The sequence below is a fragment of the Bos indicus genome, chromosome 13 (assembly GCF_029378745.1).
Source record: "Bos indicus isolate NIAB-ARS_2022 breed Sahiwal x Tharparkar chromosome 13, NIAB-ARS_B.indTharparkar_mat_pri_1.0, whole genome shotgun sequence".
In the NCBI taxonomy this organism is placed as follows: domain Eukaryota; kingdom Metazoa; phylum Chordata; class Mammalia; order Artiodactyla; family Bovidae; genus Bos; species Bos indicus.
In genome coordinates, this window is record NC_091772.1 from 29,788,247 (window position 1) to 30,076,604 (window position 288,358).

At 42.9% G+C, this 288,358-nt stretch overlaps 1 protein-coding gene and 1 pseudogene across 3 annotated transcripts; both read right to left on the reverse strand.

Annotated features, from left to right (window-relative positions):
* Positions 1–36,554: 36,554 nt before the first annotated feature.
* On the reverse strand, positions 36,555–167,841 carry FAM171A1 (family with sequence similarity 171 member A1). 3 transcript variants are annotated; one of them, XM_070800870.1, is made up of 8 exons: positions 167,643–167,840; positions 91,296–91,523; positions 85,020–85,112; positions 69,904–70,062; positions 64,804–64,980; positions 43,091–43,207; positions 39,620–39,734; positions 36,555–38,926 (listed from the first exon to the last, which is right to left on the reverse strand). In XM_070800870.1, the coding sequence occupies exons 1-8, from the start codon at positions 167,737–167,739 to the stop codon at positions 37,219–37,221; spliced, it is 2,694 nt and encodes an 897-aa protein (XP_070656971.1). In that variant the 5' UTR covers positions 167,740–167,840; the 3' UTR covers positions 36,555–37,218. The 3 variants fall into 3 exon arrangements, with proteins under 3 accessions (XP_070656971.1, XP_070656972.1, XP_070656973.1); XM_070800871.1 differs by lacking the exon at positions 64,804–64,980 and having other exon boundaries at positions 167,643–167,841; XM_070800872.1 differs by lacking the exons at positions 85,020–85,112; positions 91,296–91,523; positions 167,643–167,840 and adding an exon at positions 69,156–69,249.
* Positions 167,842–216,818: 48,977 nt separating this feature from the next.
* LOC139186708 (U6 spliceosomal RNA) lies at positions 216,819–217,210 on the reverse strand (annotated as a pseudogene).
* Between the last annotated feature and the right edge of the window lie 71,148 nt (positions 217,211–288,358).

A 288,358-nucleotide genomic window follows, 5' to 3' on the forward strand; every position in this document is an offset into this window, starting at 1 on the left:
ATTAAGTACATTGACATTGTTGTGCAAGCCCATCTCCAGAACTTTTACATCTTGCAAAACTGCAACTGTAACCATTAAACAACTCCCCATTCACCCCTCTCTCCAGCCCCTGGCAACCACCTATGAATCTGACTACTTTCTATCCCTGTGAATTTGACCAGTCTAGATTCCTTGTATAAATGGGATTATGCAGTCTTTTTGTGACCAGCTTATTTCCCTTAGCAAAATGGCCTCAAGGTTCATCTGTGTTGTACCATGTATCAGAATTTTCTTCCTTTCTAAGGCTGAATGATATTCTACTGTATGAATAATATTGCGCTGTATTGCAAATCATAAGATCCTGAACTTTGAGGTTGATGCATAATTTGGATGAGATGTTGGGGCGTTTTGTGGGGGGATTGATCCCTGGTCAGGGAACTAAGATCTCACATGCTGTGGAGTAACTAAGCTCTTTGTGCCACAACTACTGAGCCCATGTGCCACAAACTAGAGAGTCTGTGCACCACAGTGAAAGATCCTGAGTGCCACGACTAAGACCCGAAGAAGCCAAGTAAAATAAGTAAACAAATATTTTTTAAAAAGAAGAAAGATGTGACTAACTGGCCAGAAGGCAGATTGATAAATTCACTGCAAAGGTATGAATTCAAATCTCCATCCTTGTCATTGCAGCTCCTCCCATCAAGAGATGGAACCAATGTTCCCACCATTTGATTTTAGGATGACCAACAAAATTCAGCAGAAGTGATGGTGTGGCAGTTTTGTCACATAGAATATACCCTTCTGCCTGCTCTATCTCATTCCAGCCAAAAAAAAAATTCTGATGATACAGGGTGTGTATCTAGAATGCATGCATGCTAAGTCACTTCAGTCGTGTCCAACTTTGCAACCCCATGGACTGTAGCCTGCCAGGTTCCTCTGTCTCTGGGATTTCCCAGCAAGAACACTGTAGTGGGTTGCCATGCCCTCCTCCAAGGGATCTTCCTGACCCAGGGATTGAACCAGTGTCTCTTACATCTCCTGCATTGGCAGGCGTGTTCTTTACCACTAGTACCACCTGGGAAGCCCCATGTATCTAGCATACATCATCTTTATTAATAAGAGAACTAATAAATTTTGGCCAAAGGGAATGTTAAAGGGATCTAGCCTTGAGAGGGTTTGCATGACCTGCTCTGCCCAGTGGAACGCTTTCCCTCCTGGGCTCTCCCCTTCTCGGTCAGTCCACCAACTGACCACGGACACATATGCAAGCCCCACGGAGATCAGCGTAACTGCCTAGCTGACCCATAGATGTGTGAGAAAGAATCCATGGTTATTGTTTAAAACCATTAAGTTGTGGAGTGTGGTTTTTTTCTGCATCAATAACTAACTGATAAGCCACAGGAAAGCAAAGACCAAAAGAAAATCTTAAAGATGGACACATTCTTTATCATCAACTGTGATAACTGTCTATATATCAGGACTGTCAGAAAAAGACTCCTGCCAGGTTGATAATCTGCACATTCCACTCTGTGCTCACAAAAACAATGTCTCTTACTTTAGCATTGTGTTAACTCTTCCTAATAGCTGGTCTGCTTTACACTCAGGTTGACTTGATCTTATTTTTTTTTAAAGTGACTCCATTTCTGGGCTTCCCTGGTGGCTCAGTACTAAAGAATCCACCTGCCAATGCAGGAGACATGGGTTTGATCTCTGGTCTGGGAAGATCCCACATTCTGAGGAGCAACTAAGTCCATGCACCACAACTACTGAAGCCTGAGCACCCTAGAGCCCGTGCTCTGCAACAAGAGAAGCCACCACAATGAGAATTCCACGTACCACAAAAAGAGTAGCCCCGCCCTGCTAGAGAAAGGCTGCACAGCAGCAAAGACCCAGCACAGCCCTAAATAAATAAAATTATATATATTTTAAAAAGTGACTCCATTTCTAATTGTGAAGGAAGCTACGACTGCGCCTTACCTTTTGCAATTGTGCATTTGAGAAGCACTTCTTGGGATCAGTGTGAGTGTGGTTTTCACCTCCTGCTGCTTAGGATTCTGCTGAAAGGCTTTCCTACTTGTTCAAACCAGCAGGGTGGTGTCACCCTGAGAACTGCAGACCAGCTACATATGAAACTTCACTGTGGGTGAGTCTGGCTTGCTCCCTGTGGCTCAAGGTAGGGCCTGAGGGGGTGCTGAGGAACCTGCCAGAGATGTCGCAGCATGTCAGTGGGCGTTGATCACCAAGAGGAGATTATATTTGCACCAATTAAGTCAAACAGGTTACACTGTCTTTCTCTAATCCCTCTTCCCTACCACATGCGCTCTAGAGGAGCCAGAAGATGGGCATGTGGGGAGATCCTTTGAGCCACTGGCAAACACCAGAATCAAAAGATGGGGGTGGACTTGGCACTGGACCAAAGATTAAAGATACAAACTGCATGTGACTGGAGTGAGTTTTTAATACCTGAAGTCACTGAAAGCCCTGGAGTCTGCCCAACATATCACTAAGGGTGGGAAAGGGAGATTTGAAAGCATGGTTGAAAGCAGTGACTAAAGAAAAAGCATACCCATTTGATTTTATAAAAATAAAAACAGAGCCAAATCCTCCATCTATGTATCATTTTATTTATTTGTAAATAGTGTCTCCTAGCAAAAACGGTACCATCCTTTGTAGAAGAAACTATAGTTAGATTCAAATCCCTGTACCTTCCTCTTTGTGTTTATAGCCAGGGAAGATGCTCATTTGAAAGATTTGCATAGAGTAAAAACTCATTGTTAAAATTTGTTGAGGGTTATAGCCTGGTTGAATTTGTAAAAATTCTGAATTGGAGAATGCTTTTACAGAAATTTGTACAAAGTGATTAAAGTCATCCTTTTTCATTAAACACAACCATTCACCCACAGAGATTTCTTAGGTTATCCTTCTCATCCACTCAGGAGAGGCACTTCAGCTATTTACTCAGCATTGAAATGAGTTGGTACTGTTTTTCTTAATTTATTTGGCAGCGCCAAGTCTTAGATGTGACACATGGGACCTAGCAGCATGTGAACTCTTAGTTGCAGTATGTGGGATCTAGTTCCCCGACCAGAGATGGAACCCAGCCCACCTGCACTGGGAGCTCAGAGTCTTAGCTGCTGGACCACCAGGGGAGTCCCCAACTATTAATATGTTCTTTCATCCTCATTGGCCTCAACTTGCCCCTTTAACACCAGAGTCTTGCCTATTGGTGGTACGTTGTGTGACCATCAACAGAGGAAACTGATTTGATCGTTGAGGGAAGTCAATGCTTGATGTTACAGCCGTTTAGTCCTCATAGCCTAACTTATAGAAAAAGAACGGAAACAGACTCACAGATATCGAGGGCAAACTAGTGGTTACCAGTGGGTAGGAGGAAGGGGGAAAGGTGAGATGGGGTAGAGGATTAAGACACTCAAACTACTGTGTTTAAAATAAACAAGCTAAAAGACATACTATACAGCACAGGGAAATACGGCCATTATTTTGTAATAACTTTAAATGGAGTATAATCTATAAAAACATTGGATCCTGAATGTACACCTGAAACTAACATAATATTATAAATCAACCAGACTTCAGTAAAAACACTAATTTGCAAAGATATATGCACCCCAGTGTTCATAGTAGCATTAGTTACAATTGCCAAGATATGGAAGCAAATGAAGAGTCCATCAGCAGATGAATGGATGTAGAAGATGTGGCATATATACACAATGGAGTCTTACTCAGCTATAGAAAGAACTAAAATTTGCCATTTGCAGCAAAACAGATGGATTTGGAGGGCATTACACTAAATGAAACAGTAGAGAAAGTGGTGCCAGAGAAAGTATTTCAGAGAAGTTCAAGCACTACATATATGTATAGAATTACCACGAGGCTAGGCCTCCCACACAGCGTGGCAGCACTTACAGTTCCAGTGGAAAAAACTAATGATTTATCACTGTCCATTGGCCTTCTGCCTTGTTAAAGACCAAATGTTCAAATGGCCCTCTTTAGTTGGACAGATATGACTTCACATCATTGCTGGTATGAGTTTCCTGGAGGATGTGGGCTTAGAGATGAATTTTGCATAAGAAATAAGAATTTTTGGATCTTAGGTAGAGAGAGCAGAAGCCTTTGATGACAAATTGGAGCAGAGAGAAGAAAACCAAATGTCTTTTGCATAGTTGGCAGGGAAAGAACTCGTGAATAGACCTGGTAAGTGATATAATTAGGATAATTTGATAGAGTCTTGAAATCAAATGTGAGTAAGTTGAATCCACTAAGAAGCATCCACCAATTATGTTGTCAAAGATGTAGATGGGAGAAATGGATGTCACTACAGTGTTTGAACCTCTTGCAAGGACCAGAGTCTGGAGGCAAAACTGCCAGTTAGTGTGATTTATTTCAGATAAGAAATGACCCCAGATGGTCCCAGAGACTCTACAGTGGAGGAAAAAAACCGGCCAAACACACACACAAATTCAACAACAACAAAAATCCCCCATTGCTTCAGCAACAAGCTAGTTGCAGGAAGGAATGGTTGACGAGCCTCCACACCCAAGGGACAATGACGATGGATACTCAGATGGTCTAAGGGAAATACGTTAGATGCTTAAGAGTAGTTACAGAGCTTTCTCGTAAATAGAAAGATGTATGATTACATTTGAAGTCAATTCCTACCAGACCAGCCTTTGAATTGTTTACATTTACTTCTATTTTGCCAACAAAGGCCTGTTTAGTCAAAGCTATGGTTTTTCCAGTAGTCATGTATGGATGTGAGAGTTGGACTATAAAGAAAGCTGAGCGCCGAAGAATTGATGCTTTTGAACTGTGGTGTTGGAGAAGACTCTTGAGAGTCCCTTGGACTGCAAGGAGATCCAACCAGTCCATTCTAAAGGAAATCAGTCCTGAATATTCATTGGAAGGACTGATTCTGAAGCTGAAACTCCAATACTTTGGCCAACTGCTGCGAAAAGCTGACTCATTTGAAAAGACCCTGAGGCTGGGAAAGATTGAAGGCAGGAGGAGAAGAGGATGACAGAGGATGAGATTGTTGGATGGCATCACCAACTCAATGGACATGAGCCTGAGTCAAGTCCAGGAGTTGGTGATGGACAAGGAGGCCTGGTGTGTTGCAGTCCATGGGGTCTCAAAGAGTCGGACGTGACTGAATGAATGAACTGAACTTCTATTTTGCATGTCAAATTGATTTTTTAAAAACAAACATCAACAAAATTCAAGAGGATTATGTTCCAGGTGAACACTATTTTATTTGGTCAACGTGTATTTATTGTATATTTTCTCTGTAAGAAAGGATGAAACAGAGGTGTATTTGTTACATCAGGTATTAGAGCAGATACTTTTTTAAAAAAATTATTTTATCTTGAATTATAGCTGATTTACAATGTTGAGTTAGTTTCAGATTTATAGCAAAGTGATTCATTTATACATATACATACATCTATTCTTTTTCAGATTCTTTTCTCATAGAGGTTATTAGAGTAGAGTTATTTGAGTAGAGTTTCCTGTGCTATACAGTAGGTCCCTGTATATAGTCATATGTACTGAATGAAGGCAGGAGGAGAAGGGGACAACAGAGAATAAGATGGTTGGATGGCATCACCTATTCGATGGACATGAGTTTGAGCAGGCTCTAGGAGTTGGTGATGGACAAGGAAGCCTGGCGTGCTGCAGTCCATGGGGTCGAAAATAGTCGGACATGACTGAGCGACTAAACTGAATTGAACCTCCCAATTTATCCCTCCCACCACCTTTGGTAACCATAAATCTGTTTTTTGTGTCTGCGAGTCTGTTTCTGTTTTGTAAATAAATTCATTTGTATCTTTTTTAGATTCCACATCAAAGTGATAACATATGATATTTGTCTTTCTCTGACTTATTCATTCAGTGTGACAATCTCTAGGTCCATCCATGTTGCTCCAACTGCTGTTATTTCATTCCTTTTTATAGCTGAGTGAGACTTTTTAATATATTCTTTCATATTAACTCTACACCAGCTCTGTGATGTAGGCATTATTCTCATTTTCCATTTGGGAATCTGAGCCTCAACGAGGTTATGTAACTTATCCAAAATAGTATCTTAGCAAATTCTTACAGCACTCACAGTGCTGTGTTGCAAGTGCCTGCTTTCTTGTTAGAGCAGACGCCGGTCTACACAATGTGCTACCCTATTCTGTCATCAGAATCCACTTGCCCCTGTAGACAGACACTGCAAATGCCAGATACTCACTTTGGCAGCTTCTCTCGCAAGTAGAGGTGGCACTACAACCCCATCGTGTCGATGAGACATAAAGACTATTCCTGGAGGCCATCGGGGGAAGTTCATGGTGTGCTGCATTCAGTGAGCAGATGCAACTATTGTCCAGCCACGTGTTAGATGGGAAAGAAAAGAGCTTGGTCCTCATTGCGTCACAGAGTCTTAAGCTCTAGGACCACCACCTGCAGGCTTTCATTAGGGAGAAAAATAACCTCCTAGTGTTTAGGTTTCTGGGATTTGGATATTATCTTACTTGGAGCTGAGAGAATTCTACCAACACAGACAGGCCAGGCTCGCCTCTGTAGACCTGAATTCTCACCACCTGCTTGGAGAGGGAGCGCCCTGCCAGCAAGTCACTGCAGGGAGACAGGGCAGCCTGCCTGGGGCAGGCGGAACCATCAAATAACCCTGTCTGAAAACATCCCCTGCCAAAGGGTTTGAAGGCCAAGCTGGATTCTCTCTTTTGGGAATTTTAACTGGAGATGTAGGGAAATGGTTATTTATTTAACAGAGGAAGGAGAAGTAAAAACAAAAATGAAAACTTCCCTGGTGGTCCAGTGGTTAAGCATTCACCTGCCAATGCAAGGGACACAGGTTTGATCCCTGGTTCAGGGAGATTTCGGGGCAACTAAGCCTGTACTCCACAACTACTGAGCCTGTGCACCTAGAGCCCGTGCTCCACAAGAGAAGTCACTGCAGTGAGAAGCCCACACACCACAACAAAGAGGAACCCCTGCTTGCTGCAACTACAGAAAACCCTCTCGAAACAAGATGAAATCAGCAAAACAGAAGCTATGAGAAAAGCGGAGTCATATCAAGATGGTGAAGTGCACTCCAGCGATTACCACCTGTCACCTCCTGATGCCCAGAGGATGAGATAACCAGAGGTGGAGATCATGGTGTGGACCAGTTATTCTCCTGAGGCCTCAGCTCCAGCCTCAGCTGAATTTTGCTGTTTAATGATCTTCTTCTCAATTTCATTTTTAGTTTCTAGGGAAAATTGGCTGAGAAGGGAGGGGGAGCTAAGGGAGCCCAGGCTGAGATGAGCCTGTTGTTTGCTCCTTAAGCATCGAGGAGCTTGGGAAAGCAGGCCTTGCTCTGAGAGCCTCCCAGCAGGCCCTGGATTCTAGGAAAACCCCTGAGATCTGTTAGATGCAGAGGCCAGGGCAGCCCCAGGACAGAATCCAGGGGACTCAGAGCAGCCTAGGCCTTTCTCTCCAATGTCAGGACCATGCTGTTTCCTTGCCAAATCCTTCAACTAGACCAGTACTTTCTTTTTTTCTTTTTTTTATTGACATACTTTCTGTACAATATTATATAAGTTACAGGTATACAATATTTTGGGCTTCCCAGGTGGCAGAAGTGGTAAAGAACCTGCCTGCCAATGCAGGAGATGTAAGAGACTCAGGTTAGATCCCTGGGTCAGGAAGATCCCCTGGAGGAGGGCATGGCAACCCACCAAAGTATTCTTGCTTGGAGAATCCCATGGACAGAGAGCCTGTCGGGCTACAGCCCATAGGGTCACAAAGAGTCAGACACGACTGAAGTGACTTAGCACACACACACACATACACACACAATATATATATTGATTCACAGTTTTTAAAGTTTATACTCCATTTATAGTTTTTTTTAAATATATTTTTTATGTGGACCATTTTAAAAGTCTTCACTGAATTTGTTACAATATTGCTTCTGTTTTTGTTTTTTATATTTTGGTTTTTTGGCCACAATCCATGTGAGATCTTAGCTCCCCGACCAGGGATCCAACCGGCACTCTTGCAGTGGAAGCGTGGAATCCTAAGCACTGGACCACCAGGGAAGTCCTGAGTGCATGGCATCTTAAGGTCTAAAGTAAACTTTCCACTCAGAATAATAGTTCTGACATTTTCACCAACCATTTAAACATTACTAGAAAATGTAATGGCACCCCACTCCAGTACTCTTGCCTAAAAAATCCCATGGATGGAGGAGCCTGGTAGGCTGCAGTCAATGGGGTCGCTAAGAGTTGGACATGACTGAGCGACTTCCCTTTCACTTTTCACTTTCATGCATTGGAGAAGGAGATGGCAACCCACTCCAATGTTCTTGCCTGGAGAATCCCAGGGATGGGGGAGCCTGGTGGGCTGCCGTCTATGGGGTCGCACAGAGTCGACACGACTGAAGCGACTTAGCAGCAGCAGCAGAAAATGTAATCCTATCTTCAGTAAAAGGAATTATTTCATGCCTATGATAATTAATAGTGAATAGCTTAAGAAAGGTTTTTTTCGTCATATGGACTGTTGACATAGTTGTGCAGAAGACACCACAATTTTAAAGGTAGAAGTGCATCCAATATGCATGATGAAATTTTAAGTGATTTCTTTATACAACTATCTTTTCACACTTTTTTTTTCAACCCAGATAATGGATTATATAACACCTGCCATCATGCTTTATGCTTTAACTTGTACTTCATTTTTCTAAAATTATTTGTTATTTGGGACAAATGAACTTACAGAAGTATCTTTCTGAGATCAAGCCTGACTTCATAATTTATATATATATATATATATATATTTCAGGAGAAAATGCAAAGAATACTGCACTTTTTGAAAAAGAATCTCCTTAGTAAAACTATTAAAAACCGTACCTACTGCTGGGAAAATATTCCAATAGTGTGATATTATGACCTGCTCTGTAAATGTTAAGAAATTCAAGCATCACACCTCTATCCTTTGCTATCTGCAGTGTCATCATATCCATCCCCCCAGCACCCTCCATGGGTCCACCCATGGAGTCAGTTGTGTTTAAAAATTATTGTGGGACATTTCGAGTTTCTCAATACAAATACAAGTAACCAGAAGCTTTTAAGAAGTATGGATTTTTAAAAAATGTTATTATTGGAGTTTAATTGCTTTACAATGTTGTGTTGGTTTCTGCTGTACAACAAAATTAATCAGCTGTATGTATGTGTGCTGTGCTTCAGTTGTGTCCGACTCTTTGCAATCCCATGGACTGTAGCCCCCCAGGCTCCTCTGTCCATGGGGATTCTCCAGGCAAGAATACTGGACTGGGTTGCCATGCCCTCCTCCAGGGGATCTTCCCAACCCAGCGATTGAACCCAGGTCTCCCGCATTGCAGGCAGATTCTTTACCGTCTGAGCCACCAGGGAAGCCCAAGAATAATAGAGTGGGTAGCCTATCCCTTCTCCAGGGGAACGGAACTTCCTGACCCAGGAATCAAACCGCGTCCCCCCTCCCTCTTGAACCTCCCTCCCACCAACAAAGGTGGATATTTAAGAGCACTCCTTCCTGTGTGCTCTTTTCATGGTATGTCTGTGACTCATTTCATGGCATAACCTTAAGAGAAGTCAGTTTTTAAATTTTCACATGATTTTATGATGATCCTTCTGAAAGATGTCACATGTCTTTCCATATTTAGTGGCTCAATTGGTCCATTCATTCCTCTATGCATTCTTTCAGCATGGAAATGCATACTATTACCCCAATTTGTTTGAGGATATTTGGGGAATAGAAGAGTAACTATTGAGGTTGTAAGAATCAAGCTAAATCCCTCCTTAGTGTTGATTTTAACAGTCAGTTTTGACACCTGAAACTAACACAGCATTGTAAATCAACTATCCTCCAAAATAAATTAAAACAAGGACTTCCCCGGTGGCCCATTGGTTAAGAATCTGCTTGCTAATGCTGGAAACACAGGATTGATCCCTGGTCCGGGAAGATCCCACATGCCCCAGACCAACTAAGCCTGAGTGCCACAGCTACTGAAGCCTGTGTGCTCTAGAGTGTGTGTGTGTGTGCTCTAGAGCCTGTGCTCAGATATGAAGAGTAGTCCCTGCTTGCAGCAACTAGAGAAAGCTGATGCACAGCTATGAAGACCTAGTACAGAAGAAACTAAAAAAAAAAAAAAAAAAAAAAACATCGGAACTAACACAACACTGTAAATCTACTATACGCCAATAAAAATTAAAAAAACAAAACAAAACAAAAAACAATCAATTTTGAATTGAATGTTCTACATCCCATTATTTCACATGAAACTCTTTCCTTCTTCTTCCTCACTGAAAACAGCCTATGGCTGCTCTGGCATCCTCTTCCCTTATCCTTCTCCCTCTTTCTTTCTCTCCCTTTGGATAAGGCAGAAAGAAATGAAGAGAGGTGTCATTTTGCTTTTTGGAGATTCTTCAGGAACCAGACCTCTCCGGAGGGCAGAAACACCACAGTAGAAAGTAAAGGTCAAGTTGCTTGCGGTGAAGCATAGGCTTTTGTTTGGCTGTTCTGCATGTTCCTCTGCTGGGGCCTGGAACCTCTGATTGGGCAGAGCAAGAACAGTCTGGTACTTTCTAATCCTGTAGCTCCTTTCATCACAGGTAGGGACAGGAAGAGCATGCTTGGGTTTCAGGGAAGCTGAATTTCTAGCTGCCTTTCAAACTTTTGGTGAGTCATCCTCTTGGATAAGTAAGAATGAGGATACAGAGTGGCAGAGGGTAGGCAAAGATGCTCCTCCCAGGTACCTCCTGCCTTCTTCCTGAGCCTCATGTTTCCTAGCCAGATCCCAGCTCCGACTTGAATGTTGAATCTGGACTGTTAACTCGGGTTCATTTTGCTCTGAACAGCCAGCTTCTCAGCTTACCTGTGTCTGATTTTTATCCTGGATTTCAGAACCCGATACTGCTGTTTTCCTTCTGATTTTCCAGCATAGATTTATTCCCCCTGCTGTTTTGGATTCTCAACCTTGGTTTCTGACACGTTGAGGCTGGGAAGCAGAACTGGGTCCTTGGGGAGCACCCGGTCCTCGGCTCTGTGCGTGAGCTATTGGACATGACCGTGGGGGTGCAGTTTGCCTTGCTGCCAGCATCCCTGAGCTCTAGAACTGCTACGTCTTATTTTCAAATCCTCTTTTTTTTTTTTTTTAAACTAGGTAGAGTGTTCTTCATGACTACCTGTGAATAGAACAAATCCTTTGTACTGTGGGTAATTAGAGATGAAGAAAGGTTTGCTTTCATCAACATTTTCTAAATTAGCTGTTGTACTGATAGCTCAAGTCACACCTGCCTTTCTTTTGAGATAACTGTGACAGTGTGAGCTATCACTTAGCACAATTGCATACCTCTGTGGTGGCATTTCTCCAATTTGTAACGCAGTCAGGATGACTTCTAGGGGTTCATGTGAATAATCTAGAGTCACTCAATTTCAGTTGTCACACCCGAGTGACTGAATCCCATGAAGCATTCTTTGACACCAGTCTTTTGAAAAACAAAACGCCTATGTATGAGGAGCTGAACAAAAAGAAATGATAAAAATTGCAAATGAATAGCAGTGAAAGTGAAAGTTGCTCAAGTCATGTCCAACTTTTTATGACCCCATGGACTATACAGTTCATGGGATTATCCAGGCCAGAACACTGGAGTGGGTAGCCATTCCCTTCTCCAGGGGATCTTCCCAACCTAGGGATTAAAACCCAGGTCTCCCACATTGCAGGCGGATTCAGTGGCCCAACTCCCCCTGACCCTACATTAGAATGTTCTCAAAAGGCTAGACATCACTTCCTTAGGCAAGATTTGATGGGAGAAAGATGCAATAATGTTGATGACTTTCTCCAGCCAAGCCTTGGCTGCCTCTGGGTTTCTAATCCCAGTGACATTTTTGTTCCTATGGAAGGTTGGGAAGGGTCAAGTTGGCTTTTAAGATATCATCTGGCATGTAATCTTTTTTAGTATTAAAGAATATTAAGTATAGATACTGAGAATAAAATGTATAATTTGCTTTATAAGAGTTTGGTATCAGGGACGGGGGAGCCTGGTGGGCTGCCGTCTATGGGGTCGCACAGAGTCGGACACGACTGAAGTGACTTAGCATAGCATAGCATAGCATATTAAAATTACATTAATCAAGGCATGACTTTTCTTTCACTACAAATAATGCACACTGTTTTCAATATAAAGAAGGTATTGTTAATGTGCACTTAAAACCGAATGGCTATAGAAAGCTATAGATGGTTTTCAGGAAGCAAATTCTATTTGCTTTGGATATATATATTATACACTTATATATGCATATATAAAATTTCAAATAATGAGCTGAATTGAAGCAATGATATGTACTAAAGTTTTGACAACATTTGCACAGTAAATGTTTGATAGGCTTATTTAAAGAAATGCTTTACTATCAAATATTATATTAAAGCAAGACTAAATTTTGGTTATTTGTTAGAATGACATAACACGTTGATCTTGGTATATTTATTCTGCTTTTAACTAGAAGCAGTGCATGTAACTATCTCCTGTGTAATTTTCTTAGTAATCAGAGATTCTGTAAACAACTCACAAAGGGTATTGTAAATAATTCTTAGTAGAAAGAAAGTAAAATGAAAGCAAGATTTCATAAAAAATAAATATTTCTATGTTTGAAAAAAGATGTCATCTGAATGTAGAAAACAAACTTGTGGTTACCAAGGGGGAAAGAAGGGGAGGGATAAATTGGGAAATTGGAATAGACATATATACAGTACTATATACAAAAGATAACTCATAAGAACCTACTGTATAGTACAGGAACTCTACTCAATACCCTGTAATGGCCTATATGTGAAAAGAATCTAAAAATGAGTGGCTATATGTGTGTGTATAACACTTTGCTGTATAGCAGAAACTAAGACGATATTGTAAATCAACCATACTCCAATCAGTTCAGTTCAGTTGCTCAGTCGTGTCCGACTCTTTGTGACCCCATGAACCGCAGCATGCCAGGCCTCCCTGTCCATCACCAACTCCCAGAGTCCACCCAAACCCATGTTCATTGAGTCGGTGATGCCATCCAACCATCTCATCCTCTGTTGTCTGCTTCTCCTCCTGCCCTCAATCTTTCCCAGCACCAGGGTCTTTTCAAATGAGTCAGTTCTTCGCATCAGGTGGCCAAAGTATTGGAGTTTCAGCTTCAACATCAGTCCTTCCAATGAATATTCAGGACTGATTTCCTATAGGATTGACTGGTTGGATCTCCTTGCAACCCAAGGGACTCTTAAGAGTCTTCTCCAACACCACAGATCCCACTGGTCCTTCGTCACTAGAGCTATTATAGCAGATGTGAATGGCCGATCTCTTGTTGCCCCATTTATTTTTACGTGGGAGAACAATACTGATCCAATCCAACAATACTACTACTACTACTACTATTACTAAGTCACTTCAGTCGTGTCTGGCTCTGTGCGACCCCATAGACGGCAGCCCAACAGGCTCCCCCATCCCTGGGATTCTCCAGGCAAGAACAGTGGAGTGGGTTGCCATCTCCTTCTCCAATGCATGAAAGTGAAAAGTGAAAGTGAAGTCACTCAGTCGTGTCCAACTCTTAGTGACCCCATGGACTGCAGCCTACCAGGCTCCTCCATCCATGGGATTTTCCAGGCAAAAGTACTGGAGTGGGGTGCCATTGCCTTCTCCAATACTGATCCATACCAGACCTCAATCCATTTCTCTACATCTTGTGCTGACCAGTACATTCTATGGCATGTCCTAAAACATTTCTAAACCCCAAACATCAGCATGGCCATAACAATTTATAACAGGAAGAGGAGAAGCCCCAACACTCAGGAACACTGCTTTACCTTTCGTGGTTCTAACAGGGTGAGATAATCACAAACAGGTTTAAAAATGATTGGTTATGCTTAATGCAGGACGGTTACATGAGTGAGCTTTGAAAGCAGAACCCTGTTACATTTTTTTTTAAGTAAAATTTTATTGGCGTATAGTTGCTTTACAATGTTGTGTTAGTTTCTGCTGTACAGCAAAGTGAATCAGCTACATGTATACATGCCTGCATGCATGCTAAGTGGCTTCAGTCATGTCCGACTCTGTGTGACCTGATGGACTGCCTCCCACCAGGCTTCTCTGGCAAGAGAATCCATGGGATTCTCCAGGCAAGAAGAATACTGGAGTTGATTGCCATGCGCTCCTCCAGGGGATCTTCCCGACTCAGGGATTGAAACTGTGTCTCTTATGACTAACCTGCAATGCCTGGCAGGTTTTTTACCACTAGCCACTGGGAAGCCCATCTGTGTGTGTGCACGTGTGTGTATACATTTATATATATGTGTATATACATATCTCTTTTTGGATTTCTTTCCCATTTAGGTCACTACAGAGCATTAAGGTGAGTTCTCTGGGGCTTCCCAGGTGGTTTCAGTGGTAAAGAATCTGCCTGAGAATGCAGGAAATGCAGGTTTGATCCCTGGGTTGGGAAGATTCCCTGGAGTAGGAAATAGCAACCCACTCCAGTGTTCTTGCCTGGAAAATTCCATGGACAGGAGAGCCTGTTGGGCTGCAGTCCATGGGGTTGAAAAGAGTTGGACATGACTGAGCAGCTGAGCACACCACTGAGCTAGACAGTAGAGTCTCATATAAGGAGATATCAACTCACCCTGGTCAGAATGGCCATTACTAAAAAAAATCCACAAACAATATATGTTGGAGAGTGGAGAAAAAGGAAACTCTCCTAAACTGTTGTTGGGAGTGTAAATTGATACATCCACTATGGAGAACAGTAGGGGGGTGGTTCTTAAAAAACTAAAAATAGATTACTGTATGACTCAGCAATTCCACTACTGGCTTATACCCAGAGAAAACCATCATTCCAAAGACACATGCACCCCTGTCACATTTATTTCTGCATCCCAGAACTTTGTTTAGTGCTTCCTGCTGGTTATACTTGAGAAGTAACTGCTTAATGCTGAATGATCTTGCATGAACTAAAGCAACATGCACTATTTTAAGAGAATTTATCTTCTTATTTCAGCCTTTAAGGACCTCGGTAAGTGCAAGAGGAGTCATTAGAAAAAGCGGAAAGATAAAAAGGGACGAAAATCTGATTCTTATTCAAGAGGAAATTATTACTTAGCAGAAGTCACCCACCATCTCTGATACAGAAGGGAACAGGGAATAGTTAATGCAAATTCAAGTTAAAAATAGCAACATGTAATTTATGCATAGATATTTTTCAGCCATCCCTCCTCCAAATATCTTCAGGGTTGAATACTTTGGATAAATGATGTCAGGGGATCCATATGTAGGGCAAATAGCATATGAAAAAATTCACCAGTTCTATCAAGTTCCTGATGTATTGTCTTTGAAGTTCCTCAAATGATTCTCTTTAGAGGAGAATATCTATTTTTCAAGGGCTTCACTTGGACTGGTTAGCCACTCTTGCTGTTCACAGCTATAGGTCACCTCTCTGCGGTCAGTGAAACCAGCCTCAATCTAACCCTTTATTAAATCTTCAGATAAGGAGACTGAACCGGGGGCCTCTAAGGGCCTTTTGGCTCCTAGTTCTGGGATGACATGTAACCATGAGAGTAGATCTGGAAGCAGTGAGCTTCTGTCTCTGCACGTTTCCCCCCTTATTCCTCTGAATTACAGCTGTGAGGGCAGGTGTGAGGTTAATTTTCTAAATCCCTTAAATGGCTCAATTTTGGAAGCTCCTGTCCTCCCTAGTCCTCCCCTTGAGAGCCAGTGTGGAGATGCCACACTGCTCCAGGGGATGCCGAGTGGAGTCAGGTCCCCGCTTTGTTTCTTCTCTGGATGTGAGCCCCCAACTCCCCATGCTGAGAAGTGCCCTCCTCTGCCCTAGGGCTTCCGCTGCCGTCCTCAACTGCCTCCGACTGCTTCTCTCCTTCTGATACTTTTTAAAAAAAATGAAACAGCAGGACTGCAAGCTAAGAACAAATCCTTCTTGCCACAGCCTAGCACAATCAGTTTAAAATGCTGTTTTGTTTTTTTTTTAAACGGAAATCATTTTAGAAAAAGTCATTACATGACATCTGAAATAGATAAATCAGGAAAGATTGGGAGATTCTGTCTCGGCTCTTGAGCTCACAGAACTCTGTTATATTTTAGAATAATTTGAAAACCAATTGCTTAGGATACTGAAGAAAGAGAAATTACTGGGGGGAAAAATATCAGTAAAAACACTCTGCCTGTTCACTTAGCTGTTACAAATGTATGGTATAAGGAAATAAGACCAACTGGGGCTGGTTTTTTTTTTTTTAAAACCATCAACTTGCACACTTTATTTTTTATTGTCTGTGTGTGTGTACTTATTTATTTATTGGCTGCACCACTCAGCTTGTGGGATCTTAGTTCCTTGGCCAGGGATCCGGGCCCACAGCAGTGAAAGTCCATGTCTTGACCACTGGACCGCCAGGGAATTCCCTTGGGCTCACTTATGAGAGAGCTTTCTTTGAGTTCTTTCATTTTCCCCATTCATAGTGATGGAGGCATTATGACCTGGGTGAACCAAATTAAAAAAAAAAAAAAAATTGGAGTAGGAAGTCAAAGACAGTGAGTCATACAGAACTATCTCTTTATCAGGATCAGATCCAACAAAAAGAATGATGAACAGGAAATGTCCAATATCAAGTGAGGTTAGAGTTAAAGAAACAAGTTCTACTTAAGGACAGAAAGAATAGAATCAACTTCATGGGCTTGTAACGAAGCCAAAGAGTGTGTCTAGCATACTCCTTCAGTCTCTTAGTTGTGCTTTATCTAGGCCTAGGAAATGGCATCCCACTCCAGTGTTCTTGCCTGGAGAATCCCAGGGACGGGGGAGCATGGTGGGCTGCCGTCTATGGGGTTGCACAGAGACGGACACGACTGAAGCAACTTAGCAGCAACAGCAGCAGCAGCCCTCAGTTTAATGGTTGTGCGTTTGTCTAGGCTTCTGCCCTGGGAAAATTCAAAATAAAGATTTAGGATGGGGATGCTGGTTCCTCTATCGCCTGCCTCTATGCTGCAACCCAGCATCTGTGCAGGTGGGGTCAGTGTCCCTGTGTTTAGCAGGGGAATCATGCCTCCCTTGAGCCCTACTCATCTTTCCTGCAAGCTTTTCCTCTGTTAGGTAGGTAGAATAGGGAAAAGGAGTCCAAAATGGCGGTGGCTAAAAGACAAGGAAGGTCCGAGGACCAGAGTGAAGACTTCAGGCAGAACAAACAGAACAAACAGCACTCCTGGCTAAGCCCAATTTGCATAGGGCAGGCCCAGGTGGAGGAAAAAACATATAAAAGGAGGAGCCAAAGTGCTTTCTCTTGGACTCTCTCTCCCACGTGCGCACATGAGCTCGCTCTCTCGCGCGCGCTCTCTCTCTCTCCCTACGCACTCCTCCACTCTCTTCTCTTCGAGTCTTGGATTCTCCTGCTATCTTCTAAGTAAAATGGAGCTGTAACACTGATTTGCTTAAGAGCTGTAACACGGTTTGTCCAAGACCCGAGAGCTGTGATGCGCTGAGGGCTTTAATGTCCGTTGCTCCAAATCTATGTTGTGACGAGACAAAGAACTGAGGAACATACACTTGTGTGACACCTCTATTGATTTGAAGTAAAGAGTTTGGCTTTTTCAACTACATCTGTCTGTTAAAAACTGTCAGATTGTGATCCTCCTCCTTTGGGAAGGAGGAAGAGGAGCATTTCAGCCTGAACAAGAGGGACCCAGGCCCATTTGCCTCCACTAGTCCATCTGCAGGTATTTTTCAAGCAGTAACTTTTATAACAAAGCATCAGAGTTGAGTCTCTATAAATGTCCATTGGTAATCACACCAGTGTATTAACAAGGCCATATAGCCGGGCTGGAAGGGCACACAAACAGAGATAACAACCTGGTTCTAAAAGGAGAGGGTGAGATGTATGGGAAGAGTAGCATGGAAACTTACATTACCATATGTAAACTAGATAACTAATGAGAATTTGCTGTATGGCTCAGGAAACTCAAACAGGGGCTCTGTATCAATCTAGAGGGGTGGGATGGGGCAGGAGATTAAAAAAAAAAAAGTTGTATCTGTATTCTAAAGTTAATGGAAGGGGAAGGGGAAAGGAGGATAAATAGTTTAATTTAGCCAAAATTTTTTACTTTAGAAGAATTGGTTGATTTAAGTCCTACAACCATTTCTAAGCACTAGCTTTCAAATTAACCAGTTGTTTGAATGAAATGGCAAATTTTCTTTCTTTCCCTCAAGCCAGGCTCACATGGCTACCACTTGGCAAAACCAATACAATATTGTAAAGTAATTAACCTCCAATTAAAGTAAATAAATTTATATTAAAAAATAAATAAAATAAAAATCAGCTGAAAAAAAAAGCTTAATAGTAAATAATAAAAAGCAGAAACTGTCAGGTTGGACATTTCTGGTCACTCTCAATGAACATCAGTCTTACAGACCATTGAAAGTGAAAGTGAAACTTAGTCACAAGTCGGTCGGACTCTGAGATCCCATGGACTGTAGCCTACCCTGCTCCTCTGTCAATGGAATTCTCCAGGCAAGAGTACTGGAGTGGGCTGCCATTTCCTTCTCCAGGGATCTTCCCAACCCAGGGATTGAACTTGAGTTTCCTGTATTGCAGGCAGATTCTTTACCAATTGAGCCACTTGGGAAGGCATACAAACTTTTAGTGACAAAATGAGTTTCAATTTATTAATCAGAAAACTCAGTCCTGTGAACAGTCAAAACTTCTGCTGGTTTTGCCATTGGACTTTCCTTCCCCGGGTGGGGTCACCATGATGGAGAACACAGGATCAGACCGGAGGGCTGTGGTTCGTGCCCTCCTCCTGCCACTCCAGTCTCCTCGCTCTTAGAGGTTTCTTCTCCCTCCTCAGCGTCTGGCCCTGGGTTTAGGGGCAGAGGACTGGAGTTCACAGCACTGTTTTGTTTAAAGAAAGCCTCCAAGATGCTCCCACTCTCACGACTCTTTTGTAAGTGGGCTAAGAGAGTGGGAAAGTTCCTAGACGTTTTCTTTGTGAGGTCTGCACACCTGTACTCTGCAACACCAGTATCAGCTTCTGGCAAAGCCCTTTCCCTTTCTGAGTCATTCAGAGCATTCTTTGCAAGACTATCTCATTCTTTTTTGCTGGAGTCCAGCTCCAGCAGCCAGGGATTCAACCTGAAGAGATGGACAGTGTTGGCGATGATGACGTAGCCTCTGACTCATAGTACGGAACTACATCTTGATGTAGCCCCTGACTCAAAGTATGGGACTACATGTTTATTTCAAGCTTCAGGTTCTCTTTTATACTTTGACAAAAGCATTAGGTCAGAGGTTTGACGTTTTTAGTCTCCCCTACCCAGATTTACTGTACTTAACTTGTGATTACATTGTAACTCATGCTACATTCCTCAGTTTATTTCTTATCTTTCTAAATCCTGTTTGCCCCTAGCATCTTTAAGATCATTATCTCCTAAAAAGGTTTCTAGCTATTCTTAATTATCCTAAACCCTAAACTCAGCAAACTTCTTTTGCCATAAACATTCCCCTCACAAACAGGTCTCAGATAATAATCCTTCCCATGGCCTCAAGCTGCGGCCTACGTGCTCATCCTGGGACATTCTTTGTAAAGATCCTTGAACAAATGTCAATGATTATTTTATAGATTATTTTCTGGGCACAACTGTAGAAGGCTTTGTGCTTTCTCATGCTTCTCTCAAGCACCTTAACATTCTTTCCAGCCAACTCAACCGAAGAAAGGAAAGAACAAGTCAGAATCGCAAGGCCTAACTCCTTCATCCGGGGCTGTGTCTACGAGATGAGGAGAGGGGGTTGGGGCTGTGCCTCCATTTTGTCAGTAATGCCTAACGCGGTTTCCGACACCTTTTCATTTTAAATTGAAGTATAGTAGACAGCAATGAGGTCAAACCAGTCAATCGTAAAGGAAATTAACCCTAAATACTCATTGGAAGGACTGATGCTGAAGCTGAAGCTCCAATACTTTGGCCACCTGATGCGAAGAGCTGACTTATTGCAAAAGACCCTGATGCTGGGAAAGATTGAAGGCAGGAGAGGGGGACAACAGAGGATGAGATGGTTGGATGGCATCAGTGACTCGATGGACATGAGTTTGAGCAAACTCCAGGAGATAGTGAAGGACAGGGAAACCTGGCATGCTGCAGTCCATGAGGCTGCAAAGAGTCGGACACAACGTAGTGACTGAACAACAGCAATAGTTGATCTACAATATTTTGTTAGTTTCAGGTGTTCAGAGTGATTTTGTTTTATATATACATATTTTTTTTTTCCAGATTATTTTCCATTAGAAACTGTTACAAGATAACTGAGTATAGTTCCCTGGGTCATATAGTAAATTCTTAGTTGCTTATCTTTTATTTATTTATTTATTGGCTGTGCTGCACAGCATGTAGGATCTTGGTTCTTCGCTGGGGACCAAACCCATGCCTGATGAAGTAGAAGCTGGGAGTCTTAACCACTGGACCACCAGGGAAGTCCCTATATAATTTATATATAGTAGTTTGTGTCTCTTAATCCCATACTCCTAATTATCCCTGCCCCCTCACTTTCCCCTTTGTTTTCTGTAGGACTAACTCATTCTTAAGAGAGTAAAGGCTGAAGTTTGTAGATGAATCTGGCCTGGCCTCCCTAAGTTCTCTGAACTCTGAACCACATGTAGCTGTGACATTATTTAGCAAGAGGCATCCCTCCTGTGTGCTTCCACATAGAGATGAGCCACTCCTGATTACTCCAAGGCATAGTTTCCTCTATCAGACAGAATTTATCTTTCAAAGATGCTCACTCTGTTCACAACTTTACAATCTTGGAGGGGCATGCTGGCTGTACCACTTAATCTATTAACTATCCCCAGGGTCTTTTGGGGATCCCTGGTGGCTCAGCCTGTAAAGAATCTGCCTGCTACGCGGGAGACCTGGGTTTGATCCCGGGGTCGGGAAGATCCCCTGGAGAAGGAAATGGCAACCCACTCCAGTATTCTTGCCTGGAGAATCCCATGGACAGAAGACCTCGGTGGGCTACAGTCCATGGGGTCGCACAAGAGTTAGACACGACTGAGTGACATATATGTGTGTGTGTGTGTGTGTGTATATATATATATGGACTTCTGAGGCTCCAAGGCTTCAATTCGGCATGAAATCTATACTACTCTTTCTGTTTAGTTTTTCTGTGTGAATTAACCTAAATTCAACCATCCTTGTGGTGGGAGAGTTTCATATACAGACGTCAGAGTCTTATATCTTGTCTACTTGCACGGTTGGTTAGTGTCTCAAATATATGTTTCCTCAACAAAACTGTATCAGGAGAACCAAGGCTGACAGCCTGGCATGGCAGGTGCAGGATCTGCTCCTCTTGGACCACAGAAGTTTTACAAGTAAAGTGCTTAGAGCATATTCCACAGAAGCAAATGCTGGGGCTACAGGACTTGGGGCTCTGTGGACTGGTTAGGAGTTCTACAACCTGAAGCAAGAATGGGAATTTTCTATTCACAACAATTTTAGACAACTCAGAACCTTTCCGTACTGGGGCTGGTGACACTTGGAAGGAGAGAGTCAGACAGAGCCGTCACCCTGTTTCTGTCTCGGTCAAAAGCAGAGGGTATGAACAGGTAGATGGCAGAAGGGCCATGAAAGGATTTTGTCAGTTCAGTTCAGTTTAGTTCAGTCACTCAGTCATGTCCGACTCTTTGCAACCCCATGAACTACAGCACGCCAGGCCTTCCTTGTCCATCACCAACTCCCGGAGTTCACTCAAACTCACGTCCATCGAGTCGGTGATGCCATCCAGCCATCTCATCTTCTGTCATCCCCTTCTCCTCCTGCCCCAAATCCCTCCCAGCATCAGAGTCTTTTCCAGTGAGTCAACGCTTTGCATGAAGTGGCCAAAGTACTGGAGTTTCAGCTTTAGCATCATTCCTTCCAAAGAAATCCCAGGGTTGATCTCCTTCAGAATGGACTGGTTGGATCTCCTTGCAGTCCAAGGGACTCTCAAGAGTCTTCTCCAACACCACACTTCAAAAGCATCAATTCTTCGGCGCTCAGCTTTCTTCACAGTCCAACTCTCACATCCATACATCACCACAGGAAAAACCATAGCCTTGACTAGACGGACCTTTGTTGGCAAAGTAATGTCTCTGCTTTTGAATATGCTGTCTAGGTTGGTCATAACTTTCCTTCCAAGGAGTAAGCGTCTTTTAATTTCATGGCTGCAGTCATCATCTGCAGTGATTTTGGAGCCCCCAAAAAATAAAGTCTGACACTGTTTCCACTGTTTCCCCATCTATTTCCCATGAAGTGATAGGACCAGATGCCATGATCTTTGTTTTCTCAAATTTGAGCTTTAAGCCAACTTTTTCACTCTCCGCTTTCACTTTCATCAAGAGGCTTTTTAGTTCCTCTTCACTTTCTGCCATAAGGGTGGTGTCATCTGCATATCTGAGGTTATTGAGATTTCTCCTGGCAATCTTAATTCCAGCTTGTGCTTCTTCCAGCCCAGCGTTTCTCATGATGTACTCTACATAGAAGTTAAATAAGCAGGGTGACAATATACAGCCTTGACGTACTCCTTTTCCTATTTGGAACCAGTCTGTTGTTCCATGTCCAGTTCTAACTGTTGCTTCCTGACCTGCATACACATTTCTCAAGAGGCAGGTCAGGTGATCTGGTATTCCCATCTCTTTCACAATTTTCCACAGTTTATTGTGATCCACACAGTCAAAGGCTTTGGCATAGTCAATAAAGCAGAAATAGATGTTTTTTCTGGAACTCTCTTGCTTTTTTGATGATCCAGTGGATGTTGGCAATTTGATCTCTGGTTCCTCTGCCTTTTCTAAAACCAGCTTGAACATCTGGAAGTTCACAGTCCACGTATTGCTGAAGCCTGGCTTGGAGAATTTTGAGCATTACTTTACTAGCGTGTGAGATGAGTGCAATTGTGCAATAGTTTAAGCATTCTTTGGCATTGCCTTTCTTTGGGATTGGAATGAAAACTGACCTTTTCCAGTCCTGTGGCCACTGCTGAGTTTTCCAAATTTGCTGGCATATTGAGTGCAGCACTTTCACAGCATCATCTTTCAGGATTTGAAATAGCTCAACTGGAATTCCATCACCTCCACTAGCTTTGTTCATAGTGATGCTTTCTAAGGCCCACTTGACTTCACATTCCAGGATGTCTGGCTCTAGGTGAGTGATCACACCATGGTGATTATCTTGGTCGTGAAGATCTTTTAGTCATTAGATCATACATTGAAACAATCGGGAGAGAATTTATCAAAGCAAGCAGATAGCAGATAATCATATTGGGTGAGTAATCTCATTGAGAATGTGGTGACTTAATCCACCAAGGGTTTCTGAAATCCTGAATTCCTAGGGCAGGAATGAAGCCTGTGTTACAGGCTTCAGAGGACAGAGGCAGAAAAAACTCTGAGTCATACTATGGCATTTTTATAATTATTCCAAAGGTTATTCTCAAATGAAAAAAGAAGTCATTGTTATTACGGTATTCCTAAAATCAGAGAGATTCTAAGTTATGAGAGATGCCATCATCTGACAGCTAATGTCCCCAAGGATAAAGTTAAGGACACTTCCTGTGTGTGAAAGGATTCCCAGCTTTTAATTAACACATGCATCACCTCACATATTTATCTATTTTTTTTTTTTTTTTTTTGGTGAGAATGTTTACATTTTTCTCTCTTAGCAAATTCTAATTACTATACAACACAGCATTATCAACCTAGTCACCAAGTTTTTCATCTTATAATGGAAAACTTGTACCCTTTGACCAAGCTCTCCCTAATTCTCCCAATCCCCAGCCCTGGCAACTGCTCTTCTACCTTCTGTTTCTATGAGATTGACTTTATTTCTTTAGACTCCCCGTGTAAGTGATATCATGCAGTACGCTTCTGTGTCTGTCTTGCTTATTTAGCATAATGTTCTCCAGGTCCATCCATGGCATTGCACATGGCAGGATTAAGTTTTTTATTCGATTAAAACAAATAAGGTACTGCTGAAAAATTCAAGATGTTAATGTGGTAGTAAGTTCAGCTTTATATCTTCTAGGTACATCTATCTGGAGTCTTATGCACAAAGAATAAACATTCAGAGAAATATTTCTGAGTTCTGTAGAACTGAGTTCTGTAAATAAGATTGTAAACCGACAGCATCCTACTCTTGGTTCCTGTTGTCTCCACTTCTCTTTTCCCAAAAAACTCTCTCCCTCGACTTTCTAAATGGAGTATAAATATCACTCTTTCTTGGACCTCCCTGGGCTCTCCTTATCATGTTAGCCCTGATCTATTTTATCTGTGAATTATAGTTAAGTCAATCTGGGCTTTGTCTCAGCAGAAAAGGCACCTGTTCCTAAACTGACAGCTGTGATTGACATCGGGATTGGTCAGATGAGTTGGCTGGATGTTCACTTACTGTGCTTTGGGTTTATAGTGTGGGTGTATGTTAAGGCAACATGTCATCGTAAAGGCAGCCACAAGTGGATTTGTCCCCATGCACATTCATAGGTACACCTGCCAAGGTGTATACAAGGTCGAATGTAGAGCTTAAGAGAAACAAAGAAACTTAGTTAAGAAAAAAGAGAAGAAGAGGAGATTTTAAAAATTAATCCAAAACAAATCAACACAGGAGAAAAAAAGAACCCTCCTATACTGTTGGTGGGAATGTAAACTGGTGCAGCCACTATAGAGAACAGTGTGGAGGTTCCTTAAAAACTAAAAATAGAGCTACCATATTATTATATAATCCTACTCCTGGGCATATATCTGGACAAAATTATAATTCAAAAAGATACACGTACCCCAGTGTTAATTGCGACACTATTCACAATAACCAAGACATGAAAGCAACCTAAATGTCCATCAACAGATGAATGGATAAAGACGATGTGGTATGTACATATAATGGAATACTACACAGCCATAAAAAAGAATGCAAGAATGCCATTTGCAGCAACATGGATCAACCTAGAGATGATCATACTAACTGAATTAAGTCAGAAAGAGAAAAACAAATACCATACTATATCACATGTGCAATATACAAAAATGACGCAATTAAACTTATATACAAAACTGAAATGCACGCATGGACATAGAAAATGAACTTATGATTACCAAAGGGGAAAAGGAATAGGAAAAATTAGGAGTTTGGGATTAACAGATATATTGTATTATATATAAAATAGATAACCAGCAAAGACCTATGGTATAACACAGGGAGTTATATTCAATATTTTGTAATAACCTACAAGGGAAAAGAATTTGAAAAAGAATACACAGACACACATATATATCTGAAACACTTTGCTGTATACCTGAAACTAACACCAGATTATAAATCAATTATACTTCAAATAAAAAAAAAACCAACAGAAAAATAAAATTTAAAAGACAATTTAAAAACTCATTCTGTTAATCAGACAGGTTCTGGATCTTAACTTTGGTAAGTCTTTGTTCTCACTCCCTGCTTAATATCAAGGATGGAGACTGTGTTCTGTGAACAAAATTAGAAAATGATTTTGATTGTCATTCACAAAATTCATGATTCTTATGTGCCTTCTCTGTTTCTATTATGGGAAAGCACTATAATTCTAAAGCAGAGGAAGTCAGGAATGATCTTTTATTCTCACTTGTATTAATAGAATGGAGAGCATCTAAAATGTAGCAAAACAAGACTTTGTTTTGTCATGGTGACTGGTGATCAATACAGTGGTGACTTAGGGTTGTAATGGTTGGGTGGACATGAGTGATCTAGGACTTTCTGATAAAAATGTTCATATCTTTTTATAAAAGGCTAAAAACTTCTAGAAGTGTACATTACAGCTGATTTCCAAAGCAAAACAAGTCTTCAAGTGTCTAAATTGTATGTAATGTGTTTGCTTCATGTAACGCAAATCGATACCCCGTTTTCACTGACTAGTTTGTTTCAAGAGCTGAGCTGCCTGGTGTTGAGGTATTCAATTAACACAAAATGCTGAAAGGAATCAGATCAAGTCTTTAATCACAACTCTAGGATAAGCCAAGAGGCTAACTGGGAAAGCGCACCAGTCCCTGCAGTGTCCCGTCTTCCCCCTGGAGTGTGTGTGTGTGTGTCTGTGTCTGTGTCTGTGTGTGTGCATACCCTGGTGCAGGAGAGCAGCTTCCCTACACAGAAAAGCTTTGTAGCTGCCTATGGTTGGACCTGAAAATTTTCATGTAGTTTTTTCAGCCAAGTGTTATATCTGGCTAGTAGATATATGCTTTATTTCTGGCCTCTGTGACATAGTGGTAACAAATAAACTGGTTGACGACAAAGGGGGAATTTACAGGAAGGGTACTGGAACATTTTAAGCAATGGAAAGAAGGGGATGAATAATTAAATTATGAGATAAGCTCTGGCAGCCAGGAATCTCCTCTCACTCACCTCTTCCTTGTGTGAGTCAGGATTATTCTCTCTCATCGTGGCCTGGCTGCCTTAGGCAAAATGGGAACTTTATTGGAAAGCTAGTGGGGTGCCTCAGGTAATCAAAGGAATATGACTTTTAGCAACATTGCAATTTCATATATGCAATTCCACCACTAGTGTTACCTTTCCCAGTTCTGGTTAAAAAAAAAAAAACTAGAGAAGAACTCTGATTGGCTCCTATCTGGATCAATCACTGTGAATGTGACCAATCAATCTACTCTCATTATGGAGATTCGGCCATTAGGCTCCACCTTGTCTATTGGGCATCATTTTCAGAGAAGGAATTATCAGTCAGAAAATGGCATTGAAGACATCTGTTCAAATACATGAGAAGAAACGTCATTTTGGTTTTATGTCTAAGGGTGTAAAGAAAAGAATGATTGAGAAAACTGAGCAAACAGCTTTTCATCTGCCTAATAACTCGTTTTATAAGTAGAGGAAACACCAAGAGCCACTACATGGTTGAGCAACTTTGTATTTATAATTTATCGGTCAGTGTTTATTTGAGCTCTTATATTCTCCTTTGTACGCACACATACTACTGTGCAAGTCTGAGGATACAAAGTGAATCAAAGATGAGGTTTCTGTTCCTTAAAAAAATTACATTTCCTCAATTCCTCTTTTATATTCAGCATACTAAAATTTTAGTTGATTAGCCGATTTGGAACCAGTCTGTTGTTCCATACCCAGTTCTAACTGTTTGCTTCTTAACCTGCATACAGATTTCTCAGGAGGCAGGTAAGGTGGTCTGGTATTCCCATCTCTTTCAGAATTGTCCAGAGTTGTGATCCACACAGTCAAAGGCTTTGGCATAGTCAATAAAGCAGAAGTAGATGTTTTTCTGGAACTGTCTTGCTTTTTAGACCATCCAACAGATGTTGCCAATTTGATCCCTGGTTCCTATGCCTTTTCTAAATCCACCTTGCACATCTGGAAGTTCACAATTCATGTATTGTTGAAGCCTGGCTTGGAGAATTTTGAGCATTACTGTGCTAGCGTGTGAGATGAGTGCAACTGTGTGATAGTTTGAGCGTTCTTTGGCATTGCCTTTCTTTGGGATTGGAAGGAAAACTGACCTCTTCCAGTCCTGTGGCCACTGCTGTGATGGCATCTGGTCCCATCACTTGATGGCAAACACATGGGGAAACAATGGAAAGAGTAAGAAGCTTTATTTTCTTGGGCTCCAAAATCACTGCAGGTGGTGACTGCAGCCATGAAATTAAAAGATGCTTGCTCCTTGGAAGAAAAGCTATGACCAACCTAGACAGCATACTAAAAAGCAGAGACATTACTTTGCCAACAAAGGTCTGTCTAGTCAAAGGTATGGTTTTTCCAGTAGTCATGTATGGATGTGAGAGCTGGACTATAAAGAAAGCTGAGCGCCGAAGAATCGATGCTTTTGAAGTGTGGTGTTGGAGAAGACTCTTGAGAGTCCCTTGGACTGTTAGGAGATCCAACCAGTCCATTCTGAAGGAGATCAGCCCTGGGATTTCTTTGGAAGGAATGATGCTAAAGCTGAAACTCCAGTACTTTGGCCACCTCATGCGAAGAATTGACTCATTGGAAAAGACTCTGATGCTGGGAGGGATTGAGGGCAAGAGGAGAAGGGGTAAACAGAGGGTGAGATGGCTGGATGGCATCACTGACTCGATGGACATGAGTCTGGGTGAACTCCAGGAGATGGTGATGGACAGGGAGGCCTGGCGTGCTGCGACTCATGGGGTCGCAAAGAGTCGGACAGGACTGAGCGACTGATCTGATCTGATCTGATCTGAAGGATCGATGATGTCAACCTTTGCTCACCCTTGAAGCTTCACTCTACTAGAATCTGGACTCAATGTCTGCCCCAATTCAATGCTCAATTCTTCTCTGCCTAAGCCCCTTCATGAATATGCATGTACCCTTAGCTTAAAACGTCCCCCATTTTGCAGTTTGGGGAGACACAGCTTTAGGAAATATCCCTGGTGTTCCTCTTACTTAAAAAAATTTTTTTACACAAGTTTGTTACTTATTTTTTAAATGTGCATACTCCATTTCCTTGGGCTTCCCTGCTGGCTCAGTGGTGAAGAATCTGCCTGCTAATGCAGGAGACACAGGTTTGATCTCTGGGTCAGGAAGATTCCCTGGAGAAGTAAATGGCAACACACTCCAGTGTTCTTGCCTGGGAAATCCCATGGATAGAAGAGCCTGGTGGGCTACAGTCCATGAGGTCACAAAGAGTCAGACTTTGCTTAGTGACTGAACAATACTCCCATTCTCTTACTTGTTGCAAGTAATAAAGCCCTCCTCCTGCTCTTTGGGTTGGTTGTGTCTTTTGGCTCAATAGCCACCAAGAGATGAATCCAGTTTGGGGGTACCATTATTATATTTAGTCTTTTGTGGTTTGGTTCCTTCATAAAATGTTGACACCAATTCTGATATGTGGGTTTTCCAACATCACCAAGCAACTCTCCATCAGCTGGGTGTCCTACAGTTTAACTCAGTTCTGACACTACCTACCTGGAAATAGCATCAGATCTCCCCAGGTTAAGGGCTCAGTCCCACACTTCACATGTGTCTCAGTCCAGGTTGCTTCCAGTGCTTCTGATCAAATGGCTATAAATCACACCACCACCCTGTCTTTGGGTCCCATTAATTGAGTAGAGTGGGTCACTGGAGAAGGAAATGGCAACCCACTCCAGTATTCTTGCCTGGAGAATCCCAGAGACAGAGGAGCCTGGTGGGCTGCCATCTGTGGGGTTGCACACAGTCGGATATGACTGAAGTGACTTAGCAGCAGCAGCAGAGTGGGTCACAGAACTTAGAGAAATATTTTACTTCCTAGATTACTGGTTTATCATAAAAGGCTATAACTCAGGGACAGCCAGATGGAAGAGATGCACAAGGCAAGCGATGGGGAAGGAGGTAAGGAATTTCCAGGCCCTCTGGGTGTACCACTCTACCCAGATCTCCAAGTGTTCACCAACCTGGAAATTCTTTCAACCCCATCCTTTTGGGGTTTTATGACATAGGCATGATTGATCAAGTCATTGGCTTTTGGCAATCAATTCAATCTCCAGCACTGCTCCCCTCTTCCAAGGTCAAGGGTTTGGGAGTGCAAGTTCCAACCCTCCAATCACTGGATTGGCTCCTCAAGCAACTAGTTCCCATCCTTAGCTGTGGCCCTAAAATCACTTCATTAACACAAACTCAGGTGTGGTTGAAAGGAATTTGTTATGAAAGACATCTTTAATACTCTCATCACTTAGGAAATTCTAAGGATTTTAGGAGTTCTGTGCCAGGAACAAGGATGAAGATGAAATGTATAATCCTTTTTATAAATCACACCTTATTTTGCCCACCTCTCAAATCTCCCTTTAAGGATGAAGTCTCTCGTTTAACTGATGCTAGTTTGAGTTTGGTGTCTATTATCTGCAACCACACGAACACTATTACATATAAGTGACATGATTGGATTGTACATCACACTTACAGCAGTGTGGGCGTGAATGAGGAGACTGGGGTGGGGTCAGTGGGGGGGAGCTGTGACAGCCGTGTTGCTTAGAAATGGGGGGAAGAGGGACAGTCTGGGAGATATTTAGCATATGATAAGTCTTCATGTAAGTATTTATTTTATCCTGACAGCAAAAACAAGGTTTCTGGATCAGCGGCAGACCTATCTTTATCATATGCTTCATTTCATCCTGTGGGGGTGGGGAATGTGATGAAGATAGATACCACATCACACATATGAAAGGAGGTCTGTGGGAGAGGAACCCCTGAATTAAGAATTTTGGAGCTTTTAAAACAATCCTTTTTTGGGAAGAGAAGGAAAGGTCCCTTTCTGTTATAATGAATGTAAATGAAGATCAATGAAAGAATAGCTCCAGGGGAGATAAATCTGTAAATCTCTGTGGAGTAATTCACTCTGTCCTCCAAGGAATGGTTGTATTCACTTAGCCTTAGACCCAGGATGCCAGTAAATTTTGCTCAGAAAGCCCTGACCAGCCAGAAACATGAAAGATTCACATTGCTTCCTGACAGCAGGCAAAATTGATAGGATGTGATTATTGAACCCGGGTGGTGAGGTTGGAAGAGGTTTGGAGGGTGACCTGAGGTTTCTGGCCGGGGAAATTGTATATGGTGAGGCTTTACACTGGGGTAGCAGATGAAGGAGGAAAGTTAGGAAAACTGGGCTTTTTGTTTTTTTGGGTGGAGGGCAGGCCGGGAGGTTCATGGGATGATCTATGATGATTACACTTTGGGACGAGTTGGTTTAGGTGTTTAAGGGTCAGCTGGATGGAGATGCATGGGCAGCAGTTGGAAACCAAGTCTGAATTCCAATAGCAGATTGGGCTGCAGACACAGCCATGGGAATCCTTCACAAGCAGTGCTCTAAAATAGCCATAGGTGTCACAAGAAGGGGAACAGAATAGAAGGGGAATATATAGTATGTGAGTAGGACAGAGGGTTGTCAACATCTAGATTTTTGACAGTGTGAACGAAACAGAGGAGAGCACTGGTCACGTGTCTTAGGCACATGCTGCTCAGCCTGAGGGGATGTTATTGACTGTGTTTGCCCTTCCCAACTGCAAATCTACAGCAGGACTGCTAACCTACCCTAGAAACAAAGGGGAAACCCATCATTCTCAGAGCTTCCCAACAGAAGGCGCTACCAAACTGTGACGTTTCTTCAGAATTTCTAAGGTAGTGAAGCCTAATTATTAACATCTCAGAATCAGCTGGGGGGAGTGTTTTGTTGTTGTTGTTTTGTTTTTAGTATCAGTGCCAGGTTTCCCCTGCTGAAATTTTGATTCTGATTGGTCTGTGATGGGATCCAGATACTTGAGCATGTTTTCCAGCTCCCAGGTGATGCTTCTGTGCTTCTGGGTTTGAGCACCACTGTTCTCAGGTTCGGAGAAGGCAATGGCAACCCACTCTAGTACTCTTGCCTGGAGAATCCCAGGGACGGGGGAGCCTGGTGGGCTACCATCTATGGGGTCGCACAGAGTCGGACACGACTGAAGCGACTTAGTAGCAGCAGCAGCAGCATTTCTCAGGTTACAAGCACATGAGCAACTAACTTAAGGAATTAAGAGCCTGCTACTGTATTTTGCAAAGGGATTTACCTTGGTGGCCACTTGCAAATAAGTTACGGTAATTGGGCACCTACCCCAACGTTATTGCTTTGTAGGTATGTCCTTACACGTGCGAGACCATCATGTAAGGAGGCTGCATTTTCATTGAGGTCCCTGGTTTACATCAGATATTTGGCAAATCATCTTATTTGGACAAAGAGAAGGATCACTCAGCTGAAGCATGTGGGAAGCAGTAAGCACGGGGAAAGATCCTGTTGTTCTGCTATCAGTTTCCTAAAAACTAGCTGAGAAGCTGCTGGTATAACAACAAAAATAACAACAAAGATGACTGTCACACACAGTATAGCAGCAGGATTAGGAAACTACAAGATTAAAAGGATAATTAGGAAGAGCTGTAACAATTTATACTTTTACAGAGCTTGCATTTTATAAGGAGGTTTATTTTTGTAATTAATTAATTTATTTTAATTGTAGGCTAATTACTTTACAATATTGTAGTGGTTTTGCCATACATTGACATGAATCAGCCATGGGTGTACAAATATTGTCTTTTTTGAACTCAACTTCCTCTTTTCCTCCTCTCAAGAGATAAGCAGTGCAGGTACCCTTCTACAACTCGTGAAGTTGGTCACTTGTCTGATTCCCGGAGCTAAGTGTTCTGTGTCCAAATCCAGGGTTCTTTCCGTGACCTTGGAATTTCATTCATCAGTATGGCTTACAAGGCTGCATACTCTGGTCATGTTTGCACATGGCATGTCATAGATGGCAGAGGGTGCAGATGAGCTGCCAGAAAGAGCAGCAGATGGAGAAGCCATCTGAGGAGGTGGACACATACAGGGCTAGGTGTCAGGAGACAGGGCTCTGTCTCGTGCTATGAGCTGAGTGTCTGTGTCCTCCCCAAATTCATATGTTGGGATCCTAGAGCCCAAGGTGATGATGGCATTAGGAGGTGGGACCTTCAGGGTGATTAGGTCATGAGGGTGGAGCCCTCATGAGTGGGATATGTGCCCTTATGGAGGAGGCTCCACAGAGCTCTCTCTGCCCTTGTCCACACTGTGAGGATGTGACAAGAAGATGTCTGCTGTGAATCAGTAGGGTCCTCACCCCATCATGCTGGGTGCTCTGATCTCGTGGTCTCCGCAACCATGAGAAATAAACGTTTATTGTTCATAAGGCATCCAGTCTATGGCATTTTGAAAAGCAGCCTGAACAAACTAAGTCATCCCATGTGGTCCCTCACTGCCTCTGTGAGGAGGTCGCTTCAACACTCTTGGCTCCAATTCCTCCTGTGTGAGATTACCAAGGCTCTTCCATATTCCACATTCTTAGGGGCTCTAATGACTGTTCATTCTACTGAGGGGAAACAGTCTAATAGGAATTATTAGCCACTTCTGGGTACCAGAACACCAGTATTAAACAAGTCACAATCTCTGTAAAGAATTATAAAGACTTTTATCAGAGATTTTGGTGTGTATTTATATCACAGCTTTGAAAATATAGTTTCAGGGGGGCGGGAAAGGGGGTTGAAATTTCTACTTCACCTAAAGAAGTTGCAAACTTCCAGTTAAAAAATTAAAAAGTCATGGGGATATAATGTACAGTATCATGACTATACTTAATAACGCTATACTGCATATTTGAAAGTTTCTAGGAGAGTGGATCTTGAAAGTTCTTATCACAAGAAAAAAATTCTCTACCTATGTATGGTGACAGGTGTTGACTAGACTTATTTGTGGTGATCACTTTGCAATATATACAAATACAGAATCATTATGTTGTACACCTGAAAATAATATAATGGTAATAAAATTAAAAGAATATATAATAATAATACTGTATATATAAGGTTGTATGTCATATAATATAATGTTGTATGTCAATTATAGCTCAACTAAGAAAAACTCTAAAGACCAAAAGGAAAAGAAAAAGAAATTGTGGGACTCTGAAATAGTTGAAAAATCACCACACATTTCTGTCTATAACTATTCATTTTTATCTCCTTGTCCTCCAAATACAGAAGTCTGCAAAAGTAAAATTCAAGGGGATGAGCATGAGAAATCATATATAGAGGTTATTGTATGTGTGGCTTGATTATTTTTAGATTTTATGCTCTGTTTCCTTTTGGTTCTGGTTTCATTTTCTTGGGCACTCTGCCTCCCTGTTTTAGCATTATCTGTGTTTATACTAAATAGAGTTCCCTAAAGCACAGGGTCTCTGTTGTTTAAATAATGTTATATATCTCCTGGCATGGTTTACCACACATAAATTCACTTCTTTCATAAATTCCTCCCCAGTCTTACTATCTGATTCAGCAAAGAAGTCACTCCATGATGGATCAGTGAGTGAAGTTCCAAGATGCATCTTCATCGTTTCAGTTACATTAATTAATCATTAATGTAAAAAACTCTCAACAAATGTTTATGCTTTTGCTGCTTGCAATAGGCTGGCTCTGACAGAAATCAACAAAAGCATTCTGCGAGAATCAATTATCAAATGGAATTTACAATTATGCATTTTATTATGATTTGTAATGCATTTTTAATTTAAATGCATTCATTTCCAGAGGGCAGGCCATGTATGAGACACACCACTGATTCTAGCTGAGTGACCTCAATTACTTAACCTCAAGCCTCCATTTAGTTAGGTGAAAAATAAAGAATAAACCCCACAAGATTTTGACAATTGAATGCATTGTTTCCAACATAATGTTTCCAGGTAGAGATTCAACAAACATCAGCCAGATCTCACTCATCTCACCTGGGAGACAGAAGCAGCGCCCGCTGCATCTTATATGCACACTCACCTGTCTTTCCAGAAGAGAGCTATTTGTCTAGTCTCCTTAAGATGCAGGTGAAAAGTCACCACTAGGTGGCAGAAGCAAGGTGCCTTTGACGGCTTTAGTTCTTCACGCAATATAACTGACCTGGAACTCTGTGATAAGATAAATATACTGTTTAAAGTCCACACACTTAGGGTGCTCTTTCCAGAAAATTCGAGTCTGGTGACCAAAGTTGGCTCCTTGAGCAAAAAAGTTAGCCTCTGAGCCTCTTTTTGGATCAGTGTAAGATGAGTGAGCTTCATCTTTGGCAGAATCAATTTCCCTTTGGCAAATACACGGCCTTGTCTTTCTAGGAACAGTCTCATGCTTACGGCTGGCTGCTCCACACTTTTCATTATCCTGCCTAACGAAAAGGAATCAGGAAAGCCCCCCTCCCCCAATCTTCCTGCTGAATCTCACATCATTAGCACCGACAGGTAATGTGTTACACAGGTAACATGCATTGTAAGTGAAGTTCTTCTTGTTACTAATGCTTTAAGGAGATTATGACTGGCAGCACTGCAGGTTGAGCTGCAAATGGGTGGGGACCTCTTGGCATTCCCCCATCACCTATGTCTGCTCTAGTATTCTTCCAGAGGCCACTTCTTTGGAGGGTAATTGACAAATGGTGCTTACCTGGAGTCTTAATGGTGTCTGCCAGGGTTCACCTGCCACCTACTGGTGAGAATATTCACTTCTAAACAGTCCCCGACTTGTTAAACCACAGATTCGCATCTGTTCAGATACTTCAAAACACTGTCAGGAAATCTCTCAACCGTTTTAAAAGCAAAATACTAAACATCGACATTTGAGAATTTAAAATCATAAAAATCAGCTTGACTTGTTTTCTGCCTTGTGGAATTCATGACTAAAGATTTTATAACAAAACTAGTTTGCTTTACTTGTTTCCACTGATTTGTTCTACATTGATGATTCCATGAATGGTTTTGATGAATAGTTTTCACACATCTGGGATGGTTGTGGTCATTTGAATGACATCTTTTTGACGCTGGATCAATACTGAAAAGAAAAGAACACACCAGTTTCTTGTAAAGTATGGAAACACAATAAAATGTTACCTTGTTTTCTTGAATGAAACTGAACAGCAAGGTGGGCTTTTATGATTTAACCACGTGTCAATTCCTAGGTGTCTTATGTGTTAGTTTCTTTTGTTTAATTTTTATTGGTGTATAGTTGATTTATATCATTGTGATAGTTTTAGGTGTACAGCAAAGTGAATCAGTTATATATATACACACATATATATATATCTCCATTCTTTTTTAGATTCTTTTCCCAGAGTATTGAGAAGAGCTCCCTGTGCTACACAGTAGGTCCTTACAGTTTTCTGTTTTATATTTAGCAGTGTGTATATGTCAATCCCAATCTCCCAATTTATCTCTCCCCACCATAGGTTAGCCTTTGAATGTAAGTTCAACAACTGCCCTTTCAGACTCCCTAGGAATGAAAAGAGAATTCTTAATGGCAACTCTATAACCAATAATGGCCCAGAATGAATGAAAAGAACCACAAGATAGGGTTTTTTTTTTTTTTCCTTCAGAGTTTATTCTGAGTTTTCATTTTTGGATAATCAAGCAGCTCTTTAAGGAGAATGCACAGAAGAGTCATTCTGGCACTTTTGGATAGTACATAAGATTTGTTTAATAGTCACATTCAGTCTACTTGCTCAGCCCATACTCCGTGTTTGGTGAGCAAGATCAGCCCATAGGATTTCAGAATTAATACGTAACCGTATATACAAACAGCCAATAAAACCATAATGGTGCCTAGTGGTCAAAGGGGTGGCGTGGGGGAGGGGATCACTAAAGTGTCCTCTAGGCTAGCTTAGCTAAACAGAATCCACGTCACACGTGAGGACGAGAGAGTACACTGAGCTGAAATGAGAATTCTGAGCACAAATGGGCACTTGGCAGCATGCAGTTGAAAGAAAAGGGGATCGTTTAATAACTTTATAAAATCCAGGCAGTTCAATCAAAGAAGTTAAGAAAAACAAACAAAAAAAGCAAAGTAAGGGACTGTCTGTCGTCACTGTAAAAAAGGCACTTGGAGTTAATGGGACCAGAATTGAAGGACTGGCAGCTGATTAAAAACTTCAGTACTATTTCATTAAAAGGCTTGGATGTTAAGAGGTGACACTCAGAAGTTCCTGAAAGGTGATATCGAAATAAACCACCGAGAAGCAGAACAGGTGACAAGGAAGGAATTAAATCCTTACAACCTAATTGTGTGTGTGTGTGTGTGTGTGTGTGTATCTGTAAAAAGCAAATCAGACACGAAATCTAACCAAAGCAAAAACCCAAGCAAAGTAAGACCACGAAGCAGCGATGCATAGTTTTCCTTTGAGATAATGCATACCTCCAGACACTAAGTGCCAAGCTAATTTCTCAATAATAATTTCACAGGAGCATTATCATGATAAAATGGATTCAAGCAATGCAAAAAGAGTTTCTTCTGTTCCCAGAATCTGGAGGAGAACTGAGGTTATCATCAGAACCTAGTGACATCAGGACATCACGTGTGGTTTTTCAGTGTCCTCCAGGGTGGACACATCAAGTCCGGGGAACGACACTGACATTCAGACAGACACTACGTTCAGCCCTCTTCCTGGAGGCGAGGCATCCTGTATCATCATCCTTTCTTCTGAGTAAGAACTTGACTTCCTCTCTAACACTTAGACAGTGAACAGGGTAACTGCAGAAAAAAGTCCACTGCCCACGGCAGACGTAGCTCGACTTCCTCCACACACAGGTAAGCGCTTCCTTAAGAAAGAATTTTTGGCAACTGGATCTGGTCCCGGGTTGGGTGGCTCTGGACCGCTCATTTGATGTTGAATGCCATCAAGGGTCTCTCCTCCCGTTTCTGCCACGGGCTCTTCTTGTCTTCGCCCTGGTCGTCATCATCCTCGTCGTCTTCCTCATCCTGTGGAGCGGATCTCCTCTGGTCGGGACTGGCCGCTGGCTCAGGGGCAACGTCCGAAATTCGCTTCGTCGTCTCCTCCTGCAGGCTGGGCAGCTGGCCGCCGCTCCTCCGGCTGGAGCCGTCCAGCAGGCACCGCAGAGCACTGTCCTCTGGTGTCCCGGCCGTGGTGCCGCCTTCGCTGCCGCTCTGGTCCATGTCCTCCAGGTACACGAGCTGCGTGTAGGCCGAGCTGTCCGCGGCCCTCGACTCCTTCTGCGGATGTTCCTGGACGGGTGGGTGGCTCTGCGGCAGAGTCGAGGGCTCTCCTCTTCCCTTCCGGGCGGATTTTGGTTCATTCATATCCACGCCAGAATCCAAACTGGCATCATTGCTTCCGTTCCTCCCTGCTCTTTGGAGATCAATGTAGGAATGTCTGACGTGCGCGTTGGACCGGCCGTCCAGGGAGACGAACCAGGCCCGGGGGTGGGGAAGGGGCTTCCCACCCCCGAGTTCCAGCAGCGCCTTTTCTGTCAGGAGCTGGACCTCGCTGTTCATCTGAGCCAAGGCCGCGTCGTTCAGAGATGCTGGGATGGAGAGCGACTCCGACATGGATGCGCTCTGCGGGGTCCACTCCCGGGCGCCCGTGTCCTGCAGGTGCTGCTGCGAGATGGCCTGGCAAGAGAGGGGCTGCGCTTGGATCTGCGCGGAGGGGTGTGGGAAGATCCCTGCATGCGGGCTGGATAGCTCGGCCTGCAGCCTTTCGATCTCCAGCTGCGGGTCGGCTGGGACGACCAGGGGCTGGCCCACGTACGAATGGTCCCCTGGGAGTTTCATGTAATGAGCCGGGATGACCAAGGCGGGTAATACTTTCCTGTAAACGCTGTCGTTGACCTGGTCCACGGAACTACAGCAGATCAGCTGGCCGGGTCGCGGGAAAGAGGTAGGTCTTTCCAGGTGGTCCACGGATCGCGACATCATACATTCAGTAGGTCTGCGCTCCAGCAGCTGGTCTTTCTCCGGAGATGAAGGCGCGGGGTACATGTGTTCCTGAATGGTGAGCTTACTTCCTGTGGAAATGTGGGTCACGGAGGCCTGACTCTCTCTGTCCTGTTTTTCGAATAAAGGCTGCGAGAGCATGGCGTTGTAACTCCTTCTGTAATCACTGTTGCCAGGGGACTCGTAGCCTTCCCTTTCCATAGGTTTCCTAGCCTTTAAGGGGAAGATCTCCACCGACTTATGGTAGTCTTTTCCCAACGTCCCACTCGGTGTCAGGTTGTCAAAGGAGATTTGGCTTTTGTCCTCTTCCTTATGAGACAGGAGTTCCTCCCGGGAGCTGAACTCCTGGGAGGTGCTGTAGGAGAGCTTCAGCATGGGTGTGTGCATGTCCACCTCTCCGTTGGAAGACATCATCTCTAAATGGACTCCACTCATCAGCTCCTTTGAGCCTGGGGCATCCGGGGGGCGGCCCTGGCTGGTGACAGAGAGTGGACCGGGGAATTCTGATTCCCGACGAGAAAACAACAGGTTGATGTGTGACATGGAAGTAGACTGATCCCTTTTGGAACTCTCCAGGGTGGCGGGAAGTTGCAGTTTTCTATGGTGCTGGCGGGGTTTCAAGCACTTCCGCCTGTGATCAAAGATACAAACCCCAAGATTAATATCTCAGAACAGTGAGGGTTCTAGCCTAAACCTAATTCTCAGTTCCCACAGGAAGAAACAAGACAACACTAATCAGCAGCCAGAAGCCTTCTCACCCTATACCCTCAGCCTTGTTTTGATGCTGAGGGCTGAAATCTGCAGACTGTACCCCAAGTGCATCCACATTATTCATTCAAAAGCAGAGTCAACAATAAATATTCTCGCAAGTCAATCAGATGAGGCATCACAGTAAGAAAAGTTTGGCTCTGTCCTTGAGAATATCATCTCTTGATTACCACTTAGGACTATTCTGAAGGAACTGTGACAACTGTTGAGCTTATTTTTTTATGACTCCTCTAAAAAAGACATTACTCACAGTGTAATATCCCACTTTGTTTGCAACTTATATGACAGATATTCAGTTCTTGCCCAACAAAATTTTTTTAAATATTTATTTATTGGCTGCACTATGTGGCAATATGGGATCTTAGATCCTTGAACAGGGATCGAACCTGTGCTACCTGTATTGGATACTCAGAGTCTGACCCACTGGACCGCCAGGGAAGACCCTTGGATACATTGTTATGAGAAATAAAGTACCTCAACTCAGAAAAGGACCTCGATATCAATATTTGTGCAAGAAATTGCAAGTTAAAAAAAAGCCCCAATGATAAAACTTTACCTGCAATAATATAAAAGGAGACACAGCAAAACCAAAAGAATGAAAGCCATTCCTCCCAAGATGGCCAAAAGAAAGACTGTGTGATACGTGGTGATGTCCTGTGTGACAACCGGACCTGGAAGGTCAGAAAAGGGCATTTTAGATTTGTGAACACCTTCCACTAAAAAGAGAGCATAATGTTTTTCTTATTCTTCTTTGTTTTTGGCCATGTGTCATGTGGGATCTTAGTTCCCCAACCTAGGGATTGACCATGGGCCCTCGGCAATGAGAGTGTGAAGTCTTAACCACTGGCCCACCAGGGAAGTCCCTTTTTTCTTATTCTTATTGGCTGAAGTGTGGAACGGGGGCCAGATGCAAACATCCTTTAGATGTTGTGCCTGCAGCATCACCCAAATTCCCCTCAATGGAAAGGGATTTCCCAAACCATCACCAGAGCACTGTGAATACTCAAATTCTGTATGTAGCATCCACGGTCCCTCCTTAGTCAAGAAGAGAGCTGCATTTAGTACCATGTTCATCATTCTAAATACATGACCTTTGAATATAAGAAAACTAGATATATGATCATCATATCATGAGTGGGACTCATCCACTCAGAGACATGGCATGAAGACCTGGGGATTTTATGACACTGCAGAAGGAAAAAACAAATCAAAACATGATATTTTACCTGGGCAATGATTACTATGTACTGAGCCCTTGGCCTTAACAAATAAGTTGAAGTGTATGAAATAAATTTACTATGACTTAAAAAAATCTACAGCCTATTACAGGGACATCATGTGTTTCTAAAATGCCTCCTATTAAAAAAAATAACATCTTTCTAGTATCTTTTCAAAATGGCTAACCTGATGTGGCCACAGACCTCTCCAGAACTTACAGACAAGGTGATCAGAATTAAACCTATTTTCTCTTTAATTTACCTTGGGAAGAATCCCAAGAGGTACTTTAACTTACTCCTTATGTTCAATAGCAGTAAGAATCTGTCTTAACATTGCTAACAAGGGATTGACAGCAATAATGAAAATCTCCCCCAAATTACAATGTTTGGGCACTTACTGGTGTCTAAGTATGCTGACAGTGCTCCAAAAGATGGGAAGGAAGGAATAGTTATTACATATAACATCACAGGAGCATTGTTATGATTATTAAACACCATAAAGACCCACTTATTCATTGATTTTTGATATTTTAAGGGATACATTTCTTTCTAATCTTTAGGAGATAAGTCTCTTAAGCTAGATAAACCCAAGGAGACTTGTTGATTTTTGAAAATAGTGACATTACTTACGTTCAAAAGACAACATCATCCTTTCCCAATTATTAATCATTTCAATGGGGTGAAAGTGAATATTTAAAAAAGTTGGAAAAATTACTGACCACAATGGCCTTAACTGTTTACAGCCTTAATTGTTCAGAGAAACAATTTTTTTTTTTTTTAACACAGAGCAACCCCACAAACACAGGTAATACCTTGGCAGGGGTCACCAAGAAATCTGAGATACACAAAAAAATAATTTCCAAATAATGGAAGTTCAGTCCTTTAAAGTACCCAAAATGTTATTATTTTATTGAGTTGGCCAAAAAGTTCCTTTAGGGTTTTCCCTAAGATGGTATGGGAAAACCTGAATGAACTTTTTGGCCAACCAAATATCTTCTGCTAAATGGAAATCTTTATAAAGATTTCCCTCATTTCCTTCTTAAACAGAGAATGAAAGAGAAAACTCTAATTATTTTCTTGTTGGTTTCGGGTTCGTGAAAGCACAGCATTGCTGTGATTTGTTTTAATAAAAGTGATGATAAATACATATACTGTGAGATTACCAGTATATGTATTTCTACATTAAATGCCACCAGGGTTTATACTATATATGTTTTTATGGCTTTTTGTCTCTTCCTTCGTTGCTCCTCAGCAAGCTTGGGTCAACCTACATCTAGTATCTAGTTCTCTCTCTTCTTTACAGAAGTAGCTATTAATCTGTCGCATAACACATCATCAGGGTTCTTGGAAATAGATCTAAAATAAAATTTAACTCTGATGCACAGGCTTTGGTTTTTAAGGACTTTCTTTCTTTACTCATAATCATATTCTAGACACTTCAAATTTGGAGACTGGGACATTTATGTACTCACTTCATGCCCACATGGCTACAAGAACAATACAGTAAAGGGAAACGCATTCTCTTAAAACCTAGATGTGAAGTGTACGTTTTCTCAGGGTGGGACTATAAAGTAAAGGCAACAGATTTTTCAACACCCATCTCGGGTTGGCCTCTCTCAAATCAGTTACTTTGGGAGTCCTAAGTGTTCATTCCAGTGATAATTCCATTGATAAAATATTTTGTACTTCCATTTTGGAACTGCCTTCCTGGTTAATTGACAAGGGTCAGCTTTTAATCATAGCACATCTTTTTAAATAAAGATTTAAAATTTATTTTTATTTTATTTTTTGAGGCCGACCATTTTTAATGTTGATATTGAATTTTTTACAATATTACAATCTATGTTTTGGCTTTTTGGCCCTGAGGAATGGGGGCTCTTAGCTCCCTGACCAGGGGTCAAATGTGCACTCCTGCATTGGAAGGTGAAGTCTTCACCACTGCACCACCAGGGAAATCCCCAGCATTTTGACCTAGCGCAACTACTTACTTTATTCACCAATCTTGGCGATCGGTGCATTTTAGATATGTCTAAGAAAAATCAACAAAGGAACCCTTGGAAACTCTGAGCATGAAGACTGGCCACCCATGAAGAGTTTCACTAAGGACAGCAGTCCAAAGGAGACAGAGTCTAAAGGCAAGGCATTGTGAGTAATGGAAGCCAGCACTGGAAAGACTTCTCCTAAGGTAACTATTTTGAAAAAAAAAAAACAATTCTAGAATACTCATAGGGATAAATCAGGGTGGTTAGGTTTAAAAATAAATTTACACTTTCGGTGAAAATATTGGTGAAATTAAATTTTAGGGGAAAATATGAATTAATTCATCTATCCTGAGTGGAGGAATATTCTTTTAGACATAAAACAACAGGTTTGCTTTTAAACCTTTCAGAAATGCCCAGTTGAGATTTTTGCCCCAGGAAGCCTTCCACAGTGACTTGCTGCTGCTCCCTCTAATGAGCGCCTTTTCCTACGTCCTCTCTTCTACCAGGCCACAGCTGTTTCAGGAATTAGGGAGGAGGTCTGAACCACTTCTGTGGGCTTTAGATTAAGAATTCCCTATGGCAGCTGTGTGAGCAGAACAGATTCGAGACAGGACTATTTTCTTTGCATTATTCTTACCCTGGATGGGGCAGTGCCAACCAGAACTCCCCCACCCCCACCAAATACCTTCTTCTCATCATTTGATTTTTCACACGTTCAACCATGTTTTAAAAAGATGCGATCTCTCTGCTGAAGTCACTTTCAAAAGCACAGGTAGCCTGAACCGTCAAAAAAAACTGGTTGCCTTCAGGTGTTGGGGACTCTGTTACCTGGGTTGGGAGGAGACATGGCAGCCACCCAGTACCCCAGCTGAGGGGCGATGTATGTCCACGTCAGCTGACTGCCTTCCTGGTGCACGAGGCCAAGACCGCTCTTCAGCCACGTTCCTGTGGGATGTGGAAAAAGACTTCAGCCAGATGTACGTGGAACTCCTAGTTAAGGCTTAAGCACATGGTACAAATCGCCTTAAGTTTCCCATTTAGAACCCATCAGAGAGCCAAACGGTCCAACTCTTGTGGAGCAACTGCGTCTAGCTTTCAGGAAAGCGTTTTTCCTGGCCTTCCTGATTACATTACTCTCAGCCACTGTATCACACGTCCCTGCTTCCAAACACAGATAATTTTAGCAGAAGCCTTTGGAGTTTACTCGTCTGTCACCATGGCCCATCTCCTCCAGAAGCCTTTGGAATTTAGAAGCAGAATAAAGGCAGCATAGAAAGGGTAGGTGGGAGGGGAAACTCCAGTCCTGTTTATATTCCTTATCCTCAAGCAAGTAAACGGATTTTCTATTTGGAATTGCAGACTGGTGCGATCAGAGTTGCTTCAGGAAGTTTAAAAATATATATAGAGAGAGACTCTTTGGTCCCATCTTTGCCAATTCTAACCCAGAAGCCTGGCTTAGGTGAGTAGTTTATGAAGCTTCCAGTTGGCTCTGATGTTGAGAGACACCGAGTGAGTCCAGGTCCGTGCTGCCTTTCAGTTAATACTTTAAAGAGTATTTCACACTAGTGAGCACCTACTGTGTGCTGGCTCGTCACATCGACATGCTTTATACATGTTATCAGTAGTTTCACAACGACTCTACAGAAGAGGACTCGTTTTCCCCTTTTAGACACTGGAGACTGGTGAGACATGGAATTCTTCTGAGCTGTCCCAGGGGTAGAGAGCAAAGCAGGGGCAGAGTAGGTCTGTCTGTCCTCAAGGTTGGTGCTATTTCCTCTACTCTGCCCTGCTGCATTCCCGACTGAACTTGCCAGCATTTGCAACATTTTCACTTTGTAAGGTTCCCAGGGAGAGTGCTGGCTAGGGCCCCCACCAGCCCACGCACACCCACTGGACCCACCAGCCCAGACATATGGGTCACTTACACAGAGCTCCTCCTATGATTAATCACCCACCCCCTGAAATGGCCATGTGTGGATTCCTGTCCCCTCCAGGCCTAAATTTATCAGCTATGCACCAAATATTCCAACTTCCAGTCTCCAAATCCCTGCCTTTCCTAGGTATATACACACCACTGGGATTCCCAGATGGTGCTAGTGTCTCCAATGCAGGAGACATAAGAGACTCGAGTTCCATCCCTGGGTTGGGAAGATCCCCTGGAGGAGAGCATGGCAACCCACTCCAGTGTTCTTGCCTGGAGAATCCCATGGACAGAAGAGCCTGGTGGGCTACAGGCCATAGGGTTGTGAAGACTCTGATACAACTGAAGCAACTTAGCATGCACACACAAGGTGGCGAGAGTGGATTTCCTTCCCCTCCGAGGGGAAAAAAAAACAATACTTGGCAGGGCTTCTAGGGCCTATCAGTTGCCATAGCAACATTCAAATGTATTGGGTGGAAAGGTGCCCCAGCATGCCTCCCATCCCTTCCCCTCCCTCCCTCTCCCCATGTTACTCCTCCTTCCTCCCCCCAGCTTTCCTCCTCCTCCTCTTCCCTTTCTCCTCCTCCTTTTCCCCTCCTCCTCCTCTTCCCCTCCTCATCCTCTTCCCCCCTTCTCCTCTTCCCTCCTCACCCTTCTTCCTCCTCTTCCTCAAAGACAGGAGTTGAACAAAGAAGGAAGATGGGGGAGGCCAGGCATCAGTGGGTGCTTTGTATTGTCCGACCTCCCCATGCAACTGGCTGAACCATGGCTCCGGAGGATTTCAAGTTAGACGAGAAAATAAGCTGGAAGCTCTATGAAGTATGAGGATACATTGGCTGAAGAGCATCAAGCCAGAGATGGTCCAGCCACTCTGAGCTTCACACACTCACTCCAGGAGCTGCTGAGGAAATGGAAACCAGGGCACGTGACACATGCAGCTAAAGCGGTTCTGTGTTGAGTCAGAAAGTCTGCCTGAAGGCAGAGAAGGGATTGTTTGCCACTGCTTCCGGTTTTCCCCTGGGGAACCCGCGCTGTTTAGCTCATGACTTACACACCCCACCCCACTCCCACACGCTCTCCCACAGGAGCAGCCCCGCCAGGATCTCCTATCAGCCAGGAAGCGGCCTGCATTCTTTGGTTTGCAGTTTCCCTCAGATTAGATTCTTGAGTCACTGCTCGTCAAGTGGAGCGGATACGAGGTTAGGCTAAAGGGACCCAGAGGAAAAGAGATGGGGGCTCAGAGTCCTAATTCCTGTTGATCACTCAGGGGAAAGCCACCTACCTGTATGGCTATGTTGCCCTGGCTTTCTACAGCGCAACACAGCCGCATCAACTGGAAATGGACTTTATTTTTCACATTTATTTGGCTGAGCCAGGTCTTAGTTGTGGCATAAGGGATCCAGTTCCCTGACCAGGGATCGAACCTCGGGACCCTGCATTAGGAGAGTGGAGTCTTAACCACTGGACCACCAAGAAGTCTTGGGAATGGACCCTTTTTTTTTTTTTTCCCAGAAATGGACTTTTAAAATGTCTCCCAGTTACACTAGGAACAAGGCTAGTGAGTGGACACACCCACACACCCACACACCCACACACACACACATACCATACAGGCACTGGAGCCTATGATGCTGGTGGGAGCCAGAAAAGCTAGGAAGGCAGAACACCAGCTGCTTTGGGAGCACAGTGAGGAAGGGATGCCCCCTGGGGATGAGGTGGGCTCTGGCGAACAGGCAGGACTTCACGTGGGGGTGGAGGGTGGGGGCAAGCAGAGAGAAAGAGGAGGGAACAGAAGCACAGAGGGGTGCAGAGTGTACCGGGCAAGCTTGATGCGTGATGCCAGGGACAAGAGGGAGGGAGCCCGGGGAGGGCTGGCGCAGGGGTCCCGGTGCCGTTAGCGATGAAAAGCCACCAGGACCCATCCTTGGAGGCACAAAGGTGAGGTCAGAGCTGTTCCGACCGCCTGCCCCTCCCTCACTTCTCCACCCGCTTAGTTCTTCCCAGGTTGGTCCTCCCAACAGACACTTTTACCCGAGTCCAGGATTTTGCCCTCCACTGTTTCAACCTCATATGGTTTCCCTCTCTTCCAAAAGCTTACCCATCCTTCAAGATTCAAGTCACATCCTGTTTATCCTAAGTCCCTCTTGCATGTAGGGGCCTTCCAGGTCCCATCAACCTATTTCTTCTGTCTTCTCAGCACCCAGAAATATTCCCAGCGTGGGAACACGGTGGTATTTGAGTGTGAAAGCCAGACGTGCAACCTCCTCCCCTGCCAAATAATATCAGATGACCTTCTGTGAAAAGCTGGGTGTGGTTGGCAGGAGAGATCTCCTTACAGGAGTGCAGTTAAGCTTGGGATTCTTCTCTTTCTGACCAGAGGGAACAAAGCCAGCTGGGAAAGAAGCATTTATTTCGGACTAAGTTTTCCGTAAAATGTACACGTGTTCAGTGAATAGAGGGTGACTCCATTTTAGGATTCAACAATCATGCTGTTATTGGCAAAAACTATTTCCAAGCTTTCTGTGTTTTGCGGAAGGAAACTGGCTGCAGGGAACACAAGAATTAATGAATTGTGTACCAGAAACATATGCTTCTCATCACTGAAATCCTGAGGGTGTGGGATGAGGGTGTTTTCCCACCTGAGGAACTGCACACATAAGAGATTTTTGTACTCGTGAATGGGAAGCCGGTGCCTGGAATGGAGGCAGGACAGACCAACCTCTGCAGAGTCTCTTTTGTTGAGTGGGTTATGTGACTGCTGGACCTGCAGCCAGGGTACAAAGAGTGAGGACTTTCCGTTCCTGTGGGCACCTCAGCGCTGCTCAGACAGATCAGGGGACGATCCATGCATGCCACCTTCATGCATGTGGCCATTGCCCAGGGAGGGTGGCTGACTGTGCAGTGGGTGTCAGGAGCAGGCGAGCTGGTGGCTACTTGTGTCTCTGTGCTGACGGAGCGCTGTGCTGTGCCAACTACGGAGGCTGCATGTGTGTGAAGGTGGGAGAGCCGTTCTCTGGCATCACCGGAGGAATGAAATCCCACGGTACTAAAATTTCTAGATCATCAGCTTCCAAATTGTTTTTAAAGCATTTGAACTCTTTCTCTTTAATTGAATCTTTGTATTAAGACAATTAAGAAATTAGTATATAAAACAGATAAACAGATAAAAGACAAGCTTCTCTGCAAACAGATGGCGAGAACTCCCCCACTCTACAACCCCCGGGACATCTCCCAAACATGGTTTGGGAGTTATTCTTTCATAGAACTTGGGTCAGATTTGCCAAAGTTTGAAAAGGCAGTTTTCTATAATTCTAAAAAGTGTCATTTACTCCTGCCTCATAAAGTAGAATATAATTTTGATTTTTTCATGGTAATTCAGGGTTATTGTTATGATCAACTGATGCTGGTCCTTAAATATTGATGCCCTTAGGTCCCTACGGAGGAACAAAGTTGTTTGCTCTAATACTAAACAGTTTCAACCCTGGCTGTGTTTTTCTTCCTTCTCCCACTTCCTCCCTCCCCTTCCTTCCCCTGCCCTTCCTATGGGCTTTTACCAGCTCTTCTCTCTCACCGCCACCAACTCCCATATCCCCACCAGGGAACCAGATAACCTGCTACATGAAGACTGCATCTAGAATAAAGTCCACAGGTAGCCACGTGACGGATGAACCCAGACGTGGAACTGAGATACTGTGAATCCAAGTTTACTACTTGGTTTCTTCAACACACACTCGCAGATCAGTTTTCGTCTGAATTCTCTAGAGTGAAACCTCATACAAGGGAAAGATTCAGAGATCCTTTCAAGGAGAAAGACTTTAGTTACCTATACAGCTGGCAAGGTTTGTGGGTATAAGCACCATGAGGTCTTTACTTGGAAGCTGCACTGAACCACAATGCTGATTACACACAGTAATTGACAGGCTCAGAAAGATACCCCTTGCATTTAGCTTATAAGGTCTGATGGGATCTCTTAGCAATCACCAGGGGTGCCACTTTCTTGCTTGGTTACCAAGCAGGAATGAAACCAGCCTTTATTTGCAAAATATAAAGAAGAGTTCAAATTTTAAACAAATAGCGATTCAAAGGGAAAAGAACTCTAAAATGTGAAAAAAGAGCTCCAAACATAATGTCTCATTAGAATATGACTGACAGGGTTCTGATTTTCCTTGCTTTTCCTGACTGGCCCACTTATTCTGCCTGGACGCCTCTATTTTATCTGCTGCAGAAGCTCATCTCAGCATTTGGTAACAAGCAGAAAAGACTGTTAGGAGGAGCACTATTGGTTTTGAAAAGGAAACTGTAAGTGAACAACCTGCCCTTGTAATAGATGACACATTGCAGCTGGCAGCCTGCACCTCAGCCAATATACAGAGAAAGACTCTTACAATGGGACTTGTGACCATGTCACACCTTGGGACACTGGGCAGATGAAAGTCCAGCACGATCAAGGACCAACTGACAGCATGGACAATTTGCCTTTCCTAAGATAACACCTAGTGTGAATTCCAGCTCTGCCGCTTGAGGAGGGTCCGGCTAGGGACAGGTAGTCTCTGGTGGCTGCTTCACAATTCCTTTGTCACATAAACAATAAACGCTTCATCACTTAAGCACTTGTAGTTGAGGATTCTACCAACATGCACAGCTAATGTATTCTTTTTTTTTTTTTTTAAGTCTGTATTGAATTTGTTATAATATTGTTTTATGTTTTGGTTTTTTGGCCGTGAAGCATGTGAGATCTTAACTTCAAGACCAGGGATTGGACACACACCCCCTGCACTGGAAGGTACACTCTTAACTACTGGACTGCCGGGGAATTCCCCTAACATATTCTAATTGATGCTTTTTTTTTTTTTTTTTGTGAAAGAGGCTGCAGTGATTTTGACTAGGCCTATAAGCTGGGATGCGAAGAAATGTCACAGCCATGCAGAAAATACATCTCAAAAAAGTTTTATCAATTTAAAGGTGAATGTTCACTGTGAAATAGAATGCTTCTATTCCTACAACTTAACTGTTCACCATGAACTATCTGGAAACATTCATGGCAAGAGGTGAGAACACATACATGCATGACACATGCATGAACTTGGATGGTAGGAACCTCTTCTGTCCTGCCCTTCAGCTGTTGGCTTTGGCCGATGACCATCTCCTCACTTAGGCTGTGGTGACTTCCGGTGAATAATGGATATCGTGGGCATTCACATGTTTGAGGGCAGACTTCCTAAGAGAGATATACTGCTCAGGTCCAGAGTGAGTGCTTATTACTATTACTACTGATAATCATAGCCCGCTTCTCGCCCCCACTCCCCCACCCCCCGCTTCCAAGTATGTTGCATCTCTCTAGAAACCAGAACAAACTTACTTCCCAGGATTTCCATCTGCATTATCTTAAGCCATAACCTCTACTGCATTTTCCTACCAGCTGTACAATTAGAAGTGTCAAAGTCTGAGTCTGTTTTATCACATCCTTTAACAAAACCTTAGTGGGATGAGATCATCCAGAAAAACCAGAAAAGTCCACCAGCCCTTAAGTCACATTCATCGGTACGGCAGAAATAGCGACACTGCCTATTTTTATGACACTGTGGAGCAGCCTTCTTTTTTTCCAAATTAAAGTCTATGCCTTTGAATAGTATGTTCCCTTTCTTAGAATTATTTTTCCATGAACTCTGTGAGGAGGATACATTCCTTGTCAATTACACTGCAAAGTATTTGTTTACCTGGTGGTAAATTATCTAACCATGCTAGTTGAGAGCAATGGAACTGAAGAGTGAAAGTCATATACAGATGGTTGGATTCCTGTAGCTTCAGGCAAGTACATTTTGGACCGGTTTAAAGAAGAATAAAATTAACGGTAACTCACTATAACCAACGACCTTCTGTTCAAAGCATAAAATCACAGGTATAATGAATAATTAGAAATTAAAACAAGAAGGGCATCTGTATTCAGCTATAACATGTTCCCTGGGTATTTTTAGGGCATATTTTGAGGAATAGATTCTTAAAAATAAATTTGATCCAAGCAACTGATTTTTTTTTTTCTCCTTTAAACTTTAGCTGAGTGATCACAAGGCTTACTGAAACAAATTTTAGGAGACGGCAGTAATGGGAAACTGTAAAGCTTCTGGCAGGGAGGGCTAGACAAAGTGTATGCCTTAAATAGGTAGCCAGAAGTATTAGCATGCATAATAGCATTAATAAAATTTAATGAGAGAATTTTCAATTTACAATAGGTATATATAAATTCCCAGAAAGTAGTATCAGAGTGGAGGCTAATTAAGCCCATATGGGGAGAAATTTTGTTCATTACCCACTAAATCTAACATTCATCTTGCAATTACATGTCAGATGGGGCTAGGTGAGGTACACAGTCCAGGATTTAGGAGGCATGGCCACTTATCTTCAGCATTAGAAGACTCATTCAAAACGAAGGGTGGCAGAAGAGAGTGAGGCGACAAGCATCTGGACAGATGTGGTAAGATGCTCCCAACCAGCGCTTTGTTCAAGAGGTTGGTATAGTGGAGATTTTGTTCAAATGCAGAGTCTGATTCAGTGGGTCTTGGAGCAAATCGTGAGATTTTGGAGTTTGAATATACCCCCTGTCCAAGGATCACTCTCTGAGTAGCAAAGCTCCACATTATTTGTACTTTTGTGGGTGTGGTGAATCTTTCAGAAAACCCTAGAACCATTTCCTACAATGTTGCCGGGGTGCATCAGCTGGGTGGCCAGTACGTGAAGCAACTTCAGAAATATTTCTAATATATTTCATGAATAATCTAGTCACTTGTCAGACGGCCGATTGGAAGTTGACACACATCTGAGTTCACTCCATAGGCTGCAGTGCATGAAGGCTTAGTGCCTCTGAGTGAACTGGTTGCTGTAGGTGTGGCCAAATTGGTTCCAATCTGGTGACCTCTGTGTTGACCATTTTTTTCTGCCCAGAATGTTCTTGCCCCCCAAGACAGTCCCATGTTAGGTTCCTATGTGTCCTGGCATCTCAGCTCAAATAGCACTCCTCCAAAGCCTCTGTCCAGCCAATCATTCTCCCTGACATCACCCTGCTTAAATTAAATTGTCCTACAGCACTTACTTAATGCCAACAAAGTAAACTGGTTCATTGTCTCCTCCATTCAGAACAAAAACTTCATAATTACAGGTGCCTTCCTTGACTTGTTTTGTCATTCAGTTCAGTTCAGTCACTCAATCGTCTCTGACTCTTTGTGACCCCGTGGACTGCAACATGCCAGGCCTCCCTGTCCATCACTAACTCCTGGAGTTTACTCAAACTCATGTCCATTGAGCTGGTGATGCCATCCAACCATCCCATTCTCTGTTGTCCCCTTCTCCTCCAGTTTTCAATCTTTCCCAGCATCAGGGTCTTTTCCAATGAGCTTTGCATCAGGTGGCCAAAGTATTGGAGTTTCAGTTCAGCATCAGTCCTTCTAATGAATATTCAGGACTGATTTCCTTTAGGATTGACTGGTTGGATCTACTTTCAGTCAAGGGACTCTCAAGAGTCTTCTCCAATACCACAGCTCAAAAGCATCAATTCTTCAGTGCTCAGCTTTCTTTACAGTCCAACTCTCACATCTATACATAACTACTGGAAAAACCATAGCCTTGACTAGACAGACCTTTGCTGGCAAAGTAATGCCTCTGCTTTTTAATATGCTGTCTAGGTTGGTCATAACTTTTCTTCCAAGGAGTAAGCATCTTTTAATTTCATGGCTGCATTTTTTCTCACCAAAAGCCTAGAATTGAGTAAAGTCTGGCACAAAGATGTTCACTATCTATTTGCTGTAATGAGTGAATTGTTCATTTTTTTAAAAAAGAGAAGCCAAGAACAGAATTCCCTAGGAAATCTTTCAATATTTAAATGTTGGCAGCAAACTAAAACAAAACAAACAAATAAATGCCCCCAAATCAACTGTATGGGCCAAACAAAATATCTGGGAATGGATAGTTGCTCTGCATCCCCAGATCCAGTCCATTATTCTGTTAAGCCACATTAAGTCTTGGCATAGAAGGAGGAATGCACCAAAATCTGATATTCTAGAACAGGAAGAGGATTTAAAGCCTGAAGGAAATTGTGTTTTGAATCTCCCCTTCTCCATTCCTAGGATAACATACATGTGTACCAGGTACTTCCCCGTGCTGGATTTCAGCTTCTTTCTGATTAAGAAAGAATGTAGGGTTGCTATGAAAACAGTGATGAAAAATGTTGATTTATGGTCCTACCTGTTTTACTAATGAATGAGCTCAGCTGAGAATGAGTAGACAATGAAAGAAAAACCAAACAACTTTCCCCAAATGGTCCTATATTTCTTCCCCTCCAATTTAGGTATATTTCAAACTGCTTATATGAAATGGCAAGTTGTAATGCAGGGATCGAACCCATGTCTCCTGCACTGGCAGGTGGATTCTTAACCACTGGACCACCAGGGAAGTCCTGGGTATTCAATTTAAAGATACTAAGGCTTCACTGTACTTGTACATCTTGTCTGTCTCCCTTATATCATGCTTTACACAAAACACACAAACTAAATATGGGCTGAATTAGAACAATGATGATTATAATAATTATTAATACTTACAGAACACTTTACCCAGTACTACGCACCACTGTAAGGGTTCTCCATTCTCAACAATTTTATGAGATGGGAAATGATAACTATTATTCCCATTTTACAGATGAGAAAACTGAGGCCCTGAGAGATTAATGGACTTGCTCAAGATCCACAGGAGCCAGTGTTTACATCCAAGCTGTCTCAATTGCTGGGCTACAGCCTGCCTGTATTCGATACACTCTTGCCAAATGCTGTACAACCAGTGCAACATCCTGACCTATGAAAATGAATTTTACCTCTTAATTTCTCATTTCAGTGGAGATCACTGAAAACTGAAACTATTTTTAAAAAAATACTTGGTTTTAAAATAAATGATGGCAGCTTTGCCTTCCTAATTATTTTTCACCCAGGCCAATCTCAGAACGAGTATATTAATAATAGATGCAGTGCTTCAAATCCAGGCCAAAGGACAGCAAAGCAAGAAGGTTCTGAGGATCTCAGGTAGTAGGGAGAATACACACCTGCCATAGATAATCCACAAAGTACTTATTTTATAAGTGGTAATTAAGAGTTGACTACAACTTAAGACATTTTCTTTCAGGAGGAACATACTGATCTATATACACTCTGAGGCCACAAAGTGGGCAGCCATCATTTGTAAAACTTGCCAAAAATTGTTTCCATTCAACACCAGCATGAAAAGTTCTCCTATATAAATGGACCCTTTAGGAAAATTAAGTCTCTAAGGATAGGATTTTGAAACAGAGTGGACCTGAGCTATATATGGCTATAATTTAGCTAAAGTGATGGTATTGTTTTCTAAACTGTCTCATTTTTTTGTTGTTGTTGGGGGGGCTGGCTACAAACACAAAAGGCTTAACAATTTTTAGGAATGGACTGATAGTACAAGAGTGTTTTTTGAGTTGCTAGGCAACATCAGGAAACAAATGTCCATGTTCTGAGATCACTCAGCATTCGGTCTCCCTGTGGGCAGTGCATGTGTTCCACGGCCAGACTCCGTTCCACTCGGGCAACAGGAGTAGAACACCCCAACTGTGATGCTGATGATCTGCAGCAGCCAAAAGACACCAATCTGTGTCTCAAAAGCAGGTCACATTTTGCTGGCCACCTGGCAGCTGAGGTCTCTGGCCCAAGTTTTTGCTGGACTGGCATAATTTATCCAGATTAAGTCCTACACTTTTAACGGTTCTTTTCTGTTATTTCACTTCAGTTAGCTTTCTCTGCAGGTAAATTATCTTCCCCCCTCCACTATATATCTAAGGGAAGCCTGATTCACTGGTATGGACAATTTTTTAAAAACTGAAGTACAGTGGATCTACAATGTTGTGCCAATCTCTGCTGCACAGCAAAGTAACTCAGTTTTACACATGTGCACATTATATCTGAGAATACAGAGACTCTTTTCCTGAGAATTATTTCTTTGTTTCTAAGAGATCACCTTCATTGTGAGAAGACCCATTTCAGGTGATCCTTCTCAAGGATATACTGACATTGTACTTCAGCAGGTAAGTTTGCTTCTTTCTTTGTTTAATTCCCTTAACTATTGAGTCTGGTCATTTTGGAAAAAAAAATTATAAAGATGATATGCATGGTTCTAAAGTTAACATCACAGATGTAAATACATACTTAACTTTTAGAAACATGAATTCCTTTCTTTTGTTCTAACTTTGCCCACACAATGCCCTATGGCTCATTCTTGTCATTCAGTCACTACACCTGTCTGGCAATTTGTCACCTGCTATGTAAGAGGCATGGCTCACGGTATATACAGAAAAAGACACACCAGTAATATTTTCATTTTCTTTAAGTGACAAATAGAATATAGTGTTTTAAGAACTCCCATCCTTTTCTCCCCTTGAGAAACAATGAAATGTAACAAAATCCTAGATCTGTACTTTAAATCAAGCTCCATTGTCAGGGATAGGCTGGCCATGACTTACCTAAAAGGGCTAGTTCGATGAGCGACAGCATCAACAGTAAAGCTCACCATCTATGCAGAGACGAACCCACTACCGGCCAATTATGAGCGAGTATCGCTGAATGCCTGATACGTATGCGCCATACATGATAAGAAGCTGGTTCAGTAACCAGCATTTCTATAGCAACGCACACCGCTCTGCAGGCTGCGTTCTGGGAAGGCAGTTAAAACTGGATTCTGCAATGTAGCTTCACTTGGAATCTGCTTTGATTTTTGTCACCTCATTAGAATGAAAGTATTCAAACCAAGTAACCCAAGTTATTATGAAACAGAAGCAACTTATCATAGAGAGGATCTTAAATCATGATTTCTCGGCCACGCAAGGTCAGTCGGTCACTTTCAATTCAAACCACTGACCTGGTTTGCTTATTCATAAGTGACCGTTCCCCAGGGCATCGAATCAGATTGCAGTCTGACCACCTGGGACATGGGGCAGCCATCTGCTGTCCCAGTTACGAGCTAAAGAGAGGAAATGCTATAAAAACAAGCCAGCACACCATCTTTTACTGTCCCGAAAGTCTTGGCTAAGATGCATTCACCATGACCGACAAAACTGCATTTGTCCTACTGGGGAAGAAAAGCAGCTTCTTTCAAAGGTCAAACTGGCCCCTGCACATTCCTGATGAGGTCACTGTATCCCATCCCCTCAGACACACTTGCATACTCAGGCCCCAGGTCCTGGCACTATACTGCTTTGCAAAAGAGACAGCATCATCAGAAGATCACGGGTTAAAGAAATCTGCTAATTCGTCAAAGGAAAAGACGTACATCACTGAATAGAGGCCCCACCTTGTACCGTAAATCAAATGGCATTTTAACAGGGCAGCTGCAGCAAGATCGGCACTGCCAGGAAATGCGGCAAAAGTTTTGACTCTAATGTGTGCAAGTCAGGCTTTTAAAAAAAATCTTTTTTCCTGAGAGTCCACACCACTATCAACCAATTCATACTGTTGTAACATTTTAAGCAAAACCCAGCTTTACTTCTGTTCTAGGAGACCATTTATCTATTAGGTCACCCTTGTTTGAACATGTGGGTTAAAATAAGGAGATGATAATTTTTTTAATGGGAAATTCTTTGCCTGTTCCAAAACAAAATAAAAAACCAAAAAAACCCAACTGTCATTCAAGAAAAAGAAAACTGTGAAAAACAGTAGCACCAAATCGAATCCACTCTAATGGTATTGGGAAGGGAGTATCTCTAATATATGCCAGAGAGCATGTGGAGAAAAGGGAACCCTCCCACACTCTTGGTGGAAATGTAAGTTGGTGCAGCCACTATAGAGAACAGTATGGAGGTTCCTTAAAAAACTAAAAATAGAGCTACCCCATGATCCAGCATTCTTACTCCTGGACATACATCCAGAGAAAACCAAAATTCGAAAAAAATATGGACCCCAATGTTCACTGCAGCACGATTCACAATAGCCAAGACTTGGAAGCAACCTAGATGCCCAACAAGAGATGAATGGATAAAGATGTGGTTCAAATATACAACAGAATATTATTCGGCCATAAAAAAGAATGAAATAATGCCATTTGCACCAACATGGAAGGATCTAGAGATTATCATACTAAGGTCAAGTAAGTGAGACAAAGACAAATTATCATATTATATCACTTATATGTGGAATCTAAAAAAAAAAAGAAAGTAGGTACCTCTACCGTTTCTCTCATGAGTAAACTTTCAGTTATCCAGCAGTCAGGAATGGAAGTAATTGAATTAGCATTAAAATGTATATTGCCCTATAACCAAGGTGTTATCACTAAGCATCGGCTGTCATTCAGGGTAAAGTGCTGGAAGGCTGCCTGGATAACAGGAAGTACACACTGACTGAATCAGGCACCCTGTTTGGCCCTGCAGATGGAGAATACACTTGCATTTTAATAATAAGTGGTCAGAGCTCCCCTATGGAATGCATCTTAGATCAGGTGTCACAAACTTTTTCTGTAACAGTCCAGATAGCAAATATTTTTCACTTTGTGGAAACAGCTCTGTTGGTGCAGGAAAAGCTCTCACAGACCTAACATGAACAAAGATGGCATGGTTGTGTTCTAATGTCTTACTCCACTTGGGCTGCTGTAACAAAATTAACTGGATGGCTTATAAACAACAGTAATGCACTTCTTCATTCTAGAGGAAGCCAAGTCCAAGATCAAGGTGCTGGCTGATTCAGCTCTGGTGAGAGCTGGTTTCATTGGTTCACAGAGGTGCCTTTTCATTGTGTCCTCACATGCCATGTCCTCACATGTGGAAAGGCCAAGGGAGCCCTCTGGGGCCCCTTTCATAAGGTGACTAATCCCATTCATGGGGGCTGCGCCCTCATGACCTCCAAAGGCTAATACCATCATCACTTTGGGCATTAGGATTCTAACATATGAATTTGGGGAGAACACAAACATTCAGTCCATAGCACTCAATAGAATTTCATTCAGGGATGCTTAGATTTCATATAATTTTCATGTGTCATTAGATGCTCCCTTCTGATTCTTTCTTCAAACATTTAAAAGTGTAAAAACCATTCTAAGCTTTCAGGCCATAGTTTGTTGACCCTTATTTAAATGAGAAATTCTTAATGGATTCACAAGTTACTAGTTCTGGCTGTTAAACACTTTGAAATTCAAGTACTTTGATTTACCTGAAAAGTATATCAGTTAAAGTGTTAAACTGGTTTGAAATGCTAATTGCATTTGAATCAATCATAAATAGTAGATAATTAGTAAATAGTGCTACATGCTTAATACGTGTTCCTATTTTTTTCCCCTGATCTTATAATATTCTTGGAACTTTTCATTTAACTGCAATAATTTAATTTCTACTTAAATAATGACATTATGGATTATATATAATAGTAGAAACACCCTTATGAAATATGTAGGCTTCTGTTGAGCTTAGTAAGTTAAAGAACATATGATTTCTTTGAAATGTCCATCCAAAACTTTAAAGACAAAGTTTTCAGAAAACTTGTTCTGATTCATTTGATCACTTTTGAATGACTTTCCAAATGTTGCCTTTTCAAACAATCTGTTGGAGCCTGGAATTCGACAGTTACAATTTTCACTGTATGGGCTAAGTGAAAAAGACCATTTAAGTGGAACTAGATCAACCATACAATGAAGATTCTCAATGACAGAAGGCTCAACGCCATCGAGAATATTTCCAGAGAGGAAGTAGAGAATTGGATAACTTACTTTTTAGAGGCTTCATGACAATGCACATTTCTTTGTTTTTACTGATTTCTACAGTGTATTAGTTTCCTTTTGCTCCTGTAATAAACAACCACAAGCTCAGGGGCTTAAAACGACACAAGTGGGTATTCTCTTATATCTAGAGATCAGAAGCCTGAAATCGGTTTCACTGGGCTTAAGTCAGAGGATCAGTAGGGCTGGTTCTTTCTGGAGACTGACGGAAGAATCCGTTTCAGTTTCTTGTTTCCAGCTTCTCATGGCTGCTTCTGTTCCTTGGCTTGAGGTCCCATTCTCCTTTTCAAAGCGCATCCCTCCAATTTCTGCTTCCATCATTATGTCACCATCTCTGATTCCTCCTGCATCTTGCTTATAAGGACTGTTGTGATTACAGTGGATCCATGAGGATAATCCAGCAGAATTTCCCCATCTCAAGATTCTCAACTGAATCACATTGGCAAAGTCCTTGTACCATATCAAGTCATATTCACAGAGTCCAGGGGTTAGGATGTGGAGCTTTTTGGGGGAGGGGGCAATTTTCCAGTCTACCACAGACATCAAACAAAAAAAATTTAAATAAGCTTTTGATCTTTGTGATCTGTATACAAAATAAACTAATGAGAGCAAGGATGCTGCTTCTACAGACCTGTGCCATATTGTTATGATGAATCTGTGTATGACTCCCTAGCGAAAGCATCACTGTATTAGGAATACAGCCTTTTATACCCCCACCTTATTTATATATATTCAAATATATCCATTCAAAAATGAAGAGGCAGGAAGGAGTAGAAGAAGCACAGCAGCAGGGATAGAAGCTCTAGGGTGGAGAAAATGCAATACAACTGTTCTCTCTCCAGACAACCACTCAAAGCATCATTCTTTAAACATATAGATACAGGTCTAAACATATACAGATATAGATATATAGATATGTAAAGGTAAATTCTATGTATAGAATCATCTTTTACCAATGTTATAATATCTTAAACTGCTCTAAATCTTAAAATATCTAAATGCTGCTCATCTGATTCAATCATTCAGCAAACATTTTAGCTGGGTGCCTTGCAAGTGCCAGGGACTGTTCTGGATCATGAGGATTCAGAGATAAGGAAGACTCAATGAGGACACGGATAATGACTGAGACACTGTAAGGCCATGTTCTTACAGACTTCTAGTGCCACCGCTAAATGGACAACATGCTTAGGAGGGACCAAATTATTGGTCGGAGGATGGAGAAGGTAATTTGAGAGGAGAGACTCTGCTCGTGCAATCATGCAGTGTGACAAGTGATGAGGGGGACCAGGTACATCCAGGGAAGAGCACACAATTGGGTGTGGGAGCAGTGGAGGGTGTGCAGGAGACAGTGGCCGAAAGTGAGCTGGAGAGCTGGGTGGGGACAGCTCTGAAGACATCTGTGTGCCGTGCTGAGTGTGGACAGCCTCATGATGAGTAGCTCTGAGATGCTCTAACAGGGCAAAGGGTCTGTGGTTCTGACAGACAGCCCAGTGGCAACCCAGAAGCCCTGGTAGAGGGAAGGAGAGTGGCAGACAGGTAGACAGCTACAGGAACTGGTCAGAAAGAAGGCAGAGTCTGTACCCAGACAGAGGTTAATGAAGGAGATGAGAAGGTAGGTTGAAGAAACGCTGATCTGACATCAGCACGATCTTGCAAAGGACCAGACATGGCTGCCAGTGGTGCAGGGAGGTGAAGCAAAAGAATAAATGAGCGGGGGTGAACGTCCCTCTGGGCTGTCGATGCAGGGGGGCCTGGTTTGATCCCTGGTCAGGGAGCTAGATCCCACATGCTGCAAAGAAGATTCTGCCTGCTGCAACTAAGACCTGGAACAGCCAAATAAATAAATATTTTAAAAAAAGAATAAATGTGGGGTAACTACTGGTGTGTGGTACCCTTAACAAAGAGAGGAAACACAGAAATGAACAGGCATAAAGGCAGAAGCATGCCTGTCTGTTACAGGCACATGAATCTGAGTTTCCTGAAGGATACCTAAAGGCAGATGTCTAATAGACAGTCAGGAACACAGATCAGAGAGCAGACTTAGGTGGATGGGTGGCTGTGCGAGTATGAGAAGTCAGAGGATACAGCCCCAGTGACTGCATATAAAGTGAATTAGGAGCTGGGCCCAGGGCAGAGCCCATATGGCAGGAGAGGAGGGCCCTGGGGGACACTGAGTCAGAGAGCCAAGGGAGGTGGGCCTTCCTGTCTAGAGAAAAGAAACCCTCTAATGCTTCAGAGACATAAACGGGATGAAGAGGTCACTTGATTCCACAATCAGGCAGCTGCTTCTGAGTATCACGACTGTGGTTTCAGGAGACTGGGAGACAGAAGCAGGATTGAAGTGAGTGAGAAGTGGCAGCAGCATGTGGACAACAATCCTTCAAGAAATCTGGGCTAACTAGGACTTCCCCGGTGGTCCAGTGGTTGAGAACCTGCCTTGCAATGCAGAGGATGCGGGTTCAATCTCTGGTCAGGGAACTAGGATCCCACATGCTGTGGAGCAACTACTGAGCCCATGCCCCTAGCTACTGAGCCCGTGCGCTGCAACCAGAGTCTGTGTGCCACAGTGAAAAATCCCACACGACACAACAAGAATCCTTCATGCTGTAACTAAGACCCAATACTGCCAAATATGTAAATAAATAAAAACTGAGCTAACAAGAATCTGGAAAGAAGTGGTCTGGATGTCATGGTTCGAGAAACCCTTCTGCAGAGTGCTAAAGAAACCCTTATCTTTGTTTACTGAATAAACTCTTAAGGTGTACTATGTACCAGGCACTGAACTAAGCTTCTTACAAATATTAACTCATTATTCCCTGGGGAGGTTAACTTGATACGTCAAATTAATTAGGTCACAGCACTCAGATATTTGATCAAACATGCCTGGAGGTTGCTGTGAAGGTATTTTTAAGATGAAATTAACATTTAATTCAGTAGATTTAAATCCACTGATTGAGTAGATTATGCTTCCTGTAGGTGGGCCTCATCTAACTAGTTGAAGGCCTTAAGAAAAACGTGGACCTCCCCCAGGCAAGGGGAAATTCTGCCAGCATATGGCCTTTTGGACTCAAATTGCAGCCTTAGTGTTTCTCTGGGTCTCCAGTCTGCCAGCCCATCCTTCAGATTTTGAACTTGCCAGCCTCTTCAAGTGTATCAGCCAGTTTCATAAAAGAAATCTCTCTCCCTCACAGAGACACACACAGACACAGACACACACACAGGCACACACATAACACACCCACCCACACACCCACATCCTATTGGTTCTGTTTCTCTGGAGTACTCTGACAAATAAAGACACTCTCCATAACATTAGGTACTATTCTATGGCCCAGAGAGGTTATGTAACTTGGCCAGGATCACACAGCCAATAGCTAGCAGAATCGAAATTCTAATCCGTTGTGTCTCAGAGTCCTTGCTCTTAACCACACACTCTACTTTGGAGCACTGCCTTGACGTGTTGGGGACCAACCCGGGTGGACAATGTGAGAAGGAGAATATACAAGGGACGAAGAGCCTCAGGCAAAATGCATGCTGTACAAGTGAGGAAACAGGACAGGTGGTTGGCCTGGGCCGGGCCTCAGAGTTTCCCAAATGGCAGATCCAGGGCTTCAGGAGGCAAAACGCAAGCTTTCCCCTCTCCTTCTACTTTCTGTCCCTGCTTCATCATCCACATCCTTTCCTCCCTACAGAACTCCTGTCTTCCTCAGGGGTTCCCTCAAGTTGCTTTCTCATGGGAGCCCAGGACTCCTTACATCCTGACCAGGAACATGTGACTCAAAGAGTCACCAAGCCATGCAGAATGCACACCAATGACAAAGTGCCCACATGACCCAGTGCCACATGTCCATGTGTGAGGATGATCCTTCTAACAAGTTTGGTGCATCTGGTAAAGCCATGGAATTCAACACAAATAACTATGCAGTCTGTTAGTAATTGTTTGGAAAATGAAACAAAACCAACGTAAAACAAACCACATCCCCTGCAAACTCCAGAAAGCCCAACAAGCATTTAATTCCAAATATAAATTCATAGAACTAGAATTTGACTACTCAAAGAATTCAGTTCAGTTCAGTTCAGTCGCTCAGTAGTGTCTGACTCTTTGCGACCCCATGAATCACAACACGCCAGGCCTCCCTGTCCATCACCAACTCCCGGAGTTCACTCATGTGCATCGGGTAGGTGATGCCATCCAGCCATCTCATCCTCTGTTGTCCCCTTTTCCTCCTGCCCCCAATCCCTCCCAGCATCAGAGTCTTTTCCAATGAGTCAACTCTTCACATGAGGTGGCCAAGGTATTGGAGTTTCAGCTTTAGCATCATTCCTTCCAAAGAACACCCAGGGCTGATCTCCTCTAGAATGGACTGGTTGGATCTCCTTGCAGTCCAAGGGACTCTCAAGAGTCTTCTCCAACACCACAGTTCAAAAGCATCAATTCTTCGGTGCTCAGCTTTCTTCACAGTCCAACTCTCACATCTATACACGACCACTGGAAAAACCATAGCCTTGACTAGACGATTAGGTGTCTTTGAAAATACATTTGATACCAAAAATCTCCCAAGAATTTGTATGCATGGTCTAACAATTTAAAACTCTGAATTACATTATCTGAAAACTTGTCTTTTCAAGTTTTACTTTCATGGGATTGAGAAACCAGTGGGGGTATAAGGTCCATTGTGTTGTCAAAATCCTAAACACAAGCATGTACTCCTTCCTGTAATCTTACTACAAAAGTCAACTGTAAAACTTTCTGGAGGAAAAGTCGTAAATACATATTAAAATCGTTAGAGTTTTGTACTTTTTGAAGTCAGCAAATCTTCTTTTAAAATTTTATCCTAGGGAAATAATCATGGCCATATACAAAGATTTAGCTACGAAGACATTTATCCCAGGACTGGTAAGAATAGTAACTTTTTTTTTCTAATTGTAGGAGATTGAGCAACTGAATTATGACATAAATATACAAGGGTATACTATGCAATATTAATATTGACATTGCAGAATAACCGTTGCTATGGAATAATAATACCAGGGAAAGATGTTCATGATAACAAATGCTTTTTAAAGGCAAGTTCCCACTCCAGTACTCTTGCCTGGAAAATCCCATGGACGGAGGAGCCTGGTAGGCTGCAGTCCATGGGGTCGCTAAGAGTCGGACACGACTGAGTGACTTCACTTTCACTTTTCTCTTTCATGCATTGGAGAAGGAAATGGCAACCCACTCTAGTGTTCTTGCCTGGAGAATCCCAGGGACAGGGGAGCCTGGTGGGCTGCCCTCTGTGGGGTCACACAGAGTCGGACACAACTGAAGCAACTTAGCATAGAACAGTACATAGCATATAATCCCCTTCATGTTAAATATGTATTTTTGGAAGGCAGCCTCTAAGAGGGCCCATGATGTCTACTCCTGCTGTCCATCCACCTGTGTGGTGTTCCCTGCATTGGAACAGCACTGGGCTCTGTGACCACCTGCATATGGAAAGAAGGAGGAAGAGGCCACTTTGACCTTTGATGACAAAAGACCTAAGTCGCCTAATGGTGACTTTCATTTTGCTCCTTTGCCCCTTTGTTTGCTGTTGTTATTGTTTAGTTGTGTCCAACTCTTTTGTGACCCCATGGACTATAGCCCTTCAGGCTCCTCTGTCCATGGGATTTCCCAGGCAAGAATACTGGAGTGGGTGGCCATGCCTTTCTCCAGGAGATCTTCCCTACCCAGGATCGAACCAATGTCTCCTACACTGGCAGGTGGATTCTTTACCACCGAGCCTCCTGAAATCTTGTACTTTTTGTTTGTCAATTTCTCTTGGGTCACTTGCTCCACAGCTCAGTGGAACCACGCTGTCATGGTGTGAGTGGCCCTGTGGGGATGCCCACGTGGTAAGGCATTGAAGCCTCTGGCCACCAGCCAGTGAGGATCTGATGCCTGAAAGCACACTGGTAGCCCCTGCTGGATCCTGAGAGGAGCCGGCTGACAGCCTGACTGCATCCTTGCTCAAGATCTGACTCAGAACCACCCAGCTCGATTGTGCCTGGGTTCCTGACTCTGGGATCCTGACTCCCTGAAATGGTGATGTTCACTGTGGTGTAAAGCTGCTGAGTTTTAGGGTCGGCTGTTATGCCGCAAGAGATAACCAATATACACATGCATAGTGCAATGGCTGGAAGGAAATGCAGGCTCATCTCCAACATACTGTGGGTTCAGATCCAGGCCTATTGCACTATATTAAACATAAGGAGAGTCACAAGAATTTTTGGTTTCCCAGTGCGTTAAAGGTTCTGTTACACTATACTTTAGTCAATTAAGTATGAAACAGCATTATGCCTAAAAAAGCTAATGTATCTATTTAAATTAAGAAATACTTTATTGTAAAAAATGCTTACCATCATCTGACAATACACAGTTGCCACAAATGTTCAATTTGTAAAAAATGCAGTATCTACAAAGTGCAATAAAGCGAAGTCTGCTTGTAATCTAAAATACGGTTAGTAGGTTTCTCTAGGTGATTTTTAGTTTCTTTTTTGTATAATATTGGCAATGTTGTCTTCCTTTTTCAGAACACAGAAAAAAGAAAACCATAAGACCAAGAAAGATTATGGGATCTTCTAAAGAATAAAAGAATAAAAGATTAGGAGAGGCAATTCAAGTCTAATAACCTTTAAAGATTCTTAAGCAAATTAGCTTAAGTGTGGGAAAAAAAAAAAAAAAGGTGTAAGCCTTACCCACCAGAAACCATGCAAAGTGCTGTGAGCAGCAGCATTCAATAACTTCAAGGAAAAGAGACTAGCACAGGCTTCTTAAAATGGAAATCGAACAGTAATGAAGTCCACTAGCCGATCGTTGGCACGGGAGTTTGCTTACCCAGTTTCTGGTCAAACCGCCACGCCGTAACATAGGCATTGTGCCTCAGACTGCTCTGTGTGGCCAGGGGCACGGTGACATAAATGGGGCCATCCACCAGCACCGGCGTTCCATCACTGCTGAGCAAGTGGACGCTGACGGCTGTGACAGGGGTTAGGTCGTACCTGGTGCTGTTTCCTGGAAGCAAGAGGCAGTCTCCATCACATGCACACACAGGACCCAGGTGGGGCTGCAGAAACTGTTTACAGAAAAATGTAACGGCTAACATCTACAAGGATTGGGCCTCCTACAAACCAGGGACTGCATTCAGCATCTTATATGCACAATCCTCACCATGACATCCTAAGGTAGGTAAAAATCCCCATTTTACACATAAACACACTGAGGCTCAGAGATGGGAGTCATGGAAACAGGTCCATGATAGACATTAGTGTGTGGTAGGGCTGAGATCCAAGTTCGGGTCTGTCCATTCTAACCACTGTCCTGTGCTTTCAAAAGGAGTTTCAAAATGGAAGGGGGACTGTCTGTATTGGGAGAGAAGGCATGTGTGTGAAACCCTGAAATCAACTTCTCTACAAAGCGAGCCCTGTACACATGTTAATTACTTGGCAGATCACCACATTGGAACCAAATGTTTTAAATCAGAGACTGCTTTTAAAAAATAAAAAAAAAGAATGAATTTCTTCAAGGAGTACTTCAAAATATTAACTTCTACTAAAAGGACACTATTGAAAACTTGCACTTGAAATATTTATGAGTTATTTTGGTTGCCATTGTTATTTTGATCTGTTTAAAAGGAATTTAATATACCAATTATTCTACATTAGAGGCCTTTTCTCCAAGCCAATGGTTTAATGACTATCTACTTTACAGATAAATTGGGGAATGCTTATGAAAGTGGTATTATATTTATACACTTAAGGGATCCATTTGAGAAGAATTTTTCTCCAGTGAAATATAATATATCATACAAAATGTATTCGGTCATAATTTAAAATCTTCCCTTGAATACAATGAAAACACACTGACAGAAAAATTTAAGCTACATTAGAACATAATTTATTGGGTTTCTTATTAAGCTCCTTATATACCTATCTACTTATCAATTAACTACCTGAGTTAATGCAAACCTCCAGTTAGGACTAAATTTAAACATTTAAAACCAATCTAGTGAATTTGAGAGTTTCACCAACCAGTGGTAGCTAACCTCTTTGCAGAGAAATTTCTATACAGCTAATGTTAGCACTTCGGAGAAGGCAATGGCAACCCACTCCAGTACTCTTGCCTGGAAAATCCCATGGACTGAGGGGCCTGGTAGGCTGCAGTCCATGGGGTCGCTAGGAGTCGGACACGACTGAGCGACTTCACTTTATTTTCTCACTTTCATGCATTGGAGAAGGAAATGGCAACCCACTCTAGTGTTCTTGCCTGGAGAATCCCAGGGATGGGGGGCCTGGTGGGCTGCCGTCTCTGGGGTCGCACAGAGTCGGACATGACTGAAGTGACTTAGCAGCAGTAGCAGCAGTAATGTTAGCACTACCTTTTATGATTCACATCTATCTCTGTTTTCCATTGAAGAAAAAGGGATGGAGATAAGGATTTTATCAAAAGGTCCACATCGGAAGCATAGATTCAAGTTCTGAAATCTTTTAACCTGACCATTTCATTGTAGGGTGAAGAGAACCAAAACCCAGAATTCACCATCTTTTTTTATCACAACATCCTGTGGACAGAGGACCTAAATGTATCCATTGCCCAAAGGCAACACAGCAGCCAAGCCAGATCTCTCTAGGCTCTGCTGAACTCTCCGGATGAGACAGGACTTAAAGACAGATTAAGTGACCTGACTTTATATAAGCAACTTACAGATAACGTTTTCAGTTAGGTAATGCTGCTTCTTTAAAAAAAAAAAAATTAAAAAGTTTTTTTTGGATGTGGACCATTTTAAAAGTCTTTATTGAATTTGTTACAATATTGCTTCTGTTTTGTTTTTTTTAATTGCTTTGTTTGTTTGGCTTTTTGGCCATGAGGCATGTAGGATCTTAGCTCCCTGATCAGGGGTCGAACCACACCCCCTGCATTGGAAGATGAAGTCTTAACCACTGGACCACCAGGGAAGTCCCCAAGGCTGCTTCTTTCATTAAAACGCCAGGCAGGAAGTCTAACCCCGGAAGCAGCAGGTAGAGCAGAAAAGTACTCCACTCTCACCCTCCATCCTTTCCTTACACTTAACACTGCCTCTTGACTCTTAGAAATGGCATCCCTGTTGTCCCTACTCATCCCCTTTTGAGTCTTCATTTCGTATAATCTTGCACATCCCTGGCCCAGGAAGCCCTAGTCCCAGAACCAGATCTGCTACCAACTAATTATGTGGCCTCCCCCAAGTTATTTCACTCTTCTGGGGTCTGTTGCTCTGAGCTGCAAAACTAAGGAGGTTGGACTAGATGCTTTCTTATGAATCTATAGAAAGAAACAAACTGTACTACAAACATTCAAAGTAAGAACAGCACTGAAGAAAGAAGCATATTCATTTAAAGCAATGTGTACTACCAGGTGCATGAGATTAAACATTCTTTAGAAAGTTCTCTGTTCAAAGACATGGCAAGCAATTATATCTGCTTTCTTGAGGGCTCTCTCCTCTCTCAGTGCTTCCACTCCATACCTTCCAAAGGGCTCTCGACCCCCCCATTTTTCTTATTCTGGAAGCACTCATGCTTTGAAGGGCTACACTGTTTACCTTCCAGCCCTTCTTATGAGACGGCAACTCCTTACAAAACATGGAGTTCTCTATACAAGGACTCTCTCCTTCTTGATGTTCCATCTTGATAGTACCTGACTCCTATCACATCCCAATAAAGACAAGCAGAAGCAGCACCCCAGGACCAAGCTAGGAGGCCGCCGACTCATCACTTAGAACAAAAGGGGTTTTGCCCAGATAGCATCCAAAGTTCTGTTTGGCTTTGCACGTTAGTCATATCACTGACTCCTCTCTGTCTTCCCTTAGTTGCCAGCAGAAGTAATTTCTTAAAAACCCTTGCGAACATCACAGAGCAGGTCTGGGCTTTCTTAGCAACCACAGGGGAAGCATGAGGCTGTGAGGATGCACAGGGAAGAGAAAGTGAGGAAGCAACTGAAAGCTCCACGTGGCTGCATTTCTACAGCTCTGGAAACTCTTTCAAAGTGGTGGCAGGAATAAATAACCCCCCTTAGGACACACCAGGGAAGCCAGTCACTCTCCAATCACACTTATGGTCTCTGTTTACTTCACTGAATTCTACTGATAACCTGCCATCTCACATGGATTAGTGTGGTCCAGGCTCTCACACTAAGTTGAAACCTCTTAGGCGCATTTTATAAAACAGGAGGCAAAGGTGGGGCAGAAGAGAAGCCCCAGTTAATGGGCTGCAGGGGTGCCAAGTGGATACCACGCTGGTGGCTGCCTTTCCTGGGAGGAGGCCTGATTCTTCCTAGGTCAACTGGCCAGTTATTTCAGTGGAAAACAAGCTGAATATAACCTTCCAAAGACTTTCTCTCTTCCCTCTGAAATAACAGAGTGATTTTAAAATAAAACAACTCCTCTAAAATCAATTGTTCTATGTCTTCTCTCTGCCTTACTGTCATCTTGCGTTTTATAATTTATTCAAGACATCTTGGAACTGGAGCACAGAAAAATGACTGAGGTCATCCCGCCAACTTCGGGGTTTTATGATGGAGGCTGGATTGGCGGTTTCATGATGGCCTGATTATTATGTTCCCTGAAATACTATTTCCCTCCCAGGCCTATCCATTTAAATGAAAAGTCAACTTTTTTCCCCAACAATATTCACTTAAGATGAACCATGCAACTCTTCTGGGTGTTGGTGATTGACAATTTATTGCATCATTATCAACACAAACATTCAAGGAAAAAGAAACATTTCTCAAAACAGGTACCACAGAGGGAAGAAAAACAGGTAGCAAATCACCGGGTGACCTTGAACTGTAACCAGACATTTATCCACATTCTACAAAATGGATCATATGTTGCAGGGATGAAAGGCTTTTGCAGGATGATCAGTTTCTGTAAAGCACTAGACGATTAGGCGAAATTCAATCAAAGCATCCCTGGGAAATACAGCAACGTACTCACCTCATGGGATTCAACCCAGAACAGCCTTTGTTTTTCAAGTTTATGTTGTGACTCATGTAAAGTATTGGGGAAAGAGAAAGGGGGAGACAAGAAAATGACTCAGGAATTGAGACTCCACCACCCTTTGTTCACCAGAAGGAGGAACGGGGACCATGTTAGCACGGAGTTCTCTTGAGCGCAAATGGAGGTAAAAGGCAGTCTCTCACCAATAAGGAATTATTACCTGTTTTCTGACTGGTGGCTTTCTGTTTCTGTGATCTTTGAGTTCTGTGAGTCCCGCCGGCATAGGGTGAGAATGACTGAGTGGACTTACAGATCTGCCAGGAGATGATTCAAAATCAACTATAAAGCCTGAACACTTGGCCGAGTGGAAGGCAGAAAGAGCAAGCTCAGAGAAAGGGAGGCTGTGAGAAAAGGCTGGATGGACTCAGCCCCTGCAGTCCAGAGTCTCCCCGCCCTGAAGTGCTCCATGTGCTGGTGGCTGGGGGCGCTGCTGTGCTCCTCTGGGAATCAGATTCAATGCCACCCACCCTTCCCTTTCCAGCTGTAATGTGTGGTGAGTAGGGGTGTACATCTCTGCACAGCTGGGCAGACTGCTCCACCAAAAATGTTCCAGGGGCAAGTGGAGCGAGGTTGAAAACAGGACAGAAAACCTCCAACTCTGATCTGACACTTGAAAAATTCAATGAAAAGAACTTCTGGGAATTAAATATATTTAGGCAGCCAAAGGAGAGCTCAGAGAGGGTGCTTAAGGCAACTGGTCCCAGCAGAAAGGTTCAGCATTTCAAATTCATGAAAATTCAACCCCGCAGTGGTGCAGAATAAATTCCTTAAATGACGGTTTCAGTGCACCAGAACTTGTAGACAGATCTCCCCCTTCTGCACCTCTGGTCCTCTACTTAGAAAGATACAAACACCTATAAAAGATGCAAACACAGATTCCCCCTGCAGAAGACAGATGAGATTGTTACCTGTTCCGTTTCCATCTAATCCTCGCAAATAAGGAAAGCCGTCCACCTCGGAGGGGGAGCTGGCGGCCGTGAGAAAGGCGGTCAGGTCACTGTAGCTGGTGTTCTCCGGCAGCCGCAGGGCTCTTCTCTGGAAGTGCACTCGAGGCTGCGGCCGGGCACCTGCAGATATGAACCTCTGAGTTACCTCCCGGAGAAGCAGTTTCTGTTTTTAGAAAATGCAAACCCCGGAGAGGCTCCTCTAAGGTTTCAGCATGGCTCCCCTGCCCCCACTCCTCCCCACATCCCTTCTCATGGCCCATTCACGCGGGGCACAGAGATGTGACAACATGCTATTATGGGGACAGAAATAATAGCCCATTGTCACGTCTGCTTTGACACAGGATGTTATTTAGGTTTTTCACAAAAAGCTCTATTTGTGAGCAGTCTTTTCACTGCCCAGTCTTGGTCTACGGGTAGGGGTATCGTTTTGGGAAAGAGAGTCTACGTAAGTGAAATGAGTAGATGGCAATTAACATCTTGAAACACACAAGGCAAGAGAAATCCTTTGAGACTGTTACAAACACATCCTTAGTCTTCCTAGTAAAATCCAGTCAAAGTGCATAGATCACGATGGAGCAGAGCAGGCGGCAGATGTGCCGCTGGACAAGAAATGCAAAGAACCCACAGTGAAATGTCTCTTGGCCTTCCATCTACTCTGGTGGGTGCATCCAACTCCTGACTATTATGTTACAGATTTTATGATGAGCCTCTTGAACGGATGTGAGAACCACTCCTTCCAGGAAACCCTGTGCAGAAGGATGGCTTGAGCCGACAGCCCCGTTAGACAGTTACCTTGTGACACCATCCGCAGTTTGACTTTGCTCCAGATCTTGTTTTGACTGTAAAACCTGAACGCGTTTTTATCTAATGATGTAGTGAGGGTCACGAGATATAAACGTACTAAATCAGTTTGCACACAATCAGCAAAAAACATCATGAAGACAAAAACTCACAGAGATGGGAGTTGGGAGCATTTACTGATGGAAGTACACATCTCTCTGGGTTAAATAAAGTGATTCCTCAAACACAGTGGTCTGCCCTGATGTTCTGGCCATTGTATAACCTGCTCCAGGCTTGAGGGAGACCATATTTCTCTGTGGTCAGCTGGCTGCTCCCTCTCCTTCCAATTCGTGGTTGTTCTGACACAGCAGCTCTGCCCAGGGCTCATGTTCTTTCACGTCTCCACCAAGGTTCCTTTTCACTCTGGATCAGAAACTTTTAGGGGAGGAATAAGCCTGTCAGGAAGTGTTCTAGGGGAATTCTCTAGTGGTCCAGTGGTTAGGACTTGGCATTTTCACTGCTGAAGATCCAGGTTCAGTCCCTGGTTGGGAAATTCAGATCCTGCAAGCTGCCATAGCATGGCCGAAAACCAACCAAACAAAAACCAGAACTGCTGTCAATAAGGGAGTTCTGGAGCTCCAAGGATCATCTAATCTAAGTCTCTTCCGATAGGTGAGGCCATAAAAGCCCAAATGGGCTCACCAGCAACACAGACTTACGGGGTGGGCTGCCTTGACCATGGATGACTGAGGAGGTCACGATGGTACCCTTACCTCCTGGAAACTACTGACTGCATTTCTCAAATGACTGGTCCTCCATAAACACTGGCCCAGCTCTGGAGCCCGTGGGAGCCAGATGCCCAAGCTCGCAATGGTCCTGTTTAATCTGGCTGTTTCCACTGAAGCCAGGTGGACACGCACATCAGTCCTGTTCCATTCCAGACCATTGGTGTCCTTTCCTGACCCCTAAAACACAGCCGTGGTGATGCCCTGGCATCCCTGCTGCTGTGTCGGTTAACTTTCAGCTTGCCTTAGCCTTCTCTCCTCTTCCTCTGATCTCACACCACAGTGATGTCTTCTTGCTGTCCCCTCCTTGGTCTGCACAGAGCTTGGGCGCCTCATGATCTGGGGGTGCTCCATGCATGCTGGGAGCACTGGCCTCACCGGATCCCTCTCCCATCCACCTCCCACACCTTCTGTCTGCCTCTTTCCTTCTTCTCTAAGCTGTCCTCAGAGATTGAAGGTCAAAGCAATCCTTTCTCATCCATCTCCTCACCCTCAACTATATTTCAACATCTTATCCTCCTATTCCCATTTTCTTTTCTTTTTTATTTTTTTGTTAGATAGACACATGACTTTTGGAGTGGTCTCAAACTGCTTGAGCTGCTTTTATTTTTTTAATGTTTTAAAATTAATTTTTATTGGAGTATTGTTGCTTTGGTGGCTCAGTGGTAAAGAATCTGCCTGCCAATGCAGGAGCCACAGAAGATATGGGTTCGAATCCTGGGTCAGAAAGATTCCCTGGAGGAGGGAATGGCCACCCACTCCAGTACTGTTGCCTGAAAAATTCCATGGACAGAGGAGCCTGGCAGGCTACAGTCCATGGGGTTGCAAAGAGCTGGACACGACTGAGCGACTGAGCACAAAGGCACAGAGTTGCTTTACAATGTTGTGTTAGTTTCTGCTGTGCAGCAAAGAGAATCAGCTGTAAGTATACATATAATCCCCTCTTTCTTGGATTTCCCTCCCATTTAGGTCACTATTATTTTTTCAATGATAGTGAACTTTCTGTGATTTGGTTCCCGTTCTCCACTGTTCTTCATTCTAAACAACATTGCTGATGTCTGGGTTTTACACACTGAGAAATGGGAAACTCACTACTAGGAATGAAGGGAGGGCGTGTCTGCAGTGTTAAGGTGCAAAGAGGGGCCGTTTCCTCATGAGGGTCGAGGCAGAAAGCAGAGGCCAGGCTGGTTACCTCAGAACATGGGTCGGGTACCGTGTGCCCCTTCAGACCCCCTGAGATGGGCAGGTTGAGGTCACTATGAAGGCTCCTTTGGCTGAAAGAAACAGAAACCCACTCAGCCTAGACCAAGGAAAAGGGGAGGCTGCTGAAAGATGAAAGGGAATCCTGCTGAGCCCCAGGAAAGCAGTCCAGCCAGGCCTTACGGGGACCAGCCTAGGACCCCGATACCACAACCAGGGCTGTTCCCAGTTCTCAAGCCACTGGGCATTTCATCTCCATTCTTTTTTTTTATATATATTTAAAATTTTAATAAATTGATGCTTTAGTTTTTAAAAGTTCTCCTTAAATTCTATTTAAAAAGGTATTCTTTTCAGATTGAGGGGGTTTTAAATAGGTGACTCCTTTTGTCATTGGTTCCTCATTTTTCTTTTTTTTTGGCCACATCTCTTAGCATGTGGAACTTCTCTGACCAGGAATCAAACCCACATCCCCTGCAGTGGAAGCGTGGAGTCTTAATCTTACTGGACTGCCAGGGAAGCCCCAGTTCCTTATTTTTTAAAATTAAAGTACAATTGATTCACAATATTATGATAGCCTCAGGTGAACAGAAAGGTGATTGAGTTATACATATATAATTTTTTCAGGTTATTTTCCATTATAGGTTCTTACAAGATATTGAATAGTATCCCCTGTTATATAGTAAATCCTTGACGCTTATCTATTTTATATATAGTAATGTGCATCTGTTAATCCCAAACTCCGAGTTTACCCCCACCCACCTCTTTCCCCTTTGGTAACCATAAGTTTGTTTTTGATGTCTGTGAGTCTATTTCTGTTTTGTAAACAGATTCATTTGTATTATTTGTTAGATTCCACATATAAGTTACATCATAGGTCATCCAATTCTGAATCCTCCTGTCTCTGTCTCTCTGCGTGTCTACTTCTCTCTGCCTCTGTGTCTCTGTGTGTCTGTCTCTGCCTCACTCTCGTGTCTGCTCTTACTCCCTGGCTCATCGTGCATTTCCCTGGGAGCTGCATCTCTCCCCTCCTCTCTGCCCCTGCTGCCTTCCTTCCCTTTTCTGTGCAGGAGAACCTGCTCCTAGGCCAGACATGCGTGTCTGTTTTCGGTGGCAGGAGGAGTATTGGGGGGGGGAGCACAGAAGGGCGATGAGGAGGCAGGTTTCCTAGAAGGAGATGTGGCTGGTCCAGCTACTTTGACACACGCTGTGACCAGCACGCACTGATACCTGTGGGGGATCAAACATAGTCCTCCCAGGAGAAAAGGCAAGACCTCTGCCTGGTGAAACGACCAAAGAAACATCTAAGGAGTATAAGGGTTGAAATATTCTAAGCCACAGTGCAAATACAATCTAAAGTGGGTGTGTGTAGGCTGGGCAGGGAATGGTATGTTCTTAAGCCTAAATTTATGTATGAAAGCTGCTACGTTCCCACACTTTTCAGGAAGGACTGGACTGGGTGTGGATGGATGGTGGAGGGGGACAGGGCTGTTTCTCTTCTGTGGATGTCCCTCCCCCACACTCCCCACAGCAGCTGCTTCAAACATCCGCTGTTCTTCTCAAACTTGGGGCTCGACTGCCATCCCCCAAATGCTCATACCCAACTGTACTGAAAACACCAGGGAACCACTTCTGTCTGCACTTCAAAACCTTTCTTCCATCACCTCTGCTGCCTTTCTAGCCCTGCCCTCCCCCAAGGTCAACCCAAGTATTCTGACTTTTGCTTGTTTTATTGTAAGACTTGTTATTTGACCAGTTTTTCTGGACTTCATCAAAAGTCTCTCTCTCTAGGGGCTTTTCTTCCCCAGTCAACACATATATTCCTTAGTTTCTCATTGAGAACAATGAGACACGACTTTCACTCTGTTCTCCCCATCAGTCTCCTCTCCTTCCACCCAATGCCCAGGGACGTGGCTTTCACCCTCAGTGCACGCTGCCCTTGGAAATGTCAACTGACGACTGCATAATCTGCAAACCCTGTGACCCTCGCTCGCCTTCACCCCTCCAGCCCTTCACAATGGGGTGCACTGTTCCCCACCCCCGCCAGCAGCCCTCCCTGCTGGCGGTGGCGGTCCTGCCCTCTGCTCTCTGCCGAGTCGCAGGCCTTTGCTCTACGAGTGCTTTCTTTTCCTCCTACTTCTGAGGAGAGATCCTGAAGGCTCAGCACAGTTGCCTCTGCCTGTTCCTGACTCTCTCCTGGCTTGTTGCCCTTGCTGCAGCCTCACAGTTACCTTCCTGTCCTGCCAGGGACTCTGCTAAGCTCCATGCCTTTTCAGCACCTTGACCTGGATGCCCACCAGGCACTAAAACCATCACTACCTTCTCTCCCACTTGACAAAGACCTACTCCCCCCAACACCCAGGTGTGATTCCGGGTTGTCAAAATTGTTTTCCCTTTCTACTCTTCTGCACATTCATTCAAGGGACTGCCCCATCTTCCCTTATCAATGTTTCTAGCATTGTCTTTTCCTTCCATTCTGCCTCTACCCTACATGATCTTATACCATCCCTGCCTTCAACTATCACAAAAGTCTCCTAACTTCCCTGTGCTCTAGCCTCATCCCTTTCCTGCCTCATCTATTGATGACTCTCAAATTCTGCTTTGACCATGACCTTACCCTACCTGGAAACTTTCAATGGATCCACCACTTCCAAAATTAATAAAGGAGGCAACAAATCAGAGACCAACGTAGACTCAAACTACAGCTCCACTTATGAGAGGTGAAGTTCAGCGCTTTAGGATTTACAAAGTTCTGGTATACACATTACTTCACGTAGTAATCTGTGTGTGCTATACTCAGTCACTCAGTCATGTCTGACTCTTTGCGACCCCAAGGACTGTAGCCCGTCAGGCTGCTCTGTCCAAGGGATTTTCCCGGCAAGAATACTGAAGCACTGGAGAAGTGATTCTCCAGGATGAAGAAGATGTGGTACATATATATGATGGGATATTACTCAGCCATAGAAAAGAACGAAATGAGGCCATCTGCAACAACACGGATGGACCTGGAGATTATCATACTGAGTGAAGTTAAGTCAGACATAGAAAGATAAATATATGATACAGCTTTTATGTGGAATCTAAAAAATAAAATAAATGAATGACTATAACAAAACAGAAACAGACTCAAGATACACAGAACGAACTAGTGGTTTCCAGTAGAGACAGGGAAGGGGGGAGGGGCAAAATAAGGGTAGGAGATTAAGAGGTATAATTGCTAGGTATAAAACAAATAAGTACAAGGATATAAGATACAGCATAGGGAATATAGGTTATATTGCATAATAACTTCAAGTGGAGTATCACTATGTTGTACATTGAAACTAATTTAACACTGTAAATCAACTATACTTCAATTTTTAAAAAAAGGAGGAAAAAATGCAATTTGCAAGCACTCTGTGACAAGGAGCGTATTTATGGATCCAGCCTCTGGTGGTAAAGAGCCCTCTGGTAATCGGTGCCTATGTTGGCCCTTCTGCTTCACCACACTGTTAACTTGAAACTGCTGCAGGCTTTCTATATAAAACGCTGTCAACAATGACTGGAGGAGGGAATAGCAAACCATGTCAGTATTCGTGCCTTGAGAACCCTATGAACAGTATGAAAAGGCAACAATGATAAGACAACCGCCTTCCTGACTTTCCAAACGAAACTGAGTGCTAAGTCATTTCCATTGGAAACATGTGCTTACTTTGAACCATGTGTGCATGTGTGCCTGTATGTGCACACGTGCGCGTGTGTGTGAGAGAGAGAGCAAGAGAGACAGAGAGAGAGAAAGCAATCTCCATAGTTCCACCTGGTCTGATGAGAACGGTTTTAGGGTGTATGCGGTCTGAATTTAGATACCTACCTACAGATAGGAAAACAAGTGAGCGTCAGCAGTCTTTTTATTGTTCAAGGAAAATGCTCATTAACCATGAGCTTATTCTATTTTATTTGGTTGTAAACATTTCAAAACAAAACTTCACCTGAAGCATTAAATCTTGCTAATGAGAACACCTCTGCTTCTCTCATCTCCATCTCTCAGCCAGTGGCCTTCATTCTTTCAAATCTTTTGCTCTAGTGTCACATAAAACCAAACAACGGGGCATCACCCCAAACTATGCACACAACACGTGTGAGGCTCTGTCACCAAACTGTCATCTCACCATCTCCCCCTTCCTCTGGGGGAGTCTGACACATAACATCTAGGCAACACAAAAATTCAAATGGCTGACAGCACTTACATTTCTGACTGGCAAGAGTTTATTTTTTTGCTCCTCTGACTCCATTTAAAAAATAAAGAAATGCACCTACACTTGACTAGTTTGAGAATAAAAATTTGAATATAACATTTAGAAATTCAGTTTATATTGGTTTTTCACAACAGAACTGCAAAGACCAAAAATGATCTACATAAGGTTCTCCTTCCAGCTGGTAAGAAAACAAGAAACAAGATCACCTAGTGTTATCCTGCTACGTCTGTACTCTACTGAGACAAGGAAAGGTACAACTAGTACAACTCAAAAAGTAAGGTGAACTTAAACATTAACAAAGTGTAGACAATCTTTATGGAGAAGGCAATGGCACCCCACTCCAGTACTCTTGCCTGGAAAGTCCCATGGACGGAGGAGCCTGGTGGGCTGCAGTCCATGGGGTCTCAGAGTCAGACATGACTGAGCAACTTCACTTTCACTTTTCACTTTCATGCATTGGAGAAGGAAATGGCAACCCACTCCAGTGATCTTGCCTGGAGAATCCCAGGGACGGGGGAGCCTGGTGGGCTGCCGTCTATGGGGTCGCACAGAGTTGGACACGACTGAAGTGACTTAGCAGACAATTTTTAAAAGCTGGAATGCAAATGAGAAAGGGAAAGGGAGAAATAAATGGTTCTCAGTTTCTGGTTACATAAAAGAGGGAAGTGATACAGCAGACTGAATAAATTAATCATAACAAAAACTACCTGGATGTCTTACATCCCTAGGCTTATAATATGACCAAACTTCTTGCTCCTTAGAGAGAGAGAGAGAGCAATTCTAATACTCTGGCTGTGTGTTTGTGTGCATGTGGGTACCGATGAACTGTCCTCCTCTTAGCAGCCATGACAAAGCAAATAATTAACTGTAGCATGAGCAATCTATACAGGAAGTACAAAAAGCAGTGGGATCTGGATGGATTTTTAAATATACATTTACTCAACCTTTCAATGAACTGCTCATTGTATACCGATACTAAAGTGGGCATGGGGCCAGGCCCTGGGAGTGTAAGGTGAATATGACCCCTTCCTCACTCTTCAGGTTTTTCAGTTTTGTCTGGGAGCTAAGACAATACTGCCAGATATGGCAGGAAGGGTGGTTTTGTGATAAGATACAGAACCCTCAGCTGGAGGGCTGTTTTAATTCTCCTTCCTGGTTACTGATAAGGAATGAAGGGGGCATAAGGGAGGCAGGGATGGGTGGAATCCAAGGTTGGAGCCAGAAGGTGTGGAAGGCACATGGATGCCTAGTTCTGGGTTTAGGGAAGCTCTGGGACCATGTGGCAGGAGTTGGTGAATTTCACTTGAATGCTGTGCCATTAACAAGACTCCATGAATCCCCAGTCTGCTGCTTTCTGCTACAGCCAGCTCCCTTTTGGGATTCATACTTTCTGTTCCCTTTGAATCTGGGCTTGTAGGTGGCCTGGTATGATCACAGATCTGTTGCATCTCATGATTCTATCATTAGCTAAGATCCTCACCTCTTCTGGGTTCTTAGTTCAATTCTAAGAAAAGGAAGAGAGAGAAGAACTTGGGTTGGGGAGATCTACTGGAAAGGAAATGGCAACCCACTTCAGTGTTTTTGCCTGGAAAAATCCCATGGATAGAGGTGCCTGGCGGGGTTGCAAAGAGTTGGACATGACTGAGCAACTAAGCATAGACACATGGGCTTGAATACTTGCCCACTAAAGAGTGGGAGATCTCTAGTCTACTCTAGGAGATCAAACCAGTCAATCCTAAAGGAAATCAACCCTGAGTATTCATTGGAAGGACTAATGCTGAAGCTGAAGCTCCAATACTTTGGCCACCTGATGCAAAGAGCTGACTCATTGGAAAAGACTGTGATGCTGGGAAAGACTGAAGGCAGGAGGAGAAGGGGATGACAAAAGATGAGCTAGTTGGATAGTATCAGTGACTCAATGGATATATGAGTTTGAGCAAACTCTGGGAAATGATGAAGGACAGGGAAGCCTGGCGTGCTGCAGCCCATGGCTTCACAAAGAGTCAGAACACAACTGGCAACCGAACAACAACACAGAATGGGAGAAAACAGTGGTGTGGGGGTTAGAGGGGATGAAATAGCCATCTTGGAGAGTCGGAAAACAAGTAACTCCTCCAGCTGCATGTTCTGCTGTGGCCATGAGTGGCTGAGTCACCCAGGGTCAGAAGTTATTTATTCAGGCAAAGATGGCAGTATTACTCACAAAAGCCAAGACACAGAAACAATGGAAGTGTCCACTGATGGATGAATGGATACAGGAAGTGTATGTATGTGTATATATGTATATGTATACACACACACACACACATATATGCAGTGGAATATTATTCAGCCATAAAAGGAAGGAAATTCTGCCATTTGGGTCAACGTGGATAGACCCTGAGGACATTATGTTAGACATTATGACTGAAATAAATCAGTCAGAGAAATCAGCCAGAGAAAGACAATAAATCAGTCAGAGAAAGACAATATTGTATGATTTCACCTATAAGTGGAATTAGAATGGTAGCCAAAGGCAGGAGGCAGGGGGTGAGAAGAACAGATAAAGGTGGTCAAAGGCACAAACCTCCAGTTATAAGATGAATATGTTCTGGGGACGTAATACATGGCCTGGTGTCTGCAGCAGACTCGGGTATGGTATAAGCTTGGAGGAGGAGGTCACCATTAACCCCACCATAGAGCTGCCAGAACTTACACAAGACTGGGGAAACAGACTCTTGGTGGGCACAAACAGAATCTGTGTGTACCAGGACCCAGGAGAAAGGAGCAGTGACCCCACAAGAGACTGACCCAGACTTGCCTGTGAGTGTCCGGGAGTCTCTGGTGGAGGCATGGGTTGGTGGTGGCCTGCTGCAGGGTTGGGGGCACCGAGTGTAGCAATGCATGCATGGGACCTTTTGAAGGAAGTTGCCATTATTTTCACTACCTCCACCATAGTATGGCCCCAGGTAAATAACAGGTCAAGTCAGTCTTGGGAAGCATCACTATGAACAAAGCTAGTGGAGGTGATGGAATTCCAGTTGAGCTATTTCAAATCCTAAAAGATGATGCTGTGAAAGTGCTGCACTCAATATGCCAGCAAATTTGGAAAACTCAGCAGTGGCCACAGGACTGGAAAAGGTCCGTTTTCATTCCAATCCCAAAGAAAGGCAATGCCAAAGAATGCTCAAACTACAGCACAACTGCACTCATCTCACACGCTAGTAAAGTAATGCTCAAAATTCTCAAAGCCAGGCTTCAGCAATATGTGAACTGTGAACTTCCAGATGTTCAAGCTGGTTTTAGAAAAGGCAGAGGAACCAGAGATCAAACTGCCAACATCTGCTGGATCATCGAAAAAGCAAGAAGAGTTCCATAAAAAATCTACTTCTGCTTTATTGACTATGCCAAAGCCTTTGACTGTGTGGATCACAGTAAAGTGTGGAAAATTCTGAAAGAGATGGGAATACCAGACCACCTAACCTGCCTCTTGAGTAAACCTATATGCAGGTCAGGAAGCAACAGTTAGAACTGGACACGGAAAAACAGACTGGTTCCAAATAGGAAAAGGAGTACGTCAAGGCCGTATATTGTCACTCTGCTTATTTAACTTATATGCAGAGTACATCATGAGAAATGCTGGGCTGGATGAAGCACAAGCTGGAATCAAGATTGCCGGGAGAAATGTCAATAACCTCAGATATGCAGATGATACCATCCTTATGGCATAAAGTGAAGAAAAACTAAAGAGCCTCTTGATGAAAGTGAAAGAGGAGAGTGAAAAAGTTGGTTTAAAGCTCAACATTCAAAAAACTAAGATCACGGCAACTGGTCCCATCACTTCATGGCAAATAGATGGGGAAATGGTGGAAATGGTGTCATACTTTATTTTTCTGGGCTCCAAAATCACTGCATATTGTGATTGCAGACATGAAATTAAAAAACGGTTACTCCTTGGAAGGAAAGTTTTGACTAACCTAGACAGTATATTAAAAAGCAGAGATTTTACTTTGCCAAAAAGGTCCATCTTGTCAGTTCAGTTCAGTTCAGTCGCGTCCAACTCCTTGTGACCCCATGAACTGCAGCACGCCAGGGCTCCCTGTCCATCACCAACTCCCGGAGTTTACCCAAACTCATGTCCATTGAGTCAGTGATGCCACCCAACCGTCTCATCCTTTGTCGTCCCCTTCTCCTCCTGCCTTCAAATCTTTCTCAGCATCAGGGTCTTTTCAAATGAGTCAGGTCTTTGCATCAAGTGGCCAAAGTAGTAGAGTTTCAGCTTCAAGGCTACGGTTTTTCCAGTAGTCATGTATGGATTTGAGAGTTGGACTATAAAGACAGCTGAGCGCCAAAGAATTGATGCTTTTGGCCTGGCGTGCTGTGGTTCATGGGGTCGCAAAGAGTCGACGTGACTGAGTGGCTGAACTGAACTGAACTGATTGTATATTTGACAGATGCTAAGAGAGTAGATCTTAAAAGTTCTCATCACAAGAAAAAACTGTGTGATAATGGATGTTAAGTAGACTTATGGTGGTGATCACTGTATAATATATACACATATCAAATCATTGAAGATATATGTCTTAGTTCAGTCGCTCAGTCGTGTCTGACTCTTTGCGACCCCATGAATTGCAGCATGCCATGCCTCCCTGTCCATCACCAACTCCCGGAGTTCACTCAAACTCACGTCCATCGAATTGGTGATGCCATCCAGCCATCTCATCCTCTGTCGTCCCCTTCTCCTCCTGCCCCAATCCCTCCCAGCATCAGAGTCTTTTCCAATGAGTCAACTCTTCACATGAGGTGGCCAAGGTACTGGAGTTTCAGCTTTAGTATCATTCCTTCCAAAGAACACTCAGGGCTGATCTCCTTTAGAATGGACTGGTTGGATCTTCTTGCAGTCCAAGGGACTCTCAAGAGTCTTCTCCAATACCACAGTTCAAAAGCATCAATTCTTCGGTGCTCAGCTTTCTTCATAGTCCAACTCTCACATCCATACACGACCACAGGAAAAACCATAGCCTTGACTAGATGGACCTTTGTTGGCAAAGTAATGTTTCTGCTTTTGAATATGCTATCTAGGTTGGTCATAACTTTCCTTCCAAGGAGTAAGCGTCTTTTAATTTCATGGCTGCAATCACAATATGCAGTGATTTGGGAGCCCCCCAAAATAAAGTCTGACACTGTTTCCACTGTTTCTCCATCTATTTCTCATGAAGTGATGGGACCAGATGCCATGATCTTCGTTTTCTGAATGTTGAGCTTTAAGTCAACTTTTTCACTCTCCTCTTTCACTTTCATCAAGAGGCTTTTGAGTTCCTCTTCACTTTCTGCCATAAGGGTGGTGTCATCTGCATATCTGAGGTTATTGATATTTCTCCCAGCAATCTGATTCCAGCTTGTGCTTCCTCTAGCCCAGCGTTTCTCATGATGTACTCTGCATATAAGTTAAATAAGCAGGGTGACAGTATACAGCCTTGACGTACTCCTTTTCCTATTTGGAACCAGTCTGTTTTTCCGTGTCCAGTTCTAACTGTTGCTTCCTGACCTGCATATAGGTTTCTCAAGAGGCTGGTCAGGTGATCTGGTATTCCCATCTCTTTCAGAATTTTCCACTTTACTGTGATCCACACAGTCAAAGGCTTTGGCATAGTCAGTAAAGCAGAAATAGATGTTCTTCTGGAACTCTTTTGCTTTTTCAATGATCCAGTGGATTTTGGCAATCTGGTTTCTCTGCCTTTTCTAAAACCAGCTTGAACATCTGGAAGTTCACAGTTCACATATTGCTGAAGCCTGGCTTTGAGAATTTTGAGCATTACTTTACTAGCGTGTGAGATGAGTGCAATTGTGCGGTAGTTTGAGCATTCTTTGGCATAAGACTGGAGGTGGGGAACCATTATACTTCCGTTGTGAAACAACAATGGAAAAGGTAATTAAGGAGAAACTGGAGGTCCCAAGCCCAACAGCCCCCACTGTGGTCCTGATGTGAAAGGATGCTGAGGACTCAGGCCTAGTTCTGCTGTCTCTTAGGAGAAAAGCAGGAGATGACTTAGGGCTCACTGCAGATGACATTAAAATCTATATATCTATTCCTGTTATCTCTCCCAAACTCAGTTCACATATGCTCCCAGACATTTCTCCTTATTTCTCTTTACACACGTCATCTAAGAGCAGCATGTTAACCTCCTTGTTTGTTCCCACAGCTATGCAATAAAAAAAGGAATAAAGTCACCTCACTTGGAGGTGGCACATGGATGTGGTTAGGCAGAGAATGATTGGTGTAAATAGTATTAAAATAAAGGAATAAACAAAACAAAGAAAAACAGGGGGCTCCCCAGGTGGCACTAGTGGTAAAGAACCCACCTGCCAATACAGGAGATTGGGAGATTGGGTTCAATCCCTGGGTCGGGAAGATCCCCTGGAGGAGGGCATGGCAACCCACTCCAGTATTCTTCCCTGGGGAATCCCAAGGACACAAGAGCCTGGTGGGCTACAGTCCATGGGGTTGCAGAGTCGGATACGACTGATGCAACTTAGCACAAATAAAAATGGTTTTTCCAGTAGTTATGTATGTATGTGAGAGTTGAACCATAAAGAAGGCTGAGCACCAAAGAACTGATGCTTTTGAACTGTGGTGCTGGAGAAGACTCTTGAGAGTCCCTTGGACTTCAAGGAGATCAAACAAGTCTATTCTAAAGGAAATCAACTGAATATTCATTAGAAGGACTGATACTGAAGCTGAAGCTCCAATATTTGGGCCACCTGATGTGAGGAGCCTATTCACTAGAAAAGACCCTGATGCTAGGAAGAACGGAGGGCAAGAGGAGAAGAGGGTGACAGAGGATGAGATGGTTGGATGGCATCACTGAATCAATGGACATGAGTTTGAGCAAGCTCCAGGAGATAGTAAAGGACAGGGAAGCCTGGTGTTATGCAGTCCATGGGGTCACAAAGAGTTGGACATGACTTAAGGACTGAACAACAACAAAAAGTAAACAAAAAAAAAGAATCTGATGAAACATTAAAAGACAGGAAATATCATTCTCAGGCCGGTGGCTAAGATGGAAGAAACCAATCATCTCAGCAAAAAAAAGGTTTGACACAAGTCTGATTCCCAGTTCCAATGCCAGCCCCAAACAAAGGGCAAATTCCACAAACCTTCTCTACCAGATTTTCTGGAAGAGAGGTTAGAGGGGTGAGGTCACATTTACACCACTGCACATGAGATGGGCTAAAAACACAAGGGGATAAGAGATAGAAAAAGGCCACACTTGAATGCCTGGGAATTTTTTGTTTTCTTTTTTGGGTGGGAGGAGAAATTTTTTTTATTGTAAAAAACACCTAATATTAAATTACTCTCTTAACCAGGTTTTTTTTGGCAGGGGGAGGCATGCTACGTGGGATCTTAGTTTCCCAAACAGATCAAATCTATGTCCCCTGCATTGGGAGCATAGAGTCTTAACCCCACTGGACTGCCAGGCAAGTCCCCATTTAACCAGTTTTATGTGTCCAGTGCACCAATGTGAAGTATATTTGCACTGTTGTGCAACAGATCTCTAGAACTGTCCTGTTTTGCAAAACTGAAACTCTAGGGAGTTTCCTGGGGGTCTAGTGGTTAGGACTTGCATTTCCACTGCAGGGGGTGTGGGTTCAACCCCTGGTCAGGCAACTAAGATCTCACAAGCCACAAGGCCTAGCCAAAAAAATTAAAAACAAACAAAATCCCCTGAAACTCTATATACTCAAATGCTTATGAAACTTTTCAGAGTGACCCTATCCATTGGTCACTGAGTCCCAGGCAAGGTCTGGATTCTGACTCTGGGATGAATTTTCTCACCTTTGGAGAAGAGAGGGACATGGGGTGAAAGAGGGCGGAGCCTCTTCTTACCCCTCTGCACTTCAAGGCTGGGTTGATAACAAACAAGGCCACAGCCAACAGTTTCACCAAAATGCCAATGTGTCCATGCACTTGTAGGGACTAGAGCCATTATGTCCAGCTGTGGACATGCTCGTGGCCATCACTACCTGACTACCCATTCCTCACATTTTAACAGTTGGCCCCAAAGTTACCATCGCTCCTCTTTTTAAGTATCAGACATACCTTGGAATCCTGAGACTATCTGGACAACATCTTCATACACCATCAGGGTAGCGGATCGTTCTGGAAGCAGGCCCAGGCTTAGTGAAGAAAATACTGCGGAAACAAAGATGAATATGAGGAAATTCTGATTTCTAAATCAAAGTGCCCATGCCAATTTTTTAAGTACTCTGCATTCTTTGGATTCTCTGGGTTCAAATCAATCAACAACATTGATTTTTTAGTAATGTGACATAATAATAAATATATATCTTTTCTCTACCTCTGGTTCCTGGCTCAAATTCCTGAGTCACCAGAGTATCTTTCTGATCTGATGAGGAGACTCAGGGTGGCCTCCTGTATGCGGACTGGTCACCAAAAAGATCAAACCATGATAAGAATCTTGGAACTTTCAGGCTCACTTCCCATCATCCAGAGAGAATAGATGGGGTGGAAAGCTCAGTTCATGATTGATCACACCTGCCATAATTGATGAAGCTGCCATGAGAGTCCCAAAGGTATAGGCTTTGGGGAACTTCAAGCTGGTGAGTACATTTATGTGCTAGGAGGGTGGTGCACCTCAGCTCCACAAGGATAGAAGCTCCCATGGCGAGGACCCTTCTGGATCTCACCCTGTTGCACCTCTTCATGTGCCTGTTCATCTGCATCCATTATGATACTTGTTATAAACCAGCAAATGTAAGTCATTGTTTTTCTGAGTTCTGGGAGTCATTACAGTGAAAGAAAGGGAGGGATGCATGGGAACCTCTGATTTATAGCTGATTGGTCAGAAGTACAGATGACCACTTAGGGCTTGTGTCTGAATTAGAGGACAGTCTCATGGGACTGAGTCCTTAATCGGTAGCATTTGGGCTAATTTTGGACAGCTATTGTCAGACCCTGATGTTGGGAAAGATTGAAGGCAAGAGGACAAGGGTATGACAGAGGGCGAGATGGTTGGATGGCATCACCACTCAATGGACATGAGTTTAAGCAAGCTCCAGGAGATGGTGAAAGACAGGGAAGCCTGGCGTGCTATAGTCTAGGGGGTCTCAAAGAGTTGGACACAACTGAGTGACTGAACAACTGTCAGAATGGAACTGAATTGTAAGACATCCAGTTGGTATCCAGAGAGGAGGAGAACTGGTTGGTTTGAGAAGAAAACCCACTTACTAAGTGTCAGAATTATCATAAACAGAGAGAAAGGAAAGTTTGTCCTTTAAGTATTGTTAGCAAAAGTCTTTCAAAACTCCATGAGTCCTGCAGTCTCTCATATAAAAACTGCTTAGCCTACAACAGTTAACTACATATTTTCTATTCTTTAGAAGTTCTTAGTAAAGTATCTGAACCTCTTCACATTAGGAATCTAATAAAGCTACAATGCACACAGTGTATGTATGTAAAATATTGGATATTAACATTAAAAAAGACTCACAAGTGTGCTTAGGTTAATGGGTACCTCATGATAAAATTTTTTTTCCTCTGTATTTTGGGAACTAATAAGATGACACTTTGCAGGTGGCACTAATGGTAAAGAATCCACCTGCCAATGCAGGAGATGTAACAGATGCCGGTTCAATCCCTGGGTGGGAAAGATCCCTTGGAGTAGGAATTGGCAATCCACTCCAGTATTCTTGCCTGGAAAATTCCATGGAGAGAGGAGCCTGGCGAGCTACAGTCCATGGGATCACAAAGAGTCGGACAAGACTGAAGCAGCTGAACACAAGATGACAGAACTTCTGCTACTTAAAATTGTTTAATTTTAAGTAGACCTCGACTTCCAACCTAAAAATTCACAAAGCCTACATGTTTCTTGGGAATTCCCTGGCTGAACAGTAGTTAGGACTCAGTGCTTTCACTGCCAGGGTCTGGATTCTATCCCTGGTTGAGGAATTAAGATCCTGCATGCTTCAGGGTGTGGCCAGGGAGAAAAACCTACATGCTTCTGGGTAGAACATGAATTGAAGAAAAAACCCAAATCAATGTAGTATGGAATAACAATAATCACTAACATTACTGAACCCTCACTGACATGTCAGACTTTATTCTAGGTGGTTTAATTTGGATAATTTATTTAACTTTGAAAACAGCTCTCTGAAAGAGGTATTATTAACATGCCCCTTTGACAGGTAAGGAGACAGGTTTATAGATAAGGAATTAACTTGTCCAAGATCCCAAATCTGGTAAGTAACTGGATCCAGGATTTGAACTCTGGAGTCTGACCTTCACCTCTACGCTTCACAGACTTAAGTTCAAAGCCTCTTAGACTCCATCCAGGCCTAAGTTCCTATGTCAGTTTCTGCCATACATTAACATGAATCAGCCATAGGTATCTGTGTATCCATCATTCACATTGAACAGATGTCATATTTGCTTCAGATTCAAGCCACTTAATCGTGTCTGATTCTTTGGGACCCCGTGGACTGTAGCGGGCTGCCATTTCCTTCTCCAGGGGATCTTCCTGACCCAGGGATCAAACTCACGTCTCCTGTATTGCAGGCAGATTCTTTACCTGCTGAGCCAATGGGGAAGATTGAATCAGCCATAGGTATACATATGTTACCTCCCTCTTGAACTTCCCTCCCACCTCCCATCCCATCCCACCTCTCTAGGTTGTCACAGAATACCAGTTTGAGCTCCCTGAGTCATATAGCAAATTTCCACTGGCTATCTATTTCACATATGGTAATGTACATGTTCCCATTGAGAGAGTAGTCTCTACATTTAAAGAGGAAGAAAGTAAGGCCTAGAGAGGTAAAGTAACTTTCAGGGAAAATATTAGGAGCCAGAAATATCAAATGCTAAGTAGAGCAATTATTGGGTTCATTCAGGTTTTTGGTAGGATGCTACAGAAAAACCCAAATTAATTTTTGGCCAATCCAATATTCAGCACAGTTGGCTCTGGACAGTGCTAGAGGGGACCAATGAGGGGTTGGCCATGGACATGACCCCTCTTTCTACACAGTCCATTTATTTAGCTGCCATCATGTATAAGGCCCAGAGCTAGACGTGCAGAATAGATCACTGTTGGGGGCAGTCTGTGCCCTTAAGGGGTCTACATTAGATGGAGGCTAAGACACACAACCAATAGCTACACGACAAGCAGAATGTGACAAAGTGCCCTGACAAAGAAGGACGGACCTTGGTGCTGGGAAAACAATCCAGAGTTCCTCCTAACGTTAAACAAAGAGTCACCGTGTGACCCAGGAACACCACTCCCAGGCACATGCCCAGGAGAACTGAGAATATGTGTTCACACAAACACTTGTACATGAAAGTTCATAGCAACATCAGTCATAATAGCCACAAAGTGGAAACTAAAGGCTGAACATGCTTGGTGTCCCACAGGCAGCTTAAATCCAATCTATGCTATATTCGTCATTGACTATGACCCCAACACTCATTCTTTTCCTTCCCATCTCCTGCACCTCCACCCCCACCTCCACCCACTTTTGTAGGAGCCCCAAGCTTGGGGACAGGGATATACACAGGGAAGGAGTAAGGGATTTCTTTCAGTCAACCTTAGGGAACCACAAGGTGGCCCATCACCCATCTGTTATTCTATCCACTTCATCACCAGTCAGAAACTTGAGATTCAACTCACATTCAGTCAACTTTCTTTCCCTTGTATCTCTCCCATCCATTCTCCAAGGCTTTCTGAATTCTGCCTGCTAAATATTCCTCAGGTTTATCTCCTTTTCTCTAAAATGTTCCTAAAGGATTTCCTCAATTGTACCTATTTCCAACCCACTTTCCATAGCTTTCAAAGCAGTGGTCCCAAATTACAGTCAACATTTTTATCCATAAATACCTGGGGGATGGGGGTTATTGTGGGGAGTTCAGTTCAGTTCAGTCACTCAGTTGTGTCCGACTCTTTGTGACCCCATGAATTGCAGCACGCCAGGCCTCGCTGTCCATCACCAACTCCCGGAGTTCACTCAAACTCATGTCCATCGAGTCGGTGATGCCCTCCCGCCATCTCATCCTCTGTCATCCCTTTCTCCTCCTGCCCCCAATCCCTCCCAGCATCAGAGTCTTTTCCAATGAGTCAACTCTTCGCATGAGGTGGCCAAAGTATTGGAGTTTCAGCTTTAGCATCAGTCCTTCCAATGAACACCCAGGACTGATCTCCTTTAGGATGGATTGGTTGGATCTCCTTGCAGTCCAAGGGACTCTCAAGAGTCTTCTCCAACACCACAGTTCAAAAGCATCAATTCTTCAGCACTCAGCTTTCTTCACAGTCCAACTCTCACATCCATACATGACCACTGGAAAAACCATAGCCTTGACTAGACGGGAGTAGGAACTGTTTATTAAAATCCAGATTCCTTGGTCAATCTGTACAGTCAAATGGGTGAGTCCTGGAATCTGTATATTTTTACAAGCATCTTCTGATGCTAATATCTATTCATCCTCAAGACTCAGCTGCCCTCTCAGCCTCCCCAGGAAACTCCTTCATTTGCTCATGTAGGCTGGTGGACCTGTCCTCCCCAGCATCCCCATCTGCACATAAATCTATCAGAGTATTGATCCCATCAGGAGGAACTGGCTTCTGTGGCTGACTTCATAACTAATGGATAAACCTCCCAGAAGCAAGTCCTGAGTCTCTAGACTTGTATTCTCAGTGGCCAGGGCAGTGTCTGACATATAGTAGGCATTTGACAGGTATAAACTGAACTAAAGAGAATTTTGTGGATGAGGGTAGGTGCTGGGGCTGGATGAGACAGGCATAGCCGCACTTAGCTTCCATGGGCCCCAGAGGCAGTGGGAACCATGGTGAGGCAGGTCCCGTGGTGCAGAGGTGAGCACGAATACTGGCCTTGCACCAGGCACTGTGTCAGGTGCTACGCATTTATTGAGCACCGACCATGTTTTAGACCCTGTAAGTGAGTGCACCTACGTTAAATACTTTTTACTCAGAACTGCTCTACAAGGTGGTATCAGGTCCATTTTGCAGAGACTGGCATCAAAGCTGGAGGGGCTCAAGCATAGATTTGGAGCCAGAACCCAGGTCATCTGGTTTCCAAAGTCCATCCTCCCCCCATTACCCTGGCAACAAATGTGCTGGCAGATAATGTGGTCCAGGCACTAGATGGAGTCTGAAGTAAAGGGACAGAGGGGGCACCATCTGTGCTCCCACCTACCCCATCCCCAGCTGAACTCACCTCAGGCTCCATCCTTGCCCCTGGTGGTAGGCCAACTGCTTTGCAGGGGTGAAAGGTCATGCAATATTGTGATTTATAATACGTAATATATATTTGGTCTGCGTCTCATTTCTGGCTCACAGCTCCTAAAACCCTTGGAATTTCCTAAGTGATATGGGCAATAAAGGAATCTTCTGTTATTCATATCAAATGAATGGGGCTTTCAATGGGAGTTTCAGTTAATATAATGACTTTTAGGAAAGCTTCACGATAACCTAAGAAGGGGAACTGGTTGTCAGGGGAAACCGTGTGACTAGAGGCTGGAATCTCTCAGTCTCACCGTCCTCTCCCCCTGACCTCCAGGGAGGAGAGAGTGGCTGGAGGTTGAATCAATCACTAATGGCTAATGCTTTAATCAGTTATGCCCACATGATGAAGTTTCCATAAAACCCAAGAGGATGGGGTTGGGTGAGCCTCTTGGTTGGTGAGCACCAGAGGTGCTAGGAGGTGGTACAGCTGGCCAGGGACAGAGGCTCCACGCCTCTTCCCACAGACCTTGGCCTACACATGTCTTCATCTGGCTGGTCCTTTAATAACCTTTACAATAAACTGGTAAGCTAGCAAGTACCAGCTGGGGTTGCAGACTCGGCGACACATTGCTGGATGTGTGGAAACACCATGACACATTTGGTGATTAGACGCGCTAGAAGTGGAATGGAGTATTGAGAGTGGAGGAGCACCAGGAGGGCTTTTCCTGAGCAGGTAAGAAGGTGGGGCAGAGAAAGACAGTCTGGCCATCAGGCCCACCTTTTGGCAGCCTTGCTCTCAGATGCTAAAGTGAGATGAGGAAGCCCCATTTCAGAGCACTGTCCCAATGCCACTGGCTGGTTATGACCCATCGTGTACAGAATGGAACAGTGGAGAAATAAGTAGAAAAGGCTTTGGTTCCATTGTACAAATAGCATTGTGGAGCCCAGCCAGCTTCACACCAGATTCCACCTTCCCTGCACATAAGAGGCACCAAAAACTAGGGCAGAGAATGCACATGTATTTTCCTAATTGTCTGACTTAACGCTTACAAAGTCATTTCTGTGTCTGACTCCACCCCTAGCCTGATCATATGCCCTGTTTTAGAGAAAGGTAAAGACCACCTTACCAGGTAACCGGATGGGCTTCCAGGGGGCAGAGTTTGGCACGTAGGCATGCTTTGTGGCCGTGACAATCAGCTGACTGCCCAGCTTATACTGGAATTTGATGAAGGCGACGCCATCTGTCCCCGAGGTACCAGAGGCAATGGAGACCTGGTTGGTGAAAATCTCAATGAGCGCGTCAGGGACAGGCTGATGGGTGCTGGCATCACTGATGTGGACCTTCAGGGTGACCTCTGGAAGAAGGACAGAGCAACAGAGAACGGTTATTAACTGGGGAACTCCAACAGCGATTCTGTAATAACAGCGAAGGGAGGTAGCAAGTATTCATGGGATATACTTAGAAAATCTAGACTGGGGACTTTTCTGGTGGTCCAATGGTTAAGACTTCGTGCATCCAATGGTTAAGACTTCCTGTATCCAATGAAGAGTGCACAAGTTTGATCCCTGGTCGGGGAACTAAGATCCCATATTCTATAAGGTGCAGCCAAAACAATGTTTTTAATTAGAAAAAAAAATTCTAGATCTACATCTAAAATATAAATCGTTTTAACCAGAAACATTCTCTTCTTAGCAATTCTTTTTTACTTTACATGATTCCTTATCTTCCTCAAAACCACTGCCTATAACAAACTCCTTTCCTCCTGGCTCCTCCTGGCGGCCCCCCGCCCCCAACAATAATAATTAAGAGAAATATCTCTATTCCTTTAAGACACTGTGCAACAAATACCACGCTTTCTGATCCTGCCCAGTGTTGCTGGTAAACACAGCCTAAGCAAAGCTCAGGCTGCTACACAAGGACCCTGCAGGCACTAAGGTTTGCAGCAAAATTGTGACCTGCAGCAAAATTGTTCAACAATCTGTGATGAACATGGATGTGTACAGCTCAGGGTCGCTGTGCTGGTAATCATGAAGACATGACTGAAAAGTAGTCCCTGCACACAGTACCACCAAGGGGGTGGGCAGACTATCTAAACAATGTGTCCTGCCCAAACCATGGACCCGCCCCAGTTGTTACTCCATTTAAGGAACCTCCTCCCTTGGGAGGGAGGAAAAGCACCTATTACTTGGTTTTGTTGGATCCCTCGTGCTGCAGCCTTCCCAAAAAATCTTGACTGAATTTCTCTTCCTGATTCCTACTGATTAAAGTGTTCAAGGGCTCGGTTGGTATCACACAGTTAATGCGTTTTTTGGCTAGATGACCATAAGGAATAGCTAAAGAACCCTAGACCCAGGATTTACATGAGGTCTGCACCAAATAAATCTCTCAAAAACCTTGCAGAGAAAAAAGTGCTACAAAAACTGAACCTGGTTACTCCCTACTATAGGAGGAGAAAACTACTGCCAAAAGAGGGATAAAATCAACATCAAGAAAATCAAGCATATGGCATTACAAAGCATATCTAGTCGATTCCTGCCAATCTTATCAGTGTTATCTTAATGCAGATTCGCAGCACACATTTGCTTTCTTATGGAGCTGGTCTTACTTGCCCCCAGTTATAAATGAATTAATACTCTCATAGCAGAAACCCTCTACAACAGGACAAGTGGGAAGGTGCTTTGTGGTGTTGCACACGGACGATTTACATAATCTTGTAATGCAACATTCACTAGCAACCGGGATTACAAAGTTTCTGCTTTCTCTTCACTGCTGGCTGAGAAGGCAAAAGCAGCGGAAACTTGGAAAAAGTGAAATAATTTCTGAATAAACACAAGAAAGGAGTTCTCCAAAGGTATGGACACCAAGCAGGGAATAAAGAAGATGTGACGAGTTGAGAGAATGGGATTGACACACGTATACTACTATGCATCAAATAGATCACTAATGAGAACCTAGCAAAGAGGTTATTGCGCAGGGAACTACACTCAGTGCTCTGTGATAACTTAAATGAGAAAGAAATCCAAAAAAGAGGGGATATATGTATGCATATAGCTGATTCACTTTGCTGTAGAGTAGAAATTAACATCTTAAAGCAACTACATTCCAATAAAAATTAAGTAAAAAAAGAGAAGAGTTTTCTTATAATCAATGCCCTGGGTTCTACCACTTTAACATGGGAAACCTAGTATAGATTCTTCAATTATATACCTTGAAAAAGATTATTTAGCTACTTCTTTTGGTGTAACAGGATGTGAAAACACATCATTGTGGTTAGGTAATTATTACAGACTACTGGGGTGTCATATGTATTAAAATTTTGCAATTTGTTTTATTATATGAATAAAGAACAGCAGGAACAGCCCACCCATTTGGTAGGTCTACATTTAGCTCATATTTTAAAAATTAGACTTTATTTTTAAAAGCAGTTTTAGGTTCACAGCAAAATTGAGTGAAAGTTACAGAAATGTCCCACTGGGGTATCATTTTTATAGAAACATTTATATTATCCATTCAACAGCAAACAAGATTATTCCCATTAAAAGACAACCAAGGGAGTGATCTTATCATGAGGTGGGGCAGTTCAGTTCAGTTGCTCAGTCTTGTCTGAATCTTTGCGACCCTATGGATTGCAGCACACCCAGCTTCCCTGTCCATCACTAATTCCTGGAGTTAGTGATGCTAACTTGCTTAAACTCATGTCCATCAAGTCAGTGATGCCATCCAACCATCTCACCCTCTGAGAAGAGGTGGGGCACTACATACTATTTATTTATCTCATTTTGCAGAGAAAAGGAAGACCCTATAAATGGCCCGAGACCTAAATATGCAGGAAGATCTACTCCTGGGCATTTATCCAGAGAAAATTCTAATTTGAAAATTCTAATTCTATTAATTCTAATACATGCACATCAGTGTTCATAGCAGCACTATTCACAAGCAGGACATGGAAGCAACCTGAATATCCATCAACAGATGGATAAAAAAGATGTGGTATATATATACAGTGGACTGTTACTTAGCCATAAGAAAGAATGAAAAAACGTCATCTACAGCAGCATGAATGAGAGATTATCATATTAAGTGAGGTAAGTCAGAAAAAGAAAAAAAACACCATACAATATCACTTGGAGAAGGAAATGGAGACCCACTCCAATATTCTTGCCTGGAGAATTCCATGGACAGAAGAGCTTGGTGAGCTACAGTCCATGGGGTTGCAAAGAGTCAGACACAACTGAGCAACTAATACACTTTCATCACTTATATGTGGAATCTAAAATATGACACAAATGAACTTATTTACAAAACAGAAACAGACTCACAGACAGAGAACAGACTTACAGTTACCAAAGGGGAAGGTGTGGGCGAGGGATAACTTAGGAGTTTGGGATTAGCAGATACAAACTACTATATACAAAACAGATAAACAGCAAGGTTCTACTGTATAGTACCCAGAACTATATTCAATATCCTGTAATAAACCATACTGGAAAAGAATATATATATACACACACACACATACACTGAATCATATTGCTATACAACAGAATCTAACACAACATTGTAAATCAGCTATACTTCCATAAAAAACATTATCCTGAGTATGTCTGTAAGGGTGATTTGGAGAAGACGAACATTTAACTGAATAAAGCAGATCACCCTCTTTCATGTGAGTGGGCCTTGTCCAATCAGTTGAAGGCCTGAAGAGAACAAAATGTCCCCCCAGAGTAAAGGGAGACTTCCTCTTGCCTACCAGCCTCTGAACATTGGCATCTCCTGCTTTCAGACTTGAACTGAATGTCAGATCTTCCCTGATCTCAAGTCTACCAGTGTTTGAACTAGAACTATACCATCATCTCTCCTGGACATCTGGCTTGCTGGCTTACCCTTTAGACCTTGGGACTTGACAGCCTCCATGATCACGTGAGCCAGTTCCTTAGAATAAATCTCTTCCTATAGGCCCATACATCTCATTGGCTCTGTTCTCTGGAGAACCCTGACTACCGCTGCATCCATCATGGGTTCCGATTCTGCAGCGCGTGGTGGGTGGACCCTGGGAGTGTGTGCTCAGACCTCTTCTTGTTTCACACTGTTACTCAGCATTATTTCATGATCAGGAATTCAGTTACCACCTCTACAGCATGCTTCTCAAATTCTCATGGACCAGTGGTAGAATCAAGAAGGGAAAAACAAGTGCTCAGGAATTCTTCCTCCCCTATAATTCAGAACTCCTTTACTCTTGGCAGATTTGAAAAGTTTGACTCTGTGGGCACAAACCAAGTCATTTTCAAAGAGCATATCTGCTTGGTGGGTAGAACACTAAACATTATCTTTTAGTCTAGCATGATCTTTTCATCATCCCCTATCTGCCCACAGACTTAGAACTAAAGGAGACAAGCCTGTTTCAAATTGCTGGTTGGAGAGGAGGCACCCACACAGCAAGTTCAGAGCAAAGACCACAGCAGGAGCGAGAGGAAGGAATCGCAGTGCACCCTTCACAGGGGCACAGCACTTAGCAGAACTGCCTGTGGACACCGAGGGGCCATGCCTCCTCTCCTCCCCTTTTATATTCAAATAGTAATTTATGTCTTTAGTTTTTTCCCACAAATGATAGAAGACATTTACTTCATAACTTCTCATGCCAACTCTAAAATCGACATTCTTCATCGGTCCTATAGTCACCTGCTGAAGAGTACTGCTCCAGATTGCATCCCCTTCTGTGGTTCTCACTGGGAACACAGCTGGGAGAACCATGCTCATCTCAGTCTGAATAGCCACCAGGCCTTGGTTTCACATCTACTGTAAAAAGATCTGACTTATCACGGAAGGAAAAGTGAAATCTATGGGCTCCATCGTTTTTTGGGTTTTTTTTTTGGTTTCTTTCTGTGAAGTTTTTGGCTTCCTCTGATCATTTTTCATGCTTTTTTATACTCCCTCAAATTGGCCTTGATGCTGGGATTTTAATATTTTTCTTCCCTTTTGGTGTTTAGAGCTGTTGGTTCCCACAGCAACCCACCTTGCTGGGAACCAAGTGTTTGCTGGGTTGGTCCATCAGGCTCTGTGGGAAGAAAGTCCACTTCCACCAGCAGATCAAGCAAAGGCTTTCAGTCCAAGCTGCCCAAATGCCCTGTGCTGCTGACCATCAGGGAGAGCAGCAGAAAAGCGAGTCACTGGACTCAGTCTCCAGCGCTGTGATTAGTTATATTTAACTCAAATTCAGGGGAGTCACAACAGCTTCCCATCTCTTATGTCAAAATATAAAAAGTTAGTCATTTGAAAATATTTTCTAAATGGGAGGTTATTTTTAAAATGTTACCTGACCTTTGCTTGAAGAGATTCTGCTCCATACTACTTGGTGCTAACTTTTAACAATATCTGTATATTTATAGAATTGCCACTTCTTTATATAGCAATTACAGGTATATCCTGAGCTGGCCATGTAAAGGGGGAGTTTTCTATCCACTTACTTTACTTCTTTTGGAAATATGAAAGGTTTATCTTCCTTTGTAAGATATCTGATGAAACAAGAATGCATTTTATTTTACTAGCGTTTTCTTATAATTTATTTTCTCTGGTCTCATAGAGTGCATATGCATCTTACCTTGTTCAATTTTATTTTCTTCTTAAAATTTAGTGAATCGTGTGAATGTGCATTCTCATGTACAATCATGTTAGTTCACCTGTCTGTAAGATTACTGTATTGTAAGATGAAACATGTTTTTTTTCTTTTTTGTTTTTTTATGTATCATTTGTGTGAGAAGTATAATAAATCTATTACAGTAGAGTACTATATAGCCTATTGTGTTAGGTGGGTACCTACAGTAACTCTGGCGGACTTATGAACAAATTTGGCTTATGAATATGCTCTCAGAATGGAACTCATTCGTATGTAGGGGACTCATTATACTTTTCCTTTGTTTTTCAACAGTTTGAGTAAAAAAAATTAGTGAATCATATCCTTTAAGCAAATTATATGTTTTCTAAAAGAGACATATCTATAATATTATAGACTGTGTAATATTGCTACTGAAACACAAGTCGGTGTGCCCAATGCACAAAGGCCAAACAATACCAAAACATCAGAGTGTGGGGGAGAAAGGTTTATTTAGGGTTGTGCAAGAAGACAGGTGGCTCATGCCTTAAAAACCGCAAATTCCCTAAAAGCTCTCAGCTAAGCCCTTTTCTAGGAAAGGTGAGGGAGGTGAGGGATGAGTTGTAAATACCATCAGTTCTTTGTGTCTGAGCTTTTGTTCCTGAGGTCAGGTCACAGTCAGCTAACAACATTCCTGTACAACTCCACCACGCCAATGTTACTCTGTTTTGACAAGAAAGGTCCCAAGGTATGACTTTCATCCTGCGAGGTCCAGTCCTGGCTGAAAGGAAGAGGATCTAGGCTGGTGGCTTCCTCAGGCCAGGTCCCCAGGCGCTGTCCAGCTGTGATGGCTGAGGGAGCCAGGCGTCCAGGACCCAGCTGGCTTTCAGGCTCCTCAGGTGGCACAAATGGCGGGGCCTGAGTCCCACAGACTGTGTCCTCTGCAGATGGCCGCTGCCATGAAGTCACAGAGGCGGGGATGGGGGACAGGGTCACTGCAGCCTCAAGGCCTGGGTCTGGCCATTGGGTAGCCTTGGCGAGAGCTCTGGAGCCCTGTAGACGCAGCCCCCAGCCTGTTCCCTGGGCCCCTCACTCATCTGCTGGCCCAACGGTGAGTGAGCTGGAGGGCCTCAAGGAGAAGGCCTGGATCTGCTTCTTACCTCATTCTCTGCTTGACAACTACCACTCCATAGACCATTAGCTGAAAATGCCCTCACTAATGGCTGCTCGCTGACAGTTGGCTGCTTGCGGGTATGGTGCACAGCGTCCCGTGTGCTAAGGGCTGCACTCAGGGCAGTGATGCTCCATTACAATATTAGATATCATCTATAATATCATGCATTATATAATCTATATATTAATATGAATTATATCACTATAGTATGCAAATATATTAAAATATGATACCAATATATCAATATTAGTATATTAATAGTCAATGAATTGTATATTAATTACATAATTGCAATGTGTATTAATATATTACTTGCATTATATAATATTACCATTATATATTATATATTACATAATATATAGTTATATAGATTATATAAATATTATATCACATTCTTACATATTGTCTGTATAATATAATATATAATGCATGCATATGTGCTCAGTTGTGTCTGACTGTTTGTGACACCATGGACTGTAGCCCACCAGGTTCCCTTGTCCATGGGATTTTCCAGGCAGGAATACTGGAGTGGGTTGCCACTTCCTTCTCTAGGGGATCCTTCCAATTCAGGGATCAAATCCATGTCTCCTGTGTCTTCTGCATTGGTAGGATTCTTTACCACTGAGCCACCTGGGAAGCCCATAATATATAATAGAGCTCAAAGCATTTGACAATTTTTGTGTGGGTTTCATTCTAAAAATAATATTGAGCTTGGTGTTCTGTGCAGAAGAGAAGGGACAAATGCAGGCATGTGTCAGAGGGACACACAGGCTGGCATGAGTGTCTTCTGGCTGCCCCGATGGTCCCCTCAGCATCTGTTCTCTATTAACCACCTTTTGCTCTTGATTGTATCAAGAGGTGCCCTAAAGCCTCTCTATTAACCTGAGGTCACAATATCTGATACAGAATTCCCACCCATGTGAGGCTTTCCTCACAAATGTGTACCTTAATTATCAGTGGAGGACTATGATCTCCAAACTTCCATTTGAACTTCTACTCACTTGAAAAAGCCCATAAGATATGTTTGCTGCTGCAGCCCTGGGAACTCAGGATCCCACTTTGCGCCTTTCTGTGTTTTCCAGTCTCTAGCAACTGACTCCCACCTGAACCTCATGAAAAGATGGCTCAGTGATGACTCCCGGTCACAGCTTGTTTGGAACATGGATGAAAGCCCTGGTGCAGGAAGTGAGTAAGTGCCGGTCCCAGGCACCCTCCTGCTGGCCACCCATGCTCTGCAGGGCAAATGCTTTGAGCTTACTCCCCATCACATCTCCACAGGCTCTGCACACAGAATATTCTCTCACCTCAACCCCTTGTGTCTGTCCCTCTCATACCTGAACTTATGTCTTGGCAGGGCTGCCAGGATCTCTGGTGCCATAAACCAATGGATTCTTCTCCCTTCCCACAAGAGATATATAAAGAGGATGGAACTGCAGATCATTTCATTAATTACACTTTCTAAGCAACAACACCAAATTGCCAAGAACGTAGAAATACATGATAAACATTCACATTAGTACAGCAATTAAAGAAGCTATGGTAATGTACATAGAATACATGATATATACATGTATGACATATCTTTTTTTCAAGTGACAGGATGCCTTCTCTCCCTGTACTTGAAGCACTGTATAATGGAAATAGAAAATGCAATACTCAAATACCAACAACCTGCTATGACTTTTTGAATGAAGATGCTGTTAAGTCTGTCTATTCGCCAATAAGTTAAATGGCAGAAGTCATTCTCTGCTATTATATCTGGTACAAAATGAGGCTTTCTGAGGCTGCTTCCACACACAGGTTATGCTATAAAAGTAACTATAAAGTGATTATACTCTTGCAACTCATCAAGGGTTTATTTAGGGTATATACCCCAGAATAAACCAAAAACTACTGCTGGATTTACCTGATTCAACTGTACAACTTACATATATAAACAAGTGCTCCCAAGCGAAATAATTTAACTGGGTTTCTACGATCACACCTAAAAGTTATCTAAAAGCAAATGACACTGATACAATCCCACTCTTTTAAAATGACAGCAGAAATCATGTCGATGTAGCTTTAAAAGTACCATATGAAAATATAATTGCTTATCTTGGGGGAAACTTTTCTGAAAAAAATCAAACCAATTTAAAATAAAAGAATGCTTTAACTCTTCAAAAGAAATCAGAATTGAAGCAGTTATTGAATACCAAAATGATGCTAAATATATCGAAAAGAAAAAGCCTCAGTTCCAGTTGTTAAGAACTTTCCCATAAAAATCGATGCATATATATATAAACCTAACAGAGCATCCTTGTTTTCCTCAGATATGAAAGAGAAAGTGTTAGTCATTCAGTTGTGTCTGACTCTTTGCGACCCCATGGACTGTAACCCAAAGGCAATGCCAAAGAATGCTCAAACTACCCCACAATTGCACTCATCTCACATGCTAGTAAAGTAATGCTTAAAATTCTCCAAGCCAGGCTTCAGCAATACATGAACCATGAACTTCCAGATGTTTAAGCTGGTTTTAGAAAAGGCAGAGGAGCCAGAGATCAAATTGCCAACATCCGCTGGATCATCGAAAAAGCAAGAGAGTTCCAGAAAAACATCTATTTCTGCTTTATTGACTATGCCAAAGCCTTTGACTGTGTGGATCACAATAAACTGTGGAAATTCTGAAGAGATGGGAATACCAGACCACCTGACCTGCCTTGTGAGAAACCTGTATGCAGGTCAGGAAACAACAGTTAGAACTGGACATGGAACAACAGACTGGTTCCAAATAGGAAAAGGAGTACGTCAAGGCTGTATATTGTCACCCTGCTTATTTAACTTATATGCAGAGTACATCATGAGAAACACCGGGCTGGAGGAAGCACAAGCTGGAATCAAGATTGCTGGGAGAAATATCCATAACCTCAGATATGCAGGTGACACCACCCTTATGGCAGAAAGTGAAGAGGAACTCAAAAGCCTCTTGATGAAAGTGAAAGAGGAGAGTGAAAAAGTTGGCTTAAAGCTCAACATTCAGAAAACAAAGATCATGGCATCCGGTCCCATCACTTCATGGCAAATAGATGGGAAAACAGTGGAAACAGTGGCTGACTTTATTTTTCTGGGCTCCAAAATCACTGGAGATGGTGATTGCAGCCATGAAATTAGAAGACGTGTACTCTTGGAAGGAAAGTTATGACCAACCTAGACAGCATATTAAAAAGCAGAGACATTACTTAGCCAACAAAGGTCCGTCTAGTCAAGGCTATGGTTTTTCCAGTGGTCATGTATGGATGTGAGAGTTGGACTGTAAAGAAAGCTGAGTGCTGAAGAATTGATGCTTTTGAACTGTGGTGTTGGAGAAGACTCTTGCGAGTCCCTTGGACTGCAAGGAGATCTAACCAGTCCATTCTAAAGGAGATCAGTCCTGGGTGTTCATTGGAAGGACTGATGATGCCACCTGATGAGAAGAGATGACTCATTTGAAAATACCCTGATGCTGGGAAAGATTGAGGGCAGGAGGAGAAGGGGATGACAGAAGATGAGATGGTTGGATGGCATCACCGACTCGATGGACATGGGTTTGGGTGGACTCCGGGAGTTGGTGATGGACAGGCAGCCCTGGCATGCTGCGATTCATGGGGTAGCAAAGAGTCAGACACGACTGAGCGACTGAACTGAACTGGACTATAGCCCACCAGGCTCCTCTGTCCATGGGATTTCCCAGGCAGGAATACTGGAGTGGGTTGCCATTCCTGTCTCCAGAGGGATTTTCCTGACCCAGGAATTGAGCCGAGGTCTCCTGCATTGCTGGCGGATTCTTTACCATCTGAGCCACTATGGGAAAGCATGTTATGACTACAACAGCGAAGTGTAAATACGGTAACTTTTTCTCTAAGCTTCATACAATCTCCTTCACAGTTAAAGAAACGAACAGTGATGATGCAACACTGCAGTGACAAGAGAAGCCAGAGGGATTTGTAAGGAAATCACTATAAGAAACCACTTGAAGAAGACTTCGGTTTTATTGGTATTTTAAGCTTTTCACAAAGGTACAAAGTCCCCTTAAGAGAATTTGGAAGAATCTGCAAACTGTGAAGTTAATGAGCAGCATTAAGCATGTCTATAAAATTAACATACACACCACAGCCAAGCTTTAAAGATGTGTTGGAAGATGTTCATGGAATGGTTGCCAAGGGAACCTGGTGGAGGAAAAATTCTCTCTCTGCATGTGTATGTCTTTCCAGATCACCTTATATCTAAAGATATGCAATAAGACAAACATTTAAATGAATTTTAAAATATATTCTAAAGAAAATTTTGAACTCAAAAAAAAAAAAAAAGATTTGCACTTTTAATAGTTTGTCCAGGTCGCAGTCAAGAGCAAAATTACATGGCATTTCTTTTGAATAAGAAGCTTTCAGATGTTTATTATTAAAAAAAAATTTTAGCAAGTCATTTCTCTCTCTAGGAAGAGATCAGTTAGAAAGTGCTAAATGGTGCGAGTTGTGGGGAAGCTGACATTAATTACTTTTAGAATTTTAAAAAAGGGGCAAAAAAGGCAAACCAAAGAGACTTGCTGGAAGGTTGTGAATAGTCCAAGTGTGTGAGGCTCGCTGGCACTTGAAATGTCACTGCATGAAAGATAAAGATACAAGATCAAAACATGAGGCAAAGGTCCTGGAAGCAGCTGTGGTCAGAGCAGTGGTTAAATTACACACATGTGCTTCTCTTTCCAAAGAAGCAGAATTACTTAACAAGCAAGCTGCTGCTGCTGCTGCTAAGTCACTTCAGTCGTGTCCGACTCTGTGCGACCCCAGAGATGGCAGCCCACCAGGCTCCCCCATCCCTGGGATTCTCCAGGCAAGAACACTGGAGTGGGTTGCCATTTCCTTCTCCAATGCATGAAAGTGAAAAGTGAAAGTAAAGTCGCTCAGTCGTGTCCGACCCTTAGCGACCCCATGGATCGCAGCCTTCCAGGCTCCTCCGTCCACAGGATTCTCCAGACAGGAGTACTGGAGTGGGGTACCATTGCCTTCTCCAACAAGCAAGCTAGAGTGGACCTATTATTAAAATTTTCTTTTCAGAACTGTAATGGAAAGTAACCTTTAAAAATTGTATAAAAATGAAAAATAAATAAATAAAATTCTTAAAAATTCTATATACCCATAAAATTTTTTCTTTTCTGTTTTAGATGAAGCTTAATCACTAGGGTGCTTTAGGGTCTTTGATATGAACTTCGGCGCGGGGGGGGGGGGTGGCGCGGTACTCGGAGGGCAGGAGGTGCGGGGGGGCATGTACAGAACATGTTTCACAGCCAAATCATCTGGGGTCAGCTTCCGGGCTCCTCATTTCAGAATTAGGTGGTCTCAGTCAAGTCTGTCAGCCTCTTTGAGTCTCCATTCCTTTTTTTGTTTACTTTGATTAAATCTAAGTAAACAAGCAAATAAATTCCAGAATCTGAGAAACATAAAGGCAGAGAGAAACATGTTTGTTTTCATAGTCTCTATGAAACTAAGTACTATGCTCCTAGAATATTTGTTCTGGGAAATCTCTATAGGTTGCCATATCCCAGGACTCAGGTGAGGAGGTTAATGAAAAGTGGTCAAGGGTCCAATTTTGCAGCGCCCAGATGCGCTCTGAGAAGGGGAAAATTGGAGGCATGGCATCCCAAAGTACCAAAGCTAATCAGCATGAGGGAAGTCAGAAAAGGAAGGAGCTGGCAAGACTTTAGCCCTCATGAGTCTCCATTTCTTCATCCATATAACAGGGGTTCCAGATGCCTTGAAAACATTGTAGGATTCACAGGAGAAGAAAGGGGATGATGTATGTAAGGTGTCTGTGGGCACAAGATCATTCCCGATTTTGCCCCCTTGCCAGTGTTCCTCTAACTTTACCTGGTGAAACAAACCACTCCTCACACCTCTTCCTTCTCCAAAAGCCTCTCAATGGAAGAAAAATGAAAAAGGAAAGACGTTTTGCAGTGCGTTTTGCAGAGCACAGGGCTTGGGGCTCTGACCTCCTGGATTTGTCTCTCTTCTCTCCACTTACTGCTCTGTGCTCTTAACCGGAGTTTTCCCATCTGTAAAAAATGCAGGTGATGCCCCCTATAACTGTCTCTGAGGGCTGCCATGAGATGCCAAGTATAAGGGGCTGGCATGCAGCTCAGCACATGGTGAGGGTTTAATGAGCTTCCTCTTTCCCAACATCTGACTCTGAAACAAGGACTGTCAAAGGTTTTCAGGAAGTTTATGAATGCCTTCCTAAAAAGGTTCATGCAAGGAGCTGACTACGGCTGACTGTGGTTTGTGGAAGATACTCTTTCTCCTTCACACCCATCACTGACAATTCCCAAGGACACAGAGAGCTGGAAGGGTGGCAGAAGTCACTGTTAATGTTCTGCTGAACATGAATTCTCATGGGCTCCCGCATTTCTGCACATTTCATGAGCCAGGCACTGACTACCAGTGGCTGTGGACTGTCTCTTCAAGGATGTTTACTTAAATGGTGGAGACGGTGTGGAGAAAAGGGAGCCCTCCTGCACTCTTGGTGGGAATGTAAGTTGGTGCAAGCACTGTGGAGAACAGTATGGAGGTTGTTTGGAAAACTAAAAATAGAATTACCATATGATTCAGCAATCCCACTCCTGGGCATATACTCAGACAAAACTATAATTTGAAAAAGATACACGTACCCTTATGCTCATAGCAGCATTATTCACAGTAGCCAAAACATGGAAACAACCCAAATGTCCATAGACAGATGAATGGATAAGATGCAGTACATATATACAATGGAATACTCCTCAGCCATAAAAAAGAACAAAATAATGCCATTTACAGCAACAAGGATGTACCTGGAGATTACCATACTAAGTGAAGTAAGTCAGAAAGTGAAATACCATATGATATCATTTATAGGTGGAATGTAAAATATGGCACAAATATGCTTCAGACACAACTGAAGCAACTTAGCACAGGCTTCTCTCCTGTAACGTAACCCACCTCATGTACACGTATCACTGGGCCCCCTCTGAATTGCCCTCTAGGAAAAGCATAAGGATGAGATTGCTGATCCTCTGGCAATGCTACTGCTGTGAGTCTTTGATTCCAAAATGTTGTGTCTTCTGCATGTGTGAGTGCTAATTCACCTTAGATGTGTCCAACTCTTTGCAACGCTATGGACTGCAGCCAGCCAGGCTCCTGTCGTGGGATTCTCCAGGCAAAAATACTGGAGTGGATTGCCATGTCCTCCTCCAGGGGTCTTCCCAACTCAGGGATCAAACCTGCGTCTCTTACGTCTCCTGCACTGGCACGCAGGTTCTTTACCATTAGCGCCACCTGGGAAACCCTGTGTCTTCTACCAGCATCTATAAAACCACAGCTGACTAGCTTACTAGCTGACAAGTAGGGCAGACTCTCAGTCTCTTTACAATTTTTTTAAAAAAATACTGTAGATATCAATTATATTGTATTTATTTATTTATTTGGCTGCAGGGCATGCAGGATCTTAGTTCTCCTGACCAGCGATTGAACTTGTGCCCCCTACAGTGGAAGCACAGTTTTAACCATGGAACCACCAGGGAGTCCCCCTTTTACAGTTCTTGACAGCCACTCAGGAATCCAGGGAAGTCCAGGAACTGTGAAAGTACTGAGGCTAGGATCCTGGAAGAGGGGGCGGGAGAGTCAGAGAAAAAACAACCGAGACAAGACAGTCCCAGGCTTTGGGTAGTGCCTTTTGGCTTAGGAAGGTTCTTTTTAACCAGCACGTTTTAAAATTCTATCAGAAAGGACCAAGGTTTCCCTTTTCTCTTGGCAAATCCTAATCATTCCCACACCTCTACACCTACTCCCACCTACCCACCACTCTGCTGCACTAAATTTCCAGGGTTATTCCAGTATGTTCTACAATGGCACAGCCTTCCCTGTAGGACAAGAGGGAGAAGCAGAATCTGAGGGGTTTGCCCTCCAAGCATTATGGTGCAATGTGTATCCCTGGGTCAGGAAGATCCCCTGGAAGAGGGCATGGCACCCCACTCTAGTATTCTTGCCTAGAGAAGCCCCATGGACAGAGGAGCCTGGCGGGCTACAGTCCATGGGCTGCAAAAAGTCAGACACGATCGAGCGACTTAGCACAGCACGCCTGTATTTATTTTCAAAGCACTGATCATTTACGCTCCCTTTTAAACTTTAGGAGCTGAAAAGTCCTATTTATGTCATCATAAGCAAAAACTGAGGAGTGCAATGAAAATTCTGTTAATTAGCTGCTATCCATTTAACATTTGAAAATGTACATTTGTTTAGTGAAACACCATTTGTGCTTGTTACATCTATTTGAGTAAATGCTCGTTTAATGAGACAGCACTGTAGACTATGCTCACGCCCACATATTATAAAACCTTATAATGTTCTAATTAACACAAATATTTATGGAATCCAATTTACAGGCGTTTTCTAAGAAATTTGAAAGTTTTCACAACACAATTTAACTTTCCTGCTTGATCTGAAGGGGAAAAAAAATCGGACTCTTCTGAACAACAGAAGAGTTGGTCCTTGTGATGTTTTTCCACAGTGATGGTCAGCATATAATATTTTCCACTCCATTTACATTTATAGAATTGGTTCTTCATTTGTGCCAAATGGATTAATATTTTGCCTTCTAACTTTTATAGCTCATATATTGGCATCAACATCAATAAAGGGATTTTATTTTCTGCTCCTGCCTTGAAAATGAGTTCCATACTCCTCTTCACTGCCAACTCAGTTAATAATTCTGCAACATAAGATGGAGATTTATTTTTCCAGGTTGTAGTACAGATGATCTGCCATGTTTTGACTTATACTTGGAAATCCAGGCTATTTTTAGCTCCACCTTCAGAAAAGCATGGCAACCCAGTCCAGTATTCTTGCCTGGAAAATTCCATGGTCAGAGGAGCCTGGTGGGCTATAGTCCATGACACAAAGAGTCAGACACAACTGAGCAGCTAACACTTTCACTTCACAAAGGCATTATTAAATGTCACCTGTTAAATGGAACATAGGTATAGACTGTACAGAGAATAATCATTTGGCTCAGGCCAAGAACTCAAGGTGGGGCTTCCCTGGTGGCTCAGATGTAAGGAATCCCTCTGCCAATGCAGGAGACGTGGGTTTGTTCCCTGGTCGGGGAGATCCCCTGGAAAAGGAAATGGCAACCCACTCCAGTATTCTTGCCTGGGAAATACCATGGACAGAGGAGTCTGGCAGGCTACCGTCCACAGGATTGCAAAAGAGTCAAACATGACTTGTCGACTAAACAACAACAACCAGAACTCAAAAGTTCAAAGGGTGCCCCAAAGACAGCCCATTGGCCCAAAGAATTTGGGACACAAAGGTAGGCAGAAAAGTCCACACGTGAAAGAGATTAAAATGAAGTTCCAGGGTGGCCCAGTGAATGGTTTTCCCTGCACATTATCAGGGAGGGAGAGGGTGCCTGTGAGTAAAGTGTTCCCTGGGAACCTGGGGATGGGGAGAAGTAGTAGGAAGTGTTGGAGGCTTCACCCCTACAAAGAAGACAGAGTGAGCTCTTGGCTGTGCTATAACCTTGACCCCTTCATTGTACCCGAGGAGCTGCAGCTTTCATTCATGTAGCTTGTTTGTACCTGAGATAGGATCATCAGAGTGGATAGGTATATTAATCATGTCTTTTTAGGGACTTCCCTGATGGTTCAGTGGTGAAGAATCTGCCTTCCAATGCAGGAGATGAGGGTTTGATCCCTGATCAGGGAACTAAGAGCCCACATGCCTCGAGACAATTAAGCCCTGGCACTGCAACTAGAGAAAGCCTGTGCATGCAACGAAGAGCCCAGGCACTGCAACAAAGACCCAGCACAAAAATTAATAAAAAATAAAATAAGTAATTAATTTAAAAAATTGTCTATTTTGTATTTTGCCACTTTGATCTCTTGGGTCTTTTCTGATGCAGGAGGGACTGCATTTCCTAAGGCTAGTTGATTCCATGAGATGGTAAATTATTACCTTGGAGGGCTCACCTGTGAGCCTGCCTTCAGCTGCAAACTAACCCATCCAGAGCCCACACCCCAACCATCTCCTTTATGGAGTTCGAATTACAGCCCCAGGTTGCTATCCACCTGCTGTAATCTTCCCAGGGCCAGATATCAGACAACTGCACACAGCCCCCGTGCTCCAGAGCCTGCTGAAATTATTCAAACTAGCCAATCCTAACCCTGCCTGGCCTGCTTATCCTGCTCCACACATTCTTTTACAAGAAATCCACAATAAAGGCTTTTGTCTATGTTCTCCTCTCAGGCCCTTTGCCTCCTGGCTGGCCCTGGTGCTTCCCTGTGTGTCCCCCTGGAGTGATGTACCCCTTCCTCTTGGGAAAAATGAGCATAACAAATGATCTCTTCCATGGCAGTCATCTCCTGGTCTGTTGACCTCCCCATACCTGAATAATAATACAATCCAGGAGTTCCCTGGTGGTTCAGGGGTTGGGAATCCACCTGCCAATACAGGCGACACAGGTTCCGCCTCTGCTCTGGAAGACCCCACATGCTGCCAAGCAACTAAGCCCGTGTGCCACAACTGCTGAGCCCACTCGCCTCGTGTCCGAGTTCCACAAGAGAAGCCACCGCAATGAGAAGCCCAGACAGTGCAACTAGAGTAGCCCCTGCTTGCTGAGAAACCCCGAGCACAGCAACAAAGACCCAACACAGCCATATATATATACACATATATATATATGATCTATATTTTAAAACAGTGGGTGATTCCAGGTTTTCCCAGCTGAGGATAAGCCACGACCAGAGAATTGGTGCAGAATTAGTTAGGATTACACTTGTGATGAAGAAGAACTTTCTAAAAGTGCTGGCTGCATGGATAAACAGTATGTTCCATATCACAGAAAATACTTAAGAAGTGAGAAGAAATGGCTCATCAGGCAGGCACAATGGAGCACTTCGATCAGACCCGATGAACCTCTAAGTTACCATCCAGATTCTGTGACAGTCATAGAAGGACTTGGTGTATCAGGAAGTGAGTGAGAAATTGCAGACCCTCGATAGCAGAGGGTCACTGAAGATTTTTGAGCAGGAGGGTGAAGCAATTCATCTTTTAAAAATAGGCAAAATGGACCAAAACAGAGGAAGACTATTGGTGGAAGAATTAATGGAGGGATTCCTGTTGAAGTCCAGTCCCAAGACGACAGAGAATGGCTTTCTGGTGCATATGTGGGGTGCATAATGGTGTGGACAGAAACAGGAGGAAGGGTAAACCTTCCTGACCCCGCCTTCTCAACACAGGTGAGGAGAGAGACTTGGGCAGAGGCTCCAAGTGGAACAGATGTCAAAATATTATGAGGACAGGGTCTGAGAGCATTGGACACTGACCTACAAAGGACCCACCCAAGCAGTTCATGCTTATTACAATCAACACATCACAGCTTTCACATTTGGGTACAACTTGACTGTATATTTCTTGCCAGGTCCACCCCATCTTCACACTCAGAAGCACATTTATCCAAATCAGTTGATGCAAAAAGATTTTAAGTTATGGATTTAAGTTCAGGTCTTTCACTGAGGCTAGGACAGGTAATGTATCTTTTGGTTCTCCTTTGACAAAGTCACATTCAAGTATTATAATTGTGCAAAGGAAAGATGTTTAAATCATTTTGTCGTTGATATCAGCAAATTTAGTCATGTGCTTAACTTTTTTAGGATGAGATGTTCTTTTGAAATTGATGGTCATGATCATCCATTTGGGGGTGAAGATTCTTAAGGATGACCCCAAAAATAGAAATAAGGACAATGGCAGAAAACTGCATCCTGGACACAACAATCTTCACACAAAGAACCAGCAATTACTTCGGGATTCCCGTTTTTCTGCTCAATTAGGTCACATCTACCTTCTTTCTTATCAGAACTAAATTTAGCAAACACCCACCACAGTGATCACTTCCTAGAACAAGGCTTTCCATCAGCCCACAGTGATTCTAGCAAGACCTGATGATCCTTTCCAGGGCTCCGGATTATGACATTTCGTGAGTGCAGATGCATGCTTAGATCTAATGTACTGTGAGATGGTCTTTGTTGAGTGATCTTATTTCATGCTCCCATGTGCTAACCCAGGCATGGATGACACCACCCACACATCCTCAGTGGGCCAAATGCTGACTTGTTTTTCAGGAAGCTGTGAATCGACACAAATCTTATAACTTCCCACTCACTTGCCTGGAGCAGTTGGATACCCATAGGCCATATGGGGACTGAATCCATGACCCTCATGGAACATCCATGGGGTTTTAAAAAGCTTGAGCTAACAAGCCACACACAGGATTAAACAGTTATGATTTTATCCTAAAATAGGAAGGAACTCGAGGAAGACTCCCAAACAATCACATTGACCACACAAAAATGTAAATATGTTCTTCCAGCATTGTGATGTTTCCTTTCCAATCAATCAGCTAGTTGAATATTTAGTGCTTATTTGGGAACAGGGAGGCAATGTGGGAAAATGAAGACTTTTACCATTGTTTTTTTTTTTTGGTTGCACCTTTGGCCTGTGGGATCTCGACGAGGGATCAAACCCACGCCCCCTGCAGTGGAAGCACAGAGGCTTAACCACTGGACCACCAGGGAAGTCCCAAGATTTTTACTTTTAATTTTTAGAAAGGATTAAACATTTTTATCATTTTCAAGCTGTCCATATTCGCGCTTTAATCTTTCAAAATCAGTGGCTGCTGTGCACACGATCCAAGTGAAATATGTTCTACTCCATGTCCAAGTACACATAGAGGGTTTTCTTAGGAAGGGTGTGTACTGGAATTAGGCAGAAAGCAAAACTGTTACCTCATTGTGAAAGTTAATAAATGTTTGAAGAGAAAGTCTTATAAATAGGCAAACATCTGCTAACGTTTAGTTTTTAAAAGCAGAAAGTTAGTTTTTAAAGATACGGAACAGCTTAGACGCATTACTTCGACAAAGCCTATTTCAATCAATATTTCCATAAATAGCTGTCCTAGTTTTTCAACTTTAGAAAAAACAAATACAGTCTTAACACAAATAGCTATTTCTTGGTGTAAACGTGGTCCTGCTTTAAACTTTGCACATTCTGCTTTCTTGCTCATTCCTTATTACCATGTAATTTGTGAATAATAAATTAATGAATGCAGAAAACTTAAACATGAATATAATACATACTAGGGGTAAGCAGAAACCAAATTATCTTATTTTCCAATGTACATATTTACTGAAATAACTGATATTCAAGGAACTCTCTATAACTCACACTTCTAAAAATCACATAAAACAAGCCCCAATATTGCTTTACAGTGAAATACTCTATAGCATGTAAATTTTTTAACGTGGAATTTCCTATTTTACTTAAAATTTTTAAAAAAATTGGAATATAATCGCTTTACAATGTTGTGTTAGTTTCTCCTGTACAACAACAGGAATCAGCTATATGTATACATATGTCTCCTCCCTCTTGGACTACCCCCGCCGTCTTGGACCACCTCTAGGTCGTCAGAGAGCATTGAGCTGGGCTCCCTGTGCTATAGAGCAGCTTCCCACTGGCTATTTATTTTACACATAGTGGTGTATATATTTCAGTGCTATTCTCCCAATTCGTCCCACCCTGTCCTTCCCCCCACCCCTGTGCCCCCACTCGGCACCGTCCACAAGTCCTTTCTTTACATCTGTGTCTCTATTCCTGCCCTGCAAATAGGTTCATCGTACCATTTTTTCTAGATTCCATACATATAGCATGTGAATTTAAATCTACAAAGAAAAAAACTCTTTGGAAGTGAAGAATCTAACTTCTAAATGTTTGCTTCAAGACCTAAAGGAAATCTGCATTTTCTTGCTTTGATTAATGAAAACCATGGGGAAGATACTAACATTTTAATATAGAAAGTGTTTAGTAATTATTAAATTACTTTTGCTTAATGATAGGGTAAACCTTCAGTTTGGAGCAAAGAAGAGTGTAAAAGGTATGTTTAATTTCTAAACTCTGATCTCTAACTTTGACAGTTCTCAGAGATTTATGGGTGTTTTTTTTTGGCTGCACCGGGTCTTAGTTGCAGCATATGGGATCTACTTCCCTGACCAGGGACTCAACCCAGGCCCCCTGCATTAGGAGCATGGACTCTTAGCCACTGGACCACCAGGGAAATCCTGGGGCTTATTCTTAAGCACTAGAAACAAGCTGCCTTTGGGGTCTAGGGCCAGCCATTCTAGCCATAAGAGAAAGCTGAGCTTCATCAGCCAATTACATTTGATAGTTACATTTTTCTTTCTAGTCTTGAATGACCAAATATGTAAGAGAATGGCCTGCTTCCACTTTCTCCTGCCACGATTGTATGAGGGTGGGTATGGATCTAGGGAGTGAGTTTGGTGAGGGAAGAAATGGGTGGCAAACAGAACCATAAATATGATTTTTTTAAAAAAACCGTATATATGCTTGGGGTATTAAAGCTTCCAAAGAACTATCACATGGGTTCTATTATTTGATCTTGGTAATAATCTCAGGATCCAGAGCAGGTCATGTCCCCTTAAAGGCAAATGTGACCTAAAAAGCTTCAAAGTGAAAGTGTTAGTCGCTCAGTCGTGTCTGACTCTTTGTGACCCCACAGACTATAGCCTGCCAGGCTCCTCTGTTCGTGGAATTCTCCAGGCAAGCATACTGGAGTGGGTTGCCATGCCCTTCTCCAGGGGATTTTCCTGACCCAGGGATCGAACTTGGGTCTCCCTCATTGTAGGCAGATTATTTAACATCTGAGCCACTCCGAGGCCCAGCCGTGCAGTAGCCTGTGATTGGCCCTGGCTGGCTCTGTAGGGGAGCAGCAGCTGGGAGCCAGCCCCCTCTCAGCTACAACCCTATACTAAAAGCTATGTAAAAGCACTCTCCACCTGGTCTGTTTTGTTTTTTTTTTTTAATTTAATTTATCTTGCTTTATTTATTTATTTGACTATAAGCATGTGGGATCTAGTTCCCTGACCAGGAATTGAACCCACAGCCCCTGCACTGGAAGCACAGAGTCTTAACCACCAAGGAAGTCCCTGGCCTGTCTTTAAAATGAAAGGTTCTTCTTAGAGAAAGATCTGTTAGGTCTCAGCCTCTAGCCTCCAGAAATCTTCTCTCTGTCTCTCCACCTCCCAGAGTTGGAAAGCGGCTCTATGACAGAATGGACCTTAGCCACTGGGAAAGATGGTGAGGGGTGGGGCGGGAAGGGAGAAGACCCAGGAGGAACAGAGCCCAGGCAGCAGTGGGCGGAGGGAACCCCAGGGATTCAGGATGGAGAGCTCTGAGCATCACCTGCTTTGTCTGCAGTTACAGCCCACATGGTCCTTTTCAGTCCCCCAGGCAATACACATTTACAACCCTTGCCTTCCTTTTCAAAAATGGGCCACCAATTTTAAATTCCAAGTCTAAGCACTCCTATTTGAAGGCTGAGCAGGCTTTTGTATGTTTACAAGCACTGTGTGGGACAAGCTATCTGCCAACACATGTATAACATCAACATATCATTTCAAAAATTTCCATTCGCATTTAATGTTTCAATCAGTTAGAATGGAGGGAGGGGGCTTTCCTGGTGGCTCAGTGGATAAGGCTGGTGCACTGGGATTGGCCCAGAGGGATGGGATGGGGAGGGAGGAGGGAGGGGGGTCCAGGATGGGGAACACACGTACACCCATGGCTGATTCATGTCAATGTATGGCAAAACCACTACAATATTGTAAAGTAATTAGCCTTCAATTAAAATAAATAAATTAAAAAAAATAAAAAATAAGATTAAAAAGAATCCACCTGCCAATGGAGGGTGCAGGGGACATGGGTTCTATCCCTGGTCTGGGAAGATCCCACATGCTGTGGGACACTAAGCTGGGATGCTGCAATTACTGAAGCCCAAGCGCTTGGAAATCATGCTCCACAATTAGAGAAGCCACTGCAAAGAGAAGACCATGCGCTGCAACTGGAGAGTAGCCCCTGCTTGCTGCAAGTGGAGAAGACCTGTGAACAGCAATGAAGATCCAGCGCAGCCATAAATAAATAAATTAAATTAATCTTAGAAAAAGAAAAGAGTGGAGGGAGGAGATGGAAAAAAATTAAACCCAGATTCCCTTTCCATTACTTTTGACCCATTTGCTGCAAAAGTGGGGAATGGCATTTGAAGGCTCCAGTCTGCGTGAAGTGACCTTCTCTGTGCAAATGCTTTTTTTCCTCCTTTAAACAGATGCCATCTCCCTCTTGTCATTAAAAATGAATAGTCAATAAGGCGGGATGATCACCAGTCATCCTGAGACTCCCCTTAAACAAGCTCTAAAATGCTGATTTGGGGGCTTTGACTGAAATTTCAGCTCACATCTGCTGGGTCTAGAGCACCTCCTCTCTGTTTTCAAAATAGCTTTGATATTTTAAAACTCTATTGAATTTGCTACAATATTGCTTCCGGTTTTTTATGTTCTGATCTTTTGGCCGCAAGACATGTAGGATCTTAGCTCACTGACCTGGGATCGAACCTGTACCCCCTTCACTGGAAGGCAAAGTCTTGACCACTGGACTGCCAGGGAAGACCCTGGTACACTCTCTATTTCCCCAAAGTTGCCTGCCATCCAAGCCCCAGGCACTGCCTTTCAAATCTGACCAGATCAGAAGGTCACCAAAAAAGGAGCTAAAGAGTCCCCTGCATATAATAGAGCTCTGGAAAGAACCACAGGGAAGAATGTTCAGGGTCCAAAGAAGTAAGGTTAGGCACGGAGGTGACACTCCTACTGACCCGTCATCCTCACCCCCAGCCCCGGTGCCACGTTGCTGCTGAGCTAAGGAAGTGAGCCTCTGCTTATGCAGGGAGGTTTCCAACACTACTTGGCCTTGGAGCCCCTTCCTGAAAACAGACGGAAGCTGAAGGAGCTTGGAGGTGGCTCTGGCTGGAACCAGTGAGGTGAGGCTGGAGACAGCAGGGTGCCCTGGAGCATCACCTGCTATGAGCCCCTCACCTGTCTCCCCACACCTGGAGGGCTGGGCCACTTGGAGAGCCACAGAAGTGCTCTCTGCAAATTAAACTGTGACTTAAAAAAAAAAAAAAATCTGGCACCAGAACATCAACCAACTACTGAGTTCAGCACTTCTTGCTTTTTGAGCAAGACGTTCTTGATGAAGTAAGCAGAGTGCTGAGTTCATTCTGGCAGGAGCTCTGTACCTCCCTGGATGCCAGCCACAGAGCACGGGGCTGGGGAACCAGCTCCAGAGAGTCCTGGAATCAAACAGCCCTTGATGAGAATGCGTTTCCTCCGCCATGGAAACACATCTGGAAATCCTACTCGGAACAACACGAGCTGCTTGGCAGCCACGGAACTTCTCTCTGTTCTAGGAATCAGCAGCTGGAGAAGGGGAATCAGGGAGATACAGCAGCCTTGGGAGGGAGAATTCCACCACCAGTGGCCGAAAGGCCCCCGGACCCCTTGCCCCAGGCACAGCCTATTCCACGGCCCAACAGCTTTGTATATTAGAAAATCTTTCGTTTTCCCAACCTGACATTTTCCCCTCTGTAACTTGTCTCCTTGCTACTCTAACTGGGGCTTTGAGAGTCAAAAATTAATACTTAGTTTCCCTCCTAAAGACCCAGCCCAGCAAGAATTTGGAGACAGTATCTAAAGCATAGGTGGGCTGGGGGAAAGGATGAAGAAGGAAGGGATAGTCAGGGAGTTTGGGATGGACATGTACACACTGCTAAATTTTAAATGGATAACCAACAAGGACCTACTGTATAGCACATGGAACTCTGCTCAATGTTATGCGGCAGCCTGGATGGGAGGGGAGTTTAAGGGAGAATGGATACATGTATATGTATGGCTGAATTTCTCTGCTGTGGCCTGAAACTATCACATTGTTAATCGGCTATACTCCAATATAAAATAAAAAGTTAAAAAAAAAAAGTAGGTTGCCTCTATACCAATCAGATAAACTTTCACAAGCCAACTTTACAATAAATGAGGAACTGACCATTTTTAAAACACAGGAGACCTGGGTGCATGTAGATTTTAATTGGTGCTTTTGCATATTTCCAAATCTTTTATAATAAAGTACATCCAAACTAAAAGGAAGATTAAGAGACATAAATACACATTCCACGGGTAAAGAAGAGGATAGCCCTGCCGGGTGGGTAACTCCATTCACTCTGCACAGTGCCATCCTGAATTTGGGGAAAAAATGAAAAAACAATGCATTTATGGATTTGCAGGCATGTGTGATCTCAGGAAGGGCAAGTCTCCTCTGTTCCTGAAGGAGAGGAGTTCATTTCCTGCCAGAACTGAGCAGAGCTTCGTGGAGTCCACACTCTGAGCAAGTAGGAACTGCCCCTGCCCTGTCCTTGACCTACAGGACTCAACACAAGGACCCGCAGAGATCTGGCCTCTCCTCCCAGGATCTTGCCTGAAGTTGCCTCTGTCTCGCTGACAGATATTTCCTGTTGACAATACGCTTCCCTGATCAGAACCAGAGACGCCAACTCCACTGCCAAAAGCCGATGATGTGCAGGGGTGACATGCCGAGTCTGATCATACGGTCTCGGGTAGGATAAACCACCACCCTGTCATTGGAAAGGACTTCAAATGGGAGGCCACATACAATGGTATAAAAACACAGGCCTGAGAGCACATCATCATCTTCACTGAGATCTTGTCATTATTGGAAAAAAAAAAAAAGAGCAAGAGAGAGAAGAAAAACCCATTTGGCATGTTTGAGAATTCTTTAATTTAGCTGATTAACCGAACGCTCATTGTTAAAAACACAGCAGACTTGCGCACTTGCAGACGTGAACTTTTGTAACATTGCCTATTTGCAAGTCTTTTTAAGGCCAGCAATGTGTAGAAAAGCATAATTTGGGGCATGAACCACGTTCACCGTAGAAGGAAGACAGTTACTGGGTCTGTCTGGCCAGCTACCCAACACCACAGGCTGAACGTGGCAGGGAGGTCCCTGTTAGTATCATGTGATTTTCGGGAAAAGAGTTCAAGGAACTCCACCCCATCCCCCAACCCTGGTGGCAGACCAAGGCATTTCATCTCAACTCTACAGAGGGGGAGCATGACCCCCACATGGCCCACCTTCCCGATGTGCCTGGGGGAAAGGTCAGGGTGATGGGGCACCCTGATCCCCATCCCCCTCTCTGGATTGCCCCCAAGGCACAGAGCCTGCAAGGCCAGAGCAGCAGGAAAGGGGCTGAACCAGCTCCATCTAGGCCATCTCATTCTCCTCTTCTGGAGTCAGGAGGTATGCTGTGGATGAGCCTAGCCTGTCCTCATATCGCAGCAGTAAATTCTCAGATACCAGCTGGAATTAGGGAAAGAGGGTACCTCCAAGCCTTTCTTAAACAACTAACCTGATCGAGGTATAATTTAGATGCAATCAAGTCCACCCATTCTAGGTGTACAGTTGGATGAATTGTTACAAATGTGCACAGTCACGTAATCACCACCACAATGCATATGAATAGAGAAGTTGCCATCACCTCCCAAAGTTTCTTGTCCCCTGATCTGTTTAGACCTGAGATCCATCTGATAAAGGCAGGCTGGGTTCTACTTTGGTACTATGTAGCTCTGCCACTTAAGAGCTGCATGACTGGATTCAGTTATCCAATCTCTGTCTTGGGTTTTCCATATTAAAAATTGGGAGCAGTAATAACATTTAACACATCATTTACTTTGTGTGTGAATTATATGATATATTAAGTGCAGAACATCTAGAGTTGTGCCTAGTGTGTAGCTAGCCTTCCAGGTATGTCAGGTGGCACTGCTGTCATCATTGTCATCATCACAACATCATCATATCACCACCTTCATCACCATCATCATTATCACCACCATCATCACCATCATCATATCACCATCATCACCATCATCCTCACCATCACCACTATCCTCCTCACCATCATCACCATCATCATCATCACCCTCACCCTCACCATCCTCACCATCATCACCCTCACCATCACAGTCACCATCATCCTCAGCAGCATCATCATCATCGTCACCCTCACCACCATCCTCACCATCCTCACCATCATCACCCTCACCCTCACCATCACCCTCACCATCATCACCTTCACCACCATCATCAGCATCATCATCACCCTCACCATCATCATCACCATTATCACCCTCACCATCACCATTACCCTCACCACCATCACCCTCACCATCCTCACCCTCACCATCATCACCCTCACCATCACCCTCACCATCATCACCCTCACTATCACCCTCACCATCATCACCCTTACCATCACCATCATCACCCTCACCATCACCATGATCACCCTCACCACCATCACTGTCACCCTCACCATCATCACCATCACCCTCACCATCACCCTCACCATCATAACTCTCACCATCACCCTCACCATCATCCTCACCATCCTCACCATCACTATCACCATCCTCACCATCACTATCACGCTCACCATCATCACCATCATCCTCACCATCCTCACCATCACTATCATGCTCACCATCATCACCCTCACCATCACCCTCACCACCATCACCATCATCACCATCACTCTCACCATCCTCACCATCATCCTCACCATCCTCACCATCATCACCATCACTCCCACCATCATCACCCTCACCATCACCATCATCACCATCATCCTCACCATCCTCCTCACCATCCTCACCAACCTTACCATCACCATCACTCTCACCATCACCCTCACCATCCTCACCCTCACCATCCTCACCCTCACCATCCTCACCCTCACCGTCACCCTCACCATCATCACCCTCACCACCATCATCACCATCACTGTCACCCTCACCATCATCACCATCACCCTCACCATCATCCTCACCATCCTCACCATCACCATCACTCTCACCATCACCCTCACCATCATCCTCACCATCCTCACCATCACTATCACCCTCACCATCCTCACCATCCTCCTCATCATCCTCACCATCACCATCACTCTCACCATCACCCTCACTCTCATCCTCACCATCCTCACCATCACTATCACCCTCACCATCCTCACCATCATCCTCACCATCCTCACCATCACGCTCACCACCATCACCCTCACCACCACCCTCACCACCATCACCATCATCACCATCATCCTCACCACCATCACCATCATCCTCACCATCCTCACCATCATTATCACCCTCACCATCATCACCTTCACCATCACCCTCACCATCATCACCCTCACCATCATCACCATCATCCTCACCATCCTCACCATCATCCTCACCATCACTATCACCCTCACCATCCTCACCATCATTCTCACCATCATCCTCACCACCATCACCCTCACCACCCTCACCATCATCACCCTCACCATCACCCTCACCACCCTCACCATCATCACCCTCACCATCATCACCATCATCCTCACCATCCTCACCATCACTATCACCCTCACCATCCTCACCATCATCCTCACCATCATCCTCACCATCCTCACCATCCTCACCATCACAAGGTAAGGCTGGGCTACCTTCTCTGTGGCTGGATTTCTCTCCTATGGAGGGTGCTTGTGACAGGGTCCTGGGAAAATCACCTTTTAGTACTGCATCATCCCATAACTCTAAACCTCTTAGTGCCTTTGCCTTATGGGTTTATTCACCAAGGTCTCAGTAACACTCTCCTCAATTAAAGAGTTTACTACTCTCTAACATGCCAAGCTTGCTGAGACCCTGACCGCATTGGCAACCCCTCTCTGTTCCTCTGGGACCACCCTGATGTCCCCTCAGTCCCAAGCTCAGGCCTTACGACAGCCCGATGTCCTTTTCATTGAAGATAAGGAGGGGCTGGGAGGAACTGAGATTTTTACTTTTTCTCCCCTGACCACCAGTATAAGGTAGGAAATTAATACAGAAAAATATAGCAGAAAGAAAAAAAATCCCACACACACAACCCCATCTCCCAGAGACAACTAAATCTAACATTCTGGCATACTTCCTCTCAGAGGTGGTTTTTTTTTTTTTTTTCTTTTGGTTTATTGCCATTTTTCCTTCCATAGTAAAAGGTTATATTTTACATATACATTTTTACATTCTAACTTAAATTTGGCATATATAGATTTTCCCTTGTTACTAAAGATGTGCATTGAAGATTATGTAACATTCCATCTTACGGATATGTCATCTGAGTATCCTTTATTCTGGACTTGTAGGTTGTCTCCAGCTTTGCATTACTACAAATAATGCTACGAGTGCCCTTGTGTATAATTTCCGGGTTTGGAATGACAGGCATTCCTGGGTTTGTTGAGAAGCTGTATTTTCTGTTTAGACTGTCTGGGCTGCTTCTGGGAATGTGCAGACATCACCGCAGAGTGTGGCTGCCTTCCTCACCAAACCATTTACTCTCCATGTGTTGGAAGGACGTGCTTTGGTGTTTGTCCAAACTGCCAAGTTAGTATTTGCTAAGTAAAGAGCTTCTTAGGGCCCTATTCTTCCAATGAGAAAAGATCCAGTGAACTTGGTTCTTGATGTCTAGGAAGCCATTCTAGCATTTAGGACCAGTTTTCCAGATGCTGACATAGTGATGAGGCAAGATGGACACCTCCATCCAAAGGGATCTTTTTACCTCTTAAGACACCATCACTTTCTTCTCTAATCCCCAACAAGTGCGAAGGTTTAAGCAGAATTACAAAGAAGGCTATATCTGCGAGACACCATTTTTCACTCATCTGATAGGCAAAATTGAAAAGCTGGATGGTACACTGTGTTGGCATAACTGTGTCAAAGCGGGCACTCCACATTCCCTCCTGGTGGGAACACACATCAGCACAGACCCTCTGGAGGGCAATGTGGCAGCATACATCAAAGTCACGGGTGCACATGTGCTTTGACAAGCAAGTCTCCTTTTATGAATTTATTCCACAGTCAGACTCATGCATTCTCTGACACAAGGTAAAAAAGAAATGTCATTCAGCTCACCAGGAGTCCTGAAGCAGGTCTGGGTGACACAGGGAGGAAAGAGTCAAGTGACGTTTGGGATCCTCAGTATCTAACAGGGGAGCTGTCTACGCAGATACCTTCTGGGGGAAGCTGATGAAAGATGACACGTGCCGACAGCTGTGCGGGGGTTGGGGAAGGTAGATTTTTAAGTTTAAGGGAGCAGGAGAAAGGCAGGTCATGCCAGACAAAGCGAGGAACGTGTAGGAAGAAAGGCACTTTTGAAATGGGGAGGTCTGAGGACAGAAGGGGCCAGTGAGACCTGGACCGAGGCTGCATGGCTGTCTGCAGACAGAGAGCAAAGCAAACCGGTACAGTCATGGAGCTGGTGTTGTGGTCAGCAGCAGACGAGTCTGATGCCATTAAAAAGATCTGGATTGACCCTGTCACCTCATCACTAAACCGAAGCATGGGACTCACTTATATACATTTATCTGCCGTGTGCTAAGATATAAGAGGTCTGGGTTAGACCCCTGGGTCAGGAAGATACCCTGGAGGCGGGCATGGCAACCTACTCCATTATTCTTGCCTGGAGAATCCCATGGACAGAGTAGCCTGGTGGGCTACGGCCCATAGGGTCACACAGAGTTGGACACGATTGAAGTGACTTAGCACACATGCAAGCCAAGAGGGGTTAAGATGAATGAGCTCAATGATGGGGAACCTGGAACTTTCTTAGCAGGAAAAGTGACATAATGACATCCACTGTTATGAGAACACTGGGAGCTTGAGGCTCCCCCATCTTAATTCTCAGGGGGGAATGAAGCCGGAGGAGAAGAGAGATCAGGGATTCCTTCCAGGTGGACCTGAGCTCCAGCTCAGCCCCTCTGGGATGGGAACAGCTACTCAGATCAAAGACTAAATCCCACCGCCACACAGAGAGGGGCCACGAGCCTGGATGCACACCTGCAGGCAGCACATTGAACAGAAAGTCTGCAGTTACCTCCACCCTCCTGCAGGGAAAGCCGTTCACCCAAGACAGTCCCCTTCGGACCTTGGAGGAAAGGCATCTTGGGCTAAATGCCCTCAGATCAGATCAGTCGCTCAGTCGTGTCCGACTCTTTGTGACCCCATGAATCGCAGCATGCCAGGCTTCCCTGTCCATCACCAACTCCCGGAGTTCACTCAGACTCATGTCCATCGAGTCAGTGATGCCATCCAGCCATCTCATCCTCTGTCGTCCCCTTCTCCTCTTGCCTCCAATCCCTCCCAGCATCAGAGTCTTTTCCAATGAGTCAACTCTTCGCATGAGGTGGCCAAAGTACTGGAGTTTCAGCTTTAGTATCATTCCTTCCAAAGAAATCCCAGGGCTGATCTCCTTCAGAATGGACTGGTTGGATCTCCTTGCAGTCCAAGGGACTCTCAAGAGTCTTCCCCAACACCACAGTTCAAAAGCATCAATTCTTCAGCGCTCAGCCTTCTTCACAGTCCAACTCTCACATCCATACATGACCACAGGAAAAACCATAGCCTTGACTAGACGAACCTTTGTTGGCAAAGTAATGTCTCTGCTTTTGAATATGCTATCTAGGCTGGTCATAACTTCTCTTCCAAGGAGTAAGCGTCTTTTAATTTCATGGCTGCAGTCACCATCTGCAGTGATTTTGGAGCCCAGAAAAATAAAGTCTGACACTCTTTCCACTGTTTCCCCATCTATTTCCCATGAAATGATAGGACCGGATGCCATGATCTTTGTTTTCTGAATGTTGAGCTTTAAGCCAACTTTTTCACTCTCCTCTTTCACCTTCATCAAGAGGCTTTTTAGTTCCTCTTCACTTTCTGCCATAAGGGTGGTGTCGTCTGCATGTCTGAGGTTATTGATATTTCTCCCGGCAATCTTGATTCCAGCTTGTGTTTCTTCCAGTCCAGCCTTTCTCATGATGTACTCTGCACATAAGTTAAATAAGCAGGGTGACAATATACACCCTTGACGTACTCCTTTTCCTATTTGGAACCAGTCTGTTGTTCCATGTCCAGTTCTAACTGTTGCTTCCTGACCTGCATACAAATTTCTCAAGAGGCAGATCAGGTGGTCTGGTATTCCCATCTCTTTCAGAATTTTCCACAGTTTATTGTGACCAAGCGTAGGCGGCTGCGACGGGCGCTCTAAAGTGCGGCCGAGAGGAGCTACCCCACGTCCAAGGTCGGGGCAGAAGCTGGGAGGACCCCATGCCCGAAGGGCGGCGGCCAAGAGGAGTTACCCACGTCTGAGGTCAGGGGCAGCGGCTGAGAGTGCCAGGCTGCGATGGCGCAGGAATGGCCGAGAGGAGCTACCCCACATCCGAGGTTAGGGGCAGCGGCCGGGAGGAGATACCCCATGCCCTTAAGCCCGAGGCCAGGGGTGGTGGGCGGGAGGAGCTACCCCACATCCAAGGAGCTGTGGCTGCGCGGGCACAGGAGGGCCTAGAGGAGCTATCCCACGTTGAAGGTCAGGAAGGGCGCTGGTGAGGAGATACCCCTCGTCCAAGGTAAGGAGCATTGGCTGTGCTTTGCTGGAGCAGCCGGGAAGAGATACCCCATGCCCAAGGTAAGAGAAACCCAAGTAAGATGGTAGGTGTTGCAAGAGGGCATCAGAGGGCAGACACACTGAAACCATACTCACAGAAAACTAGTCAATCTAATCACACTAGGACCACAGCCTTGTCTAACTCAATGAAACTAAGCCATGCCTGCGGGGTGACCCAAGATGGGCGGGTCATGGTGGAGAGATCTGACAGAATGTGGTCCACTGGAGAAGGGAATGGCAAACCACTTCAGTATTCTTGCCTTGAGAACCCCAGGAACAGTATGAAAAGGCAAAATGATAGGATACTGAAAGAGAAACTCCCCAGGTCAGTAGGTGCCCAATATGCTACTGGAGATTAGTGGAGAAATAACTCCAGAAAGAATGAAGGGATGGAGCCAAAGCAAAAAGAATACCCAGCTGTGGATGTGACTGGTGATAGAAGCAAGGTCCGATGCTGTAAAGAGCAATATTGCATAGGAACCTGGAATGTCAGGTCCATGAATCAAGGCAAATTGGAAGTGGTCAAACAAGAGATGGCATGGGTGAGTGTCGACATTCTAGGAATCAGCGAACTGAAATGGACTGGAATGGGTGAATTTAACTCAGATGACCATTATATCTACTACTTTGGGCAGGAATCCCTCAGAAGAAATGGAGTAGCCATCATGATCAACAAAAGAGTCTGAAATGCAGTACTTGGATGCAATCTCAAAAATGACAGAATGATCTCTGTTCGTTTCCAAGGCAAACGATTCAATATCACAGTAATCCAAGTCTATGCCCCAACCAGTAATGCTGAAGAAGCTGAAGTTGAACGGTTCTATGAAGACCTATAAGACCTTTTAGAACTAACACCCCAAAAAGATGTCCTTTTCATTATAGGGGACTGGAATGCAAAAGTAGGAAGTCAAGAAACACCTAGAGTAACAGGCAAATTTGGCCTTGGAATATGGAATGAAGCAGGGCAAAGACTGATAGAGTTTTGCCAAGAAAATGCACTGGTCATAACAAACACCCTCTTCCAACAACACAAGAGAAGACTCTATACATGGACATCACCAGATGGTCAACACCGAAATCAGATTGTTTATATTCTAAATGCCCTAACAGGGGCTAAAACTGGTTCCTCTCAAGTGGTTCAGAAAATATCAACTTTTTGGTTATTTTTTAGGAGTTGTGAAGTGTATGCAGTCTTAGTTTTCCTCTGTTGTTCAGTGTTAGTTGCTTAGTTGTGTCTGACTCTTTGCAACCCCATGGACTGTAGCCCACTAAGCTCCTCTGTCCGTGGGATTCTCCAGGCAAGGATACTGGTGTGGGCTGCCATTTCCTACTCCAGGGGCTCTTTCCAACCTAGGGATCGAACCCGCATCTCCTGCATTGCAGGCGGATGCTTTACCGTCTGAGCCACCAGTGAAGCCCTTTCCTCTATTGATGCTGCTGCTGCTGCTAAGTCATTTCAGTCGTGTCCGACTCTGTGCGACCCCATAGACGGAAGCCCACCAGGCTCCCCCGCCCTGGGATTCTCCAGGCAAGAACACTGGAGTGGATTGCCATTTCCTTCTCCAATGCATGAAACTGAAAAGTGAAAGTGAAGTCGCTCATTTGTGTCCGACCCTCAGCGACCCCATGGACTGCAGCCTACCAGGCTCCTCCATCCATGGGGTTTTCTAGGCAAGAATACTGGAGTGGGGTGCCATTGCCTTCTCCACTTTCCTCTCTTAGCATACACTTAATTCCTTTTCTTTATATCCTTCAAAGTGTGCTTAATACTCTAATTCTCTTCCCTTAGCTTGGAAACTCCCTAAGTGTCTCCACGCGACTTCCGTGGGAGCACAGTGCCCTGGCCCATACCCCGTGGGTGCATCCTCGCGACTTCCGTGGGAGCACAGTGCCCTGGCCCATACCCCGTGGGTGCAGTGATCCTTCCTATTTGGGAACTGAGCTTGTACCCTCTCTCTTGCTAAAAGCAAACAATGAAGCAGTCCCACGCTGTTCCTGGGAAAGCAGTGACATTTGACAGCCACAAGAGGAAAATTCAGAGGTCTCTTGATGGATTATGAGAAATAAGTGGCCTCAGAGGGAGCTGAAGGAAGAAAAGAGAAGAAAAACCATGAAGTCGCCAATGGGATGCCCATCCCCCACCCCTTGTTTCAGTATAAAGCTCATCAAGGTGTTCAGAGAACAAGCAAGGAGATTGGTGTGTGGGTAGCTACATAGGGGAGATATTCAGCCTCAAAAGGAAGGTGAAGAGACCTCAGGAAGCACAGGACACATGCCCATTTCCATAGTCAAGCCTGCGGATGGCATGACTACTTAAAACCGAGCAAGATCCCAGGGGCCTTCCTAGGACTGACCACCTGCCTCCGATGTCCTCCACCTGCCTTTGTCTGTAGAAAACTTTCAGTAAAAGAATGAATTTAATCAGAGAAGTGAGAAGATGCAGAAGCAGAGAAAAGCAGTCAAACGGGGCAAAATAATAATAGTTTCGTCATCCAACAAAGTCAAGGACCTTCTCAAGGGCTATAGATAATATTCTGAGCCATATCCTGTGAGCTGTCTTGTAAGTACTGAAACCCCCACTGGGTGGAAGAAGTTAACTGTAGGATGACCAAATAGCAGCCATGATATAAGGTACCACAATTCTGAGAAGTAGCCTCAAAGAAATGAGAACAAACCAAGTCTGGAACTGAAGATTAACTGTACTTAAAACAATCAAGATGGCACCAATCAGACCACAGAGGACCAATTTCAAGATGATCATCAGGACTGACAGCACTGTTCTGCACGTAGCCCCCTCCTTCCACTTATGCACTGACTCCCGTTTAAAAACTCTCCCCACTGATTGACAAGCGGGAGTTGGCCTTTGGAGATGAGGCTGCCTTCTCCCCAGGTCGCCAGGCTCCTGAAAAAAGCAGCCTTTCCTTTCAACCAACACTCGTCTCTCAAATATTGGCTTTCGAGCAGCTGGATCTGAGTTTACTAACGCTTAACTGAGTCACAGAAATTTGGCCCCTCTTTTCTGTCACTTGTTCCTTCCAGTAGAAAGCACATGTTTGCCATAAAAGAAAAAATACATCTCCCGTCAATTAAAAAGTCAGACATGGCCAAGGATTTTTGAACACATATGGGGAAGACTCTAAAAAGTGGAGTGGGAATGGGGAAACCAACAAACGTGAAAAAATCCTCAATCCAAGAAAGGCATAGAATATATACAAAAATACTTTTATAACATTCTTCACCATCTGGAGCCCTTATAATTAAAGAGATTAAAAACAGCAGGTAAAACTACTTAAGCTTTTATATTAAATAGATCATTTAAAACTATATGGCAATCATGCTCTTAGGAAATTGTCTTCTCCTTGTTCTACCTATATAGTTAGAGTAATGTTGTGCAGTGAATGTGTTGAAAATTATCAGTGAAAGGCATAGAAGAATTTAGGTAATTCAGCTGACTTTTAATCGCTCTCAAATGGTTTCTAAAAAACAAATTTGAAAAGAGAGTCTAATGGTGATGGAATGTGGGCAGATTGTGTGTTGACCTTGGCACTTAAATTCACATCACTGTCACAAGCACACTGGTTACCTTATATTTAATCATTTTGTGGCCTGACTCAAGAAGGCCACCATATAAAAGAATTTCCTTCTACATTCAAGTTTGCTACTGGAGAAAGGTAATTCAGGTGATATACTACTCTTTTAAACATTTTATTTATTTATTTTAGTTTTGGCGGTGCTGGGACCTCACTGCTGCGCTGGCTTTTCTACAGTTGTGGGGAGCGGGGGCTACTCTCTAGCTGTGGGGCGTGGGCTCCCCACTGCAGTGGCTTCTCTTGCTGCGGAGCACGGGCTCTAGGGCGTGAGGGCTTCGGTAGTTGTGTCTCCCAGCCTCTGGAGCACAGGCTCAGTAGTTGTAATGCACAGGCTTAGTTGCCCTGTGGCACGTGGGATCTTCTTGGACCAGGGATCGAACCCATGTCTCCTGCATTGGCAGGTGGATTCTTTACCATTAAGCTGCCAGGGAAGACCCTTTGTTATGCTTTAGAATACTCAAAATAATAAATGCTTTAAGTAAGCAATAAGGTAGCTCATGAGATTTCCCTGGAGGGAATCAGCTTTGAATCTTAGAAGCCACCCAAAAGGTTTGTTTTACATTTTTTTTTTTTTTCATTAAAACTATGACCCAGTGTCACAGTCAAATAACCAATTTACACTTGGGTACAACTTTGACTGAAATAAAACTTTTCTGCCAACCATTCAACCACAAACTGAAACACAAACATTTTTAATTTTTTCTAAGTCTCAAATTTTGATATATTCAAACACTAGCCTTCCCTATCAGAAATCTAAACCCTTTAATAAAAACAGAGAGAAAAAAAAGGGATGCTCCAAAATCAGAATGGCTTGTGCCTCAGATGCAAAAGAAAGACTATGCTGACTGCATTTCATATCATCATAAGCTCATAAAACTGCAGAGACTCAGCCTCTCTATAAGATGAAATGTTTAGAAGAGAAATTGACCTGACAGTCATTTCCAGCTCTGTAGTTATGCAAAGAATACATACAGCTCTGACTTCTATCTTACATTATGTATTATGCAGTTGAGAAACAAATAGTAGATACTGTTGCTGACTGCGAGCTAAAACATCTATTAATACATATTATGGTGTGCCATAGTGCAAAATTTTGCAAGAAATAAAACTCTAGTGGTTATGATTCATTTCACATGAACACTTATTGGGTGCCTCTTTATGTTTAAGTAGTAACTTCAGGCCTGATACAAGTGTGGGTTATCAGATCTTTCAAAATCTTTACAGAGATTAGAAGGCTGTAGAAAAAGACTACTGGGGTTAAAAACAGCTTTCCAAAATTGTTCAAAATGGACAAATAATGCTTTGCTTTCTTTGACAGCTGTTCAATAACTGAATACAGCTGGGGAAGAGAGACAGCTGCCAAGAGATTTCTATTTGGTTTGCCCCAGGTTTTCTTTTCCAGGATGCTTTCCAACATTCAAACGAATCTTATCCTGAGCACATTAAAAAAAGAAGACTCTTATTTGAATTTTTTTCCATCATGCTCCATTCTGTTAGATAATGTGAACTGTGGGTTTAAAGAAGACAGCCTTAAGGCTAAGGCAATTCCACTCACCTAAACTTTTTTTTTTTTGGAATATAGTTGCTTTACAATGTTGTGTTAGTTTCTGCTGTACAATGAAGTGAATCAGCTATACATATACATATATCCTTTCCCTCTTGGGGTGGAGGTATGATTGATTGCCTTGAAGTTATCTTCCACTGGATACTGTACTCATTCAAGGACAATGATCCGTAGCTGACACTATTAGTCACTATTACCAGAACACTTAATGGTCACTATGCCATAGACCATATAGTCAAACCAGTAGTCGTGTATGGATGTGAGAGTTTGACCATAAAGAAGGTTGAGTGCTGAACAATTAGTGCTTTTGAACTGTGGTGCTGGAGGAGACTCTTGGACCAGCAAGGAGATCAAACCAGTCAATCCTAAAGGAAATCAACCCTGCATATTCACTGAAACGACTGATACTGAAGCTGAAGCACCAATACTTTGGCCATCTTATGCAAAGAGCCAACTCTACTGGAAAAGATCCTGATCTTGAGAAAGATTGAAGACAAAAGGAGAAGAGGGTGGCAGAGGATGGGAGGGTCAGACAGCATCACCGACTCAAGAGGCATGAATCTGAGCAAACTCCAGGAGATAGTGAAGGATAGGGAAGCCTGGTGTGCTGCAGTCCATGGGGTCGCAAAGAGTTGGACACAACTTAGTGACTGAACAACAAAATTCATGTTCAAATGAAAAGCATGAGGATGGTAGAGCTCTTCCAGAAACAGCAAGTAAGCTGTCCATCAAGTGGTCCCTTGGAGTGGGGATATGCTGGGAAGTTCATCTCAGTGTCCAGGTCTGGTCTTCATCCCTGATGGAGATCTTGCCCCTAGATGGACTTACCTCTACCAGGCTGAAGGAGACTGAAGTATGAAAACAAAATGCCAGCGTCTTAATCTGCAATGAAAAATACACCTCCCCTTAAGGTGGCAGTACTTTTCACCAGATAACTGGTACTTTCTCTCCCTTAAAAGTTGATCAACCCATGAAGCCAACTTATAATCAGAAATTTACTTGGTGGATCACTTAGAATTAGAAAAGGGAGAGCTAACTATAGGATTTGAGCACATAGCATCAGCGTAAAATAAACCAGTGCATACATCTCCACAATCAGAAAGGTCTTGTGTAAAGGACCATGATAACTCCTACCCTTGTGTTATGGTTTTACTTAAAGTAAGTGGGAGGGAATACAGTTGGGAGAAAAGAACAGGGTATTAAGACTTCAATGTGATACAGCACCTAGGTTAGTTTCACAATTAAAAACAATCCTTAAACACAGCACAAACACTTCCAAAGTTACCGCCATCCATCTGCCAGAAAAAGCTTCGACTTTCAGTACTACTGAAAATATAATGGTGACAAAGTCCACATAGAGCACACACTATTTCAAAATGGAGTATCCACACTGGGAAGGCTGGTGGGTAATCAATTTTGCCAGAGTGCTGCCACCTAACTTTTAGCTCGAATTCTTGAAATGCATACACAGATAGCAAGCGAAGTGAATGACAGCAAGATAAATATGAGTCTCAGTCTCCTCCCCAAAATGTGTAAGGCTGAAGAGGGAAACTGACATGGATAAAGTGTGACTTGAAAATTCAACACATAGGCATCTACCTGTCACAACGACGTGTCATATGTCCAACTGAGACCCAACTTTCTTTACTTCCATCTTTTCCTCAGAGACCATGAAGTTATTGAAGCAGAGAAGCCCATGCCCAGCAGGGTAGGAATGGAAGGCCAGCCCAGTACAACGCAGATCCTTCTCCAGTCCTCCAGTCTCCATACTCTAAGAGCTCCATCCTCTTTCCTCTTTGAGGGAAACATTCTTTATATCTTGGAACCAGATATATTTTATTCCCATAGCATAACATACTGTTCATGCTCCAAGTTTTAATCACTGTCTCCTGGCAATCTCTGCATTGCCCAAAAGCACTTCTGAGGGCATTAACCCCAGTCAACCTCTGGCCTCAGTTACTATCCATCTATAACACACCCCCATCTGAGATCGACTATTTGTTTGACTCACATCACACACATCTACCCAAGGAATGGTTAAGAGGTTTCCCATCGACAGTCTTAAAATCCACTTAACCACCAGTGTCTATTAAACGCTTAGATGCAAGGTTGGGGGCGGGAGGGGGGAAGAGTCCATTAAAAAGGCAAAAAACCAAACCAGCCCATCCATATCCTCGCTGTCAGGGGACGAACCACAATTTAGTCATGGATCTAATAACAAATCTCAGGCAGACCAACCCCGACTAAATAAAGGCCTTTACACTTCTAATCACTCTCTGAGTGAAAACATCTGGAGGCAGTCATCTAACCGACACCGGTTCCCTCACAGCCTGGGACTTAGAGCAAAACGGAGAAGCAGAGGAAGTGACAAGACTTGAGATGAGCTAGAGGCACATCGCATGACACATCTGTCTAATCAACAACTAAAAGGAATGAACCAGTTAGAGAAAAAAATAGTAAGATATGACCTGCACTTCCTACCTCCTTCTCCGAGAGTGGTGGAGTACCAGGTCACCTTTCTGGCAAAATCTCCACACACAAAGCACTGTCTACAATTTCCAGTTACTCTTTAAGTGGAGAGAGAACTTAAAAAAATTTTCTTTTTCATCTAATTTTCAGCTCTACTTCTTCTATCACAGATTCTTTTATTTGTCTTATTATTATTATTATTGGCCATGATGCACAGCTTGTGGGACATTAGTTCCCCAATCAGGGATCAAACCTGGGCCCTTGGCAGTGAACGCGCTGAGTCCTAACTACTGGACTGCCAGGGAAGTCCCGAGAGAGAACTTTTAAAAACCCTTGAGAAACAACCTGCTCCAGAATCTTTCTAGCTTTTAGTGTCGCCCTCTTCCCCATTTTTTTTATGGTTGTTATAACCCAAACCTTTTTGGCAGTGGCTGGGCCAGTCATACCAGGGACACTCAGGGAACCTGAAATGGAGGTGGGGAGGGGAGTACCCAGAGAGGGGACGAGGCTGGTGGGGCCTCATCCACAAGCCAAAAGAAATCAATTGAGACTGAGAGCTCTTGGCAAGCTTGGCATGCTTATGGCACTGAATCCACCACCAGGAAAAAGGAGGATGGTGTCTGCTTTATAAGGTAAAGTGAAAGTCACTCAGACTCTTTGCGACCCCAATGGACTATACAGTCCATGGAATTCTCCAGGCCAGCACACTGGAGTGGGTAGCTGTTCCCTTCTCCAGGGGATCCTCCCAACCCAGGGATCGAAAGCAGGTCTCCTGCATTGCAGGCGGATTCTTTACCAGCTGAGCCACAAGGGAAGCCCTTATTATGAGGTGAAACTCCTCTTAATTGTTGATACTTCAAGAGCTCCCACCAGATCACCTTTCTGCTCAACTCCACACAGCCATTAACTGATTTTTGGCACTGAGTCTAAACTGATTTCCTTGGCCTGTGGACCCTACAGACTTGGGCCCGGCCAGCCTTATCCCCGGCTCTGGGTGCTCCCCTTCTCCACCTCCATTTCAGGCTCTCCTGGTGTGGCTGGGTCTGGGCTCTGGCCCTCCCCCGGCCCTTCCTCTCCACTCCATCCAACCAAACCCCACTGCCCTTCTAGGACGGGCTCAGTTCCACCTTCTCTTGCCCCATGTTCAGTGTACCCCAACGCCGCGTAGCCCAAACACATGTGTCTCGTTTATGGCAGGGTGTTTTATGTCCTGCTGCAACTTAGGAGTTTCAAAGGCTTACTGTGTTACATGGGAGCCCTCGAGGAGAATTACGCTCTACAGCTGGCTACATCCCACAACGTGCACCCCTTTCTTCTTCTCTTCTCCAAATGACACCCTCGTCTTCACTCCTAGCAGGACTTGGCTTCCAGGTCCAATCAAGCCAGGAAATGAGTGACGGGTGGACATTGAGAGTGGACACTGGTAAGCAAAGGCCATTTGACTCTGACCTGGGTGAGGATGCATCCTAAAGGGTCAAGAGAAACTGCTCTTCTCCATCCCATCATTTTATCTTCTATTCATTTTTCAACAAACATAATTTCAGACTCCTTACTTGTGAACTATGTTTTTAAATAAACATTCTTTTAAAATAATCTAGATAAAGATAAATTTGGCTGCACTGGGTCTTAGTTATGGCACTCAGGATCTAGTTCCTTGACCAGGAATCGAACCTGGTCCCCCTGCATTGGGAGTGTGGAATCTTAGCCACTGGATTACTGGCGAAGTCCTATACACTACACTCTTGACTTCAACCTAGTACTGATGAAAGGTATCTAGGGCAAGCTAGATAGTTAGTTGCTCAGTCGTGTCTGATTCTTTGCGACCCTATGGACTCTAGCCCACCAGGCTCCTCTGTCCATGGAGTTCTCCGGGCAAGAATACTAGAGTGGGTTGCCATGTCTTCCTCCAGGGGATCTAGGGCAAAGCACATTCTAAACACTCCAAGGATGCACAAGATTAGGATATTTATGATGAACTGTGCAGAAAAAGAATCATTTTTCCATGGCAGCTAATCACTCCTTAATTTATGTGTTGGGTAAGTTTAGATTCTTCTGTGTTATGTTCTATTAATAACTCATACAAGAGTCAACTGGACTCAATTTCTCCCTCCCACTCCTTTGCTCCCGTAACCCACAAGTTCATTCACAGTGGGTCTGTCGATGCAGATTCAGTAAGTAATTAAAAATGTCTCAATTGGCTGCCTCAAGAGGGAGTAAGAGCTTCCTGTTACCTTTGGTTTTTTTGGCCAGGAGGACACAGCCACACATGGTGGTTTTTGGCCACTCAATTGTGGCCACAATGCATGCGAAATGATTCACCATCTCTTTCTTCCCTCAAGTACCCATCATAAATCAACATATTCTCTAGCTTACAAAACTAGATAGCTGAAAAAACATCTAAAATTGTATTGACTGCTTACTCAGAGGCAGGCACTGTGCTAAATCTACTTATACAGATCAAATGATATAAAATATACACTTATATTTGACATTTAAAATCAATAAATGTAATTGGAGTACAGTCTGTAAAAATACTGAATCACTGTACTCTACACCTGAAACTAATATAATATTGCAATTCAACTATACTTCAATAAACAAATGTAAAAGTAAAAAAGAAATAAATATACACTCTAGGTTTTAGAGGAAGCATTCACTTAAAAATTTGAGATCAAATCACCAGAAGACAGTACAGGATGGCAGCTGAAAGCTCTGAGACCAGAACGCCTGGGGTCAATCCTAGCTTCGTCCGTCGTGCTGAGTAACCTAGAGCAAGGGGCCTACCTTTCCCAGTCTTGGCCCTCATGGGATGTTAGGGAAGGAGTAAGTCAGCACATCCACGGTGCTTAGAACAGTGCCTGGCTGGGGATCCCCTAGTGGTCCAGTGGTTACGACTCCGCACTTTCACTTCTGAGGGCGCAGGTTCAGTCCCTGGTCGTGGAACTAAGATCCCGTGTGCCGTGCAGCGCTGGGGGAAAAGAGTCAGAACAGTGCCTGGCTAAGAGCTTACCAGGTCTTAGCTACTACTGTTATCTCTACCAGGATAGCAAAGATGACCTAGTTGGCCACTCTCTCTACCTCCTAGCTTGCCTCAGAACAGTCTAGACAGGGATAACTACGTAGACGCTTCATAAATCTACCAGTGCTTTTGCACCCTTTAAGAAACATATATATATATGTATATTTAAGCTTTTTATTTTGTATTGGAGTACAGCTGGCTAACAGTATTGGAACAGTTTCTGGTGGACAGCAAAGGGACTCAGCCATATTATATGCACATGTATCTATTCTCCCCCAAACCCCACTCTCATCCAGGCTGCCACATAACATTAAGCAGAGTTCCCTTTGCTATACAGAAGGATCTGTTGGTTATCCATTTTAAATATAACAGTGTGTACTTGTCCATCCCAAATGTCCTAACTATCCCTTCCCCCCAGCAAGCGTAAGTTGGAAGAAACATTTTTTTAGATGCTATTAACTAAATATCCTGTAGAATTAACAGTGGTAGTTGGACTTGGTGAGTACTTAGCCAGGCACTGTTCTGATTTTTCCCCCCATACTGTATGGCTCTCAGGATCCCCTCTTCAATCCTAGGGGACCAGGGATTGAACCCATGCCCTGAGCAGGGAAAGCAAGAAGTCCTAACCACTGGACCGAATAATAAGAACCTACTGTATAGCACAGGGAACTCTAGTTAGTGCATTGTGGTGATCTGAATGGGAAAGAAATCCAAAAGGGAGGGGATATATGTATACATATGGCTGATTCACTTTGCTGTTCAGTAGAAACTAACACAACATTGTAAAGCAACTAAACGCCAGTAAAAATTAATTTTAAAAAGAAATATCTTTTTAAAAACAAACATTACACTATTGGGTTTTCATCAGAAGCTAGGCTATTCTGAATGAGAACTGACAGGTAACAGGTAACTTGGCATCTAACCCTCTAAGTACACGAACACTGGTGCCCCGAAGAACTCGGTCTTTCTGTACATCACTTGCTGTGGAACAGAATGAACCCACGCGTGGGTGTCTTGCACTGAAGTTATGCAGGAGTCTGGCTACTTCCATTTGAGCAAGGTCATCCCTTTTCCTTCACTGAAGTGAAGTGAAGTTGCTCAGTCGTGTCCGACTCTGCGACCCCATGGACTACAGCCTCCCAGGCTCCTCTGTCAATGGGATTTTCCAGGCAAGAGTACTGGAATGGGTTGCCATTTCCTTCTCCAAAAGTGATGATTTCCTCACTGATTTTTGTCTCTAGTCCCTGTCTAGCCCCAGGGACTTGGAAACCTAGTTTCCAAACAGTTCAAGCCTTGGCAGCATCTCCACTCCAAGTTCTAGTACCTGGTGACTGCAAGCAACGCCAGGGCACCAGCAGCAGACTTGGCTGCTGACTATCACGGTTGAGACGGGAAACCACACATTCATGGCTGAGCTGCTCCTTGGGATGGATAACATCGCCTTGGAAAATACTTCAAACAACCCTGTGGAGTGGGTAAATTACACAAAGAACCTGTGGCTCAGGGCCAAACTAATTCATCCTTGCTCGTGCAACACCTAAGGAGAACTGGCAAAGTCACGGCTGCAGTGAGTCACCATGACCAAGATTCCGAAGGTTCCAGGTGGAAGGAAGCCCCCAGGTGTGGTGATGAGGGCAGAATGAGAGATGGTAGATGCTGGGGTGCAAAGAAACTTGAAAAGACAGGGGGACATATTTTTGGACAGATCTTCATTTTTGAGTTTAAAATATACTGGGATTTCCCTGGTGGTCCAGTGGTTAAGAATCCGCCTTGCAATGCAGAGGCTGCAAGTTCAATCCCTGGTTGGGGAACTAAGATCCCACATGCTGGGTAGTGACTATGCCTACACACTGCAACTACTGGGCCCTCACATCACAGCTAGAGAGTCCATGTGCTTGCTGCAAGGAAAGCTCCCGGGTGACAAAACGAAGATCCCGTGTGCTGCAACTAAGACCCCAAACAGCCAAATTCATTAATTAGTTAAAAAAATAATCATATATACTTGAACTAATAACTAAAAGTTTATCAACAGGACTGCTGACCAACTGGCCAGAATGAACAGATGGGGTCTGAGAGTCCCTGATTTCCAATAGAGGTTCCATTTGGCTCTGGAGGTGACACCCACGATCTGGACTGAGCAATAAGTATAGCTTGTTCCTCTTTACCACTGTGATTTCTGTCCTGGACACATGACCAGAGCAGATCCACAAAAAAAGGAATAGTAGAGTTCTTTCTGGGGCTGCTGGGAACAGGGGTGCATATGGCCCTATGACCCACTGAAAGCCATTTGAGGATCTCAAGGGGAGATCCTCAGGATAAAGCTGACATCAAGGAAAGAGAAACAGAAAAAAAGAAATCAGGACTCCTTAGTGAATGTGCTGAGCTGTATCAAAATCTGCCTGATGTTAGCATCATGCCTTTTGGCTTTTCAGTTTCATAAACCAATACACCCTTTGCTGTTTGAGCCAGTCTCGTTTAAAAAAAAAAAAATATTTGGCTTCGAACCATGGTGCTGGAGAAGACTTCTGAGAATCCCTTGGACAGCAAGGGAATCAAACCAGTCAATCCTACTGGAAATCAACCCGAATATTCATTGAAAGGACTGATGATGAAGCTGAAGCTCCAAAATTTTGGCCACCTGAGGTGAAGAGCTGATTCACTGGAAAAGACCCTGATGCTGGGAAAGACTGAAGGCAGGAGGAGAAGGGGATGAGATGGTTGGATGGCATCACCGACTCGACATGAGTTTGAGCAAACTCCAGGAGGTAGTAAAGGACAGAGAAGCCTGGTGTGCTGCAGTCTATGGGGTCACAAAGAGTCACACACGACTGAGCAAGTGAACAACAACACCAACAAAATTAATTTGGCTGTGTCAGGTCTTAGTTGGGGCACACAGGACCTTCCGTTGCAGCTTGAGGTCTTTCTAGGTGTGGCTCATGGGCTTAATTGCTCTGCAGCATGTGGGATCTTAGTCCCTCCACCAGGGATTGAACCCGAATCCCCTGCATTGCAAGGTGGATTCTTAACCACTGGACCACCAGGGAAGCCCCCTAAACCAGCCTTGTGTTGCGTTTCTTTTACTTGCCATCTCAAGAGTCCTGTTGCAACATGCATTTAAGATAAACACTTGACTGCAAAGCGTGGCAGTGCGACTTGCTGAACACTGTGAGTTTAATTCACTTGGTAAATATTTTTCTCTCTTGAGACGGTTGGTATAAACAGTAAGCTTCAGTCTATTTCGGACTGAATTATTTTACTATACTGTCAAAATCATGATTCCCTACTATTTTTTAAAGCCATTTCTTTGGGAGCCAAGAAGAGAGCAAACGGAAGTGAAAGACAAAGCAGAAAAGCTTCTGAGTCCAGGGAAGAGAGATGAGAGCCAACCGGATTTCACAGACTGGTGCAGAAACTTATTCTGGTCATTATTAATAAGATCACCTAATAATAAAACAAGAGCAATGCACCAATCAATCAAAAGCACTGCAGTTAACTCCTGGCACAAATGTAAATACCACCCACAGGTAGTCTTATCAACCTTCTCCACTGTTGCCTGAGAAATGCTCCCTGTAGCACGTTTCCACCCCCTGTAAGGACATTCCTGCAGCATAAGGACATTCCTGTGGGCTGAGGTTTGCAAAAGCTGCGGACTTCGCTCAGGTTCACAGGACTACAAAGTGGGCGGAGCCAGGCATTGGTAGACCCAGGTCTCCTGACTCAAATCCGGAGCATGTTGTGTCTCCCCAGTGGTTTGGTAGGTACCTCATGTCTAGGAAAGTCAGGAGGCTGACACCAAAGAGGTCTTCCTCAGACCTCCTATAAGAGCAAAACATTAAGAAATGAGCATGCTGGACAGTCTAAAAAAGAAAATGACCAACATCTGAATTTTAAAAGTTACCCCTAGAAACACACCCCTCCTTTACCACACTTCCATTCCTAATCCCCACTGGGCACAAAGCTCTGGCTGGTACTTGAAAGACCTAACATTCAAAAGTTAGATATAGGCTGATGACAGCACTGATTTTATATTTTTCAAAAAATACAATTGAGATTCAGGAGCTCAAGTACTAACATCTAGAATACCTAAAAATTTGTACTAGCATTTTTGAGGCATTTGCATTTTTTCTGAGAGTTCAGAAATCAATCTATTTTATGTATGTATGTATGAATGCATGTATGTGTATGCTTTTTGTTAAAGTATAGTTGATTTACAATGTTGTGTTAATTTCTTCTGTACAGCAAAGTCATTCAGATTTATATACATACTTTTCAGATTCTTTTCTATTATTGGTTATTATAAGATATTGAATATAGTTCTCTGTGCTGTACTTGTTGTTTATCTATTTTATTAATATATATAATAGTGTTAATTCCAAACTCTTAATTTATCCCTCCCCTATCCCCTTATCTCTATGGTAACCATAGGTTTGTTTTCCATGTCTGTGTGTCTGTTTCTTTTGTAACAAAGTTCATCTTTATCTTTTTTTTAGATTCCACATATAAGTGATTTCATATGATATTTGTTCTTCTCTGTCTGAATTACTTCACTTAGTATGATGATCTCTAGATTCATCCATGTGGCTGCAAATGGCATTATTTCATTCTTTTTTATGATGAATCATAGTCCACTGTGGGCTTCCCAGGTGGTACAGTGGTAAAGAACCTGCCTGCCAATGCAGGAGTCGTAAGATATGTGGGTTCGATCTCTGGGTCGGGAAGACCCCCTGGATCCCCCACTCCAGTATTCTTGCCTGGAGAATCCCATGGACAGAGGAGCCTAGAGGGCTACAGTCCATAGTGTTGCAAAGAGTCAGACATGACCGAAGCAACTTGCCCACATTCATGTAGTCTATTGTACATATGTACCACATCTTCTTTAATGATGCTGTTTTTATAAAAAACAATTCAGGCCTGTGTTTCAAGGAGTCTGAGTAGGAATAATTGGAGGATCAACTCCTAAGGAAGAATTATAAAGAGATGATATTTTACCCATGGCTTCACGCTAGAACCTCAAGTTTTTCTGATAATTCCTAAATTATATAATTCATAGTAACTTTGAACATTTTTGGGGGGCTTCAACTGAACAGGGTATCCAAAGGGTATCTTTAGTTTAAATATACCAAAGGCCTTTGAAAAATGGTGGGGAGGGAATTCCACAGCACTTTAACTAGCAGTAGGGAAAAAAATCCTCTTTCAAGACTGTTACGGCTCACTTATCATGGTTTTAATAAACTTTCACTTAAGAAAAAAACACTCTTCTTAGCAGATATATCATGTAAACAGTCCAAAAAATTAAATATCTTCACTGAAATACTGACTTTGGAATTCATCCTGATGTATGATTCAGATGCGTGTGACATTTTCAGAGCTATAGAAAATCAGTGCTCACCTGGATCTCACCTATTCAAAAAATAAATTTAGTACAAGGGAGATCTTAATAGTTCTCTATTTAAAGCTGGTATATCTCCAAGCACAAGCAGAATTTCATCTTGTTGTAATTTAGACCTGGAACAGTTGAGGGGAAAGTCACTATATTGGATGCACCTTCACAATAGATATAAGAATGAACAATACTTATGATGTGTATGTCACTAAAATGAACACCAATTAATAAAGGTTAAGGATAATTAACAAAGTCATTAATTATGGCACTGCTTTTGCTTCTGTTGTCATGACTAACAATCTGTTTTCACATTTTTTGCCTTCATTACACTTGTTAATAGCCATAAATAAATAAATTCACAGGAGAGACATACTATTAGATATACATTTTACCTGAAATAAAAAATAAAGGAGACCAATGACATTTGTGAAGAATATATTCTGACAGTCTTAAGAGCCTCAGATTTGAACACGGCATATATTTTCTCTTATAAAACTTGTGTTTTTAGTTAAAAAGCATCACTTTGTAAAACCTCTTGCCTTCCATGCTAAACCAACAGTTAACTTCCTTCTTGAGATTATTTTATTTTTTAGAAAAAGCTTTCAATTTGAGAACAGTTTTAGATTCACATAAAAATTGCAAAGATGGTACACAGTGTTCCCATATATCTCTAATCAGTTCCTCCTATTACTAACATCTTATATTAAATTGGCACATTTGTTACAATTAATGAACCAGTATCAATAGACATCAAAATTGTCAGGTGGCAGAACACCTAGAAGTTATGATGAACACCTAGAAATCTGCACTGATACCTACATTTATCAAACTTAAAATAAGTTTCCAATTTGGAATAGAAGAGAATCCATTTTGCAAGAGGTTCTAGTAGAGATAAGCAGCATGGATAATAAAAACTTACTGAAGGAAAAATTTGTTTAAAATCCCATCTCATTTATCTAAGGGTTTATCTAATAATTTCTAGAACAAACTGGGGAAAGTTCCCAAATATTCCATTTTTGGTATCAAAACACCTCCGTTTAGCTCATAAAAAAGCCCTACTTGAGAACTCCTGGTTTCTGTCACTAATTTATGTAACAAATCCTATTTTCAGTTGACTGAAGGATATGCTCTAGAGATAATTCCCTAAATCACTACAAAATTCAAATTAGCAAAAAATCAAAGAGGTAAAAGTTTACAATTTGATTCAAGAGTTTCCTTGTCTTTTTTTTCAATTGCTGGCAAAAATCATTGTCCTAACTTTAGCTTTACTGTTCATTAATGAAGATTTGCAATAAGATCCTTGGCATTGCTTATCAATTAAATGTGGAAGACTCCGCTCACAGTTTTTTTCAAAAATCTGCATTCGAAACAATTGGAAGAAAGGATCAGAGATGGAAAAGGGATACATTTCAGCAAAGCAGAAAGACAAGCTGTCCTCAAGTTATCAGCCACTATGCAGAGCTGGAAACAACCTCGGGAGGTACCTAGCACTTCTGAAGATGCCCATGGAATCCTGACTCTTCTGCAGAGGTGAAGAAGTCAGATACCACTGCCCCAAACAGAGGGAGGTCCACAGAAATAATTTTTCTTAATGATAATAATAAAGAAGGAGGAGGAGGAGAAGGTTGGCCTCTACTCCCATCTGATTTCAGAGTCTGCTACCTTCAAAATGCAGTTTAGACTAAGCCCTTGACCTCAGCACGAGAATCACAAGTGTCCTTTACTGGATTGGAGGCCCCTCCCCCCAGAGATCCTCGTTCCCTAGCTCTGAGGCAAGGCCCAGGAAACTGTATAATTCACAAGCATCTCAGGATTCAGATATACATCCTTGATGACACTTGGAGACACTGACTTGGGGCTACAAGCCACAGGTGACCTGCGGGCCAAACCAGCTCTCTCCACCCAGGGACTTGTCCCGCAGGACTTGTAGCCATAGGACAAATGTGTCAACCTAATTACATGTCACAATGTTCGGGAGTGCTGCCGTGACAGGCTTCTCTCAGCCAGTCCTAACCCTGAATTACATTCAATTCCACACGTGGTAACTCTCTCAGGTTAACTCCCCTCAGGTCACATCAACCAGCTGCACAGCACGAAGGACTAATGACAAATGGAAAGTGAACATGAATTCTGCTCCCATAAAATCTTAGCTCCAATCTGAGGCTCTCTGGTATTCCCAGCCAGAGCCTCCTCACTCCCACTTAGCAGTGATCTCAGAAACGGAGTAAGTATCGTGCCGCTACTGAAAGAGCCTGGAAGCCTCCCCTTTGAGTCACGGCTCAGAAGGACACCTGCCGTGTGCTCCCTCCACAAGCAAGGTTCTGCCACGTGCTGTTCCTCCTCCGCACCAGAGCTCAGAGAATCCTTCATGACCACGCACGATGCTGAAACACAGCCGGTCTCAACTCTGGCTGAATCCCGGGGCGGGAGGGCATTGGAAGGTGTTCAGGCCCCACCAGAGCCCTGACTCCAAATTTCTAGTTGCCTCCTGGGCCTCAGCATTGCTTTAAAAGGCTCACAGGTACTGATAACGTCCACCCAGGGGTGAGACCCACCAGGAACGCTTTTGTTCTTCACAAGATGGACATCCTGCAAGTGGACACAGTTTTCTGTGCTCTGCCTCACAAATGGAATAATCAATTACTGCTGAACGAAACTGAGTGTACTTACGTACCAGACAGCTTCCACTGCCGTAACAGCTAAGCAACCCCAGGGATGAAGACGGACCGTGGGACGCCGTAACACCTGCTGTCACGTCCCCTCCAGGGTGAAGGCGGTTCAGGGAAGGATCGAGCTGCCTTCTCACTGTGCCTCTAGCTCTAGGTTGAGACATGTTCTAAAAGTTCTCACAGTTGGCAAAGCCAGTGGCTTTCACCAAATCCTGGGACGTCTTGCTGAAAAGTCACCATGATCAAAAATAAGAGCCAAAAAACAGCTAATTCCAGCAACTAACTACCTTCTGCCAGTCATAAGGGTGGCCAGATTTGGCAAATAAAAACGCAGCACACTTGGTCAATTTGAATTTCAGATGAACAAATGATTTTTTCAAAGTGTGATTACATCCAGTGCAATATTTGGGCACACTTAACACTAAAAATGGAGAGGGCAATGGCACCCCACTCCAGTACTCTTGCCTGGAAAATCCCATGGATAGAGGAGCCTGGTGGGCTGCAGTCCATGAGGTCGCTAAGAGTCGGATACAACTAAGCGACTTCACTTTCACTTTTCACTTTCATGCATTGGAGAAGGAAATGGCAACCCACTCCAGTGTTCTTGCCTGGAGAATCCCAGGGACCGGGGAGCCTGGTGGGCTTCCGTCTATGGGGTCGCACAGAGTCGGACACGACTGAAGTGACTTAGCAGCAGCAGCAACACTAAAAAATTTATTCACTGTTTAACTGAAACACCTCTTGACCGAGTGTCTTGTGTTTTATCTGGCACCTGTACCAGTACCGGCCCCAGAAGAGTCCATTTGTCACCTTTTGCTGCTTTGTTTCAGGAGAAAGAGATGATGGTATTACAAGGCTTAAAAAAACATTTGAAAACCCTCTGTTTGCTCCCCAACAAAACACTTCGGTCTTCATGGTATAGAAATTACCCAGAACAGAATATCAACAGAATATCCCTCTCTTCTTTTCAAAGAACTGAGTTCTTTAGCTCTGAACAAAGCACAAGAAGGAGGAGAAACTTTTGTTGCTGGCTGCAGCTGAGCAAATTGATCAAACAAAGGAAGCATTCAGCTCACACTTTGCATCTCACATACACACACAGACTTCAGCAAACCCTATGGAAAAAGCAGAAATGGTGAGGAAATTTCATCTGGCTAATCTCGTAATTACGAAGTTTGATTTCCGGTTTCTGCTCCTATAGAGAGATGGAGAGAAGACGCCAGGAGAGAAGGAGAGAGAGGAGAAGGTAGAAAATCTGCATAATCGGATTTACTCTTTCAGCAAATCCTGAGCACCAGAGGACCGAGGAGAGACAGATGGATGGCGGACACACACGGCAGGGTGGTGAGTGTCAGGATGGAGTTTTCTGCTGAATCCTTGGCATCTGGAGCTGTGCCTGTAACATGGAAGCATTCAACCATTCATGTTCAGTCTCAAAGTCGTGTCTGACTCTTTGCAACCCCATGGACAGTAGCCCACCAGGTTCTTCTGTCCATGGGATTTCCCACCTGGAAAATACTGGAGTGGGTTGCCATTTCCTTTTCCAGGGGACCTTGCCAACTCAGGGACTGAACCCACATCTCCTGCATCTCCTGCATTGCAGGTGAAATCTTTACCGCTGAGCCATCGGTGATTCAACCATTCATATTCATGTTCAATATTTGTGGAGTAAAGAGCAAAGGTATGTGTACAGACCTGGAGAAGGGAAAGAGGAAATCAGAGATGGCTCCCCGAGGGTATGATGCCTGATGCTCTAGGAAGAGTGAAAATGAGTTGGTCAGGCAAAAGCATTCTGGCCAGGAGGAAAGGCTGCTGCAAAGACACGGCAAAGCCCAAGCTCTGGGCTCCTGTGAGTGAAGAGATCCGCCCACTGAACAGCGAGAGCACAGGTGGGAGGTCTGGAAAGAGGCTGGATGGGATGGAGATCAGTCAGTCCATTGGGAAGATGACCGGAAATGGAAGCCCCAGAGGAGAGAGGATGCTCCAGAGTCCAGAGGGGGAGCTGTGGGTCACACCTTCCTCTTAAGGAAAGTGGAGGAAAGGAGGGACCCAAAGGAGACTAAGGAAGGGGACCCTCGCATGAAGAGAGGAGCCAGGAGAAGCCACAGTCACAGGAGCCCAGACAGCGTGTCCCAGAGATGGAGGGGCTGGTGTCAGAAGAGAGAGAAAAAAGAGGGTTAATGATGATTAACCAGAGGGATGATTCTGGGGCTTCCCAGGTGGCTCAGAGGTAATGAACCTGCCTGCAGTGCAGGAGATGCGGGTTCGAGCCCTGGGTTGGAAAGATCCCCTGGAGAAGGAAATGACAACTGACTCCAATATTCTTGCCTGGATTATCCCACAGACAGAGGAGTCTGGCAGGCTACAGTCCGTGGACTTGCAGAGTCAGACTCAAGTGAGTGACTAAATCACCACCACCAAGGGATGACTTGGGGGTGACAAGTGGAGAAATTGGGCGCAGACAACAGCATTTGTGGCAGTGGGGTGGGAGAAGTGGATAGTCTGAGGGGCAATGGGGCCACAGAGGTACTGTTTCACAGGTGTGCCCTTAGGGTGAGAGGGGCCTCAAGATATGCTGAGATGCAGAGATGGAGCCCCAGGCAGGAAGACACTGATCACACAGCTCAGGGATGAAAGCAAGCTGGGATTCAGTGAACCAAGACAGTGGTGGGAGGGCTTTTTTAAAATTCCTTTCCCTTGTGTCCCTTCTGGAAGCCCCTGATGCCCTATGGTATGAACTAGCCATGGCCCAGCCAGTCCTAAGCATCCTGGCTCTTACCAGACGAGTGGCAAGAAGATGAACATTGCAAAAGGTCGTTGACTAGGGGATGCAACTCCACCCCATCCATTTAGAAACACAAAACAAAACCACAAAACCCCATGAGCTGGAAAGAGGAAGGCTCATACAGATCAGTCCTGCTGCTGGCTCCTCTAATGTCTCCGAGACTCTTTGGGCAGCCAAGAATCTCCATGGAGATAAATTACGAAAAGGTCACCCAGGAATTCTGCTGCCTCAGCAGTGACTGAACCAACTTCTGTGCAGGGACAATGAAGAACATGCAGCCGGGGCAGCTGGCTGCTGTGGCACTGTGTTATCTAGGAGTGGTGCAAAACCCATGTCTTTTGCATAAAACAACTCAAAGATCTAGTCAGTCTTTACTCTTTAAAAAAAATTATGGAAACGAAATCGGGCACTCTACATCTCTGCCTAACAACAGTCAACTATTATTTCTTTAAATGAGCCCCAAACAGCTGGCAATAAATGACTTATTCAAGATGCCATTTGCACAAGCCTAAAAACCGCACGAACATAACATGGATTAAAAACTTCTAAGCTTCACGGTTTGTAAGAGTCTCACTCCGCTGAAAAAGAAACAGTATAAAAAGGCAGTTCAGTATCAAGTGCAAACTGGAACCAGACCAACCACCAACTTCTGTTCCTCCTTGAAATTGTTTTTGTCAGGTCATAAGCACACACAGTCCGGCTGGAGATGGTCTAAAGACAGAATAAAGATAATGGAACTTGAAGTCCACAATCAGGGTCACCAGGGGCTATGGAGAGGTTTTTTTTATTATGCACATAACAAGTACATAATAAGCATTTTAACTGTATGGATGTATAAGGGAGTGACTACTTACACAGAAAACGTAGTGCAGTCCCTTCCAAGACATCTGTGTCCATCCCAACAACCGAACGGATGACACCGACTACCTACATTGAAACTATGCTTTGAATAAGGTGAGAATAAATTTTCTAGGTAGCTTTACTTTATCATCCTTTCATTATCATCTTTTATCATCCCTTCAATTGAGATGTTGAAAATCTAAGGAAAAAGAAGTAGCTCATATACCTGGTGGCAGACACAGTGGCTGAAGAACAGGCCATACGAGAGCAGCCAGACCCAATGGACTGCGTCCTGGTTCTGCCTCTGTCTGTCTCCAAACATTGGGATCTGAAGGGCAGTGGCAGAATTACTATCTCAAGTGTGATCCCTTGGCCAGTAGCACGGTAAAAGCCACAGCATCTTAGGGACCACACCAAACCCACTAGGTCAGGATGCACATTAACCAGACCCGCCAGGGGGGCTCATCCAAGTTGGAGTTTGGGAAGCAGTGATCAAAGGAGCAAGACTGCCTGGCTTTCAATCTGGTTACCTCGTACCTAAGTGTTAGTCACTCAGTCATGTCTGACCCTTTGCGAACCCATGGACTATAGCCCGCCAGGCTCCTCTGTCTATGGAATTTTTCAGGCAAGAATACTGGAATGGGTTGCCATTTCCTTCTCCAGGGGAATCTTCCCAACCCAGAGATTGAACCCAGGTCTCCCACATTGCAGGCAGATTCTTCACCATCTGAGCCACCAGGGAAGCCCTACCGCACACCTGAAGATAATACTAATATGGAGACCAGGCACATCGCCTCAGGAAGTTATCAAGTGCTACTTTCATTACATTTCATTGTATAACATTTCCAATTTTACTGACCTTTCTCTAAAGTAACAGAGTCTTCTCTTTCTTTATCCAGAGGCCTTAAGTTTTCGAAGCAGTTTGGCTTCATGCTACCATCTAAGGTCATGCCAGCTTTATATCATGTTCAGTAATAGGGTGGGGTGAAATAGAAAACATTTTTTTCAAGTTCAATTTTAGATATGATTATATATTTTTTTCTTTTTATTTTTTTTGGGGGACAATTGTTAACTGACTCATTAGCAAACCAGGTGTTTTCCCAGCAAGCTAGGAAGTTGTTTGGAGCATTATCCAAAAAAGTGACATGTAATCAGAACCACACAGAAGAGGCCAGGGCCGGTGCCATGAAAAGCACGGAACACAGAATTCCCTGCTGATCCAGTGGATAAGCATCCGCCTACCAATGCGGAGGACACTGGTTCCTTCCCTCGTAGGGAAGGTCCCACATGCCTTGGAGCAACTAAGCCTGTGCACCACAACTACTGAGCCCATGTGCCAGAGCCTGTGCTCTGCAACAAGAGAAGCCCCTGCAATGAGAAGCCCGCACGTGGCAACCAAGAGCTGCCCCGGCTCGCTGTAACTAGAGAAAGCCCGCAAGCACCAACGAAGACACAGTGAACTAAAAATAAATAAATAATTTAAAAAAATTTTTTTAAAGCACAGAACAGAGCTGTGTGTACAGGTGTTCACAGCAGATCTACGCATACGCATCTCCATCTGGAGCAGCAGTCCTGCTAACTGAAGAGCTCACTGCATCCATGATACTGTAAACTCTGGCACAGTGGGAATCGCGAATCTATTTTATTCTGTCTGACAAAGTGTAGGAGGGGCTTAACAAATATCCATGAATGAGTCAGTGAATAAACAAATAGCACTAACTCCAGGTTCTCCCTACAGCACTCTGCACCTTATCTTTCAATTCCCCGCAAAGGTGAGAGAATTCAAGGGCCCCCACGCCACTCCAGATTGCCCATCAGCCACTCCCCACACTGAGATGTTTCTTCTGAGGCTCCCATGATGGCCACTGGAGGGGCCTTCTCCTCTGGGAACAAAATCACTCCCACCCCATCACTACAATAGTTACCATCAGCTCCCTTATCTCCTTCACTTTAGGACTTGGAAAGATAAACACAGCAACTTTAATAACCCTTATATACAAGAAGATCTGGGCATAGGTGGCTATTTTCAACAACATGGCTTAATCTCCAAAATATACAAACAGCTCATGCCTCTCAATAACAAAAAAAGCAAACAACCCAATCCAAAAATGGGCAGAAGATCTAAATAGACATTTCTCCAAAGACATACAGATGGCCAATAAGAACATGAAAAGATGTTCAACATTGCTAATTATTAGAGAAATGCAAATCAAGAACACAATGAGATATCACACTAGTAAGAAGGGCCATCATTAAAAAGTCTACAAATAATAAATGCTGGAGAGGGTGTGGAGAAAAGGGAACCCTCCTACACTGTTGGTGGGAATGTATGTTGGTGCACCAATGTGAAGAACAGTATGGAGGTTCCTCAGAAAACTAAAAATAGAGTTACCATTTGATCCAGCAATCCCACTTCTAGGTACATATCCGGAGAAAACCGTAATCCAAAAAGATACATGCATCCCAATGTTCATTGTAGCTCTATTCACAATAGCCAGGAGATGGAAGAAACCTAAGTGTCCATCAACAGATGAAAAGCATAAAGAAAATGTGGTACATATATACAATGGAATGTTACTCAGCCACAAACAAGAATGAAATAGTGCCATTTGCAGCAACATGGACGGACCTAGAGAATATCATAGCAAGTAAGACAGAGAAAGACAAATATGTTATTGTTTATATGTGCAATCTTAAAAAAGGTACAAATGAACATATCTACAAAACAGAAATAGAATAACAGATGTAGAAAACAAACATGATTACCAGTGGGTAGGCAGGCAGTGGGGGGATAAGTTGGGAGATTGGGACTGACACATACATACTGCTATATATAAAATAGATGATCAACAAGGACCTACTATATGGCACAGGGAACTCTACTCAATACTCAATAATAACCTATGTGGAAAAAGAATCTGAAAAAGAGTAGATAGATACATATACATAACTAACTTACTTTTCTGTACACCTGAAACTAACGCAACATTGTAAATCAACTACAGTCCAACATAAAATAAAAATTAAACAACAAAACATCAAAGTCTCCTCCTTCTGCTGCTGAAACTGATGTTAAGGAGGCTGGCCTTTCTGTACCCTTTTGGCTGCTGTGATGTAGACTGCTTTCTCTTAACTCAACTGAAAAAGCAAGAACAAGAATAGGGAAAGAAAGGAGAGGAGATTGGGAACAAAGAGGGTAACTGCCTTCTCAATCAATTACACACGATTAGCAGAAGAGGCTCAGGTTGCAGACAGTTACACTAGAAAGGCCTTTGATATTGGACTATCTGGTTAAAGATTTACCAACCAAGCAGAATAGATGGGAAAAGAGGATTGATAATAATCAGGAAGAGGAAGCCAGAGCAGACATGGCAACCAGTTCACAGACTTAGAATCACACCCACTACTCATTATGCTCCTATGGGATAAGAGATGAGTTTATTAGCAAGCTCAGCAACTCCACTGATTATTTTTCTTAAAGAGGAAAAAAAAAAAAACAAAACACAAAAACCCAGCTCTTTTTCTAATGCTTTATAAACTCAGAAGGCTTGGGTGCAGGTGATATTATTCTCATGTCCCTGAAAAATCTACCATTCACATGGATGGGTGTGTGGCCCGAGGAGTGCCCCCCCACTTTTCTCTACATAATTAATTATTAGCCTTCAAATCCTGGCTCCAAAGCCACTTCCCTGGGAAGCCTCTCTGACAGCTATCTCCTCCTCTGCATCCCTGAATGCTTTGCTGTTTGCTTATCGATGCTTCCCTCAAGGGGGCTTGAGTTCCTGAAAAGAGGGGCTGGATCTTAATAATTGTTGAAAATTATCTCTAAACAGTGAGTGTGAATCCCTGGAACAAACAACTGAGAGATGCTGAGAGAAGTGCAGTAGGGTGCAGGTGGGATGGCCACTTCTAGGCGGTACTGACATACGACTGTAAGCTATATTGTCTTTCACGTATAAAAAGGAATAATCTCTCTCCCAAATACCTTTTGGGATTGTGGGAAACAAAATGAACCTGAAAGCACTTGAAACTCTAAAGGAATCTATAAATGTAACATCAACATTTTGGTGGTAAAAGCTAAGGAAAGCAGATTCTTTATTGGATGGATCAATGGATGGATGGGTGGATGAGTGGATGGATGGATGAATGGATGGGTGGATGGATGGATGGGTAGGTGGGTGGGTGGATGGATGGATGAATGGGTGGATGGATGGATGAATAAGTGGGAGGGCAGGCAGATGAATGGTTGGATAGGTGGATTGTTGGGTGGATAAAGAGTAGTTAACCAGCCACGAAGCAGCTAACAGGAAGATAAAGGGAGGAAGCATCTAATTTCAAGTCTTTCCAGACCATCCTCTCAGGGAAACATCTCCCCAAGGATTCTGAATTTAGCAATGGGAAGATGGGAGAAGGGAATAGCCCCACCTAATTAACAAAATGTTATCTAATGAGTACACATAAACAACAGCCCTGGTCTAAAAGCTAGTAACTCCTCTCTCATATTTACGTAGCATTTATGTAGTATTTTAACATGTATTGATTTAGAATGTATAAGTTTAATATTTAATGTGACATAAATAGATTGCCATCAAGGTTCTCAAAGAACCATCATTAGAGGCAAGGATTCTATTTTTAAATTTAAAAAAAAGGCAAATGAGTTTCAACAACAGTTTAAAAAACTAGTTCAAAAATAGGGGAGAAAGTTCATAATAGGAGAGTGTTTAATCAGTTTTAACTTTAACTGAAAATGTAAGTTGCAGCACAAGAATGAGGTCTAAAGAAAACACAAAGTGTGCATTAAAAATGATTTGAACAGTTTTCTCTGTCTAGAGGTGAATGAACTAAAAAAGATCCCTTTCTGAGTTTAATTTCACTAGGCAGTCTTTAGGTTTACAGTAAAGGAAAAATATATCCATAAACTGTGTGCCGAGTATCTGCCAAGGGAGGTTGTTTAGGAAGGAGACTTAATTTTGCTGCGGCCATACAGAGTCCTGCAGGGACTCTGCCTGGGGAGCAGAGCCACATTTTAAAAGGGCTCCCTGTGCTCCAGCAGATGGACTGCAAACTTGACCAGACTGCAGACACCATGTCCTCCACCCTCACCAGTTGAATGCATTAACTTCTCTATCCCCTTCCCATATGCTTTTTCACACAGTCACAAACACGTCCAGCAGATGGTAGGTAAAAAAGAAAGAAATCCATCAGCCGAGCAAAAAGTGAAAAACCTTTTTCTAAAGGAGGCATCCAATCTCCTCCAACCTCTGATTAGATGGGAATATTTTAAATAATCAAATGGCACGAAACACAAGTAATGTCTTTCACGCCATCCTCAAGAAGCACTGCCCTTTTGTATTACAATATGTGGGATAATAACTTCATGGATCTAATGCTAGTCTGTTTTCCTAACTCGGAATAATCACAGATTTTCTTAATATCAAAAAATACTGACACAATAATAGGGCCACCAGCAGTTCCCAGCAGGTGATTTTTCTCCACATTAAACAACAAACAAATGCCAGGGTCAGCATTTCAGGAATCAGACTGAACAATCCCATCTCATGAGCATCGTGGCAAGAAAATGTTCTAAGTTCAGGAAAAAAAATCCTCTCCTTTCATGAAATCTCTATTTTAATCTAAACAACAGAAAGGCTATTTATGCTACTAAATCTGTAGGTCTGGGTAGAAGCCAGACAAAGGACTTGGGAGAAGCACCTCCACTAAAAGGCAACAGTATACACAGCAGGGAAATCGGACACAGGTGTCACTGTTCTTTGCATGGATACAGTTTCTTAAAAAAAAAAAGAGGCTGCTCTGAGTGAGTGAGTGAGCGTCACTCAGTCGTGTCCGACTCCTTGCGACCCTATGGACTATATGTACCCTTCCAGGCTCTTCTGTCCATGGAATTCTCCAGACAAGAATACTGAAGTGGGTTGCCATTTCCTTCTCTAGAGGCTGCTCTGAAGTAGAATAAAAGTTAGGAAAGGCCATATGAGGGGAGAAATAGAACTGAAAAAAGAGGACCTGACTCACCTTTTCCCCCGTCCCAGATGTGGCTCTCTGGAGCAGCTTGGTTCTGTGAAATCCACACGCAGACATGCACATGCAGCTGAAGACGCCCAGTGTATATTTTTACAGGTTAACAGCACCAGCAGAGGAAATAAGCAGACAACCCTATGTGCGTGCGTGCTCAGTTGTGTCTGACTCTTTGCGACCCGGAGGACTGTAGCCCACTAGGCTCCTCTGTCCATGGAATTTTTCAGGCAAGAATTCTGGAACAAGTTGCTATTTCCTCCTCCAGGGAATCTTCCCAACCCAGGGACTGAACCGGCATCTCTTATGTCTTCTGCATTGGCAGGCAGATTCTTTACCCCTGCGTCACCTGATCCTATCTGGTCTCAATTTCCAAATGATAGACTCAGTCTTTAGGGGAGTATTTTAAATCTCAAGGAATTCCACTTATTACAGTAGATCATCTCTTGGTATGCCTGGCTCTGAATCAAAATGTCTTACTTCTGTGAATAGATACGTTTAGAACTTTATTGTTTATCTTAAGTTTAAAAAAAGGCTATTAGAATACTTTGAGGAATTGAATCAATACATTTATGACTCAAAAGGGATAGTGATGTACCCCCAGTAATTTCTAGAAGCTGCTTGGTCATTAAGAGATCCTAGCACTTTTTGGAATGTATCGACTCTTGCACCTTCCAACTGGTATATATGTTGAGGTTTCTTTTAAAGAAGAGAACAGGCATAGAAACAGTCCTACAGAACTTCTAGCTTTGCATTAGTAGGATGCAAATAATAGACTCTGGAAAGGTTGTTTTTATTTTCTTTTTCTCTTCTATTCCTTTTCCACTCTGACACACACACACACCATGGCTTATCTGGTTGATATGTGATAAAATAGTTCTACATGATCAGATGGGATGGATATTCACTGGGGAGGTAATGTGGTCATGTGACAGTCTTCAATAAAATATCAAAGAAAAATAAAAGTATGCATGAAAATACTGTTGAAAATAAACATAATGGTGAAATTTTAATTTTAATTTTTAAAAGTGCTCCAAGACTCTTCAAAAACTAAAGCCATTTACAGCTGAAAAATGAAACGTATGCACTATATTATCTATTTGGGCATCTATGTATCTATCTATTTGGTACATATAAATCTGCCCACTAAAAAGCCTAAAATTAAAAAGTCTAGTGCCACCAAAAGTTGGTGAGAATATGGAACATCAGAAATTCTCACATATATTCTATTTATGTATAGAAAGATACAACTAATTTAGAAAAAGGTCTAGTGGTACCTTATGAAACCAAACATTTTGCTGGGTTATAGGGTATGTATTTTACTAAGAGCAATGAAAGCATATAAAAACATATATATATGTTTAACTGTATAAAATGTTCACAACTGTATAAAATGTTCACAACTGTATAAAATGTTCACAGCAACTCTATTTACAACAGCCCCAAACCAGAAACAACTTGTTTCTATAGGAGAATGGATATACATACTGCAGAACATTCCTCCAGTGGAATATTATTCAGCAATAAAAATAAGTGATCCATTGTTTCAAGAAACACATGGATAGACCTCAAAAAAAATTATGGTAAACAAAAGAAGCCAGGGTCCATACTGCATGATTCCAGTTATAGGAAGTTCTAGCACAGGCAAGAAAGTAATCCAAGGTGGAAAAAATTAGAACAGTGGTTTCCCCTAAGAGGCAGGGGCAGAAACTTACTGAAGGGGCATAAGGGAAATTTCTGGAATGATATTCCATACCATAATGGGATTTAGGGTTGCACAGGTGAATGCATACGTCAACACTTAAGATGCGTGTATTTCCTTGTATGTAAATTTTCCTATGAGAGAGAAATCAAACACATATTGAATGCTAATTAATGATATTCATGCTGCAGCATTTGGAAGAAGGGGCACAGTAATTTGATACATATTTTAAAATTCATGGGAAAAGGAGATGGATTAATTAATGCACAGAAGGATGAATGAATTGAGAGATAAGTAACAAAGCAGGTATGTGCTTGTGTGCTAAGTTGCTTCAGTCGTGTTCCATTCTTTGCAACCCTATGGACTGTAGCCTGCCAGGCTCCTCTGTCCATGTGATTTTCCAGGCAAGAATACCGGAGTGGGTTGCCATGCCCTCCTCCAGGGGATCTTCCTAACCCAGGGATCGAAACTACATCTCTTATGTCTTCTGCATTGGCAGACTGGTTCTTTCTGGCTGCTGCTGCTGCTAAGTCACTTCAGTCGTGTCCGACTCTGTGCGACCCCATATACAGCAGCCCACCAGGCTCCCCCGTCCCTGGGATTCTTAAGGCAAGAACATGAGAGTGGGTTGCCATTTCCTTCTCCAATGCATAAAAGTGAAAAGTGAAAGTGAAGTCGCTCAGTTGTCTCTGACTCTTCACGACCCAATGGACGGCAGGCTACCAGGCTCCTCCGTCCACTGGATTTTCCAGGCTAGCACCACCAATAAGGCAAGTATAGTAAAATGTTAATTAGAGAATCCCAGTGGTTAGTATGGGGTATTCCCTGTAAATTTCTTTTAATTTTTTTAGTGGACAAATATTTTCATGAATATTGGAAGTAAGTTGGAAAAAAATTTATTATAGTCCCATAATGGTATCATTTAGAAATTTATTTTCATGATCATTGTATAAGCAAAGAGGAACTAAGAAGCCTTTTTTTTTTTGAGAGTGAAAAAGATTAAACTTTTGCAAGTAGATTTAAATGCCAAATAAACACTGTATTTCACACCTACTTTGGAGTGAATAAAGCCCCCACTTGATGCCCAAAGAGGACAAGGGCATATTTACAATCCAAATATACCTGAGGGGCTGTTTTGCAAATAACCACATACTTTCCTACCCATGACTCTCCAGTTGCTGGGTTCTAACAGGTCCCTCTTGTTACAAAAAACTGCTTGCCAAATACTAATGGGCTTTGAACACAAACTAGAAGGTTCCAGCCAGGCTAGGTGTAACTCCAAAATCCCACCTTGCTCGAGTGGACCTCCCTCAGGAGCTCAAGAGAATTCCTGGTGAGAGCCCCTTATGTCTTCTACACATCTGCATTCCCCATAACATCAAGCCCAGGAGATGCTCTTAGGATGCTCAGAAGTAACTGTTCAGGGTGGCTTTCTGAGGCTCAAAGGCCAACAAGGTTCACACAGCGGATATTTTTGTCTTTCTTTATAAAAACAAACGGGTCCATCCAGAGCCCCCTTATTTATACTGGTAAAATGCCAAGAGGGTCAAAACTGTGGGAAGTTCTACTTTAATCCTCCAATTCATAAAGCAGCCCAGTGTGAGAGTGAAGGCTGCCTGGTGTTGCATGGTGGACTCTGTCACTTACTGTGTGATTTTTTGGGGTAAATGGTTTAACTTCTTTATGCCTCACATTCCTCTTCTATAAAACGAAGCTGGTATTTACAGCTTTTGTAGGATTGATGTGCAGATTAAATTAAGATAATCCATCAAGGTGCTCAGCATCATGCCTGGCAAGTAATCAGCACCTAGTACCTGTTAGTTAATCATCCTGATGACTTTTTCATGTTTAAGTGAGTGAAGCTGAGACTGCCTGTCACTGTTATACTGATGTAACAGGAATTATAAGAGACAATGCAAATACTTACTGTTCAAAGAATTTGGTAAACTATAATTATGGAAAGAAACTTCACTTCCACGTTCTCAGGGTCAATGTGACAAAACTCAGGACCACTTTAAATAAAGAATTTGGGATAGCCAAAAAAATTAATGCTTTTAAATTGTGGTGCTGAAGAAGACTCTTGAGAGTCCTTTGGATTGCAAGGAGATCAAACCAGTCAATCCTAAAGGAAATCAACCCTAAACAGTCATCAGAAGGACTGATGCTGAAGCTTAGGCTCCAATAATTTGGCCACCTGAGGTGAAGAGCTGACTCATTGTTAAAGACTCTGACGCTGAGAAAGATTGAGGGCGGGAGGAGAAGGGGACGACAGAGGACGAGATGGTTGGATGGTATCACTGACTCAATGTATATGAGTTTGAGCAAGCTGTGGGAGTTGGTGATGGATAGGGAAGCCTGGCGTGCTGCAGTCCATGGGGTCACAGAGTCGGTCATGACTGAGCAACTGAACAAAGCTGCCTTAGGTTTTCCCCACATGTGCCTCCAGAGTTTAGAGCTTAGTCCATAGAGTTTAGGGTCCTACAGTCTCAGGGCAGGAAGGGACAGAGAAGACTCCCTGACAACAGTCCTTCTTGAGACTCTTGGAAAGAAAACCCTTGGGTTGTCTTCTTCCCTGCTCTTCTCAGCATCTCCAGCAGCAGGGAAACCTGCCTGCAGCCTCTCCGTCCACTGGAGACGCCATGATCCCTCTATACACTGTGGCTATGTGGGCAGGACGAGATGCCCAAAGCTGTCCCACCCTCACGGTAGCACTTTCTAATGTCACGTGGAATGGCAAAAAGAACTACAGCAGAGGCGAGGAAGGCCACGACTCAAAGACAGGGAGGTTGTCCTAAATTGTCTTGTGGGCCCAACAAGAATCTGCCTGCAGTGTGGGAGACCTGGGTTCGATCTCTGGGTCGGTAAGATCCCCTGGAGAAGGGAATGGCAACCCACTCCAGTATTCTTGCCTGAAGAATTCCATGGACAAAGGAGCCTGGCAGGCTCATAGTCCATAGTGTGGCAAAGAGTCGGACACGACTGAGCCACCAACACTTTCACTTTCAGCCTAACCACATGAACCCTTAAAAGCTGGGAACTTTCTCTGGTCATGGTCAGAGAGACAGGGCAGAACGAGAAATCAGAAAGATATGACATGTGAACAGGACTCCGCATTCTGCTGCTGGTTTGACAGTGGGAGGGGCAAGGTGACAAAGGATACAGGTGGCCTTAAGGAGTGAAGACAGGCTCGCGGCTGTCAGCCAGCAAAGAAACAGGGACCGTTGCTTGCTTTCTGTGAGGAACTCAATTCTGATGACAACTTGGATGAGAGTTTGGAAGTGAACTCTAACCTGGAGCCTCCAAGAAGGTCCCTGCCCTACTGGTGCTTTGATTTTGGCCTTGTGATGCCCTGAGCAGAGCCTCAGCTGAGCGGTGCCCATACCTCCCACCCATAGAAACTGTGGGGTCATATCCGTGCTGCTTCATGTCACTGATTTGGGCTAATCTGTGAAGCAGCCGTAGAAAATGAATGTAATAGCCCTTAAAATACCTGAGTTTCCCAGCAGGTCTTCTGGTATCTTTATTTATTTATTTCGTTTACAGCAAACACTCTCTGGGACTGCATCATCTTTCACAAACAAGGCTTTGAGGCTGCTCACTTAGCTGCCCTGCTTTTAAGAACAACAATGAGATGCCCCCAACTTCTTCCATCTGATGAACTCGGTTCAGCTATTCTGGGGCTGAACCTGTGATGACCAGTCAGGACGAGGTTCTACTGGAGGACTGTGCGAATGTTGGGGCCCTGGGTCCAGCCCTGTGCTTGCTAACATTATGGACGTGAAATGGAAAGCACAGCATACAAAGTCAAGAGACCCAGATTCAAGTTCTCCTTGGAATATGTTCTGCAGGGTAAACAGCAAGCTTAAATTTGGCCTCCTATGACCAAATATAATTCTCCAAGTGTGGTGAGAGCAGCACATGACACAGCAGGTTTATGTCTGAATCTGCTCTAGAAACCACAAATTCAAGGCAGTCCAAAATCCATCCTGCCATAGATGGAATGTCTGTGTCCCCCTCAGAATGAATATGTTGAAACCTAATCTCCAATGTGATGATATCTGAAGATGGGGCTTTTGGGAGGAGATAACGTCATGAGGGTGGGAATCTCATGAATGGGATTAGTGCCCTGATAAGTAAGAGACCTCAGAGAGCTCCCTCTCCCATTCTGCTATGTGAGGACATCTGCAAAGCAGAAGTGGGCTCCTACCATACACCACATGTGCCAATTCCTTGATCTTGGATTTCTCAACCTCCCAAACTGTGAAAAATAAATTTCTGCTGCTTATTAGCCCACCAGTCTATGGCAATCTGTTACAGCAGCTTGAACGGACTAAGATATCTACTGTCCACCTTTATTTAATAAGAAAGTATGATCACTCTCCCAACAAAGTAGTCATTCAAATCACTAATAAAATAGTATTAGAAATCAACTATAAATTATAAATAAACTAAGAACAAGCAAATGAATAGAATGCTGTTAATAATAAAATATTAAGACCCAAGTCACACATGCTTTAATTTTCTCTGTTAAGACAGATTTCCATTTAAAAAATGCTTCTTGTTGACCCTTCTCTCTGAGAGGAAAGATCTCAGCTCTAATTGTGGTGCAAAGGAAACAAACCACAACCACATTCGACTATGATCAGAACAAAGTCATTCATGAGACTCTGCTACTAATTACTGGTTTGAAATCAGAGGTCTTACTAATATGACTCACCTTATGGACTGAGCTAGCTTTCATCAATGTTTAGTCTTCAGTTCGGCTCTGTCAAAGTGACAGTAAATTCTTTCCTTCAATATGAATTCAGCAATTTTTCTATTCAAATTCCGAGCTCAGAAAAGTACATCTAGGCACATGAAATGTTCATTTGACTTGGACATGGTTGTCTCTTCTCATTACACTCATGTGTCTCTATCCCTATGGGGTACAGCTCAAAACAAAACAAATGAGAAACAAACCAGTCTTTTATAGGTTCAGTACTCACTTCTCTTAAGCTAGCTTTTTCAAAACCCTTTTCTACTTTCCACAATCTCAAAAAATCTTGCCTGTTCTCATATTTGAGTATGTTTATGTATTTCATAGAAAACTCAGGGTTTGAACTATTTGAACATATTAAATCTGTATTTGATCATACTATCACCAATGTAAGCACTATGAGTTTTACCTAATTGTTAATGAAAATTACTATTCACAGCTTCAACTGATATTGGAAATCACCACAGCATCAATATTGTCCAATCAATGCTGTCCCTGCTTAAATATTTGATCACCAAAAGGCCACCTCTTACCTAACTTACAACTTTTAGAAGCAATAAGTGGTGTTCTGCGTGCTTGCTGCTGCTGCTGCTAAGTCAATTCAGTCATGTCCGACTCTGCGACCCCATAGATGGCAGCCCACCAGGCTCCTCCATCCCTGGGATTCTCCAGGCAAGAACACTGGAGTGTGCCATTTCCTTCTCCAATGCATGAAAGTGAAAAGTGAAAGTGAAGTCACTCAGTCGTGTCCGACTCCTAGCGACCCCATGAACTGCAGCCCACCAGACTCCTCCATCCATGGGATTTTCCAGGCAAGAGTACTGGAGTGGGGTGCCATTGCCTTCTCTGTTCTGCGTGCTTATGTTCTCTCAAATACAACTTCCTGTGTCCTACTGTGGACAAATCCTTGAAATATCTAGAAATAAATATCATAGAGAACTTAGAGCTGGATTTTAGTCATGCAAGTGTTAATAGGTTTCATCATACTCAAGAGACTCTTGTCTAATTACATTAAAGTACCTTGGTTAGGTCCTTCCTAATTTATTTTTCTATTTCTGTTCTGATTGGATTGTAAAATATGAGAGGGTAAGCACCCCTAAGTAACCAAGCTTACCCCAAAATATACTGTCCCTTCCACATCACCCTTTTTTGCATAACAAGTGTTTAGCACAGGGTCTTCATACAGAGGGGCTTCCCTGGTGGCTCAGTGGTAAAGAATCCCCAGCCAAGCAGGAGTCACAGCTTCGACCCCTGGGTAGGGAAGATACCCTGGAGAAGGAAATGGCAACCCACTCCAGTATTCTTGCCCGGGAAGTCCCACAGACAGAGGAGCCTGGTGGGCTACAGTCCATGGGGTTACAAAGAGTTGGACATGACTTAGCAACTGAGCACACACACTTCATACAGTAGACGCTCAACATTTAGGATTTTAAGGATGAAAAAGAGGAGCATGGAGTGAAGAAAGTGAAGATATACAACCAGCACCCAGGGGATGACAATGGAACAGTCTAGCTGGAGGCGATGATTTAACCTGGCGAAGAACAGGAGATAAAGTTGGAACAGACATGTGAGGAAAGGCCAGATGTCATAATTTAGACTCCATACTTTGGGCAACCGAAGGAGTCAAGTTTTTCTGTGGGAGAGAAACATGAGTAAAATGGTGTTTGTAGAGGGTCACATGGAGAGAGCTTGAGTTGAAAGAATGGACTACAACAGAAAGACACACTGAAAGTGAAAGTGAAGTCACTCAGTCATGTCAGACTCTGCAACCTCATGAACTGTAGCCTACCAGGCTCCTCTGTCCATGGGATTTTCCAGGCAAGAACACTGGAGTGGGGTGCCATTGCCTTCTCCAGAAAGACACACTACTTTGCACAAGTATCTATGAGGGCAAAAAGAGGCCTGGGAGGGAGAACGCAGAGAGGTGACTGAATGACTACTGATGAGATGAGAAGGGAAGGCAAGAATGATGCCTGAACATGAGGCAAGATCTTGCTAACAAACAAAAGTCATAGTCCACTGAGCTCCTTCGGAAAAATGTGAGTGATTTTGGTGGTGGTGGTGGTGGTGGTGGTGGTGGTGGTGAGGCCCTTAAGATTTCCCCCAATGATCCCCAACAATGTTCCAATTTGGTATAATCTTGTTAAATAGATGCAAAAAAAAAGTCCAGACCCGTCTCCAAATGTTATCAGCAGCAGCTTGATCCCCCAAAGTGGTCCACACTGAACAATTACCCTGGGTGTATGGGTGCATCTCTTCTCATAGTCCTTGGGGTCGATGCCTGAATTGGTTTTCTTTATTTTTATTTTAATATTTATTTATTTGGCTGTGCCAGGTCTCAGTTGGGACACACAAGACTCTTAGTTATGGCGTGTGGGATCTAGTTCCCCAACCAGGGATGGAACCTTGGCCCCCTGCATTGGGAGCACAGAATCTTAGCCACTGGACCAGCAGGCAAGTACTGTATTGGTTTTCTATTGTACCACTTTAGCAAGGGACCACAACTCAGCAGCTTAAAACAACATGAATTTACCATCTATAGTTCTGGAGGTCAGAAGCCCCAGATTAGCATCACTGAGCGAAAGTGAAGATGACAGCAAGGCAGCATTCCTTCTGGGAGCCAGATGGGAGAATCCATTTCCTCATCTTTTCCCTTGTCCAGAGGCTGCCTGCATTACTTGGCACTTGGCCCTTCCTGTCTTCCTTCATAGCCGTGAAGCATCTTCATTGTCTCTCTGACCCTCTGCTTCTGTTGTCACATGTCCTTCCCTGACTCTGACCTTCCTGCCTCCCTCTTATAAGCACCATCCGGAGTCATCTTCCCATCTGAAGATCCTTAACTGCATTAGCTCTGCCAAGTCCCTCCTGCAATGTAAAGTACTATGGTATTCACAGGTTTCAGGGAGCAGGATGTGGACACCTTTGGGGGCCATGACTCCATCTTCCACAGGGTCTGTGTGGCTAGAGAACACCATTATCTGAGGGTCCCTTCACTTTCAGACTGGGTTTCCTCCTCTTCAGAAGAAGAATATAAACTTAACCTCAAAGATCCTTCTGACACTGTATAAACCCATCTACCAGGATCTAAAGACATCTATATAATTGTGCTCTATAGATGCACCCTTATGATTACCAACTGAACAGCTTCTAAAGTAGAGAAAGGATCTAAGGGCACATCCAGATTTTAGTCCAGTTAATAGATAAGCTGCTAAGTTAAGGTAAGGTGAATTGGAGAAGGAGGCTGGCGGTTGAGTTTGTCAACACCATGTGCTGATTAGAGATGTCCAGTAGCTTGCTGGACAGAAAGAAATAGAGCAAAGACACCAGGTCAAGGCAAGAGAGAGAAAATCTGGAATCATCCACAAATAGGTTTTAATTAGTGGAATCTCTATGGGTTAATAGATCCTTCAAGGGGTAAAGGAAAGAAGAAAGAGCAAACATTTGGAGCTTCACTTTTACTGAGAAGAGGAGGAGCTGGCAAATCATTTCAAACCGAGGCTTGATCAGAGGAAGGTGGAGTCATCTTAAATATGCAGACTGAACTGTTAACTTTAAGGGAACTCACTATGAAACCCTTTCTAAAGTGGGTGGTTTTGGGTCACACTGCAGAATTTAAGAACGATTAATTTCATATAATCAGATCAGATCAAATCAGTCGCTCAGTCGTGTCCGACTCTTTGCAACCCCATGAATCGCAGCACGCCAGGCCTCCCTGTCCATCACCAACTCCCAGAGTTCACCCAGACTCACGTCCATCGAGTCAGTGATGCCATCCAGCCATCTCATCCTCTGTCGTCCCCTTCTCCTCTTGCCCCCAATCCCTCCCAGCATCAGAGTCTTTTCCAATGAGTCAACTCTTCGCATGAGATGGCCAAAGTACTGGAGTTTCAGCTTTAGCATCATTCCTTCCAAAGAAATCCCAGGGCTGATCTCCTTCAGAATGGACTGGTTGGATCTCCTTGCAGTCCAAGGGACTCTCAAGAGTCTTCTCCAACACCACAGTTCAAAAGCATCAATTCTTCAGCACTCAGCCTTCTTCACAGTCCAACTCTCACGTCCATACATGACCATAGGAAAAACCATAGCCTTGACTAGACGAACCTTTGTTGGCAAAGTAATGTCTCTGCTTTAGAATATGCTATCTAGGTTGGTCTATTTAGGATGCTGAAGCTTAATTTTAAAAATACTTTTAAAGTACATTCATTTCCATATTTGTTGGAGCTGAATACTTCAGCCAGGGCTGTGGTCTTTCAAAGTCCTGAAGTAGGAACTTCCCTGATAGTAGAGTGGGCAGGAATACACCTGCCAACGCAGGGGACACAGGTTCGATCTATGGTCCAGAGGATTCCACGTGCAGCGGGGCGACTAAGCCCATGCACCAGGACTACTGAGCCCGAGTGCCTAGAGCCCATGCCCTGGAGCAAGAGAAGCCACACCAACGAGAAGCCTGCGCATGGCAACTGGAGAGTAGTCCCTGCTCTCTACTACTAGAGAAACCCCACACGTGGCAACAAAGACCCAGCTCAACCAGAAATAAAATAAATAAAAAGTCCTGAAGTCATATCTGGTGAAATCAAATAAAAATGACTTGTTTACAATATTACTCTATAACTGGATCAAACTATAAAAGCATTATTGAAGTATATGTGTTATCACAGGACAAATTCTTCCAATTAGACTTCTGAAATCTAATGGATGAAAACATTTACATACAATTCTCCCTCCACATACAGTATTATATATGTCTGTTGTCTGTTTAACTTATTTCCCTGTGCTTTTTTAGTAAGTAGCATTTACTAAAATTACTAAATTAGCAGGTCTTCCCTGGTGGCTTAGCTGGTAAAGAATCCATCTGCAATTCAGGAGACTCCGATTCGACTCCTGGGTCAGAAAGTTCCCCTGGAGGAGCGATAGGCTACGCACTCCAGTATTCTTGCCTAGAGAATTCCCACGGACAGAGGAGCCTGGCGGGCTACGGTCCATGGGGTTGCAAAGAACTGGATACAATTGAGTGACTAAGCACAGCACAGTGTTTGCCAAAAATAGTAAAGATAAACTGTTAGATTTACAGAGATATCAGTAATTTGTTTAAAAATGAAGGCTTGATTAAAACTTAGAAAGTACTTTCATTTGCAAGCTATTAGTTCAGGAATTCATCCAATGGTTTCTTTCTCTCGGTTAGATTTTTTAAGTTAATAAGTTGTAAGTTACCAAGTACAAACAGGATACCAAAAGAATTCTTAAAGTCATTTCAAAGACTTCGCCAGAAATTCTCGACAGTGCAGTTGCTTCTGCACAGCATTCCCACACCTGGCTTGCAAGGAAGCCCAGCAGTCTTGGCAAGTTCAAGTCCCACAGTTTCCCAGGATGTGAGCCTATTTAGATGTGAGTTTTATTTAGATGTTACGCTCTTAATATACTGTCAGCATAAGTCATGCTTGTTGGATGAACCTCCTGATAGTTTTCATCCCTTCGTGATCTGATCATGATGTTCTAACAACAGAAATTTGAATTTGGCTAAGAACAGATCTCTCACAGAGAAGAGAGAGAGGCAACCATTCATCTCAGTTGTTATGACAGATTGTAGCTTTTCTGAGATGAACAAAAAGTTCGCACATCATTACAAAATACCTTACTGTTAGACAGTGAACGGCAACCTAGCTCTGATTTTTCTTTTGTCATATAAAGAGAATTTTCTGGGTTTTGTGTGTGCCTGCGTGCGCTCAGTTGTGTCCGACTCTTTACAGCCCCTTGGACTATAGTCCACCAGGCTCCTCTGTCCATGAAATCTTCCAGGCAAGAATACTGAGGTGCGGTGCCATTTGCCCCTCCAGGAGATCTTTCTGACCCAGGGAGTGAACCTGCCACTCTTATCCCTTCTGCATTGGCAGGTGGATTCTTTACCACTAGCACCACCTGGGAAATCCCATAAAGAGAGTGTTGGGGTTCACAAATACATCTCTGTGGGCCATGTCTGCACAGCTTATGGTTCTTCAAGTGGCCTGACCCTGAGCCCCCTGCCCCCATCAAGCCAGTCTCAGTGTACAGTTGTGTAAGAGGAGGGAGAAAGTCCGAATGAGTGGATGCTTGTGAATAATCATTTCTGTAAAATTCCCAGAAAAAAATTAGATACTGTAAACACTTTAGGGCAACTTAGATGAAAACACTTCATAAAAACATGCAATCATATGCTGGAGCTAGTTCAAATACATAATCAGCAAAGCCAAGCCTCATGGTGACAGCGAACCATTGCCTTTGAAGCCCCTTTGCTGACTCAAAGCAGCTACAGTAGGAAGAGCCAAACCTTAAATTTTATCTTGAATATATAAAGAGCGAAGTTATGCCAAGAAATTCTGCAGATGTTAGTTTCCTCAGATGACAGAACAGAGGTTCATTTAATAAAGAAGGTGTCATTTAGCCCCAGGACTATAATGGGAATACTCTGGTCTATGATTTGTGTGCTCAAGATCTCTAGTTTTTCCTAATCTAAACTTGGTTGGTACGTAACATCTGTGTGAACACAATGCAAGTTCAAAGCATGATTCACAGGGACTTCCCTGGCGGTCCAGTGGTCAGGACTCTGAGCTTCCACTGCCAAGGACATGGGTTCAATCCCTAGTTGGGGAACTAAGATACTGCAAGCCTGGCTTTCGAAGACAAAACAAACAAACAAAATCCCCAAGTATGATTCATGTCATAGTTTCCATTACAGTAAAAGCAAAACTCTTACAAATTAGGTTTCCAGGAAGGTAAATATTGAAGGGTTTTTTTTTCCTTAAAATGCATGCATGGTGCCCTATAGTACATGTATTGGGTTGGCCAAAAACTTAATTTGGGTCTTTCATAAGATGGAATGGAAACACCTTAGTGAACTCTTTGGCCAACGCGGTGCTAGCCATCTTCAATTTTTTACCCTTTCGACACCAGCTCTGTGCTAAACCATTTACAACCTGCTGTGGAAAATGCAAAGTGAAATCAGAGGGATTATTCGTTTTCATTGTGTATGTGGCCCCAGAGAGCAGAGAAGACATGAATTTTAAACTATGTTACAAGATGTAAGTGTCAAGACCATCTGAAGAACTCAGCTGGATGAAGGTGCCCTTCTAATATCAAAGGAGCAATTGTCCTGTTGCCTGAAAAATGGTATGAGCTCAAAATCCAGATGCCAGCTAGTGAGACCCTGTGTCATGGCTGAGCTCCTGGGCTCAACGTTTTAAAAAACCATCCTACACAGTCAAGGAAGTAATCCTGGGGAAAAATATTCCAAGATTCTTGGATCTCCCACTTCAACCATACCACATACTAAGGCACTCCTTAGTACCTTAGTTATTGTTGTTTAGAAGCTAAATCATGTCCAACTCTTTGCAACCCCATTGACTATAGCCCACCAGGCTCCTCTGTCCAGAATTCCCCAGGCAAGAATACTGCAGTGGGTTGCCAGTTCCTTCTCCAGGGGATCTTCCCAACCCAGGGATCAAACACGCATCTCTTTATGTTTCCCGTATTGGCAGATGGGTTCTTCACTACCTGTGCCACTTGGATGCCCAAGGTACTCCTGCTGCTGCTGCTGCTGCTGCTGCTGCTAAGGTTGAGCATTTCTCACCCACTGCACAGAATATTCCATTTTTGAGACTTCAGTTACTAGGTAAGATTTTCAGCAGCAATATCTCTGCAAAATGTGGTCTTAGACCTAAACCTAGTAGATCTGTTTTGTTCCAGTTAAGGCTATACCTTCCCCTATTTTATATGTACATGAACTTACTATTTCCATATTCCTATTTCAAGTGCAAAACAAAAAAATTCCACCCATTCCTTGGAATTAATGGCCTTGTTGAAACACAAATATCATATTCATTGAAATAGCTGATTCAAACATCAGTAGGGTATTAATGAAGAAGGCTGCAATTCAACACTGATGAGCTAATGTCCTAAACATTTATTTCCTACACGAAGAGATACATGAGTCTTTTCTGTACCTTGTCAATGTCCCCCTTCCCTGATATGCATGACTAAATTTATACACAATTCAGAATGGTCCTATTCCAGCACAGCTATAGAAAAAGCAGTTCATGAAAGAGATGCCAGCGAATAATGTCGCAGGCGATGAATAGGAAAACCTTTAACTCAACAAACTAAACCCAGCGGACTGTGGGGGGCACCTACTTTCCCTATCGGAACATCAGAGGTGGAAATCCACCAGGGTTCTCTGCTCCCAGGCACTCCTGGGCTCGGAAAATTCGTCAGAAGGGAAGACGGTGAGCGGTGGGCAAGAAGGAAAGAGGGAAAGGTAAGGTCCAGCAGGAGGATGGACCGCTCGCGGTGCATTCAGTCTGCAAGGCAGACTTCACAGAACACACACCTTCCTGGAGGAAAGGACACCTCGAGGCGAGGAGTCTGGGAGTCGGGGCGGGGGTGGGGGGCTACAGAGCTGCAGGGAAATCCTCCAGGTGGACCTGAGAGGCCCGGCGAGGCCCAGCATCGGTGTCCTGGGGGTATGCCAGGCGTTTACCTGGGGCGGCCTCATTCGCCGTTTTGAAAAGCCAGGCAACAGAGAAGCATTCAATTTAGACCCCACAAACGGGTGCAAAAGAAGCTTTAGGCGTCCCCCACAAATACATTCTTATTTTGAAAACAAAAGACAGGCTTGTGGCCATTCTCAGAGGCGATCACGTTCCTCCCAGGGCTGGAAAGCAGATTGGCAAAGGCCAAAGATGAGACAAAAGGCATGAGCCCTGGAAATGATTTAAAATAACAACAACAACAACAACAAAATTGATCAGGGCCTCCCAGTTCCAATTCTGTCTCCCCTTCCGGGGATGATTCCTGGGCTATCCAGCAAATCCCTTAAGGCCTGGGATAAGGAAGGGGAGGAGACCCCGAAACTTTCCCAAACTGCGGCAGGCTGGAGGCGGGCAGTGACCGCGGACCTCGGGGGTCCGGGGCGCAGGGGGCACCCCAGGGGCGGCGGCCACCCCGTCAGCCGCCGCAACAAAAGGGCCGAGCGCAGCCTTCGTGACCGGGCTTCGAGCACCCGAGCCCCGAGGTGGGGAGCGGGCGATGGCTACCGGGGGGCGACGGCTCTAGCCCGGGCGAAGGAGGAGATGGAGCCGCGTGTCCGCGTCGTGCATAAAGGATCCTCGGCTGCATCCAAACCTGCCACCCGAGGAGCCTGCAGCGGATGCCACCCGCACTCCCGGCGGCCCACGGCCCCTCGGGAGCATCTGCCCGGGCATCGCGGCTTCCCCGGGCGGCGCCGCCCCCGTCGGGAGCGCGGCACTGGGCTGCGGGCCCGGTGGCGGCGGCTCGGGTTCGGGTTTCGGCCGCCGCGGGGACACAATGCGGCCCGGGAGCCCCGCCGCCTCTGCCGCAGGCCCGCGGCCGACACAAAGCCCGCCGCCGCCGCCGGCCCTCGAGCCTCTCGGGCCCCGCTGCCTACCGACCTTGGGCTCCGGCGCCAGGCTCCCGCAGCGTCTTGGTCACCGCCTTCCAGACGTGGCAGCCCAGCAGGCAGAGCAGGAGCGCCGCCGACCTGCTCATCTCCGCGCCGCAGGGCCCCGGGCGGCGCGGGCTGGCCGATCACCGGCTCGGAGCGGCGCGTCACGGGCGGTCGGCCGCCGCGCCTCCCTCCATGTCGCCTGGCTCCGCGCGCGCCGGGCCCCGCCGCCCGATTGGCCGCGCCCCCGCCCGGCGCGGCGCCGGGCCCCGCAGCCCACGGCCGCTCCCGCCTCCGGGCGCCCCGGTGGGTTTCCCCGAAGAGAGCCGCCACCGCGCCGCCGCTGCCGCCGCCTTAACCCCTTCGCGCCCCCGCCCGCCGAGGCGCCCCGGCCCGGGGCCATGGTGCCACCTGGCGGCCGCGCGCCCACCCGCCCGCCCGCGTCGCCACCCGCTCGGGTCCACCCTGCGCTCCCGCCGACCTCGGGGGGCCGTGGACGAGACCTTGGCGCCCACAGCGCCCGGCCGCTTGGGAGTAACTACACCCGCCTTTCAGGCCCATACTCTCGCACTTGGTTAGCTGATGGCCCTCCGGAGGCACTGGGGGCTCCCCATGTGACTTAGCTTGGTTTCTGCAGGATCGCGCCTCTGTGCAGCTCTTCCTGTCTCAATCCACCCGGGAACTCTAGGGGAGATTCCACACCCAACGTCCAAGGTCCGCGGGCACAGAAAGCCCCAGGCCATGTGTGCAGCAGGCGGCCCTCAGCGCCTAAGCGTTGACCGTGAACATCTCCAGGTTGAAGGATAGGTTGGGGAGGAAATTTACATTTATTAAGTGCTTTTTGCTTCCCATTTTTGTCTTCATAATATATGATCTCAGAGGTAGGTAGTGTAGACCCCATTTACAGATGGGAAAAATCGAGCCTAAGGAGATTTAAGGAATTTGTCCTTAGCACATAGCTCCAACGTTCCAATAAGACAGTCATTCTGGCCCTGGGTTGACGCTCTCCACAAAAAGTTCGGGAGGTACTCCCACCTCCCATCCCAAGTTCCTTTCCAGAACTTGCTCTTGTCTGGGTGCCTTCCTCCATACAACCCTCATGTCCCCTGACCCTCTCCACCCCATCTTCCAACCAGCACTGTGGGGACCCTGGGGCCTCTGTCCCGTACCTCCGCTTTGGGGAGTTCCACACAGGCTCACCAGAGGCCCAGTGCTGCCTCCAGAACAGTAGGCCAGAGGAGGGTTATTACTGTAATTTTATTAATTGGGCATTAAGGCATGGCAGGCACTGTACCAAAAAGAGAATGAAGGATGGCGCTTGCCCAGTTGGCTTATTATAGACAATCCTTGTGAGATACAATAAAACCCGGAGGAGGGGAAGCCCTTGTGTGTGTTATTCGCACCCGGAGGACCAATGCCTCAATTAGTGCAAACTGGGCACCTGCACAGGGTTGGGGGTAGTCAAGAAGGCAGAAAAGAAAACCCACAATTAGGGACTGCCTGATGCCTCCTCCTCCTGACTTCCAGTGTCAAAGCCTTAGGGTAATTCCAGAGTCCACATCAGAGCCAGGAGAGAGGAGCATGTGAGAGGACCCTCGGGATAAGTCTGTCCTCAAGTCCAGCGTGGGTTCCTGCCCACAGGAGTACAGAGTCCAGGCCCCCGAGCTTGCTGGGTGGAGGATGGCTGTTGCAGTTGGGCAGTCTCAAAGTTTTCAAGTCACTTTCTTGGGCTGGGGGGGCTGCTTCTAAGAAAAGAGACATTAAGTCCATCCCAGAGCTGAAATTTCTCCCTTCATATCTTTTGAGGATGTGCCTTTGTCCGGGATGTTGGTTTTAAGAGACAAGACTAGCCTGAGCAAAAGAATAATAGAGAACTAGGTAGTTTTACTTTACCTGGGACTCCTACAACATCCTGTGAGCAAAGTGTCAGGTCTCCTGAGGGAACTGAGGATACAATTATATTTGGAGTTCCTAGTATATGCCACCCTCAAATTGGAGATATCTTCTCGTAACAACTTACTTGGGTGGTATTATTATTCCTATTTTATGGATGAACAAACTGAGGCTCAGTGACAAATAATTTGCCCATAATATCTGGGTCTGATGGCCGCAAACTCAAATTCCCTATATCAGGTTACCTCCAAGAAAAAATTTCTTGCCAATGATTCAGGTTACCTCTAGCTATGTTCACATTGTTTTACAAACGGGGATTCGAATCCCAGTAAGGTCTGAATGTTGTTAATAGTTTCTGATGAATGGTATTGTGCCAATGTCAATTTCCTGGTTTTGATAGTGTGCTTTAATTATATACGATATTACACTTGGGAGAAGCTGTGAGGAGCTGGGTGCAGGGTGTTAGGGACCTCTCTGCAGGTCTTTTATAACTTCTTGTGAGTCTGTCATTATTCAAAAAAAAAAAAAAAACCAACCTTCTTCTATACTGTTTTTCTCCTAAGATTTATTGTTCACCCAAAACACCGGTATTTGGGATCCTGAGTGAGTGATAGTTGCTCAGTCATGCCTGACTCTTTGCAACCCCATGGACTGTAGCCTGCCAGACTCTTCTGGAATTCTCCAGGCAAGAGTGGGTTGCCATTTCCTTCTCCATTTGGGATCCTATATCTATGCTAATATAGAGTTCTAGAACTCTTAAGAGTGGGAGAAGCCTATGTAAAGACATTGATTAGTTTAATCAAGTTTGGGTCACAGTCAGGACTTGTAGATGGTCAAGATAATAGTTGTTATTACTGTGTGTGTAACGAAATTTCTGTGGATGACATGGCACTTTAGGAGCAGTTTATATATCTTGATAGCACCATTGAGGCTTGTATAAATAGCTTCAGAACCACCAGCCCCATTCCATTTTGCAGATGAAACAGAAAGAGGTTAAATACCTTGCATAAGAGGTTAAATACCCATCTCAAAGCCAAGGAGAGAGCCGAGGCCCCTGTAAACATTGTGCCCTCACATGGATGTTTTCCAGCTACTTGGGTGGGAGGCTAAGAACACACAAATTCTGCAAAATCACACCAGCAACTGCACTTTGCATATTATCTGCCCGGCATTACATAAGAATTAAATAATCATCCTTCTCCACTACCAGAATAAAAGAATATGGTTTACCTTTTCTCCTGTTTCAGAAACCAGACTCCCACTTAGTAACCGTGGGGTTGGGGGTGGGGGAGTCACTGCTTGGGAGGGAGTGTTTGCAGAACAATGGAAATCAGAAGTGTTCTTTCCTTCTAGAACTTTTCCTGTTGCTCTTATTAAAATCTCACATTGTTTGACTAAAGATGAATTATGACTGTACTTACTTGAAATTGCTTAGAAGTTGCCTGACTGCATTTCATTTCAATTTTCGAGTTCTCTGCCAAAAGCAGTGATGCCATATACAGAACTTTCCTGGCTGAGTTTTTCCAGAGACCTTGACTTCAGAGGCTGTGTCAAGGTGTCTTAGTCTAAGATTATTTCTCCTGTTGAAATCTTTCCTGATGTTGGTGCCCGTGAGGTGGAATTTTAATTGTCTGAATTTATTTCAAGAGGTGTGTCTTTCCTTCTCCCCTTTCTCCTCCTGACCCCATGCTCCCCCTGGTCTGCTCCTGAGTGAGAAACAGCCTGTGAACAACAAACTCAGTATGAGATCTGTACAGATCAGGAAGTGTGTCATGGCCATTCCAACTCCTGTTTGCTGATGCTTTTATTAAAGTTAGATAAAATGTAGCCAGAGGTGGAAATTGGAAGGGCTCAGCAATTTTTTTCAAAATGTCTTGGCCGTCCATTTGGAAAAGACAATGCTGAAAGGTGAAGAAATTACTGAAAAGGAGCTGATGTTCCTAATGCTTGCACATTCCCCTCTATTGGTGAGTCACACCCATGTCAGTCCATGAGCCTTTCCAATAGGATCTTCTTTCAGCTTCCTGAGAGAAGTTGCAAATGTGTATTAACCTACAACAGTGACTCCCTGGGGTAGGGGATTCAGGTCCCCTGTATAATTGTTCTTCTTTATGCCTCTGCATCCCTAGAGGAGTCTGGGATGCAGCAGTAGGTCTTGGCTGTTGAAGAGGCTATTCAGAGGCTGGCGGATACCTGAGAACCTGGTTGCCTGTTCCATTAGCTCAAACCTTTGCTGGTGATTGAATGACAGTCCTGTAGTCCAGTGGGGCTCAAGGAAAGTAGAAACCTCAGCTTCTGTGGATGAGGAATGTCATCTGTCAAATCAGTAAACAAAGGATGTTGCAGCCATCAAGGCTTCAGTCTCTGCAGCCAGCCCCCTCACCCTCACTGTGCACCCTGATGGGATTTAGGATGGAGAAAAGCAGGCTCCTGGCCCCCAGAATAGTTAAGGTGCATAACAAAGGAATGATTTCAGTAAGTCCAGTCTCTTGCATCTTTCCACACACAGAAATGAGCTAAATTCATTAACTGGTTCTGTTTGGTGTTTCTTTAATTAGCAGTAATCTTTTCATGTTCCAACTGCTTACTTTGGGGGGTTATTTGTTTGTTTGCTTGTTTGTGTTTTTTTTTTCCCCAAAATTTCGGTATTTCCTGGCTCCTCGCTTGCCTTTTTGGGACAGTCCTTCAGAGCTATCTGAGAGGCTGTCTCCTGGGCTTAAGTCCCCAGTATGTCCACCAAATAAAATATAATTCTCTACTTTTAGGCTGCACAAAAACATAGTTAGGGAAAAGACAGGAAGCTAATGGTGAAAATGGAGAAGGTAATTAACAGTAATTGAGCTCATGTTTTGTGGCTCATTCTGTACCCCCAACAGGGAGGAAAGCTTCACTGTGCTGTAGGCTCCAGTCAGTTTCAGGTTAACTCAATCTGAGTGGTATTTATTTTTATTTTTTTAGGTCACACACTATCACATGTGGGATCCTAGTTCCCTGCCCAGGGATGGAATCCATGCCCCCTGCATTGGGACTACAGAGTCTTAATCACTAAACCGCCAGGGAAGTCCCTGAGTGGTACTTGCTTACCCTTTTCCTTTATCGTCATTTCCTCTTTGCTTAATATTGAGGCTCTTGACCCAAAGCTACCTGCTGCCAGGTCATTTCTCCTAATGCCCTGTGCTGTGTGCTAAGTTGCTTCAGTCATGTCCAACTCTTTGTGACCCCCATGGACTCTAGCCAGCCAGTCTCCTCTGTCCGTGGGATTCCCCAGGCAAGAATACTGGAGTGGGTTTCCATGGCCTCCTTCAGGAGATCTCCCAGATCCAGGGACTGAATCCATATCTCTTTAGTCTCCTGCATTGGCAGGCGCGTTCTTTACCTGGGAAGTCCTCCTAATGCCCTGCTGCTGCTGCTAAGTCGCTTCAGTCGTGTCCGACTCTGTGCGACCCCATAGACGGCAGCCCACCAGGCTCCCTCGTCCCTGGGATTCTCCAGGCAAGAACACTGGAGTGGGCTGCCGTTTCCTTCTCCAATGCATGAAAGTGAAAAGTGAAAGTGAAGTCGCTCAGTCGTGTCTGACTTGTAGCGACCCCATGAACTGCAGCCTACCAGGCTCCTCCATCCATGGGATTTTCCAGGCAGGAGTACTGGAGTGGGTTGCCATTTTCCTGTTTAATTATTAAACAAAAGCTCTCTTCCTCCGACAGTGACCTTCATGACAGGCCCCATAAACATGGACGTGGGGTCGAGGAGGTGATTTGCCAGCTCAAACAACACAATGGGTTTAGACATTAATTATTATAATATTAATTTAGTCATTCAGCCACTCATTAAAAATCTAAGCTCTACTGAGAACAGAGCATCTGTCTAACTCGTCGCCATATTCCCAGCATCTAGAAAAAATATCTGGCACAAAGTAGATGCTCAGTAATGCTAGCTGGGATTTCCCTGATGGTCCAGTAGCTAAGACTCCAGGTCCCCAGTGCAGGGCGCCCAGGTCTGGTCCCTGGTAGGAAGCTAGATCTCACATGCTGCAGTGAAGATAGAAGGTCCTATGTGCCACAACTAGGACCCAGCACAGCCAAGTAAATAAATACATATTACAAAACCAAGTACTGAATTGAAGAGGCCTGATCCTCACTCGGCACACACTGACAGGTGACTGCCAGGAGCCCTGAGTGGGAAAGTATAGGAGAGGAGAATAAGAAGTCACATTGTTTTAGAAATGTTTGAAATGTATTTATTTTGGCTGTTGGTGGGTCTTCATCGCTGCCAGAGGGCTTTCTCTAGTTGCCCTGAGTGGTTGTGGTTCTTGGGCTTCTCATTTTGGTGGCTTGGGCTCCAGAGCACTGGCTCAGTAATTGTGGCACAGGGGTTATTTGCCCCACAGCAGGTAGGATCTTAGTTCCCAGACCAGGGATCAAACCCATGTCCCCTGCTTTGGCAGGTGGATTCTTAATCACTAGATCACCAGGGAAGTCCCAAAAGGAACATTCTTAAGCTGACAAAAAGCATCAAACAAATGGACTGAGGAATGCCACAACCTAGAGGTTTCCCTTTCACCCACTCCCAAATCAATGCCTTGCTAAGAATAGGATTCCTTTGCAGGGAGCCTTCTTTGGAAGGCTTCAGTGTCTTCCCGTGTACAGTAAACCCTCTGTACACGGAGGCAAATTTGCTGACTCCAGGCTGGCCAGGCTTAGACTTCAGCTTTGTGACTCTTAAGACAGTCACTTCATTGTTCGTTGTCTTGGTTTGCTCCTTTGTCAGTGGGGACAAAAAGAGTGGTACCTCTGTCCAAGGGCTGTCATGTAGATTTGGTGAGATAGTGGACAGAGCCTGGCTGTGGTAGCAGCTGTGGTATGCAAAGTAGTCATTTCTCCCTGCAGAAAGAGGGTGGTTCTGAAGCTGAAAGGTTCTTGGGCAGCGGTGGGGACCACTGGCTTGGCCTTAAGCCTGCCCTGTGTGGTGCTGCTGGCTTTGACTCTTCAGATGAAGTGGAGATGCTTTCAAGCTGTTTCTTCCAGGACAGACACTCATGTGACTTTGAACTTTCTTGTTCACAATCCATTCTGCTGGGCTGTGGACCCTGCACAGACCCCCAGATGCAAGGAATGAAGGAAGCAGATGCCTCCTGGACTAAGACAGATGCTTCATGGAGGAGAGTGGAAATCAGCAGTCCCTGGGCTCCCTTCCATGGCCTGTCACATTGTCTTATCTCGTTCAAGGGAGAGCCAGGTAAGCATAACAGGGTGGGAGAATGGCCAGGCCGTCTTTAGCAGTGTGCAGGCTAGGACCAGCTGAGGAAGTCAGGGAGGAGAAAGACATTTGCCCCCAAACAACAATAAACAAATGGGACCTAATTTAACTTAAAAGCTTTTGCACAGCAAAGAAAACCATAATGAGATGAAACGAAAACCTTCAGAATGAGAGAAAGCATTTGCAAATGAAGCAACTGACAAGGGATTAATCTCCAAAATATACTTACAAGTATACTTTGCAAATATGCAACTCAATTTTTAAAAACCCAATCAAAAAATGGATAGAAGACCTAAATATACTCTTCTCCAAAGAAGACAGACAGATGGCCAGGAGGACATGAGAAGATGCTCAACATTAGCAAGTGTTACATAAATGCAGATCAAAACTACAATGAGGTATCATGTCACACTGGTCAGAATGGCCATCATCTAAAAATCTACAGGTAATAAATGTTGGAGAGGATATGGAGAAAAGGGACCCTTTTGCACTTTTGGCGGGAATGTAAATTGATACAACCGCTATGGAGAACTGTATGGCGGTTCCTTAAAAACTAAAAATAGAACTACCATATGACCTCACAATCCCATTCCTGGGCATATAGGCTGAGAAAACCATAATTCAAAAAGACACATGTACCCAAATGGTCACTGCAGCACTAATTACAATAGTCAGGACATGGAAGCAATCTGAGGTCTTTAATGTTAATTTACTTACCAGTTCACATAAAAAAAAAATAACCAAGTTGTCAAAGTATGAAGATGCTTTTCCTCTTAACAAAGCCACAAAGCGTGAAACATAATCTGGAATTGATTCTTTTATAAGTATCATTACACAAAATGTTTGCAAGTTAAAACTGGAATACAGGAGAGAAAATAAAGCATTTTGTTTTACTGGAGTCCTTGGAAATTTATATTCTAAACTGAGAGCCAAATCAAGAGCAGGTAGGTACTTGTGGCTGACAGAGCTTGAATGTGATTCTGACAGTGTATCTAACTTTGAACTTAGAAATCATTTCCTTCAACTTTTGCCCTCAAACACACCCATACACCAAAAATTATGGTCTACTTTTTTTAAAGCTTGCATAAGAATAAAAGGCTTCCCAGGTGGTGTAGTGGTAAAGAATTCACCTGCAGGAGATATTTGACATACACATCTGTGGTGGGGATTAGCCACAATGTTAGAAGCACATAGGGGTTCCCTGGTGGTTCAGATAGTAGAGAATCTGCCTGCAATGTGGGAGTCCTGGGTTCGATCCCTGGGTTGGGAAGATCCCTTGGAGTAGGAAATGGCAACCCACTCCTGTGTTCTTGCTTGGAATATTCCATGGACAGAGAGGCCTGGTAGGCTATAGTCCATGGGGTCAAAAAGAGTCAGACACTGAGCGCATAAAAATAAAAGATTTTAAAACCTGGGAGAGATGGTGATCTACTGCCCACTGACATGAAAGGAAATAGCAATTGCAAGGGAAAATGATACATGAGTTAGAATTATACGAAAATGGACACAGCCATCCAGGAAAGAAGTGGGGGAAGATGGTAGTTGGATGAATTGAATAGAATCTACCTTAGAAGATTCTAGAAAAGGGAGGTGGGAGGCAGGCTTTAGAGGGATGATCCATATGTACACATACAGCTGATTCACTTTGTTGTACAGCAGAAACTAACACAACATTGTAAAACAATTATAGTAGTAGACTGAAGCGACTTGGCAGCAGCAGCAGCAGCAGCAGTAGTCACTCAGTCGTGTCTGACTCTTTGCGACCCCACAGACTATAGCCCACCAGGCTCCTCTGTCCATGGGATTCTCCAGGCAAGGATACTGGAATGGGTTGCCATTCCATTCTCCAGAGGATCTTCCCGACCCAGGGATTGAACCCGGGTCCCCTGCATTGAAGGCAGATTCTTTACGATATGAGCTATAGAGAAAACAATTATACTCCAATAGTAAAATTAGAGGGGGAAAAAAAAAGAGTTCTAGAAAAAAGCTGTATTCATTAAACTTCTCCAGAGGCAGCTGCAGCTATGACTTGATCTCAGTGCACATTCACTGTTTTGCTTGCAGGGCATCCAGACTCCCTGCATTTGGTAATGAAACTGATACTTATCTAAAGCATCTACCCTCACTTTCCTCTCAGTCCAGGTTCCAAGGGGTGACATGTGATCCAGGTTTGGCCAGTCAGCATGGAAACCCTCACCCCCACATCTCGCCAGTTCAGAGGTGGAATCATGATTCAGTCAGTTCAAATTAGAATCAATTCCAAAACACTTTTAGAATTTGAAACTCTTGAGAGAGAGGAGAGCTTTTCCAGCTGGAATTAACGAGAGCAGATGATAAAAGATGGCAATGTCTGGCAGCCATCTTGCACCAAGAGGTAAGAACCTCAGAATGGAGCCAAAACAAAGCAAAGCAGGAGTAAGAGGTAGAGTAATACAAATCCAGCCAGCATCTTCCAGGGACTTTCACTTGGTGAGTGAATAAACTCCATTTCTTTTTCTTTTAGCCATTTTGAATTGGGCGTTCTATGCTCAACCCAAAGAATCTGGCTTATGCGGTTGGAGAAGAGAGATGGGGAATGCCCACAGTCTACTGGTTTTTACTGCTTCCCTCAGGAGGAAGTGGCATTTACCTAACTCCCCGATGCTCACTGACTGTGGCTGTTATCACAGTGAAGAAAACCTTCCAGAAGACTGAACTTTTTCAGGATGGCACTTTTAGGATATTTTCCATGTGGATGAGTGTACGAGAGACATACGACGGCAAAATCAGAAACTCTGGACTTGCCAGTTAATTCCCTCTTTAGCTTTTCTTTACACCAGGGGAAGAAAGACCCTAAAAGCATGGTAATTCTTTGTGTTTTAGACCCTAAATTTTTATTACGCTTTGAAATTTAACCTACGATCATTCTCTCTTTTTGTCGCACATACATCTGCATCAGACACCAACAGTGACCAGATCTGCCTTTGACCTCCCTAACGGGAACTTAATTGTCTTTTATGCCCAAGTGGTCACCATACACCACCACCTGTGATGCCTCCCAGGCAGGAGGAGAGGACAGTCTTTTTTTCATGTGTGTGGAGTAAATCACACAAGCCAGTCAGTATACAGATTGACTTCTATATACTGTAGAATATAACCATCGCCGAAAACTGAATTCTTGAATATGAGTGTTATCCTGGCCAATAAAAATAGAAATCACCATAGAGGAGTTAATTAAACATAATAAACAGTTCAGGCGGAACAGGAAACTGCTATTTTTCCTGTCTCCAAAGCTGCTATTACAGGGGAAGGAAGAGCTTATCAGCAAAGAAGCAGGAACGGGAGAAGAACGGGAGCCTCACAGCAAGGACTGAGTGTTGGGTGCTGAAGAAAAGCAAAGTCACAGGTTTCATCCCTGGTCCAGTTTCAGTCCATGCCTGGGAGGAAGGGAGGGAGGTACAAAACCGTTTGTGCAGATCAGTTATCTATAGAGAGTACCATGTAAAACAGCGAGGATTATGGTTACAACATCACACTGGGATTTGCAGGTAGAGGTACCAAAACAGTTTTTGGTGACAAGGTAATACATGTCAAAGAGACTGAGGAGACTGAAAAAAGTAAGTGCAGAGAAGATGCTCTGTAGAGAAAGGGGAGGGTGAGCAGAGGGAGAAAAGCAGTTGTAGGAACACGTATGATGAAGGGAAGTCCTTCTCTGCTTGAACTGTGGAGACTCAAAGAAACTCATTAAGAAACCAAATAGAAAAAAAATATATAAAAAAACAGAAAACACACTGCACTGCAAATATGTCAGTAGGACTGAGCCTCGCAATAACTTGAAAAGCAACCTAAATGTCTGTTGACCGATGAATGGGTAAAGAAGATGTGGTACATATATACAATGGACTATGACTGAGTCATAAAAAAAAGAAATATTGCCATTTGCAGCAACGATTATCATACAAAGTGAAGTAAGTCAGAAAGAGAAAGACAAATGCCATATGATATCATTTTTATGTGGAATCTAAAAAATATACAAATGGATGTATTTAAAAAACAGAAGTAGACTCACAGAGAAAACAAACTTATGGTTACCAAAGTAGGGGGAGGAGAGATAAATTAGGAGTTTGGGATGAACAGATATACTGACTGCTATATGAATTGATTATGATCAGTATGATTACTGATGAACAGATGAACAGATTACTATATATAAAATAAACAAGGATCTACCGTATACCACAAGGAACTATACTCAATATCTTGTAATAACCTCTAATGGAAAAGAAATTGAAAAAGAATATACATATATACTTATGCACACACACAACTGAATCACTTTACTGTACAGCTGAAATTATCACAACATTGTAATTAACTGTACTTTGATGAAAAAAGTCTCAGCGTGAAAGTGGACAGAAGATTTCCATGGGATTTCACAAAGATCCAAGGTCTTTCTCTTCCATACAGAATCTTACCAAGTTAACAATGGATGAGATGGCCCATAAAACGAGGAAACCACCTCTTTCCATGATGTTCTAGAATTGCGCATATCACCTGGCGTTGTGAGAACAGGATCAGCCTTTGCTAGATGCGGGGCCTCTGGGACTTGAAAACAGATCATTTTCCCTTTCTGGGAGCTCAGGCCTCCTGTCTCTCCCCCACAACCTGAAGATAGCTGCTCACATCTGCTCGGTTCCTCCCCCACTGAGAGCGCCATCTGTCCTGGTGAAAGATGAGGGAGGCTCAGACCTGAGGAGCTGCTGCAGACATAACCCCACCACAGACACTGCGGTCCAGCTGCTGAGGAGTAAAGCCCAGGAAAACTCCTCACGCTAAGTTGATCAATGTAAAAAGTACAGTGGAGGGAAGATGATGGATAAAGATAAGTTCTTCTAGTGTTTCAACTTGTCCCTAAGGTAACCATTTGTGCTGAGGTCCTGAGAGCTGAAAGGTGGCCAATTATAAAGAGACAGGGGCTGGGGAATTCCCTGGTGGTCCAGTGGTTAAGACTCTGGCTCTCAAGGCAGGGGGCATGGGTTCAATCCCTTGTTTGAGAACTAAGATCCTGCATGCCATATGGGGTGGCAAAAAAAAAAAAAAGGGGGGGGGTGCTGGAGGAAACTCTGAAGAGGAACAAGGACAGAATGAACAAGGACAGAGTGAGATTTTTTACCACTTTAATATAGGTACATTTATTTACTTCGGTGCCAGAAATGCAGAAAGATGAGGGTAAGCTGAAGAGAATCTGAGAGGCACTAGGACCATTTAAGAGGAAATGGAACATCAATTTTCTATGACTGACCAGTGAGCAGTCAAATTTATGAAAAGGATTGAAGATGAAGATATATACCTCATTATGGTAAGAGAATAAGTGAGATAAGAAATGAGAATATTTAAGCAAATTTTCAAGATGGCAGTAATTCAAAGACCCAAATAAATGAAACTGAGATGAGAAATGTAGATTTGAATCTCTCCCAACCAAATTAAAACAATAGCCCAAACTCAACTGGCTAGTTTATTCATTGGATTATTAATTTTCAAGGAAGCAATTATAGTACTCAGTTTGGATTTTCTACAAGTTCAAGAACTTCTCCCTTTTGGGGACAATTGGGGCAGAGACCCTGATTGCATGATTTTTGCCAAGTTTTCTCTTTCAGACTTATATTCTGCATTTCTGAACAATGGGATGAAAATAGAGTTTGTGGAGGTGACAAAATAAGACTATACATGAAATGAAAGCACTCAGCAATCTGAAAGCTCTAAACATATAATAATAGTGACTATAAACTCCTTACTATTTCAAATTTCCTTTGTCTTCCTTTCCAAGTCACATCCATGGAAGTCATGACTTTCACAGTAAATTTAGGGATTAGATGCCCTCTTTAGATGACCCTAAACATTGGCCATTGGGAGATTAGAGATACCAGCACCCTGGAGTAGACATCTGGAAAACCTGAAATTAAAAATCACCATGAGTTGTATTTAGGTGGTTGTCCCAATAAACCCAGGGAAGATCCCCTTGGAGGAGGAAATGGCAACCCACTCCAGTATTCTTGCCTGGAAAATCCCATGGACAGAGGTGTCTGGCAGGCTGTAGTCCATGGGGTCCCAGAGTTGGACACAACTGAGTGACTGAGCACACACACACACGTAAATCACTATGTCTGACTCCAACTAACAATACTTCTATATGAGCTTTAAATAAGCACTGAAGCATAGTGTGGTCAAACCAAAGGAGATACCATCAAAAGATGAGTGGCAATCATCATGAGTGGTAAAGGAAAAGGGTGGGGACCAGCCTCTCTTCTATCACTCAGACTAAAAACAAATGAGTCCCTTTTAAAATTTTATGTGCTTAATTTGACTGCTTCAGGACTTAGTTGTGGCATGTAGGATCTTCGTTGCATCACGAGGGATCTTTTGTTGTGGCACATGGACTCTCTAGTTGTGGCACATGGGCTTAGCTGCTCCAGGGCATGTGGGATCTCAGCTCCCTGACCAGATCAAACCTGTGTCCCCTGCATGGCAAGGACCACCAGGGAGGTCCCTAATGAGCAGCTTTTTGATGCTAGCAATTCTGATCAGTGTGAGGTGATACCTCACTGCAGTTTTGATTTGCATTTCTCTAATAATTAGTGATGTTGAGCATCTTTACATGTGCATTTTAACCATCTGAATGTCTTCTTTGGAGATATGTCTATTTAGAGCATCTGCCCATTTTTTGATTGGGTTGTGTTTTTTGATATTGAGCTACATAAGCTGTTTTTATATTTTGGAGATTAATCCCTTGTCAGTTGCTTCATTTGCAAATATTTTCTCCCACTGTGAGGGTAAAAGAACAAAACAATGCCATTTTGCAGCAACATGGCTAGACCTAGAGGTTGTCACACTGAGTGAAACGTCAGACACAAAAAGACAAATACCATATGATATCGCTTATCTGTGGAATCTTTTTTTAAAAGGCTACAAATGAACTTATTTGCAAAACAGAAATAGAGTTACAGATGGAGAAAATAAATTTATGGTTCCTGGTGGGCAAGGAGGAGGAGAGGGACAAATCGGAAGATTGGGATCACCACATATACACTACATGCAAAATACAATAGATAAGTAATAAGGACCTATTGTGTAGCAAAGGGGATTCTATTCAATACTCTGTAATGACCTATATGGGGAAAGAGGCTTAAAAAGTGGATACATGTGTATGTATAACTGACTCACTTTGCTGTACACTTGAAACTAACACAACATGGTAAATACTCCAATAAAAAATTTAAAAACAAAAACAAACAAAAAACCAGTGAGTTGTAGGGAGGGGAGTTAGTGTTTAATGCGTAAACACTTGCAGTTTTGCAAGATGAAAAGAGTTCCAAGGATGGATGGTGATGACAGGACCACAACAACGCGAATGGATTTCATGTAGGTGATCTGCACACTGAAAAACGGTTAAGATGGTAAATTTTATGTATGTGTGGCCACAGTTTAAAAACTTATGAAGAAAACTTATGAGTCACCTTTGATTCCTACATTCATTCTTTAATTAGATGAGCTAACCTGAGGAGAGATTTTGAGAGGGTAGGAGATGAGATTCAGAAGTCAATGAATGTTGATGTAACACTTCTCACTCCCAGCTGGCTGCCTGGAAGCAGAGATATTTCTCTACCAAGCGATGCTTCTGACACCAGCTCTGACCATCACCAACACAGGAGCTTGTCACCAGCTCTTCTATACCACTTCAGGCAATCAGACCTCTGGCCCAGAGCGAGTAGGCTCACTTCTCTTCCCTCAGACCAGCTCCATGTGAGAGGAGTAGGAAACAGATGGGAAAGGCGCTTTGAAATCTAAAACAAAAAAGCAAACAATCCAGCATGAGTTTCCACAACAGAATGATGTAACTTGGAGTGACTTTCCGTGCCTTTCTGGATAACAGGAAGACTCATTATGATTTCATAAAGACTCTGATGGCTCATATATTGGATATCCTGCCCCTTGGTGGTTTCACTGTGAAACAGAAGCAAAAATAAGCAAGTGAGTGCTCTGGGAGCAGGATTAAGGACTTCAGCCAGAAATAATTTTCCAAGTTTTGTGTCAACAGGTGATGTATAACACAATATTCTCATCCTGGCAAGTCCAAAGCTAAAAATGTAAACAAAATAAACCAAAGTAACAGTAGACCAGGAAACCAGTACAAAGATTCTTATACTTTATTTTTTGGAAGCTGCTTTTTAGAGAGGAGCTATGATTTTCCAGCCTGATGCCTGTCCCTAACCGGAGAAGGCAATGGCACCCCACTCCAGTACTCTTGCCTGGAAAATCCCATGGATGGAGGAGCCTGGTAGGCTGCAGTCCATGTGGTCATGAAGAGTCAGACACGACTGAGTGACTTCCCTTTCACTTTTCACTTTCATGCATTGGAGAAGGAAATGGCATCCCACTCCAGTGTTCTTGCCTGGAGAATCCCAGGGACGGGGGAGCCTGGTGGGCTGCCGTCTCTGGGGTCGCACAGAGTTGGACACGACTGAAGCGACTTAGCAGCAGCAGCAGCAAGGAGCCTTGTTAGGCCTTCCCAGGTGTCTTCCCAGGAGAGTAGTAAAGGGCCTGCCTGCCAATGCAGGAGATGTAAGAGACCCAAGTTCAATCCCTGGGTCAGGAAGATCCCCTGCAGAAGGAAATGGAAACCCACTCCATTATTCTTGCCTAAAGAATTCCATGGACAAAGGAGCCTGGCAGGCTACAGTCCACAGTGTCGCAAAGAGTAGGACACGACTGAAGCGACTAGGCGCACAAGAAGCCTTGTTAAGACATCTTTTCCAGATTACTCCTGCCATGAAATTTTAATGCCACAGACATATCTGTTTATGCACTTTATGTACATCTGGTTTATACATTTAAAAAGTATGATCTTTTTGTCCCTCAAGAAGCAATCCTGCCCTCTACCTTGGGCTAATATTGTTAAGAATTATGTTCTAAAAAGACAACAAAAGAGTATGTGTGCAGAAGTTCACTTAGTTTACTTAGAAATTTACTTAGAAACTTACTAAGTCATTCTAAACATACTGCTTCCTATTTAATTTCTTCTTTTACGTGATTTATTTTTTTACAGGAACTTCAATGCATAGCTTTTTTTTCAATTATGATTTTTATTGGAGAATAATTGCTTTACAATATTGTGTTGGCCTCTGTACCTGATTTATTTTATTCTGTATATACATGTCAGCTAGCACCTCAAAGTATTCTGCTGTCCAAATTCTCTTCAGCCTCCAAATTTCCTGAGAGGCTGAGGGTTATAGCCTGAGTCCAGTAGACTCATACATTCTGTCCAATCTTGCTCCCGTTTCCTTCCTAATAGGTGTTATGTACAGTTACAGCCCCAGTGCAATTTCTGCATTCTAACCTCCATCTGAGTCAGCTTCTGGAGGAGAGCTGAAATCCACAGGGCAGGAGATCCAGAAGAACAGGGTGGGACCCTCTAGCATATGCTGAAGCTCTCTCCACAGGCAAACTTTCTTCTTCTTTAAAGAAGCTTCAGTTCTGTTCTTGTAGCCTTTCAACTCAGTAAATCAGGCCCACTCAAATAATCAAGGATAACCTCCCTTAAAGTCAAGTGATTATGGATCTTGGTCACAACCTCAAATACCTTCACAGCAACACCTAGTTTCATGTTTGAATAACTGGGATTGTAGCCTAACCAAGCCAACACATAAAACTGATAATCACAGTCTATTCTTTGTCTACTGAACACCCATAGTTGGTGAGAAAGTTAAGTTGCTCAGTCGTATCCGACTCTTTATGACCCGGTGGACTGTAGCCCACCAGGCTCCTCCGTCCATGGGATTCTCCAGGCAAGAATACTGGAGTGGGTTGCATTCTTTGTCTACCGAACATCCATAACCATCCCCTTAAACCATAAAGACAATGACAAGGTCATGCTTCCACCCAAATCTATACAATTATCCTGTATACAACCCAAATGAAATGCAGCAGCACCCTGGGGCCCCTACCCTGTGGCCTTTGTCTGTCTTTTGTCTGCAGAGAAACTTTAGCCAGACAAAAAGTTTAATCAGAGAAGGGAGAAAATGCATAAGCAAATAAGAGCAGTCAAACAGGACAAAACAATAATAATTGAGTCAAGTAAGCAAAGTCAAGGACCTTTAGTTCCTCCTCAAAGGCTACTGGAGAAGGCAATGGCACCCCACTCCAGTACTCTTGCCTGGAAAATCCCATGGATGGAGGAGACTGGTGGGCTGCAGTCCATGGGGTCTCGAAGAGTCGGACACGACTGAGCAACTTCACTTTCATTTTTCACTTTCATGCATTGGAGAAGGAAATGCCATCCCACTCCAGTGTTCTTGCCTGGAGAATCCCAGGGATGGGGGAGCCTGGTGGGCTGCTGTCTATGGGGTCGCACAGAGTCGGACACGACTGAAGTGACTTAGCAGCAGCAAGGGCTACAGGCAATATTCTGAGCCATATCTTTTGAGCTGTTTTACAGATACTGAAAGTCCCACCAGCTGGAAGAAGTTAACCACATGATGAGCAGACTGTAGCCATGACATCTGCGTGCTCAATCACTCAGTCGTGTCCGACTTTTTAGATCATAGCCCACAAGTCTCCTCCGTCCTTGGAATTTTTCAGGCAAGAATATTGGAGTGGGTTGCCATTTCCTATTCCATCACATAAGCTGACACAGTTCTGAGAACTGGCCTCAAGGAAATGGGAACAAACCAACCCTGGAACTGAACATTAACTGTACTGAAGACAATCAAGATGATGCTGGTCAGGCCACCAATGACCAATTTCAAGATGACTGTCAGAGCTGACTGTGCTGTTATGCATGTAGCTTGCCCCTCACCCCCACCCGTCTATCAAAGCTCTTGCCCACTAACTGCCATTTGTCGGGGGCAGTGGAAGTTGGCCTATGGACAGAAGCTGCTTGCCCCCCAGGTTGCTGGCCTCTGAAAGAAAGCAACTTTTCACCAAACTTGCCTCTTTATTGGGCTTCCCTTGTGGCTCAGCTGGTAAAGAATCCACCTGCAATGGGAGACCTGGATTCAATCCCTGGGTTGGGAAGATCCCCTGGAGAAGGGAAAGGCAACCCACTCCAGTATCCTGGCCTGGAGAATTCCATGGACTGTATAGTCCTCGGGGTTGCTAAGAGTCAGACATGACTGCTTCTTTATTGGCTCTTTATTGGCTTGTGAGTGGCAAGCAGCTGGACCCACTTTGTTTTAAAATGATGTTTATACTTCAGAACTTCTACGTTGTTGGGGTTTTTTGTTTTTTGTTTTTTTTTGACTGTACCAGGTCTTAGTTGCAGCACGCGGCATCTTCATTGCCACATGTGGGATCTTTGGTGAGGCACGCAGGATCTTGAGTTGCAGCAAGTGGGATCTAGTTCCTCGACCAGGGATCAAACCCCCTGCATTGGGAGTCTTAGCCACTGGACCACCAGGGAAGTCCTTGGACCCACCATTGCTTACAGTTTTTGGCTCCCAGCGTGGGGCTGCTGGGCTCTTGCGATATCTGGCTCCTGGGGGGTTTTCACTGAGCAGAGCCGCCAGGACGACACCCCAGGATGGCTGTGAGGAGCTGCTGCTTGAGGTTACCTGGCCTGAGAGAGGGGCTTGGGGGGATGTTCCTGGCAGCTGCCAAAACCATCTCTTTTGGGGATCCTCCCTGTTTCTCCACTGCTTGGCAGTGACTGTCAATGTACACTTTTCCTTCGTGGAACGGAAACATGCATCTGGACGAGCTGACAAGTTCCAACACCAGGTAAGTCCACCAGTATGCACCCAGGCTGCCTGCTCTTCGGAGCACCAAGTGCTCTTTGGGCATTTTGCCAATTGTTGCTGATGTGTGTCTACCACTGGGAACCGTTTGTGTGTACTCACTGCTATTTGGGCATTTTGTCCTTTGGTTCTGACGTGTGTCTGGGGGCCCCCACCTGTCACGTGTTTATGGAGCAAGATAGTGGACTAGGTTCCTCTTCCTCTCGTTCCAGTCCTGTAAGCTAAAGTCCTCTAGCGATGACACACAGGCTGTACCCAAGCACATCATTGCCACTGACTCACATGGGGCCCCCAAAGCCCCTTCCACACTTCTCTGTCAAGGCCTTTCGCAGAGACAGATGCTGTTGAGTACCATTCTCCTTCATCTGCTCAAAACATGTTACAGAGGATGCCTCTATTCCTTAAGAGTGAAAAGGGGGGTGGGGTGAAAAGCAAAGTATAAAATCACTAGTATAACAAAATCATAACCACGTACAAAAACAAAACATTTTCTGAGTTCAGGTTTCCGATAAAAACAAAGGAAATAGGCATAAATCATGCCACCTGTTTTCCTTGGCTCCTTTCTTTCTTATAGGTAAAAACATTTAAAATAAGACATTAATGATGTAACTTCATTTTCAGAATACTGATTATAAATAGATCTGGATCTGTGTGTGGATGTAAAAGAATTGTGGATCCCCAGATAGATATCAAAATATTTGGCAAAACTAATACAATATTGTAAAGTTTAAAAATAAAATAAAATTAAAAAAAAGAAAAAAAAACTTGAATGCAAAATGATGATTGCTACTGGTGATTCTTCTAGACTGCAAGGATTAAGAACATCTATTCCAACTTGGTGTCCAGTTGCCTATAGGGGCTGTGTTTTTCTAGGAGACCTAAGATGTTCAACCATAGCCAAATGAGGTCTGTCATGGTTCAGGCCACACAGCAAGACTATTTCAATGAGTTGACCTGCTTTTAAAATAAAATCTCAGATTGTGGTCTCTTAGGTGTCAAAATGGGCTGAAGGTTCCACCCTGCTGAGAGAAATTACACTCGCTTCTGCTGGTGCATTTCTAGAAGAAAGTTCCTGGCTTATGGTTTTCTAGGCTGCAAAGGCAGTGAAGTTATGTCCCACCTTTGTGCAAGGTTTTCTGTGGCCACAATGACAGGCAGCCATCCACCCCTTTATGTCCTTCACAATCCTCCTGCCAGGGCAATGCCTTTTCTCACTGACACCTTCCCTGAGACTTTAGCACTGCACAACCAATGAGCACGGATGGGGAAGGTTGTGACCCGACTTCCTATTTTGCAAGAGCTCCCAGCTTTGTCATTTACCTTCCCTGCTCTATTGCTGTTGTTCAGTCATTCAATCATGTCCGACTCCTTGAGACTCCATGGACTGCAGCATGCCAGGCTCCTCTGTCCTCCACTATTTCCCAGAGTTCACTCAAATTCATGTCCATTGAGTCAGTGACACTGTCTAATCATCTCATCCTCTAGGGCTCTCTTCTCCTCCTGCCTTCAACCTTTCCCAGCTTTCTAATGAGTTGGCTCTTTGCATCAGGTGGCCAAAGTACAGAGATTCAGCTTCAGCATCAGTCCTTCGAATGAATATTCAAGGTTGATTTCCTTTAGGATTGACTGGTTTGATCTCCTTGCAGTCCAGGGCACTTTCAAGAGTCTTCTCCAACACCAGAATTCAAAATCATCAATTCTGCGGCACTCAGCCTTCTTTATGGTCCATCTCTCACATCCATACGCGACTACTGGAAAACCCAAAGATTTGACTATAGGGACATTTGCTGGCAAACTGATGTCTCTTTTTAATACACTGTCTGGGTTTGTCATAGCTTTCCTTCCAAGGAGCAAGTGTCTTTTAATTTCGTAGCTGCAGTCAGGCCCAAAGGTAACAGGTGGCCTCAGTGTCCACCTGCCCTAAATGGATTTGTATTTCTTCTTTGTTCCTGGTCTTAGAAATTCACCTCATTATCTTCTGATTTGATTTTTGCACACAAAAGGGTGATTTTTATATTTGACCTAGCATTTTTACATTGAAAGTTTCAGGCTATCTTGTCTATATCATCTTTCCAGAAACTGAAGTCTGATTCTGTGGATCCATTTTTTTTTAAATTCTGATGTTTGCTTGGTGACGAGCACTATGGACTTCTTAAAGGCTGACCTAGGAATTGAGGAAATAAACAAGGAGGGCAGTTGGACTAGAAAGGGTCAGGCACAAGGGGGTGGAAACAGGAAACAGAGTCTGTGGTTACTAGGCGGTTGGGATAGTTGGGTGGTGGCCATGCAGTGTTTGTGTGCATGGGTGTGATACAGCAGGAGGGAGAGATGTGTGCAGCAGGAGCAGATAGTAGATGTCAAGTTCTTAGAACTGGCAATTGTCCCTGTTCCATACAAGGCAGTGACCGGACTTGCAATAGAATCTACTATAACCTCAGCAACAAGGACAAGGGACTGGATGACTCACGTTAGAAAAAGATGAGGAAATGTGTTTGGAAAGAAGCAATAGAGCATCTAGCAATGGAGAGACAGAGGGGTGTCATGGAAATCATACCGAATTAAATATATAAACAGCTGAATTCAAGCCCTGGATCTGCAACTAGTGAGACTCTATTATTATTTAAAATTGTATGGAGTATAGTTGATTTACAGTATTGTGTTAATTTCTGCTGTACAGCAAAGGGCGTCAGATATACATAAATACACATTCTTTTTCATACTTTTTCTCATTATAGTTTAGCACAGTATATTGAATGCAGTTCCCTGTGCTATACACTGGGACCTTGTGGTTTATTCATTCTATATATAATAGTTTGCATCACTGATTCCAAACTCCCAATCCATCTCTCCCCCAACCCCCTCCCCCTTGGCAACCATAAGTCTGTTCTCTATGTCTGTGAGAGACTCTTGTTACTTTTATTAAATTGATCAATTTGTGCTCCAGATGTCAATAAACTACTAAGGATACAGAGTAATTGAGGATGGTGATAGAGAACATGGGTTTAACTTTGGAAAACAGCATGAAGTTTCCTCAAAAAGTTAAAAATAGCACTACTATATGATCCAGCAAGCCCACTCCTGGTATTCATCCAAAGGAAATGAAATCAGGAGTCTGAAGAGATATCTGCACCCCCATTTCACTGCAGCATTTTTCAGAATAGCTAAGATATGAAAACAACCCAAATGTCCATCAATGGATGAACGGATAAAGAAGATGTTATATAGACAGACAGACAGATATTCTGTAGCCATGAGAAAGAAGTAAGCGCTGCCATTTGTGACAACATGGATGGAACTTGAGGGCATTGTGTTAACTGAGACAAGTCAGGCGGGAAAAGACACATACTGTATATCACTTACATGTGAAATCTAAAAAACCTGAATTCATAGAAGCAGGAAAAAACCCTCAAAAGCTGAAACTCATAGAAACAGAGATCCCCTGGAGAAGGAAATGGCAACCCACTCCAGCATTCTTGCCTGGAAAATCCCATGGTCAGAGGAGCCTGGCAGGCTACAGTCCACGGGGTTGCAGAAGAGTTGGACATGACTTAGCAATTAAATAACAGCAATACCATAGAAGCAGAATGGTGGCTACCATGGGGTAGGGATGCCGGGGAAGAAGAGAGATGTTTTTTAAGGGTAAACCTTAAAACTGGTAGATAAATCAGTCCTGGAGAGCTAATGCACAGGGTGGAGATGATAGTCAACAATGCTGTACTATAAACTTCCAAAGTTGCTAAGAAAGCAAATCTTAATTGTTCCCACCACAAAAAAGAAATGATAATTATGTTACATGTTAGAGGTATTAGCTAGAACTAAGGTGGTAATCATATTGCAATATACAAATGTATCAAATCAACGCACCTTAAACTACATTTTTTTGCACCTAAATGCACATTATTATATATAATTATATCTCAGTTAAAAAATAAAGATGAACATAGGTTTTGGAGTCAGGCAGACCTGAACTTCAAGTTGCTCATCTATAAAACTGGATTAATGATATTTCCCTCTTAGGGTATTATGAGGACTAACATGACAAATGCCAAACCGTTAATAACCTTTAAGAACGATTTGTTATTATCTTTTACAAGTTGATAGAAATTCAGGAATCCTTGAAGACAATGCAAGTTTTTGGGGTCAAGGTGGCAACTAGAGCAAGATTATCATCACCTTAATTATATGTCCCTTTTGTCACTGCTTATCTTGACCATTTGTTTTGAACTTAGCATTTACACTGCTTTTTCTGATTTGGTTTATGTCGTCTCCTAATACTAAAACTTGTAAAGTTTGGACTGTATATTGATGCACATAATTCATTCCTTATTAGTATTATTCAATTGGTCTTTTGTGTTTCTGCTGACCCCAGAATATCTATTTTAGATTTGAAATTTTTACTGGACAGAGGTAAGACATGCAAGCTTAGTCTGCTTATTGTCATCCCATCACCTTTTTTGGATTTTATTTTTCAGTGTCCCTGAGTCACAATTTCTTTAACCAGATTCTCTGCAGGGGGATAGTGTTGTAATTTCTAATAAAAGGGAATCTAAAGAACTATTTATTGACCATTCATTCATTTAAAAAGTAGTTATTGAACTCTTATTATGCTACACTGAGAGGAGGAAGACAAGTAAGGCAGGTTCCTTTTCCTCAAGATGTTTGCTGTCAAGTAGAGCAAAGGAATAAAGGGACAGGCAAAAGAAGCTTCTCAGTTGGATCAAAGAAAAAGTACAAGGAAGGAAGTGAAGTCACTCAGTCGTGTCCGACTCTTTGAGACCCCATGGACTGGTAGCCTACCAGGCTCCTCCGTCCATGGGATTCTCCAGGCAAGAGTACTATTAGTTTCTGTTCTTTCCTAATGAAACTGTAGCTTTCAAAATACCATTTGACTTAATGTAATTTAATTAAACAAATACATCTCGATGACCTACTAAGCTGAGTCCTTGTGAATGAATAAGACAACGCCCTGATTCTCAAGGAGTCTGGAGGACTGGTGCTATAGATTTAGATTTCCTTGTATACCCACCTGGGCCCCTGCCCCATCGTTAAGTGACAGACAAAATTGAAGGAATTTATCATGGCACACACAGGATCATTAAGTTCTCCAGAAATTCCCCTTGTGCTATTCTCTATAAAACAGAATACTTAAAAGAGTTGCTTCACTTCACATGTCTTGATAAATAATTATTGAGGTAAGATGTGTTTCTCTGAAATGGAAAACACTGTAAGTTTCCTGCTGGAATTGACTGAGAGTAGTTTCAGTAGCTGCTCAAATTCTTGCCGATTTCTCCTGAATGGATCCTTTTGTTTTGATGGCTTTCCTTATGTAAACCACCTTTATTTTCTTTGGAGAAGACTCGCCAAAGCAAAATCACTTGTTAATATTAGGATAATTGCTGATTCCCTTCCTTTCTGGCACTGAAGATGTAAGAAAGATCTTACATCTTTCTTACATGTAAGAACAGATTCTGCCCTGGCATTGTAGAGTTCATCTGTGTAAAACTATACAACACAAAATGTTTCTATTGCCTCAGGGGAATTCAGTGTGTCCTTTAAAACACATTTTTTTTTTTATTACAGGGAATTTCCTGTTTTTTTTTCCCCTAAATTAAAGCATGGGTTTTCCTTTTAAATCAACATACTGAAGTTTTTTCACTTAATTAATTTACTTATGAAACATTTCTGTTGTTGTTAGATGATTCAATATTTAAGTTCTTTCTATATGAAATCAAAACAACTGTTTTGATTCACTCACACAGATGGTAATTTGTGAATAAAAGAAAGCAAATTAGAAAACAAAGAAAGCAAACCAAATAAATGCACAATTGTTGTTTTGGCAATATATGCCACCATCCCCCAAACCTGGCTTCTTGAAATTTTCACTTTCTAAACATCACTGAGTTTTCCTAGATGGGACATAAAAAAGGATCAGTACCCAATTATGACATGGGGATTTCCCTGACCACTGTGCACTCTCAGACAACAATTGGGAATCTCAAGGCTGTGCTTCAAGACTGAAGAGATTCCGAAGTCAGCAATAGAGACGTCACTGGTTTAACGGGTGGGGAGGGATCTTACACATCTGAAGCAAGGTCCTGGAGCAACACCCCACTGTTTAGAGGTGGAAGGCGGGTAGGATGGGTAGGAGAGTGTGGGGAATTATCAGTTACAGGGAAATTGACCTCAGGTGGGATCATTAGTTACCAGGGAAACCAGTTGAGGAACACACCCTTCACCTCGCCTTTGATTAAGAATAATCACCAGCTGGTGAGACCTGGGGCAAGTACCAGGAAGGTCAGTTGTGTGAGTAGGTGTAGGTGAAGCAGGCATTGGTCAGACAGGGGATGTATAGAGAGCAAGAGAGCAATCACATTAACTGACCTGACCACACAGTATTCTATAATTCAACTCTGACACTATCTGCTTAGAGACAGATCTCACAGGTTAAGGACTCAGTCCTACAAGACTGCCCCATCCCCCAACCCCTATCAGACATCAGTCACAGATCAGGTTATCACCTGTGCTTCTGACTGGCGATAAATTAGAGGTTCCAGTGACCCCTTCCTTGCATTTGATAAATTTGCTAGAGCAGCTTACTGAGCTCAGAGAAGCACTTCACATATTATATCATTGAAAGTGAAAGCTGCTCAGTTGTGTCCAACTCTTTTCGACCCCATGGTCTATACTGTCTGTGGAATTCTCCAGTCCACAATGCTGGAGTAGGTAGCCTTTCCCTTCTCCAGGGGATCTTCCCAACCCAGGGATTGATCTGAGGTCTCCTGCATTGTGGGCAGATTCTTTAACAGCTGACCCACAAGGGAAGCCCAAGAATACTGAAGTGGGTAGCCTATCCCTTCTCCAGCGGGTCTTCCTGACCCAGGAATCAAACTGGGGTCTCCTGCATTGCAGGCGGATTCTTTACCAACTGAGCTATCAGGGAAGCCGTATAATAAACTAGATCACTAGTTTATTATAAAAGGAGAGAACTCAGGAGCGCCAGATAGAAAAGATGTAGATGTGTGGGACAGAGTCTGATGCTTCCTTGCCTTCTCCAGGCTTCGCACTCCTCCAGAGCCTCCTCGTGTTCCCACACCTCCACCCAGAAGCTCTCCAAACCGTGTCCTTCTGAGTTTTAGGGAGGCTTCATTACACGCATGTGTGCATGCTAAGTCACTTTAGTCGTGTCAGACTCTACAACCCTATGGACTGTAGCCTGCCAGGCTCCTCTGTCCATGGGACTCTCCAGGCAAGAATACTGGAGTGGGTTGCTGTTGCTTCCTCCAGGGGATCTTCCTGACCCAGGGATGGAACCAGCGTCTCTTACATCTCTAGCATTGGTAGGCGGCTTCTTGTCCACTAGCACCACCTGGGAAACCCAGTTTCATTACATAGGCATAACCAATTAAGTCATTGGCCACAGGTGATTGATTCAACCTCCAGCTCCTCTCCCCTCCTCAGAAATCAGAGAGTGGGGGCTTAAGTTCCAACCTTCTATCCATCATTGGTTCCCTTGGCAACCAGCCTCCATCTTTAGGTGCTTTCCAAAAATCACTACATTAACATAAACTCTAGTATGGTTGAAATAACATATGTTAGAAATAACAAAAGACACATTAAATATATTCACATATGAGTTAGAGTTTCTTTATATTATCCCAGCTTTGAAGGAGAAAGGATTTAAGGATTGCATGGATTCACTAATGAGTTTTTTTATGCTAATAGCAAGACAGGTAGAGAGGATTGGAAGAAGTCTAAGTGAGGGAAAGTGAAGTCACTCAGTTGTGTTCCACTCTCTGCAACCCCGTTGACTGTAGCCCACCAGGCTGCTCCATCCATGGGATTTTCCAAGCAAGAGTACTGGAGTGGGTTGCCATTTCCTTCTCCAGGGAGAAGTCTAGAAAAGTTTCAATTTAGATATATAAGGAAATGTATTTAATCTTGGTAAGATTAAAATATCTTAGAAGAAGAGCTTGGAGGAGCTTTTCATTTTTTATTTTGAAGGAGGAAGAGGAGGAATGGAGAGATGATAAGCAGTTGCTATGAGATGTGGAATTTTAGGGAAAGCAGTGGCTTAACACAAGTTTTAGGAAGTTTTCCTGTGTGTTGTACAATGTAATTTCTCCTTTTGTGTCTCCTCAGGAGACGTTCTAGAAAGACTTACCTTACTTTCTGAGGCTTTTTGGAGCTAGAGACATTCCTTCTCACTGTGTCATCCTGCTAAAACCAGTTTCAAGGTAGCCTGGGGGCCCCCTTGTGTATTAGTCTGCTGAGGCTGCCGTAACTAAATACCCTGGGTGGGGTAGATAAACAACAGAAATTTATTTCCTCTATTTTCTAGAGTTAGAAGTCCAAGATCAAGGTGCCAGAGGGGTTGGGTTCCATTGAGGTCTCTCTTTTTGGCTTGCATACGGCCATCCTCCTGCTGTTTATGCATCCCGGAGCATGCCTCTGGTGTCTCCCTATAAATTCTGATCTCTACTTCTTATGAGGACACCTATCAGACTGGATTAGGGCTCACCGTAACAGCCTCATTTTAACTTAATTACCTCTTTTAGATACTTTCTCCAAAAACAGTCACATTCTGAGGTACTAGAGGGTTAGAACTTCAACACACAAATTTTGGGGAAACATAGTTCCATCGATAACATTATCCATGGATAATGCTATCCATAGGGCTTCATAGAGCTTCCAGATACACTGTGGCTTATTACATCAGGAACATGAACTGTTAGAGCTAGAAGAAATGTTAGACTATTTGACCTACTTTCACTGTATTGGTAAGTAGTGCAAAGCAGTAAAAAGTTACAAATTGCCCAAGTTCAGCCTGTTATACCTCTGTGTCCATGCTAGGATTCGGAATATTTATTTTATTCTTCATAATTCAGCTCAGCCATTCTTACTTTCCATGATTCCTTTTTCTGACTAAATCAAAGTTTGTCAGTTTGTACAATCTCTCTAACCATGAGTTCATCTGCACTGAAATTTGAATATACTTGTATTTACTTTTGCAAGTTTTCACAAGCTAAAGGAATATGGATCAAGTCTTTAGGAATTTCTAGACAATCTAAATTATGCACTAAAAAATTAATTAAACTTTTGGATCAGGAACCGGATAGAAAAAAAGGCTTCTTAGTGTAGGTATTATCTACCTTATGGGAAATGCTAATCTCAGGCAGTTTATCACCATGGAGTGGGGGAAATTTTAACTTGATTCCTCAGGAGGGAAAAATATGGGAGAAACCCCTTCCTGTCCCTTCACCTGAGAGAGGAAGTGGTTTATCTGATCAATGAGACTAAAATAAAGAACTGAATATGTAAAATTGGCTCCTCCTGTTTTTTTTGGCTTATTTGTCCACAGAGAATGTTTATAGATTTCTGCCTCAGTTTTCCATGAGGTAAGCATACATGCTCTACCTTCTAGATTATGGGATCATTTCCCTCTTTCTTACTATTGTGGTTAAATAAGTGTTAGGCTGCAATTCAGAGAAAAGATGCCTGTTCTGCAGATGAAAATTCTCCCTTGGGAAAGTTGTTCTGAAGTCTAGTCTTCAGGTGGATTATTAGAGAGCTGCTTATCATCTTAGTTCTCTTTTTCCTCCACTCTAAACTTATTAGGAATAAAGTTAATATTTTGATCTCATATGTGTGATTATTGTATGCATTTTAATTACTTCTTGAATTTATATATCAGGGAAATATTTGATTATTTATTACCTTTGAAACCAGAGGAATTTAAAAGAAAGCAAAACAAATTTTAGTTTCCACTAAAGACATCAGGCTCAAGAGGCATTGTGATCGCCACTCAGGGTAAATATAAAGGAAACCATATGTAGGAACAGCATAGTAAAACTGCTGAAAAAAACAAAGCCAAAGGGAAATACCAAAAAGCAGCTGGAGGGTGATAAAACATAACCTCAAAGAAGGAACAATAAGACTGACAGCTGACCCCAAAACAGAAACAATGGAAGCCATAATTCAATGAGCAACATCTTCTTGGTGATGAAAGAAAATAACTGAAAACTTTGAACACTATATGTAATTAAAAATTTCCTTCTAAAATTGTTATGAAATAAAGATATTTTTGTAGAGAACTTGCTATCAGCAGAACTGCACTGAAATAAAGAACAAGACTAATAAAATGTATTAATCTCTAGTAAGCAGATCAAGCAAAAAAAAAAAAAAAAATGGGAGAGAGAAAGAAAGAGAAGGCACACTAATATGAGAAATAAAATGGAAACCTAACTATAGATCTTATAAATGATAAAAAAGATGCTAGGAGAACATTTTTTTTTTATCATTTTTAAGAGCTATAGTTAGGTTTTCTTTTTATTTCTCATATTAGTGTGACTTCCACTTTCTTTCAAGAGAACATTATGAACAACTTTCTGCCAATAAATTCAGCAAATAAGATGACATGGACAAATGCCTTGAAAAACAGAACTTACCCAAACTAATGGAATAAGCAATAGAAAAACTTCATAGTATTATATATGTTAAGTGATTTGAATCTATGGAATCTATCATTTAAAACCTTCCAACGAAGAAAAATCCCTGCCAGTTTTACTAGTGACTTCTAAACATTTAAGGAACAGATAATGCTAATCTTACACAAACCCTACCAGAGAACAGAAAAAGCGGAAATGTTTTCCACTTTTTTTTTTTTTAAAACACAAGGCTAGTATAAACTTGATACTAAATATGACAAGGATTTTAGAGGAAAGACAATTACAGACCCATCCCTTTCATGAGCACAGAAGAAAAAAAATCCAAAACAAAACTCTAGCAAATTGAAATCTAATTATAAAAAGAAGGATAGAAATCCTGAAGGTCATGGCCAATGCAACTAGGAATATATGAAGTATATAAAAAAAAAACAATGGTACAAAGGTTATAAAGGAAGAAGTAAGCTGCCATTACTCACATATTACATGGCTTCATGTATCAGAAAAATCTACAAGAATGTATAGGCAACTCGTTGGACTTAGATGAATTTAACAAGGTTGTTGGATACAAGTTCAGAATATAAACAGTTGCATTTCTATATGATAGCAATAAGCAGTTAGAAAATGATATTAAAATAGAGTTTACACTAACACAAAGTTGTAAAATATATAGGAATAAATCTAAAAGAGTGCAAGATGTCCGCACTGAAAAATACAAAGTACCGCCGAAAGAAATGAAAAAAGATTTAAAGAAATAGAAGAATATGTCATATTCATGGCTCGAAGACTCAGTATGCTATCAGTTCCCCCACCATGTTGGTCCATAGACATGCCACAGCCCAGTAAAAGTCTGAGCAGAATTTAGTTTTGGTGAGAACTGAAAAGCTGATTCTAAAATTTATATGGAAATGCAAAGAACCTAGGATCTTTGCATTTTTAAAGCCAGACTTTAAAAATAATTACATAAATGAATATTCATACCACTAGAAACCAACTTATTGTAGGGTTATCATAATATCAAGATGGGGGATGGTACTGGCAGAGGGTACTAGTCAAATAGATTAGTGGAAGAGAATAGAGATTCTATGCTGCTGCTAAGTTGTTTCAGTCCTGTCCAACTCTGTGTGACCCCATAGACAGCAGCCCACTAGGCTCTTCCATCCATGGGATTCTCTAGGCAAAATTACCGGAGTGGGTTGCCATTGCCTTCTCGGAGAAATTCAATAATCAGACCTAAACACAGCGATTACCTGATTTCTGAAGGATCCCCACTGAAACTCAATAGGAAAAGGACACTCTTTAGGGGGAAAAAAAAAAGTTCAATCAAGTCTATATCAACATGAAAAAAACCATCATCCCTATTTTTTACTATCTCAAAATCAATTCCATCAGGATTGTATATCTAAATATGACAGGTTTAAAAAAAAAAAGCTTTGAGACAACAACATAGGATAATATCTTCATGACCTTCGGAAAAAGAAAGATTTATCAAAAAGGATATGGCAAACAGCAAAAATTAAGAATTTTAATTCTCCCAAACAAATCATTTGAAGGCCAAAAAGCAAACCTGAGGGTAGTATAATATATTTACAACACGTATAGCTGCTGCTGCTAAGTCGCTTCAGTTATGTTTGACTCTGTGTGACCCCATAGATGGCAGCCCACCAGGCCCCGCCGTCTCTGGGATTCTCCAGACAAAAACACTGGAGTGGGTTGCCATTTCCTTCTCCAGTGCATGAAAGTGAAAAGCGAAAGTGAACAAGTGCTATTTATCAAATATATTAAGAACTGCTAGTGAAGTCAAATGAAGTGAAAGTCACTCGGTCATGTCTGACTCTTTGTGATCCTATGGACTGTCAGCCGCCAGGCTTCTCTGTCCTTGAAATGCTCCAGACAAGAATACTGGAGTGGGTTGCCATTTCCTTCTCCAGGGACCCTTTCTGACCCAGGGATTGAACCTGGGTCTCCCACATTGCAGGCAGATTCTTTGAACTGCTACAAATCAATAAGAAAAATACACATACATACACAACCCAACAGACAAGTTGGTTTGGACAGTCACCTCAAAAAAGGTTATATCCAATAAACACGTGCTCATCTCTTCATTAAACAGGGGAAGTAAAATCAAAACCACAATGTAGTACCATTGTATAAATACCAAAATGGTCACAACTTAAAAGACAAATGGTGCCAAATGTTGGTGAGGAAGTGGAGTCATTGCATCTCTCTTATGCTGTTGGTGGGGATGTAAATTCCAACGATCACTTTGGGGAATCGCCAGTGGAAGGTGGCCATTCCCTATGGTCAGGGAGCCTTGTCCTGGTTTTCTGTGAACAGTTTTGACTCATGTATATTTTTTCAGAATGCTTTTAGTTTAGCATTTGTCCTTGACTTTTTCATTTAAACAAAATGTTGTTACTGATTGTTGTACTCAAATAAGTCAGGGAAAGTTTAATGGACTTCTATTTTATTCATCCAGCTTTTGCCTTGTAGCCTGGGACACATATGACTAAAGATAGTTTCTACTGTAACATACTGTTGAATCTTTAAAGCAACCAGAGATAACACACTTCTGAAACACTTAAGTCCCAGGGATAGCTATTATATTTCCAGTTTTAACTTGTAGTGAACGCTCTTGCCACTGCTGCCCCTGCTGGCCATTTGGTGTAATATAAGCCTGTTGTGCCAAAACCGTTACGCACTGGCCTGAAAGAAGCATAGAACCAGTAAGCTGCCAGCTGGTATAGTCAGTGGGAAAGTTCAGAAATTATGTTAGATGTATTTGAAATATATGTAGAAAATAGAGGCTGAGAAAATAGAGTGAATCAAGGGTAGTCTAAATACTCTTACTACAGTGGTTTTACTATGTATTGCTTGATATAAATATACAATTGTCTATTTACTTATGCCATTATTTGGCAATGCTTTATTTCACAGTAAATTTTCTTGGGAGTAGTGGGATCAAATGATGGTAGTGTATGTGTAATAAGAAAAGTACTGCTGCAGTTTCTCAAGGAAAATGATGATATATTATTTTCACAAAATAATTGTTGATATCAACTGTCCATCCTGGGGCAAAATGACATGACTGACCATGTGAGAACCAAAAGGCACAAACAGACCTAAGAAATGTCTGCACATACATTAAGGCAGTAGTCATCTGAGGAAGTCTGTAAGCAGCCACAAAAGGAGGATTTACATGTCATTTCATAAAGCATGACTTTTCATTAAGATGAAATGATGAATTGCAAATTAATTTTGCTCATTTTAAAATTTCAAGTTATCTTGTGCAGACACAAAATGAAGTGATAGGCTCACTCTATAAGCAGAACAGGAACTTTTCAAACAGTTATTAAATGATAACAGTTTTATAGCAATGCATTGATGTTAAATAGAAAATCACAAGAGCTGAATAGCTGAATTTTCACCTTTACTTGATTGAGTCAGTGTAAAGTTATAAAATCCATTCCATTAAAGAGAAAAATGTATGACATGGTGGTGAATGCTACTATGGATTCACTTAAACAACACTAAAGATAATATTCTGTGGTGATAGTACAAATGTGAATTTTGGTAGAATATTACACTGAGATAAAAACAATATTATTAAATAAAGAAACCTATGGAGTAGAATGAAGAAGGCAATGGCAACCCACTCTAGTACTCTTGCCTGGAAAATCCCATGGACGGAGGAGCCTGGTAGACTGCAGTTCGTGGGGTCGCACAGAGCCGGACACGACTGAAGTGACTTAGCAGCAGCATGGAGTAGCAATGTATTTGGAATTGGTTGTAGTGCACATACACTTTGCTAATGTGTCAAAAAATGTCCTTTTCTTTTGTTTATCCAAAGACACTATCAAAAGAGTGAAAAGACAACCCACAGAGAAGGAGAAAATATTTGCAAATCATTTATCTGATAAGGTATTAATATGAAAAATATATAAAGAACTCCTACAACTTAACAATGAGACAAAAAAAAAAAAAAAAAACTCAGTTAAAAAATGGACAAGAGTCTTATATTTCTCCAAAGTGCTCACTCAATCGTATCTGACTCTTTGCTACCTCATGGACCAAAGCCCATCAGACTCCTCTGTCCATGGGATTTTCGAGGCCAGAATACTGGAGTTGGTTGCCAGTTCCTTCTCCAGGAGATCTTCCCAACTCAAGAATCAAACCCAAGTCTCCTGCATTGGTAGATGGGCTCTTTACCACTGAGCCACCTGGGAAACCCACATGTATGTATGTGTATATATACATATATATCCTCTGTTTGCTACTCAGTATTGTTTTAGAAATATATGAGCATTTTAATATTACTTTGTTAATATACCTAATGCCATGCAATGGTATTAGAAGAAGGTCCTTTATATTTTGGTTGAATTTTGTTCACAATATATTGAAAATGTTAATCAAAATGTTAAAAGACCCTGCAGCTTTTGAAGCTTTTACCACTTTGAATTATTGAAAACTGAGTTTATAACGAGAAAGGCATTGAAATTTATCCCTAGAAAAGCAATTGGCAGTGGGAGGGGGTGCAAATAAATGAAAAAATCTCAAATACTGTACCAGATTTTATTTTGAAACTGTATTTTGAACTATATTGACATGTTTGATAGAGTTCTTACTTTTAATTGGACATATTTATATTCTAACCAAAAGTAAATTTAATTGAGAAGGCCTATAATTTTGCTATAAATATATGTGGCAAAACATCTGAAAGAAATTTAGACAGACAATGTATTTCTTAAGTTTTGCTTGTAAAGTATTTGCTGAAGGAAAGTTTTTTTTTTTTAATTGGAATATAATTGCTTTACAATGTTGTTAGTCTCTGCTGTACAATGAAGTGAACCAGATATGTGCATATATCCCCTCCCACTTGAGTCTCCTGCCCACCCCCACATCCCATCCCTCCACGTCATCACAGAGCACCAAGCTGAGCAGCCTGTGCTATGCAGCAGCTTCCCGCTAGCTATCTATTTTAAATACAGTAGTGTGTATATGTCAGTCCTAATCTCCCAATTTGTCCTATCCTCCCCTTACCCCTCTGAGTCCACATGTTCATTCTCTACGTCTTCATCACTATCCCTGCCCTGGACGAAAAGTATTTTAAATAGAGAAAAAAGACAGTATTTATGGAAAATATTAGGCTTTATATTTACACATTATAAGGTGACAGAAACTAGAATTGAGATGATCTTTCATTAAGCACTTTGCTCTGAGCTTACATAGTACCTATGAGCTTTCTCTCATAGAAAGAGCATTTGTATTAAAATATATATTCTATGGAGAAGAGTCTACTGAAAGTGTCAACCACCAAGTTTATTAGGCATAAAATGCAATATTGATGAAATTTTGCAAAACATATTTGTAAGACTGTATTAAAATATATGTTCTTCAGAAAAAAAGAATACTAGATCTGGCTAAAACTATAATTTACGTATGTGACTATGTACCAAGAAGTTACCCTGTTTTTTAAAAAAAAATCACATTATGAATATGAATGTTTTTTAGAATTTTACTTTAAGTTACATGGGTACGTGTGCATTTGTGCTAAGTCTCTTCAGTCATGTTCGACTCTTTGTGACCCCCATAGACTATAGCCCACCAGGCTTTTCTGTTCATGGATTCTCTAGGCAAGAATATGGGAATAGGTTGCTGTGCCCTCCTCCAGGGGATCTTCCTGACCCAGGGATCGAACCTGCATCACTTATGTCTTCTGCATTTGCAGGCAGGTTCTCTACCACTAGTGCCACCTGAGGTATATGTTATTTTAATATTTTAGAAGAGATTTTATTTTTGAAAATCAGTTTTGAATCATATTTGTATAAAGGTCTACCAATTTATTGAACGAATTTGTTGGCTAGTAAATAAATTTTATTTTTTATTCTATATTCTGGCCACACCTTGAAGCTTGCAGGATCTCAGTTCCTCAATCAAGGATTGAACAGAGGCTCCTGGTAGTGGAACCATGGTGTCCTAACCACTGGCCCAATAGGGATTTTTTTTTAATGCCAAGCTATGCAGCATGCACGATCTGAGTTCCCCAACCAGGGACAGAACCTCTGCCCTTTGTGTTGGGAGCGTGAAATCTTAACCCCTGGACTATCAGGGAAGGCTCTACATTTTAATTATTTTTAATACCACCCTTTACTCTCAAAAGTGTCTCAGTTTAGATGATTTAAAATACATGGTCACTATCTGTGACTCAGCAATTTCACTCCAAAGGACAGGTCCAACCTATGTACATAAAAGCAACATAAGACATCTATAAGAATATTCATAGCAGATTATTTGTAATAACCCCAAGCTTGAAACAATCAAATAACTAAAAGTAGAATGAATAAATAGGCCTCACCTATGGCTCCATATGAGGATCACCTGGAAGGCTTTCAGGCCACACTTTCAAGGATTCCAGGGAACCTCAGTCTCTAAGACACACTGCTGACACCTTCCTTTGGAAATTATGAGAACCCTGAGGTCCATGCCTTCTTTCTGCCTCTTTCTCCTTGTCCAGATGTAACCCCCTGACATAAAACTGAGTGTGAACTCAATTCTCTGAACATTCATTGCTGTGGTTTCCCTTCTACTTAGAATCATTTTCTGGCCCCACTATGGAAAACACAGTTTTGCAATGAGACACATGGCCAGGTCAGGCCAGATTCCCCTTCAATCCTGGGAGACCTTGGGCTGTTTTGGCCTTTTGACACCCTTGTAGACCAGCTCAGTAAATAAAAGGATTAAGACAGTCTTGCAAGGAAGAACTTAAATGTTCCTCACCAAATGACTCCTATTCTCCTTCCTGATTTCAAACACGACTCTTTCCCTCACACTTACTAGTGAAAGAATCACAGCATCAGCATCCTCTCTTGGTCCCCTGGGCAGAGGCGAGGATATTCCCCAATTTGGCTCAGACACAGAAGAGGAGAGGCTTCAGGGAATTCCTTGTCCTTCCTCCCGGAGGGCTTGAAGAAGTGATGCTGCTGCTCTCAAATCTCCATAAAAAACCTGTTAGTGATGACTTACCATCCTTTTCACAGACTGAAAAATGAATGCATAGAGAGGTGAAGTGGTAAAGGAGGCCCAAGGCGTCTCCTGGAGCCCGAGCTCCTGTAGCTGCTTCCGCTTCTGGGAGTCTGTCCCTTCCACTTCCGGGAGCGGGCGCGCTCGGCCGGCATCTTGTTGAGTTGAGCTCACAGTCAGGAGCCCTTGGCAAACGGCTCACGTGGGCTCCACACCACCTTAGAAATCTGGAGGACGTCATTTTGCCCCACAATTCTGAAGTAAAATATCTTTGCTTGAGTGTGGACTAAGTCGCTTCAGTCGTGTCCAACTCTTTGCGACATTATGGACTGAAGCCAGGCTCCTCAAAACATGGGATTCTGGAGGCAAGAATACTGGAATGGGTTGCCATGCCCTCCTCCAAGGAATCTTCCTAATCCAGGGATCGAACCCATGTCTCTTATGTCTTCTGAGTTGACAGGTGGGTTCTTTACCACTGACGCTTACTTGGGAAGCCCCAAATATGTTTAAGTCTGTCTTTTTTTGTGAGAAGTGTTATGACAGTATGGTAGTTAATAGGACAGTGTGGTAATTAGACAAATCAAAACAAGACAAAGCCTCACCATCTGATATACATCCTTTACATGTATTGTTGTTACATGATCCATCTTCATATTTTTAACTCAAGAAAAAATAGAATAAAGTAATTGTACAAGTTCTTCTAAGGCATTTTGTTTACACTGTGCTTGACTTCAGCCTACTTTTTGTATACTATAGGACATTTTCCAAGTTGCTGTGTAAAAATATCGAGGGCTCAGTAGATGGCGCTGCTATACTATCCTTTTGGTCAGATTTAAGAATTGTTGCTTTCTGGGATACTAGTCAAAAACAGGAGTTGGGAGGGAAACTCAGATTTCTTAACCTAATTCTAGGCAGATATCAAGATTCTGAGTCTTATTTTTTCCAAACCCTTTAAAATTCTGCACCTTAAACAAATTAGAAATGTTGTGAAAACATTTGTTCCTTGGGTATTTCTCTTAAAAAAAAAAAAGTATTGAAGCATAGTTGATTTACAATGTTCTATTAATTTCTGCAGTACAGCAAAGTTTTGAGTATATATTCTTTTCCATTATGGTTTATCACAGGATATTGAATTTAGTTCTCTGGGATATACAGTAGGACTTTGTTGTTTATCTGTTCCATACATACTAGTTTGCGTCTGCTAATCCCAAACTCCCAATCCTTACCTCCCCCAGCCCCGTCCCCCTTGGCAACCACCAGTCTGTTCTCTGTGTCTGTGTGGAAACTTTGGCTGCTCTTCATCTTCCCTAACACTCTCTGTCAATCTTCTTTTTCTAAAAAACTTTTTTTTTATTGAAAATTTCAAGTGTATACAAAAATAGAATAGAAGAATAAACTTTTATGTTTCATCATTTAAATATTGTTGTTCAGTTGCTAAGTCGTGTCTGACTCTTTGCAACTCCATGAACTGCATGCAGCACACCAGGCTCCCTTGTCCTTCATTGTCTTCCTGAGTTTGGTGAAACTCATGTCCATTGAGTCAGTGATTCCATCCTACCATCTCAGCCTCTATCACCCCCTTCTCCTCTTGCCCTCAGTCTTTCCCAGCATCAGGGTCTTTTCTGATGAGTAGGCTCTTCACATCAGGAGGCCAAACCATTGGAGCTTTACTTTCAGCAAAGAATATTCAGGGTTGACTTCCTTTAGGATTGACTGGTGATCTCCTTACTGTCCAAGAGGCTCTCAAGAGCCTTCTTCAGCACCACAGTTCGAAAGCATCAACTCTTTGGCGCCCATTCATGGCCCATCTTGACTGATATATACCCATCCATCTCCCCCAGATTATTTGAAACAACTCTTATCATCCCAGGATGTTACTCTAAAAGATAAGGATTCTTTCTCTTAACCGTAACCTCAATACCATGATCACACTTAAAAATAATCAGTAATTATTCCTTAATCACATAAAATAACTAGTCAAGGTACAAATATTCACAATTGTCCCATCGCATTTTTGCAGTTTGTTTGACTCAGGATTCAAAGTAAAATACATAAAATGCAAACATAGGTGTGTCTCTAAAAAGTCTTTGAATCTATGGATTCTTTCCTCTGTGTCTCCCTCCTGCCCCTTTGATTTTTAAAAAACGGGGCTGCTCATCCTATAGACTTTCCCACAATCTGGATTTTGCCGATTGCGTCCCAGGTTGTTTACTTTGCTCCTTTGTCTCCATATTTTCTGAAAATTGGTGTCATATTTGATAGGATTTAAGTCCAGTTTTTTTGGCCCCAGTTTGCAAAGTGCTCCAGTATATCCTCTCGGTATCTCTTTCCAGTCAAGGAGTTGGGCCTCTCTGCAAGGACTAAAGTCACATTTCAAACAACAAGAGGCAGGAATTCCCAGTTATTCATGTACATGCTATATGTGACTTTTCCCTTCTTTCTACACCTACATTACATGGCAATCTGGGAGGGGTTCCTTAACTGAAACATTTGCTGCATCCAAATAATAACTTCTTTGCCAAAAATGATTCCTTATATACTTTGGATTCTGCAAGCCCAAGTTTCTTCTCCAATTTATAATCTAATTTTATTTTTCATGCACCTGGGGCTTTCAAGGTTGGAATCCAGAAAACTTAAAAATTATCTTATATTGTTCTATTTAATTATTAAAAAGTAAACCAGATAACCTTCCATCTGTCCAGGCTATTTGGCTGAATTAAGAGAAGGCAAAACAGAGTGAAAGCTAATTGCTCCCCTAAAACCCCAGAGAAAATTAAGTGATATGACATTTTCTCTTATATTCATAAACTTGCTGAATAATATGTTAAAGGGGAGAAAGAAAACAGGTCTACAATATTGTTGAAATTTAACTTCATATTTATCTCTTTTTCTCTTCAAATTCTCAGTTACGGAACTAAACCAAAGAAAGGAAATAAAACATGAAGGAGAAAAGAGGAGCCTTTTGTTTAAATTGGTAGAAAAATCATAAGCCTAGACTGGGATCTGCCGTTTTCATGCTTCATCTAAGTATCTGTGGAACTTCAAATTATCTCTAAAAACACAAATATAAAAAGGAAGAAAATTCTCTATTATGTTTCTAAACCTTGGGTTGCAGTGGGGGAGATGATAATGCTAGCATCTTTCTTGCTTTTACCATATTATGGCACGTTTTCCTTGATGTGATTTTTTTTTTTTTTTTTTACAGTGGGACATTATTTAAGTCATTGTTTGTCACGGTGTTTAAAAAATAATCTTTTTTTTGTTGTTGCCTTCCTGGGTCTGGCAGATCTGCTGGAGAAGGGATAGGCTACCCACTCCAGTATTCTTGGGCTTTCTTCATGGCTCAGCTGGTAAAGAATCTGCCTGCAATGCAGGAGACCTGGGTTTGATCCCTGGGTTGTGAAGATCCCCTAGAGAAGGGAAAGGCTACCCACTCCGGTATTCTGGCCTGGAGAAATCCGTGGACTGTATAGAGTCAGACATGACTGAGCGACTTTCACTAGAAAAGGGTTGACATACAATAGTGTGTTAGTTCAGGTGTACACATAGCAATCTGACAAATACATTACCAAATGACCACCAGGACAAGCCCAGTAACCCTCTGTAACCATGCAGTACAGCGCTATTGACTATATTCCTTATGCTGTATACTAATTACATCTCCATGACATTTACTTTATAACTGGAAGTTTGTATCTCTTAACCCTTTTCACCTATTCCTCCCAACCCCTACCCCATTTCCTTTAACAAATAATCATTTTTGATCACCTTTATTCTTGTTTAAATTCACTTCAGTAAAATACTTGTTAAAAATAAAATCTAAATATTGACCGATAGATAATTAGATGGTTGATAGATTAAATTTTTTTTTTTTTTCCCCGCGAGACTGTTAAGGGTATCTGTGGACACACAGAGAAAGTATTTTGCAGGATGGAGATGTTAACTAACTTTCTCCATGACTAAATGTTAGGCTTTCTAAAGCTGTGATAGCTATTGAAGAATTTCTTCAATAGTAATTATTCACCATCCTTGAACACAAAGGGTTCACTAACGAGTAAACAATCTATCTTACTCAAGACTGAGAGGTGCAGGAAAATTAGGAGGCCAGGGTCACACTTACTGAAAGGGTCCATTCCCATCAGGTAAAGGAGGAGAAATGCACAGCATGACCCACAGCTCATTAGACGTGGGAGGAAGCCTAGAGTCATTTCATGATGGGAAACCAGGCGTAGAAGGGATAACTGATCATTTCACCATCTCACGCCTTGTTAGAGGCAGAGCAAGAAGTAGATCTGAGAAACCCTGATTTTGAGTCCCTCTCAATACATTCTGGTGCCTTAGTAAGCCTAAAGGGCATCAGGGAAAACCACGTGTTACAACCAGTCCCTGGTGGTTTTATTTATTTTATTTTAATGTGATTTAATTTTTAATAGGGCTTCCCTGGTGGCTCAAATGGTAAGGAATCTCCCTGGATTGCGGGAGATCTGAGCTCAATCCCTGGGTCAGGAAGATCCTCTGGAGAAGGGAATGGCAATCCACTCCAGTATGCTTGCCTGGAGAATTCCAGGGACAGAGGAGCCTTGTGGGCTACAGTCCATCGGGTTGCAAAGAGTCAGACACAACTGAGCAACACACACACACACAATTTTTAATAATAAATGATTGTTTCAAGTCACTCTGTTTTGGAGTGTCTTTTATCTTTAATTTAATTTTAAAAATTTGTCTGTGCCATATGGCATACAGGATCTTAGTCCCCCAACCAGGGATCGAACCCATGTGCCCTTCATTGGAAGCATAGAGTCTTAGGCATGTCCCCAGACAATGGTGTTTTTAAATGAATGCTGTATTGTTTAAGGCCACAGACGAGAACACAGTCTTCAGATCTAAGGTTGTGTTAATACTTTTTTTTCATGTTTTCCAATCACACACTTGAAGATTAACAGTATCTTCAGCAAAGTCATCTTTCAGAGTTGTGGTAAACAATACACAAATGTAGGGACTTCTCTGGAAGCCCACTGGTTACGATTCTTTATTTCTACTGCAGGGGTTGCAGGTTCGATCCCTGGTCAGAGAACTAAGATCCCACATGCTGCGCTGCCCCCTTCCTCTCAAAAGCAACACACAAATACAGTAAAATCCCCCACTTATAAACCTTCAGGTTTCGAACTTTCGAAGATGTGAACATGCATTCCTATGACCAGTCACGTAAGTTAGTTCACATGTCTGGTGTACATTGTCACGTGCATCCATCCTCTACAAATGGTTGTATTTTTGTGCACTTTACTGTACAGCACTGATAGAGTACAGTAGTGCAGTATCTTTATTTCAAGCCCAGGATATTGGGAAGCAAGTAAGTATAAAAGCAGTGGTATTATAGCCAATTGTGTTAGTTGGGTACATAGGCTAACTTTATTGGACTTATAGACAAATTGGACTTACGAACATGCTCTCAGAATGGAACTCAGTTATATGTAGGGGATTTACTGTTTGTGTGTGTGTCTATAACAATAGGAATTCTTCTATTTGAGGAGTCAGCCACCAGAGGGTGGCACTGCTAATTCGCTTCAGTCATGTCCGACTCTGTGTGACCCCATAGATGGCAGGCCACAAGGCTCCCCCCTCCCTGGGATTCTCCAGGCAAGAACACTGGAGTGGGTTGCCATTTCCTTCTCCAATGCATGAAAGTGAAAAGTGAAAGTGAAGTCGCTCAGTCGTGTCCGACTCTTAGCGACCCCATGGACTGCAGCCTACCAGGCTCCTCCATCCATGGGATTTTCCAGGCAAGAGTACTGGAGTGGGGTGCCATGGCACACAATCTCTCTTTCTCCACGGAGGGTGAACATTATCTGACCTGTTATTGATATAACTTACTGCAGGAAGGACTGGGCCCCTGTCTGCTTGCTTCCCCTGCCCCTGTGTTACCTCCTGCCCTCATCTGCTGGGGTCTGGGCTGTGTCAGAGCATTCCCTCTGGTTTCCTGGTTTCCAGCCTTCCATGCTGCTGCCAGAGAGGTATTTATGACTACATGGCTTTCTTGTTTAAAATTCTTCATGGGCATTGTCTCTTTAGGGGATTCCATGGCATCTATTTTAGCCATTTATCACAGGAAATTGCAATGGTTTGTTTATGCGCCTGCCTTCTATAAGAGCATCCTCTAAGATGAGATCTTAGCTCCATTCTTTCTTTATTTTTATTTTTGGTAGCCCGAACTCCTAGCCGGATTAAAGGAAGGGTCCATCATCAGTGAGAAACTCTACCGTCCCTATAATATTTTGACACACGTAGAAGTTCACTGGCTGTCTTTGCCTTGCCTCTGATTCATATACTAGAAGACCAAGGAGGGGTCTGAAATGCTGCCTTGAAGGGGGCATTCCTCGTTATAGCCACTTGAAGAGGGCTCTGGAGTTCACCATTGCTTGAAACATACACTTATGTACTTAAAAAATTGAACATCTTAAAGGGGATTTGCTCACAGCTGACAGGAGTAAGGCTATGTGGACTAGAGCCCGAGGCATGTGACAGGTGGGGTGCCTGGGAGATCAGGAGGGAGCAAGACAGTTGTCCCAGGGGAGGTTTCCAACAAAACGCTTAGGTCTCTCGGTCAAGGGGGAGATGGCCTTGTTCGCACCAGCAGTCCTCTCCTGGACCATTTTGACAGCAGGGCTCTGTTTTGCTAACCCTTGAATTAAATAATGCAGATAAATGGTCAATTAAAAAAGTTTTGGTTCTTTTATACTTGGGAACTTGGGAAGGCACGTGATAAAAAAGAAACTCAAGTAGTACAAAAGGACAAAATAAAATTTGTTTTAAAAAGAGCAAGCAAGAAGCTTTTAGTTTGTCTATTTCGTCTTCCTTACTTTTTATTTTTCCTCATGGAAAATACACTCCTTTCCCCAATGTTTGAAACTATTTTATTTTCAAAAGGATTGGTCAGTTATCATCATAGTTTTATAAGCTTCCTGATCTGAGTTTTAAAGAGGTCCCATCTAAAATGTGGTCATGCAGTTATTCATATTTATACACATTCTTCTCAACTCTGGGTTTACAAAACTCATAACACACTTACCTACATCAGCACTGAGCAGCTGGTATAGGATGTTGGCTAGAAATGAGCATGGTGGGAAAATCAGATGCCTAATTTCTGCACCAATTAGTTGCAAATGAAAGTTGGATTGAAACCCTCAGAATAACTTGAGTTTGTAACCTTTCCCTTCTCACATCTTGCTGGCAAATGATGTACAGCAGGGAAAAAAAATCTGGAGTTGAATAGAGGATTATTCTGTTTTGTCTAGACATAAAATCTATGCCTAGACTTAGAACAATTTAGAAGAATAGGTGAAAATTATTGCTATATCTAAATAAGTCCCAGTTGTAGGAGATCTTGAGACAAAAATATTTTCAAGGAATGTTGATATTTCAAAGATGCAAATGAGACTTCTGTATTTTGGATTTGATGAGTACTTAATACTGACTCCATTTTGAAGATATAAAATTTTAAAGGGTGTTGACAATTTAAATATTTCTTAATGTGGTCCCTATTGCATCGTTTAAAAAGCTGTGGAAATGAAGAAAAAGATTACAGACTGGAAGCATGCTAAAGCTTTGGGGAAAATCTGGTGTTTCAAAGGCAGGTGATAAAAAAGAATCAAGAAAAAATATCTTGAGACACAAAACAAGAGAACCCATTGGAGAAAGGGATTTTTATGACAATTTGAAGGTTCCACAGCCTGTTGACCTATATAGTTGTCATTCAAGATAAAGTGTTTGGTGTGTTGCTATGTGCAGAGAGGCAGTCGGTAAAAATTGTTGCTGGTGATGAAAAGTTTATTATGGAGAAAAAAGGAATTTTGTGGATGAAGGAAAGGAAATTTGTAAGACAACACATCCAAATGTCTTAAATGACCTTAGAATATTTTTTAAAAGATAGATAACTGGGAACTTCCTTGGTGGTCCAGTGGTAGGACTCAATGCTCTCAATGCAGGGGGCACAGGTTTGATACCTGTTCAAGGAACTAAGATCCTGCATGCCACATAGGATGCACAGCCAAAAAAGAGTAAAGTTAACTGAGTCTTGTAATAATGTATAATGTAAAATAATCTGAAAAAGAAAAAAATATGTATGTATAACTGAATTACTTTTCACTATACCTGAAACATTGTAAATCAACTACAATACAAAATTTTAAAAAGGTATATAGATAACTGAGTAAACTATTTTCTTCAAGTATACAATAAGGATTTGAAGTGATTATCTGAGCAAATAAATTAATTCATTCTATGCTAAAACATTTCAGGTAGAAATAAAAATTGAATTTCCATAGCCTTCTGTGCTGTGCTTAGTCACTTAGTTGTTTCCAACTCTTTGCAACCCCATGGACTGCAGTCCACCAGGCTCCGCTGTCCATGGGGATTCTCCAGGCAAGAATACTGGAGTGGGTTGCCATGCTGTCCTCCAGGGTAGCTTCCCAACTCAGGGATTGAATCCAGGTCTCCTGCGTTGCAAGTGGATTCTTTACCAGACTGAGTCACCAGGGAGTGACTGGAGTGGGTAGCCTATCCCTCTTCAGGGGATCTGCCTGACCCAGGAATCAAACTGGGGTCTCCTGCATTGCAGGCAGATTCTTTACCAGATGAGCTACCAGGGAACCCCCAGTAGCCTTCTATTGACATACAGTGTTCAGTGATTCACCTAACCTGGTAAAAGCATGTGTTATAGATAATTGTTCAGATTACGTATTAAGTATTTACTGTGATTTCTGAAGTTCACATGTTGACAAGCTTTGTTTTTTAAAGCCTTAAGTGATTTTTTTACAATATTGCTTCTGTTTGACATTTTTGGTTCTTTGGCTGCAAGGCATGTGGAAATCTTAGCTCCCCAACCAGGGATAGAATCTGCAGCCCCTGCATTGTCTTAACTACAGGACCACCAGGGAAGTCACCATTGGCTTTTTTTTTTTTTTTTAACAGATTCCCTTTAAATTTTTTTAAAATTTATTTATTTTTTGCTATGCTGTGTCTTTGTTGCTGTGAGGGCTTTTCTCTAGTTGAGGAGAGGCGGTGGGGGCAAGGAGGGACTACTCTCCATGTGAGGAACTCAGCCTTGGATTTACAGTGGTTTGTCTTGTTGCAGAGCATGGGCTCTAAGGGGTGTGGGCTTTAGTAGCTGTGGCTCCAGAGCTCTAGCGCGCAGGCCCAGTGGTTGTGGTGTATGGTCTTAGTTGCTCTGGGGTTTGTGGGATCTTCCCAGACCAGGAATAGAACCAGTGTCTCCTGCATGGCAGAGGGATTCCTTACCACTAAGCCAGGAGGAAAGCCCCCCACTGATTATTCTTAAATGAATGTTTTCAAGTTAGATTCCTCTACTAGGATTCCCTTCTTCTAGGGAATATCTCCTTCATTCCAATATTTACACAAAGATAATGCCTGGCTGTTTTTTTAAGTGAACAAAGTTTGTTGGAGGGGAGTCCAGAATTAGAAAAACAAAGACAATTTGAAATGCATACTCCTTCATTTGAGGATTTTTCACTGGATTTGCTTTGCTGCCAGGTTCCAGTTGGCCGATCTTTCTTACCCTGTTTTGCCTCCATGATTTTGTTTGGGGTGAAGGAATGGAGAAGACAGTTGACCCTGAGTTGTATCTGAAGTTGGCCGTGGGGTGATGGGGGAACGGAGTGTTCTCTCCTGCTCAGGGAAGCTGCCTTTCATTCACCACGGGACATGGAGTCTCCGGGCACATCCTACATGGGGCTGTTTTAATTCTCAGCGAGGTCAGAAGATTTCCTTTCCCTCAGGGTTCACAGTCATTTGCAATCTCCCAATCTTTCCGCTACCTGTTAGACAAACTCCCTGCCATAAACTGGACAGAACTTCAAAAGACAAAGTTCGCCACCACACGAGGTGGTGCTGGGATGACAGAACTCCCTTCTGTGGGGAAGGGGGGAAGGGAAACCTGCCACGGGCTGGGACTCAGGTGCCCCGCAATGTGCAGACTCTCTCAGTGACCGTTCCCACCCCAGAAGGTAGACATGTGCCTTTCTCCTTACAGAGAAAGAAGGCAGCCAGGGAAACCCAGCACAGACTCACAGGGTGAGAAGGAACGTCACTTAGCAGGAACTCCAAAAAACACGAAAACAAAACTTGTGGTTTTAGATCTTGTAGAAGTGAAAGGAGAAAAAGAGGTAAGAAGGGAGAGGACTCATGCTTCCATGGAGAAAAGCAGTCCTAGCAGAGGTGAGGCTGGGAAGTCAGTCAGTAATAACTTTATTCCCCTAGCAATGACTGAATTAAAAAATAAATATCTCAGGGGCCCCCTTTTGTTGCCAGACAATGGTTTAGGAGCCAAAACTCCATTAGTGAAAGACCAAGTCTCTCCTATCATGGAATTTATGAATAAATTGAGTAAAGAAGATGTGGCATATATATACAATGGAATAAAAGAATGAAATAGTGCCATTTGCAGCAACAACGATGAACCTAGAGGTTGTCATACTAAGCAAAGTAAGCCAGAAAGAGAGACAAATACCATACATTGTCACTTGTACGTGGAACCTAAAATATGACACAAATGAACTTATCTATGAAACAGAAACAGACTCACAGACAGAGAGAACAGACCTGTGGTTGCCAAGGGGAAGGGAGCTGGGAGAGGGATGGAGTGGGAGGTTGAGGCTAGCAGATATAAGCTATTATGTACGGGGTGGATGAACAACAAGGTCCTGCTGCGTAGCACAGGGAAGTATATTCAATATTCTGTGATAAGCCATAATGGAAAAGAATAGGAAAAAGAATGTGTATATATATGTATAAGAATGTATATATATGTATATGTATGAGTCATTTTTCTGTAGAGTAGAAATTAACATTGTAAATATAATATTCCAGTACTAGAGATAGATAGGAGAAGGCAATGGCACCCCACTCCAGTACCCTTGCCTGGAAAATCCCATGGACAGAGGAGCCTGGTGGGCTGCAGTCCATGGGGTCGCTAAGAGTCGGACATGACTGAGCAACTTCACTTTCACTTTTCACTTTCATGCATTGGAGAAGGAAATAGCAACCCATTCCAGTGATCTTGCCTGGAGAATCCCAGGGATGGCGGAGCCTGGTGGGCTGCCGTCTATGGGGTCACACAGAGTCGGACACGACTGAAGTGACTTGGCAGCAGCAGCAGCAGAGATAGATAATTGGAGAAGGCAATGGCACCCCACTCCAGTACTCTTGCCTGGAAAAGCCCATGGACGGAGGAGCCTGGTAGGCTGCAGTCCATGGGGTCGCCAAGCTTCGGACATGACTGAGCGACTTAACTTTCACTTTTCACTTTCATGCATTGGAGAAGGAAATGACAACCCACTCCAGTGTTCTTGCCTGGAGAATCCCACGGATGGGGGAGCCTGATGGGCTTCTGTCTATGGGGTCACACAGAGTTGGAAACGACTGAAGTGACTTAGCAGCAGCAGAGATAGATAATAACCAGGTATCTCATTAAACAAATAAATAGACCATGTAAGTTCAACTGGTAATAGGTGCTGGGAAGTAAAATAAACCAGGGACTAAAGAGTAATGTGTTTGTGCTTAATTGATAAGGAATCAGGGAAGGCTTCTGGGAGGAGCTGGTATTTCAACAGAGCACTTCGAATGAGGAGTGAACAAGTCATGTGTGTGATTTATTACTAAAACTAGAGAGGTCTTTTCTTTCCCTCCAGATCAGGAGGGAGGTTGTCCCCAGAAGTGGGACCACAGCCCCACTTCTGGAATCACAAAGAGACCAGGGAATTAGAGATCTTCTGTAGCCATGAGGATGGAGGGGACTAATGTCAGAGTTGTGGCTGGGCTACTGGATCTGAGAAGGGGTAAAGGGGTGGCAATACCCCCAGTTCCTGTGAAGCTGTGACCCAGATTTCAAGCTGGGTGACAGGGGGTGGAGGAAAAGGTCTGGTTGGCTCTGGAGGGATAGGACATGAATTCCAGCACTGTCACTCATCAACTGGCTGACCTGGGCAAGGTATTTGACATCTCTGTGCATCCGTTTATTTATCTGGACAATGGGGTTTGAATGGTCCTTCTGTCATAGGGTTATGGCTTAGATTAACTGAGCTAATATGTATGTAGCATCCTTAGGATAGTGCCTGGCACATAATAAATTCTATACATATGCGGCTTTTTTAAAAATTGGAGTATAATTGCTTTACAATGTTGTGTTAGTTTGTGCTGTACAACGAAGTGGGTTGGCTCTATGTACATATATATCCACTCCCTCTTAAGCCTCCCTCCCCCCATTCCACCTCTCTAGGTCATCACAGAGCATTTAGCTGAGCTCCCTGTGCTATACAGCTGCTTCCCACTAGTTATCTGTTTTATACAGGGTAGTGTATATATGTCAAACCTAATCTCACGATTCATCCCACCTCTCTTTCCCCCAGTCCCCCTCCCTCTCCATATACACATGTCTGTTCTCTACATTTGTATCTCTATTCCTGCTCTGGGAATAAGTTCACCTGTACCATTTTTCTATGTTCCACATATAAGCGATAATTTATGATATTTGTTTTTCTCTTTCTTACTTCACTCTGTATGACAGTCTCTTGTTCCATCCAAGTCTCTACTGATGACCCAATTTCCTTCCTTTTTACGCGGCCCCATGGGATGTAGCCCACCAGGCTCCTCTATCCATGGAATTTTCCAGGCAAGAATACTGGAGTAGGTAGTCCTTCCCTTCATTAGGGGATCTTCTCGACCCAGGGACTGAACCCAGATCTCCTGGATTGCAGATGGGTTCTTCACCATCTGAGCCACCAGGGAAGCCCCCCAAATATGGAATGATTCATGAATTTGCATGTCATCCTTGCTCAAGGGCCATGCTAGTCTTCGCTGCTGCTGCTGCTAAGTCGCTTCAGTTGTGTCCGACTCTGTGTGACCCCATAGACAGCAGCCCGCCAGGCTCCTCCGTCCCTGGGATTCTCCAGACAAGAACACTGGAGTGGGTTGCCATTTCCTTCTCCAATGCATGAAAGTGAAAAGTGAAAGTGAAGTTACTCAGTTGTGTCCGACTCTTCGCCACCCCATGGGCTGCAGCCTACCAGGCTCCTCTGCCCATGGGATTTTCCAGGCAAGAGTACTGGAGTGGGTTGCCATTGCCTTCTCCGCTAGTCTTCTCTATAATGTTCCAATTTTAGTATATGTGCTGCCAAAGCGAGCACTTTTAATGGCTGAGTAGTATTCCGCTGTATATATGTGCCACATCTTCTCTATGTGTTCCTCTGTTGTTGGCCTGTGGCTGTTATTAACACATCACCCTCCTCAGGGGACCCAAAGCTCTCCCCGCTTTTCCTGCACCCCCATTCAAGAGGCTGATTAAACATGGCTGACAATAAGTCATTGTTTTACCCTGTTGAAGCCAGTGTCTTCAGGATGTACGTGGCCCCTGCAGCTTTCCTTACTGAATCCAAACATGAAAAGGGTGAATGTTTTCACCTCCCAAACAGCCCAGTGAAAGGCACAGGGAAGATGCTGTGGCTTCTGGGAGCTTTTGCTGACTCCTGGAGAGGATTGCTTCCATAGCAATGAATACAACTTTCTGGCCTCTTTCTACATAGACCTGAGAGGGGGGAAATTACACATTGAATCTTCCTTCAGAAACCTAGGGACATCTTCGCTGTTGTTGTTCAGTCGCTCAGTTGTGTCCGACTCTTTGCAACCCCATGGACAGCAGCACCTTAAGCACTATGTCTTTTAAGTCCCTTTGCAGAGAATTCTACTCTGTAGCTTGAAGGAATATGCAACAGAAATAGAGAACATGGTGATCATTTAAAAAAATGCCCTTCTGATTATGCCACTCCTCTGCCTGAGACATTTAATTTTATTTGCTTATTAAAAATTTTTTTTTAATTTGTTTATTGAGTTATGCTGAATCTTAGTTGCAGCACATAGGATTCTGGCTCTTCATTGCTGCACACAGGGTTTATAAATGGCATGCAAACTCTTAGTTGTGGCATGTGGGATCTAGTTCCCTGCCCAAGGGTTGCACCCAGGTCCCTGCATTGGGAGTGTGGAGTCTTAGCCACTGGACCACCAGGGAAGTCCCACGTCAAAGACACTTTAATATTAAAACTGGCCTGTTGCTTCCTGGACAAAGTGCAAGCTCCGGCTTGAGAACATTCATGCTCAGCCCCTACTTGCCTTTCCAGCTTCGTTGATCCACTCCCCGCAGGCCTCCCCATGGAACATCTTCCAGTTTTTGCAGCCAGTCAAGCTCTTTCTGGTCTCCACTTTTTTCTTTTTTTTTTTTTTCTGGCCATGCCTCACAGCATGTAGGATCTTAGTTCCCCGGTCTGGGATTAAACTCACGTCCCTTGCAGTGGAAATGTGGAGTCTTAGCCACAGGACCCCAGGGAAGCCTCTGGCCTTCACGTCTGCTGTGTGCTGCTCCTCAGCCTGAAGCATGGCTCCCTACTCCCTAGCCTCTGCTGTCCTTTACCTGACCAACCTAATTCATCCTGAAAGTCTCTGCTTACCATTCTTTCTTCAGGGCAGCCCTCTCGGGTCTTCCAAGTCTGGTTAGGGGCCCTCTTAGGGGCTGACTTGGCAATTGTCACTTTCCTCATCACTGACAGTATTAAATTGTGACTCAGAGAGGTCTGAGAACCTCCTCAAATGTTCCCCATCCAGCTGGACCTTCAGTGTCAGAGTAGGGATTGATGAGTTTATAGATTGAAGGCATGTTCTTTGCTTTCAGGGGTTTACAGTTTGTTTGATGGGAAGGCTGAAGATTACACTGAACACACATTTCAGTGAGTTTCTCCAGTGAGTGGGTTTCTGGGAAGATTTTGCCCAAAGTCAGATCACAGAAGACTGAGAGCATTGAGAGATGAGGCTGGGGAAGCAAGCAGGGGGCCAATCACAATGCCTTTGTAAGTGAGATGAAAGAGTGTGGAGTCATCGGAGCACAGTAGGTGACAAAGAAGAGTGTTAAGCGAGGGAGATTGGCTTTCCTCAAAGCTGACCACGACAAAACAATTACACACGTCTTATCTGCACAGTCCAGCCCTGATTAGCTTCTTTTCCTCCAGGGAATTGGAAAGCCTCACTTTTGAGACTCACGCCGATGTGTCAAAGTCCAATGCTGCCCCTCATCAGCTGTGCAACCTGATACAAGTGAGTTCAGTCCTCCAAACAGCAATATCATTATAGAAACCACAGCAGCAATACCAGGACCTACTTATCTGGATTTTGAGAATTAAAGGAGATAATAAAGCAAAGGGACTGGAACAGAATACAGAAGTAAATCATAACAACGGTGGACAGTAACAGTGACAGTAGAAATAATAATAGGAATCCTACACATGAAAAGATGCTCAAGATTGCTAATTATTAGAAAAGTGCAAATCAAAACTACAAATGAGGTACCACCTCACACCAATCAGAAGGCCATCACCAAAAGGTCTAAAATAATAAATGCTGGAGAGGGTGTGGAGAAAAGGGAACCCTCCTGTACTGTTAGTGGGAATATAATTGATACAGCCACTATGGAAAACTATGGAGCTTCTTTACAAAAGTGAAAATAGAGTTACCATATGACTCTGCAATCCCACTCCTGGCATATATCCAGAGAAACTCTGATTTGAAAAGATACCTGAACCCCAATGTTCATAGTGGCACTGTTTACAATAGCCAAGAGATGGAAGCAACCTGGATGTCCATCAACCAATGAATGGATAATGAAGATATGGTATAAGGCTTCTGTGGTGATCTGGTGATTGAGAATCTGCCTGCCAATGCAGGGGACATGGGTTCTATTCCTGCTCTGGGAAGGTCAAACATGCCATGGAGCAACTAAGCCCCTGGACCATAACTACTGAGCCCATGTGCCACAGCTACTGAAACCTGAGCACCTAGAACCCATGCTCTGCAGCTAGAGAGTGGCCCCCACTCTCCACAACTAGAGAAAGCCCACACATGGCAGCAAAGACCCAGCACAGCCAAAAATAAATACAATTTTAAAAAAGGAAGATGTGGGACGTATATACAATGGAATACTACTCAACCATTAAAAAGAAGGAAATAATGTCATTTGCAGCAACACGGATGGACACAGAGATTGTCATACTGAGTGAAGCAAGTCAGAGAAAGACAAATATATAATATTACTTATATGTGGAATCTAAAAAATGATACAAATGAACTTATCTATAAAACAGAAATAGATTCACAGACATAGGAAAAATGCTTATGGTTACCAAAGGGGAAACGATTAGGGAGGGATAAATTAGGAGCTTGGGATTAATAGATACGCACAACTACATATAAAATAGATAATCAACAAGGACTTACTGTATAGCAAGGGGTACTATATTCAATATCTTATAATAAACTAAAATGAAAAAGAATCTGAAAAGAAAAATATATATATATGTATCTGAATCACTTTGCTGTACATCTGAAACTAATGCAGCATTGTAAATCGGCTATACTTCAACAAAAAATAATGAGTGCTACAGGTATTCTTTCAAAGTAACAGCATGCGGCGGCTGTTCACAGGGTTGTTAACTCATATTGTGCAGATGCTGTTTCCTGAGGGCAGCCCCCTGGGAGGTCTCCCTCCCTCGCCTCCATCCCCCATCCCTCGTCTATTGCACAGGATTGACACTGCCCCAGTAGCAGGGAGTCCCTGGAGCTAAAGGACCCCTCACTAAAGCAGAAGAAGTGGAATGCGGAGGGCAGGAGGGGAGAGAGGAAAGGACAGAAGGGTCTGGGTGGGTAAGAATAGTCTGGAAATCTAAGGAGAAAGAGGCTTTTCTTCTGACAGGCAGGGATTAGCCATGCACTGCCCCCTCCCCCCAACACATAGCATGCATGTTTGCTTGCATATATGTGCATGTCCACACACACACACACACACACAGTGAAAAAGCATGGGGCGGGGAAGCTTGCGGGAGTGGTAGAAAGATATTTATTCTCAGACTTCCCCTTGTGGACTACATAATAGGATAAATGGCTTTAAATTGGGCTAAAAAGACAACTTACAGTGTTTTCCTGTCCCCCGTGTGAGTGTGACAATCTGGGCTAGAGTCACGCCTCCCTCCCTCTCATCAGCACCCCTGGGGTGTTGAGCTCAGGTATGTTATTATTACCACTGCTGTAATTATTTCAACGTGAATCCAAGAATTTCCTCCATTGAAGTCCATGGGAGATCTGGATTTCCTTGGGTGATCAAAGTGTAGACTCAAGGTGTGAAAAATGGAGGTCAATTTAGGGTTAATCTTCCCTGGAAATGTGTTTCTATGTCTGAAATTAACCTTATCTAAATAATGATTAGAAAGGCAATCGTTCTTGGGTAGTGAGTCGCATCCCCCCATTCTCAAGGCTCTATCTTCTGTTAAGTCTCCCTCCTCCACCACCATCAGCACCACCACCCCGTCCCCACACTGCTTCAGGCCGTTAGTGTCTTACCTCTGCTATGTAGATTTGAATTCCCTTTTTAAAGGGATTCGCACAGAGAAAGATTACTGAAACTAACTGAGCTCCCCTCGCCAACTAGGAAGATGAGAACAAGGTGCTTCAGCCTCTTGTCCACATTGACACCATTCACAACCTACTGCCTGTTCTAAGAGCAAATGTGAGTTGCTCACAAATATCAGGGCAGCAGACTCCACACTCAGCTTTCAGAGACAACTCCCTTCTTTCTGAATCCAGGGCCAACAATCCTGTAACTCTGGAGATGAGCTGCGAACGGGCCAGAAATGAAATCGAAACCCTGGGCAAGGTGTAGCCTGAAATCTGTCTACTGAGAGACTGAAAGGGAGTGAGGGACTCACCTGAGGGCTTTGCTGGGGTGCCCATGATTTCAGTAATAATTGGGGTAATGGTGTCAACGTTGAAAAATAAAGGGATTTTACACAAAAAAATGAACATATAATTTAGAATGAGTGCTAATCTCTACTTGAGTTTTGGTATAGCATTCTGTTCCTATTATTCAAATTGATTTCATTTTTCAATATTGATGCTATTTTTTATTATTTTTTTAAAGAAGTTGAATTTATTTATTTACTTATTTTTAAAATTTTAGCTGCCCTGGGTCTTTGTTTCAACGTACTGGCTTCGTGTAGTGGTGCAGGGGCATCTCTAGTTGCAGTGCAGGGGCTTAGTTACCCCATGGCATATGGGAACTTATTTCCATGACCAGGGAGGAAACTCACATCCCCTGTATTGGAAGGTGGATTCTCAACCAGTGGACCTCCAGGGAAATCCCTCAGTACTTACTTTAAAGGCTGATGGGTTTGTAGGTTTGGATAATTCTGTGATGAAAATCTTTACTGGGGACTCAGTGATTGCTACAAAGATGGACTCCAGAGGGAGGTCCCAGCCAAAGTTTACTTTCCTATGAGAGCCTCTGGAAACACCTGAGGCTTAATAGAGGAAATTAAACTTTGCTTATAGTATCTTCAGGGAGAGCATCTGAAAGTGCAGAGGCAACATGGTTATGCTGTAACCAGACTGCTCTATAATAAGAGATGCCTTCCGGTTTAATGCCTCCTTAATAAACTATGGAAGGCCCAGAAACAATGGTGTTTGCTCCTTTTTTTTTTCCACACTGTGCAGCAGGTGGGATCTTAGTTCCCTGACTGGGGATTGAACACATGCACGCTGCATTGGGAGCATGGAGTCTTAACCACTAGACCTCCAGAAAAGTCCTGTTTGCTACATTTTTATGCAGCAGCATTTGAACCAATTCATGGTATCCTTAAAGAATGATTAATTTTCCACCCACCTGAACTAGGCTGCAAGATTTCTCCCACTGTCTATTCAGTCCTTTTTTTCATACTATTGAATTACTGGCCGAGCTGGGGATCTGGTAGCTGGGCGTGGCCATGTGACCAAGACAGGCCATTGGTTTACAAGTGAAGGGAGGTGAACCACTTCCTCCTTTGTACTTCCTGTCCTTAAGGGGCAAGGCCATGACCTGTTTTTGCCTCTGTTCTGCAGGCGAGTAGGTAGTTGTGATAGAGCAACTGGCTTGAACCATGAGATGGAAACTGTTTGGAGGATGATAGAGCACAGGAAAGAATAACCTGGATCTTTGATGATTATATGGCTTCCATTCCAGCCTTGGATTGCCTTCCCAAACTTTCATGTGAAAGAGAAAAAACCGACCAGGCTTTTAAAGCCTTAGTTGTTTTAATCTTTCTCTAACAGCAACCAAACCTGTCCTTACCCATATATTCACATATCAGGCTAGCAGCAGATGCAAACTGTGATTATTTGCCTCAAGAGAAGACTGTCCTCTCTCGCCTTTCCTTTTTCAACACATACTCCTTGTGTATTCCTATGGCCATTTCAATACAAATGGTAGGTTTTAATGTCATACTATTGGATTGGCCCAAAAGTTTGTTCTGGTTTTCTGTAAGATGGTTTGCTATGAGAAAAACCCAGATGAACTTTTGGGCCAACCCAATATTTCAGTGTTGATTTCTGTAGTATTTAGGCAGCCACTTACCCATAGAAAGCTATGTTTCTATTCTTCCACGATGAATCAGATGACCCCGTGCATTCATCTTCAGATATTTGTTGAGTGCATGTACTAAGCTAGACTGAGTCTCTGATTTATGACAAACAAACAAATCTCAGATTTATGTGCATCACATGCAAAGAAAATGCTGTTTTGTATTGAGAATTACTTTAGTTGGCCAAGAGGCAATTTCTAGGAGGAAAAGATAAAGTCTCATGCAAGATTTCAAAATTTCTTTCCAAATTCTCAAATTTCCATTTTTTAAAACTCAGCTTACTATAGTTTGGCTTCCCTCATAGCTCAGTTGGTAAAGAATCCGCCTGCAATGCAGGAGACCCTGGTTCAATTCCTGGGCTGGGAAGATTTGCTGGAGAAGGGATAGGCTACCCACTCCAGGATTCTTGGGCTTCCCTTGTGGCTCAGCTGGTAAAGAATCTGCCTGCAATGCAGGAGACCTGGGTTCGATCCCTGGGTTGGGAAGATCCCCTGGAGAAGGGAAAGGCTACCCACTCCAGTATTCTGGTCTGGAGAATTCCATGGACTGTATAGACCATGGGGTCTCAGTCGGATATGACTGAGTGACTTTCACTTCAGTCACTTCATTGTAGTTTAAGCAAGTAAAGAACATAGTCACTCATCAGAAGGATGTTTCATTCAGAATTCCAGCTTTGTGTGTACTTTTAGAAAAAGCACTAGGATTTCTGTGTGTTCACATACCCAGAAGGATTCAAGGGCTTTACATTGGCTAACGTAGTCCTTACAACATGAGGTGGGTAGTGCACCTTGCTATTATCTCCATTATGTAGATGACGAAACTAACACTCAGAGAGGCTGAGTGATGTGCAGTGGGACAGTCAAGACTTGAATCCTGATCTGACTACCAGACTCCAAACTCTTAACCCAACTCTATACTGCATGTTTACACACATACGTAAAAACCAGTGGACTTTTTTGTGGTGTTTCTAACAGCTTTTTTCTCTGGCTCAGCTATAATGACCCTATTTTTATGTAGCACTTATAAATGTCTTGTTGTTAGTGTAAAGAAGTCACAGGCAAGAAGCTAGGAAAATATTCTAACAGTATAGTGATTACATCCATGTTATCAACATGTAGAAATATTTTTTAAAATTTTTATTTATTTATTTGGCTTCCCTGGATCCTACTGTCAAGATGTAGAAATATATATATATATTTAATATTTACTTTTATTTACTTGTTTATCTGGCTGCCCTGGGGCTCGGTTGCAGCACGCTGGATCTAGTTTCCTAGCCAGGGATTGAATCTCAGCCCCCTGCACCGGGAGTGCGGAGTCTCTGCCACTGGACCACGAGGGAAGTCCCAACACGTCGAGTTATTTGACTTTGGTTGTTTCTGATAGTGGAGGATAACTGGTAGCACTGACAGCATTGAGAGAAGGAATTTAATAGCAACTAGTCTCACTGTCGGAGAAGGCAATGGCACCACACTCCAGAACTCCTGCCTGGAAAATCCCACGGTCGGAGGAGCCTGGTAGGCTGCAGTCCGTGGGGTCACTGAGGGTCGGACACGACTGAGCGACTTCACTTTCACTTTTCACTTTCATGCATTGGAGAAGGAAATGGCAACCCACTCCAGTGTTCTTGCCTGGAGAATCCCAGGGACGGGGGAGCCTGGTGGGTTGCCATCTATGGGGTCACACAGAGTCGGACACGACTGAAGTGACTTAGCAGCAGCAGCAGCAGCAGCCTCACTGTAACTAAAAGACATCATGATACAGCAATGAATTAACTTTTTCTAAACTAATAAATCAAAAAATTAACATTATATTATTACCTCTATGCTCCTACTGAAGAGAACATCTCTAGAACTCTCATTTCTAAATAAAAAGAACCCTTAATGACTACATTAATCAAATATTCTTTGTGGGCCAAATATTGGTCTTTTTAAGGTATCCTTTTGGATCAATAGCATTTAGAAACAAGACTAGTGAGGAAAGTGAGTATATAAGCTAGAGAATTCTATTTTATTCCCTAAGTGAAATATAGTTTTAAAGTAATGAGCCTAATTTTCTTATGTGTGAGTGGTTGTGAGGGTGTAGTTCCATAAAAGTTTTAAGTATGACAGTAACAGTAGAATAATTGTAGAATTTTTTAAATTTAATTTTTTATATTTTCCCTTCAATGTCCCCCCCTCCACCTTTTAAAAAATTTACAATGGTGTATTAGTTTCTGGTGCATAGCAGGATGATTTAGTTATATATACAAATACATATTTTTTTCAGATTCTTTTCCCTTGGAGGTTATCATAAAATACTGAGCATAATTCCCAATTGTATAGTTTTAAATTTTTGTTTATTTATTTGGCTGAGCCAGGTCTTAGCTGCAGCATGCAGGCTGTTAGTTGCAGCATGCAGGGTCTAGTTTCCCCACCAGGGATCAAATCCTGGCCCTTTATATCGGGAGCGCAGAGTCTTACCAAAGGAATCATTGGGACACAATGGTCCTTTGGGATGCTTATTTTTCAGTTCAGTCACTCAGTCGTGTCTGACTCTTTGTGACCCCATGAATTGTAGCACGCCAGGCCTCCCTGTCCATCACCAACTCCCTGAGTTCACTCAGACTCACGTCCATCGAGTCAGTGATGCCATCCAGCCATCTCATCCTCTGTCGTCCCCTCTTCCTCCTGCCCCCAATCCCTCCCAGCATCAGAGTCTTTTCCAATGAGTCAACTCTTCACATGAGGTGGCCAAAGTATTGGAGTTTCAGCTTTAGCATCATTCCTTCCAAAGAAATCCCAGGGCTGATCTCCTTCAGAATGGACTGGTTGGATCTCCTTGCAGTCCAAGGGACTCTCAAGAGTCTTCTCCAACACCACACTTCAAAAGCATCAGTTCTTCGGTGCTCAGCTTTCTTCACAGTCCAACTCTCGCATCCATAAATAACCACTGGAAAAACCATACCCTTGACTAGACGGACCTTTGTTGGCAAAGTAATGTCTCTGCTTTTCAATGTGCTATCTAGGTTGGTCATAACTTTTCTTCCAAGGAGTAAGCGTCTTTTAATTTCATGGCTTCAGTCACCATCTGCAGTGATTTTGGAGTCCCCAAAAATGAAGTCTGACACTGTTTCCACTATTTCCCCATCCCATGCTTATTTTTTAAAAGTAACAAATTACAGAAAATGTATTCATTGACAATAAGACTGGAGAAACAGATAGCTTTCTCTCTGGCTAAAATTCTTCTAGCAACCAAATTGCTTATCTGTTTTTGCCTCAGCTGGTTGCTGAATAATTGGTGGAAACCTGTCCTTTCTCTACTTCTCTAAGTTAAACTTTAAAAAATCCCAGCAATCTTCCCAGGAATGTTCTGTGCATCCTGAAAAGTTATTGATCTTCCTGTTTAATTCTCCTCTGTTCTAAGAAATACGTGAGATTTAAAACTTAGTGATAAAGAGACGTGACAGGCATCTGAAGAGGTGACAGAAGCTCAGTTTCCAAAGAGCAGTCTGTAAGACTTTTGTTACTTTCATTTCAAATGTGAGACAACAGTGCTCTCTGCCCATGTGAATATCCAAGACCAACAAATGACAGCCCAAGAGAACAGAGTCTGATAAAAATGAAGTTGATTGCCTGGAGCCACCTGCCAGCTGAAATCTGTTGATAAGCGCTCCATAAATTGTAATATGAACAGCTCATCCTCCAGTTTCAGAGGGGAGCCGGCTACACCCACCACACAGATAACAGTCTCAGGTTCTCCAGTCTGGAGGGAAAAGGTTATAAATAAGTCTCTTCTTTCTCCTTAACCCAGCTGCTGTGCAAAGGAAACTGGCAAATCAGTGACATTGGTCACCCACATTGATCCTGGTTTCTGCAACCTAAGAGTGGAAGCCAACAGTGCAAACTCTTTCCGAGTCACAGAGCAGTGTCTAATCAGTGTCACGTCGACACCATTAGTCACTATTCCTAGGGCCAGAGGATCCTTTGGTTAATGGTGTGACTTCCTGAGCTGGACTTCTCACTATCAGCAGGATTTATGCCTCATTATTCTCTTGGCTCAAGAGTTCCTCACGTTTCATAAGGTTTTCCTCTTCCCACAGGATGAGGAGGAAGAGGACGACTCCCATTCTGTGTTGTGCTTTGTTTTTTCCTTTGAATTGTGAATGATCTCTGCTCTTCACCCTTGTAAGCCATAGCTGTAATTGATGGGTTCCTAGATTTATTGGTTCAATTAAGGCTCTGTCTACATGACGCTAACTGGTAGGTTTGATCTAGTTCCTGATGGAAGTGGTGAGTTGGGTGATGAAAAGGAATGACCTGATTGCTGCTCAGTTGACTAGAACCTGTCCAAGTGGCTCCTGAACTGTGAGGAAATAACCAGGGAACATTCTGTGACGATGTGATGGAATGGAAATCTGAAGCCTTTCCAAAATATCTCCTTGACAAGGTGTCTTTTGCACCCCCTATTTCTATGGCATAGCAATTCTAGACTTGTTTCTGCCAAGTATAGCTACCTGTCTATTATTTTATGTTAACCAGCTATGTATGTATGCATGCTAAGTCAATTCAGTTACGTCTGACTCTTTGCAACCCTATGGACTATAGCCCACGAGGTTTCTCTGTCCATGGGATTCTCCAGGCAAGAATACTGCAGTGGGTTGCCATGCCATCCTCCAGGGGATCTTCCCAACCCACGGATGGAACCCGTGTCTCTTATGTTTCCTGCATTGGCAGGCAGGTTCTTTACCACTACCGCCACCTGGGAAGCCCATTAACCAGCTATGGGGTGTCAGTAAAATGTGAGTTTTGGGGAGGTCAGTCATAACAACCCCTTTTAATGAATTCCTGGTCCATCAAGTTATTCGGATATGATGTCATAAGCTATCCGACCTGAGGGAAACACTCAGGTTGGAAAAGTGATTTAAAACCAACAGAAATGCTATAGCAGACACTGTAGGTAGCCTACTACTCTCTCATTTCCCTGGACTTCCACACTCACAGAACCCCAGCAGACTGAGATATTCGGGGCCAATGTGCTTGATGGGTCTTCCCAGCCTCAGGAGTGAACATTGATACTGCAAATCCATTTCCCTTGCCTGTTCCAAGAATATACAGATTCAGACATGTGACATGAGGAGTCAAATATCTGGAGAAGGAATTGGCTGGAGGTTTTGAGAAAGTTTTGTGCTCTGTGAAAAGTCAGTATGGGAGAAATAACCATCGTTTACCACCTCTGGACAAGCTTCTGTGATGAGGTGACTTTGGAAGCTTCTGTATCAGTCTTGCCACTTTCGGTGGGAAATGAAGAGTGGGTAAATGAAAAGTGGCAGTTCTAACAAGTTGAGGACGGAAAATGGACAGGAACACATTCACCGAAGGACTAATTATCCTAGAACCACCTTTCCTTGGGTTTTCTGAAAAATTATATGGGATAATGAACCCATTCTTATACCCCTACTACTACTACTAAGTCACTTCAGTCGTGTCTGACTCTGTGCAACCCCAAGGACTGCAGCCTACCAGGCTTCTCTGTCCATGGGATTCTCCAGGCAAGAATACTGGAGTGGGTTGCCATTTCCTTCTCCAAAGCGTGAAAGTGGAAAGTGAAAGTGAAGTCACTTAGTCGTGTCCGACTCTTAGCCACCCCATGGACTGCAGCCTACCAGGCTCCTCCATCCATGGGGTTTTCCGGGCAACAGTACTAGAGTGGGGTGCCATTGCCTTCTCCCTCTTATACCCCTAAAACACCCCTAATGTATCATTATTTGAGTTTTCTGCAACTTGCAGCTGAAAAACATTCCAACAGATCTAAGCTTGAAACCAGGGTAATATCACCACTGAAAGCATGATGTCATGCTCTGAAACCTTCAGCAAAACTGATCCTCTCGGCTCTGATACAAGTTGAAGCTCTCTCAAAGAAGCCCTGTCAAAGAAAAAAAAAAATTTAAGTTCTAGATTAAATATCAGGAATCAGAGGATACACACATAAATTCAGAGAGGAAGTCAAATCTAGAACTTGATTGTGAGGGCAAAAATGATATTGATTCTTACTGTGAAGACTGAAATATACACATTTTGCTAAGTGAAAGAGGTTAGACACAGAAAGCACATACCGTGACAACTCCTTTATATGAAGTGTCCAGAATAGGCAAGTCCACAGAAACAAAAGCACGTTCGTGTTTGCCAGGGCTGGGAGTCGGGTGGGCTGTGGGAAGGGATTGGGGGGCAAAACAGTACCGGATTTCCTTTTTGGATGATGTAAATGTTCTGGAACTGGATAGTGCTGGTGGTTGCATAACACTAAATGCACAGTCACTAAACTATATACTTAAGATTATTACATGGCAAAGTTTATGTTATGTGTGGTTTTACCACAACCAAAACATTTTTTAAAGAAACACGAAATAAGCATAGAGCAACAGCGATGAGATAAAAAGAAGCACCCCTGTTCATGAACTAAATTCATCCAGTCTTTGAAAAAACTTCAATTTAAAAAGTGTTGTTTTCTCCCTTCTTTTAAGATAAATTAAATGGTGGCTGTTGACAAAATACATTGTCAGTTGATTGATTATTTGTCATGTCCTAAGGGCTACCAATCAGCTGTGAAACTTTTATTAGGTCCTTGTCTATACCAGGACTGACCTAAGCTCTGAAAATGAGAAGTGAAGGGTTGCTTAAGAAAAACCTTGTCTGAAAACAAAATTTTGATTCTGTTAATTAAGCCTCTTTCATGGACAAAAGCCATGCTTATACAAATAAAAAGAGTTACCAGCTCTCAGTGGAACAGAGTAAAATATTTAACTCTAGTTGAAAGTATGAAATTTTGATTGATGTGACCAAGTTCTAGAGAAAAGTGGGGATCAATGTTGCCAATATTTTATGCAATCTATTAGGGTAAAGCTATAGTTTCAGTTCCAGTTCAATAGGGTTGTCCAATAGAGAAAGAGTCTGAGATACTTAGTTGAAAATAAGCTGTCCTTTCACTGTGTATAACAGCTTCAATGCCATTACTAATATCCCTGTTACTCCAAGTACTGCAGCTGTCGATTAAACAATTGAATAGGCTCAATTATCATTACTTTAACTGAGACACAAATTACATATTTGAAGCAGTTACTGCTTCTTATTTTTCAATGAGGATGAATAATTTTATTTCCCCAAAACATTTCTTTTGGAACACAACTGACAAAGTAAGTCAATAAGAAGTGGAGAGATTGTTTGGCGAACTGGGCTTCCAGATTGGGCTGAAAGTATGAGTAGGTATACCTTCAAATGTGTACTTGTGTTTTTAACAATCCCTCTTTCAAAGGGTGTATGTTGTGGCTTCCTAAATGTGGATCCATTCTTGGTGGACATGCATTATCTTTGTTAATTTTTTGGTATATTAATTCTTATCTTTTTTGGTCTCTGTCTCATTTCTCTGTCTCTTTCTCAAGATTTGTACAAACTGAAGAAGCCTGGAGGGAAATAAGTGTTGTGCCTTAGATGTATGTGTGTGTGTATGGGTGTGTGCTCAGTCGCATCCAACTCTGTGACCCCATGGTCTGTAGCCCGCCAGGCTCCTCTGTCCGTGGAATTTTCCAGGCAAGAATACTGGAGTGGGTAGCCATTTCTTACTCCAAGGGATATTCCCAACCCAGGGACTGAATCTGCATCTCTTGCATCTCCTGCATTGGCAGACAGATTCTTTACCACTGAGCCACCTGGGAAGCCCTGCCTTAGATGTAGGACAGAGAAAACGATTTAAGGAAAATTTGCCTGTCATGGGTGTATTCTCTTAGCTCTTAAAAGGAAGACACCTGTAATTAGAATTGATCTTGGGATGAAGTCCTTTTATAGAGTGTGAACTCCTATAGTTCAGAGAGTAGTTAAACATAAGATTGGAGATTTCAGTGGCTTTGGGAAAGACTTGAGTGGAGTGGCTTTATTCCTTCTTGCTTTGCTACACTGTATGCTGAAGCGATCCTGTGAGATTGGATTTCTGATTTTTTTTTTTTTTTTGGTTTATCAAAAGGGAACAGGGAGATTTCGAAGTGGGAGATTCACACCCAGTCTTTTAGTAATTTTCCAGCAGGCTACACTGAGCTCTGGTCATAAATCTCAATAGAAGATGGTTTCCTTCGCTCTGCTGGCAACCAGCCTTGTTTCCTCAGACCATTAATCTGTGGAGAGCATCCCCAAACCTTCGCTTCCCCCCCTCCTCTGAATCTCGAGGTCTCACGGAGTGGGAGAAAGTACAGCTGACAATCGCTGTTTTCTCTTGCGTAGGATGAACCTCCCTTTGATCTTGACTCTTGACTTTATGGCAGCCAGCCACATCCCGGAAGGAAGAAGCAGGACAAGAGTTGGGGCAAGTCATATTTATTTTAGAGGACCCCAAACAGGCAGGAAGAACATTCAAATACGAACAGCTATCCATACCATGGATCAGAGCAGTGCAGAAATCTGCAAAATGTGATTCAAAAAAAGACATTCTTGAAAGGTTTGAAAATCCTAGAATGTCATCTTTCAAGGGACCAGAAACATTATCAGGAAGAATGCACGACCCAGGATCAGTTGCTTTTATGAGATCGTGTGATGGCTAGGGGAAGGGTGGACAGAAATCAAAGGATTTGCCTTTCCTATTGGCATGGTTTCCAGTCCCCGATTTCCCTGCTTGTTGTGATAACTGGACTGGACTCGTGTCTTACTCCTTGCAGAGCCAACACCAACACTGGGATTAGGAATGCATGTTAGGCAGTGCCTTTTCCCAAGCAGCTGCCTCATGTCTTATTTAGAGAGCATCACCTTATATAAATCAACAGGAAAATATCTCTGCCTGTCTCCTGGAGCAAAGGGTAGCCCAGTAACCTCCTTCCCATGAAGTGGAACTGAAATCCTGCACACGTGCACCAAAGGGCCTGGCTCCTGGCCCTCAGCTGGCCATCTGTTTTCTGGAAAACAGGACCACCTTCTCTCTGGGCGGGGCACAGATGGGTAGGCATTTTGCTTTTAGATCAGGCCAGGGCTGTGTGTTTGTTTTCTGTGGGACAGTACTTAAATTGCAAACACCCTATTCTAGTTAAGGAAGTCTTTCTCTGGAAAATATTTGCTATCCTGGGAAGGTGATGTGCAGGTTCTATGGCTCCCATTATTCACCTTTGAGTTAAAATTTGGAGTTGTTGTTGTTCAGTCACTCAGTTGGGTCCAACTCTTTGCAACCCCATGGACTGCAGCATGCCAGGCTTCCCTGTCCTTCACCATCTCCCAGAGCTTGCTCAAACTCATGTCCCTTGAGTCAGTGATGCCATTCAATCATCTCTTCCTCTGTCGTCCCCTTCTCCTGCTGCCTTCAATCTTTCCCAGCAGGGTCTTTTCTAATGAGTCAACTCTTTGCAACAGGTGGTCAAAATATTGGAACTTCGGCTTCAGCATCAGTCCTTCCAATAAATATTCAGGATTGATTTCCTTTAGGATTGACTGGTTTGATCTCCTTGCAGTCCAAGGGACTCTCAAGAGTCTTCTCCAACAGCACAGTTCAAAAGCATCAATTCTTCAGCACTCAGCATTTTTAATGGTCCAACTCTCACATCCATATAAGACTACTGGGTTTGGAGAATCTTCAAAAATCTTGGAAAGTATAAGCTCTCTTTTCTCTTATCTAGTTTGGTTGAGTGATCCTTTTTCTGTATGTGGACCAGCTAACATTGTGAATAGAGCTAAAGGATTTTCCTTCTGTGGCTCTCTGATGAGCCAAATTGATGAGCACATTGATGAATCTGGAGTAAGGTGGCTTGAGTTGGAACTGAAGGTAAGTAATTCACCTTCAATGACTTATGGAAGTGAATGATTCCTAAAGGGAAGCTCCTTTAAGTGATGCCAAAAGATTATTGATAAATAGGATTATTGTTGTATAGTTTTAAATAATCTCTATGATGTAAATATCCTAATATTGCATTTTTGAGTACTATACAGAAATGTATCTCTATAAGTACATCTAATATCTAATTTAATAAAATAAATAATATTTAGGTGAAACATAAAGGTGTCCCTTTTCCTTAATCCTTGGTAAGCAGAAAGAAAAAGTCTTATGAACCTGATACTCATTGCATCTTCACTGCAAGCAATTTCTTTGCTTTCATAAAACTATCTGAATATGAAGAAATCACTGTACACAAACACTGGAAAGTTTGATAGATTGCAGGATAAAAGATCATTAGCTTTATAAATGTATTGAATGTGAAGTTAAATTTAGTAGCAAGAGTCACAAGTTTATTTTCTTTTTTATACTGCTATTATACTTATATGTATTTATTCTATCAGTATGTATTCTCTGTAGATCATTTTAAAAATTCAGAAAATAACAAGAATAACAAGAAAAGAATAAATATCCTGGGACTTGCCTGGTGGTTCAGTGGCTGAGACTTTGTACTCCCTATTTAGGGGACCAGGTTTGATCCCTGGTTTCATGAAACTAGATCCCACATGCCACAGCTAAGAGTCCACATTCTACAATTAAAGATCTCACACACTGCAATGATTATCATGTGTGCTGCAACTAACATCTGTCGCCACCAAATAAATACATGTTTTTTAAAGTGAATTTAGGAAGAAAAGAATAAATATCCATAACAATTAAAATTTCCAGAGATTAAACACTAGTAAAATGTTGGTATACTGCCTTCCACTCTTAATATATAGTTTATATGTGTATCATAAATATTATATATTCTATGATACATATATGTATTATACATACATAATGCATATGTGTTGTTGTTGTTGAGTTGCTAAGTCATGTCTGACTCTTTGTGACCCCATGGACTATAACATGCCAGGTTCCTCTGTCTTCCACTATCTCCCAGAGTTTGCTCAAACTCATGTCCATTGAGTCAGTAATGCTATCTAACCATCTCATCTTCTGCTGCCCCCCTCTCCTTTTGCCTTCAGCCTTTCCCCAAATCAGGGTGTTTTCCAGTGAGTCAGCTCTTCGCATCAGGTGGCCAAATTATTGCAGCTCTAGCTTTAGCAGCAGTCTTTTCAATGAATGCTGCTGTTATTGCTAAGTCACTTCAGTCGTGTCTGACTCTGTGTGACCCCATAGACGGCAGCCCACCAGGCTCCCCCGTCCCTGGGATTCTCCAGGCAAGAACACTGGAGTGGGTTGCCATTGCCTTCTCCAATGCATGAAAGTGAAAAGTGAAAGTGAAGTCGCTCAGTCGTGTCCGACCCTCAGCGACCCCATGGACTGCAGCCTACCAGGCTCCTCCGTCCATGGGATTCTCCAGGCAGGAGTACTGGAGTGGGGTGCCATTGCCTTCTCCGTTTCAATGAATATTCAGGGATAATTTTCATTAGGATTAACTGATTTGGTCTCCTTGCTGTCCAAGGGACTGTCAATAGTCTTGTCCAGCACCACAATTAGAAAGCATTAATTCTTTGGTGCTCAGCTTTCTTTGCGGTCCAAGTCTCACTTCCATACATGACTATTGGAAAAACCATAGCTTTGACAATATGGACCTTTGTTGGCAAAGAGTTTGTTCTGCTTTTTAATACGCTGTCTAGGTTTGTATTGCGTTCCTTCCAAGGAGCAAGTGTCTTTTAATTTCATGGCTGCAGTCACAATCCACAGTGATTTTGGAGCCCAAGAAAAGAAAATTTGTCAGTTTCCACTTTTTCCCCTTCTATTTGCCTGCCATGAAGTGATGGGACTCAGTGTTGCGTTTCAAGCCAGTTTTTTCACTCTCCTCTTTCACCCTCATCAAGAGGCTATTTCCTGTTTACTTTCTGCCATTAGAGTTTTATCATCTGCATATCTGAGATTATTGATATTTCTCCTGACCATCTTGATTCCAACTTGTGATTCATCCAGCTGGCATTTCACAAGATGTACTCTGCCTATGAATTAAATCAGCAGAGTGACAATATACAGCCTTGTTGTACTCCTTTCCCAATTTTGAACCAGTCTGTTGTTCCATGTCTGGTTCTAACTGTTGCTTTAACTTGCATACAGGTTTCTCAGGAGACAGGAAAGATGGTCTGGTATTCCCATCTCTCTAAGAATTTTCCACAGTTTGTTGTGATCCACATAGTCAAAGGCTTTAGTGTAGTTAATGAAGCAGAAGTAGATGTTTTTCTGGAGTTCTCTTGCTTCCTCTATGATCTAACGAACTTTGTCAATTTGGTCTCTGGTTCCTCTGCCTTTTCTATACCCAGCTTGTACATCTGAAAGTTTTCAGTTTGCGTACTGCTGAAGCCTAACTTGAAGGCTTTTGCACATAATCTAGCTAGCATGTGAAATGAGGGCAATTGTATAGTGGTTTGAATATTCTTTGGCATTGTGTTTCTTTGGGATTGAAATGAAAACTGACTTTTTCCAGTGGCCACTGTGGCTACTTCTGAATTTTCCAAATTTGCTGGCATATTGAGTGCAGCACTTTATTTAAAATAGCTGAGCTATTTTAAATAGCTCAGCTGGAATTCCATCACCTCCAGTAGCTTTGTTCATAATAATGGTTACTAAGGCCCACTTGACTTCAGACTCCAGGATGTCCAGCTCTAGATGAATGACCACACCAATGGTTATTTGGGTAATTAAGATCTTTTTTGTATAGTTTTTCCATGTTTATACATATAAGTACAAAATTTAGCCTATACCTTATATATAATTTTGTGTCCTATTATTTTCATAACCTTGTAGTGCTTTTCAATTATTATTTAATTTTCAAGAACATTTTGGTAATTATGGGTTGCATAAAGTCACATGTTGGTTTTTCCAGTGGTCATGTATGGATGTGAGAGTTGGACTGTGAAGAAAGCTGAGCGCTGAAGAATTGATGCTTTTGAACTGTGGTGTTGGAGAAGACTCTTGAGAGTCCCTTGGACTGCAAGGAGATCCAACCAGTCCATTCTGAAGGAGATCAGCCCTGGGATTTCTTTGGAAGGAATGATGCTAATGCTGAAACTTCAGTATTTTGGCCACCTCATGTGAAGAGTTGATTCTTTGGAAAAGACTCTGATGCTGGGAGGGATTGGAGGCAGGAGGAAAATGGGATGACAGAGGATGAGTTGGCTGGATGGCATCACTGACTCGATGGACATGAGTCTGAGTGAACTCAGGGAGTTGGTGATGGACAGGGAGGCCTGGTGTGGTGCGATTCATGGGGTCACAAAGAGTTGGACACAATTGAGCGACTGAACTGAACTGAAAGTCATGTGATGGAATACCTATGTTCTAGTAGATTGGTCTATATTTCCTTCTATTGCTTTATAATGTATTATTTAAAGTTAAACTGTGTTTTCCCATCAACTAATCATGCATGTGTGTCAAGATTTCTTCCACCAATGGTATTATTTACTAATCTTTACTCTCCTTGTTCTTGACTCTATAAACCATGGGCTTGTATCAACCACTTTCCAATCCTTAGTAATCTCCAGGAAATCTAGTAAGTGTTTCGAGAGTTCAGTCATTAGTTACTTTCTCTTACCCATATGAGCAACATGGTATTTAGCTTCTGGGTGGTTTGTTTCAGTGCAGTGGAATAGTCTGTAGCTTATTCTGTTATCAGAGCTGTCACCTCTCTAAAGTGTTTCCCAGCTGGGAAAAATCTTCTTTGTCTTTTTTCCTCTAAAAAGACAGCAGAAAATGAAACATTTTATCAAGCTGTTTTATACATTAAACAATTTTTTATATATACATCTCCCTTTTTAGATTGCTTTATTTTAAACAAAGTTAAATTATCTGGATGAAAAATAGAAATTCATTCTACTCTACAGATTTGGTGCTTTAAAGAGAAATTTTCCAGAAATTTTAAGGTATTTGTGAAATTTGTCTGAATAATTTAAAGAAATAAAAGGGTTGAAGTTTTCATACTTTCTCCCAATGCACTATCATTGTATTGATGTAATTGTTTTCCTTTGTTTTGTCTTTCATTTTTTAAAAGATATTTTATTGCCATGGAACTTTTGTGGTTACAAAACAGGGATGCTCTAAGAGCATCATTTTCCAGGGTCCAAAGTAGCCTATGCTCTCCTCTCTCACCACTGAGCTCCTGTCTGCTGGCTGGAGCTCTTCAGGGCCTTTTGAGTTCAGGTTGAATCGTATATTGGACGTTTTAAGGGAATTTGACTGTAGACAGACTGAAGCAGTTATTCTGCCATCTGTGGTGTGTGAGTCTAATCATGGCCACTTTCTTGACCAACCAATCTGGGAATGGCCAGATTGAATGTCTCATGGAGAGAGCTCATCCTAGGAAATGAGGTCTGGCTGGAGCCTTGCCAAACAACTGTCTAAAGGTTAGGAAACTCAACTTACAGTCATGGGTCTGCCATCTGGCTGTGTGGCCTCGGGCCACACTGTGACTCCCCTGAGATTTACTGTTTTCCTCTGTAAAATGGAAGATTGATTCTGTTGTGCCTATTTTCTAGAGTTATGGTGAGAATTCAATGGGAAGATGAATGGAAAGGCACTTTGTAAAGCACACAGTCCTAGACAATTCTGGGGTTAAAGTTATTGTTGTATAAAGTGTGATAGGGTGAAAGTGGCTGTAAGAACATGTGCATGATCAACTAGATCCAACTATGATTCAACTAGACTTCTATTGTGCAAGTTACGATTTATATTCTGTAAGTTATATTTATGTCATTAGAGCATATGCTTTTGAATTGCCTGAATGGTAGTTGTTCATCCAGGTAGACTAAGATATATTGAGATATGCCTGGGTTTGTAAAGACTCATTTCATTTGCAAAGGATGCTTTCAGAAGAAAAACATCTAGAATCCTACTATTGTTCCGAGTATGAACACTTTATTGGTGATGAATCTCAGTTGGAAGATAGACTCAGAAGTCAGGTGGATGTATAGGAAATAATTCCCTTTTGCTGTGGGGGGAGGATTATTGGGAGAAGGTAGCCTGGGATCTGTAGCCTAATGGGATTGCTAAATTTTCATCTGAAATTTGGGGTACTTTACCAGGCTACTGGCACAACTCCAAAACCATAGACCTCCCTCACTAGGTAGACTGCTTCCTCTTAGCAGACAGCAGGTCAGAACATAAGTCTTTAGGAAGAAAACGAAGGACCTGTGGTGGAATGTTGAGTTCCTTCTTCAAAACACACTGGTAAGATATGTCATGCAGGTGAGAAGAGTGAGGGATGACAGAAGAAAAGAGATAGGATCCTACGTGTTTATGTTCTCTGCCTAGTTGGGAAATGTGGACCAATATTTGTCACACATAACTATGCACCCTTGTCCTCTGGAAAAGAATGAACATAATATGCAGCGAGACCAGGAGTGTTCCCCGGATGGAGGCCCCTCCACACGGAAACATGAAGAGTAGGAAAGAAGAGTTCCATTTAACATAGGGCTCAGCTGGTGCCTCGTATCAAAGCAAGGGTTTGGAATACTCCTTAGGTTATAATCACAGGCTCAAGGGCAAGCCACCAGAGAACCACACACTATTAGGGATGGAAGAACATTTTGAGATTAACTGTGAATTTTCCCTTAGTCCCTTTCCACTCCAATTAAATTGCATTATAAAGTTTGTGATTGACCTCATTAAGGGTGACATTTCCCTATGTTCATTTAACTAAAAAGAATTTTATTTATCATTTCTTAACATACTTTTTATGTCACTTTCCATGTTAACACTGAACAATCCTTCATTTTGTGAGGGATCCTAATGTCAACAGAAGTAAGTCGTGTGAGATCAGATGATAGATTATGTCTGGAGTCCACAAGGCCACTTAGTTTATATTTGTTAAAATCAAGGAAGTTCATAATTCTGTATTTTATAAAGGAAGCCTCCCTAACTGTAATTTCCTTCATCAAGCAATGGTTATGTGGACAGCCAATGCCTTTTCTGTGATTTTATTTCATTTTCCCTAAAAGTCACTTAACCTTTAAATTTGAAGTTCTTAAGAAACTTACTTGAATCTGATGAACTCCTTGCTGCTCTTCTGAAAGATATACTATTGGGTTAGTCAAAAATTTGTGCAGATTTTTATATAAGATGGGAAAACCCAAATGAGATTTTTGGCCAACCCAATATTTAAAATGAAGTCTGTGAAATAATGAACAGATGTCTGAAGTTTCCACACAGTGGTCTGGCCAAAGCCCTGCAATCCTGGTTACCCCTGATTGAAGGAAGACCTCTCCAAGGGCTCCAGGAGCTCATGAAAAGTATTTGAGGAAAAGGCCGTGTCTCATAAGACTTCCCCGATGGCTCAGCAGCAAAGATGATGGGTTTGATCCCTGGGTTGGGAAGATCCCCTGGAGGAGGAAACGGCAACCCACTCCAGTATTCTTGCCTAGAGAATCCCATCGACAGAGGAGCCTGGTAAGCTACATACAGTCCATAGGGTCACAAAAAGTCAGACATAACTGAGCATGCAGGAATGTGCATAGAATGATTGAATAGTTTGTTTGGCTAGTGGAAGTTAAGGGAATCCTCTGGAGGAAAGGAGGGAGAGGGGGAAATGAACAGAGAAATCAAAGAGAGGAAGATGTGGAGAGGAGAAATGAAACAAAAAGAAAAACTGGGGTGGTTTTGAAATATCTGCGTGTCACCCATTGAGGGGCTAAGACACTGCCTCTCTCCAGGTTCAGCCTTTTCTGTTTTAGGCTGATCATTTGCAGTTAATGTTTGATGTCTCCTCTTTATGTCTCCTGTAGAGGTGACCAGACTTAGTCTTCCTAAAGCACAACTCTAATTGTTCTCTGGCCCAAACATTCACCCTCTCTCATTATTTCCTGGACCCAGCGAGGGTGGTGCCTTGTAAGCCCAGTTCTTTTGGCATCCACTGCTCCCACAGCAACAACCATAGCTAAAGGCATGGCTGGGTGAGATATGAGTTTAGTTCCCAGATTATAACTGGTGCCACATAACCCAGACAAGTTCTCATGGGCAAGTCATCCTGGCTGTTAAAAAAGGGTGACAATGGATGTGGGTGAAGCAGTCTCAGCGCCAGGAAATGTCTAATGAAACACATGTCCTCTTAAAAGTGGATTGGCATTTCATTGTACTGAGGTCAGGACAATTTGTGTGTGTCAAAGCCATTTTCCCCAGTGAGTCACCTGGATGGTCAGCCAGGGGCAATGCAGCATAACTGAGACAGGGCATTGCATTATGCTAACACCATAGGTTGGTCAAGGTGGCCTTACCTGAGGCTTAAAGGAGGGACTCAGAGACTATAAGTAGTGATTCTAAGACAGCGACTCTGTGACCTTGAAGAAAGGAGGATTTCCTGTTAATCCAGGACTCTGGGCCAAAGCTGACCACCCACTGTCATCAAACTTCCGTGGGGAGAAAAGCAATGTCACCGCTCCCAGCCCTCTGAGCAGCAGCCTGGCCCCTTGGCCTCTGAGCTTCTGCCTGCTGTTCTCAGAATGTTTGAGGAGGAAACAGTTGCCCTGAACTTTGAATATGGCTAATAGCATTCTTATAACTTGCTCACCAGAGGCCGGCCCCATCACCCGCCCTGATTAGTGCTGGAAGTTGGGAGTCTGGATGCTGGCTTCCTGCAGGCGAGGCTGGGAGGCTGAGCTGCAGCCAGCAATTCATGGAGGTCACTAGGCTGGGGTCCTCCTCTGTGTTTTCCTGTCCCCTGAAGCAGCACTTTGAATAAACAGCTCTTTCTTCTCACAAACCAAGACATGAAAAACACTTCTGGGGTCCTACTCACTGCTTGCCAGATTCTGTTTTCTGCACCCCTTTCTTGCATTCTCTCAGATTTCTGCCTTTTGGGGGAGTGTATCACTGAGACTAACAGGAGTTGGGCAAATAGGCCACAAGCTTCATATGATTCCATTTGAGAATGGTCTTAGTTACAGGGATCTCATCTGTGTTTGGAAAAATTGTTTTCTTAAAGGACTTTCCCTTGCAGCAATCAAGATTTAAAAAATTCCACAGAGAAATATTTCCATTCCTGGTCATGCTTGATACCATGCATCACTTAGAACTGAATGAACATAATTAAAACAAGGAGGAGATTCAAACACACGTGGAAATATCAAGACTTTTGAGCGTCAGCACAGGGATATAAAACTGGCATCTCTCATTACCCTCTGTTCTTTTTTCCCAGTTTTACTGACTCCGTCAAGGACTCTACACGTACATGGGAACAACAGGCATGCGTGTACTCCTCAAACATGCAATTCCCTAACTATAGACAGACCCCCCAGATTTTTGATGATGGTGATTTCTTTAGGACAAACAAACATAAGACACTTGGAGGGAAAAAAATTCCTGAAATGTAAATAACATTTTGAATAACAGTCTGGCTGCTGCATGATTAGAAATCATTCTGTTTTCTTGTTTACTCCATGTTCATCACTTAGAAACCACTGAGTAAGTCATACACTCACCCAGCTTTCTCTTGGAAGGTGATTTAGGTGACTTTTGCTTTTTCACTGTATGTGTGCATCTGGAGGTAAGGGAAATCTGGTATTTTCTCATCCTCTGGTCTCCTGCTTCATGTTTTCTGAACTAAACAGCAATAATTCCATTTTCTTGAGTGTAAAATTTATTTGGATATCCCCACTGTTGTCATCCTCATCTGAGCAAGCTTTGTTTCTTGCCTGAATGAGTAAGAGTCCGTACAACTGGTCTCATTCTGATTCTCTTATCGTCCATTGTCTACATAGTAGCAAGAGAAATACACAAAACAAAACAAATATAAAAACTAACCCACAAAACCGCCAAAAAATTAAATTATGGAGTTCTTTCTTGAAACTGCCCCATGGCTCTCCACCAAACTCCAATTCAAATTCCTTACCATGGCTAACAAGGTCTTACCTGAGTTGACCCCTGCTTTTCCCTCTGATTAACCTGTAAAAGAGTTTTTAAAAAATATTTTGAATTTTAATAAATGTATTATATTTGTGGGCCTCACAGGTGGTGCTGGTGGTAAAGAACCTGCATGCCAATGCAGGAGATGTAAGAGACCTGGGTTCTATCCCTGGGTTGGGAATATTCCCCTGGAGGAGGGCATGGCAACTCACTCCAGTATTATTGCCTGAAGAATCCCATGGACAGAAGAGCCTGGTGGGCTACAGTTTACAGGGTTGTAAAGAGTCGGACATGACTGAAGTGACTTAGCATGCACATGTTATATTTGCAACTCTCATCATAATCCATTTTTAGAACATTTTTATCATGTCAAAAAATTATCATGAGACCATGTATTGTAAATCTCTACTCTTTCCTCCAGTAAAGCACAGATTCTACTTTATAGCTCTATAAATTTAACTATTCTGGATAGTTTGTATAAATGGAATCATTAAATATGCAGACTTTTGCATCTGGCTTCTTTAATTTAGCATCGTGTTTTTGAGCTTCATCTGTGTTATGACACGCTCACTACTTCATTTGTTTTATTGCTGAATGATACCCCTTTGCATGGATGCACCACTTTTTGTTCATCCATTCACCTCTTGTTGGGCACAAAGATTGCTTCCAGTTTCTGACTATTATGAATAATGCTGGTATGAGCAGTTACATACAAGTCTTTCTGTGGCTGCATGTTTTCATTTTTCTTGGTTACATCCCTAAGAGTGTTTCTATGGGAAGCTATTAACTTTTAAAGAAACTACCAAGCTAATTTCCCAAGTGGATGTACCATTTTACACTCCTATCAGCAATGTGTGAGAGTTCCTGTTGCTCCATGTCCTTGCCAGTATTTTATCTATGATTATAGTCATTTTAGTGCTTTTTCTGCACCTCTGAAGAGGATCATGTGAATTTTCTCCTTTGTTAATAATATTATATATTATATTATTTTTGGATGTTAAACAAATTGCATTCCTGGGGTAAATCTCATTTGGTCATGGTGTATAATTCTTCCTATATGTAGCTGGGTTCACTTTGCTAATATTTTGTTAAGGATTTTAGTGTCTCTATTCTTTAAGGATTTTTTTTTCCTTGTGGTATATTTTTGTGGCTTTGGTACCAGGGTAATGCTGACCTTGGGGCTTCCTAGGTGGTTAAGCAGTAAAGAATCTGCCTGCCAATGCAGGAGACACAGGAGTCGAAGATTCGATCCCTGGGTCAGGACAATTCCCTAGAGAAGGGAATAGCAACCCACTCCAGTATTCTTACCTGAGAAATCCAATGGATTTCTGAGGCTGGATCTTCTCTGAGGCTGGCGGGCTACAGTCCATGGTGTTGCAAAGAGTCAGACATGTCTCAGTGACTTAGCACACATGTTGTAGCAACTATCAAGTCTGACTTTCTTTCCTTCTAAAAGCTTTTTTTTTTTTCCTTTAGTAACTCACCTGGATTGAATCTGTGAATTCTCTCTCTCCTGCCCTGTGTGGACACTAATTTTTTTCTTGCTTTTATCTTTAAGTCTCATTTCTGTGGAGTTGCTGCCGTGTGTTTGCATTCATCTGAAGATACATCAGGGGTTGTACTCTAATCCCACCAGGTTGTAAGGCTTCTACTCTCTGCTGATATCTATAGGGGAAGGGGGCTGTGGACAAAAGTCAAACTTCAGGCCGTTTTCAAGTTGGCCTGGGTTCTTTTTTCCCTTTGAGATCCTTTATGTCTTCTTTGTGCTTGGACACAGAATCTGTTGGTTAGGAGTGTGTGAACGAGTTGATCTTGTTCTGGACTCTGCTGTATATACAAACAGATTCCAGCCAACCTGGGATAGCTGGAAAATTCACCAAGCCCCCAGAGCTATGTTTCCTCTTAGAACTGCCTTTTAAATTCCTAGCTGATCTGCCAATCTTTGCTTTATCCAAACAGAACAACAATCTTAGTCTACTGGAGTGACTTCCTCTTCCTTTCTCTTGCTGTTGCAATGACCACTTTAGCTGGTAATGTTCCAGGTCAAGTAAGCCCCCTATGCTGGCAAGAATAAAGCTGTTGGTTTTCATGGTCTAATCTGCCCTGGTTGTATCTAAGGAATTTAGGGATTGGGGAATGAAGAGAGATAGGAACAGCTTCAATGAAGAACTGTTTGCTTTGAGCACATAGTGACCCAGCATGAGGGAAGGAGGGCTCCAGATAGGCTACATGGTGAGTTAAGTCAGCTTATGGTTAAAAAATGTTCATAGATAGTATTCTAAAAGAACAATTCCTAGGGATAACTGAATGATGTATGCACTAGCATTTTCTTATGAGATTTCTATGAAGCATACCTTTGCAGAGATGATTTCTCTAAAATTTCCTACACAAATACTGTATATTTTGCCTTTGTTTTGTTTGTCCTAACAAATTGTTATATGTTTAGTCTATTCATTTAGATGAGATTTTACTCACACAGTTAACTTTTAAAATAAGTAATAAAAATAAGGAGTTTAGGGAAGTGTGTTCAGAATAGTCTGGTGAACTCTGATTAAATGAAAAATTATACTCCAAGAGACCTTGGAAGCATTGCAAAATAGCCTTAAGCGGGGACTAAGAATTAGGGGAAATCTGCACTGCCACTGTCTTCCAGTAATTGCTTCTTCTCCATCTCTATTAGTCATCCGACTGCAGTTAAAATAACATTTATTGCTTTCTGGTTAATGTTCTAGAACAAATGATCAGGAAGTCATGAAAACAGAGACAAAGGGTAATCTTGAAATCAGTGAGGTGTCTTAACCAGCCTTTCCTCTCAACTTATTGTAATTGGTTACAGGCAGAGAAGATAGAGCATTAACTGCTTCACCCTTACCCAGAATATGTGAGTGAAGTGGAAGCATAAGATAGAAAGTTAGGACTCTGAAAGGGTCTCCTGTACAGAAAGGTATAGGCGTGGTATGCGTGCATGTGTGCTAAGTCGCTTCAGTTGTGTCTGACTCCTTGTGACCCTATAAACTGTAACCCATCAGGCTCCTCTGTCCATGGGATTTTCTAGACACGAATACTGGAGAGGGTTGGCATGCCCTCCTCCAGGGGATTTTCCCAACCGAGAGATCAAACCCGCATCTCCTGTGGCTCCTGTATTGCAGGTGGATTCTTTACTGCTGAGCCAGTGGGCAAGCTACAGGAGTGGTATGGATTGAGACTGTTAGGGGAGAGGGTGCCATTGTAAATACCAGAGCCTAAGATTCCAGTGAATTTGGGTATGAGGGCTGGATTGGGGAAGGGTAGGAGTATGATAAGACCAGCCATCCTTCTTACTTATGTAACCATTTTTTCCCCCTTGATAAAGGGGCTTTATCACCAATTTGTCGTATTGCTTTTTCCTTAGGAACCAGTGATGTTGCTGATGGGGAAAACCTCAGTGTAAACATTTCGAGGCTTCTGGCTCATATAATAATCTATGCTGTGCCTCATTCCATCTTCTTCTTAATATGTGGTCTTAAAGTTTAAGTTGTCTTCTTTTTAGCAACATGTACTGTGGTCTTTATTCCAAATACTCAGACATTGCCTTTTGAGTTGACAGAGTCCGGGTTCTTCTCTGCATCTACTATCTTCAAAGAACATTTTGGGTAAATTAAGTTACACTTGGTGTCCTCTGATGACTCAGTAGACCCTTGGTGGCAAGCACTCCAGGGGTTGCCTCCCTGGGGATCTGGGTTAGATAGTTAGACACAATGTCCTCAGGAATCTGCCTTTGAACTGTCTCTTTCATTTTTTTCTCCCTTTGGAATATTTCTCTTCTCTTGCCCCCTAAGTTGCCATAAACACCACGTTTTATCTAGACTCCCATTCCCCAAGCTTGGACTTTGGCATGAGTCTTATTAGCAAGTCAGGCCCAATCCCTGTTTAGAAACTAAGAGGCTCTCTATTTTCTTATTATGAAGTACACATATCCCTGCCTTGGTCTAGGATCCCTCCTCATCTGAGCTCACACAAGCCCTTCAAAGATGTGTCATATTTTGTCTGCACTTCATCACAGACCCTCTGTTCTTTGCTGTCTCCAGAGCATTTTCTCTGAAACTTGCTTGCTGTCATATTTGATTTTACTTTTATATTTTATTTAAATTTCATTATTTTATTTTATGGCGTGTACTTTTTCTTCAGGCCTCTCTGCTGGCTCAGATGGTAAAGAATCTGCCTGCATTGAAGGAGACATGGGTTTGTTCCCTGGGTTGGGAAGATCCTCTGGAGAATAGAATGGGTACCCACTCCAGTATTCTTATCTGGAGAATTCTGTGGACAGAGAAGCCTGGAGAGCTACAGTCCATGGGGTCACAAAGAGTCAGACACAACTGAGTGACTAACGCTTTATCTTCTCTTCTGCCTGTGCTGTGCTTAGTTGTGTGCAACTCTGTGCAACCTTGGACTGTAGCCCCCCAGGCTCCTCTGTCCATGGGGATTCTCCAGGCAAGAATACTAGACTGGGCTGCCATGCTCTCCTCCAGGGGATCTTCCCAACCCAGGGATTGAACCCAGGTCTCCTGCATTTCAGGCAGGTTCTTTACCATCTGAGCCACCAGGGAAGCCCAAGAATATTAGAGTGAGTAGCCTATCCCTTCTCCAGAGGATCTTCCCAATCCAGGAATCAAACCAGGGTCTCCTGCCTTGCAGGCAGATTCTTTACCAGCTGAACTACCAGGGAGTCTTCAGGACTTTATATTCCAGGAAGCCTCCATGGATGTTTCTGTGTTTACTCTCCTATGAATTTCTCTTGAGCTTCATGACTAACTCTCCAATAACTCAGAAAATTTTGTATTGACTTCTATTACCCACTAATTGTTTCCAAATCTTGATTTTCCGAATTAAAAAAATTTTGTTTAAATGATAATCCTATTACATAATTCTCCAGTGTGTTTAACATGTTCCCAGCAGTCCTAGGATTATAATAATTCCAAATAAGCAATCTTTGCTTGATTGATTCTGCATTGTCACTAATGAAGATGATGGTCAGTTCCACAAACATAGCACTTGTTCTTTTCTTCACAGTTACTCCAAGATAATTTTAACATCCTTTAGGAGACTGTTTGGCATTAAAGGGGTAGCATAAAACGGCTTAAGCTACTCCCCTGGAAACCTTTTCTCATAACACAGTCACTCATGTGAACAGTGTTCTTATGTTTCCTTTAAATGGCACTAAAATATCTCCCTTACCTATTCCCTGCCTGTTAGGAGTGCTAAGACCTCTCATGTAACAATTCCCACTTTCACTCTGTTCTTCCCCACTGCTATTTCAGGCAAAACATGTACATTGAGTTTAAAAAAAAAATTCCCTTAGATCATTGTCATTATGTGTGGATTCAAGCTAACCATATAAATGTAATACAAGCATTGTGGACTTTGAAACATAAGCACAGCATTCTGGTATCATATGGGTTATCATCCCTAAGGCTGGTGAGAATCTTGGTCCAAACACCCATCATAGTAAATACAGCCCAAGCTTCTGTTGTCCTCAGGTCACTGGAATTTAGTTATTCTATTCTACAGAACTGGAAGTGAAAATTAATCAACTTTTAGGGAGTAGGTTAGTCATCTTTTCTTATAGGGAATGGTGTCATTGATCCCTAAAGAACACTGGCCTTTGGTTTCCCTATTACACAGCAGGAATTCAGTCATGGGTTTCCAACAGCCTCCTCAGATTTCTTTACTCTGCTCCATTCTCACCCTTGCTTTCAGAGGTCTGCATTTTGAGTGATTTTCTGCTGGAAGTAGAATTTTTCTTGAGTTAAAGCTCACATCTGAAGCTCCATTTTGTTTCTCTCCAGGTTTCCTTTACATTTTGTTTATTTTCTCCACTCTTCATCATCCAGGTCATTAACAAAGATGCCCAATGATCAAAAACATCCTCAAATGAGTTTACTATTTATGTGTTACCTACCCAATGTCTCGAGAAAATTGTATGATGTATTTTCTGACCCATTTTTCATTTATCTTCAGTTAAGCTTTTTTTTTTTTTTTTTTAGTTTGAGCTGTTGACACTAATTTATAGCACTGGATCATCCCATTTTATTGTAAAAAATCCAGGTTAAAAATTTAGCTTCACATTAATTTCTCAGGGATGAGTATTGTTTTCTTTGTTCACCTGTAAAACAACAAATCATTTCTGAAGTATTCTCCAGAGATGTACATGATTGAGGTAAGTGCAGTTAAGACACCATCCATAATACACAATGTATTCTAAATCCTCAGACTTGGCTAGGAGTGTCTTCTCTCTCTTTCATCATTCTTTTGCTAAATCCAGGACATTTTCATAGTCCCCAAAGCCTGGTCTGTTTCATTATGCTTTTAGCTGCTAACTCTAGAATTTCCCTCCTCTGACACCCACTGTTTGATTTCTTCCATGTTAGGAGATTTGCAGTAGAGTTTAGATTTAGAAAGAATACTTTTGGAAGAAACAGAATTGCACCTATACCAACGGGGATAGAATTCCTTCCTTCTTAGTGAGATTATTTGTAACATGGGATTAAACTTGATCAGCAACAAGCATTAAAGTTTCAGTTTCAGTTCACTAAGAAAATCCCAGATCTTGTCTGAATGGTGTGTAGGGAATGTCAGTATTAGCAGGAGATTTATGTCCAGAAATCAGAGTCTCTCTGTTGCAAAGTGGTCTTTTACAAAGGGGAAGAGAGGGAGCTGGTCTGTGTTGTTGAAATGCTCATGGGTGACTGGAGAAACTGAACAGGGTTCAAGAGGTTGACGAGATGGCCTCCTGGGTTCTGCAGGCAGGCATCTTCCCTGCTATCTATGACCACTAATATCCCAGAGCCTCTCTATGCAAGACTGGGTTTCAGTTGTCCAGTTGTTTGTTTTGGAAATGTCACAATAAATAACCGAAGAGAGGATGTTAGGAAAAGTCTCCTTGGGGAAGGCTATGAATTCTTTGGGCACATAAAGCCTCATGCATGTGGCCTCTAAGAAGAGGAAATTGCTTTAGATAATATTTGCTTTTTCTACATTCCCTGAGGACGATAAAACAGAAACAGGAACACAAAGAAGGAGGAAAAAAAGCTTTTATTGGTTCGCTGAGTCAGCCTTCTCTTTGGGTCATTTTGGTCAAACAAGGGAATAGGGACATTTGGTGCTGAGCTGATTGAGTGCTCTGGGACCCTGGAGTTAGATACCTGGTTTGTGAGACGCACTCCCACCTCCAAGACTGGGTCAGCTCGTTCTCTGTGTTACTGGTGGGGCTGTCCCGTATTGACTATGTGTCTGTTCCATTTCATCTGCTGCAGTGCATGCTTCTGGTGCAGTATGAGTTTGGAGACAGCTTTGTCATCCTGGCTAAGAGAGAGAAAGGGTCAAAACCAAAGCACCTTTTGTGACAAAAGTACAATCTTGTCTGCGCACGTGCACGGTGCTCTCTCCTCCCTACTCTCTTTGAGTACCAGTCCTGTGAGGGTTTTGGCACAGGGACAACAGCTCCAAGAATCCATGAATCAGAGCCAAATCTTACAACACCCAGAAGAGGAAATGCTCCTTATGCAAGGTCCACAGACGTGGGACACTTGCTCAGGGGACAGAAGGGAGCACTCCCCTGGCCCTCACTCAGAGGAGGAAATGTCTCCCAAGGAGTCTCTGAATTACTCAGAGCCCATCAAAGAAAGGACAGTACTCTCCTGCAGAGTTGCTTATTTTTCCTCCTAATTACCAAAGCATGAGGGTGTCTTTTTTTGCAGTGTTGATTTGGAGATTCTGAATTTAAAGCTGTGCCTCATTTAGCTTTCGAAAGAGATTTTAAACAGCTCAGCAGGAATTCAAAGGATTCCTCGACCTGGGAGAGGTGAGCAGAAGGGTGGGGATACTGACTTGCTGACATTTTCAAAGGAGTGGTTAAGCGGGACAAAGACTGACAAACAACCATGGGAGGCGGAAGCCACTGTATTGAAAATAAAGGACTTTAGGGAGAAAAGTTCCCTTAGCCATCTAAAGGGGGTCACACTGTATGAAAGTGATTAATTATACTCTAAATCTCAGAGGAAGATTCCTCTAATGTTGTGGATGACAGAAATGAAGAATGAACCGTATTATCTGATCTGAAATAGGGAGTTAGAAGTTGCTGAAGAGATACATATGGCTGATAGAGCCGAAGAAACAAGAGAGAGTTTAAAATAAACCCAGGAAAGGCTTATTGAAATATAATTATTTTTTTTTGCTGTACAAGCAATAGAACAATGCTCTTTTGGGAGTATAATTGACATTTGTTTTAAAAAGGGAGAAAATGACAACGACAACAACAAACGAAAGCACAAATCAGGCGTGCAGACCGATGAGGAACTGTGCCATCCTGGCAGCCTCCTGTTCCGTCTTTCTATGCACAGGTGTAGTGTGTGGGTCCACCAATAGGCTGGGCTAGTCTGGGTCCTCTGAGTGGTAGATGCCAAGATGAGATTAATGTGCAAAGATGTCTTCAGAGGAAACACCTGTGTGAGAAAAAAATGAGAAAGCCAGGAAGGAATGGAGAGCCGTCAGACCACAGCGCAAGCCTGACCCTGAGTGAAGGAGACAAGGAAGAAAATTTGGATGGAAATGTGCAAAATAGCTATGCCATTTGAGGAAGTTTCAACAAGACTGTTGGGGAATTCTTGAGCCCAAGACAGGCCCCATGTCTGAAAGGAGTCCATGTCTCCAAGGTGTGCCCAGCTGTGCGCAGTCATAGGTTGGGAGCAACCTATGGGAAGCATGACCTTGATGCGAACATGATGATAGATTTCAGAGCATACAGCTGGATGGTTAGGTCAATTACACTTCCTGTAGTTGGAAGTTTTCACCATGGATTCCCATGGCCATCACTGTTACTCAATGGAGTATTCATAATAGCAGTATGATCTTCTGTGGAAATAAAGGGAACCTTTAAGGTCATTGTTCAACCCTCTTGTTTTGCCCAGGACTTGGGTACATGGAGCTGGATGACTTTCAGTATGGGGCACCTAGGGAAGTGGAGCTGATTTTCTTGGAATGTTCTAGTTTTTTTGACTCTCATATTCTCATTCTCATGTTCTTTCCACTGAGTTAGTGTCACTAAAAAGTTGTGGGCTGGATCACAGTTCTTTTTTTAATAATTTTATTTATTTATTTATTTGGGGCTGGGCTGGGTCTTCCTTACTGTGTGGGCTTTTCTCCTGTTGCAGTGAGAGGGGGCTCCTCTCCAGTTGTGGTGCATGGGCTTCTGATTGCAGTGGCTTCTCTTGTTGCAGAGCACGCTCTAGGACATGAAGGCTTCAGTAGTTTCCGCCCCCAGGCTCTAAGCACAGGCTCAGTAATTGTGGTGCTTGGGCTTAGTTGCTCCACTGCACATGGGATCTTCCCAGATCAAGGATTGAACCTATGTCTCCTGCATTGGCAGGCAGATTCTTTACCACTGAGCCACCAGGGAAGAGCCTCTAGATCACAGTTCTTAAAAATGTATTTCTGATGATAAAATTGTGTATATTCTAGAAAATTTGGAAAATAAACAGAAATAACAAGAACCATATTACTCATAACTTGCCTAACCAAGCCCCCCATTTCTTAACATTTTAGTGTATTATTTCCTTATAGTTTTTCTATTAATTTTTTAATATATTGAAGGTCAGACGGTAGAAAATTTGTATCTTGGTTTTTCCATATGGCATCATGATGCAGGCATTTCCTATGCTGTAAAAACTTCATTAACTTAAGTAACTCATCCATATTTGATTTAATTATGAACTATGTGAGAAAACAAAGGAAAATTTAAGAACGTTTAGGTTGAGTATTAACCTTTCAAAGAAACATTTCTGAATCATATTATTTCAATGTGGGATTTTTATCAGACGGGCAAAATTTACAGTGATCCTAGTTCACTTCTTAGAATATCCTTTCTCTGATGTTTAAAGAAAACTTTCAGTCTGACTTTCTAAACTTCAGAATACTACATTTTTATAAGAAGGACATTTTTTCCTGTTCTCTATTTTGAGATATTTGCTCCTATTCATGCTTTGGAATTTTTGCTTTATTTTGTTTCATTAGCATTTTGAAAGTCCATCCTAAAGGAGATCAATCCTGGGTATTCATTGGAAGGACTGTTGAAGCTCAAACTCCAATACTTTGGCCATCTGATGCGAAGAGCTGACTCATTTGAAAAAACCCTGATGCTGGGAAAGATTGAGGGCAGGAGAAGAAGGGGACGAGAGAGGATAAGATGGTTTGATGGCATCACCGACTCAATGGACATGGGTTTGGGTGGACTCAGGGAGTCGGTGATGGACAGGGAGGCCTGGCGTGCTGCGGTTCATGGGGTCGCAAAGAGTCGGACACGACTGAGCAACTGAACTGAACTGAAGAAAATCTTTCCTAGCCAGCCTTTCCTGGTAATTGTAAATATCAGAAGAGGATGAGCAAAAAGTGGTTAAAAACACAAACTTTGGAACTAGACAGATTGGGGTATGAACCTCAGCTTGGTCCTGGTTGTGCAACTTTATATACATTCTTCAATCTCTGTGAGCTTCTGTTTAATGATCTATGAACTGGAAAAAACAACATATATCTCACTTGGTTTATGTTAAGATCACAAGGATTAATGCAAAGAAAATCCTTCACAGAGATCTTGTATGTGGATGATGACTAAACAAAATCACCACTATCATTGTCTTAGGCTTTATTTGTTAGTTTTATTTATTATTAATTTTTAATCTGTTGATGATTTAACCAGAATGGCGTATCTCATTCATCCAGTAAAGCCAGACATTTCTTTTCCCCATCAATGACATTGACAAAGTAGTTTTTCCAGGACCCATCTCCACTTGAAAGGTTCATTATCAATCAACTGGATACGGTTTATACTGTAAATACACAGAAATCTTACAGTAAAGCACCAAGCATCCAGTCTATGGCTTATCAATACTTGAATTATTAACTGTGACCAGTGTCTCCTGTAACCAGGGAGCATTTGTCTATAGCTTCATGTATAAAATAGTGTGCCTCAGTCTCAAAGTTGGATTATCAAGCTCCCAGTACAGCTAACAGCAGAAGCCCTAGTTTAACCCATTTCTGGGATCTGCTGCTGCTCCTGCTGAGTCACTTCAGTCATGTCCAACTCTGTACGACCCCATAGACGGCAGCCCACCAGGCTCCCCCGTCCCTGGGATTCTCCAGGCAAGAACACTGGACTGGGTTGCCATTTCCTTCTCCAATGTACGAAAGTGAAAAGGGAAAGTGAAGTCGTTCAGTCGTGACCGACTCTTTGCGACCCCATGGACTGCAGCCCACCAGGCTCCTCCATCCATGGGATTTTCCAGGCAAGAGTACTGGAGCAGGGTGCCACTGCCTTCTCCTTTCTGGGATCCACTCACCTCTTTTCACATGTGTAGGAATGCTGGTGTGTTCACTGGACTCTAGTGGCACACTGAGAAGTCCTGTCCCATCCAATTCTACCTCAGTGTTAGGAGGTCTTGACCATTGGGCAGAAGCTGGCCTTAGCCTATGCTATTAAATCATAGTAGCTTTGGTGCACTGCTCCAGCAGCTAGCGTGGCTGTGAGTGGGGCATCCTGTCCCAGCTGTAGTGAGGTAGGGGGCGTGCCTCAGTGACATATTCAGTGAAAAGTACTTCCATTCAAACTGGCAGGGCTCCATGGCTATTCTCTTCTGTTGGTTCATTCATTACTCCCATGTGGCATGAGGTTGGTGCCACAGCTCAAGCACATTTTTTTTTTTTTTTAACATTTATTTGTCTGTGTCAGATCTTAGTGGTGTTGTTGGATTATGCAGGGTCTTCTGTTGTGGAGCATGGCCTCCAGAGCTTGTGGACTCGGTAGTTGCAGCACATGGGCTTGTAGGATCCTAGTTTCCTGACCAGGGATCGAACCTGCATCCCCTGCATTGCAAGGAAGATTCGTAACCACTGGACCACCAGGCAAGTCCCTCCGGCATTGTTGGTAGGGCCTGCCTCTCCTTTTGTTTAGCTGGACCATATCTTACAGAGGGTTTTTTTTTTTTTTAATCACACAGATTGAAGAATGTCTTTCAGGTGTATGAATATATTTATATTGGTTGGATATAAAATTCTTGGGTCACAACTTTCTCCCACTCAAAACGCAATGGACTATGTTTTTTTGTTATTTGGTATTTAATGTTGCAGAGTCACTGAAGGCCACACTAGTTTTAATTACATTTTTGATAAAACCTTTCCTGCCTTGGTGCTGATAGAATTTTTCTTAATCTACCTGATTAAGAAAATTTCCTCCAATCCCTTAACCCCTTCACAAAGAACTTACTCTATCCTTAGTCCAGGTGGAACAGCTCTGATTAGCCTATGACCCTGCCCTTAGAGGCACAGCTAATTGGCTCATGGGTGACAACTATCCAAAGCTGGGTTGGTTATAGCTTGACTCTCATTGGTATTGTTGTTTGGTTCATTGACCATCCGTAATCTTATCCAGAAACTTGTAAGTGGAGAGCAGAGGCTGAGTTTGTTACCTATAGGAAGTTAAAGGTTTCATTTGGAGGCAGCCATTATGAGCCATGTATAAATGAATACATAAGCAAAGAAGCCAGTTTGTTGAAAAATTTGGATGAAACAGTTATGGAATAAGAGCGAGATGGGGAGAGCAGAAGAGGAGGGAAAAATATCTGATGGTTGCTTTTTCCCACTAAGCCCAGCTATTCCACCATCAACTGATGTCTATAGATTCTCCTGCATCCTCCCCATAGCTACACAGTTAAACTACTTATAGAGATTGTCCTGCCTGTCAACACAACAACTGAGACATTCTTATAATCTACTTTCCCTCAAAGGATATCTAATTGTGGATTTGTTTTAAGTGATTTTGTTTGGAATGTTCTTTTGATATACAGGCTTGGTTCCCTAGCTCCTGGAAATTTGCTTACATTATTGCTTCTATCTCAAATATTCTGGTCTCTTTTTAAAGAATCTACTCTCATTCTTAGGCTGGAACACTGTCACATCTGTCATTATCTCTCCTTTTCAACTTGACTCTGCATTCTGTGATATTATTTTAATTTTCTTCGTTTACTATATTAAATTATTTTTTGAGGTGTTCTTTCTGAAACAATTTCCTTCCCATAGTTCTACGGACTTTCAGGCTTCTTTTGCCTTTTCTTGGTTTTCCATTCTAGAACAATAGCTATAGAGAATGAAGATTGCTCTTGGCTACATTTACTGTCCACTTGAACAGTGGAATACTGTCCACTTGGGCTGCAAGGAGATCTAACCAGTCCATTCTGAAGGAGATCAGCCCTGGGATTTCTTTGGAAGGAATGATGCTAAAGCTGAAACTCCAGTACTTTGGCCACCTCATGCGAAGAGTTGACTCATTGGAAAAGACTCTGATGCTGGGAGGGATTGGGGGCAAGAGGAGAAGGGGACGACAGAGGATGAGATGGCTGGATGGCATCACTGACTGGATGGACGTGAGTCTGACTGAACTCTGGGAGTTGGTGATGGACAGGGAGGCCTGGCATGTTGCGATTCATGGGGTTGCAAAGAGTCGGACACGACTGAGCGACCGATCTAATCTGATCTGAATGCTGGTTATGGTATATCCTGAGATTTATAGCTGAAGGACTGCTTAATATGTATAAGTCTCATCTCTGTTTCCAGGGTTAAGGAGGTACCTATTCATTTATTTGTGTGTGTGTGTGTGTGTGTGTGTGTGTATGGCTGCACTGGTCTTAGTTGCAGCATGAGGGATCTAGTTCCCTGACCAGGGATTGAGCCCTGCTTTGGGAGCATGGTGTCTTAGCCACTGGACCACCAGAGAAGTCCCTATATATAATACATTTTTGTGGTCGAAATAAAATTCACCTGGTGTAAAAATTTTAATTATGCTTCAGAAATTCATGTGTCCTCCTTGTACAGGTACTATGCTAATTGTTTCTGTGCTGTCAGTTTTGAAGTGAGCACAGTACATACTTGTGATTCTGATGAGCTGAGGTGAAGTTATCTCTTGCTTTACTGCCCCGTCTTCTGAAAAACTAACACAGGGAAGGCCGTGCACCATGGCACCTGCTTTGCCTTCACTCTGATCTGCAGGAGAACCACATCCACTCCCCACTTCCTGCCCCACTGTTTCTGGGAATTATGTCTGGTATCTGAATGGACAGAAAGATGGGAAGGCTATAAGTTAGGGAGAGATTGGGAGGGAATGAAGAGGAAAGGGAGAATTTATGAAGACTCACCCCACCCCTCAAAGCAGAATCTACATGTGTAAGAAATGATTGTTCCAGATGCTACAGACCCTGGGTCTCTGAGTCCAGAGGCAGACAGAATGAGTTCCAGCTCTTCTCTCCTGGGAGGTCTAGGTGTCTCTTTCCGTAGCACACATGAGCAGCTGACTGTTTTTCTTCATTTGGTTCTGTAAGACTTAAATTCCTCCCAGGTTCTGGCATTTGACTGTTGTCTGTCTTCGTTTTTCATTTCCTTTTCTTTCTTTTCTCTTCTTGTCTCTCTTTTTCTTTCTTTTTATCTTTCAGTTTTCTTTCTTTTAAAGGCAGTTTGGGAGGGGGTATAGCTTGACTTTCTTTGGTATGGCTCATTCACTAAAAATTATTTAATCAACACTAGATATGCCAGGTACTTGCTGGATTGTGGAGATACCAGTTCAGTTCAGTTCAGTCGCTCAGTTGTGTCCGACTTTTTGCGACCCCATGGACTGCAGCATGCCAGGCTTCCCTGTCCATCACAACTCCCAGAGCCTGTTCAAACTCATGTCCTTCAAATTGGTGATGCCATCCAACCATCTCATCCTCTGTCTTCCTCTTCTCCTCCTGTCTTCAATCTTTCCCAGCATCAGGGTCTTTTCCAATGAGTCAGTTCTTCGCATCAGGTGGCCAAAGTATTGGAGTTTCAGCTTCAGCACCAGTTCTTTCAATGAACATTCAGGACTGGGATTTCCTTTAGGATTGATTGGTTTGATATAAAGATAAGTAATTTTTGCCTGCAAGATCAGAGGCTGATGGGGAAATTTATATAAATACAGATGATTATGAAAACAAATAGAAATTAACATTAAGTATGTAAGCAAGATGGGCTTCCCTGGTGGCTTAGATGGTAAAGAATCCACCTGCAATGTAGATCTGAGTTTGATCCCTGGGTCGGGAAGATCCCCTGGAGAAGGGAATGGCTACCCACTCCAGTATTCTTGCCTAGAGAATTCTATGGACAGAGGAGCCTGGCAGGCTACAGTCCATGGGGTTGTGAAGAGTCAGATACAACTGAGCAACTAACACTTTCACTTTCTCATATAAGCAAGATTTACAAGATACAGAGTCTTTAGGGCCTGCATAGCCTAAGATATTTGCTATTTGGACCTTTACAGATAAAATTTTTGGATTCCTGGCATAGTGTACAAGGAACTACAAAGAGTTCAGAATTTCCAGGACAAGCCTGTGAGCTTGGGTTGGAGAGTGAAGCAGGGGCCAGATGACTGAGGACATGCTTGTCAGGTAAGGAACCACTGAGTGACTCAAAGCGGCCTCTTCAGGTAAGGAACCAGAGCATGAGACTAGTTCCTTGGTGTCTACTCATCATTCTGAGGAATCTTCCAGCATTAAGTACAAGCCAGATAATTCAGTCATGTGACTGTAATCCATGAGGAGCACTGCTGTCTGAGACACAGAAAGGGATCTTGGGGTTAGTAAGTGTCTTCTCTGTAGCTCCCTTCTTTACTAACTCTTGCAACTCCTGCCAGGCCAGGCCAGGCAGGGTGCCCTGTTTCATCATGCATAGTTCCCAGGGATGCAAGCCTGCTGCTTCCTCTTGGAACCCAAGGCCAGCAGCCTTTCTCAGCAGAAGGGAGCTTTAGAGGGTAAGAAAGTGCCCTTGTCATTCTTCCCCAACCAGCGGGGAGAGGCCCAGCCTTCGCAGTCTCTGCAGAAGACAGAAGGGCTAGTGATCAGAATTTGGATAAAAATGCCTTTTAGGCCAGGAGGGCCTGAGAGTATTGGGTGAAGTTCAAGGTGAGCTGGGGCTGATGGGCAAAGGATGGAAAGTGAGGCTCTCCTACACCTTTCAGGCAGTGTCTTTCCCCACATCCTGGCCCCTAAGTTTGCTCTTTCTTAGAAACCTGTGACCCTGAGAGGTGACTGATCGTAGGACTTGGACACTGGGACAGCAGAGCCCATGGCTGACATTGGCGGGTCAGGAGCATAGTTGGAAAGAGAACCAGGGCTCAGAGGGCCCCATCCAGCCACCGAGGGTCTATGCTCTCACCAACCCCTTCCAGTCCATTCACCCTCCTTGCACATTAAGAGGAAAATATGATCCGTGATGGCATGTGTTAAAAGGCTTGAGGAAAGGATAAGGCCCAGTGAAATCAGAGCCAAGGGATCATTCCCTTCCCACTGTGGCTGACGAGCAGATGAGGAGGAACAAAGTCTCCTTGTGGAATGAATCGTCTCCTGGGTTGAGTTAATAAAATGGCACCATGGGAGGCAGGCCCACTGACTCCCTGCCAGGACCAGAAGCTCAGCTGGAGTTTCTGAGTCTGAGAAACCCCAGGGATAAGACTCTGGTTATTGTGGGTGGATATCCCACCTCCACAGAGAGATGCCCTAACCTCTCCAGAGAGTGTTTGAACAATTGCAAACGAATAGGAAAAGTAAATGGTGTGGCTTGGTGAATGCTCCACTTACCGCGAAACACAGAGTGTTGATGGGAGCTATCTGCCTGGTTATTCAATTTATTATAAAAATGATCTCATAACTGAGGAATCTCAAAGTCATAATAATTATTAAATCTTCATCCCAAATGACTGGCATATTTGTTTTTTTTTTTAACTTTTTATTTTATATTGGAGTATAGTCAATTAATAATGTTGTGATAGTTTCAGGGGACAGCAGAGTGACTCAGTCACTCGTATACATGTGTCCATTCTCCCCCAAACTCCCCTCTCATCCACGCTGCCACATAACATTGAGCAGACTTCCCTGTACAATATGGGTCCTTGTTATCCATTTTAAATTTAGCAGGCTTTACACATCCATCCCAAACTCCATAACTATCCTTTCTCCCCATCCTTCCCCCACCCTGGCAACCATAAGTTCATTCTCCAAGTCTGTGAGTCTCAAGTGACTGAGAGGAGACTGAAAAGGCATTCACTGTCTTGGGAAATTCAATCGGAGTTAAAAATTAAGCCCAGAAGAGGCTTTCAGCAACAAAGGTAATGATGTCTCTAAATTTTATTTAGTATTGAGAATACTACTTTGGGTTAAATGCCAGTTAGGCTGCTGTCCAAGTGATACATGAACTATTCAGGTGATCTAGACATAGCTTTGGTTTCTTGTCAAGTCATGGAAAATCTATGATGTAGTTCTTCTTGCTTTAATAAAATGTGAGAGGATCAATGGGTTAGTGTTGAAGCTACAACAATAACTTGCATTAATGTTGTTGCGGTGTTGATTTTTTTCCCCCCAAAGAGTTGGATCAAATAGTTTCTGCCTGTATGGTTTTCATTATTTAAGGCTAAATTGAGAATAAGGTCACTTTTGAACAGTAAGACCAGATCTGAGAAAAACAAAATATCCTTAGTTATTTAAATCATTGTCATCACCCTGTGAAGGTGGCCAGGTCCCCACAGACCCAGTCTTCTGCCTGCCCTGCAGATAATGAGATGTGGTACATAGCATCTTCAGGGGCTCCCCTGGTGGTGCAGAGGTAAAGAATCCGCCTGCAATGAAGGAGACGCAGGTTTGATCCCTGGGTCAGGAATATCTCCTGAAGAAGGGAATGGCAACCCACTCCAGTATTCTTGCCTGGGAAATCCCATGGACAGAGGAGCCTGGTAGGCTATAGTCCATGGGGTCACAAGAATGGGACAGGACTGAGTGACTAAACAACAACAACATCACCCTTTCACCTCTGTGTAAAAGGTGGTAAGGAAAGTAAATTAAATACAAATTAAAAGTGTTTAGGGACTTCCCTGGTGGCTCAGATGGTAAAGACTCTGCCTGCAATGTGGGACTCTTGGGTTCAATCATTGGTTTGGGAAAAGCCCTTGGAGGAGGGGAGGGCATGGCCACCCATTCCAGTAATTCTTGCTGGAGCATCCCCATGGATAGAGGAGACTGGCGGGCTACAGTCCATAGGGTTGCAAAGAGTCGGACATGACTGACCAACTAAGCTCACACTTGTAGTCCAGGGACTAAGACTTTGTGTGCCCAATGCAGGGGCCCAGCCAGGGGCCCCTAGTCACGGAACTATATCCCACATGCCACAACCAAAAGTTCTACATGCCGCTGTTATAGCTAAAAGATCCTGCAAAGACCCAGCGCAGTCAAAAAAAGAAAAGTGCTTAGTATAACACATGAGGAGATGTAATACACTGCATGACCTCATGTGTGCATGTTCTTTTAGTTTAAAAATGAATCATTCACCTATCATGCTTCAGACATACAGTGTGTTCACCACTAGGTAGGGGATGAAATAGGGAACAAATCTAAGTTTCTGTCCTCCTGAAACTTACATGGAAGGACACAAACAAAGAGCTCATGTAAGCTGAAATCTCATCAAGGCCAGCATGGCCTGGTGGAGATGGCCTTGGTGGGAAATTAAGAAACTTATGCTCTACATTTCCCCTAAAGTCAAGAACAAGACAAGGATGCCCACTCTCACCACTACTATTCAACATAATTTTGGAAGTTTTAGCCACAGCAATCAGAGAAGAAAAAGAAACTCAGTTCAGTTCAGTTCAATCGCTCAAGTCGTGTCTGATTCTTTGTGACCCTATGAATCGCAGCACGCTAGGCCTCCCTGTCCATCACCAACTCCCAGAGTTCACCCAGACTCACGTCCATTGAGTCAGTGATGCCATCCAGCCATCTCATCCTCTGTCGTTCCCTTCTCCTCCTGCCTTCAATATTTCCCAGCATCAGGGTCTTTTCCAATGAGTCAACTCTTCGCATGAGGTGGCCAACTCTGGAGTTTCAGTTTCAGCATCATTCCTTCCAAAGAAATCCCAGGGCTGATCTCCTTCAGAATGGACTGGTTGGATCTCCTTGCAGTCCAAGGGACTCTCAAGAGTCTTCTCCAACACCACACTTCAAAAGCATCAGTTCTTTGGTGTTCAGCCTTCTTCACAGTCCAACTCTCACATCCATACATGACCACAGGAAAAACCATAGCCTTGACTAGATGGACCTTTGTTGGCAAAGTAATGTCTCTGCTTTTCAATATGCTATCTACGTTTGTCATAACTTTCCTTCCAAGGAGTAAGCATCTTTTAATTTCATGGCTGTAGTCACCATCTGCAGTGATTTTGGAGCCCCCCAAAATAAAGTCTGACACTGTTTCCACTGTTTCCCCATCTATTTCCCATGAAGTGATGGGACCGGATGCCATGATCTTTGTTTTCTGAATGTTGAGCTTTAAGCCAACTTTTTCACTCTCCACTTTCACTTTCATCAAGAGGATTTTGAGTTCCTCTTCACTTTCTGCCATAAGGGTGGTGTCATCTGCATATCTGAGTTTATTGATATTTCTCCTGGCAATCTTGATTCCAGCTTGTGTTTCTTCCAGTCCAGCGTTTCTCATGATGTACTCTGCATATAAGTTAAATAAACAGGGTGACAATATACAGCCTTGACGAAGTCCTTTTCCTATTTGGAACCAGTCTGTTGTTCCATGTCCAGTGCTAACTGTTGCTTCTTGACCTGCATACAAATTTCTCAAGAGGCAGATCAGGTGGTCTGGTATTGCCATCTCTTTCTAAATTTTCCACAGTTTATTATGATCCATACAGTCAAAGGCTTTGGCATAGTCAATAAAGCAGAAATAGATGCTTTTCTGGAACTCTCTTGCTTTTTCCATGATCTGGCTAATGTTGGCACTTTGATTTATGGTTCCTCTGCCTTTTCTAAAACCAGCTTGAACATCAGGAACTTCACAGTTCACGTATTGCGGAAGCCTGGCTTGGAGAATTTTGAGCATTACTTTACTAGTATGTGAGATGAGTGCAATTGTGCGGTAGTTTGAGCATTCTTTGGCATTGCCTTTCTTTGGGATTGGAATGAAAACGGACCTTTTCCAGTCCTGTGGCCACTGCTGAGTTTCCCAAATTTGCTGGCATACTGAGTACAGCACTTTCACAGCATCATCTTTCAGGATTTGAAAGAGCTCAACTGGAATGCCATCACCTCCACTAGCTTTGTTCGTAGTGATGCTTTCTAACGACCACTTGACTTCACATTCCAGGATGTCTGGCTCTAGGTCAGTGATCACACCATCGTGATTATCTGGGTCATGAAGATCTTTTTTGTACAGTTCTTCTTTGTATTCTTGCCACCTCTTCTTAATATCTTCTGCTTCTGTTAGGTCCATACCATTTCTGTCCTTTATCGAGCCCATCTTTGCATGAAATGTCCCCTTGGTATCTCTAATTTTCTTGAAGAGATCTCTAGTCTTTCCCATTCTGTTGTTTTCCTCTATTTCTTTGCATTGATCACTGAGGAAGGCTTTCTTATCTTTTCTTGCTATTCTTTGGAACTCTGCATTCAGATGCTTATATCTTTCCTTTTCTCCTTTGCTTTTCACTTCTCTTCTTTTCACAGCTATTTGTAAGGCCTCCCCAGACAGCCATTTTGCTTTTTTGCATTTCTTTTCCGTGGGGATGGTCTTGATCCCAGTCTCCTGTACAATGTCACGAACCTCATTCCATAGTTCATCAGGCACTCTATCTATCAGATCTAGGCCCTTAAATCTATTTCTCACTTCCATTGTATAATCATAAGGGATTTGATTTAGGTCATACCTCAATGGCCTAGTGGTTTCCCCTACTTTCTTCAGTTTCAGTCTGAATTTGGTAATAAGGAGTTCATGATCTGAGCCACAGTCAGCTCCTGGTCTTTTTTTGCTGACTGTATAGAGCTTCTCCATCTTTGGGTGCAAGGAATATAATCAATCTGATTTCGGTGTTGACCATCTGGTGATGTCCATGTGTAGAGTCTTCTCTTGTGTTGTTGGAAGAGGGTATTTGCTATGACCAGTGCATTTTCTTGGCAAAACTCTATTAGTTTTTGCCCTGCTTCATTCCATATTCCAAGGCCAAATTTGCCTGTTACTCTAGGTGTTCCTTGACTTCCTACTTTTGCATTCCAGTCCCCTATAATGAAAAGGACATCTTTTTTGGGTGTTAGTTCTAGAAGGTCTTGTAGGTCTTCATAGAACCGTTCAACTTCAGCATCTTCAGCGTTACTGGTTGGGGCATAGACTTGGATTACTGTGATATTGAATGGTTTGCCTTGGAAACGAACAGAGATCATTCTGTCATTTTTGAGATTGCATCCAAGTACTGCCTTTTGGACTCTTTTGTTGACCATGATGGCTACTCCATTTCTTCTGAGGAATTCCTGCCCACAGTAGTAGATATAATGGTCATCTGAGTTAAATTCACCCATTCCAGTCCATTTCAGTTCGCTGATTCCTAGAATGTCGACATTCACCCTTGCCATCTCTTGTTTGACCACTTCCAATTTGCCTTGATTCATGGACCTGACATTCCAGGTTCCTATGCAATATTGCTCTTTACAGCATCAGACCTTGCTTCTATCACCAGTCACATCCACAACTGGGTGTTGTTTTGCTTTGGCTCCATCCCTTCATTCTTTCTGCAGTTATTTCTCCACTGATCTCCAGTAGCATATTGGGCACCTACCGACCTGGGGAGTTCCTCTTTCAGTATCCTATCATTTTGCCTTTTCATACTGTTCATGGGGTTCTCAAGGCAAGAATACTGAAGTGGTTTGCCATTCCCTTCTCCAGTGGACCACATTCTGTCAGATCTCTCCACCATGACCCGCCCGTCTTGGGTTGCCCCACGGGCATGGCTTAGTTTCTTTGAGTTAGACAAGGCTGTGGTCCTAGTGTGATTAGATTGACTAGTTTTCTGTGAGTATGTTTCATACTCTCAGCTGCTGCTGCTTACCTTGGACGAGGGGTATCTCCTCACCACCGCCCTTCCTGACCTTCAACGTGGGATAGCTCCTCTAGGCCCTCCTGCGCCGGTGCAGCCACTGCTCCTTGGAGGTGAGGTTGGTCCTCCCGGCTGCCACCCCTGACCTCGTTCGCCGGGTAGCTCCTCTTGGTTGTCGCCTCTGACCTCAGATGCAGGGTAGCTCCTCTCGGCCACCACCCCTGACCTCGGACTTGGGTAGCTCTTCTCGGCTTTTCCTGTGCGGTCGCAGCCTGGCACTCTCAGCCACTGCCCCTGACCTCGGATGTGGGGTAACTCCTTTGGCCACTGCCCTTCGGGCAGGGGGTCCTCCCAGCTTCAAGGAATCCAAATTGGAAAAGAAGAAGTAAAACTCTCACTGTTTGCAGATGACATGATCCTCTACATAGAAAACCCTAAAGACTCCACCAGAAAATTACTAGAGCTAATCAATGAATATAGTAAAGTTTCAGGATATAAAATTAACACACAGAAATCCCTTGCATTCCTATATACTAATAATGAGAAAACAGAAAGAGAAATTAAGGAAAAAATTCCATTCACCATTGCAACAAAAAGAATAAAATACTTAGGAATAAATTTACCTAAAGAAACAAAAGACCTATATATAGAAAACTATAAAACACTGATGAAAGAAATCAAAGAGGACACAAATATATGGAGAAATATACCATGTTCATAGATTGAAAGAATCAATATAGTGAAAATGAGTATACTACCCAAAGCAATCTATAGATTCAATGCAATCCCTATCAAGCTACCATCAGATTTTTTCAGCAAACTAGAACAAATAATTTCACAATTTGTATGGATATACAAAAAGCCTCAAATAGTCAAGGCAATCTTGAGAAAGAAGAATGGAACTGGAGGAATCAACCTACCTGACTTCAGGCTATACTACAAAGCAACAGTCATCAAGACAGTATGGTACTGGCACAAAGACAGAAACATAGATCAATGGAACAAAATAGAAAGCCCAGAGATAAATCCATGCACCTATGGACACCTTACCTTTGACAAAGGAGGCAAGAATATACAATGGAGAAAAGATATTCTCTTTAATAAGTGGCACTGGGAAAACCGGTCAACCACTTGTAAAAGAATAAAACTAGAACACTTTCTAACACCATACACAAAAATAAACTCAAAATGGGTAAAAGATCTAAATGTAAGACCAGAAACTATAACACTCCTAGAGGAAAACATAGGCAAAACACTCGCTGGTGTAAATCACAGCAGGATCCTCTATGACCCACCTCCCAGAATAATGGAAATAAAAGCAAAAATAAACAAATGGGACCTAATTAAACTTAAAATCTTTTGTACAACGAAGGAAACTGAAACAAGGTGAAAAGATAACCTTCAGAATGGGAGAAAATAATAGCAAATGAAGCAACTGACAAAGAATTAATCTCAAAAATATACAAGCAACTCCTGCAGCTCAATTCCAGAAAAATAAGCTACCCAATCAAAAAATGGACCAAAGAACTAAAAAGACATTTCTCCAAAGAAGACATACAGATGGCTAACAAACACATGAAAAAATGCTCAACATCACTCATTATCAGAGAGATGCAAATCAAAACCCCAATGAGGTACCATTTCACGCTGGTCAGATGGCTGCTATCAAAAAGTCTATATACAATAAATGCTGGAGAGGGTGTGGAGAAAAAGTCCCTCTTATACTGTTGGTGGGAACACAAACTAGTACAGCCACTATAGAGAACAGTGTGGAGATTTCTTAAAAAACTGGAAATGGAACTGCCATATGACCCAGCAACCCTACTGCTGGGCATACACACTGAGGAAACCAGAATTGAAAGAGACACGTGTACCCCAGTGTTCATCGCAGCACTGTTTACAATAGCCAGGACATGAAAGCAACCTAGATGTCCATAGGCAGATGAATGGATAAGAAAGCTGTGATACATATACACAATGGAATATTACTCACCTATTAAAAAGAACACATTTGAATCAGTTCTAATGAGGTGGATGAAACTGGAGCCTATTATACAGAGTGAAGTAAGTCAGAAAGAAAAACACCAATACAGTATATTAATGCATATATGTGGAATTTAGAAAGATGGTAATAATGACCCTATATGTGAGACAGCAAAAGAGACACGGATGTAAAGAACAGACTTTTGGACTCTGTGGGAGAAGGCGAGGGTGGGATGATTTGAGAGACTAGCATTGAAACATATATATTATCATATGTGAAATAGATTGCCAGTCCAGGTTCGATGCATGAGACAGGGTGCTCAGGGCTGGTGCATTGGGATGACCCTGAGGGATGGAATGGGGAGGAAGGTGGGAGGGAGGGTCAGGATGGGGAACATATGTACACCCATGGCTGATTCATGTCAATGTATGGCACCTTTATTTGTTGGTCCACTGACCAAGGTCATCCAGCACTCCTCTGCTTGGCACTCTGATCCCAGTAGCCCAGGTTATCTCCCTGACACAAAGAGCCTTTGTAGACAATGAATGCTGTGTTTAGTCTCTCAGTCATGTCTGACTCTTTGCAACCCCATGGACTGTAGCCTGCCAGGCTCCTCTGTCCATGGAATTCTCCAGGCCAGAATACTGGAGTGGGTAGCTATTCCTTTCTCCAGGGGATCTTCCTAACCCAGGGATTGAACCCAGGTCTCTGGCATTGCAGGCAGATTCTTTACTGTCTGAGCCACCAGGGAAGCCCAGACAGTAAGTCCACTGCAAATTTAAAATCCCACATGATGAGTCTTTTAAATATTAATCCAAAGGTGTCTTTTAATTAATTCTTTAGGGGATGATTTCAACCTATTTGCAGGGCAGGAATAGAGATGCAGATAGAATGGATGTGTGGACACAGTGGACAAGAGGGATGCGGATGAATTGGGAGAGTCGGATTGACATATGTACCTATGTACATGAATATGTGTAAAATAGGTAGCTAGGATAGGGAAGCTGCTGGATAGCACAGGGAGCTTAGCCCAGTGCTCCGGGATGACCTAGAGAGGTAGGAAGGAGATCCAAGAGGGAGGGGACATGGGTATTCATATAGCTGACTCATGTTGTTGTACAGCAGAAACTAACACAATATTGTAAAACAACTATATATATGCTTAGTCGCTCAGTCATGTCTGACTCTTTGTGACCTTATAGACTATAGCCCGCCAGTCTCCTCTGTCCCTGGGGATTCTCTAGGCAAGAATACTGGAGAGGGTTGCCACGCCCTCCTCCAGGGAATCTTCCCAACCCAGGTCTCCAATATTGCAGGTGGGTTCTTTACCATCTGAGCCACCAGGGAAGCCCCTATACCCTAATTTGAAAAAAGACACCTTTGGCATGTTTGTGGAAACTTGAATGTGTAGATATGATTAGATAATAAAAAATTATCAATAATTTTCTTAGGAGTAATAATATTGTGATTATGTAAAAAGTATCTTTATTTTTAGGAGTTCATGATAATATATTTAGTGGTAAAATGTCATGATGTCTATAACTTACTTTCAAATGACTTGCAGTATTATCTATGTAGATAAAACAAATATGGCAAAGTGTTAAAATTTTTGGATTCTAGATGACAGTTCTATGTATGATTGTCCTCCTATTCTCCTCTATGTTGGAGGATTTTCATAAAAAGCATTGAAAAAAGTGACAGAGTAGATGTGTATGATCTTGGGAATAATTGTGACCCCAAAGTGTTATCTGTTTCAGGCTTTCCTCCCACTAAAACTGCACTTGAACCATAAGTGTTGGAGACTAATCTTCCCTCCAAGAAAGCGTTCCTCCGGTTTCTTTGGCAGTTACCCTGTGTTTTCAAAATCTTTGCTGTCAAGAAGTTCTTCCTTATGTCTGTCTTCGTGAAATCAATGACATTCTTGGCTATTTTGGTCTTTTCCGATCTCAAAACATAGCTGGAGGTTTGGAGCAGGTACTAGATTTCTACTTTTCTTTAGGATTCAGATTCCCAGAGACATTTTGGAATGGCTGGCGAGAAAAGTGTCTTCCCAGTGTGTTCTGATATCTACCTGGAAACTCTGAAGGGAAAGGGGATGCAGGGTCCGGATGTGGAGTCAGCCATGCCATCCTGTCCTCTCGCTTCATTTACTGCTCAGAACGGATGTCTTCCTTTCCTGATTGCCTGAGTGAAACAGTACCCCACCACTCTATCCTTGTTCCCTTGATTTTCTTTTTTAAGGAGTGTTGATCACTGCCTGACATTATATCACACATTGTTATTTATTTATGGCTCTTCTCCAGGAGAAGGCATGCTCTGAGAGAGTGGGGTCTGGGCCACACCAGCAGTCCTCCAACTTGATGTGTGTCAGAACCTCCAGGAGGGCTTTTTAAAACATGGAATTCTGGGGCCACCCCCAGAGCTTGTAGTTCAGTAGATCTGAGATGGAGCCGCAGTAAATTTGAATTTCTAACAAGATCCCATGTGATCTTGATGCTTCTGGCTCTGGTACCCCATCTTGGGAACCAAGGGTCTGTTTTCAGCTAACATGTCCCAGCATGTGGAATAGTGAATACTCCGTGAGTACTTGTTGGATGGATGAATGAATGAATGAGAGAGTGCGAGCTGGCTGGCAGATAGGACCACTGGGCTGTGGAAATGGGAGAACTTTGAAAACCAAGTAACTAGGCACTGAGGAAACCAAATTAGTTCCCACACTGAAGGCCTTTGACTTGTGGCCCATGTCCAGATGTGGTTTGCTAAGAAGAGAACTTGCGCACACAAAACCATTGCTTTAAATCATTCTTCCAACACTTAACAGGGAATTTAGGGATGTTTAGGGACATTTTAAACTTTTGAGGATGATGTCATAGAGGGTAAATTCTGTCTAATTCCCTTTAGTACCTTTATCAGAGATCACAGTAGGAGACAACCCAGTGGTTTTTATTGGAACAATCCAGTGGTCTGCATTTGCAGGACCTTTCTTCTGTTTTGGCTCTAGTGTCTTCCTAGCCTGCTTTTCCTTTGTTAGGGATGTTTCCTCCTAGTCAGTTTCATTCTACATGAAAGGCCATTATAAGAGATACTTCATTGAATTTGCATGCTTTGGGCTACCTGGGTGGCCACAAACAGGACATTTGAATTTGATCTCTACAATCTCACAGAACCAATCAGTGCCCCCAAAGACTTTTCCACAAGCTCTATTTGATTATTATTTTTCTGCTGTTAGAAACGAAACACACTGTCAGCCATGTGGAGAACTGGGTTAGTGAACAAAATGCTGGAGAATAAGAAGAGAACAGTCTTGGACTTCCTTGGTGGTCCAGTGGTTGGGAGATGCCACCGTAATGAGAAGCCCTTGCATTGAAACCAGAGAGTAGTCCCCACTCGCCACAACTAGAGAAAGCCTGTGCTCAGCAACAAAGACCCAGCACAGCACCCCTGCCACCAAAAAAAAAGTCTTAAAAGTGAAAGTGAAAGTCACTCAGTCATGTCTGACTCTTTGTGACCCCACGGACTATACAGTCCATGGAATTCTCTGGGCCAGAATACTGGAGTGGGTAGCCTTTCCCTTCTCCAGGGGATCTTCCCAAGCCAGGGATTGAACCCAGGTCTCCCACATTGAGGGCGGATTCTTTACCAGCTGAGCCACAAGAGAAAGCCTGTGCACAGCAACAAAGACCCAGCACAACACCCCCTCTCCCCCCAGAAAAGAACAGAACAGTCTTAGGTATTAGTATTAGCTGCTGCTGCTGTTGCTGCTAAGTCGCTTCAGTCATGTCTGACTCTGTGCGACCGCATAGAAGGCAGCCCACCAGGCTCTGCCATCCCTGGGATTCTCCAGCCAAGAACACTGGAGTGGGTTGCCATTTCCTTCTCCAATGCATGAAAGTGAAAAGTGAAGGTGAAGTCACTCAGTCGTGACCGACTCTTTGCGACCCCATGGACTGCAGCCTACCAGGCTCCTCTGTCCATGGGATTTTCCATGCAAGAATACTGGAGTGGGATGCTATTGCCTTCTCCCATTAGTAGTGGCAGTATTTTCTATTTGCCTAAAACAATTGTTTCCAAACTGCACAAATGATCTCATCTCCTTGAAATTATTCTGTGGAGGACAGGTTAGTGTTTAAGGAAATTTGGGCCAGTGGAGTTCTTGAAGATGTACATTCGTTGCCAAGCCTGTGTACCCATGCCCTACAGTGAAGATGAAGGGCATCTAGCCTGAAAATGCATGTGTGTGTATACACACACACAAACACACACACTAACTAAATACATGAGTCTGCACACTGGAATCCAATCTGAAGAAGCAGAACTGCCCCCCTGTGCTCCAACAGTTGGGGGAGTAGGGGTCTGGTACATTTTCAAGGCTCTGTTTTGGTGTCAGATTGAGTGGAGATAGAGCATCCATTAATTTTGCAGAGCATCTGGGATCTTTAAAGCCAGAAAGAGCCACACAATTTATCAATCTTAATTTGCTCACGCTGCAGTTGGACAGAGGAGATCTCTGGGAAACGCTGACAGGACCCAGATGTTCTTCGTCCAGTTGTCACAGTCACCCGCAGAGCCCCACACCCCCGACTTCCTCAGCCTGAAAGCCAAGTCCCCCTCACTTGGCCCACTGACCTAATGCCTACATGGTGTTAAGTCCCCAAAACACACCAAGTTGGTTAGGTATCCTGTGGGCAACTCTTCTTGTAACTAGGAAATTCCAAATTGTCAGCTGTCAGCCCTGGGACCAGGGTGAAACTTTCAATCTGATAAACATTTGAGTTCTTATTAGTGGATTGAGAGAGAATTGGCCAACCCACATACACAGGATATTCTCAAATCTCAGAAATGCTCTCCCACGTCAGCTGTGTTCTAAGTCCAATGAAAGAGTACGATGATCATGTCATTATTTTAGGTTCCTTGAAGATAGGAATCAAATCTTCTATGTCTTTTATTTTCCTACAGTTTCTCCTATAATGCCATGCTCAATTAATATATAATATATATAATGCAATATATATGTAATAATTATATATAATATATAATGCAATGCTCAATTAATATTGTATTTGTCTGAATGGGACCATTCGCAAAGAGTCAGACACGACTGAGCAACTGAAATGAACTGAACTGAATGGGACCATTGGATTTCCACCAACTAACCCATTTTCATATACTCATCTTCTCCTTTTAAATTTCTTCTTTAAAATGGAGTGTTTTGTTCCATTGAGTTAAAAATAATCATATTTCTCTACCTTTTAGTTTCTGATTTCCTGTAGACCCTATCTTGGACCAGACTCTGGGCAAACAGAAGGAATAAGACAGATAACATTTTTGCCTCCACATGCATTAATATCTGGTTTGAGGCAGAGAAATAAACAACTCTTTCAGAGTGATAAATCCTATAGGGTCAAAGTAGGGAAGGTACTGGGTTTGAAATAGATGGGGAAAAAATGGAAACTGACAGATTTTATTGTCTTGGGCTCCAAAATCACTGTGGACGGTGACTGCAGCCATGAAATTAAAAGACGCTTGCTCCTTGGAAGGAAAGATACGACAAACCTAGATAGCGTATTAAAAAGTAGAGACATCACTTTGCTGACAAAGATCCTTACAGTGAAAGCTATGGCTTTTCCAGTAGTTATGTACAGATGTGAGAGTTGGACCATAAAGAAGGTTGAGCACCAAAGAATTGATGCTTTTGAATTATGGTGCTAGAGAGGACTCTTGAGAGTCCCTTGGACAGCAAAAAGATCAAACTAGTCAATCCTGAAGAAAATCAGTCCTGAATATTCATTGGAAGGACTGCTGCTGAAGCTGAAGCTTCAATTCTCTGGCCACCTGATGTGAAGAGTCAACTCACTGGAAAAGACCCTAACACTGGGAAAGATTCAGGGCTGGAGGAGAAGGGGACAACAGAGGATGAGATGGTTGGATGGCATCACCGACTCAATGGACATAAGTTTGAGCAAACTCTGGAAGATGGTGAAGGACAGGGAAGCTTGGTATGCTGCAGTCCATGGAGCTGCAAAGAGTCAGACACGACTTACTGACTGAACAATAACAACAACAGCCCATTTTGTATCCTAGCCCAGGGGTCAGGAAGGAGGAAACAATTCTGATTTGATTCCTAAACCAGAATCAAATGAGGGGTGAAGGACTTCCCTGGTGGTCCATTGGCTGGGACTCCCCACTCCCAAAACAGAGGGACTGAGTCTGATTCCTGGTCAGAGAACTAGATCCTGCATGCCTCAACTAAGACCCAGCACAGTAAAATAAATAAATTTTTAAAAATATCGAGTCGCCAGTCTAGGTTTGATGCACGATACTGGATGCTTGGGGCTGGTGCACTGGGACGACCCAGAGGGATGGTATGGGGAGGGAGGAGGGTTCAGGATGGAGAACACATGTATACCTGTGGTGGATTCATTTTGATATATGGCAAAACCAATACAATATTGTAAAGTTAAAAAATAAAATAAAAAATAAATAGATCAGTAGTGAATCTTAGCACATGATTCACAAAGGAGTGGTGCCTGATTTTTGTTGTTGCCACAGTTGATTTGATGACTGGGAGAGAAGGAGTCATTTCCTTGCACTTTCCCAGTGGCGCCCTTGCTCATGGAAAGAACAGGCAACTTTTCTTCTATGACATACAGGTGTGAGAGTTTTGGCATTTGCACTGTTCCTTTGAATTTAGCCATTATTTCAGAAGGCCTCAGTAAAAATATAAATGCTTCCTGGGTGTGTGCTTTGTGGCTCCATGGACTGTAGCCCTCCAGTCTCCTCTCTCCATGGGATTATTCCAACGAGAATAGTGGAGTGCGTTGCCATTTCCTATTCCAAGGTATCTTCCTGACCCAGGGATCAAACCCAAGTCTCTGGCATCTCCTGCATCGGCAGGCAGATTCTTTACTGCTAGCGCCACCTGGGAAGCCAGGGAGACATAATTACGACATCATTACCCATTAGCAACTTTAGGTGAAATAAATCCTCTCTTAATGTCTTCTCATCAGCTCTCTGGGTTCTGTGGAAATGAGCAAGAAAACTGTCAAAATTTGAAGGGAGGAGGTGAGGTTCAGAAGAAGGAAAACCAGAGATGGGAAGGTCTTGAGGTTCCCAGCTGGGTTGGGGGACATTATTTCCACCTGGGGTTACTAGTCCTAGTTTTACTCCACTCAGAAGGTCCCAGGACCAAGTCAGTTGGGAAAACGCATATATAAAGTGAAAGGTTCTTTATAATAGGACTGTTTAGAGTCTCTGTGATGCCAAGATGCAATGTGATTCTCTGAGAGATGTTGTAACATTAAACAATTCACAACTATATTTGACCATGGAACCCCCTTGGTGGAAAATTTTCTGGGATTAGTGTTCCAGGCAACACACTTTGGGAAATTCTGGTTTGGAGGATGGAGTGAGCAGTGAAAGGAAATGCAACTCCAGGAGGGACCCCATTATATCACTGTGATGATGAAAGCATGACGTTTGTAGAGCATATTGGACTGATTCCTTTTTAGCCAAGGATCAGGTTTCTTTCTTGCATGAATATCTGTTTAAGCCTCACCTATGGACTATTTTAGTTCTGTAAAGAATCATCCATTCATTCACTCATTCATTCATCCAAATTTTTTTTATGAGATTAAAGTTTTGCACTGTGCTCTCCAAAATGAGGCAGGCTCATATAGAGTGTCTTTGCTTGCTCATTTGCTTCCTAGCGAAATGAGCAAATTTTGTCTATAAATGTCTCCTGCAATCCATCTTGTCCACTTGACCTCTTTTATCTCATGTCACTTATCAGTTCATCTTGGAAACACACACTTTCACTAAGCTGACCATGACTATTTATATACATTTGGAAGACATTCCACTGAAAAGTACTCTCCAAACGTCCTGTTCAGTAAAGTAAGGAAGTGGTAATAGGACCCTCCTGTTTCATCACTGTGTTTTCCTTATGATAGTTTCCTGCAGTGTTATCAGCCAGTGTAGGATTAAGAAAATCTCCTGCAGGCATTCCAAAAGTTCCTTCCAACTCTTTCAGTTTCTTCTGGAGCAAGAAACATTTAAGCTCTTTCTTTGCTAAAAGCTGAGAAGGCAAAAACTAGAAGAGGAAAGTGGGAGTGCTATTTGTTTTCTTGATTTCACTATTTAAATGTCTACCACACACAAGTCTGCTGTTCTATGCAAAAAGAATGTGGAAGGGGGTATGTGATGTGGCCATGTGGCCCTTGCCATCAGGAGGCTGATAAGTGAGGAAAACAAGAAACATGCATAAATTATTAACTATCAGGCAGGCAAATAAAGGCAGATAGGAGATAACAAGATGGCCCAGACTCACACTCCAAGTGGGGTGAAGGGAGAGTTTTCTGCGATGATTTCATGAGAAAGGAGGTAGCCTTGGAGACAGGCTTTGACGGATGGTTGAGATTTCATCCTGAAGACCTTCTGGGGATGCTGTTTTGTGGGACGGGAAGAATGAGAGCACAGGTGTGAAAATGAGGTGTGTTCAAGATGCAGTAGGCAGTGGTGCTTGGTGATGACCTAGAGTGGTGGGGTGGGGGAGGGTGTGAGAGAAGCTCAAGAGGGAGGGGATATATATATATAATATATATATATAATATATAATATATATATATAATATATATATATAATATATAATATATATATATATAGCTGATTCACTTCGTTGTACAGCAGAAACTAACACAACATTATAAGGCAATTATACCTCAATTAAAAATTTTTTTTAAAAGATGCAATAAGCAATTGTCTGGATGTTAGCATTTACCTATATTGTCAGGTAGAAGTCAGGAGTCATTCTTGACTCTTGCTCTGCCTCCTATCACCTTTTACTTGATTGGTCCCAGTTATGGATTTTATCTCCTGAGTATCTTCCAATGCCCTCACCTCCATTCCTGGCTCATCCTTTCCAGCAGCCGAGCCCTGTTTGGTTTCCCTTTTACCTTCTGGGCCACCTCCCATCTCTCTTCACATTGCCTCCAGAATTGACTTCCTGAAAAGCAGACCTAACTCTCCCGCTGAGCTATTTCAAATCCTAAAAGATGATGCTGTTGAAGTATTGCACTCAATACACCATTGGAAAACTCAGCAAGAAGCAGCCACAGAACTGGAAAAGGTCAGTTTTCATTCCAATTCCAAAGAAACACAATGCCAAAGAATGTTCAAATTACCATACAATTGCACTCATTTCACATGCTAGTGAGGTAATGCTCAAAATCCTTCAAGCAGAATGCGAACTGAGAAATTCTAGATGTATAAGCCGGATTCAGAAAAGGTAGAGGAGCCAGACAGCAAATTGCCAATGTATGCTGGATCATAGAAAAAGCAAGGAAGCTCCAAAAAAAGTCTACTTCTGCATCATTGACTATGCTAAAGCCTTTGACTGTGTGAATCACAACAAACTGTGGAAAATTCTTAAAGAGATAGGAATACCAGACCATCTTATCTGTCTCCTAGGAAACATGTATGTAGAATAAGAGGCAACAGTTAGAACCAGACATGGAACAATGGACTGGAACAACAACATCAAAATTGGGAGAGGAGCACATCAAGGTTGTATATTGTCACTCTGCTTATGTAACTTCTATGCAGAGTACATCATGCGAAATGCTGGGATGGATGACCCACAAACTGGAATCAAGATTGCAGCGAGAAATATCAATAACCTCAGATATGCAGATGATACCACTCTAACAGCAGTAAGTGAAGAGGAACTAAAGAGTCTATTGATGAGAATGAAAAAGGAGAGTGAAAACTCAGCATTCAAATAACTAAGATCATGGCATCTGGTCCCATCACTTTATGGCAAATAGATGGGGGAAAAGTAGACAAATGAGAGATTTTATTTTCTTGGTTTCCAAAATCACTGCAGATGGTGACTGCAGCCACAAAATTAAAAGATGCTTGTTTCTTGGAAGAAAAGCTATAACAAACCTAGACAGGGTATTAGAAAGCAGAGACATCGTTTTGCTGACAAAGGTCCATATAGTGAAAGCTATGGTTTTTCCAGTAGTCATGCACAGATATGAGAGTTGGACCATAAAGAAGACTAAGCATCAAAAAATTGATGCTTTTGAACTGTGGTGTTGGAGAAGACTCTTGAGAGTCCCTTGGACAGCAAGGAGATCAAACCAGTCCTAAAGGAAATCAACTCTGAATATTCACTGGAAGGACTAATGCTGCAGCTGAAGCTCCAATACTTTGGCCACCCGATGTGAAGAGCTGACTCATTGGAAAAGACCCTGGTGCTGGGAAAGATTGAGGGCAGGAGGAAAAGGGGGCAACAGAAGATGAAATGGTTGGATTGCATCACTAACTGGACATGAATTTGAGCAAATTTTGGACGATAACAGAGGACAGAGGAGCCTGGCGTGCTACAGTCCACAGGGTGGCAAAGAGTCGGACGTGACTTAGTGACTTAACAACAAAAACTCTCCCACATGCCTTCCTCAGAGGCCCATGGCCATGGAGATAGAGTCCAAATTCCTGACCATGACCTACACTCCATGGTCACATAAACGTGGGCTCCAATTCTTGCTCTGTCTTTACAAGTTTTGGACCAGCTGTGTTCACCTGAGATGTTGCAACCAAACCTTAGTGTTCTCATCTGGAAAGCAACACCATTAGCAAACCATCATTGCATTCTTGTTAGGGTTGTCCCTCTTGCCAACCTGCATCCTGAGCCTAGCTTCCAGGCACTGCTGTTGTTCCCAACCGCAAGACGTTCTCTCTCAACCTCACCTCTGTCTTCTCTTCCTCTTTTGTGCCTCCTTCCAGCTTGTCCTTCAAGACTCACCTGCAGCATCCCCTTCTCTTGGAAACCTGCCCCCATCCTCTCTGGTCCTGAGGGCCTACTGTGCATCCCTTTTCTGTGCTCTCAGCCCTCCCAGCACTAACCTTCCAGGGTGTGTCCCTACCTCTTCCCATACCTAGCTGACTGTTTCTCAGGATAGATTTTCCAAAGTGGGATCACAGGTCAAATGATACTTGTATTTTGAATTTAGATACCAAGGGCCAGATTGTGCTCATGAAAGGAGTATCAGTTTCCACTCCCATAGGACTGTATAAAATGACCTTATTTCCCTCAGCCTCACTAACCCTGGGTAGGACCACTTTTTTTAGTTTAACTAGTCTGATGGGTGAAATTTGATATATCCTTGTTGTTTAATCGGACTTTCTTTGATCACTAACATTTCCTGGTATCGCTAACACTTCCTGGTATCGCTAACACTTCATGGTATCTGTAGTTCTACCTTTGTGAATTGTTTCTTCGCTTTTTGCTCATTTTTCAAGTGGAACAGTCCTCTTTCCCTTGTTGATTTGTAAAAAGAGTTTCTATATTTACCTTTACAAAGATGTATTGCAACTATTTCCCCTCATTTATTATTTACCTATAAACTTACATTGTATGTCCTTTTTTTTTTTTTTTACCATGAGAAAGTTTAAGACCTATCAATCTTTTCCTTTGCTTTTCTGAGGTTTGTTTGTTTTGTACTTAGAAAGACATCCCTCACTGTAGGATTTTAAAAAATATTGTATCCAATTTTCTTAGAATATTTTTATGGAATTTTTTTTACAGTCAATCCTTGGCCTATTCACAATTTATTTGGATAGAGGATGTAAGATAGGGATCAATATTTATTTTTCTGAAAAACACATAATTTGTTATTTCAACAGTGTTGGGTATTTTCTCCATGAATTACCAATTTAAGATATTTATATCATGTAACAAATTCATATGTGTGTGTGTGTGTGTGTGTTCACATCTAGTTCCTGATCTTTTTATTCTTATCTGTTGGTCTGTCTTTCTGTTTCTTTATGATATTTATACTCTTTCAGTTAATATGGCCTGATAATATATTTTGATACCTGGCAAGTCAACCCTAAGCCAGCTTATTTTCTGTAATTTTCCTATGGCCTTATCATCCTGGAGTGAGGAAAGGACTCCTAACCCTCTTCAGTAGTCCCAGAAGTTGACTGGGACACTGACAACCTCCATAGATCCATGTCCTGGATCAGTGAGTTCTTTTAGAAATCCTCATCACTGGGAGATGGCCTCAGACCTGAGGCCTGAACCTCCAGGAGGGCCTGTGCAAGTTTAGGCTATTTCTGTAACAGTGGAGGTTCTAGAAACTAGGTGTGTATCTTCTGGAGATTGATGATGGTAGAAGGTAAGGAGAGAGGTGAAGGAGGGCCAGAAAAGGAATGATCTGATTTTGAACTCTGTTGTCATTCTGATTTATACTTAGTAACAACATGATCTCTAGAAAAGATTATTTTCTACATTCAGAAATTTGGGACACTGAAGTGGATCTATTACTCTTCAAATAAGAATGTGGGAGAGGATGGATTGCAAGCGTGAACACTGGGGACTAGAACATTGTGTGAAATATTCATTCATGGAAGGAATGAAGTGTTGTTTATTCATACCATGAAGTTCTTTTAATATTTTTAGGGCCAAGACGGGGGAGAGTTTAACCCACTGCCTTATATGGGTTCTGTTCTAACCTTTCCTGAAGGAGGAATTCACCTCTTTCCTGAAAGAGGAATTCACTTGAATTCACCATGGCTTCATTCACATGTTCACGCTTCTGGCCATTGAAACTGTCTTGCTATCTTAACTCAGTCCAGTCCTGCAAAATGCCATCTGCCAGAAACAGCAGGGAAAGCAGCAGGCCAGGTTTGGATTAAGCCTGCCAAGAAGCTCTGCTGTAGAGCAGTTACATGAGGAAGGGAAAGGGTTACACAGGTCAAATTCCACTGAAGCAAGGCTTGGGTTCAATCTTCCGTGGTCTGTGCTTTCCCAGTGATCAATGATTTTCCTTTAAGTAGATTATCCCCGGGGGTATAACAATCTTTTGTTACCCTGCATTTTTGTGGTGACTAGATTTAACGTACAAATAGAAATTGCATGGATATGTTCTTCTGGGAATGAGGAGCAAATCAGCCTTAAGCTCGGCCTTCAGAGGTGACTTGTAAGATTGTGGACGGAGTGTGGTTTCTCTTTCGTTAGAAAACAACATGTTTCGTCGATGTGGTGTCATCAGGAAATGTACAATACATGGGATTTCTCCAAAATGTTGCTACAATGTCAGGATGTCTTCAGGCATCTGGTTTCTGCTCTGAGTTTGCAAAATGAAACCCAGACTTTCCTTCTAGAGATACAGACGGAATTATTCCCATGTACAAGCCTGGCCAGGATGCATAAGAATGACTACTTCCTTAACTCTCAATTGTGTTATATGATTTTCCTTTGTCTGCATTCTTGAATCCTTCAGCCCTCAGAGAGAAAAAAAAAGAAAAGAGAAAGATACTTTCAGTTTTATGTTTCTAGTAAAGGAAAATATTTTGCTTGACAATTAATAGTCCAAAAAAACCCATTCTTCCCAAATTGAAATGCAACTGAATATGCAATGAAGCCATCAATGTACAACTGGGGTTTGTTGATTTGGTTTCAGTTTTGACTGGCAGCTTGTTCTTATTAACTATCTCTGGAAGAAAGGGTACCTCCTTCATGGTGACCACAGGAGGTTACTGAGGGTTAGGCTTGCCAGACACAGAGATGGGCTCTGGTCGTCCACAGGCAAAGGCAGAATTCCTGAGTAAGCGGGTAAATAGAGAGATGAAGACAGAATGACTTTCTGGGATGCTGTGAGAAAACACAGGATTACGGATAGGGATGCAGTTATGTCCTCTCTGACTTGACAGAGAAGTGGGTTTGGGCTAAGGGAAGGAGAGGCCGAGAAGGGTGCTCCAGGCAGGAGGAAGCACCTCACAAAGTCAGGGAGACACAATCAGGAACCCAGCGTGGGGAGAAAGTTGGTGCTTGTGGGAAGTAGGCATGCTGGTGTCGTGAAGGACCTCATGTCCCATTTTCTTGAGAAGTAAGCAGAGTCTCTAAGAAGCAGGCAATGAAGTTGGGGTGACAGGCAGGAGACTCATGATCAGACTGATACTTTGGAATGAACAGTTTGGCCAAAGGGTGGAAGAAGAAGGACAAAAAGGGATTGAAGGTGGTGAAGGCAATTAGCAGGCTGTTGGAGTGATGAATGTGAAAACTAAAGCAGGCCTCGACCAGATAGTGACAGACGATGTAGAGGATGCTTTTGACTCAGCAAGCTTCACTGATGGTGAGGATGGAGAGAGAGTAGGGTCTAGAAAGACTTCTCGGGTGTTTGGGCAGTTCGCATGAAAGCAGAATTGTTGGTTGAGACAGAGAAGAGGGAGTAGGGTAGAGTGGGTCTGCCTTGGGTGCATGGGGTCTAAGTATAAACAACTTCTTTTGTATTTGTGTCTGTAGCTTAGGAATGAACTCTGACCTAGAGAACCCCTCCCTCCCTCTTGCCCCTACTAACCACTGTTCCATTTTCCGTCTCTATGGATTTGACTACTTTAGATATTTCATATTAGTGGAAGCACACAATATTTGTCCTTCTGTCATGTGGCACATATCAGAATTTCCTTCTTTTTTAAGGCAGAATATTTCATTGTATGGATGTACCATTGTGTTTCTCCATCCTTTAGTATCAACATTAAGGACATTCAAGGTTTTCACCTTTTGACTCTTGTGAACACTGCTGCTATGAACATTCATGTGCAAGTATCTGTTTGATCTCCTGCTTTCAATTCTTCTGGGTCTATGTTTAACTGTTTGTGGAACTGCCATACTGTTTTCCAGAGTGACCACACTATTTTACATTTCCATCAACTATGCACAAAGGGTCTAATTTCTCCACATCCTCACCAATACTTATTTTTTGGTTTTTGATTTGATAATAGTTTGGCAACCCTTGGGCTTCCCTAGTGACTCAGATGGTAAAGAATCTGCCTGCAATGCAGGAGACCCTAGTTTGATCCCTGGGTTGGGGAGATCCCTTGGAGAATGGAATGGCTATCCACTCCAGTATTCTTGCCTAGAGAGTTTCCATGGACAGAGGAGCCTGGTGGGCTACAGTTCCCATTCCATGGACTCACAAAGAGTTGGACACAACTCAATGATTTTTTTGGTAACTGTTATTTTATAAATAACATAAAGAAGAATGAGCACTGAAGAATTGATGCTTTTGAATTGTGGTGCTGGAGAAGACTCTTGAGAGGCCCTTGGACTGCAAGAAGATCAAAGAAGTCAATCCTAAAGGAAATCAATGCTGTAGCTGAAGCTCCAATACTTTGGCCACCTGATGTGAAGATGTCATTGGAAAAGACCCTGATGATGGGAAAGATTGAAGGCAAAAGGAGAAGAGGGTGGCAGAGGATGAGATGGTTAGATAGTATCACTGACTCCATGGACATGAATTTGAGCAAACTCTGGCAGATAGTGGAGGACAGAGGAGCCAGGCATGCTGCAGTCCATGGGATCACAGAGTTGGAAGCAACTGAGTGACTGAATAACAACAAATTTTAACTTTTCTCTTTTTGGAGCTTGTGGCAGAAATTGTTGGATATTCACCAAACTATTTCTGCCTTCCCCTTTTTCTTTGGGTACATGGCTAGATGATATTTCCAAGCAACACTTGTAAGCAGGGCCTTGTGGCTGACTTCTGGCCAACAGAGTATATCTGCTGCTCCTAGACCTGGCTCATAAAAAATTCTTACTTTTCATATACCATCCATTCAGTTCAGTTCAGTTCAGTCTCTCAGTCATGTCCGACTCTTTGCGACCCCATGAATTGCAGCACGCCAGGCCTCCTTGTCCACCACCAACTCCCAGAGTTCACCCAAACTCATGTGCATTGAGTTGGTGATGCCATCCAGCCATCTCATCCTCTGTCATCCCCTTCTCCTCCTGTCCCCAATCCCTCCCAGCACCAGGGTCTTTTCCAATGAGTCAACTCTTTGCATGAGGTGGCCAAAGTATTGGAGTTTCAGCTTTAGCATCAGTCCTTCCAATGAACACCCAGGACTGATCTCCTTTAGAATGGACTGGTTGGATCTCCTTGCAGTCCAAGGGACTCTCAAGAGTCTTCTCCAATACCACAGTTCAAAAGCATCAATTCTTTGGTGCTCAGCTTTCTTCACAGTCCAACTCTCACATCCATACATGACCACTGGAAAAACCATAGCCTTGACTAGATGGACCTTTCTTGGCAAAGTAATGTCTCTGCTTTTTAATATACTGTCTAGATTGGTCATAACTTTCCTTCCAAGGAGTAAGTGTCTTTTAATTTCATGGCTGCAGTCACCATCTGCAGTGATTTTGGAGCCCAGAAAAATAAAGTCTGACACTGTTTCCACTGTTTCCCCATCTATTTCCCATGAAGTGACGGGACCAGATGCCATGATCTTCGTTTTCTGAATGTTGAGCTTTAAGCCAACTTTTTCACTCTCCACTTTCACTTTCATCAAGAGGCTTTTGAGTTCCTCTTCACTTTCTGCCATAAGGGTGGTGTCATCTGCATATCTGAGGTTATTGATATTTCTCCCAGCAAGCTTGATTCCAGCTTGTGCTTCTTCCAGCCCAGTGTTTCTCATTAGCTAAATGGAAAAGACTCCAAGGACCCATGGGAGGGCAGAGCCACAAGAGAAAAGGAATCTGGTCCTGACCAAGAAATCCCATGGCAGACTTTGCAAGAGCAGGAAAGAAAATTCTATCAAGTCACTAAAATTTGGGGCTATTTGTTACAGTTGTTACCAGACTCTAATGCAGGGCTGCATGGTCTCTCAGTTTTTTCTCGGCTCGGCTGCTTCATTTCCTTGGAGGATTCACTTTCTTAGCTTCTGCATACCTGAGGCAGAAGACAGCCATCTCTTGGATTTCCCTGGTTGTCCAATGGCTAAGAATTCACCTGCCAATGCAGGGAACATGGGTTTAATCCCTGCTATGGAAAGATTCCACATGCCTCTGGGCAAGTAAGCCCCTTTGCCACAACTACTAAGCCCAAATTCTAGGGCCCAGGATTGCAACTGCTGAGCCCACATGCCACAAATACCGAAGCCCTCACACCCAGAGCCTGTGCTCCACAACAAGAGAAGCTTCCACAGTGAGAAATCCATACACAGCAACCAAGAGTAGCCCCCACTCGCTGCCACTAGAGAAAGCCCACATGCAGCAACAAAGACCCAGAGAAGCCAGAAACAAACAAATAAATAATTTTATAAAAAGAGAGAAGATAATCACCTCTAAGTTTGCAAGTCCCTTCATTGCTTCCAGTTTTGTAATTAGTGGAGATTATCAGTATGGCTGAATTCCAAGACCAAGCTCTGGAGACAGAGAATCTGAGAGGTCCCACTTGAGGCAGATACCCTCCCCTGTGCCAGTCTGCTAGGACCACTCACCAGGACCACTGTATACAAGCTGGGGACTGCTGTGGGCCCCCAGCAGAAAAGGGAGTTGTGGCCTCACATGCACCTCTAAGAGTATCTACCACAACTCTGTTTCTTAAATGTGGTCAAATGATTCCCTGATTCAGTGTCACCTAAGGAATCAGACTCTCAGGGCTGGAGGGGGTGAGGTGACTCCAGAAATCTGCATGTTTGACAATATACCAGGTGATGCTGATGCTCTCTGAAATTGGAGAACCACTGTATTCTAACACTCTCAATGGTGTTTTAATGCCTGATCTTGATGAACATTTATACAAAGATCTTTGTCTCAAAGATTGAGACAAAGAGTTAGAAATCCTCCTGTGAAAGGTCATCAGAAATGGGGCCTGCAAAAGCTCTCTTTGATTTAAAACTGTTTCTTCATATTTAACCAAAATTTCTTGAAGTGCTTTCAGTTCCTTTGTGGTTGTGTTCTAAGGATTTAGTTGGGCATTGCAAGCTCCAGTGGTTTGAGGGACTGGGCAGGTACCATAAGCGAAAGCCGCAGACAGATTTAATCAATTAGAAATGATGGGATCCATGAGAAAATGGGGCATGTGTGCTAGGTAAAGGCTTCCATACTTATAGCTGTGGTCACTGCCGTGGCCAGACAAAAGAACGTGTCTCAAGGCCATATTTAACAACAGAGGCTGTGAGTTTGGAACCTTTGATAAGTAATCTCTTCTTCCATCCAGAAAAAATGATTCCAATTCCTTTCCTCTTTATTCTCATGACCTCTTCACTAGGAGTTGTTTTGCTACTTGTTTTCAGATCCTTCTGTCTCTTAAAGAACGTAGAGAAGGAAGGTCTCCCGAAGTTCATCTTATAACATGAAAACCATTAGTTCTGTGAAAAGGTGTTTCTTTTTTCTTTTTAAAGTTGTTTTTTTTTTTTTTTGATGTTGACCATTTTTAAAATCTCTACTGAATGTGTTACAATATTGTCTCTACTTCACGTTTTGTTTTTTTGACCATGAGGCATGTCCGGGTGGTTCAGTGGAAAGAATCTGCCTGCAATGCAGTAGACATGGGTTCTATCCCTGGGTCAGAAAGATCCTCTGGAAAAGGGAATGTTAACCCACTCCAGTATTCTTGTCTAGAAAATCCCATGGACAGAGGAGCCTGGCAGGTTTCAATCTATGGGGTCGCAAAGAGTCAGACATGACTGCGTGACTGAGCATGCATGCACAAGGCATGTGAGATCCTAGCCACCTGACCAGGGATCGAACCCACATCACCTTCATTGGAAGATGAAGTCCTAATCACTGGACCACCAGGAAAGTCCCTCTTTCTTTTTTTCTTTTCAATTGAAGTATAATTGCTTGACTCTTTGTTTTTAAATGTCATCATTTCCATTAATACAGATTATCAATGTGTTTGTTTAGAACCTTGAATACTTAAGTATTTTCATTAAGGTAATATATAAGCCTGAAGGAAAATTTGGGGAAGAGAAAGAAAAAATAAGCAAAATTAATAAATCACTTCTCCATCCAAAAGTTATCACTGTGAACATTTTGATGTATTTTCTTCCAGTTTTTTTTCCCATAGAGAGTTTGAAAAATAATTTACTTTTTAAACTCCATCTTGTTCCAAAAAGGATTAAAGACAACTAAAAAAATCACTTATAAGTGATTGCTTTATTCTTTTTTTTTAATTTAATTTTATTTTTTAACTTTACAATATTGTATTGGTTTTGCCATATATCAACATGAATCTGCCACAGGTATACACGTGTTCCCCATCCTGAACCCTCCTCCCTCCTCCATCCCCGTACCATCCCTCTGGGTCGTCCCAGTGCACCAGCCCCAAGCATCCAGTATAGTGCATCGAATACAGATGTTTTATTCGTCTGTATTTATGCAAATATATATATTTATATAATTGCAATCATATTGTGTGAATACATGAGTGCATGTATATGTGTTTTTTTAAAGCCACATGTCTAACATATCTTTCCATGTTGTCACCTGTAACAGCAACGGGAACATGGATAGAACCCTTGCTATGTATCAGATGCTGCTGTTCTGAGAACTTTGCATGGACCATGGTATTCAATTCTCATGATGAAGTGAGTGCTGTTATGAAGTCCCGTTTTCAAAGACTTTGGGGCACAGAGAAGTTCAGGGCTTGTTGTTCACACAAAGAGGTGTGATTGGAACCAGTATTTGCCAATCTGAATCCAGACTCTGCAAGCTTCACCACGTGGCTCTGCCTTCCAGGCTTCTAAACTTCAGTACTGTTACATAGTCTGTAATACATTTTTTTTTCTTTTCTTTTAAGCTAACAATGCTAATTGATATTTAGGTACTTTCCAACATTTTACTATTACAGATAATATTACGGAGATATCTCAGTAGACACACACATATTTCTCTAAAAATGATATCAAACTGTGTACATTGCTGAATCATCAATTAACACACCTTTAGTGTACTGCCATAAAGGCTCCACCAGTTTATATTCCAACCTGTCCTCTGAGAATGCCTGTTTTCTTGCCAATATATATCAACAATCTTTCAACTCTTGCTTAACATAATGGGTGAAAAAACCTCATTAAAAGTTTGCATTTGCTTCATTACTAGTACAGGTATGTTTGTTGGTCACTTTAATTTTCTCTTCTGGGAATCGCCTGTTAATAGTCTTTTCTCATTTTTCTATGCAGTTTTTTATTTTTTCTCTAATTGATCTCAGGATTCCTTTATGTATTTTGGGTAGAAATTCATCATTCATTTCAGGGCGCATTAAAAAGAATGAGCTAGGGTACAAGTTAAGAACTTGGGCTCTGAAGCTAGGCTGGCTGCATTCACAATTTGGATCTGAAGCCAGGCTGGCTGCATTCATAATCTGGATCTACCACTCATTAGCTGTGTGATCACGGCCAAGTTACCCGACTTCTCTGAGCTGTTTCTTCATTTGAAAAATGGGAAAGATAATAATAGTGCCTATCTCACATTGCCATAGGATTCAACAAATTAGAACACAGTAGAATAGTCATATCTGGCATCTAACAAAAAGCTCCATATGAAGCAGTTGTTATTATTATCTGCTGCAAATATTCTCCTACCTGCTGCTCTTCTTGGACTTTGTGCTGTCTTTCGTGAGGAGCAAATTAAACATTTTTGAATAAAACTCTTCCACCTCTGTAGAGCTTGCATTTCATGTCTTTTCTGAAGGAAGCTTCTCTAGCCTAAGGTTATGAACAAATTCTGTTTATTTTAACGTTGATAGAGCACGTATTTTCTCACGAATCCATCTGGAGTTTATGTTTGTGTCTAATGCAAGATAGAAATCTACCCACTGTGTGGAAGAGTGGATCGTCTGCCCTCAGGATGGCCAGTCCCCTTCTTGGGGACTGAGCTGGGTCTCTGCTGTGGGCTGGGGGGGCACCCTGAGTGGTAGGGGAGGGAAAATCAATGTTGGGCCACAGATCATCTCGGGGCCAACAGTTGATGGCACACGTCCTGTCTGTGTTCCAGGATGCTGCTGTCTAAGATTTTCATGGCCCCAGGCTGCTTGCCCTTTTGACTTCCATCTGGGGCTGGCCAATGAGAAATATTGTTGAGAGATCAAAAGACAGATTAAAGAGAGATTGGATTATTTATTTATTCCTCCTCTTCTTCCCCTGTCCAGTAACAGATTTGCCCTCTGTAAGTAATTCTTCACTGAATGTTCCTCAGTTCAATCCTTTGAAAGTTCTGTAAGTGTCCTGCTGGAACTGTGATTAATACAGCGATGGAAATGAAATGAGTGAGAATGTGAAACCACAAAAGAGGAAGGCTTTAAGGCTGACACAGGCAATAGAACTGGTTAGCAAGCCCCTCAAAAATCTGAGCACTATCATTGAGCCCAAAGCCATCCAGCTAGTTAATTGCCAAGCTTGGACTTAAACTGTGTCCATCCAGCGTCTAAATGATGTTCTTTCTTCTCTACATGGTGCCTCATTTCTGCACCCGACTCCACGTATTCCCTTGAAAATGGGCCTTGTCTTTGTGGGAAAAGAGCTTACAGAACAGAAGCTATCATATGATGATTTTCATGCATAAACTATATATGATTTTGTATAAGGTGTGTCTGTGTGTACTGGTATGAATGCACAGATACTCATTCACATCTGAAGTTATTTTTCTTAATATTAAAGGTGATTATTTTTGGCTGATGGAATTTTTACTCCCTTATAATTCTGTGTATTACATTTGAAATATTTTAGCAAACACATGCACTGTCTTGTAATATTAAAAATAAAAGCAAAATGTGAATCCTCATGCTGGGAGGGGGAATCTGAGCACTGTAAGGAAATACACTGAATAAAGTCTACAGCTGATGGCCACTCTTGTGATGATGGTCATTCTGGGCAAAGGTTAACTAACTGTTTCAACAATATGAGGTGCTCAGTTGAGATTTAAAATTTGTGGTCTTGTGTCCTAGCATAAAACTATCTTTCAGGGTGAATATTTGTGTTATGTTTGTTGGGGAAAGAAAGTGAACTAAAAAGGGAGGGAGTAGATAGTGCTGCTGTCAACACATAATTAAAAGGATTTTTTCAAGGTCATGTTTTTTAGGGACCTATGATTCTCATGAGATAACGAGGATGAAACACAGCTTGAGCTATGGAGGCATTGAAAGAATTTTTAGTGATTGTACACAAAACCCTCTGACTTGTGTGCTGAGACTTTCTCTGAGCTTTAAAACTCCTTTAAAAATAACCTCATTATACTGTGTGAAGGATTGCCCCAACTTTACCCACTTCTTATAAATAAGGACAGTATGGCATGGACTTGGTCACCATGATACAGCAAAAGATAAAGCTAAAAACTTAAAGCTCCCTTAAATAAGGAAGTTTAATTAAAAATACTTTCCTCAATACATCC

Coding starts and splice junctions, on each gene's coding strand:
- FAM171A1 (XM_070800870.1), bottom strand. CDS start 167,739: ATGAGCAGGTCGGCGGCGCTCCTGCTCTGCCTGCTGGGCTGCCACGTC. Junction 85,113..91,295: donor GAAGCCCATCCGGTTACCTG/GTAAGGTGGTCT, acceptor TTGTTTCCGCAG/TATTTTCTTCACTAAGCCTG. Junction 64,981..69,903: donor ATTAGATGGAAACGGAACAG/GTAACAATCTCA, acceptor TCTTGCTTCCAG/GAAACAGCACCAGGTACGAC.